General features: G+C 41.8%; 1 non-coding gene across 1 annotated transcript; it reads right to left on the bottom strand.

The window, feature by feature from the left end:
• Positions 1-240786: 240786 nt before the first annotated feature.
• LOC132518899 (U6 spliceosomal RNA) lies at positions 240787-240888 on the bottom strand. The gene has a single exon (XR_009540023.1). It is a non-coding gene; the product is annotated as a U6 spliceosomal RNA (small nuclear RNA).
• Between the last annotated feature and the right edge of the window lie 47470 nt (positions 240889-288358).

Here is a 288358-nt window from a genome sequence, read left to right as displayed (position 1 = left end):
GGGGTGAGTAAGCCCAGAGGACAGAGAATAGTGCCTGACACCAAGGTTGTGTGCAAAAAAGCTAGCTGTTAATGCCCCTTTGGGGAATTATTACATTTGCCAATCATCTCTGAGTTTACACTTTAATTTAGGAATACCCATTTTAATTCAGCTTTGTGTTGCAACTATAAGGGCTCTAGAAGAGTGTCGACTCAGCTTGGGTGTCCTAACTGATATGTTCGACCCACGGAATTTGGGTGTATGTTAAGTTTCTTCATTTATTCATTCAGGAAATGTTTATTCAGTGTCTGTTTTGGGTGAGGCACAGCTTTAGATATCGGTGCGGGTCCAGGGGGTGGTTATATAAAGGAAAATGAGAGGGAGACTGGCTTCAAACTTATAGACTAGGGAAGGAGAGAATTAATAAATAGTAATAACAGCTAATGTCTGCTGAGCACGGATGATCAGCTGCAGTATTTTACCTGTATCATCTCATTTAATATTGATAACAGCCCTTTGAAGTACACAGGTGCTCTTATTTTTCTAATTAAACAAGCAAGGATCTAGAGGTACAAGGAAATTAAGTAACCTGTGCAAAGTCATAGTGAGTGATGAAATTGGAAGTTGCAAATGGTATTTGTGTGCTCTTAATCACTATGCAACAACTATAATAATTCAGCAATTTATTGAGCCCATTTTATGTGCAAGACCAACATCGTGTTATAAGGCAGTGGTTCTCAAAGTGTGGTCCTCGGACCAGCAGCTGCAGTGTCATCTGGGAAATCCTAGAAATGCAAATCATGGGCCTCACCCCCAAACCTGCTGCATCAAACTCTGGGGTAGGGCCCAGCGAGCTGGGTTTTAACAAGACTTCCAGGTGATTCTGATGCCTGCTGAAGTTTGACAACCACAGTGGTAGGGGATGAATAGATAGGTGAGACTAAGTTTGGAAGAGGGTAAAGCAGGTATATAAATAACTATACCTCCAGGCAGATAAGATGCAGAAAGGACTAGAATCCTATTGAGTTTGAGTTTCCTGCCAGATTTTCTGACTTTTCAAGAGAAATTGGAATCCAGATTTTGATGGGAAATCTCTCAACTTTATCATTGGAGTCAAAATAAACTTTTTAAAAAATAAATAGGCAAAAATAAAACCTGTCTGCAAGGCAGGCAGCAGCCTGTGAGCCCTGCTGAGGACAATGGAGAGGCATAGAAGCTTTCAGTGGTCTGCCCAGAGCAGTCCGGGAGTTAATTTTCCTAAAGGCATTGTGGGAACTGGACTAGAGCTGTAAGACATGAATTCACTGTATTGGTTTGCTAGGGTTGCAAACAAAGTACTATAACCTGAGTAACTTAATCAACAGAACTGATTTTTCTCACAGTTCTGGAGGCTAGAAGCTTAAAATCAAGGTGTGGGAAGAACTGGTTTCTTCTGAGGGCCCTGAGGGAGAATCTGTTCGTTGCTCTCTTAGATTCTAGTAGCCCCAGGCATTCATTCCTTGGCTTGTAGATGCAAACTCCAACCTTCCGTCTTCACATGGTATTCTCCCAGGCTTCACATGGTTCTTTTCTTCTAAGGACACCAGTCACATTGGATTAGGTGCCCACCCTACTCCGTTATGACCTCATCTTTACATCTGCAATAACCCTATTTCCAAATAAGGTCACATCCTGAGATGGTGTGGGTTTGGACTTCAACATATCGTTTTGGGGACACAATTCAATCCCCAAACATTCAATTTTAGGTAGTGTAATTCAATAGTTAAGCTCTTTGTTTTCCTTATAAGTGGAGGCTAATTCATTAATTTTTTCCTTGTTCCTTTCTATAGGAATTTTTAAGAGGATATGATATACCTTAATGACATTTTATAGTCAATGTGTAGTTATTTGAGGACTTTACAATAAACTGAGACATGGAGCAAAGCAAATGACCTTTGCCTTATGCGAAATAAAACACACAAAACAGAGCTCATTTAGAAGATACTTGAGAGGCTTGTGATTTTTGAGAACTTGGGTGAAGAAAGGCTACTTTGATAGAAATCCAAATATTCTGTTTGGCTTAAGGTGAGGTTAAGGCCCAATGGCTTTAAAGGGTCCCTCAAAACACTTGTAGTATTTGATTAGAGTCTGGCTAGCCGTGGAAATATGGGGAATTTTAAACATGGGATGATAAATCCTGCAAAATTTAGGAGCACACAGACAAGATTCTACCTCTCCATGTACTTTGTCCCCCAAAACTAATAGGAAAGTCTGACACAAAAGTCAAAAGATAGGCTCATATATTCTGAGAATGTCCTCACTCCTCAAGAGCTGGAAAAAATATAAAAAAGTTAATTTTACCTTATTTTAAGACATAATCTTCAATTGCATACTTCTAGATTTTTGCATATATTTTTCCCTGTCTTTTGTGTGTGCACACCTCCATGTGTATGTTTTGTATAATTGAATCCAAAGTCAACCAGCTTAAGCCTAATGTCTGAATTGACATTAAAGATTTACTGCTTTGGAGGATTTCTTTGAGGATTTCTAAATTGAGAGGACAATACTTTTCAGCACTATCCACATTTTCATTTATCCATTTTCTAATATTTTTATTTAAAATAACATAGGTAAAATGCATAAGAAGGGTTTAGTTTAACCCCCCCCCCCCGCCTTTTTTAGCTGAAGAATTGTTTTTCAAAGGAAATCCAACATGTAAAAATAGATGTCAGGGGAGTTGCTCTGACTGAACCAAGAAGGGTTGAGGGGTTACCTTCCAGGGGCTCCACCTGGTACCCCTTGGAGCATCATTTGAAAATCACTCCCGTGAAATATTTGCAGAAAGAAACGCCGAAGTCCTAATAAAATGGTTACGATGCCAGTTGCTGGCCGGAAGATAGCAGCACAGCACAGTAGCTTGAAATGTACGTTTCTCAACTCACTCATTCCATAAATATTTGTTGAGTGTCCCAGGTTCTGTGGCTGTGTGAAGTCTCAATAATGGTATATGAAATATAAATTAAGGGCTTGGGAATTCCCTGGCGGACCAGTGGTTAAGTCTCTGCACTCTCACTGCTGAGGGCCCGGGTTCAATCCCTGGCCGGGGAGCTAAGATCCCACAAGCAACGCTGCATGGCAAAAAAAAAAAGGGGTCAAAGTTTGGCAGATTTGCTAGTTGCCTTCTATGATAGTCAGCCTCCAAGATGGCCCCCAACAATCCCCATCTCCTGGTACTTGTGGCTTCATGCAAGCCCCTGCTACCATGTGCCAGGGTGTTCTGTGTGAGCAGTAAGGAACAGCAGAAGTGAAGGAATGTCACTTCTGAGATTAGGTTCTAAGAGGCTGTACTTCCATCATGGGCATGTTGCATCTGTTTGTCGTCGGTCTCTCTCTTTCCATCTCTTAGATCCCTTACTCTGGGGGAAGCAAGCCTTGTGAGCAGCCTTATGGAGAGGCCCACATGATTAGGAAATGAAGTTTCCAGCCAACAGCCAACAAGAAACTGAGGCCTGTCAACAGCCATGTGTGTGTCCTTGAAATGGATCCTGAGCCTTCAGTGACTACAGCCCTGGCTGACAGCTTGACTGTAACTTCATGAGCGACTCTGAGCCAGAACCCCCAAGTAAGCTGCTTCTCCATTCTTCTACCTCAGAAACTAGTTGAGATAATACACGTTTGTTACTTTAAGCTGGTAGTTTTGGGGAGGGGTAATTTGTTATACAGCAACAGATAACTAATTCACCTACTCAAAATCTCTTCTTTCTTTTCTTCTTTCTAACAAGTCTCAAATTTCTTTCAAAGCATCAGTGTGCCCAGAATAAAAACCAACCAACGAACCAACCAACCAAACAGAAGTTACCCAAGAAGAAAAGTGGGACTCAATCTACAGAATCAGAGCACCTTGGGTCTTGGCTGCTGAAACACAAAACAAAGTAAAACACTTTTCTCAGTTGTATTTTAGACTCATACTTAAAACAAAATAAAACAACAACAAACATTTTTGACTCCTCTGGGGAGCTTGAGTGATGAGGAAATCATCAGAAACTATTTCTGTTTGTCCCTCCCTGGTCCCCATCCCAGGAACCAGACTATTGAACTTGGCCAAGAATAAATGGAACTTGAGTTTCAAAACCTTCCTACCCAATAATGTTTCAAATTTGTAGCCTTTGAAGACTGTGAAGATGTGAAATGTAGCAAACTGAATTGAACATTTACCAACAAGTGTTTGGAGAATTCTCTTGCCTTTTTGAGCAAGAAACTGTTTATAGACATGATTGTAAGAACCGTCCTTTTTATTCTCCTCAGTAACTGGGGTTGCCCAATGTCTGAAGCTCTCTTATCTGCCCAGACATTCTTTGATCCACCCACCTTAAACAGAACAGGAAAAAGAGTTTGTTTTCATTTTGTTTTTAAGCATTGTCACACCCTAAAGGAAAATTTTTAGGTTGTGTGTTAGACTAGACAAATTAAAAACATCTAAAACAAAACAAAATAAAAAACATCTAAAAACAACACCTCAAAATGTGTTTATAATTTAACGTGGAAATGAATAAAAAGTGGATTCAATTTTGGGTTAAAAATTAACAAAAAATTGTCTTACTGGGGAAACTCCTTTTTTTTCACCTTCTTCTTGTTCTCTTCAGTTCCTTCCTCAACTTTTCACTGTCATTTGAAATTATAATTAATCTGCTGAACTCAATGTCTATTAAAATCAACTTCTTGTAACTGTTAAAAGTCTTCTATATTAGGACTTTAAAAAATAATATCAGCTCAGTTATTTTGATATTAAAATATTTGGGGGAGGGGGAGATGAAGAAGATCTGTAGAACAAAAGAAACTGCACAAGAGATCATGAAAATTAAATTAATTTCCAGTTGTGTAGTAATCATAAGAGAAAGCAAAACATACCTCCCAGAGAAATTGTTATCATATATGCAATCATTTCCCTTGAAATAACATAAATTAACAAGGGAATCTGAACTTTTAATCAGTTCTTTGGCATTTTCGCAGTATGTGGTTATCTAGTGGTATATTCTTAATAGAGGAACTATTAAAACTTTTGGAGCTAAATTATGTCGAAAATATCACACTTTAATTAAAAAATACATAAGAATGAAGAAATGGAAACTGAATACGAACTAGGATTTCTGAAACCTAATCTGAATTGAAATGAGCTAGGAACATAAATTTTGGTTGCTAGGTGAGGACTCACATTGTTTTACTTTGAAATGGGGACATGAACCCTTGATACAATTTTTTTTTTTAATCACTTAGGTAATAAAAGGACCTCTCACGTTGATCATTCTTTGATTGGCCCAAAACCCAGCTTCAACTTCCTATAATGCTTGGAGATAATTCTTATGGCCCAAAGTAAAAGTTAGTAGAATAGAGCATTTCCAGGTTGTAATGTTAAATGTATTAATATGACACGTGGTTGCCGCTTTTCAAGTGTAGCTATGAGATTCTAACTCTGCACTATAACTTGTGTTACAGTTTCCAGTGGAAAGGAAGCCATAACCTAGATTGTTAGACGGATTTTGGTGTCAACCCTGAATAAAATCTTGGCTTTACTACATTTTAGTTTTGTGACCATAGGTAAGTTAACTTCTCTGAGACATAGTTTCTCATCTGTAAAATAGATATAATGGTATTTTGTGAGGATTGAATGAGAAAATATGTAAATCACCTGCTTAACAGAGGTCATTTCCCCATTGTCCTTTTCCATTACTCACAGTATTGTAAAGCTGTAACATTAAGAATTCTCACACTTTACAGTTCAAAGTACTTCCTCAGGATTCTCTGGAGTCTTTCTTCTCTCTTGATCTCCTATATCCTTCTTCCATGGATGTTCTTTTTCAGCCCTGTTCTTCCCTTCTTCATGCTGCATTCAATCTCAATACTATTTAAACCTCTCATCTTGGTTTTTTCCACACACACACCCATGACTTTCTTCCCCTTTTCTTCTCTGCAACCAAATGACTTCTTTGATCCTTAGTGCTTTCTCATTCTCTAAGGACAATTCAGGTACGTATATTTCTTGTAAAAACATTGTGGTATTATAAATACTTTTCAAAGAAAAAAAATCCACTCATGTTGTTTTTCAGTCCCTGTCATATATTTACATTAAAAAATGCATTTTGTGAATAGCCAAGATGAAGCTGTCCGTGGGATGGTGTGGTGCGATGGCTAGAGCACAGGAAGAGAGAAGCTGCTTCCTCTTCTGCTCTGGTGACCCTTGTGGGTCCATTTACTTCTCAAGGTCTCAGTTTCTTCATCTCTAAAATGAAGAAGTGGGAGAGATTACTCCTGAGGTTCCTTCAGCTCCGAAAATATTCTAAGACTTGGTAGTTTTATAAAATGGGAATGTTCTTCCAATACTGCCTAACCCGAGAGTACAGCTGACCACAGTATCATTATTGAATTTTTTTTCCCTCAGTTCCTGTGCATGAGTGCAGAAAATAAGCAGGAGATAGAACCCTGCAGGCACAGATAGGAGTACTTTCTGCAGGGAGGATAATTACCTCTTGGCCTTCTACCGTGGGGGCCTATTGATCTTGAACCACACTGATGCTCTCGGATGGCTCCAGGTGGGCGCTCTTGCTTGGTTCCCCTTATCACAGATCTGTAACTGCTCTACAATGAATCTGTGAAACGGCTGGACAAGATTAAAGCTTCAAGCTTTGCCCTAGAAGAGAACAGATCTATTGGTCTGTGCTGGAGACAGACCCCAAATATCTCTGTGCTGCAGTGAGAAGCAGAGTACTGGGTATGTCAGCTTTGGGGGATGGAGGGGAGAAGGTCAGAAGTAAACATGTTAAGAAAAATGTCCCCATTTATCCACTTCCTGGTTTGGTTTGTTTTCGGAGTATTGTCAAATGCTTCCCTTCCCCCTAATGACAGTGAACTGAAGAGCCAGCAGGACAGAGGTTTCTGTGTTAAGACATGAATGTGAAGTCTTACTGTATTTTGAGTGCTTAAGGAAAAGCTAATGGGAACTTTCCAGGGAAGATGGTGGGTGTTATTAACATGGAAATATGTATGAGAATTCCTAAATGAAGGCTTTATAGGGTGGAGTTGGAAGCTAATAAGACTCTGGCTGGTTGGGGGTGGGCAGGGTGTGGGACTTGTTGGGAGTGGGGAGAAAGGGTAGGGAAGAAAGCCTTCTTTTGGACTCTGGGGACTCCGTGGGCCTGTTTAAAGGGCCTAGAATGAAGGCTGGAAGGGAGACTGAGCAAAGCAGGGGAGGTGCTAGAGAAACTAAAATGACTGTAGCACAGGAGGGGGGCCCCTGGCCAGGGCAAGAATGGGAACCTGCAGCTGGAGGTAGAAAATACTAGGAGTTTTTGTTTGTTTGTTTTGTTTTTTGTTTTTTAAAGTAATTCCTGAAGGTAAGGGCCACACTGGGAAGGACCTATGGATTCAAAGGAAAGTGGGCTCTAGGAGTCCCAGCGAGTGGCCTCAGCTTTGAACCTGTGGCAAGCCAATGGGCATAACAGTCAGCTTGGTTCCCCCGCCTCCAGGCCTCTAACCTTTGCGGCTAAGGTCACAGCTGTCCAGTTGGCCCAAGGCTCTGGAGCCAACCCTGTTTTTACAAAGCAACTAGAACTGAGAGCTCTAGTCTATTGCCATCATGGTGACAAGGCTTCTCTTTTTACTGCAGGGTCTGCTCTGATTTGTAACTGGCCTTTTGTCTTATTTCCTTTTGCCTAAGCCTCTGTCTTGGGTCCTAGGATCTGCCTCTTTTTCTTATAATGATATTGCTAGCATTTGATTAAGCACCAGCTATTGTGCTGGTCCTCATACTCACTATCGTATTTAATAACCCTATGAGAAAGGTAATATTATTCCTATTTTGCAGATGAGAAAACTGAGGCTTAGAGTGTTTTTTTTGTTTGTTTGTTTTTTTGCGGTACGCGGGACTCTCGCTGCTGTGGCCTCTCCCGTTGCGGAGCACAGGCTCTGGACGCGCAGGCTCAGCGGCCATGGCTCCCGGGCCCAGCCGCTCCGCGTCATGTGGGATCTTCCCGGACCGGAGCACGAACCCATGTCCCCTGCATTGGCAGGCAGACTCTCAACCACTGCGCCACCAGGGAAGCCCTAGAGTGTTTTATTTTATTTTTGTTGTTGTTCTTTTGCTCTGATCCAGTCATGGATCAGAGCCAGGGTTCGATCCAGGCAATTTATAACCGGAGCCCAGTTGTGTACCCACCATGCCACCCTGCTTCTATATTCAGTCTCTGCCTTGGTTCTTTGTCTGCCACTCTGATTATCCTGGGATGGGCCTCCTGTATGTTCTTCTCCTTTCAGTTTTGCTGCTGAACACCTTCAGCATGTCTGCCTCCTTCATCTTTCTTTAGTGATGCCCCGCTCAGTGGTCTGCCTACTTTCTGGGTCTTGACCATTTCATGTATACTGGTCCTGCTGCTTATAAAGAATGCTGCTGGTGGCCCCTGAGATTTCCTATGAGCCGTGACTGAATACGATTCTCTCTTACTCTTCAGTAGAGTCTAGTCGTGCAGGTGTAGTCACTGCAGACAGACTGGAAGCAGAGTTTGGCTGGATAACATGAGCACTCAGGGTGTGAAGTTGGCTGGAGTGTGGATCAGGGCTTCAGTAGCCCCAGCTAGAAATGAGTTGTCCTGGTTTGATGTCTAGATGAGCTGGGGAAGGACCTCTTCCCCTTTAGTGGTGAATTGGGGTCATTTATTGGAATCTGTGGTGTGGCTTGAAAGATTCTGCCCTTCAGCTTGAGTGGGGCCTACCTTGGAGCACGGTGCCTGATGCTACACTCTGACTTCCTGTTTTGGTTAGGGCAGAGGTTCTCAACCTCACTACCCATCACAGCCACCTGCAGAGCTCCTGAGAACGGCTGAGCCCTCTACTCTATCCTCAGAAGTTCAGTTTCAGATGACCTAGGGTGATCTCCAGGCATCCATGGTTTTACAAAAAAGCACTACAGGGGATTCTAATGCACAGCAAGGGTTGCTAACCACTTATGTGCTGAGTGATTCTTGGCCTGAGGGTATCACCAGTGAACGGGAGCAAAGCAGCATAGCCTGGGAAAGAAAGATGTCTTTAGTGTTGCTTATCACCATGAACCCTGAATATCGTGGGATGTAAATCTGATCAAAGAAAGGCCATGTAGGTTCTTCAAGTTGTCTGGGACTGCTAGAGGAAGCACACCATGTGCTTGAAAAGTGCTGTGGTCCAGGGATTTAGAGAGGATGCTGGAGCTAGAAGGCTCCTCTCTGGGGCTGGGAGCTGCTCAGCTGCAGGGTGATTGAGGGAAAAGTTTTTGATTCTATCCTAAAGTGGCCCCTAGTTGCCCTGAAGCCTTGGACTGCCGTCCAATGAACTGCCCAAATGTGTTAAACTCTTAAGTCCGTCAGAATTGCAAAGGCAGAAATGCTGAGGTACAGCCTGAGGAGAGGCCAAGTAAAAGCATAGATCATTATTTAAAATGTGGTGGTCTTTGCACGATGGCTGTGATGATCCACATTTGATACAAAAGCAAAAGAAAACCAAATATGTTTTAAACAAGATTTAAGACACACTTACAAGGTCAAGGCCTTTCTTAGCAGAAAGATGTCTGTGATGTTTACTTGGTTTTGCTCAGATTTTATTTTTTAATATTTTCAGTTCCTGTTTCTTAGCTTTTATTTTTAAGCCCGTGGACTTAAAATGGTCAACCTTAGGTTAAGTGGTGTATTTTCTTTTGATCAAAGTTTTGAAATAAAACAAACTTCTGTGATTAAAAAGAGTAAATCTCTGATCACTTTCATGTCAGACAAGGGGTCTCTGCCCATCCAGAGCTCTGTGGCTATCAAGGCAGGAGGGTGCACTGCTTTATCTTGTTGGACCTCATCTTTAATGAGGGGGTTGGAATTGGTGACCTGTAACCATGGAATAAAGGCTGACAACTCTTGAGCTACTGTATGTCAGATGCTACGCTAAATTCTTTACACGGATTATTTCATTTATTTCTTACCATGACCCTAGGATGTAAGTACTATTTTTATCACTGCTTCTGTTTTAGAGATTAGGAACAGAGGCTTAGAGAGATTAAGTAACTTTTTGGAGGTCACACAGCTGGTAAGTGCTAGAGCTGGGATTCTGAGGCCAGACCCGTGTTTATAATCACTATGCTTATATTATCTCCCTAAAGAACTTTATCACCACTTCATAAAATGAGTTTTGCAAGGCCAGCCCTCTGTGAACCTGTTTCCTCCTAGGCAGATTGCCTCTTCATCTGGGCTGTGAGATGAATGGCTATACCTGGTCATGACTGGCCAACAGGCTAAGATTATTCCAAGTGTAAATAACTGGATAAGACGGACTGAGATTAGTTTTTCTTGAGAACGTGAATGCAAGACTATGAGCTGAAATGAACACTGCAGAATGTAACCAATTTATTTTACTTAAGAGCAATTTGCTAGTACACTCATATTCATAGCAGCATTATTCACAGTAGCCAAGAGGTAGAAGCAACCCAAGTGTCTGTGACCAGTGAATGGATAAACAAAGTGTGGTATATACTTACAACGGAATGTTAGCCATAAAAAGGAAGGAAATCCTGACATGCTACAACATGGATAAACCTTGAGGATGTGACAGTACATGAAACAAGCCAGCCACAAAAAGACAAATTCTGCATGATTCCACTTATCTGAGGTGTCTAAAGTGGTCAGAGTCCTAGAAACAGAAAGTAGAATGGTGGTTGTCAGGGGTTGGGGGAGGGGGAAATGGGGAGTTGTTTAGTGGGTACAGAGTTTCAGTTTGGCAAGATGAAAAAGTTCTGGAATGGGTTGCACCACAGTATGAATATACTTTACTGAACTGTACATTTAAAATTTGTTAAGATGGTAAATTTTATGTTATGTGTATTTTACCACAACAAACAAAGAAGTAGCATTCCCCTATAATGATCAGTGTGCTGAAAATAGGTCTTAAACCAAAGTAACATTACTGTCACAGAACTCTAAACAATATTTAACGACGCCTTATTATGTCAGGAATTGCAAATATAGATTCTGTTATTTTTCTTGAATGTTAATTTATTACTCTGAGTTTATGGTGCAGCTATGAGGGTTAAAGGGGATGAGAATTATACCTACAACATAGGGAATATATGATACATTTAAGGCAGTTAGCATGGTAATCGCACAATAAATCTTAATTAGTATTATAGCTATTGCTCTCTTGAAAAATAAAATATTTGGAGCAATGCAAAAAAAAAAACCCAATTTGCTAGTTATTATGAGAAATACATAGTTTTTCTAATTTAATGACACCTAACAGTGAACAACCATCCACCAGACCTTTCAGCTCTAAAACTGCAAACCTGTGATTATCATACAACGATTATACCGCTGACTGCATGGTATGTTTCTGAGGGACTATGGCTTTTTCATTACTGTTCGTATAGGCAGGATGGGAGTCTTTATAATATTTGCACAAGGCAGTATCCCACATTGATTCTAGAGAAACTGGAGACAGGGACTGTGAAGGATTTTTTCGGGCTGGGTTTTGTCACCAGTTGGCTTTCTGTGGAGAAGGCAGTGCAGTGCGGGGACCTGGGCTGTTCTCCCAGTTCTTAATGGCTGGGGGGCATGGTGCACAGTCCAGTAACTCTCCGAGCAATTCACTTTTCTCATCTGTGAAAACATACCGTTGGACTAGGTGAACATTGTGTCTCTTAACCTGTCCCTACTCCTTCTGTAGACATACCCTCAGAGATCTGGGGGGACTGTCCCCCATAGGGTCATAGGTATGCCCTTAAGGTCACATAATTAGAAATGGATTGGCCTTAGAAACTTTTTACTTGGATGAAGAGAACTTGTCAATTATGCTTCAAGACTTGTCTGGATTGGATAAAAGGACAGCGAATGATAATGTGAGGACCAGAACTGTCTTTTTGGATAATTTAATACAAAATTATGCCATGCCTTCTGTATAGATGAGTGAGTAGAATGAGCCTTCCCAGGTAAACAGCCATTTCTCTGAAAATCGAGGTGGAAATGCATATTCAGCTGTTCACACTCCAGTAAATTGTAACATGGGGGACGTGTCCCATGGTTGTGTCTCCACGTTCCTACAACAGCAGCAGCTCCTTCTAGAATATATGCCTTAATGGACTTCATTCAGGGCTAATGAATTCAGGCTTAATTGACTGGAAGACTGTTGAAATTTTGTGTGTGATTTTAAAAGTCACTGAATAAAAGATTGGGAGGGAGCCATAAGAAACTGTCTAGTTAATTACACCACAAAGGCGGGATGTCTTAATTCCCCAAAAGCAAGCTGGTGAGAAGATCTCAGGTGCAAGTTGTTTATTTGCGAAATGAATGAGAGAACAGGGAGAGAGTGGCAGAAAGGCAAAGGGTATCATGGCTGCTGCGGTGGGCAAAGGGCCCTGATGACACTGGGGTTCTGAGAAGCATATGGGGTGTCTCCAGGATTGTCCTTTGGAAAGCATTTCTCAAGGTCCCCATGGCCCATTGGTTGAGGACTTCCAAGCCAACTTGAACATGGGCTGAGTGGGCTCCTGCACTTTCAGAGGAAATCATGAGGCAGGAAAGCAGAAAATTGGCCTGAGATTCATGGAACTTTCTGCCAAAATGTGGCTGAAATCAGAAGTGGGCTGAGGGGATGTGATATGGGTGCCAAGAAATCACCAATCATGTTTTCTACCCTTTGTCCTTGTGGCTTATACAGGAAAGGCAGTGTGGTGTAGTGGTTAACCTTGTGCGGCTATAGCAAAGCATCTGGGTTTGAATCCTGATTCCACTTTTACCAGGCACATGTTCTTGAGCAAGTTACTTAACCGCCCTAAGCCTTGGTTTCTTCATCTGTGAAATGGGGCTATTGAAATCTTCCTTGAAATATTGTAGGGATGGATTATATTATCCAGGTAGAGCACTTAGCAGCCAGGTTTGACTCTCCCAGGGCCTCACAATAACTTAGAATAAGTTAATCAGAAAACTTGTGTAAGCTATTTAGTCAAAATCGCAAATAAGGTCAGACTGATATGTTAGTACTGGAAGGGATTAATGGTCTTAATTAGATGGCATGGAAGTAAGAGTTTTCACCCCCTCATCTAGGATGGATTTGGTGGATTCCATAGAAGCCGAACAAGATGACTTTTGTTTTTGTTTTTGTTTTTGTTTTTGTTTTGTTTTTTTACAGTACGCGGGCCTCTCACTGTTGTGGCCTCTCCCGTTGCGGAGCACAGGCTCCAGACGCGCAGGCTCAGCGGCCACGGCTCGCGGGCCCAGCCGCTCCGCGGCATGTGGGATCTTCCCGGACCAGGGCACGAACCCACGTCCCCTGCATCGGCAGGCGGACTCTCAACAACTGCGCCACCAGGGAAGCCCCAAGATGACTTTTTAAAATATAGATTTGTATTCCTACCTTCCTCAGGAATCTGCTAGTTTTCACGGTTGATGACATTCCTTTAAGGAACCATATCCCAATGAGCCATAGGACATGAAGAGCTGTCCTGGAGGTATGGCCGCAGGCCCATTAACTCTCACCTCCAAAATCATTCTCGCTGTGGAGAGGTGCCTATACCTTAAGGAAACACACCTGGCCTTTTCTACTAGATTTTTGGGTTTTGTTTATTGTGCAGTAACCATTTTCCTCCATTGGTAGGGGAAAGTGAATCTGGAGAGGCTGGTTTAGGATGGGCAAGGCTAATGTCTTTATGGCCATAGACCCCTTGCAGAAACATCACAGATGTGGCCGCAGGAAGCCAGTGACTGATGTGAAAAGCCCCAATTTAATTTTGAGCCTGATGTTCAACCATTTTTCCTACATTGGGAGTTTTTATAATGGAAATTAGATATGAGGTGTTTTATCAATTGAGGAACATTTTTGTATTATGTAACTGCCTCTGGTTATGTAGGTGACTGAGGGACTAGGAACCCAAGAAGAGGGAGGAAAGTTATGGTCCTGCAAAGCCTGGGAAGATGCTGCTGTGTGTCACCCTGGTGAGCTGTTCTGCTGTTTGGTGTATACTCCTTTGTCCTTTGGTTTAAGATTAGGGGCTCAACAAACAGAATCGCAAAATAAAAGACAAAGGGCATGGAGAAGACTGTGAAATTCCTGAGTATGTGGAATGCAACATTTGGGTGTGTGTTGTCATCGTTGATCAATGGATATATACATTTTAGATTATGACAATAACATTTACTTATAACTATGGGAATTCCTCTGTTGTTGGTTATTGTGACTGAAACTTTAATCCTAACCTTAATACCTTCCTCTTCCACAAAAACTAGTCTTTTAATATCACAATTTTTGGCAAACCAGGTTATTTTTAGGAATCTACATATCCCATTATAGCAGAACAAACAGTAGTGTTGAAAGCTCTGAGAGTCTAATTCCAAATTACTATGAAAGCTTCGATCTGTTCTTTGTTTTGGTTTGTTGTTCACAGTGATCCTGCCCATGTTTATTACCATTTATGAACTGTGTTACCATCAAGGTATGTTAGAGTGTAGTGGTGACTTGATCTGTGTTCTAATGTTGAGAACCATCTCCATAAAATGTACACTCACTGACCTGGATGTGATTTTAGTTTCTGTCCACCATCTGCTTTTTTTTTTTTTTTTTTTTGCGGTACACGGACCTCTCACTGCCGTGGCCTCTCCCGTTGCGGAGCACAGGCTCCGGACGCGCAGGCCCAGCGACCATGGCTCACGGGTGCAGCCTCTCCGCGGCATGTGGGATCTTCCCGGACCGGGGCATTAACCCGTGTCCCCTGCATCGGCAGGTGGACTCTCAACCACTGCACCACCAGGGAAGCCCCCACCATCTGCTTCTAAAGCAAAACAGAGAAAGAGAAGGCACTGCAGTAACAGAGGTCAGGGAAGACCGTGGCTCCATGATGTGTAGTGCTGTAAGGGAATTTACTTCTGGTGATGATCGTGAGCTATTGAAGGGAAGGCCACATGGAGCAAATGAACCACTGGGGAGGGTGTGAGCACCTACTATGAGCTCAGCACTTTGGTAGGGGACGCACAAGAAAGCACAAGTGGTCTGTCTTCCATGACCTTCAAATTTGGGCGGAAAAATAAACCATGCATGGTTGGGGAGTCATTAAGCCCCTATGCAGGTCTCTGTGGAACTGAGTCCAAATGAGTGATGTGCCCTAGGAATTCAAAGCCAGGAGGCTGTCACTGTGGGCAGCACGGGGAAGGATGGGAAGAGTACCGTTAGGCACAGACAGGAGGACCAGAGAGCAAATTCTCCGGGAATTATTTTTCAAGAAGTGATATGGTCTGGAATTTTAACGAAATGAGTTCATCCTACTGAAGGTGCACTCCAGGAGAAAACCAAATCTTTGTGCATGGGGTCGTTTCAAAGAAAACAACAATCACCCCTCTTGTTTTGCTTTATCTGCTACTGGTATAATACCAGCATGACTCATAGAGGATTTTGACTTCTTCAGGTGCTTTTGGTTACACTGGCCTTCTACTGATAGCGTGGGAGACTGGAAATACTGCCTTTCTTCTGACAAAAGCATTTTTTCCCCATGGCCAGCTCTTCTTGAAATGACACTTCTTTCTTGTTTATCCATGGCTGGAAAACTACTCCTTGCATAGGGCTTCTTTGATAATGATAGCAGTTTTATTTGGAGGGAAGTTGTTCACGGGCTAAGAACTCTATCCCTTTATTTGGATTTTCTTATGTAATGTTTTTCTTTTGTTGCCTATGTTTGTACTTGTTCTTCCCTTCTGTACTTTTGCTCTGCTTGGTGGGATTGTCTGTCTTGGATTTTTGGCTTCTTCTGTAGTCCCATTTTTAGGAGAATTATCTTAGAATTCCTCATGTATGAGATATAGCTTCACTTTTCTACCTTTACCTTGTCAAATCTGAAGTTTCTGGTCCAATGCAAAATGGTACTGTCACTTTGGAAGGCAGTTTGGTGGTTTCTTTCAAAACTAAGCATACTCTTCCCATACAATTCAGCAGTTGTGCTCTTTGGCATTTACTCCATAATTTGAAAACATATATCCACACAAGAGTCTGCATATGGGTGTTTATAGCAGCTTTATTCATAACTGCCAAAACTTAAAGGCAACCAAGATGTGCTTCAGTAAGTGAATGAATAAGTAAACTGAAGTACATCCAGACAATAGAATATTATTCAGTGCTGAAAAGAAATGAGTTATCAAGCCATGAAAAAACATGGAAGAAATTGAAATGCGTATAACTTAAGTGAAAGAAGCCAATCTGAAAGAGGTTACATACTGTATGATTCCAACTATATACTGTTCCAGAAAAGGCAAAAATATGGAGACAGTAAAAAGATCAGTGGTTGCTAGGGGATAAAGGAAAGGGGAACGATAAATGCGTGGTGCACAAAGGATTATTAGGGCACTAAAAAGATGCTGTATGATGCTATAATGATGGATCCATGTCCTTACACATTTGTCCAAACCCATATACTGTACAACACCAAGAGTGAACCTTAATGTAAACTATGGGCTTTGGGTGATAATGACGTGTCCGTGGAGGTTTATCAATTGTAACAAATGTACCACTCTGATGGGGGATGTAGATAATGGGGGAAGATATGCATCTGTAGGGACAGGAAGTATAGGGGGAAATCTCTGCATCTTTCTCTCTGTTTTGCTGTGAGTCTAAAACTGCTCCTGCTGCTGCAAGAAAATAAGTCTTTAAATATGAAGGAACATCCAAGAATACCACTGATTTGGAGAAATTTAGTAAAGAGACTCCCGTATAAGCTTTGAAAATCATGTTATTCATATCTGTATGCAATGCCTTCCCTAGAATTTCTTAACTCACAATTTTACTTTCTAAAAAAGGTTCTGGCTAAATGTTTTCTCAGCAACTGATTTTTTTAAAAAAACAAAGAGGATAATAAAGACTTTTAAAACTCCATTATAAAAGCAACATATCCTGTGCAGCTCAGGAGTAATAGTTCAGGAAGGGACCCCTCCAGTGGCAAGTCTACAACTCGCACGGTCCCTTCCACTGGTTATTGGAGGGACGCTTGAAAAGTATCTATAGAAGCATTGGATTTAATATTTGTAGTTAACAAACTTTATTTTGGTTTTAGATATCTGTAACATGCAAAATATGGTAGGTTTTAGGTGTAGATTAAATATGACATATTTTCTATATAGGGCTGGCAAGTCTAGTAGACCCAAAAGAGGGTACAAGGTACAAGTGGGCATATATATCTATCTGCGAACGCATATATAGTATGGACATCTTTCCAGTGGACTCAGAGGTGGACCTTGGCTGTGGACCCACAAGGAGAGATGCTGGGGGCTGGCCATGAAGGGGAGGGGCGTTGAGATGAGGGAGGGAAAGGAGTGGGACAGCTTTCAAGCTGGACTGAAGAGCCGAATGGGACAATGACAGGCCCTCTGAGCCTCCAGAATGTAGATCCCCCTCCCTCCCTTCCGCATCCCCCCACCCCCCCACCCCCCCACTCCCCCCCACCCCACCCCCACCTCCAAAGCACTGGAGAAGAGGCTCCGTGAGTGAGCTGCATATTAGGTGACAGGACAAATGGGCAATTGACTTAATCTCCCTGACCTCCAGTTCCTTATCTTTCCCATGAAGAAGTTGGATTGAAGCTGTGAATTTTCAAACTTTTCTTTTTTAAGAGTGATGCTTTTTGTTTTTTGCAATTTTGAAGTAAAAGATAAAACATCCATATAGAAAAATTTTGAAGGATGAGAAACAAAACATTACTAGCATCCGAAAATTTCCCATAGTTGCCACCCACCCTGAGTCCTGATTACAACCTTCTCTCACCCCACAAAGGAAATATTCTTGAGACTTTTGTGATAATCATTCATTTGCTTCTTCCTAAGTTTTATTGCCTGTATGTATACCTCTAAAAAATATAGATTCATTTTGCTGGTTTAAAATTTTTATATAAATGCAATAATTCTGTTTTCTTTTTTGTCTTACCTTTTTCATCCAGCATTGTGTTTGCAAGTTCATCCATGTTGTGGCACAAGTCTCTGGCTTATTAATTTCTACTGCTGTATAGTCTCCCATTGTATGAATTCACCACAATGTATCAATCCATTGTACTAAGGATGGACATTTGAATTGCTTCTGATTTGGAGCCATTATGGACAACAGTGCTGTGAACATTCATATACATGCAGTCTGGGGCACACAGGTACACATTTCTCCAGGATACATATCTAAGGAGCAGAATTGCTGGTCATAGGGTATGCATGCCTCAAATTGTTTTTCAATGTGCTTATAGTAGCTCTTTTCCTCCCTAAACCAAACCTGATGCATAAGGTCAGGAAATAAAGTAGATGACAGCACAGCTCTGATCGAAGCAGGGAGCAGTCCCAGGGCTAGCTTCCTCTGTATGGTGCTCTTGTTGGTGCTTTCTTGTGGGTCTAACACACCCTGTTCTCCAACATTCTATTTGCTTCTATATTCCCTCTGTTGCTTTAAAAGACAAGGGATTCCAGTGATTTCCCATTCCAAGGGCAAGGAGAGATTCTGACCTTCTGAACCCACAAATAGCATTTCTACTAAGGATTATTTTAATTTGGAATCCCAAGATTCTACTTTTAAAATAGGTATTTCCTTAGACCCTCCCTAAAGAAATTCCTATTGAATAAAGAAAATTTTAAAAAATGCATAAGATACTCCTCCTGGGCCTATCTGTCTTTATTATGTTCCTGAATTAGCTTGACTTGGGTCTTGGCTGGAAGTAGAAAAATTATATCCAACAGTTATGTAAGAGAATAGCTGAAAGCAATTGGATTAAAATATTTGAGCAGGTTAAGCCCAGAGAGGATATATCAAAATGTTGAGTACTGCTGGGGGTGTAAGGAGGATATCTGTACAGCATCTGATGTACTTGGATGTTGACTCTCTCATGGTCAGGAAGCCATGGTGGTGGTTTAAGGTTTAGAGGGAATTCATGTTGTTAGGAGTTATTATCCCCATCAAAATGGCAAAACATCGAAATGGAGACTTTTCTCGATGCTGTCTTTTGCCAAAACCGTAATAGTAAAGCAGGATTGAGGCTGGAACAGTCTGGGCAGTAGACAGGCCAATGCATGTAATGCATATGATTAAAAATAGTTAGCACAAAGAAATGGTTGTTATTGTGCTTTGTCCAAGTTGGACTTAGTAACTAATTAAGTATAAGCTCCTTCTTCTTCTTCTTTTTTTTCCCCATGGCCATATGCAGTTTTTGAATTCTTAAAACACAAACTTTTTAGAAGAAGTTAAATACAGAATGCATTGAGTTTGGTAGAGAAAGTTTAAAGGTCTGCGTTTTCCCACCAAAGCTATTTAATATCAGCTGCAGAGTGGGTGTGTGTGTGTGTGGAAAGGTTGTGACCTCCCTTATTTTTACAACCATTGCCATGATTTCATAATACTGGCAGCAGTCACCCAGAGTGAAATAGACTTTATTACAGTAATTATATGCCAGAATGTGGGTATTAAAACAGAAAAACTTTTCTACTGATAATAAATGTCAAGGGAAAAATGACTTTACCCAACAACTAGCCCTTCATCAGTGTTTTTAATGTATTAATGGCCTCAGTGAAGATGGAGACGTGTCCACAGGGATAGAAGTTCAGACTCCATATAGCTTTTTTGCCTTATTGGCAGAATGTTAAGTAGGGCAGTTGAAAGATAGAGGCATGTTTTAGCAAGTTAGGTTTATTTTTTTCCATGGCATAAAGTCATATATTTTCACTTGAGCAGATATAGCTATTGTTTTGGCAGATTGATTAATTATGGCCATAACTGAATTAGTCTATTGTTTCTAGATCACTTCATTGATTTTCCCTGTTTTGGTGGGTTTTTGAGAACTGGGAGAAGTAATGCAGCATGAGAATTTTATCTTGAAATATGGTAGTTTTCTGAATATTAAAAAGAAAAAGCTCAAATAAGGACAATGAAAGATTTGAATAAGTATCAGAAGGTATAACTTTTTGAAAATGGCCATATCTAAATTATAGGCTTGTGGCTGCTAAATTATACTCATCTAGCATTAAGTGTGGGGTTTATCAGTACATCTCTGAAATAATAAACATGGTCTAAATGTGGAAAGTATACATCAGGAAAACATTTAATCCACTTCGCAATTAAATTTAGTGAAAGGTTGATTAATTCCAAGAAATACTAAAATTATAGTACTTCTTATCTTTGATTTCAAGGGACTTTGAAGTGGGCAGCTGGACTTTTCTCCAAAGTGCCCTATTAGCTGGCATAGAGAAAGAATATATGCAGAAAACCAGTAGCAAAACTCAGAGCAAAATATGGGCTCCCAGCCTCCATTATGTAAGAGTCTAAAGGTCATACTTTTCTTGGATTTTTACACACTGTTGGAAGGTGACCTCCACTTTTCTCCATTAGTGTTTATTCCTGCATACAGTTGGTGCTTAACAGATTCAAGGGGCTGATGAAGATGATTTTCATTTGGCGCCTGCTCTAGACTTCTGCTTGGCCACATGGAAGGATCTGGGTTCAGAATCTCCTGGAGTGAGTTGACTGTTGATGGTGACCTGGGGCAGCATCTCAGAGGAGCCATAGGCCTGCCGGCAGTCATCAATCACTGACTCACAACAGCCTTAGGTGCTTGCTACTCCCACGCAGTCTCATTGCTCAAAATCCAGACCAGTCCTCCGAACAGGACACTGATTCCTCTTATGTGTTTTCTCTGTTTTCTGCAGTGGGTTTGTCTTTAACAATGAGCCATTCATGGGCACCCAGGGAGCTACCCAGGACCAGGGAGACGGCTGCAGGCCCCTGCAGGCAGCTGGCCATGTTCCAGTCCAGATATTCTTGGGAATGTGGAATTATTTGAATCAAAGGGAAATAAATCTTTTGCAAATGTTAATACAAATGACTGTGGGAAGGGCTTGCTGCTAAAAGAGAAGCTGAGAATTCTTGGTGCCTACTGAGTTATTTTTTGGCAGGCAATACTACTAGGTTGCTATGGGAATGATGAAGACAAAATAATAGTCATATTTTTAATGATTGCTCTTACTGTGTCATCTTTAACTGCCCTAGGTTGAAAAAACTTCTGCTTGGGGCTGCCCTGGTGGTGCAGTGGTTAAGAATCCACCTGCCAATGCAGGGGACATGGGTTAGATCCCTGGTCTGGGAAGATCCCACGTGCCACAGAGCAACTAAACCTGTGCGCCACAACTACTGAGCCCATGCGCCACAACTACTGAAGCCTGTGAGCCTAGAGCCAGTACTCTGCAACAAGAGAAGCCAACGCAATGAGAAGCCCACACACTGCAACAAAGAGTATCCCTGGGCTTCCCTGGTGGCGCAGTGGTTGAGAGTCCTCTGGCCGATGCAGGGGACACGGGTTTGTGCCCCGGTCCAGGAAAATCCCACATGCCGCGGAGCGGCTGGGCCCGTGAGCCATGGCCGCTGAGCCTGCGCGTCCAGAGCCTGTGCTCCTCAATGGGAGAGGCCACAACAGTGAGAGGCCCGCGTATTGCAAAAAAAAAAAAAAAAAAAAAAAAAAAAAAAAAAAGAGTAGCCCTTCTCACCATAACTAGAGAAAGGCCACTCTCGGCAACGAAGACCCAGCACAGCAACAAAGACCCGACGCAGCCAAAAAAAATTTTAAAAAAAACAACAAAAAACTTCTGCTTGAATCACTTTGACTACTCTTGTGTTATGTTTTGCTTCTTTTTCTCCTGTACTTATGTTTGCAAACATATCTCTCTAAATCAGTTCATCGATCCAGCCGTACCATATTTTCTTTGAGCATAAAGGAACCATTACTTTTGAAGTTTATACCTTTGACTATATGCTTTCTGTGTCCTAGGTTTCAGTTAGAAGAGCTGTAGCCTGGGGACCCGAAATTCTGTGCACTTTTCTGATGGGATGGAGAGGGAAACTGTGCAGTATGGGACAAAGGCCAGCTGACCTGGGGCAAGTTTCCCCTTCGCCGCATCTGGCTGTGCCACCTCAGGGCGATTAGTAAACGTTCCTGAACTCAGTTTCTGCATTTGTAAAATGGGGCTCATTATACTACCGCTGGAGTGTTGTTAGCCCCACTGAAAATGTATGTAGAGTCCTATTACAGGGATCATGAATACCTAGCAGATACGAAGCCAGAACTTCTCATTCTGTGTCCATGGCAGAAACTGCAACTCAATCTTTTTCCTTAAGCTAGGAGGCAGCCTTAGACTCCTCAACACAATGCTCCAGGTAAGCGCTATCAATCCGTCAGAGCTGGCATGGGAGATGTGACAAAGCACAATCCTTGGTACTTGATAGACACTCAGTAGGTGGTAGTTCTTAATTGTTACTATTCTTCTATTATTACTATTCACAGTAGGTTGTGGGTATGACAGCAGGAGACACAGGCAGCTACTCTTTACTTTGCCCATTATAACTGAGCTTGCATCCAGAACCAGCAGCTTTGGATACAGCTGATCACTCACCTAACTAGAAAATACTGGTCTCTGATCTTCGTATCTCTCTCTTGGTCCCTTCCTCCACCTTCTTTGCTGGTTCCTCCTCACCTTACTGACCTCCAAATACTGGAGTGTCTCAAGGCCCCTTTTCTCTTTTTTTTTTTCTTTGCGGTACGCAGGCCTCTCACTGTCGTGGCCTCTCCCGTTGCGGAGCACAGGCTCCGGACGCGCAGGCTCAGCGGCCATGGCTCACGGGCCCAGCCGCTCCGCGGCACGTGGGATCTTCCCGGACCGGGGCACGAACCCGTGTCCCCTGCATCGGCAGGCGGACTCTCAACCACTGCGCCACCAGGGAAGCCCCCTTTTTTCTTTTTTAATCCACCTTCACTATGATCTCATTTGATCTCATGGCCTTCAATATCATCCAGATGCTAACAATACCAACATTTGTATATCCGGTCTAGATTTTAGCTCTGAACTCTACTGTATATTCAACTGCATTCTTAAGACACATTTCTAATAGGATGTGTCTGAAATAGGATGTATCTATTAATTGGATATCTAAGAGGCATCTCCAGCCATACAAGTTTAGCGTTGAACTACTGATTCATGATCCCCTCCCCTGCAAATCACTCCTCCCATAGGCTTTCTCATTGTAGCAAATGGCAATTCCCCCCAAGAGTTTCTCAAGAGGAAAAGCTTGAAGTCATGGATTCTTCTCTTTTCCTCACAAGCCACGTCCAATTCACCAAGAAGTCCCATGGTTGTACCTCCAAGGATCTTACTCCTTCTTACAACCTCTACCACTACCATCATGGTCCGAGCCACCATCATGTCTCACCTGGATTATTGTCAGAGCCAATAATAGGCTACAATTGTTTTTCAACACGTAGGTAACGTGATTCTTTTAAAGGGAAATCAGACCATGTCACTCCTCTGTTCCACGTCTTCCACTGCCTTTTCATCTCACCTTGAGTACAAGTCAAATCCCCTACATTGCTCTAAAAGGTCCCACACAGTTGGCCTCAACCACCTTTCAGACACCATCTCCTTCCACTGCCCCCTCACTCATTTTACGCTAGCCACACTGGCCTTCATGCTGTTCCAAGTACACGCCACTCCTGCTTCAGGTCCTTGCACTTGTTGGCTCTCTGCTTTGAAAGCACTTCCTTCAGATACACACAGAGCTTGCGTTCTCATTTCTTTCATCCCTGTTATTCAGCAAGGCCATCTTAAATATAAACCATAGCAACTACCCTCCCTACCTCTTCAGTCGGGCACCTACTGTCCCACCTCCTCTACTTCCTTTTTCTCCATGGCACTTACCAACTTCTGACATATTATGGCTTTGCTTGTTTCTTTATTAGAATGTAACATCCAAGAGGGCAGGACCTTTGTTCCCTGCTGTATCTCCAGCACCTAGAAAGTTCTGGGCGCATAGTAAGCCGTTTTTGCTAAACTATTAAACGAATGAAACAAATGGCTCTAAAGCTTGAGTTTTTCTGAATTATTATTGGAATAGTTCTTTACAGGATCACATAGAATTTATACAACTTCCTACATTTGATTAATTCTAGCGATCTTATTATCTCAGTATATTTACCACTAAGAGCAGAAGAGCAGTACGGCTACTGTAACCATGAGTAAAAATATCTGTGTTTACTGTAGTCTTTCAGTATCCTGATTTATTTATTTTGGTAAATAGAGACAGAATACAACATGGAAAAATGCTGAACATTTCTAGTTGATCTTCTTGAAGCTTACCAACTTTGGGTGGTTATAAAACACACACAGATATTTTAAATTGCCCAGATGCTACCTGGCTGTGTTTGTACTGGGCTGGGCTTAATTGGTGGCTCCTGAATTTCTATAAAGGAGTGCTGATCTGGTTGGAAAGGAGATGTGGGTCTTCAAACCTTGTTGATGTGGTTATAAGACCATGTGAAAAAGATCAGTTGCCCATCTCTTAGAATGAAGGAGTGGTGAAGCCTGCTGGATGGGGTTTGAGGCAGAGGAGGAAGGTACCAAAGCTCTCTCTGAGAAGCATAAACATACGGGATTTAGTCTTAAGTAAGTATACGACTTCAAAGCAGTCATTTAATTTCTGTTGGCCTCAGTTTCCACGTCAATAAAGTGAGGAACTTAGAATGCAGCAAGTATAAGGTTAATTCCAACCCTGTCTTTGGGTGGTATCGTGAAAGGTCTCAGATTCAGACTCAGATATAACCTGCATTTAAACTGGAAATCTCTCTGAGGTCCAGTTTCTTTTTCTGTAAAGTGAATAAGTTTGGCTAAAACAGACTCTAAGGTTTTTCTCAAGTCTAACATTCTTTGCTTTGATTGTGCTTTTGGATTTTTTTTTCTTACTCTGGTGAAATTAAACCTCTTACTTTTTTGTTTGTTTGTTTTTTTGGTTTCTTTGAGGCTGTGGTCACACACAAACTGTGAGGCTATGTCACACACTTGTAGATGTAGTGTGCATACTTTGCTGTTGGTGAACACTAACTCTGCTTTTTGGCAGAGTGTGGAGCAGAGGTGGATCTGTGTGGTTTGTTTTATGCTCTAAACTTGACAGTGAGAGGACAGGAAATGGTCCATGGAGAAAATGGTGACAAAATATGTCTTTAACCTCAATTCTGCTCAATTGACATTAGAAACTGTAGCATTTTAAAACTGTGCGTTTCCACTTCACTTAATTCCCATTCCTTTGCCTCCTTTTAGGGCATCTAGGTGGATGATTCAGGCCGGGAAGCTCTTCAGTCAGCTGAACAACAAAAAGGACCTGGTCACGCCTGTGACTTAGCTCCGTGCCTCAGTTACAGGTACAGAGAAATGGAGGAAATAGAAACTGCTATGTCCGTTGAGCACTATGTTTGAGATCTCTTGATAACAGACTTCACAAAAGGGACAATGTTAATCTTTAACAAATGTGTGTGTTGTGCATGGGGTCAGGGCCCTGGAAAGATAGCTATCAAATCTGCAACCCTTTCTAACACAACTTTATAGGTGAAAACTCTTTGAGAAGAATTATCAGAAAGGAAAAAACAATGGCATAACTGATTAATTATGGGTTTACATCTTATTTTTGATCAATTTAACATGATTTTCACTCACAAAGCTGGTTCTTCTAAATTCAGTTTGACAGACATATATATATAATGCATCTGCTGTGGGTCAGCATCCTCTCCCCAGGCCTTTCACGTCCACTGTTCTATTTCATTCTCTCTCTTTTTTTTTAACGTCTTTATTGGAGTATAATTTCTTTACAGTGTTGTGTTAGTTTCTGTTGTATAACAAAGTGACTCAGCTATATGTATAGATATATCCCCATATGCCCTCCCTCTTGCGTCTCCCTCCCACCCTCCCTATCCCACCCCTCTAGGTGGTCACAAAGCACAGAGCTGATCTCCCTGTGCTGTGCAGCCGCTTCCCACTAGCTATCTGTTTTACATTTGGTAGTGTATATATGTCCATGCCACGTTCTCACTTCATCCCAACTTACCCTTCCCCGTCCCCGTGTCCTCAAGTCCATTCTCTATGTCTGCATCATTATTCCTCCCCTGCCCCTAGGTTCTTCAGAATCATTTTTTTTTTTTTAGATTCCATATATATGTGTTAGCATACGGTATTTGTTTTTTTCTTTCTGACTTACTTCACTCTGTGTGACAGTTGCTATGTCCATCCACCTCACTACAAATAACTCAATTTCATTTCTTTTTCTAGCTGAGTAATATTCTATTGTATATATGTGCCACATCTTCCTTACCCATTAATCTGTTCATGGACACTTAGGTTGCTTCCATGTCCTGGCTATTGTAAATAGAGCTGCAATGAACATTGTGATACATGACTCTTTTTGAATTATGGTTTTCTCAGGGTATATGCCCAGTAGTGGGATTGCTGGATAGTATGGTAGTTCTATTTTTAGTTTTTAGGGAACCTCCATACTGTTCTCCACAGTGGCTGTATCAATTTACATGCCACCAACAGTGCAAGAGGGTTCCCTTTTCTCCACACCCTCTCCAGCATTTATTGTTTGTACATTTTTTGATGATGCCCATTCTGACTGGGGTGAGGTGATACCTCATTGTAGTTTTGATTTGCATTTCCCTAATGATTAGTGATGTTGAGCAACTTTTCATGTGTTTGTTGGCAATCTGTATATCTTCTTTGGAGAAATGTCTATTTAGGTCTTCTGCCCAGTTTTGGATTGGGTTTTTGTTTTTTTGATATTGAGCTTCATGAGCTGCTTGTATATTTTGGAGATTACTCCTTTGTCAGTTGCTTTGTTTGTAAATATTTTCTCCCATTCCGAGGGTTGCTTTTTCATCTTGTTTATGGTTTCCTTTGCTGTGCAAAAGCTTTTAAGTTTCATTAGGTCCCATTTGTTTATTTTTGTTTTTATTTCCATTTCTCTAGGAAGTGGGTCAAAAAGGATCTTGCTGTGATTTATGTCATGGAGAGTTCGGCCTATGTTTTCCTTTAAGAGTTTTATAGTGTCTGGCCTTACATTTAGGTCTTTACTCCATTTTGAGTTTATTTTTGTGTATGGTGTAAGGAAGTATTCGAATTTCATTCTTTTACATGTAGCTGTCCAGTTTTCCCAGCACCACTTATTGAAGAGGTTGTGTTTCCTCCATTGTATATTTTTGCCTCCTTTATCAAAGATAAGGTGACCATATGTGCATGGGTTTATCTCTGGGATTTCTATCCTGTTCCATAGATCTGTATTTCTGTTTTTGAGCCAGTACCATACTATCTTGACTACTGTACCTTTGTAGTATAGTCTGAAGTCAGGGAGCCTGATTCCTCCAGCCCTGTTTTTCTTTCTCAAGATTGCTTTGGCTATTCGGGGTCTTTTGCATTTCCATACAAATTGTGAAGTTTTTTGTTCTAGTTTTGTGAAAAATGCCAGTGGTAGTTTGATAGGGATTGCACTGAATATGTAGGTTGCTATGGGTAGTATAGTCATTTTCACAATGTTGATTCTTCCAATCCAAGAACATGGTATATCTCTCCATCTGTTTCTGTCATCTTTAATTTCTTTCATCAGTGTCTTACAGTTTTCCGCATACAGGTCTTTTGTCTCCTTAGGTAGGTTTATTCCTCGGTATTTTATTCTTTTTCTTGCAATGGTAAACGAGACTGGTTCCTTAATTTGTCTTTCTGATTTTTCATCATTCATGTATAGGGATGCAAGAGATTTCTGTGCATTAATTTTGTATCCTGCTACTTTACCAAATTCATTGATTAGCTCTAGGAGTTTTCTGCTAACATCTTTAGGATTCTCTATGTATAGTATCATTTCATCTGCAAACAGTGACAGTTTTACTTCTTCTTTTCCAATTTGGATTCCTTTTATTTCTTTTTCTTCTCTGATTGCTGTGGCTAAAACTTCCATAACTCTGTTGAATAATAGTGGTGAGGGTGGGCAACCTTGTATTGTTCCTGATCTTACTGGAAATGGTTTCAGTTTTTCACCATTGAGAATGATGTTGGCTGTGGGTTTGTCATATATGGCCTTTATTATGTTGAAATGGGTTCCCTCTAATCCTACTTCCTGGAGGGTTTTTATCATAGGTGTTGAATTTTGTTGAAAGCTATTTCTGCATCTATTGAGATGATCATATGGTTTTTCTCCTTCAGTTTGTTAATATGGAGTACCACATTGATTGATTTGCATATACTGAAGAATCCTTGCATTCCTGGGATAAACCCCACTTGATCATGGTGTATGATCCTGTTCATGTGCTGTTGAATTCTGTTTGCTAGTATTTTGTTGAGGATTTTTGCATCTATGTTTATCAGTGATATTGGCCTGTAGTTTTCTTTTTTTGTGTGACATCTTTGTCTGGTTTTGGTATCAGCGTGATGGTGGCCTTATAGGAGTTTGGGAGTGTTCCTCCCTCTGCTATATTTTGGAAGAGTTTGAGAAGGATAGGTGTTAGCTCTTCTCTAAATGTTTGATAGAGTTCGCCTGGGAAGCCATCTGGTCCTGGGCTTTTCTTTGTTGGAAGATTTTTAATCACGGTCTCAATTTCAGTGCTTGTCATTGGTCTGTTTATATTTTCTATTTCATACTTGTTCAGTCTCAGAAGGTTGTACTTTTCTAAGAATGTGTCCATTTCTTCCAGGTTGTCCATTTTATTGGCATAGAGTCGCTTGTAGCAACTCTCATGATAATTTGTATTTCTGCAGTGTCAGTTGTTACTTCTCCTTTTTCATTTCTAATTCTATTGATTTGAGTCTTCCCCCTTTTTTTCCAGATGAGTCTGGCTAATGCTTTATTAATTTTGTTTATCTTCTCAAAGAAAGAGCTTTTAATTTTATTCAATTTTGCTGTCATTTCCTTCCCTTTTTTCATTTATTTCTGATCTGATCTTTATGATTTCGTTCCTTCTGCTAACTTTGGGATTTTTTGTTCTTCTCTCTCTAATTGCTTTAGGTGTAAGGTTAGGTTCTTTATTTTAGGTATTTCTTGTTTCCTGATGTGGGATTGTATTGATCTAAACTTCCTTCTTAGAACTGCTTTTGCTGCATCCCATAGGTTTTGGGTCATCGTGTTTTCATTGCCATTTGTTTCTGGGTATTTTTTTGATTTCCTCAGTGATCTCTTGGTTATTTAGTAGTATATTGTTTAGCATCCATGTGTTTGTATTTTTTACAGATTTTTTTTTCCCTCTAATTGATATCTAGTCTTATAGTGTTGTGGTCGGAAAATATACTTGGTACAATTTCAATTTTCTTATATTTACCAAGGCTTGATTTGTTACCCAAGAAATGGTCTATCCTGGAGAATGTTCCATGAGCACTTGAGAAGAAAGTGTATTCTGTTGTTTTTGGATGGAATGTCCTATAAATATCAATTAAGTCCATCTTGTTTAATGTGTCATGTAAAGCTTGTGTTTCCTTATTTATTTTCATTTTGGATGACCTGTCCATTGGTGAAAGTGGGGTGTTAAAGTCCCCTACTGTTTTTGTGTTACTGTCATTTCCCCTTTTATGGCTGTTAGCATTTGCCTTATGTGTTGAGGTGCTCCTATGTTGGGTGCGTAAATGTTTACAATTGTTATCTCTTCCTAGATTGATCCCTTGATCATTATGTACTGTCCTTCTTTCTTTCTTGTAATAGTCTTTATTTTAAAGTCTATTTTTCCTGATATGAGAATTGCTACTCTAGCTTTCTTTGATTTCCATTTGCATGGAATATCTTTTTCTATCCCCTCACTTTTAGTCTGTATGTGTCCCTAGGTCTGAAGTGGATCTCTTCTAGACAGCATATATATGGGTCTTGTTTTTTCTATCCATTCAGCCAGTCTATGTCTTTTGGTTGGAGCATTTAATCCATTTACATTTAAGGTAATTATTGATATGTATGTTCCTATTACCATTTTCTTAATTATTTGGGGTTTGTTTTTGTAGGTCTTTTCCTTTTCCTGTGTTTCCTGCCTAGAGAAGTTCCTTTAGCATTTGTTGTAAAGCTGGTTTGGTGGTGCTGAATTCTCTTAATTTTTGCTTATCTGTAAAGGTTTTAATTTCTCCGTTGAATCTGAATGAGATCCTCGCTGGGTAGAGTAATCTTGATTGTAGGTTTTTCCCTTTCATCACTTTAAATATGTCCTGCCAGTCCCTTCTGGCTTGCAGAGTTTCTGCTGAAAGATCAGCTGTTAACCTTATGGGGATTCCCTTGTATATTATTGTTGCTTTTCCCTTGCTGCTTTTAATATTTTTTCTTTGTATTTAATTTTTGATAGTTTGATTAATATGTGTCTTGGCATGTTTCTCCTTGGATTTAACCTGTGTGGGACTCTCTGTGCTTCCTGGACTTGATTGACTATTTCCTTTCCCCTATTAGGGAAGTTTTCAACTATAATCTCTTCAAATATTTTCTCAGTCCCTTTGCTTTTCTCTTCTTCTTCTGGGACCCCTATGATTCGAATGTTGGTGCATTTAATGTTGTCCCAGAGGACAATTGAGATTGTCCTCAATTCTTTTCATTCTTTTTTCTTTGTTCTGCTCCTGACAGTTATTTCCACCATTTTGTCTTCCAGGTCATTTTTCCGTTCTTCTGCCTCAGTTATTCTGCTATTGATTCCTTCTAGAGTATTTTTAATTTCATTTATTGTGTTGTTCATCATTGCTTGTTTCATCTTTAGTTCTTCTAGGTCCTTGTTAACTGTTTCTTGCATTTTGTCCATTCTATTTCCAGGATTGTGGATCATCTTTACTATCATTACTCTGAATTCTTTTTCAGGTAGACTGCCTATTTCCTCTTCATTTGTTTGGTATGGTGCATGTTTACCTTGCTCCTTCATCTGCTGTGTATTTCTCTGTCTTCTCATTTTGCTTAACTTACTGTGTTTGGGGTCTCCATTTCGCAGGCTGCAGGTTCATAGTTCCTGTTGTTTTTGGTGTCTGCTCCCAGTGGGTAATGTTGTTTCAGTGGGTTGTGTAGGCTTCCTGGTGGAGGGGACTGGTGCCTGTATTCTGGTGGATGAGGCTAGATCTTGTCTTTATGGTGGGCAAGACCATGTCCGGTGGTGTGTTTTGGGGTGTCTGTGAAGTTTTTATGATTTTAGGCAGCCTCTCTCCTAATGGGTGGTGTTGTGTTCCTGTCTTGCTAGTTGTTTGGCATAGGGTGTCCAGCACTGTAGCTTGCTCTTCGTTGAGTGGAGCTGGGTCTTAGCATTGAGATGGAGACCTCTGGGAGAGCTTTTTCCCCTTTGATATTACGTGGGGCTGGGATGTCTCTGGTGGACCAATGTCCTGAAATTGGCTCTCCCACCTCAGAGGCTTGGGCCTGACACCCGGACAGAGCACAAAGACCCTGTCAGCCACATCTCTCAGAAGAAAAGGGAGAAAAAAGAAAGAAAGAAAGAAATTAAATAAAAGAATAAAGTTATTAAAATAAAAAAATTATTAAAAATAAAAAATAATTAAAAAAAGAAGGAGAGAGAGAAAGAAGAGAGCAACAAAACGAAAAAACAAATCCACCAATCTTAACAAGTGCTAAAAATTATATGTAAAAAGAAAAAAAAATGGACAGTGAGAACCCTAGGACAAATGTCAAAAGTGAAGCTATGTAGACAAAATCACACAAAGAAGCATACATATACACACTCACAAAAAGAGGAAAAGGAAAAAAATATATATATATACATTAAAAAAAAAGGTAGAAAGCAACCAAATCAATAAACAAATCTACTGATGATAATAAGCTCTAAATACTAAACTAAGATAAACATAAAACCCAAAACAAATTAGATGCAGAAAGCAAACCCCAAGTCTACAGTTGCTCCCAAAGTCCACCGTCTGAAGTTTGGGATGATTCGTTGTCTATTCAGGTATTCCACAGATGCAGGGTACATCAAGTTGATTGTGGAGATTTAATCTGCTGCTCCTGAGGCTGCTGGGAGAAATTTCCCTTTCTCTTCTTTGTTCTCACAGCTCCTGGTGTTCAACTTTGGATTTGGACCTGCCTCTATGTGTAGGTCGCCTGAGGGCATGTGTTCCCCTCCCAGACAAGACAGAGTTAAAGTAGGAGCTGATTAGGGGGCTCTGGCTCACTCAGGCCAGTGGGAGGGAGGGGTATGGAATGTGGGGCGAGCCTGTGGTGGCAGAGGCCGGTGCGACGCTGCAACAGGCTGAGGTGTGCTGCGTGTTCTCCCAGGGAAGTGGTCCCTGGATCACGGGACCCTGGCAGTGCCGGGCTGCACAGGCTCCCAGGAGGGGAGGTGTGGATAGTGACCTGTGTTTGCACACAGGCTTCTTGTAGCTGCAGCAGCAGCCTTAGGGTTTCATGCCTGTCGCTGGTGTCCATGCTGATAGCTGCGGCTCATGCCCATCTCTGGAGCTCATTTAGGCAGTGCTCTGAATCCCCTCTCCTAGCGTACCCCAAAACAGTGGTCTCTTGACTCTTAAGCAGGTCCAGACTTTTTCCTGGACTCCCTCCCAGCTAGCTGTAGTGCACTAGCCCCCTTCAGGCTGTGTTCATGCAGCCAACCCCAGTCCTCTCCCTGGGGTCTGACCTCCGAAGCCCGAGCCTCAGCTCCCAGCCCCTACGTTCCCCCGGCGAGTGAGCAGACAAGCCTCTCAGGCTGGTGAGTGCTGGTCTGCACCGATCCTCTGTGTGGGAATCTCTCGCTTTGCCCTCCGCACCCCTGTTGCTGCGCTCTCTCCCGTGGTTCCAAAGCTTCTCCCCCCACTGCCCACCCCCTATCTCAGCCACTGAAGGGGCTTCCTAGTGTGTGGAAAATTTTCCTCTTTCACAGCTCCCTCCCTGAGGTGCAGGTCTCGTCCCTATCCTTTTGCCTCTGTTTCTTCTGTTTTCTTTTGCCCTACCCAAGTATGTGGGGAGTTTCTTGCCTTTTGGGAAGTCTGAGGTCTTCTGCCAGTGTTCAGTAGGTGTTCTGTAGGAGTTGTTCCACATGTAGTTGTAGTTTTGATGTATATGTAGGGAGGAAGGTGATCTCCATGTCTTATTCCTCCACCATCTTGAAGGCACCTCTCTATTTCATTCTCACATCAACCTTTTGAGATAGCTATTTATATTTTCCACCTATGTCTGAAGATATGGAGGCTTGGAAACGTGAATCTGCCCAAGGTCACATAGAACAAGTTGGGATTTAAACCCCAATATTCTACCTTCCATCTCCTTTGCTTACTCTCCATTACGATGGTTATATGGTACAGTGGGTATGTAAGGGAACAGATGTGAATTTAAAAAACACAAAAATCAGTTTTTAAAATCATCACCTTGTACACCTTAAATTTACACAATGTTATATGTCAATTGCATTTCAATAAAGCTGGAAAATTATTATATTTATTTGAATACACATTGACTTTACATATGCAGATCCAATTTAGCTTTTTATCCACAGTAAGTCATCTGCTGCCACAACTAAAATTGTGAGAAATCAAAGGAGTAGAAACATTCCGATTACTTGGAAAGGTTTTGTATTTTTCCTTTTTGTGGAGTGGCTTTTGGAAATTTAGGATGAATCTGGAAATAAGCATTAATGTAAAAGAATTGACCATGACTGTGAAGAGCCCTAAGCCTCACTCTTCCCTGCCATGACCTGGATCAATGAGCAAGGACCCTTAGGCCTCTTTCTAATGCTGGATAAGTGCTCATCTAGAAGAACTAACGTTCCCCTGTGTGTGTCCTTCAGAGGTACTCCAGTCATTGAGATGTCCCTCCTGAGTGATGAGATCCGGCTAATGTTGTCTCCGTGGTCTAATTTGATGATGTGATCTGTGCTCATTTCCTTTGAGACATTAGAGTAGACTGAGGTTGATTTTCAACCTCAGAATTTGATTTTATTTCAGAATTTCCCCTAAAATGGTGGGTAAAGAATTTGGACACCAATTCCTTCAAGGAACTCAGTGTCACAGAGGTGTTTTATACTGGGAATGGTGCTTTGGTGTTCATGTATTAAGAACAGAAGTGCCCCTTTAATTACCCAGTTTTACCCTCCCAAGGGAGTCTCTCCCCTTCTTATATCCCCCAAATCCTACCTATTCTGGAATTAACTGAAATCCCACTCTTGTTAGGCCTCTGTCCCCCACTCCCATCAAAGGTGTTATGTCCCTTCTCAAACTCCCGGAGTTCCCACCATCCAGCCGTCAGTTCATTATTTGTGGAGTTTGGACACCTCTTCCACTGATGGGACCAATATCTGGATATTTTACTGTTCAACTTTTGCACAAGCTTATATATTTGATTTCCTTCACTAGAGTAGATTATACACTGGTTTGGAGTGAAGAAAGTAATTCCTTGGGTGGCTCAAGGAATTGAACCATATCTGGCACTCAGTAAATGTATGTTTCTGTTAGATTTGATTAACTTGCCAATAAGAATAATGGATGAAAGTCATGAATTCTACCCTGAGGAAACAGATTTACACTGCCTTCTTAGTAATTATTTGTTTCCTTTCATTTTTTTCCCCAAAAAGAAGTTAGCTGTGAATTAGGTCTCCGATGGTGCCAGCAAAGACCATAGAAACATAAGTTCTTTTGTGTGTGTCTGGCTTGAAGATTTTCAGGGAGAAGAAATCAAGTTAGAAGGAACAAAGAAGAATGTGTTTTAGGAGTCTTAAAGGGAAGTGGTCAAGAAAGTCAATATTTCAGGGACATACTTATGATATTTCTATTTATGATGGGGTAGTAGGGTAGAGTCTAGTAAAAGATGCACTTGTAATCTGTCCCTTGGAAATTGACTTACCTCCAGAGTGATTCTAAAAATGCACATTCCAGGGGTGGACTCAAGATGGCATCCTAGGAGGACACGGAATTCACATCTCCACACAACTAGGGCAGCTACCAGGCACCAGTAGGGGACCATGGACACCTAAGGGGATGGGAGGAATCCGCAGCCACTGGCTTGCGGGATCTTGGGTTCCAGGCTGGAGGATGGACCTGAGCTCCCATGGTGGGAGCTCCAAGTCCAAACCGCTGGACTAACAGAGAACCTCAGAACCCAGGGAATATTAATCAGAATGAGGCCTCCCAGAGGTCCTCATCTCAGCACCAAGACCTGGCTCTATCCAACTACCTGCAAACTCCAGTGTTGGACATCTCCGGCCAAACAACCAGTAAAATAGGAATACAGCATCACCCAGCAAAAAAAAAAAAAAAATGAAATGACAAAAAAATATGTTACAGATGAAGGAGCAAGGTAAAAACCTACAAGACCAAATAAATGAAGATGAAATAGACAACCTACCTGAAAAAGAATTCAGAGTAATGATAGTAAACATGATCCAAAATCTTGGAAACAGAATGGAGAAAATACAAGAAACATTTAACAAGGATCTAGAAGAGGCAAAGAACACACAAACAGTGATAAACAACATAATTACTGAACTTAAAAATACTCTAGAAGGAATCAATAGCAGAATAACTGAGGCAGAAGAATGGATAAATGACCTGGAAGATAAAATGGTGGAAATAACTGCCAGGAACAGAACAAAGAAAAAAGAATGAAAAGAATTGAGGACAATCTCAATTGTCCTCTGGGACAATACTAAATGCACCAACGTTGGAATCATAGGGGTCCCAGAAGAAGAAGAGAAAAGCAAAGGGACTGAGAAAATATTTGAAGAGATTATAGTTGAAAACTTCCCTAACATGGGAAAGGAAATAGTCAATCAAGTCCAGGAAGCACAGAGAGTCCCATTCAGGATAAATCCAAGGAGAAACATACCAAGACACATATTAATCAAACTATCAAAAATTAAATACAAAGAAAAAATATTAAAAGCAGCAAGGAAAAAATATTAAAAGCAGCAACAATAATATACAAGGGAATCCCCATAAGGTTAACAGCTGATCTTTCAGAAGAAACTCTGCAAGCCAGAAGGGAGTGGCAGGACATATTTAAAGTGATGAAAGGGAAAAACCCACAATCAAGATTACTCTACCCAGCGAGGATCTCATTCAGATTCAACGGAGAAATTAAAACCTTTACAGATAAGCAAAAATTAAGAGAATTCAGCCAAACTTCAGCCAAATTAAGAGAATTCACCACCAAACCAGCTTTACAACAAATGCTAAAGGAACTTCTCTAGGCAGGAAACACAGGAAAAGGAAAAGACCTACAAAAACAAACCCCAAATAATTAAGAAAATGGTAATAGGAACATACATATCGATAATTACCTTAAATGTAAATGAATTAAATGCTCCAACCAAAAGACATAGACTGGCTGAATGGATACAAACACAAGACCCATATATATGCTGTCTAGAAGAGACCCACTTCAGACCTAGGGACACATACAGACTGAAAATGAGGGGATGGAAAAAGATATTCCATGCAAATGGAAATCAAAAGAAAGCTGGAGTAGCAATTCTCATATCAGACAAAAGAGACTTTAAAATAAAGACTATTACAAGAGATAAAGAAAGACACTACATAATGATCAAGGGATCAATCTAAGAAGATATAACAATTGTAAATGTTTATGCACCCAACATAGGATCACCTCAATACATAAGGCAAATACTAACAGCCATAAAAGGGGAAATCGACAGTAACACATTCATAGTAGGGGACTTTAACACCCCACTTTCACCAATGGACAGATCATCCAAAATGAAAATAAATAAGGAAACACAAGCTTTAAATGACACATTAAACAAGATAGACTTAATTGATATTTATAGGACATTCCATCCAAAAACAACAGAATACACTTTCTTCTCAAGTGCTCATGGAACATTCTCCAGGATAGACCATATCTTGGGTCACAAATCAAGCCTTGGGAAATTTAAGAAAATTGAAATCGTATCAAGTATCTTTTCCAACTACAATGCTCTGAGACTAGATATCATTTACAGGAAAAAAATCTGTAAAAAATACAAACACATGGAGGCTAAACAATACACTACTAAATAACCAAGAGATCACTGAAGAAATCAAAGAGGAAATAAAAAAATACCTAGAAATAAATGACAATGAAAACACAATGACCCAAAACCTTTGAGATGCACCAAAAGCAGTTCTAAGAGGGAAGTATATAGCAATACAATCCCACATCAAGAAACAAGAAATATCTAAAATAAACAACCTAACCTTATACCTAAAGCAATTAGAGAAAGAAGAACAAAATACCCCAAAGTTAGCAGAAGTAAAGAAATCATAAAGATCAGATCAGAAATGAATGTAAAAGAAATGAAGGAAACAATAGCAAAGATCAATAAAACTAAAAGCTGGTTCTTTGAGAAGATAAACAAAATTGATAAACCATTAGCCAGACTTATCAAGAAAAAAAAGGGAGAAGACTCAAATCAACAGAATTAGAAATGGAAAGGAGAAGTAACAACTGACTCTGCAGAAATACAAAGGATTATGAAGATTACTGCAAGCGACTATATGCCAATAAAATGGACAACCTGGAAGAAATGGACAAATTCTTAGAAAAGCACAACCTTTCGAGACTGAACCAGGAAGAAACAGAAAATACAAACAGACAATGACAAGCACTGAAATGAAAGTGTGATTTAAAATCTTCCAACAAACAAAAGCCCAGGACCAGATGGCTTCACAGGAGAATTCTATCAAACATTTAGAGAAGAGCTAACACCTATCCTTCTCAAACTCTTCCAAAATATAGCAGAGGCAGGAACACTCCCAAACTCATTCTACAAGGCCACCATCACCCTGATACCAAATCCAGACAAAGATGTCACAAAAAAAGAAAACTACAGACCAATATCACTGATGAACATAGATGCAAGAATCCTCAACAAAATACTAGCAAACAGAATTCAACAGCACATGAACAGGATCATACACCATGATCAAGTGGGGTTTATTCCAGGAATGCAAGGATTCTTCAGTATATGCAAATCAATCAATGTGGTACTCCATATTAACAAACTGAAGGAGAAAAACCATATGATCATCTCAATAGATGCAGAGAAAGCTTTTGACAAAATTCAACACCCATTTATGATAAAAACCCTCCAGAAAGTAGGCATAGAGGGAAACTACCTCAACTTTATAAAGACCAATATGACAAACCCACAGCCAACATCATTCTCAATGGTAAAAAACTGAAACCATTTCCTCTAAGATCAAGAACAAGACAAGGCTGCCCACTCTCACCACTATTATTCAGCAGAGTTTTGGAAATTTTAGCCACAACAATCAGAGAAGAAAAAGAAATAAAAGGAATCCAAATTGGAAAAGAAGAAGTAAAACTGTCACTGTTTGCAGATGATATGATACTATACATAGAGAGTCCTAAAGATGCTACCAGAAAACTCCTAGGGCTAATGAATGAATTTGGTAAAGTAGCAGGATACAAAATTAATGCACAGAAATCTCTTGCATCCCTATACATGAATGATGAAAAATCAGAAAGACAAATTAAGGAACCAGTCTCGTTTACCATTGCAAGAAAAAGAATAAAATACCGAGGAATAAACCTACCTAAGGAGACAAAAGACCTGTATGCGGAAAACTATAAGACACTGATGAAAGAAATTAAAGATGATACAAACAGATGGAGAGATATACCATGTTCTTGAATTGGAAGAATCAACATTGTGAAAATGATTATACTACCCAAAGCAATCTACAGATTCAATGCAATTCCCATCAAACTACCAATGACATTTTTCACAGAACTAGAAAAAAAAATTCACAGTTTGTATGGAAACACAAAAGACCCCGAATAGCCAAAGCAATCTTGAGAAAGAAAAACAGAGCTGGAGGAATCAGGCTCCCTGACTTCAGACTATACTACAAAGGTACAGTAGTCAAGATAGTATGGTACTGGCTCAAAAACAGAAATACAGATCTATGGAACAGGATAGAAAGCCCAGTGATAAACCCACGCACATATGGTCACCTTATCTTTGATAAAGGAGGCAACATTATACAATGGAGAAAAGACAGCCTCTTTAATAAGTGGTGCTGGGAAAACGGGACAGCTACATGTAAAAGAATTAAATTAGAACACTCCCTAACACCATACACAAAAATAAACTCAAAATGGAGTAAAGACCTAAATGTAAGGCCAGACACTATAAAACTCTTAGAGCAAAACATAGGCAGAACACTCCATGACATAAATCACAGCAAGATCCTTTTTGACCCACTTCCTAGAGAAATGGAAATAAAAACAAAAATAAACAAATGGGACCTAATGAAACTTAAAAAGGTTTTGCACAGCAAAGGAAACCATGAAAAAGACGAAAAGGCAACCCTCAGAATGGGAGAAAATATTTGCAAACGAAGCAACTGACAAAGGATTAATCTCCAAAATATACAAGCAGCTCATGAAGCTCAATATCAAAAATACAGAAACCCAATCCAAAACTGGGCAGAAGACCTAAATAGACATTTCTCCAAAGAAGATATACAGATGGCCAACAAACACATGAAAAGTTGCTCAACATCACTAATCATTAGGGAAATGCAAATCAAAACTACAGTGAGGTATCACCTCACACTGGTCAGAATGGCCATCATCAAAAAATCTACAAACAGTAAATGCTGGAGAAGGTGTGGAGGAAAGGGAACCCTCTTGCACTGTTGGTGGGAATGTAAATTGATATAGCCACTGTGGAGAACAGTATGGAGGTTCCCTAAAAATCTAAAAATAGAACTACCATACGACCCAGCAATCCCACCTCTGGTCATATACCCTGAGAAAACCATAATTCAAAAATAGTCATGTATCACAATGTTTATTTCAGCTCTATTTACAATAGCCAGGTCATGGAAGCAACCTAAGTGTCCATCAACAGATGAATGGATAAAGAAGATGTGGCACATATATACAATGGAATATTACTCAGCCATAAAAAGAAACGAAATTGAGCTATTTGTAGTGAGGTGGATGGACCTGGAGTCTGTGATACAGAGTGAAGTAAGTCAGAAAGAGAAAAACAAATACTGTATGCTAACACATGTATATGGAATCTAAAATTTAAAATGGTTCTGATGAACCTAGGGGCAGGACAGGAATAAAGACACAGATGTGTAGAATGGACTTCAGGGCATGGGGAGGGCGAAGGTAAGCTGGGACGAAGTGAGACAGTGGCATGTACATATATACACTACCAAATGTAAAATAGATAGCTAATGGGAAGCAGCTGTGTAGCATAGGGAGCTCAGCTCAGTGCTTTGTGACCACCTAGAGTGGTGGGATAGGGAGGGTGGGAGGGAGACGCAAGAGGGAGGGGATGTGGGGATGTACGTTTGCCCATAGCTGATTCACTTTGTTACACAGCAGAACCTAACAGAACATTGTAAAGCAATTATACTCCAATAAATATGTTAAAAAATGTATATCCCCATTTCATGGAATTAAATATCTTAATTGGAATGTGTTAATTGTAAGGCTTTTAGGACGTTGGTAATCAAAGAGCAGAGGTGCAGGTGGGGCGAGGAGAGACCAACCCCTGTTGTGGGCATCTGGCCAACCTAACAGGAATCCCATTTCTGATAATTGTGCTGAGGAAGGTGAGGCCAAAGGATGGGTTCTGAGTGTGCAGGACTTGCGTCCTCCTCCCTTGAAGCCATGGACAGTGATAAAGGTATTAGTCATCATAGAGCTCTGTTGACTTGTCTGCTCAAGTCAATAAATATTGCCATTTCCTGACTCATTTAGTGGAAAAATGAGGACAGTCAAGACAGAGGGAGGGCATGGGTGGGACAGGAATTTTGTAATTTATTATAGTATATTCCCCCCACCCCCAGTATTTTATTATGAAGATTTTCATACATACAGAAAAATTGAGGGAATTGCACAGTGAACACACATACACGCACTTAGATTCTATGATGAACATTTTGCTAGAATTATTTTACTACCTATCTCTTCATCCCTCTCTCAATCTGTCTCAAGAGCAGCATTCTATGAGTTTTGACAAAGGCTTTCACCTGTGTGACCCTAACCCCTATCCAGATATAAAATACAACCTTCATCTCAGAAAGTCTCTTCATGCCCCTTCCTGAGCAATCCCTGCTCCCAACTCACTCCCAGAGGCAACCACTTTCCTATTTCTTTTATCGTAGATAAGTTTCGTCTATTCTAGAACTTTGTGTGAGGCTTCTTTCACTCTACTTTTGAGATTCATCCATATTATGTATATCCATTTTTTTTAAACTAAAATAATCTCTATTCATTTTCAGAAACTCTCAGGTTAGCAATGTCCTTAGAAAGCAGTAGGTAAAAAGGGAAAACAAAGTTTTTGTTTTTTTTAAAAAAAGGAGAGTTGAAAGGGACCCTAGTGACAGCTACATTGGCCCTTATTTTCTATATGAAGTGATCTGGGACCAGTGATTGCTCAGGGTCAAGTAGACTAAGCTGAAACTAGAACCCAGGTCTCCTGATCTGGTGCTTGAAACAGTTAGAGAGGCAGCTGAGTGGGGTGTTGTTTTGAGCTGAAGCCATGTGAGACTCGAGAGTTTCGACAGAGATTTGCTTTAAAGGATGTGAAACTCCACTAACCTCATGTGACAAGAAATCCTCGGAGGCCTTGGTGTGGAGCCAGGGGGGCAGTCTGACACGGCTTCTGGTTACCAGCTCCAAATCTGAATCCACTGGCTCAGCGTGACTTATGGTGAGCTTCCTGATTTGCAATAAAACGAGACATGGGACAGGGGAAGCTTTTCTACACCAGCGTACACAGGCAGGCTAATGATAAAGGAACAAAAAAGGCCGAGAAAGGCACCTTTAGCCACATGGTCCTCCCATAGGAAGGGACATGGAGATGAAAATAAAACACCAAGGGAAGGAGGGAGGGATGCCATGTTACACACAGAGCCTTTGTCTCCAATTCAGCCCAGGATGACAATGACCTGGCGGTGCCTGCCTGCCAGCTGTTGGCTGGCCTTTGTGAAAGTCCCGGATCTCCAGGCCAATGCTTAGTGGGCAGGTATCCATATCATGAAGCCAACTGGCACTGCTGCCAACTTTGTTGGTGAAATGAGCCCAATGTCAGGGAACTAAGGCTGCTGGGCCACTCTTGCTACCAGCCAGCAGGTGCGAGCCCCCATGGGCAGGTGCCCTGGGGAGAGAGGGCTGGCGTTGCCATGGTAACGGATCGAAAAAGGACGTTTCTTCTTCAAGGTCGGTTTGATCTCTTTTCTGCCTGGGGAATGTTGTGAAGAAGAAGAGACTTTGTGGCGACTCTGACTTGTGTGTGAATGTGTGCCTCGTCTGTTTTGAATGCATCACTTCTCATTGGATCTTATTAGTGTCACCTGCTGGGCAAATTTGGGGGTTGGTGGATCTCTTGGGGGATGTTGTCATGGCCGAAGATCAGGTCACCAGAGAAGTCCCAGGAGAGACAATCCAGTGTAAACCAAGCAGGACTGAATAAAGAATTCCAAAGGCGTCTCTGAAGGGCAGCCAGTCAGGTTCGACGGGTTCTCTGGGCTATTCCGGGATAAGAGATTAGTGCTGACTGTTTGCGGCTTGTCACCCTAAATGTCCTTTGGCCAAACTGTCCTGGGCGCAGGGGTGAAGGAACCGTTGTCAGCTTGCTGGGTGCCTCATCAGTCTGACACAATGAGTTCATTGTAAAGAAGCAAGCTTTCCTTATCACCGTTGTCCTCTCTGTAACTCTTACACTCATGCCTTTACCTTGGGCAAATACATTTTCTGGCTTTGATATAAAAGTTTAGTTTCTCCTTGATGTTTGTATTTCTGCTTCTCTGATACAAGTGGCTCTGACTCAGGTCATTAGGTTGGGGAATGTTCCCACTTCCCATCTCTTGCGTGTGTGCACAGGATGAGCTCCACTTTCTGTGCCCCGAGATTCGTTAGGAGAAATAATAGTGTTGTAAGAATGGGGGCAGGGGGCTTCCTGAACCCCCTGGAAAATTTTACTCCTTTCTTCCCACTGGGATGCTATCAAAATTATTCAGATGGGATGGCACCCTGACAGTAGGAAATATTAATGATTCTTGATAAACACTGAGCAAATTGCTTACAAATATAACCATGGAAATGTCTCAGTCTCCTGATGTATAAAATAAAAAGATTAGATTGAATGATCTCTTTAGGACTTTGCCTGCTAGTTTCCTAAGATTTTGCAATTCAACACAGAAAAGCTCTAAATAGATCGAACAATCAACTGACCTTACTTACACACAAACTTTTGCACTAGAGACTTACATTCAGTAAATATTTACAATTCATCTACTAAGTCTAGGCACCCAGGATATAGAAACAGGCAAAGCATCATTTTCTGTCTTGAAGGATCTCATGGTCTAATGGGGAGGGGTAGCAAGAAGAAATTATTCTCAAAATTGGCAGTAGTTTGAACGCAAAATTCTGCTTGGAAAAGAAGTTGCCTTTTGGTTTGGAAAAGCACTTTAATGGGCATATTTAATGTAGAAAGATGAGCCCCTTCCACCCCCCAACCCCCAAGTGGCAGGGTCAGGACTATGTGATGTGAGATACTTGCCTTGGTCGAAGAAATAAGGGGATGCTAAAAAACACAGTGATCAACATAAATACTATTATAATGTAATACTTAAAAAATAAAAAAAATCCATGATGAACAAAGTATGCACATTTTAAATAAAGAGAGAATCTGATCCTACACATGTATAATCTTGCCTCACTTTCCTCACCCTAATTCTGGTCCTGATTCCAATAAAACTTTATAAAATATTCCAATTTGATTTTTTAAAACCATTGGATTAAAATATCTAAAGATTTAGACAAGCGTGGTCACAGAGTTTAGGGTTTTAGAGGTTTGTCTTTAGAAGGAGAAGACCCTTGAGGGCACGGGGTCCCCCTGGGAGATGACAGTGAGCACAACTGAGAAATTCTTCATGGTGGAGAATGGTTGATAAATATTTATGAAAGAGATGCCTAAAAAAGGGTTTGAAGTTGTTCCTTACACTGTGCTGCAGTTACCCCCTCTGCCCCCTACCCGTCTCTTAGAAGTCTGATACATACAGTAACCGAAGGATTCATGCTGCTTTGAGAAAGAGGAAGGAAGAAGGGTGGTGTCTAGCACGGTAGGAAGTGGTCTAGTGAGAGGAGGGCAGATGGAGGAACAAGACAGGGTGAAGCAAGGCCCAGCTCAGGAGAAACCTCGCCCCCTGAAATCCTTTGAAGAGAAGATGGAAGGAGTCTGGACTTTGCAGTGCATGGGATAAAGCTTTGAGTTCTACATGTTTTGCAATATTAAGGGAAAGAGGGCACCTCAGGTAACAGACACTGGGGCTGCGCCTGTAAATCAATAATTATGTGACTATACTGGATCTCTGGTTTACCCCTCCAGGTCCACTCACCCAGGTCCACTCACCATCCTTCTCTCTGCTTCATTCCTGGGAGGCTGCCCGCTATGGCCCACATCCTAGGGCTCTCTTGCCCCCTGGCTTCCAGCTGGATTTGGCCAATGATGAGCACTAGGTGATATTTGGAAGGAGGGAGGAGAGTGAATTGGCTCCTTCCCTGAGGGTTTGCTATAGGCTGGCTGCATCCATCTACTGATGGCTGCAGCTCCCGGCAAGCATCCCTCTAATTCCTTTTCCAGGCTCTGGGAACCACTCCCTCCTGTTACCTTTTCAGGCTAGCGGTAGTAACAGAGCCCCCTCTCCATTTCCCTGGGGATGCACTGTCTTTTGTGGTTTCCTTACACCCTGCTTTTTGTAAAGAGTCTCTGTAATAAACTCTCTTCAGTATAGGGGCTCTAGTGGTCTCTTGCTGAGACCCTGACTAATACAGCTGTGAGAGGTATTTAAGAGGGTTGTACAGAGTGTTATAGGTTGGAGGTGGAGGAAGCAACCAACTGCCCAGTGGAAAGGAAGATGGGTAGGCATAGAGGACTTCATGGGTGATGGGGTGAAGTCTGAGCTGAATCTTGTGGAATAAGATATTTCCCTGGGATTAGGTTAAGCCCCAGCCTGAAAACAGTCTTGCACCCGCCAGGCAGGTGTTGGTGGTTTGCATGGTCTTGATGGTTTGCATGGTCTTAAAAGGCAGTGATTATCCAGTTGGCTTGAAAAGCACAGGAAAGCTTAAGCAATAAAATGGCAATCACCCATATTCCTGTAATCCCTGTTGATAATCTGGCATGCTTTCTTCCAGACTTTTTACAGAGTTGAAATCACACTCTATATACTATTTTGGATCCGGGTTTTTTTTGAAAATACATAATAAGCAATTTTCCCACAACTGAAAAAGCTGCAACTATCTGATCAGAGGCTGCTCCTTTTAGAGGTAGCAGAATAACCTTAAAGAACTGAATGCTATTACCTCATATAGACGTACTGTGATTTAAAAAAAAATAATGCTCCATTAATTTTGCATTTTTATATCATTAAAAAAATTGCTAAATTTAAAAAATTGCTCTAAAAAAACCTGACTACAGACATATCTGTACTTCAGGATGGCTGGATTATTGTAGAATTTTGGTTGGTTGTTTTCTTTTTTATAATATTAAGGAAGATTGAGTTTTCCCTTGGTGGGTAAGGAATAGAGGAAGCGGTACCTGGGACTCCATTCTGAGGGCAGGCCCAGTAACTTGGCCAGGCAAGGACTATTTATGGATGGACATTAACAACAGTGATGCCTGAGTTAGATTTTATGTTGTGTTATATAATTCCTTTCCAAATTTCCTACACCTTCGGTGTTAGTCTCACACAACATGGACTTATGTTGATGGTGACTTGTAGAGAGAAGAGGCAAGAACAGAGACTATGCGAAGGACAAAAGGCTGTAAAGAGTGGACAAGCGGGGCAGAGCTGGTTAGGAGGAGCCTAGGCCAGGGATTTGGGGAGAGCGGAGACTGGCAGTTCCCCAGGGGAAGCAACCTGTGGCTGATCTGCTGAAATACTGGGTGGGCACTTCTGCAGTTCCAAGAATTATATCTGGATATCAAAAGGAAGGGCAACCCCAAAGTCTGAAGGACTCAAGTTATATGTCATTCCCATAGGAAGTAATAATGGAAACAAAGGAGGGGATGGATGAGGAGATATTATGAGGGATGGATTTGGTGACATTGTGTGGGAAGGTGCTGGGGGTTAGAACTGGATGAGGGAAGTAATATTTTGTCAGAACAGTTGCTGTAAAATGATTGAGAAGAGTACATGATAAATTGAACTGGGTTTGGCAAGGGAAAAAGGTAAACTCTGCCTAGAGGGAAGTAAGCTTCCCTTTATAAGGTTGAAATATGGCAAGGTAAGCTATGATCCACCTTATTATTTATAATAGGACCTTATAGGAAAGGGATTAATATTCCGATGGATTTGACCTCCAGAAATAACAGAATTACTTAGGTTTCCCTTTGGGTGTTCATCCCATGATTAGACTAGTTCAAAACCTGAACTTGGCTGTGCATTTCTTTTTCAGTAAATTTTTTTTTCCATTAGAAACCTGAAATAAGTGAATTATTTATTCTCATGTTATTATCCAATCCATTTTTCAGCTCACACTCAACCTCTGTTAGACATGAAGCTGGGGAATGGCTTAGAAAAAATACCTGGTTAAGACTTTTTTTTCACATGACTTTGCCAAAAGGGTTTCTGCATTCAAACTAGGAGGTTTCCACCCCGAGAACTGCCTTAACTGAACATTCGAATCTGCTCTGCAAGAACTTGGATGTGGAATTCATGATAGTTTCTGAAAATAATTTATAGAGTGGTCTTCTTTTTCTCTGGGAAATGAGAACATAGTGCCTCTTTGGGAAGGGTTTGGAGAATTCCAGGAAAATACAGGAGTAAGGTTTCGATGTGGCTTTTATTGTCATATTGATTGGATAGGCTTTCGTTCAGGAGTCTGTTTTAGAAAGAAACATATAGGATTTTGGCAAGAAGGCTGTTTTAATAAAAAGTAATCTTTAAAGATCAGAGACCCATTACTTAACGCATAAGGTAGGTTAAAGGGCCGTTGCTTCTGCTGCATCCGTAGAATCTTATGTTTGCATAGTCTGAAAAACAGTACTGACCACCCCTATGCAAAATCAACTAAAGAAAAACATAAAAATACTTCCTTCTGTCCAACAATACGGTATTCTTTTCTCTGAGGTGTCCCCGGGCTGGCAAGCAGGAGTGAGCTTGCAGCATTCTAGAATCTATTTTTCTTATATTGACATGGTTTTGAATATGGCGTTGTTAGGTCTCTAACAATGGGTTCAGGACTCTTCATCTGAGCCTGTCAGTGTTGCCTTCTCTTTTCTTAATATTTTGAATGCAAATGTAGAACACACATTTGGATGTTTGTAGATGACATAAATTTGGGAATAAATTCTACTACTATTACATAAATTCTACTAATTGAATCAATACTCCTAAAAGACCTCCACATGTTAGATTGATGGACTGACACAAAGGGGATGAAGTTTAATAAGAAATGAATATTAGATCTTAGGTTAAAAAAGATCAGTTGACTGGAGATGACTGACTTAACAGAAGTTCATGGGAAAGGGCTCATGAGTTTTATCACTAGAAAGTTCAGTGGGAGTCCAGTGTCACGTGATGAGCACCAGCTCTCAGAGTGCATTCATGGAGGTAGAATTCTTCTATCAAGGATGATCCTATATTTTAACCCTGGTCAAACCTCAGCTGAATTCGTATCTTTAAAAGTGTCCAAGACAAAAATCGTGCAACTGTATCATATAGGAAACTGTTGTAGGAATTGCAGAAGCCACAGTTTAGCCCAAAGGGGGAAAGCTCAGGAGGAGGCCTGGATGATTGCTGTGTGGAATTACTTATCTGAAGGGTTTAGGGTTTCCTGGAATTTGAGCGTCTAGCACTGGGACAAGACTGGGATCAACCTCTGGAGAGTGCAGGGAAATCCTTTGGGGATTGATATAAAGAAAAGTTCCCCAATGAACAAGATTTGTTCAAAAGTGAAATGCACTGGCATGGGAGGAGGGGAGTCCCCTGGTCCTGCAGAATGAGGCCAGATATCAACCACCTGGCAAGGAGGTTGTGGGGAGATTGAAGTGTGAAGCTATACTAGATCCGCCTTCAGATTCCATCCATTGCCAAGAAGGCAGTTTGTCTCTGGAGCTGTCCCGTGTCCCCTTTATCCCAGCTGTTATTCTGGGAACGACAGGATCACCTGCATCCCACCACAATATTAATGACTTATAAGGCTTGAGGTCTTGAGAAATTTATACTTCAGTAAATTTCCACCAAAGAGGCACGCTTCCATTCAAGCCGACTACACTTGCTTTAGCCTAAAAACAAAGGAAATGTCACAAGAATGGGAGATCTTCATGTGCAAGAATAAGCTCCTGGAGGGAGACATTTGGCAGGGGTCAACTTGCACCTCTTAAATGAGAATATATAATCACATCTCCATATCTTATGAAAGCAGGAAGTCAGGGACGATGCATCCTCACCCGCCTATTCTGGACAGTATGCTGGTCTGTTTTCCCAGGGCAACAGCAATCATTACGTAATGGGTACTGCAGAAATAGAGTATTACTGTCTACCATTCCTTTGCATTGCTGTGGATTAAAAGACCAATAAGAACAGTAGCTGTGATCTTGGTGTCTGATGGGAATTTTTTAGCCACCTTCTTACTCTAGGTCACTTTATCTCAGTCTTGGAAGTGGGCGATAAGGATGGAGTATTTGAATATGGCTTCAATCATAAATTCTCAGCTCATTCCTCCTCTCTCTTCTCTCTCCCAGCCAGCCAGAAGGGTGGAATAGTGAGGGTGTCTGCCCTGAAAGAAGGCAGGATACCAAATATCTAGGGGGTGAAGAGCTACCATCCCAGGATATGGGAGAAAGGCCTGGAAAGGAGAGGAGAACTGAGGAGTATTCTTCTCTCCCATCCAGGAGGCTCCTAGGGACCTCTTTCTGAACCCAGCAATCTTCCTGCTAGTCTCTTAGCAGAGATGTGCAGGGGCCCTGTGGAGTTCCTGAGGAATCCTGCAGCTGCTGGGGGCTCGTAGAAGATGGGCAGTGTGTCTCCCGGGCCTTGTTAGCCCCACAAATGGCCCATTGAGGGGAGCAGGAGAAGGGAGAGGCATCCAGGGCTGGCCCCGGGGTCCCTCAATGGGGGCACTGTTCAGGCTTGGGTGGAAGCCAGCCCTGACACCATGCTAGTTGTTAAAGCCTCATTCTTCTGAAGGAGGCGGCTGGAAAGGCAGCAGAGCAGCTGAGGCTCCAGAAAAGGTACTTCTCTTGTTCTCCTCAAGGCCGGACTGAAACACGAGAGGAAGCCACTTCCTTTTCAATTATTTTCTGTTGCTCATTACATTTACATCTCAAGCATTTTTCCTCTTCCTTCTTACTCTTGTTTTACTATTCAAGACCCCGCACTGATGGGTTTTTTCCTTCTCCCCCCAGTCTCAACTGACACTTAGAAATGATGTCAAATTTCTCTGTTTTGTACCCGTCCCTTTGGGCAGCCCATCAGAGAAGCACCTTGAGAATGGTACCAGTATGGCTGTTGCTCCTGAGCCCCAGAATAGTTCAAAGTCTCTTTCAAAATGAAGAATGCACCTTTGGAGATAGCAAAGTACTGAAGGAAACCTGTTGTTTATCCTACTCACCATCCACACTCATCTTTTTCATAACACTACCTCGATTTTCCTTTAAGGGCCATGCCCTGCCACTCTCAGCCCATGGGTGTTGATGGGATTGACATGACCACGAGGCCCCCTGGTTTCAGGGTGGGCACAGCACCCTGGCCTGCATCTTCTATCCTCCTGGCTTTGGGTGGGGGTAGTTGGGACCTAGACTGGGCCACTTTAGAGCCAATCCTGAGCAGAAAGATTTGGGGGAAGTATTAGGAAAGAGACTCCCCATTTTCACTGAGGTGTTGACTATGTAGACTCTAAGCTGGAAGCTGTGGTGATCACCTTTGCTACCACGTGGAAGGGTCACTCTGAGAATATAGGCCACAGAGGAAAACTGGGTCAGAGTGACAGACCCTAGATAACATAGGGTGTAGACTGGATCGAGCTATGCCTGAAACCCACACCCTGAACTTTCAGTTATGCTGAACATTCACTTTTATTCCTTTATCTCACTTGAGTTGAGTTTCTGTTAACTAGTTTCTGTTAGTTCAATTCATTTAGTTGAGACTAAAAGAGTCCTAACAGATGCTAACTTTTTCTGCTTCCTATTACCTGCTCAGGCTACCCTTATTCAGTTATTTGCTACAGTATCTTGCAATTGTCCCAAACTGTACCAGTGCTAAGATGTACTAACATTGTCCAAAATTTCAGCCTAGATTAAAACAGGAAGACTCATTTACTTAGTTCTTCTCTGATTAGATGGGATAATAGGTACCACTGGAATCCCCACCTGGGTCTTGGGTCTATGGTAAGAACCCCAGCTTTGTTCCTTCATTCAGCAATCATTAATTCTGTCACTGCCACATGCCAAAGAATTGCCTTCAACAGCTCCCAGTCAAGTAGAGAGACTGGTGGTATGAGTGCAAAGAAGTAGAGCAGGGTTCTTGATGAGAATCTACATCTGCTTCCATGGGGGACCTAAGGAGGGAGTGGCCAGTTCTTATCTTAGTAAGACAAAGAAAGACTTCAAGGAAGAGGCAATGCTTGAGGTGTATCTTCAAAGATGAATAGAGATATTTTTTTAGCTTAAAATAAAAAAGTATGGGAGGGCTTCCCTCGTGGCGCAGTGGTTGAGAGTCCGCCTGCCGATGCAGGGGACACGGGTTCGTGCCCTGGTCTGGGAAGATCCCACATGCCGCGGAGCGGCTGGGCCCGTGAGCCATGGCCGCTGAGCCTGCGCGTGCGGAACCTGTGCTCCGCAGCGGGAGAGGCCACAACAGTGAGAGGCCCACATACCGCAAAAAAAAAAAAAAAAAAAAAGTATGGGGGAGGAAGACCAATCCGGTCCAAAAGAGAAATGTCAACTGTAAACTGTTGTTTGACTTAAAAATCTACCACCTGCAGGCTAGAGAAGACAGTTCAGTCTTCCTTGTTCAGCACATGTCTGACTGCTGTATTATGCTGTGTAGAACACAGAAATCTATGGCCACACTCATCCCCTCCTTCCTCCCTTTCCAAAATTCAGAAAATGCGTGTAAAGTTCTCTTGCTGGTGAGCAAGGCCATAGAGATGTTAGAGTCAGCTGTGGTGGGTAATCCAGCATCCCATGTCTAGTCTCCAGCTTTGTGGGTGTGAGTCAGTTGTGAGCAGATAGCAGTGTCAGTAGCAGCAGCATCCGCCCTACTTCCAGATAAGAGTTATAACTGTATAACCTTGAAATAAATGGTCCAGTGGTGGTCCCTTGACTTTCTTGTCAGCCCTTCCAATAGTTTTGTAAGCACTCCATTCCCTACACTAAATCCCTTTCAGTTGGAAATACCTTGAGTGGGTTCTGTTGTCTGCACTGAACTCTGACTTAATATGAATTCCCACTGTAAGGTCTGGAAGGGCCAAGACCTGCTCTTCCTGTTCTCCAATGCTTCCCTAGTACCAAGCACAAGGGTTGGCAGTAGCAGGTTTTCAGTAAACAGTTTTTGAGTAAGTGCATTAAAAGTTGTAATATGAATATGGATGCACAAATGTATATACAAATAGTTAAACAATTCAAAAGATGCCATAAGGCTGCACGTGGTCAAGAGACACCTTTCTAGTAATGAGTGTTATCTTGTCATAGGCTAGTGGTTACTCTGGGCTACAGTGCTCATGGGCGATTTGATGGAGAAGTCTTGATAGAAAGGGACTGGATTCTGAGGGATAAATAGAGATTGGATAGGAAAGAAAAAGAGTGGGACATTTTAGAACCAGCCCTTAGTGCTAATATGACTGTACACCGATGACTATTGTGTACTAGCTACTGAAATGAGGACTAAGTTCCCTTTGAAATGCATATGGACTTAAAAGTGAAGGGAAAAGGTCTTGGCATGGTGTTCTTGGGTTTTGCCAAACCCTAATGTTGTGTTTGGAGCCCTTCGCTGTCCCATAGGCCGCAAGAATTCCCCTGTCCCCATCCCATACCCACATCAAGCGTGTTTCCGAATCTTCTGGGAAGCCACACATTGAGAAGTCAGATGTCTGATCCTGCTTCAGAACAAGCAAGGCGAGATCTGAGTTCAACCAGCAGAAATTTCTGTTGGGAGCCTTTACCCAGGATGTTGGCTGACAGCCTCTGGTCCCCCTGAGTTCCAGAAGGGGGTGAAAGGTTGGGTGGACAAATATCTCTTCATTATACAGTGATTACAAGGGAAGTGATATGACTGAGGACTTCTCTACTTGCCAGTCAAGCTAGTCGGCTGTCACCAGAAGGTCACAAAACGTATGAGCTCTTCTTTACATGGGAGCCAACACAACCAATGCAAGTTTCTCATTCCATGGTTTAGCTATAACAATAAATCATTATTGCCTTTTAAAAATTGAATATAAGGAAATTCTGGAATTGTGTTAAATAAACAAACAAGGGTTTACTATAATTTGTAGCCCTGACATCAGATCGACTGGGGATAATCAAATTAATCAGAGATGCAGCCTTGTTATAAAAGTGTAAGAGAGATAGCAAATGTCTACAGAAGCTTTGCAAGGCTGCAACATCGTTTCTTACACCACATTCAGGTTAATAAAAGGGGTGGATGAGTGAGGCAAAAGCTGTATGGCTTCTACACATCTTGTAAGAAGGCACCTGAACACCCGAGGAGTTGAATAGCTGAGGGCCGGGCTGTTCCTCTGGACCCTCAGGCTTCATTTGATTGATGTGAGTCCTTTCTCTCCTGTGTTTAAATGAAGTCAAGTCTGGTACTAAGAGTTTCAAATTAGGAAACTCCTAATTATAGGGGAGAAATGTGGGAATCTATAGCTGCCATATTTGGTATGCTCTAAGACTTTATTCCTTTGTTGTTTAACCTAACCCTCCATTCTATTGATTACATTTCTTAATCTCTCTAAACTTCGGTTTCCTCATCTGTACAGTCCTTGTTGTGAGGGTTAAATGAGAAAAATGCATGTATATTTCTTAGCCCAGAGCCTGACATGCAGTAGACCCTCAGTGAGCATCAGCCACATTCACTGTTATCACACTATACAAGGCCATTAGTTCAGAGAATTGTGGACAAGTGAATTGCTGAACCTTGATAGATTAGAGGTGTCATAAATCTTGACGTGGTTCCTGGTCTCTGTCCTTGGCTTGTTGTGTAACTTCAGTCACTTGCTAAGTCCAGGGGTAAGGAGAGACGGGACTGGGCATGATAAGGACTTGGAGGGGGTGTGGTTGACCAGAAGCTCCACAGGATGTAGGTAGGTTGATCACCTGATTGACTCAGTCTGAGGCTGTGTAGGGTTTGTAGGATGCATAATAGGGAGGTGGTGGCTGGACTCACACTTGAGCAACAGGCTTTGAGAAGAATAGGGACAAATTAGAGGATGTTTGGGATGATGATTGTTCTCTGAACCACATCTCCTAAGGTCCAGTGAAGGGAATGGAGAGAGAGATTTAGGGAAGTGCAGGAGAGGGTAACTGACTCAAGCTTCCAGTAATTTCAAGGTTGTTCCAGGGTAAAAGCTAAGACTGCTGGGTGGAAGTTCTGGGGAGACATTTTCAGCTTTATTGTTGGTTAGGATGAGAGTGGTAGAACCTTCTAGAAATTAGTAGTGGAATGCTCTACCTTCCAGTGCAAAGTCCCTAAAACCATTAAAGCTGGGCAGGCTGGTTACCAGGGAAGCTGAGGAAAGTTCCTGTTTAGGAGCATATGAGAGGGACTCTTAGTATAGTCTTGTGGGTAGAAGTGATGGCCAAGGAAGATTTTCCCCAGGAAAAAGTCCCCAAGAAGGAATAGACGTTAGGCAGACAAGGTTGGGGGTATGGATGTGAAGAGGAACAGGGAAGGAGAGAGCATGATGGGTGCTGGGAACTGCAAGTATGGCTGGGCATAGGTGTGATGGGGAGTGATTAGTGTGGAGAACAGATCTTTAAGGGCTTTTTATATTATCTTGAGGAGACAGGACTTTATTGAGGGTATGTGGAGCCACAGAAAGGCTTTAAGCAAGGGAGTGACATGGCCAGATGATGCTGTAGAAAGATTACTCTCACTCTATCAAGAGCCTAAATAAAGGAAGAAGAGAATCAACATTTCCTGAGAACCTGCTGTGAAGTGGGTGCTTCAGATAAATGATATCATCTTCCACTCACAACCACCCTCTGAATGGGTATCATTTTCATTTCATAGTCAAGGACATTAAGGACCAGAGAAGTTAAGTGACTTTCTCAACATTGTCCAGTTATTAAGTGACTAAGCAAAGACTCAAAAGCAATTGGGTTTGATCTTAAAGTCTGTGCTTTGTTTCACTTCAGTAAAAATAAAACAAAACAGAACAAATGCCCTTTTTGAAAATATGACCAAATCTCAAATCCTAGGAGGAATATTATTTGTCTTTTCTATAAGACTGCAATACACCCAAGGGTGCCTAGCCACGAACAATTCTCCTTTCATGTGACCTGCTGCTATAAGACCCTCTTTCTTCTGGCTGGAGATAATTAGACAAGGGCCAAACTGACACTCCGTCCCAGGAATGTGGGATTGGGGTTCTGAGACAGCTAGTTCGTCTTTCTATGTAACTAGACACTTGGTTACTAAGGTGCAGCCACATCCCCCCATGCAGATGGAGAAGCAGAGAAAACGGACTGCAGAGAGAGAGGAATGCAGATATATAAGCAAAGAGGAGATACAGAGACAGTCCTGCCCAGACTTTCCAGTTCATTCTTTATTTAGTTAGTTAGTTAGTTAGTTGCGCTGGGTCTTTAGTTGTGGCAGGTGGGCTCCTTAGTTGCGGCTCGTGGGCTCCTCAGTGATGGCATGTGAACTCTTAGTTGCAGCATGCATGTGGGATCTAGTTCCCTGACCAGGGATTGAACCCGGGCCCCCTGCACTGGGATTGGGGAGTCTTAACCACTGCGTCACCAGCAAAGTCCCTCCAGTTCTTCTTATAGTCCAACTGAATTTCTTGAGACCCCCTGTACCCTCATGACAGACTTCTCCTTTTGGTTTAAGCTAGCTGGAGTTAGTTTCTGTTCAGTTGGAAAGAAATGGATTCATCAGAGATCCTAAGAGGGGCTGAGAAAGGCAGGCAGTAAGAGAATGTGGACTCCACTCCCCCAGGGGCTGAAAATGGTGGAGAGCCATTTTCATGAGCTATGCCTTCTCATCACACCCCAGAGAGTTACTAACCTCGTGAAATGCCTGGGTTTCAAAGATGGGGGTGGGGTCTGAGAACATCCTGGTGTGGAGCTCCATTGAGACATTGCACGGGGAGGCGGTGGGGCACAGGCAAAGAGGAGAATGAGGCACGAAGTCAGGACACTTGTGGGGAGGGGATGCACATATCTCAAGTCTCGGGAGGAAGGCTTAGGCCAAGGTTAACAAATTCAAGAGAGTAGAAAGGCTTGAGCAGACATCTGGTTTATAATTGAAGTCAGAGGCTTAACTAATATGATATTGCAAAATTCTATTTATTTTATTTTATTTTTAAAGAAGCAGTGCATGAAGGTATTCTTGTAGAATTCCAAGTTATAAATATATGTGGAGTAGAAAATGAAAGCCCCTACCCCATCTCCAGATATTTAAGAGTGAAATTCCAGGTGGAACCTGGCCAAGCCCTGAGGAGTCCAGTTGAGGGTGAAAAGTGTCCCAGGTGAGAGATGCGTGCACAGCACTCTCCTTCCTCCCGGTGGTTGCAGGAGCAAAGCCTAGGGCAGGATTTGCTTTTACTTAGCATCTAACAAGCATACATTTAGCATTATCTGTTATCTCATCAAACATTTTTGTTTGTTTTTTGAGAGGAAGGTACAGAGATTTCTTATATATCCTCTGCCCCCCCATATCTGCATAGCCCCCCCCATTATCAACATCCCTCACCAGAGTGGTACATTTGTTACAGCAGATGAACCTCCTATGATACATCATAGTCACCCAGAGTCCATAGTTCACATTAAGTTCACTCCTGGTGTTGTAGACTCTGTGGGTTTGTACAAATGTATAAGGACATGTATCTACCATGACAGTATCATACAGAGTAGTTTCACCGCCCTAAAAATCCTCTGTGCTCCAACTATGCATCCCTACCCCCACTTCCAACCCCTAGCACCCACTTATCTTTTTACTGTCTCCATAGTTTTGCCTTTTCTAGAATATCATATAGTTGGAATCATACCCTGGAGCAGGACTCTAAGCCTCCTCGTCTCTTTCCCACAGTGGGTACGGCCCAAAGAGAGAGGCCCGTTGGTGTCAGATCGGTGGGTGCCTGTGTCCACCAACCTCCCTGCTGCCCTGCTCGCAGCCCCACCCAGACCAGCCTCCACCTCAAGGAAGCAGGGTGGAGCTAGTGGCTGCTTATTCCAAAATCCCACTTTATTGCCCTGCAACCCAGCCTTTCTCAACTCTTTTTGAATGAGTCACTGGGAAAGGGACTCTCGAAAGATTGAATTTTTGTCTTTTGTCAACTATTCTGTTATGGAGCTTTCTCTATATTGCTATATCTCTATATCGAAGGTTTTACTCAGTGTGAAGGATTGGCCAATTGGGACTGGTTAGGTGAACATTGTGTTTGTCTTGGGGAATTCTTGGGCACCAGCAAAGTGTTAGCAACCAGCATAGGAGGTATAGCCAGAGTTTAGTTTGTTTATTTATTGATTTTAAAATGAATGTTTTTTAAAAATACACTTGGTAAAAAATTAAGACAGAAAATTTTAGACAAAAAATAAAAGCCTCTCTCTTTCCTCACCCTCAATCCTACCGAATATCTGTGTCCCCTCCAAATTCACATGTTGAAATCCTAATGCCCAAAGGTGATGGTATTAGGAGGTAGGCTTTGAAAGTTGCTTAGGTCATGAGGGCAGAGCCCTTATAAAAGAGAGACCTCTACCCCTTCCCCTTGCTGTGAGGACACAGAAAGAAGGTGCCAGCTATGAAGCAGGAAGGGGGCTCTCACCAGAAAGGGTCCGTGCTGGTGCCTTGGTCTTAGACTTCCAGCCTCTAGAACTGTGAGCTATGAATTTCTGTTGTCTATAAGCCACCCAGTCTGTAGTATTAGGTTATAGCAGCCCAAGCAAACTAAGACATCTACACTTACCAGTGTCTTTAATGTCCCCTCAGAATTTAAAAAATCAATGTAATAGCCTATATATGCACATTCTTTTTTGTTTTTCATTGCAAATAAAGTTTCACTGACAAAGTTTCCATCTTTGTACATGTATCTTTGTGTACTTTATAGAATACATCTTTCACAGTACAATTTCTGGGTCAAAGTGTATGCACATTTAAAACATTGTGCTAGATGCAGCCAAATTTACATATATAAAGCTATTTTTACTGAATAGTCCTACACCAACAGTATGGGACTGCCTGTTTCACCCATCCTTACCAACACTGGGGACGACTAAACCTTTAGTATTTTCCAATCTGATAGGGAAAAGCAGTGACTTGTTTTGATTTTTATCTTTTAAATGTTGAGTGATCTTGTCCACTTATTTTATCTCTATTTATTTTTTATGAGCAGATAGTTAATTTTCTTTGCCCTTTTGTCTTACTGACTTATAAAGACTCTTTGTTTATTAAGAAGCCAGACTTGTCAGTCAGATATGTGCGAGGACTTTTCTCCAGTTTTTAATCTGTCTTTTGACTTTGTCTTTTGTTTATGATGCACACCATATTTGCCATATGAAAGTGCATTGTTTTATTTAATTTATTTTATGGGCACATTCATCAGCCTTTTCTGTTATGATGGCCTGAGTATAACACCCCACGATGGGAGGAAGAACACCAAGGAGGCCTTCAAGGAGAGGGAGAGCTACAGCTCAGCTATCATTTCACTATGATGGCAACATTGTGTCACCTGAGACTTCTCTAAAATCATAAAAAAGAGCAGTGCAAAACACTTTTCTTGTCCTGCATTGGGGTGGGGGTGAGGAGATGTTATAGGAAGGGATGGTGAAAAGTTGAGAGGAAGGAACATGCCCAGATGCAGCCTGGCAAGAGAATAGGTGAATAGAAGCTAGGTCGGAAGTCAAGGAGACAGCCTGCTCTCATGCTTCCAAGTTTGAATTTGGGGTGTGAGTGGGTAGGGTGCAGTAAGGAGGTTAATTGCAAGAGTGGGCTGACCACCTCCTTAGGTTCCACTGCCTCTGATAAGTTGACCCTTCCTCTCTGCTCCCTCCATCTCTAGCCCCTTTTCTCTGCAGCTCAAGCACAGCCTGGAGACATACGGAGTATCACACAGGGGTCCTTGGGGATGGAAGCTGATGATCCTTGGGAATGGAGGTTGATATTTCTATGCCTCTTCCACGCTGGTTTTACTGCATGACACTTCTCACTGAAATGCCCAGAAAAGGAAGGAAAATTTACAAGATAAGATGCTATGAGAATGAACTGTTTGGAGCCCTGGCAAAATCCTGCATTTGACCTTTGTCCTTTCCTATTCAGAAGTTGATTTCCCAGCTTGGGCATCACCCTTTGCTTCTGTTTTGTTCCCCAGGTATCTGACGCTTGAACATGTTGCATCTCAGGCTCACTTCTACCAGAGGAAAAAGAGAAGGTACGTTACAAACCAAGCAGGTTTGCCGCTTACTAAGCACGCAGGATTTGGTGTGGCAACAAGCAAATGCTAATATCTCAGTTCAAGGTTTGGGATTGTGTGAATTTGGGGGTCAAGCTAACAACTGAGGATGGAGGTGGGAATAGATGTGGGAGGGGAGGAGAAGGGTGGGGCAGGGCAGGGTGGTGGTGGGCAGGGGTGGGTGGAAAATAAACAGAGGAGGCTGGGAGGTGGCAGCCTTCCTAGCTCTGATGCTGAAATCGCACCTGCAAAAGAAACAGCGAGGGTCCTAAAGAGAAGAGAGGCATTACTTCCTAACAGTTGGCTTGCAGAACGTATGGGGCAGCTAGTTACCCAGATTGGAAATAGGGGTGTTAAAAAGAAGGGAGAAGCAAATGAGAGAAAATCTTGCCCTGCTGAAGAGGACGGGAGGCCTCCGTGGGTCCTGGGGGTTGTAAATGAGGACTTTCTCCAAGCTGATTAAATGGAATTAACTCAGCCTGGGATCTTACAACCTCCTGTTGCTCTCTTCTCTCCAGACCCTTGTTCTACCTCTTCAGAGCCTACTGGAACCCTGAGGAATTTATTAATGAGGTCCAATTACAGAAAATTTCAGGTTTTTAATCAACTTCAGATGCACAGTTGAAGGGTTCAGCTCAACCCCTCTGAGAAAATGTACATTAAACAAGATTTCAGATGAACTGCACACTTGATTTTCCTACTGCTTCCCCACATCCAGCCCTCTCCCCACTTCCAATCATCTATAGCATCTCCACCCTTGCTCCCCTCATTTCCCCTCTGCCCTCATCTTCCCTCCCCCAGATTTCACAAAGAGCTGTGGACTTCAGCTGCCCCTTTCGAAAAAAAACTGCAGGACACACAGAGCTCTGCAAACTGATCCACCAGGCTGGTTTCTGCCCAAGCCCTCCCCAGCCCTAATTTGTGGCTTTCACCTAGGTGTGCTGGGAAGACTTTTCCTGGCTGTTTCCACCCTCGTTGACTGCTAGCAAACAATCTTTGTTTCCTCTTCGAGGATATTTTTGAAGACAGATTAGAGGCTTGAAAAAACACTTGGAATAACTCTTTAAACAGGTTTTCCAAACACTGGTGGAAGGAAACAAATGAGGTGCGTGGGAGCATTCAGCCTTGAATAACGTTCTATTTCTCATCCTGTGTTGCCTGGGGCCCTGCGCAGCTTGGGTTCTCCCTACCCTGTGGAAACTGCAAATTTCCAGGGCTTGGTAGCTGCGGAGGCTGCTACTCACCCTGGGAGAGCCGGGCCCTCCACCAGCTGCTGTGGGAATGGCACATCTGGCATTCCGGCAGCCACTTCCTCTCCAGGGAAAAGCCTGGGCTCCACCCTCTGTGGTTTCACATAGTGACGCTGGGGCTCCTGGGAAGGGGCAGGAGCGGCTGTGAGCTGTGAACATCCTCCAGAGCTCCTGTGGGGAGGGGCAGGCTCCGCTCAGCTGATTAAACATTCTTCATCTGGGGCGGACATTTAAAGGGACCATTGCATGGCATGGCCAGATTTTCCATAGCAGAAAATTCTATTTAACGAGGTGGGAAGCCCAGTTTAAAAAAAAAAAAGCAGCAGCATCTAGGTAGGCTGGAATATTAGTCCTCAGAGGTAGTAGCTTGAACCTTGACGAAGCAGTCCACTCTAGCTGGCAGGGATCTCTTTAATAAGCCAAGATTCTTTGGGTTGCCGGTGACCGGAAAGCAACTTGATCTATACGGACAGACAAGGGCATTTGTCAGCTCCTGAAATCAGGACGGAAATATAGCTAGGTCTCAGGAATGAATGGAACCTGGGGTGTGCTGGATCTGGCCCCTACTGGTTCTTGAGAGCTGATTGTTCAATTTTCAGGAATTTTGTGAGCCAGTTGTTAAGCACATCCACTGTTAAAAATTAAACTATATAAACTCAGGCTTAACAATTATATTAAACACAAAGTTAGTAAATTCTTAAAACTCATCACTTCCTAATTATTTTGCTGCACTTTGCTATTATCTTTGCTCTTGAGAGTCTTTACATGTATTGTATCCGTATGGTGGAAACACTCTAGAATGGTGTGCTGTTGACCATCACTTTGCGACTCTATTTTTCAGTGGTATTATGTTGGAAGCTTGAAATTGGCCATGGTAGATGCATTTATACCACAGAAATTCGCAAATGCTGCAAATCAGGGCTTGATCTACTGCTTTGTTGGTTGTCTAGAGTCTAGACTTAAGAATGTGATGGACGGCTTCCCTGGTGGCACAGTGGTTGAGAGTCCACCTGCCGATGCAGGGGACATGGGTTCGTGCCCCAGTCCGGGAGGATCCCGCATGCCACGGAGCGGCTGGGCCCGTGAGCCATGGCCACTGAGCCTGCGCGTCCGGAGACTGTGCTCCGCAACGGGAGAGGCCACAACAGTGAGAGGCCCGCGTACTGCAAAAAGAAAAATAGAATGTGATGGAAAAAAATGTTGATAATGCAAATTAAACTTAAAAGTATGTCACATCTATAGTTTTTACATTGTGAATGGCATCCAAAAAAATTAGAAAATATTCTTTCCATTTTTGAAAACTGTTCTCTACAATCTTTGATCTAGGACAGATTTACAAATGGCCACTTACCTGGAATATATATTATTAGTTGTGTCTGGCTGGTAGGAACTTTACTGTTTTTATTGCCTGTGTTTTACCTGGGGGAGAGACAACTACTATCCTCTCTTCATACTACATTGCTTTTCTTGTTGGTAAAAAAGTGATTTGGGTGTTATCTTGGTGGCCGTCAAATTCCAAGCCAGTGTCTATCTCCAAAGAGTCAGCCAGCGAGTTTGAAGTGTACATGTTTGCTCTCCTTTAGAACCTTCAGTCCACAGCCTTTATCATCACCGTTTTCCACTGATACTAGCAGACAAACTTGGCCCTCTTTCCCAACCTAGGTCATGAGCAGAGCAGCTCATGAAGTTCTTGTTCAGAATCCTGATTACAGATGATAATCTCTGTGAACCTCCTTGAAGGAGAGCACTTCTGCTGGGAAAGTGTGAGCGCTCCTGTGGATTGGCACAGCTGGTGCAGCAGAGCGGGGTGGGGCAGGACAGAGCAGGAGAGGTGATCCTACACACGTCATGCAACCCAGGACTACGGAAGGGGAAGGGATCATTGAACCCATTACTGTGCCTCCTCACTGTTTTACCAAAACCATTTAAAGAGCAGCATATCAAAGGAAGACTTTTAAAAATCGTAATTGTATTCAAGGATACATTCCAATGCCTTATCTAAATCTTTCCTTCTATACTGTAAGTTGATTTCTTCTTATTCAATTTTCCAGGCATCTACAAAAAAAAAATTGTGTTTTAGATATTGAAGCTTCCTAAAACTCCCCGTTCATCTTCTCTTCTGAACAAAACTTTTTTTAAAAGAGTCTTTTAAATTTCTCCCACTGTGGTTTCACGGCATCACTTTTCAGACATTTGGTTTTTGTCTTTAAGACAAAGGGCTGCTCTAATTTTTCTAATATTTTTTAAAAGATTTGGCCTCGTGAAAACTTTTATACTTTCTTCCTTGCTGATTTCTCCCTTCTTTGAATTTTTAAAAAGATCATGGTCAGTGCTACATAATTTATTTCTTTCTATTTGTTTCTTGTGTGGAGCTCTTTTCTACACCCAAGAAAAATATTGGGTTGGCCCAAAAGTTCCATTGGTTTTAAAGTAACAATAAAAGACACATTTTCATTTTCACCAAGAACTTTATTGAACAACGTAGTCACCATTTATTCCACTACCTTCTGCCATTTTTTCAGGCAACTTCATAATTCCATCTTCCCAAAACTTTTTATCTGTTTGAGCAAAGAACTGTTCCAGGTGCCTTTTACAGTCTTCCAGGGAATTGAAATTTTTTCCATTAAGAGAATTTTGTAAAGACCAAAATAAATGGAAATCTGAAGGTGCAATGTCTGGTGAATATGATGAATGAATCGAAACTTCCTAGCCAAGCTGTAGCAGTTTTTGCCTGGTCAGCAAAGAAACATGCGGTCTTGCGTTATCCTGATGGAAGATTATGTGTTTTTTTTGTTTTGTTTTGTTTTGTTTGCGGTACCCGGGCCTCTCGCTGTTGTGGCCTCTCCCGTTGTGGAGCACAGGCTCTGGTCGCGCAGGCCCAGCAGCCATGGCCCATGGGCCCAGCTGCTCCGCGGCATGTGGGATCCTCCCGGACCGGGGCACGAACCCGTGCCCCCCGCATCGGCAGGCGGACCCCCAACCACTGCGCCACCAAGAAAGCCCAGATTATGTGTTTTTTGTTGAATAATTCCGGACACTTTTCATCAAGTGCTGCTTTCATTTGGTCTAATTGGGAGCAGTACTTGTTGGAATTAATCGTTTGGTTTTCTGGAAGGAGCTCATAATAGAAGACGTCCTTCCAATCCCACCATATACACAACATCACCTTCTTTGGATGAAGACTGGCCTTTGGTGTGGTTGGTGGTGGCTCATTTCTCTTGCCCCACGATCTCTTCTGCTCCACATTATTGTACAGTACCCACTTTTCATTGCCCGTCACAATTTGCTTTAAAAACAGAACGTTCTCGGGGACTTCCCTTGTGGTCCAGTGGTTAAGAATTTGCCTTCCAGTGCAGGGCGAGCGGGTTTGATCCCTGGTCGGGAGCTAAGATCCCACATGCCTCGCGGCCAAAAAACCAAAACAGAAGACAGAAGCAATATTGTAAAAATTCAATAAGGACTTTAAAAATGGTCCACATCAAAAAAAAAAAAAAAAAAAAGGAGTGTTTTTGGGCTTCCCTGGTGGCGCAGTGGTTGAGAGTCTACCTGCCGATGCGGGGCACGTGGGTTCGCGCCCCGGTCTGGGAGGATCCCACATGCCGCGGAGCTGCTGGGCCCGTGAGCCATGGCCGTTGGGCCTGTGCGTCCTGAGCCTGTGCTCCGCAACGGGAGGGGCCACGACAGTGAGAGGCCCGCGTACCGCAAAAAAAAAAAAAAAAAAAAAAAAAGGAACGTTTTCATTATGTTTAAGTAGAGAATTGCATGTGGAAATACGGTCAAGAAGGTTTTTTTCGCTTATGTGGAACCCAAGCATCAAAGCGATTAACATAACCAAACTGGTGCAAATGATTTTCAACCTTGATTTGGATATTTTGAGTTATGTCGGCTATCTCCTGCGTCGTAATAACATTGATTGTTCTCAATTAATGTCTCGATTTGATCGCTATCAACCTCAACTGGTCTACCTGACCGTGGAGCATAATCCAGCGAGAAATCTCCAGCACGAAACTTCTTCGCGAACCACTTTTGACACGTTTGATCGGTCACGGCACCTTCTCCATATACTGCATAAATCTTTATTTGCATTTCAGTGCGTTTTTACATTTCTTGAAATAATAAAGCATAATACGCTGAACATGTTGCTTTTAATCTTCCATCTTCAATATTAAAATGGCTACACAAAAATTCACCGATTCTGATAATTTTTTTTTTACGTGCACGCTGATTATGACAGCTGTCACAATACAATCTAACAAAATTGTTTTGAATGAAGTTAAGGACAACTAAGTGCTACTAGAGCCATCTTACAGAAAAAACCAGACGAACTTTTTGGCCAATCCAATATAAGCTATGGAGGACAAATATAATAGCTTTTACTTTTCTGTCCCTTAACAACTGCTGAAGTGCCAGAAAAGTAGTTAACATTCAAAATGAACTTGTAGGTTTGCTGGCTTGTTGGCTGACGGCTGCAAGAACCCGTCTTCTTTCTAATGTCTGCACACTTCTGATTCGCCACTTTTCATCTACTGACAGTGGGAGAAATCAAATGAAAAAGCTTATGAGAATTGTGGACAAAGTAAGGGTATCTTATCTCTGAGTGATATTCTGAAAGATCTCTTAGGAAAGAAATTCGTGACTATTAGATATAAATGTTTAACATTTCTGTTTTGTCTACTCACAATCTCCCCCAACCCCTGTCCTTACTATTTGGTCATTACCATTGTGGACAAAGAATGCTGCCTGCCATCCTGGGAAACAATGAATGCTGCCCACCATGAAGACATCAGCTACTGATGTAGCAGCAGTCTCCATCCGTCCCCCTACCCGCCCCCCTCACCCAGTATGCCATGAGGGAAATTCAGGATGGAGAAAAACAGAGTACTGGTCCTGTATAGTTAAGATGTATATCAAAGGAATAATTTCAGTGAGCCCAGATTCTTACAACTTCCCCTATATAGAAAACCACTAAAATCGTTAATTTGAGATGTCTGTTTTTGTGATTAGCAGTAATCTTTGATGTTTGACTACATTGTTTGTGTTTCAGCAAAAACTCCTATATATCCTGGCTCCCCCCTTACCTCTTTGGGACAGTTCCTCAGAGCTATCTGAGAGGCTGTCTCCTGGGCTATAGTCCTCAGTAATGTCCCTGAATAAAACATAATTCTCAACTTTTAGGTTGTGTGTTTTTTCAGTTGACACCATGTTTTGAATTTGTTGAGGTTCTCAGTAAGAAATGTCACTATCATGGCCTTCCAAGTAAATTTATTAAATTAAAAAAAGTTTCTTTTTAATCCAGGGAATAGGGACTCCTTTTGACTTTCTAACTCCTGACTGATAAATGCTTGGCTGAATTTTTGGTAGAGTTATGAAAAATCTAATGAAAATGTAAGATTTATAATCCAAGGTACACTCTTTTGTTTTCAAATAGTTGAAAGGACTAAAGCATTTGCCTTCTAAAAATAATCTGAACAAATCCATAAAGCATGGTAATACATTCAAGTGTCTGCAAGACAATTTTATAAGAATTTTTTTCAATAAATCTCTGTCACTAATAATTTAGTATTTGATATTTAACGAAGTGATAAAGTTCATGACAGTATTCTCCTTTGTTTATAAATACAGGATATGATGGGATTTGGAAAATCAACCCAAGTATACTGAAGAAGGAGAGTTACAACTGCACTTAAATAGAGGTTTCATACCCAGGGATTAGCATTTATGTGAGATAATATTGGATTTGTTCTTATGGAAAACCCAAGTTGGCTTGGGTACTGTGGGCATTGGATATAGACTTCTTCCATAGCAAGACAACTCCACTACATTTACTGAGTGCTACTGTGGGCAGTATTCTCATGCAGACTCTGAACCAACTATTAATCAGATAAAATATTGGTTAGTTTCAAAGATCCATTGAAATTAGGGATATAAAGGAAGATACGGCTTTATACCACTAAGCAAGTATTATTGAGTGCCTACTGTGTACCAAGAACTGTAGTATTACCTTACATTCTTGATTATAAATAAGCAAACTGAAGCTCAGAGAGGTTAAGATTATTTGTTTAAAGCCGGAGTTTGTAGTCAGGTCTAACTCCCAAGGCTGAGTTTTCCTGTCCATCCTATTGCCTCTCATGGGGATGAAACCAGTATTTCCTGTCCTGATAGGATCCTTCTCCCTTTCATTGCACTGGGGGTGAAGCTATGATCTGGGAAGGAATGTCACCCACAGCTACATGGGATGGAGGCGGAAGAGCTCAGACCTCAGCAATGGCCAAAATACCCTATGAATGGGAATTTTAGTTCCCTGACTTACAGGAATTTTGAGAGAACTGGCACTTGTATTGCAAGAAATGCCTTGAGATTTTCAGACGAAAGGCTCTAGGTGAGTATTAAGTGTGGCTATTAGAGACAGGCATGGAATTTTATATGAAGGAGAGTGCTTACTAATTAAGAGATAGCTTCTCATTTGTAGACTTGTTTTCTAGTTTAATCTCTTATTGGTGCTATAATAAGGGCTAGCAATGTGCCCAAAGGTTTATGACCAAGGCTCAAAAGCTAAGTCCTGGATAGACCTATGTGCTTAAAATAATAAAAACAATAATAGTAATTATAATAAATCCTGTTTACTCCTTGTCTTTGCTTGAATGGCTTCAGAGTCTCTACAAACTTTAGCCTTTAGTAACTATATTTGTTCATTGGCCTATGACTTATCTGAACATCTGAGAACACGTTAGCAATAATAGGAAATGACAGGACCACAGAATTAATTAGACATTGTCTTCATTTGGAGCATACCTGTTGGGGAGAAGAGAAAAGCTGAATATATTTTTATGTAGCTTGGATGGCCACAAATCTTCCAACTCCTTTTATCTTCTTAGCCAATCCTGGATCAGCCCTAGAGGTTATTATTATAAAGTTCCCCCCAGGTTAATGTCCCTTTGTCTATTGTTTATTTTTAAATGACCCAGGCAGTGGCTCAGAAAGGAATGCAATTTTCATAAAGCATTTTCCCACATTAAACAATTAAAAATTATTTGGGGGTTGGGGAAGAGAGAGAGAAAGCAAGAGAGGGAACCTGGAGTTTTAGAGAAACTTTTATAGAAATTTGATTGGTATTTTTCTTTTGTGGCTATAAATAGAAAGTCAAGGACATGTCAAGTGCCATGGCCAAGGTCATAGAGTAGATGGGAGCCACTAAATAGGGGTAGATATGGACTGACTGGGTCATGATGTGTAATAGTACATGCCTTGTTAAAAGCCATAATTTGATATTATTTATTCAGAGACACTGGCTTCAAAGACTGTCCATAGATACCGTCTGCCAACCTCTTCCTTCTCCCAGCTGTTTCCATTTTCTCTCCTTATAATTCTCACTTTCATTATTCAAAAAGACAGACAGAGGGCTCCTCAGTTACCTCCCCAACTCATCCATGCTGTGTTAATTAAGGTAACGATAACTGCAGTAATAAACTCACCCCCAACTGGATACTGGCTTGAACACAATAGACTTGTTTTCCCTTGCTGATGTAAAGTCTAAAACAGATGTCCTGATTGATAGAGTTCCATCTTCCCAGTAGTGATGCAGGAACCTGAGCAACTTTGTCTTCTGTCTTCACCATCTTCAACGTGTGACTTCCAAAGTCACTCTGGGCATGAGCACGCACCCTCTGGATTGGAAAATAACATGGAGGAACACAGGTGGAAGGTTTTTATGGGCCTGGTCTAGGACTGACCAACATCATTCTGTTTTCCATTAGTTTGCTAGAATTCGGTCACAAGGCCACACCCTTTGCAAGGGAGTCTAGAGAATGTAGTGGGTTGCATATCCAGGAAGAAGAAATGGGATTGTTATCTGACCAGACAGCCTGGCTTAGGCCTTTTCTCTAGCTTTGAATCTGTGGTTCATTTTCTTTTCATCAGTTCTTCAGAGATTCCTTTACTGTTCCTCTCCTTCTTATGTCCTTTCAGGAGAGAGTACAGTCGACTCTTCTTAATTCACTTTTTTTCTTATTTATTAATTTAGTATTTATTTACTTATTAAATTGTGGTATACAACCATCACCACCATCCATTTCCATAACTTTTTCATCTTGCAAAACCAAAACTCTGTACCCATTAAACAATAACTCCCTCTTCCTCCCTCCTCCCAAACCCTGGTAACCAACACTTTCCTTTCCATCTCTATGAACTGACTTTTTATCTTAACATTCTACAAAACCGACCTCAAGATAACAAAGGCCATATATGACAAACTCACAGCAAACATCATTCTCAATGGTGAAAAACTGAAAGCATGGTATTTCCTCTAAGATCAGGAACAAGATAAGGATGTCCACTCTCACCACTATTATTCAACGTAGTTTTGGAAGTCCTAACCACGGCAATCAGAGAAGAAAAAGAAATAAAAGGAACCCAAATTGGAAAAGAAGAAGTAAAACTGTCACTCTTTGCAGATGACGTGATACTATACATAGAGAATCCTAAAGATGCCACCAGAAAACTACTAGAGCTAATCAATGAATCTGGTAAAGTTGCAGGATACAAAATTAATGCACAGATCTCTTGCATTCCTATACACTAATGATAAAAAATCTGAAAGAGAAATTAAGGAAACACTCCCATTTACCATTGCAACAAAAAGAATAAAATACCTAGGAATAAACCTTTATGCAGAAAACTATGACACTGATGAAAGAAATTAAAGATGATACCAACAGATGGAGAGATATACCATGTCCTTGGATTGGAAGAATCAATATGATGAAAATGACTATATTACCCAAAGCAATCTACAGATGCAATGCAATCCCTATCAAATTACCAATGGCATTTTTTACAGAACTAGAACAAAAAATCTTAAAATTTGTATGGAGACACAAAAGACCCCGAATAGCCAAAGCAGTCTTGAGGGAAAAAAACGGAGCTGGAGGAACCAGACTCCCTGACTTCAGGCTATACTACAAAGCTACAGTAATCAAGACAGTATAGTACTGACACAAAAACAGAAATATAGATCAATGGAACAAGATAGAAAGCCCAGAGATAAACCCATGCACCTATGGTCAACTAATCTATGAGAAAGGAGGCAAGGATATACAATGGAGAAAAGACAGTCTCTTCAGTAAGTGGTGCTGGGAAAACTGGACAGCTACATGTAAAAGAGTAAAAGAATAAAATTAGAGCACTCCCTAATACCATACACAAAAATAAGCTCAAAATGGATTAGAAACCTAAATGTAAGACTGGACACTATAAAACTCTTAGAGGAAAACATAGGAAGAACACTCTTTGACATAAATCACAGCAAGATCTTTTTTGACCCACCTCCTAGACTAATGGAAATAAAAACAAAAATAAACAAATGGGACCTAATGAAACTTAAAAGCTTTTGCACAGCAAAGGAAACCATAAACAAGATGAAAAGACAACCCTGAGAATGGGAGAAAATATTTGCAAACGAATCAATGGACAAAGGATTAATCTCCAAAATATATAAACAGCTCATGCAGCTCAATATTAAAAAAACAAACAACACAATCCAAAAATGGGCAGAAGACCTAAATAGACTTTTCTCCAAAGAAGACATACTGATGGCCAAGAAGCACATGAAAAGCTGCTCAACATCACTAATTATGAGACATGCAAGTCAAAACTACAATGAGGTATCACCTTACACCAGTTAGAATGGGCATCATCAGAAAATCTACAAACAACAAATGCTGGAGAGGGTGTGGAGAAAAGGGAACCCTCTTGCACTGTTGGTGGAAATGTAAATTGATACAGCCACTGTGGAGAACAGTATGGAGGTTCTTAAAAAACTAAAAATAGAATTACCATGTGACGCAGCAATCCCACTACTGGGCATATACCCAGGAAAACCATAATTCAAAATGACACATGCACCCCAATGTTCATTGCAGCACTATTTACAATAGCCAGGTCATGGAAGCAACCTAAATGCCCATCAATAGATGAATGGATAAAGAAGATGTGGTACATATATACAATGGAATATTACTCAGCCATAAAAAGGAATGAAATTGGGTCATTTGTAGAGACGTGGATGGATCTAGAGACTGTCATACAGAGTGAAGTAAGTCAGAAAGAGAGAAACAAATATCGTATATTAACGCATATATGTGGAACCTAGTAAAATGGTACAGATGAACTGGTTTGCAGGGCAGAAATTGAGACACAGATGTAGAGAAAAAACATATGGACACCAAGAGGAGAAAGCGGTAGGGGGGTGGGGATGGTGGTGTGATGAACTGGGAGATTGGGATTGACATGTATACACTGATGTGTATAAAATGGATGACTAATAAGAACCTGCTGTATAAAAAATAAATAAATAAAAAAAATTACACTGGGCCACCACATTGATGACATTATGCTAATTAGATTGGATAAACAGGAATTAGGAAGCACTCCCCCCACCATCACCCCAAATTGGCTTTAGGCTGATGCTTCCCCTTAATCTCCAGATGAAACGTAAGCTTCTGTCTATGGTCTCTCAAACCCTCTGCAAGCTGTCTCACTCCAGTTCTTGGTCCTCAGCCACCATTTAGGTAATACCACTTGCAAAACACTTTTGAACTTGCAGAAGAATTTCTCATATGATGATGTGAATCTCACAAACAATCTGAAAGATATACATCATTCATGCCATTTCACCCACGTGGAAACAGATCCAGGGAGAAAAGTGACCTTTCCCAGGTCACACAGAACATATAGGTTGAAGACTTGGCTCCAGTTTATACAGAATAAAGTCTTAAGTTCAAAGCCTATCACTCCTATGAGTTTCTTAGAGCTCTAAGTTTTTTCCACCTAAACCATCGGTTGCCAGTACTGTCTTCATTTTTCATCCTTGCTCGCTTCATTTTTCCCACGGCTCCAGCCTTTTACCTCTTCTGTTGTTTCTAGCAAAAACTTAAGAGCTCTTTCATGCTCTCCTGTCACATCTTTAAACTCAAGTCTTCACCGAATGGAATGGAATGCCCCTGAAGGAGCATATGCTATATGGCTGAAACTTAAATGGTGAAAAGATTTGTTGACTGGTTACTTATTTATTTTTTCCTCTAATGTAGGAAAAGTAATGTGTGCAGCATGTGGAACTATGGGCATTATATAAACAGAAAGATAGATAAATAAAAAATTAATCCACCACTCAGCAAACAGTTTTTGAGTCCCAGCTAGATAAAATTTGTTTGGACTTGTGAACAAGTTAAAGAATGAATGAGAGTCCCTGCTCTCAAGAAACCTTAGAGTAACAAAACAGATAAGGCTAAGGTTTAGATAATGATGATAAAACATGGAAAATGACTGGTGCCAGCAGGAAGCACAAAGTTCACAAGTCACTTCAAAAGATGACTAGCAATACATTCAGCTGGAGAAGCTGAAGGTCGAGCTAATGAAGGAAGTGAAAATCTTAACTGGTCTTTACATTCATTAATATCATCATTAACTTGACCATTAATCTAAGCACTAATCTACTACTGGTCCACTGCTAGATATATGTCAAAGAACATAACACATGCAGTCCCTATCTTCAGGGGGCTCATTATCTAGTAAGGGGGAAAGTCAGGCCACAGTGACTACACTGTAAGTATGTAATGACAGTAGGGATAAATGTTATGAAGGAAAAGTACAAGGTGTATAAGAATGTAGAATAGGGAGCTATACAACAGGGTTTGCACCAAAGGAATAAGATTTGAATATACTGAGGGAGACGGGGTCGAGGGAGACATCTAGGTAGAAGGAGGAAAGCATGGAACTACACAATAAGACAGTGTAAGTTGGGGTGAAGCGAACAGTAGGACAAGTATTAGTACCAGTCCCCAGGAGAGGCTCCTCGAATGTCAGGAATCCGAACTTGATTTGTTAGAAAATGAGGAAACCCATGTAGTTTGAGGCAATCAAGGAGAACGTGTGTGACCCAGACCAGAACGAGGCCACGTGAGGAGGAATGACACAGCCTTTGCTTTTGTATATCAAATCATCTTGGTCTATGTGAGAGGCAAGACAAGACAAGATCAGCAGCAGAGCGGGTGGACTCATGGTACCTTTCCATGGAAATCCTTTCTGCGATTTGTGACTGAAAGTCTCGGTCTATTTGCTCATCTCACAGTGAGAAGGGCTAGAAACAGGAGCTTTGAAAGCGGATCAGGAAAGAGGGGAGAGGAATGTATTTTCACATCCATGTAAATCTGCAGATGAAAGGCGAGTGCTTCCCAGCACATCCCAGGGCAGTGCAAGGAACAGCCATGAGGAGTACTGCTGTTTGTTTTACACCTTGGACAGGACAGAACGGAGACCTTTCTCTGGATCCTGAATGGTTTTCTTTGTCTTCCTCAGGTAGAGCGGTTTGGCTGGGCCCACCTGTCTCTGTTCCACCACAATGGATACAGCAGTTTTGAAGTGGGACTATTTACCCAGTGCAGAGAGGGATGCCCCACCAGAGGGAACATCACCAGGTCTCCCTGTACAGTTCTCCCTGAATGTCTTCTTTAGCAAGGTAACACCTGGCACACAGACCCTATCTGCTCCCTGCATTCCTTACAAACCCAAACCCACTGGTGGGCAGAGTGGTAAGATGGCTGGCCACCATCCAGATGGTAAACAATAGAGGCAATTATTATGCAGCCATTAATCTTGTCAATTACATATTAACCCAGGCAGTGGGTAAACAGAAGCACAACCACTCCATTACCCCCCCCCCCCCCCCCCCCGCCCTCTCTCTGCCTTTTTTTCCCCCAGAAAATAAAAAGTGACTGCGTCCTACCACGTTCTCAACATCATCACTGCTTCCACATTTCCATTTATGGAAACAATCATACCAACATGGAAATTCCTTTAACATGAGTATTGATTTTATCTTTCATTTTTCTGTGATTTCTAATACATACAACACTCCAGTGGGTGCACAGGAAGCTGATTTTTTTTCTCTTTTTTATAAATCTATGGTTCCTTTTCCGCTTTAAGCTCTCCAGTAGAAAGGAACATACTAATATAAAATATCCTGATTAAGTAGTACAATAATCAGTATGCAGGCGTATCACGTTTTGAAATCTCTTTCTAGTACACCTGCTTATAAGTAACTATTTCCCATTCATATTCATCTAGGTAGATGCCACGCTAAGACATCCTTGTCCGTTAGAAAACCAATAGCAGTTACCATTGTGGTTAAAGTTGATTAAAGAAAAAAAAAATGAGGAATGGTTCAGGAAGGAATTAAACATAACATTGTTCACTGCAGACCGTGAAGGGGTCAGAGTTTTTCTTCATTGTCTCCAGTCTTCCTTTTTCTCCCTTCAGTGCCCTTGACCTCTCCTTTCCCTCCTCTTTTTCCAAAACCTGTTCTAGGAAATGACCCATATCGGTCATTTATCCCTTTATGTGTATTAGTTAGTCCAGAGATTGCTGAGTCGTGCTGTGTTTACCCTGAAAGCCTTATCTTTAATTGTGGAATGAAAGGAATTTCAGGTATCAAATCACAACTCAAAGTTCAAGTTTTCAAGTTCTAGTCACACAGAGGTCTGAGAAAACAATTTCTCATTGGAAGGAGGGCAGTTTTTAGCAGGCTCCCTTCCCAGACTCCAGAGGTGACCCCTTCGCCTCTTTGTGGAGCCACCCTCAGAGGAGAAGGTATGAGGCTGAGGTGAGCAGGACAAATAGCACAGAGAGATTTCTAACATGTTGTTAGAGATAAGGTGTTTGAGACCTATTCCAGTGAGCCCTAATGAATGTCAGTGAATCAAGAATGTGAAAAAGATCTGTAATTGACCCTCTTTGCCCTTGGGATAGAGCAGGAAATTCTCCAGGAGGCATCAATGTTCGCCTCATTTTGTGATGGGGGTGGGGGGTGGGGGGGGCGACCTGGAGTGAGATCTTGCTTGCTTAAATTACCACATTGTTTCCAGAGAGTTGGGAACATTTTCGTCTTTCTGAGCATGAACTTGCAAGCTCATTTTCTTAGATTTGGTCGTGCACATAGGGTAATACAGTGTGTTTACTAGAAGAGGGCTAGACTTCATGTTTTGTCTCGGTTCTGCCTCTAGATTAAGGCTAAGGCATTTATTCTGGAGTTCAATTTTGGTTAAAATGGAGTTGACTAATCAATCATTGAGGTTTCTTTTACCTCCCAAAATCTGATGATCTGTGAGATCTCTGAAATAAAATTAATGGGTGCAACTTGATATAATATTATTTAAGCCAAAATGCTTAGGGTCAGAACTCTGGTAAAAGGTTAGAAACCAAGAATGCAAGGGATAGGGTCCATTTTCCATGGATTGTTGCCTCTCAAATTGGAGTGATTCTGAAACAGAAGGGAAGGGGACAGGGCATAACCTTTGAAAGAATGATACAGCCCAAGGACTTGACATAAACTGATTAGAACAAAATGGGTGCAAGATGGCAGACAAGTCAACTTTCACTAGACCTGGAGCCTCGGTATACGCTCATTGCAATACATCACGTTGTCTCTCACTGAATTCTTTCTGCGATGAGACATCAAGACCCTGAGCTTCAAGTCCTGAAACCAGGTGTGTGATCTCAGTTGGAAGATGGTGGGTTTTGGCCAGGCTTAAGTCCCGGCTGCGTGGGTTCAACTCCCAATCTGAGGTGCACGGTTTCAATTCCAGGGTCATGGGAAGAAACAGAAGCTATTGGTGGCAAATCAATACTAATTGCATCACCAATAAGATTGTTCAGGGAAATACTTTTATAAAGGGTGGGAAAGAACAGACCGAGTCTGGGAGAGTTAAGGGAGAGGCCAGTTTCTTCAAACAGCAGTGGTTTCTGCTGACAAACAGCACAAGATCTTTGGTGAAATGATTAAACTGAGACATGGGAGAGTTCCCTGAAAAACCAAGCCATAAGTCAGCACCAATCAGATGATCAAGGAGTGTTTATTTTACAACTGACCGACTCTTTGAAAAGTACTCTTAGCAGCCTAGCTCTTCAGGTTAAAGGTGTCCACTAAACACTGGATCTCATGAATAAATGGAAGGATCATAGAGAGAAATTTAGAGAAAGCTGATGATTTCAGGGTTCATAAGGATTTCTGTCTTCAATGTCATCATGGGTACGTTCTTCAGTAGCACATCTGGTTAAAGAATGGTGTCAGTGAAGCCAAGGTCCAGTGTTGAACTCCATGGGCCAGTCATCTCTAATTCAGTAATAATTGACAAAATCTCCTATGTCCTTAGGACTTTGCCAGGAAAGACAGAACAAAAGACAAGATACATTCACAGGCTTGGAGGAATGTAGAATTTAGAAGAGACTGCAAAAACATACTTATAGTGGATGACAGACTTGGAAATCTTTTAACCTCGCAGCTAAAGACTGTGTTACAAGCCCTGATAAGCAATCTCAAGAATGGAAAGAGAGATTGAATGGGTTGGTTGGATCATGGTAAACTCATCATCATTCCAGAGCTTGTGTATTTGAGGGGTGAGGGTGTTTGGCGACATCATTCCATACATGAAGACTCATGCATATTCTAGTTAGAATGTTGAGGGCTATTTCTTTTCTCATTAATAAAGTTAAAGATTTAGTGATGAAATGACTCTAGCAACTGAGTTCAATTTCCTCCAACTTCTAAAATGACCAAATAAAGATGAGAAAGGGATTCGTTGACGTATAGGTGACAGAAATCTGTTGATCTGCCAATATTTATTGAAAATCTATTCTGTGGAAGGCCGTATGCCAGCTTTTGGATTTCTTTTACTCTCTCTGCTCTTATAATCCTATGAGATTTTTGATCCATGTGTTTCGATGCTCAGAAAGGCTCTGCCCAGGGCCTGTAGCAGAGAGTTGTATTGGCTCTTCGAGCATAACCTGCTTTTAGAAGTCAGATGATTAATGGGTACCTGCAGCCCCTCTCAGTGCCCCCTTGCCTGCAGGCAGGCCTGTTCCTTTTGCAGACCTGGAGTGGTATACACTCACTGAACATGAAATATGCCAGTGTTGTTCTGTGGTTAACAACTTCAGAAGGTGTAAATGTATTGGGGATTTCTCCTGCTCTTCCTTGCTTAGTCCCAGTGAGTTTTCTTCCCTTTCATCTTTATAGGCGAACACTTGTAAAAAAAGAAAAAAAAAGAAGAAAATCCTTGTATTTTACAGTCAGTTTAAAAATTACTAAATTAATAGATTAGCAAATTCTTTCTTAAAACATTATGACCAAGTTGCATTTATTCCAAGAATTCATATTTATTGTACATAAATTTAACCAAATGAAGGAGGAAACCCCATACGATCATATGAATAAATGTGGGAAAACTTGACAAAAAACCAGCATCCATTCTTGATATAAACTCTTTAGGAAACTAGAAATAGAAGGGAAGTCCTTAATATGACAAACAGTGTGTACAAAAACTTAAGGCAAACATCATGCTTTGTGGGGAAACATTGAGTGTCTTGGGTCAGGCTCCTCAGAAGTAGAGATGGAGAAGGGGACTCTTAAGGGAGAGTTTTCTGGTGAAACCTGTCAGAAAGGGAAGGAAATAGGATAGGGCAGGGGAAAAGGTTAGGTAAAGATGTGTTTTCAGCTAAAGCTAACCTAAGCTAGTGAACAGGGAACTCTGAAACACGAAGAGTACCACAGAGTTATCCTACATTGAGGTGAGGAGGCAGGTCTTTCTGGTATCCCATATTTGTTAGTGGTTGGCTGCAGCCCCCTGCAGGGCAAGGCATAACCTCCCACATATTCGTGTCCAAGTGGCTGCCACTGGTCAAGGGCAATTCTCAGGAGTACAGGGCAGCTGTGAGCCGATAGCAGCCCTTCCCCCTCCAGCAAGTGGGTGAAGGTGCACTCGCCCAGTTAATGGGGTCAGTGTGGAGCACCAACAGAGTATACTAGATTGACCTTTTTATATTAAAGATAATTTCATTCACCTAAAGCTAGGAAAACCTTCATTTTAACCATTTCTGGGGTTCTGCCTGTTTTATACTCCAAGGTTTGATCTAGTATCATTTTCCTTCTTTCTATCTGTAGAACTTCCCTAAACATTTTCAGTAGTGTAGGTCTGCTGGTAACAAATTTTGTTTTTATATGTTTAAAAAAGTCTTCCTCTTTCATTTTTGAAATAAGTTTTCACTGGGCATAAATTCTGGGTTAATAGTTCCCCCCCACCCCAGTATTTTAAAGCTATCTGTCTTCCGGCTTGTATAGTTTCAGATAAGAAGCCTACAGTCATTCTTATCTTCGTTCCCCTGTATGTAATGTTTCCTTTTTCTTTGTCTTCAAAATTTTCTCTTTATTTTTAATCCACTTGACTATGATGGTTCTAGATGAGTATGGGTGGTGTGGCTTTTGTCTTCCTCTCTTTCTTCTCCTCCTCCTTCTTCTTCTTTACTTTGTTATTTAATCTGTTTTTTTGTTGGGGAGGGGGGATCCTCTGAGCTTCTTAGACCTGTGGCTTACTATATTTCATGATCTGAGGGGAAATTCTCAGCCTTTATACCTTACACATGTTAGACCCATAGTTCTGATGGCTCTGTTTAATTTTTGCTTTTCTTCACTGTTTTTTTGTCTCTTTGTTTTAGTTTGGGTAGTTAAAAATTCTTTTTATTGAAGTATAATTGACATACAACATTATATTAGCTTCAGGTGTACAACATAATGGTTTGATATTTGTATATATTGTGAAATGATGACCACAATAATCTAGTTAGCATCTGCCACCACACGTTGTTACAGAGTGTTGCATTTTCTTGTGATGAGAATTTGTAAGGTCTACTTTCTTCGCAACTTTCAGTGCAAACAGTATTATTATTTTTTCTTTTTTTTTTAAATTGAAGTATAGTTGATTGATGATGTTGTGTTAGTTTCAAGTATACAGCAAAGTGATTCATATATATATATATATATATATATATATATATATATATATACTTTTCCACATTGTTTTCCATTATAGGTTATTACAAGATATTGTGTAGAGTTCCCTGTGCTATACACTAGGTCCTTCTTGGTTACTTATTTTGTATACAGTAATGTGTACATGTTAATCCCAAACTCCTAATTTATCCCTCCCCCCCACCCCTGCTATCCCCTTTGGTAACCATAAGTGTGTTTTCTATGTCTGTGAGTCTACTTCTGTTTTGTAAATAATTTCATTTGTATCATTTTTTAGATCCCACATATAAGTGATATCATATGGTATTTGTCTTTCTCTTTCTGACTTACTTCACTTAGTATGATAATCTCTAGATCCATCCATGTTGCTGCTGCAAATGGCATTACTTCTTTCTTTATTATGGCTGAGTAATATTCCATTGTATATACGTACCACTTCTCCTTTATCCATTCCTCTGTTGATGGACATTTAGGTTGCCTTCATGTCTTGGTATTGTAAATAGTGCTGCAACGAGCATTGGGTGCATGTCTCTTTTCGAATTGTGGTTTTCTTGGGATATATGCCCAGGAGTAGGATTGCTGGATCAAATGGTAGCTCTATTTTTAGTTAGTTTTTTTTTTTTTTTTGCGGTACGCGGGCCTCTCACTGTTGTGGCCTCTCCTGTTGTGGAGCACAGGCTCCAGACGCGCAGGCTCAGTGGCCATGGCTCACAGGCCCAGCCGCTCTGTGGTACGTTGGATCTTCCCGGACCGGGGCATGAACCCATGTCCCCTGCATTGGCAGGCGGACTCTCAACCACTACACCACCAGGGAAGCCCGTATTTTTAGTTTTCTAAGGAACCTCCATACTGTTCTCCATAGTGGCTGTACCAGTTTACATTCCCAACAGTGTAGGAGGGTTCCCTTTTCTCCACACTCTGTCCAGCATTTGCTATTTGTAGACTTTTTGATGATGGCCATTCTGACCAGTGTGAGGCGATACCTTGTTGTAGTTTTGATTTGCAATTCTCTAATAATTAGTGATATTGATTATCTATTGATGTGCCTTTTGGCCATCTGTATGTCTTCTTTGGAGAAATGTCTATTTAGATATTCTGCCCATTTTTGGATTGTGTTATTTGTTTTTTTGATATTGAGCTACATGAACTGTTTGTATATTTTGGAGATTAATTCCTTTTTGGTTGCTTCGTTTGCAAATATTTTCTCTCATTCTGTAGGTTGTCTTTTTGTTTTGTTTGTGGTTTCCTTTGCTGTGCAAAAGCTTTTAAATTTAATTAGGCCCCATTTGTTTATTTTTGTTTCTATTTCCATTACTCTAGGAGATGGATCAAAAAAATATTGCTGTGATTTTTGTCAAGGAGTGTTCTGCCTATGTTTTCCTATAGGAGTTTTAGAGTATCTGGTCTTACATTTAGATCTTTTACCCACTTTGAGTTTATTTTTGTGTATGGTGTTAGGGAGTGTACTAATTTCATTCTTTTACATGTAGCTGTCCAGTTTTCCCGGCACCACTTATTGAACAGACTGTCTTTTCTCCATTGTATATTCTTGCCTCCTTTGCTATAGATTAATTGACCATAAGGCCGTGGGTTTATCTCTGGGCTTTCTATCCCCTTTTATTGATCTATATTTCTGTTTTTGTGCCAGTACCATACTACAAAAAGTATTATTAATTACAACTGACACGCTGTCTGTTTTATATCTGTGAGCGTGTTTTTTCTTTTTTTTTAAGATTTCACATATAAGAGAGATCATATATTTGCCTTTCTCTGTCTGACTTCCTTCAGTTAGCATAATGCCCTTATGTTTCAACCAAATTGTTGCAAATGTCAAGATTTCATTTTTTTTTTTTAAGATTTTGTGTGTGGGGGCTTCCCTCATGGTGCAGTGGTTAAGAATCCACCTGCCAATGCAGGGGACACGGGTTCGAGCCCTGGTCCGGGAAGATCCCACATGCCTTGGAGCAACTAAGCCCATGCACCACAACTACTGAACCTGCGCTCTAGAGCCCACAACGCAGCTACTGAAGCCTGCGCACTGCAACAAAGAGTAGCCCCCACTCGCTGCAACTAGAGAAAGCCCACAGGCAGCAACAAAGACCTAACGTAGCCAAAATTAAAATAAAAAATATTGTGTGTGTGTGAGTGTGTGTGTACCATTTTTCAAGTCTTTGTTGAGTTTGTTACAATATTGCTTCTGTTTTATTTTTTGGTTTTTGGCCCCGAGACATGTGGGATCTTAGTTCCCCAGCCAGGGATCAAACCCACACCCCCTGCATTGGAAGGTGAAGTCTTAACCACTGGACTGCCAGGGAAGTCCCCTAGATGTCATTCTTTTGTAATGGCTGAATAATATTCCATTGTATAAATTTGGGTAATTTCTACTGACCTATTTTCAAGTTCACTAATGTTTTTTCCACTTCTTTTTCCTTTGGCTTGTTGAATCTATTGATCAGCAAGTTGAAGGCATTCTTTTTTTCTCTTATTATTATTTTTTATTTTTAGCAGTTTCATTTTTTCCCCTATAGTATGGATTGCTCTGCTGAAATTTTCCAGCTGGTTTTGCATGCTGTTCACCTTTTCTACTAGAACCTTTAGAGATATTAATTTGTTATTTAACATTACCCCTCTGATAGTTGCAACATCTGGTTCATCTCTAAGTCTCTTCTGTTGGCTGCTTTGTCATTTGAAAATGAGTTGTTTTCCTTGATTTTTGTGTGTGTGTATTTTTTAATTTTGATTGACTGTCTGATCTAATGGATCTGAGGTCAATATTTTTATGCCTAGATATGAACATGTCTCTTCCTCTGCTAGGCCATTAGTGGGGGAAGAGGGTGATAGTGTCAGTTCAAAATAATGAGTTGATTTTGTATTTGTTTCTTTGTTTTGCTATAGTTACCTGCAGCGTACCACTGGCTTCAAATTCCTCTACTACCTTGTGGTGGAGGTTGAATTACTGAAAGGGTTTTTTCAATGTTCTTGTTCCATCTTTAGCTTTAAGCCTTTCCTGTACCTCAGAGGTTTTTCTCCCTGCTCCTGATCCTCAACTAGCAGTAGACTCTTTTCTTTTCTTTCTTTTTTTTTTTTTTTTTGCGGTACGCGGGCCTCTCACTGTTGTGGCCTCTCCCGTTGCGGAGCACAGGCTCCGGACGCGCAGGCTCAGACGCCATGGCTTACGGGCGCAGCCACACCGCGGCATGTGGGATCCTCCCGAGCCGGGGCACAAACCCGTGTTGCCTGCATTAGCAGGCGGACTCTCAACCACTGTGCCACCGGGGAAGGCCAGCAGTAGACTCTTCTTGTTATCTGGGGCTTGCTAGCCTGGTGGTGGGAGCAGGGGATTTCTTTGTTGTCCTGGTTTAGCTTTTGTCTTAGAGAAGACCTGTGGCCCTGTATCTTGAGGGGTCTTTTAAAAAAAGCTTTTCTGTGTGGAAAATATGTCCAAACTGATTCAACAAGTGAAGTCTTGGGCACTAAAGCCAGAGGAGATTCCAGCACTAGCACTGGGGTCAGAGCAACAAAAGGACTTCTTCACTAGCCAGAGTCTCTGTTGTTCATTTTGCTCTTGTATAAACGTGAAGCAACAGTCTGGGGCAATGCTGCAAAACTCCAGGGGAGACCATCACACAGGAAATAGTACAAATGGTACCTCTGGAGTTGTGCGAGCCACTGATACTGAGAGAATATCCTAGACCAACGTTGGGACTTTGGGGAAGTTGGTTGGAGGTTGCAGTGCACTGGGTCATTTCTGGATAATCAACAGACCTCTGGCCAATAGACTTCCAGTTTTCACGGAGAGGAGGGAAATGGTAGTAGATAGTGAGATGGGCAAAAAGGGGTACTGAACATCTTTCATGTTGGTGATGAGGTTTTCTACCCTGTTAATCAATGTGCTGTAACCAGAGAGAGCTCTCTCTAGACTGTCTTTCTTTCAATTGCTTTATGACCCAGTTTAAGGGAGGAAAGTATAGGGAAAAATCCTACCTCTGTTTGCCTATTCATAGAATAGGAGCTATTTTACTTTGTTTTCACAGTTGTGTCGTGATGTCATTAATATTATATTTTTTAGTGCTTTTTCATAATAGGAAAATATTGGAAGCAGCCTAAATGCTTGAAAATAGAGGTTTAATTAGGAATGTAATATTTTGTACTTATTAATATGTATGAAGAATTATTAATGACATGGGCAAGTACTCACTGTATAAGGTTACTTGAAAAAAGTAAGTTCAAAAATGTGTACAGAGACTTCCCTGGTGGCACAGTGGTTAAGAATTCACCTGCCAAAGCAGGGGACACGGGTTCAATCCCTGGTCCAGGAAGATCCCATATGCCATGGAACAACTAAGCCCGTGCACCACCACTATTGAGCCTGTGCTCTAGAGCCTGAGAGCCACAAATACTGAACCCGCATGCTGCAACTACCAAAGCCCATGTGCCTAGAGCCTGTGCTCTGCAACAAGGGAAGCCACCGCGATGAGAAGCCAGCACACTGCAACGAAGAGTAGCCCCTGCTCACCACAGCTAGAGAAAGCCCGCACGCGGCAACGAAGACCCAGCGCAGTGAAAAATAAATTAAAAAGAAAAGTGTACGTATAGTTGGTTCTTTTTTTTTAATAAGTTTATTTATTTATTTTTAGCTGCATTGGGTCTTCGTTGTTGCGCGGGCTTTCTCTAGTTGTGCTGAGTGGGGGCTACTCTTCGTTGTGGTATGCAGGCTTCTCATCACAGTGGCTTCTCTTGTTGTGGAGCGTGGGCTCTAGGTGCCTGGGCTTCAGTAGTTGTGGCATGAGGACTCAGCAGTTGTGGCTTGCAGGCTCTAGGGTGCAGGCTCAGTAGTTGTGGCACATGGGCTTAGTTGCTGCACGGCATGTGGGATCTTCCCAGACTTCCCAGGGCTCGAACCCATGTCCCCTGCATTGGCAGGTGGATTCTTAACCACTGTCCCACCAGGGAAGCCCGTAGTTGGTTCTTAACTCTGAAAAAAGATAACGTTTGTTTAAGATAAAGGCTGGAATGAATCTACCAAAAAAAAGTTAAGGTCATTAATTCTGGGTAGTGAGATTATGGGTGATTTCCCTTCTTATCTTCTTAACCTTCTTAATTTCCCAGATTTTCTTTAATGAGCAAATATTACTTTTAAAATCAGAAAAAGAAAAAAGGTAATAATGTAAATGTGACATTTAACATTTACTAAGGACTAGAACAAGTGGCAATTTTTCTTTAGTGATTATCTTCACGCAAAAGCCCTTAATTTTTATACAAGTATGAGAGAAAGCATACTATTTTTGCTTCAAATGTTTTCATAGCTATCTTACATAATGACATTAGCCACATGACTCATCAATTCTGGATCCTGTTGCTATTTTCAAAGTACACCACTTATACCTTTTACATACACAAAGAAGGAATTAAATGCTTTCTGTGTTTATGTCTTACCTCTCTCTTCTTTGGTTAGAGGCCAACTCTGTGTGACTTAAATGATGTATGTGTTTTTGCTTTTAATATTTTCAGCCTTAGGAAGCTCTTCTTTCCATCCAGACTAAATCCCTTCAACTCTTTCTTGGGTGGAAAAACAGAAAAACCAAACACTGTTTCCTAATGAGAAATGTTTCTAACGAGTCCCAAAGACTATTGAGGAGATTTTTTTTTTTATTCTGGAGGTACAAATCATCAGTAGATCTAGAAGCATTTTTCATTTTTAGGGAACAATCTACAACTAACACAGTGTCTGACCTGTAGGAGGTCCTCAACAAATACTATTATTATTATTGACCTTTTTTTTTAATTACTACTAAATCATTGTGTCTGTGGACCATCATGATGTCCTGTAGCAGATGTGATTTGGGCAGCCTATTTGTTGCAAGAAACAGATCAAGTGTTTCTACATTACTTTTTTCTTTAATTATTAAAGTTCAAGGTTTTATTTACCTTTGTTTTTCCAGATTCTGATAAATTAATTATTTTCGTTTCATTAGGGTTTTTTTCCCTGAGGTTTTACCTTGTTTTTTCAGTTTGAACATATTCCTCTGTTTCCTCATTTTTCTTGACTCTCTGTGTTGGTTTCTATACATTAGATAAAACAGCTACCTCTCCCAGTCTTGAAGGAGTGGCGTGGTGTAGGGGATGAACCTCATCATTCAACCCTGCCCTACCTCTTTGTTGTCTCTCAAACCTTTGTGATCATCCAAGACTATTTTATTTTATTTATTTATTTTTTTGCGGTACGCGGCCCTCTCACTGTTGTGGCCCCTCCCGTTGCGGAGCACAGGCTCCGGACGCGCAGGCTCAGACGCCATGGCTCCGGACGCGCAGGGTCAGACGCCATGGCTTACGGGCCCAGCCGCTCCGCGGCATGTGGGATCTTCCCGGACCGGGCACGAACCCGTGTCGCCTGCATCGGCAGGCGGACTCTCAACCACTGCACCACCAGGGAAGCCCAGGGCAGCAGCTTTTAAAGTATGCCAATACTGTGGGCCCACGAGCATAAACCCCCTGGCCACCTGCGTCAGGCGATCTGAAGGTGCCTCCAGGGGGGCTCCAGGTGAGTGGAGTGTATAAGCTTCTTTCAGGAAGATCCCAGCAGGCTGTAGGCAGGCAGAGGGAGAGCAAAGATGGCTCCCACCAGCCTCTGCTCTGCGAGAGCCGCTCCTCTAGTTGTGTGGCAGCCGGAAACCTGACCCTCAGGTCAAGGCTCCAGGCTGAGCAAATGGGCCTCCCTCACAGAAAGACTGGGCTGTGTTACTGTTCGCAGTCTGTGCAGTGCCCTGGGGTGGTAGCCTGCCAAGAACTGTCTTTCCAATTGTTGCAATCCTCTGAGACCCAGGAACGCAAGCCCCCCTGGTCAACAAAGCCAGGAGGTCAGGGGCATCCCCTGCTCTGCAATCCCAAAACACTGGGCACCAGACGCCTAAAACCTCCGCTCCCGGAGCTACTGGCGCCCTGGAGCGTGGAGATGGCGCCTACCAGCTGGAACCTGGAATGAGGCAGAGGGAGCGTGTACAGATGGCGCCCAAGGAAAAAAGAGGACAAAAAGAAAGAGGGAAAAAAAAAAACCACAAACTCGTATTAAAGAAGAAAAAAAAAGACGGCGTCCACTGACTAGAGCGAGGATTGAAGATGGCGCCCGCAGCCAGCAGGGCCCAGGGGTGTGCTGAATTCGATGCTTGCCCCTCAGGCCAACGTTCAGGATTAGCAAGTGAGCCTCATTGACAACAATCTGGGTGCCTCTCCATCAGCTGCGGAGCCCTGGGGCAGGTGAGTCCACAACCAGCCCTTTAAGGGTCATTTCTCAGATTGTTAGCAACTGGTGGGCCTCCAGACGCCTTCGGTATTCAAAGCTAGATGTTTGGGGGCTTGTCTCTCAGGTGCTTGCCTTAAAAGCTGGGGGTCCCCAATGTGGGGTTCAAACCCTTCCCTCCTCAGGGAGAAGCTCCGCGTTTTGAGTTCCCTCCTGACTCTGGGTTGCCTTGCAGTGGGTGGGGTTTCTGGTGAGATTGTATCCCAGACTTTTCAGCCCCTTTGATGTGGGCTTCCTCTCCTTTGTTTGCCTGATGCATAGAGTCACTCAGTTTTTAGTTTTTTCTCCAGAGGAAGATGTTCCATATTTAGCTGCAAATTTAGTGTGTGCGTGGGAGGAGGTGAGCCCAGGATCCTCCTAGGTCGCCCTCTTGAACAGGAACCTGTGTTTCCATTATGTTTCATATACCGGATGGACATAGACTTTAGACATCATTTGACTTGAGAATATTGTAGGAGGAAGATGAGAGATGCATGGAGATGATGTTCATGATTCCTTTGATCTTTTTCCCTTCATCAAGGGATAGAATCCTGTATGCCACATTGTTAATTTCCCCTTATGCAACAAAATTTGAGGAATAACCTTCTCAAAACCTGTTTTGTTTTTTAAATAACTTTGAAGTGTCCCTTAAGAATTACTGTACATTGATTCTTCTGGGACATACTATTAGAAACACAGGAAAAAATTTTCTGGGTAGAGTCAGCCTTGCATCACAGATAAGAGTTGGCCCAAGTCAGACACATTCCATTAGAAGACATTTCTACATGACTAAGACAGTGCAAAAATGCATTTTTTTCACTTTATTTGCTTTTTGGTAGGAATTGTGGGATGTTGGCAGGTAAGTTTGCTGCCAAGACTTAAAAGTTTAAAAAGAAAAACAGTATTATCACCAGGGGAGTTTACAGCAGATCGGTGCTCTAATGTCACTAACCGCTGTGGAGTGGGAGAATTTAATATGCTCTAGCTGTGACTGAATCATAGAACGGATAAGTGACCAGGTCCCCTGCATCCATTTTTCCTGGGGGAAGCTTCTTCCTGCTTCCAAGGAAAGGCTGGATCATCTCTCTGCAGAAATCTCCCTGCTTCCATTCTTGCCTTCCTACAGTCCATTCTCTACACAGAAGGCAGAGTGAGGTTTAAGAAAGATAAATCCGATTATTTCACTCCCCTGTCTAAAACTCTCCCAGGGCTTCCCACAATACTTAGATTAAAATCCAGAGTCTTTACCCTAACCCTCAGCAAACCCCGTGACCCATTCTTTGTCCTCCACTCGGTCATCTTCTTATGCTGTTTCCTTTTATCCGCTCTGCTGTAGTCTCAGTGGCCTTCCTTTGGCTTCCAGAGTGATCTTGTTCCTGCCTTAGGTCCTTGTCTCTACCTGCTTTCTGTCAGCAGTGTTTTGCTGCTTCCCTTTTCCTAGCTGGCTCCTTCTTTCAATCAGATTTTATCTCCTCAGAGGTACCTCCTCTTATTGCCTAGTTTACCTGGTAACCATCTTATCCCTCTATTTTTAATTCTCTGCATAATACTTTACACTCTAATTTACTTTTCTTATTTATTTATTGTCAATCTCCCCCCCCACCAGAATAAAAGTTTCATGGTTATAGGGACTTTGTCTAGTCTTATGAATCTCTAATCCTACTGCCTAGTACAGTGCCTGGCACATAGAAGGCCCTCTAAAAATGTTAAATAATGTTCAGTGGAGGTAACAATAAGGTCATAGAACACCATTATGAGGATTAAATAAGATAATGTTTATAAAGTGCTTAAAATAGAAAAGTGATACATAATACACTCAATAAGTGATAACTACTATTGTTGTTGTTGTAATTATGTTTTGTAATTTCTTTGGTGATTCCCTTACCCCCCCCATGCAGTCTTTATAATTGGGAAGTTCATTTTTTGATGTAATCCAACTCTTTCTCCCATAGTGATCTAATTTTCCTCTTTCTGGGCCACAGAGAGTTGTTCTTCTGAGATATTAGAAGATAGCAAGTTTAGCCCTTGGCATTCTCTTCTTAAGTTAAATAATTCCTTCTTATTAAGTTAAATAATTCTAATTCTGTTCCTCTTTTCTTATACTTGGAGAAGTGACTTTAAAAATTTCTTATGTTATCCCTGTTGGAGTCCTGCACCAGGGCTACTGAATGGAGCCATCACCACATACCAATGAGAAAATTCCTGTACAGCTCTAATTTGTTCAGACATAAAGGAAGCTACCCACACAATTTTCCCTTGAAAATGACAACTTTGCAATAGTAGTTCCACCTACTCTTAAGAGGCAAGAGTTTCTTGAATAGACATTCTCATATGCACTTTGAAAAATACAAGTAAGATAAATAAGGGGTTTGGTCTTTATTCAACTCTCAGTTCACGAGCTATTTTTAGAGAGCTCCTTCCACTACACCTTAGCTTCCCCAGTCATGAGAGGGCCATAATGACTGAAATTAGAATCTGTGAAACTATTTCATATCCACAGTAAGTACTGTTATATTCCAAAGGGAACTTAGAAGTGATCTGGTCTGGGTTTTTTAGCATATGCAGACAGTTCTTGTTTTCTGGGGTTTCTTTGTGTTTCATTTAGACCCTAAGGATGGAAAGCATTATGATTGCCTTATCTTTCTTTTGATTCTTTGTGCACGATTCTATGTGAGGGCTCTTGACTTTGATAGTGAACAGTGTTTCTTTCATTAAAAAAGAAAAAAAAAAGAGGTACAAATACATCCTCAATATGTCAGAGGAGTTGATGGGACTTTTGAAACAATCTGAACAGTTTATGTTATAGAATTTTAGAATATGAAGGGAATTTGTCGTCTCACTCTGGGTGTGGCCAGACTTACTCATATTTGGCTATTTTCCTAAATTATTTCTCAAAATGGAATGTACATTTGAGGAAAAGAGACATTACAAATGCCAATTTATTCCTTTGTATTTACACTTTTCCCCACTTCATAGTAAAGTCAAGTATGTTTTTTCTTTTCACTCCTGATAGAAGTTTTCAAAAACTGTGAAATTAAGGCCATCTTAAATCTGATATACTATAGAGCATTCATGACTGCAGCCTGACTAGCACTGCTGTTTTGTTACAGAAATTTAAAATACATTAGAGGCAGTAAAAGAACAATAAATATTGATACTGTGAGGCACCAAAATCAGTGAGCTAAGGATAGGACTGAGAAAAATCACAAAAGTGGCTAAGGAAAAGGCCTGAGTTGCAATAGATTAGAAATGAAATTATAGATATGAAGAATAGCCAGTGGAGATCCAAGACACAGAAGAGAGCTATTCATGGACAAGAAAAGAGAAAAGAAATTTAAAGATTCAAAGATACAGTAGAGGAAAACGTTCCTAAAATTAGAGAAGATCTGAATCTTTAGATTAAAAGGATTTATGGTGGCCCAGGAAAATTTAATAAATAACAGCTTACATTTCAAGATACATTCTGGTGAAGTTAAGTAAAGGAAAAAAAAAATTCTACAATGTCCACAAACAGAACAGGTCACTATTACTCCTATTCTCTCCCTACCACCATAAACTTCTAACCACAAAAACAAAAGCACCAAGCAGTTCAGACTGATCTCTGACTCTTCAGGAGCATTTTCTGATGGAAGACAATGGAATAACATCTGTAGAATGTTAAGGGGGAAAGAGTGTCACCCAGCCAAGGTGTCATTCTCATGTGAGGCCAATACTAAAATACTCTCAGGAATGGAATTATTCACGAACTCTTCCTGGAAAATTTCTTGAAAACATAAACTCAGCCAATCAGGATAAAACTAGTAACAGTAGTGTAAAAAGAAAAAAACCAAATTTATAAAAGAAATCAAAAGAACTGGAGAAAAACCATAGAACTGATTTAGCTTTAAAAGTAAGGGCAGGGGCTTCCCTGGTGGCGCAGTGGTTGAGGGTCCGCCTGCTGATGCAGGGGATACGGGTTCATGCCCCGGTCCGGGAAGATCCCACATGCCGCGGAACGGCTGGCCCCGTGAGCCATGGCCGCTGAGCCTGCGCGTCCGGAGCCTGTGCTCTGCAACGGGAAAGGCCACAGCAGTGAGAGGCCCGCGTACCGGGGGAAAAAAAAAAAAAAGTAAGGGCAATATTTTAAATTGAAAGTATAGAAAATCTTTTATACTGACACCTGAAATAAATATTTATAAAGTATGATTGAGCTGGTGGTAAGGTTCGAAGAACAATTAGAGGCCAGAAACAGAAGAAAGAATGATTCCACAGGAGGATGTGGCCTTGGAGTGGCGTCTGCCTGATGCAACATCTCCTTGTGCTGATCCCTAGTGGATTGTGCCTGGATTTTAATGGATCAGACATTCTCAAGGGATAGGAGCAAAAACTGGAGCTTAATCAAGGTGAGGGTAAATTGAAGAGTTCTGCCTAAATTTGGGACTCCTAAAAGATGTCACCTTCATTAGGTATAAGATCAATGAGGCAAGGAAAGACTATCCAGTTAAAATTCGGGGGGGAAATTGGGTGTCCTGTTGAAGAATAGAAAATAGAAAATGGTTTCCTCTTCATGTCTTACATGAAAATCAATTCTAAATAAATTCATGACTTAGAAATTGAAAGTCAAAATTTTAAAGCTTTCCATAAAAACAGAGACTATCTCAGTAAAAACAGAGACTATCTCTGTGATTTCAGAATAGGGAAAGGTTTCACATACAAGACAAGAAACTAACAATAAAGAAAAAGATTATGTAATTATTGTAATTTGTATATAATTTAACATCATTGTATTAAATACATATTATATATTTACATATTGTTTAGGAAAATACTCATGTGATAAAACTATAAAGAAAAGCAAAGGAATGTTTAAGGCTTATTCAGTATAGGATTACCTCGGCACTGAGGAGGACAGACCAGGAAGGGGACACAGGGTCATGAAAGGTCAGAGTGTAGTGGAGGGGGCATAGGTGTCATTTTATTATATTTCACATATATAAATTTGTATATATATTTATATGTGTATCTATCTACATTTCTTCCTATCTATCTATCTGTCTATCTGTCATCTATCTATCTACATCTGTGGGCTAAGCGGGCTCAGCTAGGCAGTTCTTGCTTGGGGTCTTTCATGCAGTTGCAGGTAGATGTTGGCTGCAGCTGTGCATTCAGGGTGGCTGTCCTGTGTGGTCAGCAGCTGCTACTGACTATTGTTGGGGAGTCCAGCTGGGGCTGTCTACCAGGGTGCCGACATGTGACTTCTCGTGAGGTCTGGGCTTCTCTTAGCGTGGAGGCTGGTTTTGAGAAGAAGCATTCCACCAATGAGTGTTCCATAAGACTCGGGATACTGCCAGGTTCTAGTGGACTAGCCTCAAAAGTCACACAGCTTCATTTCTGCCATATTTATTGTATAGCCAGTCAGTAAAGCCAGCTCAGATTCAGAGAGAGAACTGGCATACACAGCTTGATGGGAGAAGCAGCAAGTGTGTGTAGGAAGGGAAGGCGTTGGTGGCAGCCACCTTCCATCTTTGGAGAGCATTTGCCACTCCCACCTACCTGTTGCCTGCTTATTGAGCCACTCAGGGGACAGCAGGGCTCAGATTTCCTGTCCCCAGGAAGGGTGCAAATCTGTTCTATTGGATCTTGACCTTAACCCACTTGGTGTTCAGTGGTCATGTAATTTGTGCTTCTGACCATTTTTTTTTTTTAATCATAACTTCTTTTTCAAAGCCAGCTTACTTCTGGCAATCTATAGTGATTACCTTTTGCAAATGACTGGCTTTGATATTCATCCTTAAACTCATCTGGACAGGGAAGGTGGCATTGGAGAAATGGTACCAGCGCCTGTTCCCACCCCCAGCCCCCAACGCCCTTTTGCATTGTACCTTGCTGTTCTTGAATTACAGAAGATTTCACCATGTTCACATGCAGGGTGTGAGTGGGTGGTTGAAGGTCTGTCACTTCACTACACTGGGAAAACACTTTGCATCTGACAGTTTTGTATGTATTTGAAAGCTTTTATTTGTGAGGTTGAGAGGTCCAGAGTGTCCTTGTGTACAAGTCCTGCCTTTGCTTACTCCTGTTATTATCTTGCCTTGGAAGGTCATGCCAACTGCTTCATTACACGGAGAGTTATGAAACAGGGCACCAGAACACTATTCAACTGTGGGTTCCTAAAGGAAAATAAACTCTTCCTCTTCTTGCACTGAGGACAGCTGCCAGTAAACCAGGCATGCTTGTCTGTTTGTGGCCACGTATCTAGCTCCCTTGTATAAAGAGATTCCATGGCTGGGCAAAAATCCTGGATTCACCTCTCCTAACAGCACCAGCAGTTAGAGTAAAATAGAACCGTTTTAATTCAGAGAGAGATTAAATCTGAGGACTTTGAGTCAGACCTTTCCTTTCATTGAATGTAAACAATAAAACCTCTTTATGAAGGCTTTCCTGCTTCACCCAGAAATAGGCTAATATATTTCATGTGTACCTGTAATCAGATACATCAGGCTCAATAAAAATGTGTGTTTATTAAAGAGATGATTATGTAGTTTAAGTTCCCATAGGCCACCTGCCCCCGAACCATCCACCTTCAGGAGGAAACTATGAACTAAGAACACCCAGGTGAGGACTTTTTGTTTGGTTCAACCTGTCAGATTCCTGTTTTGGTCCAACTCTCGCCTTGAGAACACATAGACTTGGTATTTCATGCATTGCCTTCGCTTTATCTGCTTTTAGGCAGAAGAACGTGCTACTCCTAAAAGAGCTCTTTGCAAAATTAGATGCTGAAAGAGAAATAGAAGAGGAACAGATTCTTTGAGAAAGAGCTTCTCTCGTGAAGAAGTGTTTTCCACAAGGCGCTGAGCTAGCCACTAACCCTTGCTCCTACAGGAAACAGCTTGCCCTGTTGCATAGGGTGGAGCCCTCTCTTACTTCTCTAAACACTTTTGGAGAAAAAAAAAAAACAGGCTCAAATGCCGAAAGACTACTTTAACCCTCAAATCCCAGAACCCAAGGTCAACCAAAGGTCACACATGCAGTGCTTAAGCCAGAAGGTTGGCAGGCTCTCCAGGCAGTGTCTGTTCCTTCTGAAATCTATAGCTAAAATCGAAGCCATGGAAACACTGCTCACTCATTCTAAGTCAGAGCTATTTATTAAGTGGTATGATGTTCTGGTCAGGGCATTAAGTTAAATATTGAAAAAGACTCCTGCTCTCACCCCTACTCCTCCTTCTTGAAACCTAATTTAGACAATATCCAAGTTTTTATAAAGACATTCCTAATACCATTGTGCTGTAAATCCTGTCTGATCTAACCTTCAAATATTTATGTAAACTGAAATATGTCTGGGAAGAAGTCAAAACAAAACAAATATGTTCCCCATGTTGTTACCCAGGTCCCTCCTCCCTCATTTACATTCAAGGGTAAACCTCTCCAACTGGCTCCCAGCTGTTAGGGCTGGTTAATTAGTGATAATTGCAGAGACAATTTCTTTGAATGCACTTAGTCTTGCAACCAATTTAGCTTGGAGTTTTCAGCATGTGCGAAATGTGTTGGTAGCAGTTTTTTCTTTTTCTTTCTTTTTTTTAAATCATTACAGATAAGGGCAGTTGGTTTAGTCTCCCTACAACCTGCTGTAGCAATGAGTGCTTTTAAAACAGCTGCAGGTTGGTCACGATGTTTTCCTTAAACTGTGAATTCAGCCTTTACTGTCATTACAGTGAGCTGTTTCTCCTGGGATCATTTTGGGTGAAGTGTCAGATGCAGTTTCAGATGCAATTTGCTCATGATAATTTGCATCACTTGCAAGTTGTAGCAACATCAGGATCTCATGGTCTATCTTTTGGCTCCTGATACCATGTAATTAGAGTGGAAAACAGGAAAGAATTTTAAAGTGATTGTACTCACATTACAGTTCTGAAACCAAGGGAAGAAAAGAGGAACCATTATTTGTGTTAATGATGGAATAGTCTTTGGAAGGTACTAGGTAACCTTTTGATATGGGAATTAAAAATGGAATCAATGGTTTTTTGCCCTCACAAAATTGATTTGTTTATGTTATAGTGGTTTGGGGTTTTTATTCACTCATCCAACATTTGTTGAATACACTGTGCTATGTTTAGAAAGATGAGAGAGTAAAGCAGAGTGAGTGGGGCAAAGATCCTGCTTGAAGGGGTCACTCACATATCATGTCTTATTTGAGAATTACCGTAATTCAGTGAGGTATGCAGGGCTGGTGTTCATTATCCCATTTTACAGGTGAAGAATGAAGCTTGGAGAGGTTAATTGACTTGCTTGGGGTCACATAGCTAGTGAGAGCCAAGGTGAGGAGTCAAAGCTCTGACTCAAAGCCTAGTTTTTCTTCCTTGCATATTGAAGTCTCAATGGTAAGGAAATGGAGAAAATGCAAATAGGCTTGTGAAAACAAAGCAACCACAGCTGCACGTTACCAGTCTGTTCAGAGCTACACACACCAGAGTTGATCTTCTGGGCAGTGAGAAGTGCAAATAAACAGGGAGAACACTGGGGTTATGGGAGTCCTTGAAGGCTTCACCCCAGAGCATATTCCATGCCTCTGCTACCTCCTTATTTCCCCTCATACCTCCAGTATCCTGACATCGGCAGGGAGAGTGTCCCCTTTTGCCCTTGCCATGCTCCATCTGCACTGCATTGAGCAGAGCTTTGAAGAGACGGCAGTCTAGGTGAGCAGGATACTGCAGAGGAAGTGAATGGCATGGGAGACCTAAAGTCTCACAGGAGGACAATGGCAAATGATTTTCTTGTCTTCGGCAGAGAGCTGGATTGAAGCAAGAGATGGGGGCAGTTGTAGGAGTATTGGGCCAGAGTGGTAGTGCTGGTGTTGACAGCTCTGTGACCAGGATCAGGGCTGGCTTCATGGGCATATGACTTGTGCAGATAGCACTTAGGTTTGATGCTCTGCTGTCACCATCTTGAAATTCTTCATACTTTTTGAATAAGGGGCCCAACATTTTCATTTTGTACTGAGCCCTGCAAATTATGTAGCCTGTCCTGACCAGGTGTTCTACTTCATTGTTTATGCTGCTTCAGTGTTTGAGTATTAGACCAGTATTAGTATTATTGAGTATTAAGCCAGTTTGAGTATTAGACCAGGATTGAAAATTAGCGAGAGCTAGACCACTGAAACCCTTGAGGCTGTATGTTGGATCAACTGGAGAAGGCAAGGATGAAAGAGAGAAGAGGGACACATTTTTCTTACACTCAGCTGACACAAAATAACCTTAGCTTGGTGGAATAAAAGGAGGGAAAGTACTAAAAGTACTCAATTACTGGTTTTGTTTAAACTTAACAGGGTGTAGCAGTAAGTCTCTGTACAGGGACAAGAGAAAAGCACTGCATTGATTTATTTGACCTATGCTTTTCTTACGGTGTGTTCAAGATCCATTGTAAATAGAGACTTCTTATCCTGAATCCCCTGAATTTCCGCAGTATCAGAGGAGTCGCACAGAATGGAATGCAAAAGATATTTGGCTTAAGAGGTCTACAGAATAGTCTTTTAGATCAAGATACATACAGAGAAAATCTGAGAGACTTACTCAGATACTGGGGACTTAAGTGGTAGGGCAAACATTTCTTTATCTTCTATTCCTAACAGACAATAGAAATTGCTTCAAGTTTGTGAATTTTCTTCAGGAAGGTTTGGCTGATGACAGGGATGATGATGATGAAATAAATAATAGCACTTGTAACAACAGTCACAGGTTCTGTTTAGTGAGTGTTCACTATGTGTTAGTTACTCTTCAAGTATGAACTCACTTAATGCTTACTATCGTTATGAGGTAGGGACTCATATTATCATTCTAATTTGATAATTGAGGAAACAAGCATGTAGAGTCAAAGAACTCTGGTCACGGTTGCACAGCTGATATGCTTTGCTGTTGGATTTGAACTGGCTGTCTGGCTCCAGCACTAATCTCTTAGAACCAAAGTCTCCGTCAACACTTGCCCCACCATTAATTCTAACCCAGATGGTGCAGGGAAGGGGTGAAACAAAGCACATTTGGGTACTTACTGATGTGGATTCTGATTGCAGTCTTGGGAGAAGGAGGTCAGGACTAAATGGGGAACTGTGAGATGTGGTCATCATTTTTCTCATTGACTCTCTTCTCCCTATAAAGTTGCTTGGAGTGGTGGGGCTCACACTGCCCTTATGCACAGTCTGAAGACAATTATGGCTGACTTGTCCCAGGTGGTCAGGGAGGGGCCTGTTAAGTTCTTTGTGACTCATCAGTGTTCTCTAAGTGGGTAATCAGCAAATAACAGGTATATATCCGCATTAGCGAGGCCCACCCAGGAGTCAGAGGCCTCCACTTCCAGACTTCTAAGGAGCTGCCTTTCCCCATCTGTTTTAGCACTATGAGTGCTGCTGCATAGGTCTTTTTAATGGGCTAATGTCCTTTAAATAGGTGCACAGTGTACCTTTATTGACTTTTCTGTTGACTGTTGCTCTTTCATCCAGTTCAGTCAACTTAGCTTTGCACCATTCCATATAAAGAAACAGGTATTGAATTTCACTCAGACTTCCATTTTAGGCTTATCTTGACCCTTATCCTATGGTCTCTTAACTTTCAATAGGTATTCAGCATTTAAAATGCATGCTTTTAAGTGGAATGTTTATTCAGTCTCCTCAGGTACTAAAGGAAAGATCTGGCAGTCCAAATAGATTTAAAAACAAAGAGGGAGAGTCAAAACAAATTTGAATAAATGTTTGTGACTAATGTCTTTGAGTTTAGGCACTCAAAGAGTGCTTAAGAAGTCACTCTGACTTCTTAAGAGATTTTCTGTTTGAGATGGGGGTGGGGGGAGGTTTAGGGTGAGATTGTGCTCTGGGTCACCAAGCTGCTCTCGCCTGGGACCTGCATTCTTGTCCTGCTTAGAGATCAGTTCTTTTTGCAGCATAAAGTTAGCAGCTTTGAGAAAACTGAGTGGGTCTACCCCCTTGTCTTAGGTGAGTTTGGGAAACAGACCCTGAGAAGAGGATTCCTGTGTAAATGGTTTAGTAATAAAGTGCTCTAAGGAGAAACCAGGAAGGGGGGTGGGGAAAGAGGGGGGCGGGGAGCAGGACAGGTAAGGCAGAAAAGCTAAGCAAGTGTGTGACTTCAGGTGAGGACCCATCCTTAGCCTGGTCCCAGGAGGAGTGCTGAAGTCTAAACTATACTTCAGAGTTTGTCCTAGCTCCTGGCAAGAGAGCTGGGCTTTCACTTTCCCGCATCAGGCAGCCATGAGCCCTGGGTGGCAGAAATGTAGACTCCCAGGCACTTCCGGCTCTGGGTGTTTCCAGGCCAAGTGATACTGACAGCTCAAGGAAGGCCTCTGGAGAAGATTGCAAGTGACAGCAGTAGCGGTGAAGCATGCAGAGCTTGGTGACAAGCACATAGTCCCAAGTGGAGCACAGCAGAATTTGCTATAGACCTTATTCCTTCAAGCATGGACTTGGGAGGAAGATGGCAGGTGTATTCCTAAAGGCTCATGGAGGGGGGATATACCAGGAGAGTTCTGGAAGGGGAGGAATAAATAAATGTGCTTGGAAGTGTGAAAAATGGTGGAGAGCGCCTCACATCATGAAGGCAACAGGGTTTGGAGTACCTCTCCAGAGTAGGAGGACCAGTGCTTTGCTCATTCCTGGAAGGTCAGAGAGGTGGTAGGACCACTAAGGGAAAGGCTGCCAGTTTTCATTAAGGCTGCAGCCTTGACACAGAAGCAGGACAGCCACTTGTTTTCGATGGTTAATTAGCATCTCAGAGCTGACCACAATGGAGAAAATCTGGAGGCTCTTCCAGCATTTTCTGGGCATAAATCAAGCTCCTGATTGCCCTGGATGGAGAGGGAGAGATCCAAAATAGGGCTCCTGATCCCATTTTGTGTCTGAGAATTTTTGATGAGCCCAGCGTATGTCTGTAGCACTGTACATTGATTCCTAGAGAATCTCAGTTGAGCCCCTACAACCATTACTTTCAGCAAGTGGGACTTACAGAGTTTATGCAGAACATAGCTAATTTCATTTCTTCCCAGTGTCCCTTCAGGCCCATCCTGAAGGCTGCACCCTCTCAGACAAGTACTCTGGTCATTCCTAGTCAGATAAACAGTCTCAGTTTAGTAATTATTATGCCCAGTCCAAGGTAATAAGGAAAAATGTACACTTCCTTCAAAGTTAAAGCTTCTCCCTACCACTGCCACCCCACCCCAAACTCAGACCTGCAGTGGAAGAGGAGGACTGTTGCTTCTCCATTGTGCTCCTTGAGTTTCTCACCCCTTCTCATCTACTCTCTAGGCTGCCTCTGGTCTTCCTGGGTTGGAGACAGGGAAAGGAGAAGAGGGAAGGAAGCAGGAAAGTTCTTACTTAACTAACACTGGGAGGTGTATCAGAGCCTGCAGGTGGTTGTAGCCAGTCTTCTGGGGGCAACTTGTGAGTCCTGCAGTTACGGTCTATGCATTCTGGGGATAGTGTATGCAGTTCTCTTGCTGGTGGCTTACAGTTTTTCACCTTGGGACTCTGATGGCATACCTTCCAATGGTATTACTTTGCCCCTACAGACAGTCCTCTTGTTTAGGATCTAAGATGATCTCAGGCCAGCTCTCTTCTGTGCGGCTGATATCTGATCCATGAGAAACACTCATGTCACTTCTACTCTGAGTGTCTGGGAGCACTGTTCCATCATGATGCAGCCATCCTCTTTTATTCCTTGTGACAGCGGCCTGCCAGCCCTTACTACTCGCCCTCTACATGTCTCAGCCCTGAGACAGACACCTGTCCCCTGTGACAGCCATATTCAGGGCACATGGATCAGTCTCTTAGAGTGGACCGGTTATGGCTCTCTTTGACTTCAGGTAAAGGGAAATCACCTCCCACATGAGATGGACCTGAGACCCAGCGCACATCCATAGTTCTCTCCCCAAATCCTCCTCTCTTAAATGCCCGTTCACCTTTTAATTTAGTGGGGTGTGGTCTTAATGTGAGAAGGGGCTAATAATTTTTTAAAACTGGTTTGTAGATACTGTCTTTGCAAACTCTATTTTGAGTGTCACATCTCTTTCGGAGTGCGGTATCTATGATCTGGTTCCTCAGTCCAATGAGACTAAAAGACTTCTGTCTTAACACTCCATCAGATTGTGCCAGAGATCAATGAAGAAACGTTACATTTATTGATTCCATCATTTATTCAATGAACACTGAGTACTTTCATCATGCTGATACATTTAGAATATAGATATGGCTATATGTCAGTGTACATATTGTATAACTATGAAGTCCCTTGTATGCATAAAAGGTGTAAGTTATGTCAGTTGTATAGTTCTTATGTTAAGTGGTAGTTTTGTGGGTATTTAGTATTAAATAAATACATTAATTAATAAAGAGGACCACTCATGGATTAATGATGAGAATGTATCATAAACCAAAGATTATAGCTAATCCAGTTCTGCGCATCCAAGTTAAAAAAGTTAAAGTCCTTTGGGGAGCTCTGAATCCAGACACTAAATACAGTAATCAAGATTTATCAAGTATGACCATGTGCCTGGCACTATGCTAAGTGGCTTACAAACAATATCTCATTTAGTCCTCTTAACAACCTGATGAGGTCTAAGTACTAATATTCTCTTTCCCATTTTACAGATGAAGAAACTGAGTCCCAGAGTAGCTAAATGCTTGCCCAAATTCCCATGGCAGACTATGGGACCAGATTCAGGTCTGCTGGACAACCAACTCACTCCCGCTTCCCAGACATAAATGTCCAAATATTTAATAAGGTGTGCTCTGCGCGGGAAGAGATGGCAAGTTGGAGTAGAAAGAGCTTTGCAGTCAGTCAGAGCTGGCTTCTCCCATTCATTAGGTGTGTGATTTGGGCCAAGTTCCTTAATCTTAACCTCCTGAATCCGCTTATAAAATAGAGGATAATAATATTTACCTTTTAGGGTTGTTGTGATATGAGGTAATGACTTTGAGGCAGCTGGCACAAGGGAGGCCCTAAAAATCATACATACTATCATTTCCATTCCTACTGTTCACCTGAAAATATTTTGAGAGCAAAGAAAAGGAGACAGGCCAGTTGGACCTCAAGCTCCAGTAATCTAGAACTTTTCTGTTTTGGGGATCAAGCTCCAATGATTTAGAACTTGTCTCTCCTAGGGAATTATTCTGTTGTTCTTAAGCAGCACTGTGCAGCCGAGTCACAGAGCAACCCTGGGGAAATGCTCAGGACCCCAATTTCTTTTGGACTTGAACTTCTGAATATGGCATTCTTCTCCACTCCAGAAAACATACAGTCCTCAGCACCCCTGGTTAGTACATGGTGGTATTAGGCAAAATCTCCTTTTGGCTGTAGAGTGGTTGGATTTTGGCTGGTTTGGGCATAATAATGCTGAGTCTCTCTGCAGGGGATCAAAGGAGAGAAGTCCGAGAAATATCCCCCAGTGTTCTCAGCTGACAGCTGAAGGAGTAACAGCTAGAGAGGGCAGCTTCATTCTGCCATTTTTCCACAGACCCACACAACCTTGTCTTCCCTATTGTTGCTCACTGGCATCTCCTTCTGAGATGGTGGCAGGGGCTTGGCCACATAGAACTTGAGTTGTGACAGTGCAATTGATGCTTCTAGCTCTGTCCCCAGAATTCCAGCTGCACAGCTAAAGTCTGGTTTGGAGTGGGGAAGCCAGAAGAGTCATGCCTTCATTCCCACTCTTCTCTATCCACAGTTTTCCAGTATTGGAACTGGAGTATGGAATCCCCAACATCTAGTCAGCAGGCAGCTTCCTGAAACCAAGATGTTCAGCCCTTCTGCTCGTTCCCCACACCACTCCCCTTCTTCCCCTGACTTAAGTTGTTCATAGAGCCTCTTCCAGATCTAAGAAACTAATTGTGAAATACCTTTGTGATTACAGTTTATACATTTAATTAGAAGCAAGGAATTAAGCTCCCAAACACCACAAAATGAAAGCTTGAGATTTTCCTAACAAAACCTCCGCTTTCCACAAATGGGGGCTGACTCATCCATCCATCTTCTCCACAGCCCTTTCATGCTGAAGTCATCCACTTTCTTCACCTGGATTTGGAAAACTGCTGAGGTCTGGTTCAGCTTCATTCCAAAGTTGTCCATCAATAGCAGAAAGTAACTGCCTGTTGCAGGGAAAACAGGTTAAGGGCACATTCCTTGAGTTTGGGAGTCTCACAAAGACTGTTAATACCTTGTTCCTACTAATGAGAACAGACTAAAAATGCACAATTAAATATGAAGCAGAAGGAATATCTTACTCCTGTGATTTCATTTTAAATGTATCTAGAAGACTGGGTGATATTGAAATATGTGACTTATTTCCTTCTATGAGTTGAGATAAAATGGTTCTAATTTTCTTGCTGTTTTCTGGCTTTAGGGCCCTGTGAAAGAATGTTTCTTCTTTGGCTTTTGGTGGGAATTGGATGTTTGTCGATTTAGCATATGTTTAAAATATTTTGGCTTTGGGAAGCTGCACTGATAGCTGTTTCCCTCTAGTCAAATTTTTTTTTTTTTTTTTTGCGGTACGCGGGCCTCTCACTGTTGTGGCCTCTCCCGCTGCGGAGCACAGGCTCCGGACGCGCAGGCTCAGCGGTCATGGCTCACGGGCCCAGCCGCTCCGCGGCAATGTGGGATCTTCCCGGACAGGGGTACAAACCCGTGTCCCCTGCATCAGCAGGCGGACTCTCAACCACTGCGCCACCAGGGAAGCCCACTCTAGTCAAATTTAATCACATCTTCCTACAGCTCTCATAGCTTGTGGCTCCAATATTAGCACTTCTCATATTCTACTTTATTCTATGGTGACTTATATTTCTGTTTCTCTCCTACATCAGATCTGCAGTTCTATGTGGGGAAGAACCATGTCTTACACATCTTTGTATTTACCTGAGTCTAGTCTAGTACATTATATATACTCAGGTATATATATACACACATACACACACATATATATACACACACATACACCTGAGCCTAGTCTAGCACATTATATAGCATAGGCATTCAATATGTGTTAAATTAAATTGAATTCTGAAAGATCACCCAGAGAAGGGCGGCTCCAAGTGACTGTAACAATCATCTTTGTAGCAGATGCCCCAGGGTTCAACTGTGGACAGCCTGTACACATAGACAAGGCTTGCTTCTCTCTGCCTGAGGATATTCTCTGGCCACAAATGTGAGCTTGGAAGCAGACAGGTTAGGCTGCAAGTGCCACGAGTATTGCCTGAGGAGCAGCCCTCAGCTGAGGAGGGACAGGCCTGGGTGGTTAAATAAGTTTGCTTCTCTACCCTCATTCTGAGGAGTGTTCTACACAGTTTCCTAGATGGTTACTACATCAGGAAGTCCTGGTTACCCAACAGCTGCTGCTGCTGCTGCTTTTTTTTTTTTCATTGAGTATAATGGACATACAACTTTGTATTGGTTTCAGGTATACAACATAATGATTTGATACTTGTATATATTGTAAAATGATCACCACAGTAAGTCTAGATAACATCCGTCACCACACATAGCTACAGAATTTTTCTTGTGAGAACTTTTAAGATCTACTCTCTTAGCAACTTTCAAATATGCACTACAGTGTCATTAACTAGAGTTGCAATGCTGTACATTATATCCCCATGACTTGCTTATTTTATAACTAGAAGTCTGTACCTTTTGCCTCTCTTTACCCATTTCATCCACACCCCATCTTTCTCCTCTGACAACCACCAATCTGTTCTTTATATCTATGAGCTTCGTTTGTTTGTTTTTAGATTCCACCTATAAGTGATATCATACAGTATTTGTTTTGCTCTGTCTGACTGATTTCACTTAGCATGGTGCCCTTGAATTCCATCCATGAGTTTGCAAATGGCACGAGTTCAGCAGCTCTTACACATACACACACACACACACACACACACACACACACACACACACACACTACATTTTCTTTATCCATTCATTTGTTGATGGACACATAGGTTGCTTCCATATCTTGGCTATTGTAGATAATGCTGCAGTGAACATGGGGGTATATATATATATCTTTTCGAGTTAGTGTTTTTATTTTCTTTAGGTAAATACCCAGAATGGAATTGCTGGATCATATTGTAGCTCTATTTTTAATTTTTTTTTGAAAAAAATACTGTTTTCCATGGTGGGTGCACCAATTTAGATTCTCACTAACAGCACACAAGGATTCTCTTTTCTCTACATCCTGGCCAATACTTGTTATTTCGTCTTTTTGATAATAGCCATTCTAACAAGTGTGAGGTAATGTCTCATGATTTTGATTTGCATTTCCCTGACGATTAGCGATGCTGAGCACTTTTTCATATACCTGTTGGCCATCTGAATGTCTTTGGAAAAATGTCTGTTCAGATCTTTTGCTGTTCAGTTGCATAAGTTCTTTAGATATTTTGGATATTAACCGCTTATCAAATATGTGATTTGCAAATATTTTCTCCTTTTCATTTTGTTGATGGTTTCCTTTCCTATGCAGAAGCTTTTTAGTTTGATATAGTCCCACTTGTTTATTTTTGCTTTTGTTGCCTTTGTTTTCCATGTCAAATCCAAAAAAATCATTGCCTAGACCAATGTTAGGGAGCTTACCACCTATGTTTTCTTCTAGAGTTCTATGGTTTTGGGTCTTACATTCAAATCTTTAATTCATTTGGAGTTAACTTTTGTGTGTGGTGTAAGATAGTGGTCCAGTTTCATTCTTTTGTTGTCCAGTTGTCCCAACACTATTTTTTGAAGAGACTGTCCTCTCCCCATTGTATATTTTTGGCTCCCTTGTCATAAATAAGTTGACCATACATGCATGAGTTTATTTCTGGGCTTCCTATTCTGTTCCATTGATCTGTTTATTTGCTTTAATGCTAGTACCATACTGGTTTTTTTTATGTTTAAAAAATTTTTTTTTCAATTTTTTTTTTTTTTTGGCCACACCGCACGGCTTGCAGGATCTTAGTTCCCCAACCAGGGATTGAACCTGCTCCCTCGGCAGTGAAAGCACGGAGTCCTAACCACTGGACCGCCAGGGAATTCCCTTATATATTTTTTTAACTGAAGCGTAGTTGATTTACAGTGCTTCAGGGATACAGCAAAGTGATTCAGTAATACATATATATATTATGTATATTCTTTTTCAGATTCTTTTCCACTGTAAGTTATTACAAGATACTGAATATAGTTCCCTGTGCTACACAGTAGGTCCTTATTATTTATCTATTTTATATATAGTAGTGTGTATATGTCAATGCCAAACTCCTAATCTATCCCTCCCCTCCCCTTCCCCCTTTGGTAACCATAAGTTTGTTTCCTAGGCCTGTGAGTCTGCTTCTGTTTTGTAAATAAGTTCATTTGTATCATTTTTTAGAGTCCAGATATAAGTGACATCATATATTTGTCTCTCTCTGATTTACATCACTTAATGATAATCTCTAGATCCATCCATGTTTCTGCAAATGGAATTATTTCACTCTTTTTTATGGCTAATATTCCATTGTGTATATGTGAATGTGTATATATATATATATATATATGATATATATATCATATATATATATCATATTTTCTTTATTCATCTGTGATGGACATTTAGGTTGTTTCCATGTCTTGGCTATTGTAAATAGTGCTGCAATGAACATTGAGGTGCATGTAAATATCTTTTCAAATTGTGGTTTTCTCTGGATATATGCCCAGAAGTGGGATTGCAGGATTATATGATAACTCTATTTTTAGTTTTTAAAGGAACCTCCATACTGTTCTCCATAGTGGCTGCACCAATTTACATTCACACCAACAGTGTAGGAGGGCTCCCTTTTCTCCACACCCTCTCCAGCATTTATTATTTGTAAACTTTTTGATAATGGCCATTCTGACTGGTGTGAAGTGGTACCTCATTGCAGTTTTGATTTGCATTTCTCTAGTAATTAGCGATGTTGAGCATCTTTTCATATGCCTGTTGGCCATCTGTATGTCTCCTTTGGAGAAATGTCTGTTTAGCTCTTCTACCCATTTTTTGATTGGGTTGTTTGTTTATTGGATATTGAGCTCCATGAACTGTTTGTATATTTAGGAGATTAATCCCCTGTCAGTCACATTGTTTGCAAATATTTTCTCCCATTCTGTTGGTTGTCTTTTCACTTTTTTGCTCTGCAAAAACTTTTAAGTTTAATCAGGTCCCATTTGTTTATTTTTGCTTTTGCTTCCAGTAATCTAGGAGACAGATCCAAAAAAAATATTGCAGCAATTTATGTCAAAGAGTGTTCTGCCTATGTTTTCCTCCAGGAGTTTTATAGTAACTGGTCTTACATTTAGGTCTTTAATCCATTTTGTGTTTATTTTTGTGTATGGTGTTAGTGAATGTTCTAATTTCATTCTTTTGCATGTAGCTCTACAGTTTTCCCAGCACGAATTATTGAAGAGGCTATCTTTTCTCCATTGTATATTCTTGCCTCTTTTGTTATAGATTAGTGCATGGGTTTATTTCTGGGCTTTCTATCTTGTTCCATTGATCTGTGCGTCTGTTGTTGTGCCAGTACCATACTGTTTTGATTACTGTAGCTTTGTAGTATAGTCTGAAGTCAGGGCCCCTGATTCCTCCAGCTCCGTTCTTTCTCAAGATTGTTTTAGCTATACAGGGTCTTTTGTATTTCCATACAAATTAAAAAAATTTTTCTTCCAGTTCTGTGAAAAATGCCATTGGTAATTTGGTAGGGATTGCATTGAATCTGTAGTTTGCCTTGGGTACTATGGTCATTTTAACAATATTGATTCTTCCAGTCCAAGAACATGGTATATCTTTCCATCTATTTGTGTGGTCTTCAATTTCTTTCATCAGCATCCTATAGTTTTCAGATTTCAGGTCTTTTGCCTCTGTAGGTAGGTTTATTCCTAGGTATTTTATTATTTTTTTGGTACAATGGTAAATGGGATTGTTTTCTTAATTATTCTTTATGATATTTCATTGTTAGTGTATAGAAATACAACAGATTTCTGTATATTAATTTTGTATCCTGCAGCTTTCCTGAATTCATTGATGAGCTCTAGTAGTTTTCTGGTAGGTGTCTTTAGGATTTTCTGTGTATAGCATCATGTCATCTGCAAACAGTGACAGTTTTACTTCTTCTTTTCCAATTTGGATTCCTTTTATTTCTTTTTCTTCTCTTATTCCTGTGGCTAGGACTTCCAAAACCATGTTGAATAAAAGAGGTGAGAGTGGAAATCCTTGTCTTGTTCCTTTTCTTAGAGGAAATGCTTTCAGCTTTTCACTGTAGAGTAAGATGTTAGCTGTGGGTTTGTCACATATGGCCTTTATTATGTTGAGGTATGTTCCCTCTTTGCCCATTTTCTGGAGAGTTTTTTTTTTATCATAAATTGATGTTGAATTTTACCAGAAGCTTTTTCTGTATCTATTGAGATGATCATATGGTTTTTATTCTTCAATTTGTTAATGTGGTGTATCACATTGATTGATTTGCAGATATTGAAAAATCCTTGCATCTCTGGGGTAAATCCCACTTGATCATGGTGTATGATCCTTTAAATGCATTGTTGGATTCAGTTTGCTAGTATTTTTTTTTTTTTAAAGAAGATGTTGGGGGTAGGGGTTTATTAATTAATTTATTTTTGCTGTGTTGGGTCTTCATTTCTGTGCAAGGGCTTTCTCTGGTTGTGGCAAGCAGGGGCCACTCTTCATCACGGTGCGCGGGCCTCTCACTATTGAGGCCTCTCTTGTTGCGGAGCACAGGTTCCAGATGCGCAGGCTCAGTAGTTGTGGCTCATGGGCCTAGTTGCTCCGTGGCATGTGGGATCCTCCCAGATCAGGGCTCAAACCCGTGTCCCCTGCATTAGCAGGCAGACTCTCAACCACTGTGCCACCAGGGAAGCCCCTGCTAGTATTTTGTTGAGGATTTTTGCATCTATATTCATCAGTGCTATTGGCCTGTATTTTTGTTTTTTTGTGTGATATCTTTGTCTGGTTTTGGTATCAGAATGATGGTGGCCTCAAAGAATGAATTCGGAAGTGTTCCTTCCTACTGTTCTGATTACTATAGCTTTGTAATATGGTTTGAAATCAAGGAGCATGATGCCTCTGGCTTTGTTCTTTTTTCTCAAGATTGCTTTGGCTATTTGGGGTAACTACAGCTTCTTAACACACTCTATTAACTTTCTTCCCATCCGTGTTTCACATTCCCTCACTATGCTTTACTGGGATCAACAGCCAAATAAACGACTTCACCCAAATCCTTGCTATAGTGAAGTGCTACAGGGGAAACCAAACAGAGCCTATTAAAAATTAAAAAGCATTAGAGACCATGACTAGGCCATCAGTGAGAACAAGGATCAATAAACAGAACCTGTTGCCTTTGCTCTTCAAATGAATGAGCTGGAGAGGCACATAAAACAGGATTCTGTGGATGAGTCTGAAGCTCTGTGGAGCTTTTGAACAAGGGGAGAGTGAAATTCTACTTCTGGACAAGAAATGGAGTTGACGCCTTATAGAGAGGCTCAGAGTAGAGAAATAGAAATTCAAGCTTAGACCAGTAGGAGAAGGAACTCACTGAGGACTAGAACGAGGCTCTGTTTCAGACCAAATGACCAGAAGAGGAACGTGATATAGTGGAAGAAAGGGCTTCCAAACTCACAGCCACAGAAATCTTCAGGAGAGGGGTGAGGAAGAGGCATTTATCACCTGGCACAGGAGAATTTAAAGCCTGGATCGGTGGGGGCACTTGGTCCATATCTGGGCAGAATGCAAGAGAAGGGGGTCAAAGGGTAGGAGAGGATCTGGGACTCCATGCCAATTAGGAACACTGTCTTGTTCCTTAGGAACATAGGCTTGGGTCTCAAGCCCCAGTGATCTAGAACTTGTCTGGTTTTAGCTGCTTTATATTCATTTCTTAGTAAAAGTGTGTATGTGTTACTTGTCTCAACTGAAACACAGGGCAAAACTGTGAAACTAGTGTTCTTCTAAATATCTGTCAACACAAAGTGTTAGCACATCCTTAGTCTTGTGACTGGGCGTGGCACTCTCCCAAAGCCAGAGACCTGTGATAAAGAGAAGGGAGAAGGCCAACAGGCAGAATGGAAGGGATCTGTTATGTGTTCCTTTATGAATGTGCTTTATTTGGTTACGAGATCTATTCTTGGAATCAATTCTAAGGTATTCTATTAGGTGCGCTTTTGGTGCACAGATTGAAAAATAATGGCAAATCCCTCCTCTGGGTTTGACAGTTTGGTAATTGGTGAGGTGGTTTCTTTGGAGGCCAGTTCCCTCCTAAGGCAAAAATAAAATAAAACATTTTTCACTGATTTTTTGCCTGCAGAAGTAGGTGGACTGTATTGGAAGATCTCAGTTCTAACTCACCATTTCTGGGACCTTGGGCAGGTCTTCAGCATATGCCTCTTTCCTCACCTATACAACCAGGGGGGTGACAAGCCATCCTGAATAGCTCCTGGAATTCTGTGATCCCAGATGAGATGATTGGGTCTGGAGAGGCTGTTATCAGGGCTGGCCAGAAGGGCCTGCCTATGTGAATATATTCTTTAGGGCGAGCTTTGATTCAGCACATTTGGTTGCTTTGGCCTCTACAGAGAGGAGAAGGTAAGAGCCTTTCTGAAAATCCTTTTAATTGAAACTATTTTGGGTCTAAGTTCTGTTTATGTGCTCTCTTTCCCTTGTCCTAAGCTGTTTCTTTTTCTCTGTCGCCTCAAAAACAGCTACTTTTGTTGAAGTCTAAATGAGTATCTTTGATTTCAAGATAAGTTTTCCTTTTTAAACCCGTCCTGTGGAGAGTGGCGGAGGGGAAAAGTAAGCTGGGTTTGAGCAAGGGGAGTGAGGGGCCTGTGTGGGCCACATGTTTTGTCTGACCCGCAGCCATGCTCTGGGTTTCTGCACTTTGGGAGTTCTGCTCAGATGCTGTCATAAATTTTAGTGCTAAGATGGCAGGGCATGCTTGATCCTCTCACACATGTAACTGGGCTGTTGACCGTAGAAGGTGGACAGACTTATTATAAGGAGCACTTGGTCTCTTGAGCTCAATCCCCCAACTAGAGGTATATGTTTCACAGTTACATGCAGGGAATTTTATTCTAGGCCAGCTAGACTCTGACACTGAATCCTTTTCCTACTTAAACTTTACACCTATGAAATTGGCTTCCAATTATCTAAGAATTCATGGGTCTGTACTTTTCTCAAACCCTTTCTATAGGCTACAGACTATGATTTTACAATCTAGGTGAAAGGTAAGCAGCAACCAAAGCTCCTAGCGAGGAGTCTTGTTATGGTGAGAGAGGAGGGGAAGAACCCCTTACCTTATGGTTAGTCTACAGTAAACAATTTCAAATTTACTATTACTATTGACATATTTACATGATTATATAAGAAGACAAGTTGACCAATTATGACCATTAAGATGTATAGCTCTGAGCCCCGTTTTCCTACCAGTAGCGGCCAGAGTGGCCTCTTTAGTTCCTTTTGTCTAATCTAACTATGGAGCCACACAGCACTTTTGTTTTTTCAATATTTTCTGAGCACCTACTTTACTCTTGACACTAGGTTTTGAAACACAAACATAAATACAAATACTTATGATACACCCTTGCCTTTGAAGGAAAGCAGACTTACTTTTCCCATGTGTTGACTTTAGGTGATTTACAAAATAGGAGTTGCTGGGGGGTTACTGTCCGTGTAGAAGGTGGCATTGTTTTTAGGAATCTAATAGCTCTTTCACTGTGACCCATGATTATAATAATGCTGACGTTTGCATAATGCTTTGCAAAGATTTTTCATATTTAATTTCATTTGCTCTTCACAAGAATTCTGTGAGGCAGTTTGCCAGAGTATCATTACCTTTAATTTACAGAGGAAGAACCTGAGGCAGGAAAAGGTCAGTGACCTGCCCAAGGTCAATAGCTAGCAAGTGGTGAAACCAAATCTCGAACTCTGATCTTGTGACTCTGCTAATTCAGAAGTCTTATTGCCATTCCGCCTCCTTTAGGAAAGAATGAGGAACAGCGCTGTGAGCCCACTGAGGGCAGAGAGATTATCTTGCTTCCCTGAAGGTCCTCCCTACCCCTAGCCCCTAGCACATTGTCTGGTATAATCAGGCAATAGTGTAGGTTTATTGAGTGAGATTAAAACCCATCAATGAGAGAGAATAAAGAGATGGCCACCTTCACATTACCAGACTGTAAAGATTCTGATGATAATCTATTCTACTTTGTTCTTGCCCACCAACCTGCATTGCATTGCCCATAAATATTTGTTTGTATGGAACATTTCATCACCCAGCAGTCTAGGGTATTCCTGGGTAGACGGGAGCCTGAAAGTAACACTATCGAATTTGCAGAACTGTCCGCTCATGCTGTAGCCTATCTTATCTTCAGTCCTATGACAACTTTGAGGACTCCCTTAAAGAATTTGGACTTCGTGACTGCTCCAGAGACCAGCCAAATAAACAATTTTAATAACCTCCCTGTGAATGTCATAAAGGCAGGGAGGGGTAGGGGTTGTTAGCACTGTCTTTTCACAAATACCACTACAGAGGTAAGCTAGGTGCTTGCCTCAAAGTTCAGGGCGCCAGAAAATGCTCCTCTTGTTACCATCTTCAGAAATCATTCGCAGCAGAGGATTTTTAGGCTAAAGTAGGCACTTATTCCAGTCTGAAACCACAATTGCTCAACTTCAAGAAATCTGGTTAACCTCAAGTAGGTGACATTTGATGGTTTTTCCTTTTGTATGAGACGAATTTTAATTTCCTCTAAGGCATGATGTGGAAATCCTTCAGTGGGTGCCCACTGACCTGAGCTATCCAGCTTGTATTCAGGAAGTATAAAATCTATTTCAGATGAGTCTCTGTTCCCATTCTGCCCCATCAGCAAGGAAGAAAGGGGACAATTATCTGGTGATAATTACTCTGATGGCAGTAATCTCTGGCAGCTGCTAGAGAAGAGACATTGTCTCCTACCACCCCCTAACTTTTTAGAATAGAGCTCTGAAAGCTTGATAACAGGGGCTGAAGATGTGTGAACAACCTCAAAGTAACTTTCTATTCACTTCCATCACCCAGGCTTTAATTAAACACAGTTCATACCTCTTCAGAGGCTTCAGATGATGTATGTTAGAGGACTTCATAAAGGAGAAGGGCCATATAAATGGTATAGGTTACTCTACGTTGTTTATTTCCTCTTATCCAAGTCAGGGGCCTTTCAAGGCTGTTGCCCTAGAAGCCTGCTTTTTCTTCCAGTGGGGGTGAAGCAGAATCGGAGATTAGATTTTCTTCTGGAAATTTTAGGAGAGGATTTTAAAGTGGAAGATATGTGAATGCAGATGGAAGATAAAATTTGGATAAGTACCACTGAGGTTTTTTTTAATGCCTTAAAGTCCTTCTTCCCATGTAAATAAACTCCTCAAAAAGTTAGAAACTATCATCAGCCTTTCTAAAAGGGAATTTTCCGTCTTTTCCCATATTTCTGTGAAGTTTAGCTATCTCTCTCACTGCAGGATTTGGAAGTAGAACCCTGCTAATGCACTACTGTAATTTTTCTAGCTGTTGTCAAAGTGGCAAAATGGGGGCAGAGAAGCACAGCTGGAGGCAGACTGTTGGTGACACAGATTGAGCTGGTCTGCTTTCACATTATAAATAAATATGCAAATTTTAATATGTTGCAACACAAGCTTTGGGTGCATTTTTAAAAATCTGATAAAAATGTTCTGGTATAGACATTCTTCTGCTTAGTCTAAACTACTTCATCAAACACTCTAATCATAAATTGTCAGAAATATTCAGAAAGTCAAAGGGCTTTAAGAACACATTTGAATGTATTCAATAAAAGCCAGAGGCCAGTTTTTGTTGTTAACCCCTCTCTACTTTTTTCCATCCCTTCCTCAAGCCTGAAACTCCACACATCTTACTGGTCCTGATTCCTACAGAAGTTGTAAAATACCCCTTCCTCTTCCCTCCTCTTTTTTTCATCCCATGATTCCATTTCACTGATGTTGCACAATCGGTTATCATTGCATTTTCCAGCACATCCATGTTATGATACAGCTGATGGTTGAAGGTTAATGAGTGTGGCCATAAAGAGCAAGACAAGTTTACCTCACAGGCCCTGTGAGCCCTAGAACACAGTTGTAGGCTTCTTGTAGGGCCGTGTGGATCCATGGGTATATAGGCATGTGAGTTGATTGTTCCTGCCTCAAGAGTCCACCCCTTTAGAGCAACTCTAAAATAAATTAAACTTTAAATTTCCTGGAGGTCAGGGAGGGTAGAGCTGAAAGTTTCAACCCTCTAATCACTTGGTTGGGTCTCCTGGCAACCAGCCCCCATCCTTAGGTGAGGTCCTTACTGAGTCACCTCGGTAACATAACAAAAGATATCATTTAAGCTCTCATCACTTAGGAGATTTGAAACGTTTTAGGAACTCTGTGCCAGGAACAGCGGAAGAAGATCAAATATATATTTATTATAAATCGTAATATGACCGCCCCCCCCAAAGTTGGAATCTGTATTCATGTATGAGGATTGGTTAGTAGAATCCACTTCTACCAGCCTCAAGTTTAAACAGAAGAAAGCAGGTCCATTATTTACCTTATTCCCATGACTTAAGAGGAAAGCATGCAGAGTTTTCCTTTTCCTTCCTTATCCTCAGAAGCAGTGGGGATAGGCTCCAGATTGTAGGTCTCTGGAGGAGCGAATCCTCCAGCCCTTCCTCTCCCATTTCCTCCCAAGGTCCCTTCATCTGCCTCCTTCCCCTAGCCCTTCACAGGTTGGAGAGGCCCCGCAGGCTGCTGGGAAGGTGAAGAGAGAAATTTGCTGAAGCTCTAGGCAGCTTGTAGAGTTTGTGGTCCGTGGTAAGCGGGAGGGTAAAGGAAGGCGGGGCGTTTGGGGAGTGGGGGAGGATCCATGCTGTCATTTCCACAGCTTGTGGAGTTAGGAGGGTGGTCCCCTCAGGCTGGAGGACTGCAGGCAGGGAAGGTTTGGGTTGACACTTGTGAGTGGGCTTGGAGAGAGGGCGTGTGTGGGTCCAGTGCGGTTGGAGCACTTGACACAAGCAAGCCACTGTGCTGGTGCTTTCCACACTTACTTGATGGAGTTCTCATTACACAGCTCCATGAAGCTTGTCTTCATGGCTCCACTTTACAGGGAGGAGTCCACAGCTGAGGGAGGTAAAGCAAAATGCTTGGGCCACTGAACTGGTACGTAGCAGAGCCAGTGTTTGAACCCAGGTCTGCCTTACTCTAAATCCCTTGGAATCCTACTTTGGAAAGCAGGGCCTTATGGGAAGTAGTAAGACCTTTTGTAACTTAAGGCAGGTGAATGAGGTGTCAGGCAGTCTAAGGTCCAGATGCCAAAACTGGTTCTGTTTATAGTTTACATTTTTAAAAAATCCACCATATCTTAACACACCTGCTGGTGGTTGAGAGACTCTAGTTTTTGCAGAATACTAGTGTAGTACCTTTTTATAATTCCTTTTGTGCTCTGCAGAATTGAATTTCTAAATGTCATGTGGTGTGCAGCTAGCTACAATAGCAACCCTCGGAGACAGTGGTGTGGGTGGCACACCCCTCAGTGCTGGGGGCCAGGGCCTCTCACAGGGAATTTTAAAGAAGATCATAGAAGGCAGCTCAGTTTCTCTGTGGCCAAACCACAAAATGTTGTTTTCCTTAAAGTCCCGGAATCCCAAAGGGTGTAGGCAATCCCTGTGAAAGAATGCTGAGCTCTGTAAAATGCTAAAGGGAGGAACCAGATCCCCTGGGGGTATAGACACATTAATCTACGTGAGGGAATCTGGGTGGTAGTGGAATTCCTTAAATGTTCATTACTTGGAATTGGAGTTTGCAGGTGTAGAAGTTACCTATGCCAATATCGGTCAAGGTTTACTGTGCAAAGGAATCACCTGGGGATCTTGTTAAAATGCAGATTGTTTTCCTGGGCCTGGGATGGGGCCTGAGATCTTCATTTCCCAGACCTCCCAGGTGATGCTGGTACCGCTGGTCCAAGGACCACACTCTGAGCAGCAAGTGTTATGCCTCCCTGCATCGTCCTTATTCCCCTTCTCTAAGCTCAGTCAAGATTCGCTTACTTTGGGATAATTTTATTTAGGGAGGCAGGACAGACAAGAAAAAGGAAGCTTGCAGAATCTTCTGAGTAGATCTCAAGAAATCTCTATTGCAGCATATTATAGATGTGAAGAGATGTTGTGAGGATAACAGTAAAAACGTGGCAGTAGTCAAATAAACTTCAGAAGTATTGGGTGGAAAAGTTCAACTGATTTCTTTATTTCATGACTTCTTGGAGCCTTTAATAGGCTAGTGTGCCTTGTGACTTTCATAGGGGAATTTTTCTCAAATTCATTGGCCCAAAGAATACTTTTTTGGGGACCATATTAAGAGCATAATGTTGACCAAGACTGGCTGTTTCAGACATTGTCATAGGTGACCACACGAGAGGAGGAACTCTTGCCTAAAATACTATGTAAACATGAAATTGCCCTTATCCCCTACAGGCTAAGAGTAACTCTAAAATAAATTAAACTTTAGAAATAAAGATGAATTGAGCTGGGGATGGATTGACTGTGGCTTCCATGCATGTAGAATGCTGGGCCTATGACTTTGGAGACAGAGGACTGATATAAATGGATGAGGAAGGAGTTAAGAAAATGGAAGTATTTTAGATCAACAGGGATGTGTGGCAAGAGGGAGAAAACTAGAAAATGCTTGTTTGTGGGGAGCAGTTAGTCAGGGGGCTTAATCCACGAGGCTAGCTAGGGTAGAGTATGGAGAAATCCAGAATACAGGTGGTGGGCAGATTCCAGGCAATTGTCATTTTTTTTTATGTTCAGAGATTGAGCCTGTCTCCTTTTGGGGGGAATTCCCAACCTGACAAGACAGAGTATTCTCTCATAGAGAAGCTGAACATGACACATCATGTTTTCTTAGCCTATTTTGCAGCTAGATTCCAGGCACATTGACCTGTGCTCCCCTGATCAGAAGCTCCTGTCCTAGACTTCCACTCAGAGCAAAAACAGGCACCTGGTAGACTCCATTCTGATGAGGATGGGACAACAATCACAGAACGTTTCATTTCTAGAGGCAACAGGGACTGTGATTCTGTAGCTAGTGTCCAGTGCTGGCCACATACCTAGTACCATACATAGTACATAGTACCAGTTTCAGGGTCTGTGCCCTGTGTGGGTGGCAGCAGTGCCTCCCTGGACCAGCCCAGTGGCCCAATTTGGGGCATTGTTCTTCGTGGAGAGCCTGAGCCTGGTTCCGCGTCATCCTAGGAACTGCAAGCTTCCCATTTGCTTTTCGTAGCTTCCTTTTCTGCTTAAATGAACAAGAGTTGATTTCTGTTGCTTGCAGCTTAGAATCCTGACAGACATAAAGGATGAATGGAAGTTTTCAACTCAGCTTCAGATAGCCCCAGAGAGCATTTTTAATCTGAATTCTAGGGTGAACTTTGGGGTTTGTGAAGGAAGGTTTGTGTGGCTTGAGGCTCAAGGTCAAAGGCACCCTGGTGAGCCGGTTAGGTGACAAGGCAGGTGAAGAAATGAATATTACTGAGTGAGCATTCACAAGTGCCAGCTAGATGCTCTTATCTATATTTTTCTCATCGTAATCTTGTGAAATAGATGTTGTTATCCTCATTTTGCAGAAGGGGAAGCTGAGCTATGGGGAGTATAATTAATTGTCGAAATAGTAAGTGTTGGACTAGCATTCCAGCGAAGGGCTGTCTGACTCTATTTATCACTACATCAGGACATTTGGTCCACAATTATTTACAGAGTACCTTCTATGTGTGAGACATGACGATAATCCTAGGCGATACCTGCCTTCATGGAGGTTAAGATCTGCTATAGGAGATACCCACTAAAGTAACCACAAACTAGGGAGGAGAGCTAGAATGAGAATATGTAACAGGGAAGCCTGGCCTCGATATAGATGTGTGGAGGGGAAATGGTTTCCCTGAAGGGGTGCCCTTTGAATGGGGTTTCAAGGGCCGGGTAGGAGGTAACTAGGTTGAATGGAGACAGGGAGAAGTGCTCTCCTAGCAGGGAGAACTAAGTACAAGCCAGACACATCCCATGCTTGGTTAGTAACCTGAGATTTCCCGCAGTGTAGCACACTGCTTTTGTGGATTCATTGGTCATCTGCTCTATTAAAGAAAGATACAGGAGAGCAATGAAAAAAAAAAGGGTCAGAGTTTCAAGGCTATAGTAGAAGAAAAACCCTGTTCTTGTGGGAAATGTTGCTGGAACCACCTGTTTGCACAAGACCTGTCTTCCTCTATCTTGGGAAATAAGTGTCCTGCTGATTTCTGAACGGAGAATGAGAAATAGGGATGAACAAAGGACACCCCCCCCGCCGCCCTTCCCTGCCACAACAGTGCCAAGCTTGTTGCTGGCTGCTGCAGGTGGGCAGGAACCACAGTGAGGGAAGAGAGGGTGGCACAGTGTACGGGGAGACCTGCCACCCATTTCTGCATGGACTTAGGATAGATAGAGTCAGATGAATTGAGCTTCTGGGTTCCATTTCTCTGGACACTGCCCTTTTTCTCTTCTGGGAGATGCTCCTTGTCAAAGGACATGTTGCAGAATGATATGGGAAATATTCTTATTTTACTTAGAGCAAATTTGGGAGGCATAAAAATTTAAATACAAGGTCCAATCAGATTTTTTAAAAGCTAAAATCATCACCTTCTGTCTACTAAAATCCCATGTGACAGTTAAAGCTCAGCTTCAAAGTCACCCCCTCCAGGAAGCCTTCCTTGATTATGTCAAACAGAAGTTATGTCTCATGCCCTTGGACCTCCCAGTACTCTGCAGGGCACCATTCTTGGGGCACACACGGATCGTATCTGCTTTGGTATGGTGGTTATTTGGGTCCATGTCTTATCTTCCCAGCCCCATTGCAAGTTTGATGAGTAGAGGAAGTATGTATCATATAGTATTGTAATATCCAAAGTGTTTTGTGTATACGGGAGCTGCTCTCTGAAAAAATTTGTGAGCAGACTAGAAACTGAAAGTTGATCTTCTGTAAAAATCTCTCATTTTGTCACCTATTCAAGTACCTATTAAAGTGCAGAGTACATTATAATGAGAGCTAAAAATAGAATTAAAAAGATAAGGCTTGGTGTATATGCCCTGGTTTATTGAATGGAATAACCAAGGAACGGAGCCCCTTATGTAAGCCTTTCAATAAGCCACTGGAGAATAATGTGGAATAGGAAATCTGGATTCAAGTCCTGGTTCTGCTGTGTGCCTGCTGTATGAGCTCAGACAAGTCACTTGACCTCTTGACCTCTGGATTTTCTTATTTGTAACGTGTGGCAAGTGCTCTGTCTAACTTGCAGGACTTCAGAGAGAACTAAAGAAATAGCACAGCGGTGCTTTTCCCCCTCCCTGTCCAGGGTATTTCTTGTGGTGGATGCTAACAGAACAGGGGGGAAGGACCCTGGCGTCCTGTCTCCATCCTCTTGGTGCAGGCTGAGAGAGGACACATGAGCCCGTCACGCCCCTTACACACAGGTTTCAAGGCTGGGGCCGTACATTCTGCTTCAGTGCAAGTGTGTCTTGGGCTCGTCATGTCCATTTGTGAATTAACAGGCAGGACAAGTTGTCCATTTCCCAGTCACTTTCACAGAAGTCAGTTGGTGTCATAAATTATTATGTATCATTTGTCCTCTCAAAGTGGGTCCTTTCTTATGTGGAATGAGGACACTAATGCTCTCAAGAAGGGCTGGACTGACTTCTGAGGAGGCATTTTCTGTGAAAGTGCCCTCTCATGGGATGGGATTTGTTAGTCAGGGCAGTAGTCAGACCCACATGTGCTGGGGTACAAACTCGGGTCAGTTGCTGTGGCCACACCTTGAGAAGCTGCACACTTCACTTGGGTTTGGAGTAAAGCAGCTTGCACAGCGGTTCCGAAGAGGAGCCTCCAGGGCACGCTCCCCCAGATGGATATTCTGCTGCAAGCCTGAAAGCAGGCTTCCCACCCTCTCCCTGGAGTCTGGGAATCAGTGAAACCCAGGCATGCCAGGAAGAGCTCAGCGGATCAGGCTTTGAGAACAGTTTCGGCTCAGTATGAGGACTGGGTAAGTTCTTGGTTTCAGAGAAGATACTTTTAGGTATGTGGGAAAAAAAGGGGAGAAGCCAAGATGCAAAGTCTGGCTTCCATTGGTCAGGGTCAGCCTGGGCTGTGGTGTTAAGGGGGTTTCGGCGGCCACTGTTGTTTCCGTTGCTCTGGCAGCCAGAGGAGAAATAGACTACGCCCAGTGCAGGTGCACTGGGGTTGAAGGGGCCCATTTCCTCCAGCAGTCCTGGCCAGCCTGGAGACAGAGACCTCGGAACTCCTCCAGGATGGCTAGCTGAAGGTTTCCGGCTGTGGAGACCAAAACGTGAATTCAGGGGCTTTGCCTACGGGGGTTGCCGGCAGTGCCTGGGTGGTGCCCTCCCTGTCAGCACCGGAAAGCTGGGTCCAGGGTTTGGAAGGGTCAGCGGGATCTCCTGCCTTTCCCTGCTTGGCTTTCCTGCCTCTGGCAGCTGCAGCTGCAGCAGTTGCATCCTGCATCCCGTTGAGGAAGCTTAGTGCGGGGTCAGACCCAGGTCTTGCAGCTCCACCCTGGAGCTCTGCTGAGAAGCTGCGGCAGAAGGGAGGGTGTCGGGGCCCCCTCACTCTGGTGCCTGCCCTCCTGTGCTCATGGATCCTCCCCGAGCCACTCTGCTGTGCATACCATACCCCCAGGGGCTGTCCCTCGTAAGGGGCTCAGGGTGACAGCCTCTAGGGTCTGACAGACACAGGTTCTATGAGGTGGAAGTGGTCAAACCTACTACAAAGACTTGTGAGGAGGAAGTTTCGCACCTGGCACACAGCAGGTACTCAATAAATGGGACCTTTGCTCCTTGCCTAAGGGCCAGAATTTAAGATGCATTTCTGCCTCTCTGAGCTTACTGCTGCAACCACTCCCTAACCAGAAGTTTCAGGACCAAGAGCATTCAGCCAACCCCATCCTGCAACTCTCTCTACTCGTATCCAGAAACTCTCCTCCTGCCACCTCCACTGTTACCACCTTGGCCCAGCACCATTATCTCTTGCCTGGATTATTGCAGTTGCAATAATGAGACATAGAGGTTATTGGAACAGGCAGGAAGATGGAAGGGAAGTAATTGAAATAATTTCCTCCCACAAGCCTCACATAGGAATGAAAATTAATCTCTGCCCGTAAAGAGGTAAATTGGAGGCACCTACTGGGAGAAGGGAAATGTCTCCAATTAGGACTCACATGGTTTGGCAGCTTCCAGTGAGATGCCAGTTGCCCCAGTGACTCTCTGGGTCCTTTCCTCTCCCTCATATTTTTCATTAAGACTTGATGTAGAGATAAGAGTAAGATTCACTTAAAGTAATGTGAGGAACTATGAGGCCAGCAGGAAAGTAAAAATCCTGCCAATGGCTGCGAACTCTAATCTTCTCAAACTGAATAGACTCAGAGTTGCATCTGGAATTGTGTGTGCTTGGCAAACGTGAGGTGAAACCCCTCTGAAAAACATCTGACAGGAATTGCCTCTTCACGAAATGTGAAAAGAAGCTCCCACCCAATTATTAAGAGGCTGCCTAAGAGGAAAGAAAAAGTTTGTGCAGCTAACACAACACGCGGCTTGCCAAAATCATCCTGCCCTAATTCTCTTGTCAGCAGAGCTGCTTTTCCCAAGAGCAAGTAACTCGTGATTTGGTTGCTTGATTCTGCTGGCCACTCCTGCTGCGAGCCCCTCACCCCACCCAGGACCCCCTGCCCAGACCTCACCCCCTCTGCGCATTTTCACTGGTGGGGTATTCTTCAGGGCTTGAAACCTCAGAAATTCCGCTGAGATCACAATGATCTACACTCAGGATGTAAATGGCCGCGAATGTCATGTTGCTTATCTTGCTCTGTGCAACACCCAGCAGCTGCTGGCGTTTAACGAGGAGGCGGCACAGGGCTCTGAGAATAGTCCTGTGTGTGCTTTGTTCATGCATTTTGCAGCTGATTTAAGAGCAAGAAAGGAACAAAACCGATCTGATGTCTTTACTCCAGAGATCGTCCACATCCTTCCTAGGGCAGGAAGAGCAGGTGACTGGGACACCGGACGTTTGGCAAGCTGGTGGCTTTCCTCCATTGGCATGCTTTGCCGGGGTTTTCATGAAAAGACAATGACCTTTACAGAAAACAATGACCTTTGCAGAGATCTCTAAACCCTGGCAACTCAGCAGCAAGTTCAGTTCCAAAATCGTTCCTCTTGCCTTTCCCAACAGACTTGAACAACTAGAAAGAAAGGAAGGAACTTAAAAAAAAAAAAAATCACCCAGTTTTTGGCAAACCTTAGGCACTCTTTCCCCCACCTTGTAATTAAGGCAGAAGTAAACAGTAACAGAATACCAAATTGCTGCTTGCTTTGGTATAGGTGCCCAGGTGGAGCTGCTGGTGGTACAGCCCTGTGCCTTGAGACAGAAGGGCAGCCTCCCTGGAGAGCATTCCAGTGGGTCCCCAAATCTGACATATCAAGATTAAGACCTGAGGATTTGGAGCAGAGTGACAAGAAAGGGTGAGTCATCTGGGCATTATCTGAAAAAGGAAAACGTTTCCTCCTCCTTTAAATTTACCATTTCCCCACCAACTCGGAACCCCTTCTTATTTTTGGAGGTCATCTCCTGGATGGTACTGCCTCACCTTGAAGAGGCTGGTGGGTCTAAGAAACCCAGAGCATTCCCTGTTGAGCAAAGTGTGTGTGAGGACTCTTCATCAGACTGGCTTGGTCTGTGTCCTGCCTCTGCCACTCACCAGCTGAGTGAACCCAGATGAGTTGCTCACGTCTAAGCTTCGGTTTTCTCAACTCTAAAAGCAGAATAGTATTTACCTTATAGGGTGCCTGTGAGGCTAAAATGAAACAGTGTAAAGTGCCTTCCACATAAGAACCACCTAACCACCGATGTTGCACGTATCAAGAGTTCATTTCTTCTTACTGTTAAGTAGGACTCTATTGTGGCTCTACCGCAATTCGTTTATCCATTCAGCTGTTGATTTGACATTTGCGTTGCTCCCAGTTTTTGGCTATTACAGATAAAGCTGCTACTATTTGTGTACGAGTCTTGTATGGACATAGTTTCCCTTTTCTCTTGGGTAAAATACTTAGGAGTAGAATGGCTAGATCATACAGTAGGTGTATGTGTTGATATAACTTTTTAAGAAAATGTCAAACTACTTTCCGAAGTGGTTGCACCATTTTACATTCTCACCCGCAGTGTATGAGAGTTTTAGTTGCTCCACAATCTTGCTAACACTTGGTATGGTCGGTCTTTCTAATTTTATCCACTCTAATAGGTGTGTAGTGGTAAGTGATTCCCATTTACTTTGAGTTGCAGTGAAAATATTTAGGTGAACATTCTGTGTCATTCATTCATTGAATTCATACCGTTCATTCATTGCATGCTGAATAGGCCATAAAGCTCAGATATTATCTGAAGACAAACACTGGTGACATTTAATCCCTGGCGCACAGTTGGTTGCATCTGACTCAGAAGATTAAGTGAATTTCAAGCAGCAGCAGCCTAATGATTCAGTGCTGTAGACCCCTTAATTTTCTTCCCATCTCTCCTACTAAAGCCAAATAATTGCTGTGATTTCATTACTTCGCCTATGAAACCAATAATAATCCTGGTCAGTATCACCTTTAGCTCTTATTGCTGATAATAACAAACATCATAAGATTGGCAACTCTATTAAGTTTGCCCCTGTGTTTATAATAGTGAGGTTGGTGAAAATGTTCACTCCTTTATAGGATCCAAAAGAGAGGACCCACAGGAGAAATGTAATTCTAATCTTAGTTCTAGGAATAGCTTTGTTTTTCCTGAACAAATGGTTTGTTTTCATCTGATGGATGCTGGGAATAGTGGTGTTACTTTCTTCATACTGGTAGCCAAGAACTCAGAGCCTGATTTGTTTTCTCTTCCATAGCAAGTAGATAAGATTTATATTATATGTTTTCCAAACTAACTCTTGCCTGGCTCCAGCTTACCTTCCTATTTGATTTTCTATTCGCTTTATTTTCCTTACTAGTTAAAAGACTTTAAATGATTTTATTTCTTAAAGATACATGTTTATAGTCAGAATTTAAAGGCGTAAATTAGGTCTTCTCTCACTCCTGCCTCAAAGCCACCTGGTTCCCTTCCCCAGGGGCAACTGCTGTTACTGTTTTGTTGCATGTCTTTCCTGAGATAATCTGTGTGAATGTAAGTGTATCTATGGGGTGGGTAGCACATATTTGTAAGCAGTTTGTTGAATGAGTTGGAGTTTATAGGGTATAAACAGAAAGTAACTTTATTTCTGCTCATTCCAGGACTCTTGAAATTTACTCTGTTGTTTTCTTGCCTGCCCATGGATGAATTCTCTGGTAAATCCCTTAGTTTTTCTAGTCACTTTCTGGTATTAACAGATGCCTCACTTTCATTAAAAAGTCTGGACTTAGATAGAATCAAAACATCAGTCTCTCATGGCAATAAAAACATCTCCCCTTCTCTGGCTGGGGCCTGGCTGTGGCCTGGCTGTGGCTCGCATGTGCCCAGAGACTCAGCCTGCCTCCCCACCAGCTCCCAGCCCTGCTCTTCTGCTGCTCTTCTGTACTCACCCTGCTATCTCTGACTCTTCCAGGGTTGGTGGGCTGGGTGAATTGCACCTGCAGCTTTCCTTTGAGAAACACCCTTGGGCTGCTGAAGCCTCTTCACCCATGGGTGTAGAGATCTGGGTGTGCCTGGAAATCTGGGGGTTTATATCGTTCCCCTTTGCCAGAGAGCCAACGCCTGAATGGAATGGGATAATGAAAGTCTAGCCCCCTTGCTGCAAAATGGACAAACTCCGAGATATAATTTATATTCTAGAGCTCCCTGTGGGGTCAGCCTGAGGCTAGGACTGTGCTGGAAATCTCATCCTCCCTTGGCTTCTCCCTCCCTGTTATGTTTCCCCTAACCTCTTACCAGATTTTCTGAGTACACTTCCTTAAGAAATCACTAACTTGCACAGGAACCCTCATTTCAGGGTCTGCTTCTCAGGAACTAACCTAAGACAGCAATTATCCAAATACTGATAAGGCCCCTCCAACCACAGTTCTCTTGTCTTGGCCAAAGCCTGCTGGGAAAGGACTACCTACAACTCTCCCCTCAGGTCCTGGCTTCCAGGGTCCATCCCTTGGACTTTTGGTTGGGGTCTTTAACTCTGGATAAAAAGAGCAAAACTCAGTGTTAAGTCATCACACATATTTATAATAACATAAAAAATGTTATTAATTATATATACCTTCTATTGTGTAAATAAGTACCCACATTTTTTCTAGTTGTTCTCCTTCAGTTAATTGGATCAAATACTCAAATAACCAGCCATTCTTTAATGAGGACTTTCTGTTCTTTTGGTTGGGTAATATTTGTTTCTTGTAGCTTCCACAAATGAAAAGCTGTAGCTACTGACCTCTTACATTTTCAGAAAGTTTACCCATTGTTTTTACATTTCTATTGGTGGATAATAAACTTCTTAGGTCACACCTTGTTCTTGAGGACTTTGTTGGCCTTGCTTTACTGTTTTCTAGCACTGATTTTTTGTTTTCACCTTCTGTAAGTGACTTGATAGTTTTTTTTCATGATACTAAAATGATTCTTTTTTTTTTCTTATCTTTGTAGTCGAACAATTGTGCTGTGATATTTTTTTCCTAGGGACAAGATGTACCTTTCAATTTGTAAATTTAAATATTTCCTTTCTTTGGGGAAAATATATAGCTTTTATATCCAAAGAATCAATTTTATTATTCAAAATGTTGCACTCCTAGGATTGGCTGATGGGGCTGGATTTGAAGAGTTGTGTTTGATATAACGCTCTAGAGAATGGCAGACCTCCTTGCAAGGACTGCCTTGTCTTGGGGGGCTGCCACCTGAGCAGAAGTCACTTTCAATTGTATCTTGAAATATTTTACTGTTCCATTATTTGGGTTCTCTTCTTCAGGTTCTCTTCAGGTTCTCTTCTTCTCCCTTAATCTCTTCCATATTCATCATCTTTCTTTTCTAAACTTTTTTTTTTTATAACCATCTGCTTACTTCCATTTTGTTTTACTCACTTTTCTTACCACATCCTCCATTTATTTTACTGTATTTGCATCAGGGACTCATCTCCTTAACGTACATTCAATGTGAACTTCATTCTTGTGATGCTATAATTTTTTTCTTCCACTTCTTTTCTAAATTCTGTCAGTTCCTGTTTCATCTACTTCTGTCTTTTCATACTTTCCCTCAGTGCTTGTGTCTCTGTTCTATGTTCTTGGTTTGCAGTGGCAATCCTGGATATTTTCTCTTTGCTAAGGAGCACATCACTGTATCATCTCTGTTTTCTACCAGTTCCCAGGAATCCCTGTAATAGTTGAACTTCCCAAGGATGTTGGATTCAAGTTCTACTCAGGAAGCAACAAGGACCAGTAGGCTTGGGAGCTGGGCAGATTTTTGGCCAAATCCAGACTCTGCTACTTATAAGTTGGGTTATCTTGAGGATATTGGTCTCTCTGAGCCTCAGTCACGTCATCTGTAAAACAGATATGGTATTACTTCACAGGGCTGTTGTGAGGATTAGATAAAATAAATAACGTAAAGGGTCTAGCTCAGAGTCTGGCTTACATAAGGTGCTTAATAAATGTTCCCTTTCTGTTTTGTTTTTTTCTAATTAAACTGATGGATAGGTACAAGCTATTTTACCATAACAAGAAGAGACTTTGGGGCTTCCCTGGTGGCGCAGTGGTTGAGAGTCCACCTGCCGATGCAGGGGACGTGGGTTCGTGCCCTGGTCTGGGAAGATCCCACATGCCATGGAGTGGCTGGGCCCGTGAGCCATGGCCGCTGAGCCTGCGCATCCAGAGCCTGTGCTCTGCAACGGGAGAGGCCACAACAGTGAGAGGCCCGCGTACCGCAAAAAAAAAAAAAAAAAAAAAAAAGAAGAGACTTTGTCTTAAATGCTATTTAACTATCACTCTAAAGCACCCATCACAATGATGATAGTAGAAAATATTTATTGAAGGCTTACTATTTTCTAGGAATTTTGCTAAATTTATTACATATATTCTCATTTAATTGTTCAGCATCTCTATGAGGTATGTCATATCATTATGCTCGTTTTACAGTTGAGGAAATTGAGCCTTAAGTAATATGTTGCTCAAGGTAGTAAGTGACAGATCCACAGCTTGGTCCATGGCCAACTTCAGTGGCCATGTCTTAATCACTGTCAAATATTGTTCATGCATTGTGATCTTCCCCTGTGCTTGGAGCAATAGCAGAAGCAAAAAAGTGTGAGTTATCACGCCTGGTTTGGGGAAGCTCGTAAACACATGTAAACCCATTGCATAAATAGTTACATAAAAACACAATTGTGTTCACATGCGTCATACTCAGAGTAAGGACTCTTATTTTCAGATAGAATGAGATTTGAGACTTAGAGGATACCTTCTTCCCTAGGGATCAGAACCTTCAACTAGAATTCTTCATCATTGTCCCTCTATTTTTAGGTGGCCTAGTAAAAGTGAGTGAATTCTAAAGCACCTAGATTATTGGATTTTCTCAGAATGTGGGTGTGTTAAAAATGTACCTGGGGTTTTTTCTAATCAGGTATGGTAAGACAGACAGACACAAATGATTGTCACAAAGAAAGAATTATGTACTTGCAGATCTGTAGAAACATGAGGCACAGCACACCAGGCCATGCAGGGCCACAGAGAGGGAAGCAACAGGGTTGATCAGGAGGCAGAGAGGGGAGGGCAGAGCATGGCCCAAAGCCTTTACTGTTTTTTTTCTGGGAAGGAATGGATGAGGCAGGGAAGGTACATTGAATAATTTGAACAATTTAGGTAGACTCTGGGCTGTAGGAGTGGTCCCTAATTTTCTGGTACCTGGCCTTGGGGTGATTTTGGGCAGGGGGGATATTGGCTTGGTGTGTGAGAATTTGATAAAGGAGATGGTTAGGGGTGTAGGCTCTGAACTGGTTGGTTTGTTTATTAAAGGCTTGCTTCCAGGGAAGTCATTTGCTGTCTTTGGGAATTAGCTAATGCTAGAAGGGGCAGTCTCTCCAGGATTAGTGTCCCAAATACCAGAGCATCAAGATTGTAGAAAATAAGAAAATGTAGTCAATACAGTGGGTATCCATGCTTGTGTGTGTATGTGTGTATGAATGCTGCAAAGAAATGAGTGGTGTTTAGGGCCCTTCTTGGGAGGGGGAGGAATGGAATGGAAATTGGAGGGGAAAATTGGACAGGTAGTGAGGACTCCCTCAAAAGGAATAGGCTTATTCTAGGCTGTTTATCAAATATTTTTTCATTTGGAAAATGGGGTGAGTATTATCTGACTGTGTTGTCAAGGAAATTCCTGTAAGTACCCAGAGACTTAATGTTGTACTCGAAAGGAACTACAGAAAAGCAATACATTATTTTAATTCATTGTTTAGCATGAGCCAACTTTAAATTGCTCTAGAAATGGGTTTTGCGCTTGGACATATTTTTTGGTGCATGTAGCATATACAAACAGCCAAAGTGAAAAAGTACAGAATCTTAAGAACTGTATCGTTTGGGTTTCTCCAGACTAAACAAAAAGTTCCAAGTATGGTCAGATAAAAAGATTTTTCTGACCCTCCCTGTCTCTCACCCCATCTTCCTATTAGAGGGCTGAATTTGCAATATAGTGCAGGCATGTTGGACTAAGGGCCTTGAACTGTTTCTATTCGTGGTATGTCTCTTGGCTTTGGGCAGAGTGCAAGAACTCAACCATATCATGGAACAGGTTTGTTGGAATTCAGACAGTGAGTGTTTCCTCTAGATTACAATTGATTCTTTCCATGAAAAATATTTTTCTAGGCAAGCAGTTCCATAATTTATTAGCTTCAAGGACCTACAAAGTCAAATGGAGATAAACTTGCACTGGGAGAAAATAAATAGGGGTTTCTTAAAGATGCAGACCACAGTCATTTGGGGAAGTGCCATTTGGCATCATTGCGGGGAACCAACCATCAGTGCAGTATGAATGCCATGTGAACCAGCATCATTCTGCCGCCTCACGGTCATATCTCCTGGAAGCCAGTGCAAGAGTGTGAACAGGTTATTATAAACACATATTATGTGGCTGCTACCAAGTCTTTTGTGCCTTGTATTGGGCCAACTGAGTTCCTAAGATCTGTTGTACTGCTTTCCTCTTTAAACAGCCGAAGGAACCCATGAAGAAGCCTTCAGCAACCTTGACTTGGCTGAAGTTACCAATGTTTTCTCTTGTAGATCTAGAAACACTGGGTACTTTCTGAGTGGGAGCAGGGCTCCTCATCTTTGCTCTGGGGGCTGATTCCCTGGAGCTGGCCTTGAGTTTCTCCAGCAGTACGTTCTGTAGGACATGCATTCAAATGTTCTATATCCAGGCTTTTTGCTATGTCTCTTCTGGTTCAGAGCTTGACTTGGTCACCAGTGTTCTAAGTTTATCACAAGCAGGGTGGACTTGGAACCTTTGTGGAAATATTGCCTCTTTGTCTGCTTTCCTCCTTCCTGTCTTCCTAGTTCCCACTCCATCTCTTCCATTTTCTCCTTCTTCTCTATTCTCTCTTCTGTAGATATCAATTAAGCACCTGCCGGGTACTAAGAAAGACCCAAAGATAAGACAAAATTCCTGCCATTGAGATACTCAATATAAAATAGAACTTTATAACAAATAATGATAATATAGTATGCATTCCAAATATGGGTACCATCGTGCGTGTCCCAGTTCCTTGTCCCCTACATTCTGTCAGTCACCGTGTCCTGCCAGACTTTAAGGCTTCCTCAGATCTCTGTCTTGGTCTTTTCCTCTTCTTACTCTACGTGCTGTTCCTTGAGGACATGATCCAGTCTATTACTTCAGCCTGCTTTATACGCTAATATCTCCCGAGCCTGCTTCTCCAACCCAGACGGGTCCTATTCTGCTCCAGGTCCATAGAGTCAGCGCCCAGCTCAGTGACTGAGACACCGGGGAGAGGCATCAGCCTGGCCAAAGGGACGCAGGAAGATGGTAGAGAGGAAATGCCCATTCAGTTGATATTATACAGATTTCTGGTAATATAGATGGAGGAATTCAGACACCACATACCTTTGTTGGCTCACAAGTACAATCATTAGTGAGTACACTTAAGTTTAGACTCCAGGAGTCTCTAAGATATTTGTCAAGAATGCTTTTTTCCTTACCTCGGCCTTCACAGGTAAACGTTGGTGCCCTTAAGAAGAGTAGAGTTCTTTTTTTCTGGAGTGTTGGCAGGATTGGTTGGATGTGGCCATGGCTAGTGGATGAAAGTTTTCAGTGGCTCCCATTCTATAATCCAGAGGGGAAAGCTGATAGCACCTTCTGTTCTGTTTTACTCAGGTTAACTTGCCTGGAAAGACAAACAGCCCTTGGCTCGCTCTGTTCTGTGGGACACAGCTTTCTGAACTGGGAAAGGCACTACTTCTCAGATGATATGCTAAGAATCCCTAATGCCAAAGGCACTTACATGTTTGGCGTTGGTAACTTGAGATCTGACTTGTAGACAAAATGCTGTAACTTGATTTTCTCTCCAAGTATTCAGTTTCTACAAGGTAAATACAGATTTTCTTGAATGTTATTTCTCAACCGTCTGGGCCATCTCAGCTTCATTCTAATCCTTTTTAAGGTAATATACAAAACTTGTTTTTAAAATAATTAATCTCATTGGTGGGACAATAAGTGGTTATAATTTATTCTTTATACTCTGAGTTTTCTGACCTCTTCAATTAATTTATATTAGTTTATTAATAAGAAAAATTTACAAATTATCTTTTAAAAAATAAAAACGACTTATTCAAAGAGTGATGATATAGGGTATAAATGTGTGTGTGTACTCAACTGAAAGAAGAATGATAACATTATAATGAGATTGGAGATTAGGTTGTTTTCTCTCTCTCGCTCTCTCCTTTTTTTTTTTTTGGCTATGCCACATAGCTTTTGGGATCTTACTTCCCCGACCAGGGATTGAACCTGGGCCATAGCAGTGAAAGCGCTGAGTCCCAACCACTGGACCGCCAGGGAATTCCCTCTTTTTAAAAAAAATTTCACAGAAAAGGTCTTATTATAAAAAAAAAAAAAGTGACTTTTGTCTCCTTTAAAGCATTGCTTGGGAGGCTTGTCATGTATTTCTGTAATGCTGCCATTGCTTACCATGCTTTTTAAAAAAAACACTTTTGAATTGCAGATATTTTTTAATCATTCTTTTTAAGGGTGGCTTTGATTTTGTAAGCTTGCCAACATCTTAATTAAAGAGAGTTGTAATTATAAAATAATGAGTTTCATTTTATCTGTCACTGCGTTATGTGCCACTGATGAAGTAGCTCTAGGGATAATTTCAAAGAGGAGTTTTTGTTGGAAAACGTATCTTCCTAGTTACTGTTTTAAAGGAATCAGTATTCATTTAAAATTGATATGTATTTAATTTAATCTCTTTTTCTCTCTTTTTTTTTAAACAAACTCTAGGGTATTCTATATACATTCTTTTAAGGGTTTGTACCACAAGCTGATGAAAACGTGTGTGTGTGTGTGTGTGTGTGTGTGTGTGTGTGTGCATCTGTGTGTTTTCTCATAAGTCTTAAATAGCAAAATGTATAGTTATAATAATGACATAAGTACATATTTTTAAAGTTTGGTATTTCTTGGTGAAAGGTTATAAATGTTTGAGGTAAGAGAAGATAGCATCATCTTTAGAAGTTGTGAGATGGTGAACAAAGAACATTAGAGTGAGATTCACCCAAGTTTTACACATAACACTGCTTCTCTGCATTGAAGCCTGAAATTCCTGAAAAAGGAAGCTTGGTTGTTGGCTTATTTAGAGCCCATAAGTTCAATCCTTGGTAAACACCAGTGATAGGCTGATTGTGCCTTTAGCAACAGAGCCTGGATATAATTGTTTTTCATAGAATAGAAAACTTGGAAGGTATTTAGAATTTTCCTGAAGACTGTGGTACCAGGTACCCTCAGCTGACACAGACTCTGGGAACACACCAAGCCCCCTCCCCACCCCATGTTCCCATATGCTTGGAAAACCTGTCGTACTAACCTTCCTCCCTTTATCCACCACACTGGCTCTGATCCCACTCTCAAGTGGACAACCACCCTAGATGCCATCAGTTCTTTGGTACTCTGCAGGGAAGAAATGATTCCTGTCTCAACACCTTTGAAGGTGGTTTGGCAACCTTTTGTTTGTCAAGATGAACCCCCCTCCCAATCCTCCACCACATGTTCTGTCAGACAAGCTCATTAGAAAAAGGACAGGGGATTAAATGGAGGCAAGGAGCTCCCATCTCCACACTCACCCGTCTGTAGGTGAGGTGCATACCCCTAAATTTCTAGTTAAACCAGAAGTTTGCATGTATGACTGAGAGTTGGTTCTCCTCCTGTTTCACTCAGGAGTCCAGGCTGCTACCCAATCATGGAGCAAGTGTACTCTAGGGATAAATTGTTTGTTTTCCCATCTGTGGCTCCACTAATACAGTTTTGCTCTTTGGAGGATATAATAAATGCTCCACAAATAACAGTTGAATAAATGAATTTTGAGGGAAAGGTGGGAAGATATACTTATACAAACAGCACATGGTACAATGTTGAAGTTTTTCTGGGGGTTCTATGGAAGTAGAGTCGGAGATTCTGACTAATCAGAAAAATTATTTTCAATATTGAAAAACATTTTCAGTATTATTTTGATTTTTTCAGCACGTATTGAGATATAATTTCTATATTATAAATTGCAGGCATTTTAAATGTACATCTCAAAGACTTTTTACATATTTATATACCCATGTGACCATCATTAAATCAAGATCTAAAGTATTTTTAGCACCCTAGAAGGTTCCCACCCAACCTTCCCAGCCCAGGGTAACATTTATTCTTATTTTCATCTCCATGGACTAGTTTTGCGTACTCTTTTTTTCTTTGCTTTGCTGCTGTGCGAGGCACGTGGGATCTTAGTTCTCTGACCAGGGATCGAACCTGCGTCCCCTGCATTGGAAGTGTGAGTCTTAACCGCTGGACCACCAGGGAAGTTCCCTTAGTTTGGCCTATTCTTGAAAGTCATAGAATTCTAAAGTTGTACTAATTCTAAAATTTTGGCTATATTCCCTGCACTGTATAATATATCCTTGTAGCTTATTTATTTTACAAAGAGTAGTTTGTACCTATTAATTTTCTACCCCTATCTTGCTTCTTCTGCCTTCCCTCTCCCCATTGGTAACCACTAATTTGTTCTCTATATCTGTGAATTTGTTTCTATTTTGTTATATTAATTTGTTTGTTTAGTTTTTAGGTTCCACATATAAGTGATACAATATTTGTCTTTTTCTGTCTGACTTATTTCACTAAGCATAGTACCCTCCAGGTCCACCCATGTTGTTGCAAATGGCAAAATTCCATTCTATTTTATGGTCAAGTAGTATTCCAGTGTGTGTGTGCATGTGTGTGTGTGCGTGTGTGTGTCACATCCTTATCCATTCACCTGTTGATGGGCACTTAGGTTGCTTCCAGATCTTGGCTATTGTAAATAATACTGCTATGAACATTGGGGTGTATGTATCTTTTCAAATTAGTGTTTTTGTTTTCTTCAAATATATACCTAGGAGTGGAATTGCTGGATCATATGGTAGTTCTAGTTTTAGTTTTTATGAGGAAGCTCCATACTGTTTTTCATAGTGGCTGCACCAATTTACATTCCTACCAACACTGCACAAGAATTCCCTTTTCTCCACATTCTTGCCAACATTTGTTATTTGTGATCTTTTTTGATTATGGTCATTCTGACAGTTGTGCGGTGATATCTCATTGTAGTTTTGATTTGTATTTCTCTGATGCTCAACATCACTAATCATCTTTTCATGTGACTGTTGGCCATCTGTATGTCTTTGGAAAAGTTTCTATTCAGGTCTTCTGCCCATTTTTTAATTTGTTTGTTTTTTTGATATGGAGTTGTATGAGCTGTTAATATATTTTGGACATTAACCTCTTATCAGTCACATCATTCACAAATATTTTCTTCAATTCAGTAAGATGTCCTTTTGTTTTGTCGATGGTTCCCTTTGCTGTGCAAAACTTTTAAGTTTAATTAGATCCTATTTGTTTATTTTCGTTTTTGTTTCCTTTGCTTTAGGAGAGGGATCCAAAAAAATATTATTACAATATATGCCAAAGAGTGTTCCACTTATGTTTTCCTCTAGTTTTATGGTTTCAGTTCTTACATTTAGGTCTTTGATCCATTTTGAATTTATTTTTGTACATGGTGTTAGAATACATTCTAATTTTATTCTTTTACACATAGCTGTCCAGTTTTCCTAGCACCACTTACTGAAGAGGTTATCTTTTCCTGATTATATATTCTTGCCTCCTTTGCCATAAATTAATTGACCATAAGTGCATGGGTTTATTTCTGGGCTCTCTATTCTGTTCCATTGATCTATATGTCTGTTTTGTGCCAGTAACCATACCTGTTTTGGTTACCATAGCTTAGTAGTATAGTCTGAAGTCATGGAGCATGATCCCTCCAACTCTATTCTTCTTTCTCAAGATTACTTTGACTATTCAAGGTCTTTTATGTTTCCATACACATTTTTAAAGAGTTATTTGCTCTTGTTCTGTGAAAAATGTCATTTGTATTTTGATAGGAATTGCACTGAATCTGTAGATTTCCTTGGGTAGTATGGTTATTTTAACAATATTAATTCTTCCAATCCATGAACATAGTATATATTTCCAACTGTTTGTGTCATCTTCAGTTTCTTTCATCAGTGTCTTACAGTTTTCTGAGTACAAGTTTTTTTTCCTTTCCTCCTTAGATTTATTTCTGGGTATTTTATTCTTTTTCATGCCATGGTAAATGGCATTATTTTCTTAATTTCTCTTTCTGATAGTTCATTGTTAGTGTATAAAAATACAACATATTTCTGTATATTAATTTTGTATTCTGCAACTTTACCTAATTCATTGATGAATTCTAGTAGTTCTTTGGTGATGTCTTGAGGATATTATGTATAGTATCATGTCATATGCAAACAGTGATAGTTTTACTTTTTCCTTTTTAATTTGGATTCCTTTTATTTCTTTTTCTTGTCTGATTGTTGTGACTAGGACTTCCAATACTGTGTTGAATGAAAGTGGTGAGAGTGGGCAACCTTGTCTTGCTCCTGACGTTAGAGGAAATGTTTTCAGCTTTTCACCATTGAGTGTAATGTTAGCTGTGGGCTTATCGTATATTTATTTATTATGTTGGGGTATGTTCCCTCTGTACCCACTTTCTGGAGAGTTTTTATCGTAAATGGTTGTTGAATTTTGTCAAAAGCTTTTTTTACGTCTATTGGGATAATCATAAGATTTTTATTCCTCAATTTGTTAATGTGATGTATGACATTGATTGATTTGCGAATATTGAACCATCCTTACATCACTGGAATAAATCCCACTTGATCATGGTGTATGATCCTTTTAACATATTGTTGAATTTGGTTTGCTAATATTTTGTTGAGAATTTTTGTATCTATGTTCATCAGTGTTATTGGCCTGTAATTTCCTTTTTCCTGATATCTTTGTCTGGTTTTAATATCAAGGTGATGCTGGTCTTGTAGAATGAGTTTGGAAGCATTCTTCCCTCTGCAATTTTTTGAAATAGTTTGAGAAAGCTAGGTGTTAACTCTTCTCTAAATGTTTGGTAGAATTCACCTGTGAAACCTTCTGGTCCTGGACTTTTGTTTGTTGAGAGTTTTTAAATTACCGATGAAACTTCATTACTGGTAATTGGTCTGTTCATATTTTCTACTTCTTTCTGGTTCAGTCTTGGGAGATTGTACATTTCTAAGAATTTGTCCATTTCTTCTAAGTTGTCCATTTTATTGGCATATAGTTGTTCATAGTAATCTCTTATGATCCTTTGTATTTCTATGGTGTTGGCTGTAACTTCTCCTTTTTCTTTTCTGATTTTTTTTTGATTTGGGCCCTCTCTTTTTCTTGATGAGTCTGGCTAGAGGTTTATCAAATTTTTAAAAATCTTTTTACAGAACCAGCTTTTAGTTTCATTGATCCTTTCTATAGTTTTTTTAGTCTCTATTTCATTTATTTCTGCTCTAATCTTTAGGATTTCTTTTCTTCTACTAACTTTGGGATGTTTTCATTCTTCCTTTTCTAGTTCCTTTAGGTATAAGGTTAAATTGTTTGATTGAGATTTTCCTTGTTTCCTGAGGTAAGCTTAAACTGCCATGAACTTCCCTCTTAGAACTGCTTTTGCTGCATCCTATACATTCTGGATCATTGTGTTTTCATTTTCATGTCTCCAAATTAAAAAAAATTTTCTTCAGTGACCCATTGGATTTTAGTAGAAAATTTGTGTTTGTGTTTTTTGCAGTTTTTTTTTTCCTTTTTATTTCTAGTCTTATAGAGTTGTGGTCAGAAAAAATGCTTGATTTTATTTCAGTTTTCTTAAACTTACTGAGACTTGTTTTCTGGCCTAGCATATGATCTATCCTGGAGAATATTCCATGTGCACTTCAAAAGAATGTGTATTCTGCTGCCATTGGATGGAATGTTCTATAAATATGTATTAAGTCTACTTGGTCTTATGTGTCATTTTAGGCCAGTGTTTCCTAATTTATTTTCTGTCTGGATGATCTGTCTGTTGATGTAAGTGGGGTGTTAATGTCCCCTACTATTATTGTATTTCAATTTCTCCCTTTATGTCTGTTAATATTTGCTTTATGTATTTAGGTGCTCCTAAGTTGGTGCATATATATTTACAAGTGCTACATCTTCTTCTTGGATTGATCCCTTTATCATGATGTAATGTTCTTTGTCTCTTGTTATAGTCTTTGTCTTAAAGTCTATTTGGTCTGATATAAGTATTGCTACCCTGCCTTTCTTTTGAGTTCCATTTTCATGGAATAGCTTTTTCCATCCCCTCACTTTCTGTCTGTGTGTGTCTTTAGATCTGAAGTGAGTCTCTTATAGCAAGCTCTATATGGGTCTTGTTTTTGTATCCATTCAGTCACTCTTTTTCTTTTGATAGGAGAATTTAGTTTATTTACATTTAAAGAAATTATTAGTAGGTATATACTTATTGACATTTTGCTAAGTGTTTTTTGGGTTTATTTGTAATTCTCTTTTGTTCCTTTCTTCCTCTTTTGTTCTCTTCCATTGTGATTTAATGACTGTCTTTAGTGTTCTGTTTGGATTCCTTTCTTATTTTTGTGTGTGTATCTCTTAAAGATTTTTGGTTTGTGGTTACCATGACATTTATAAATAGCAATCCCTATATATATGTGACTATTTTAAGTTGCTGCTCTCTTAATTTTAGACACATTTTAACATCCCTGCATTTTTAACCCCCCTCCTCCCCTGTTTTTTACATCATATTTTACATCTTTTTGTTTTGTGTATCTCTTAACTCCTTATTGAAGATATAGGTGATTTTACTACTTTTGTCTTTTAATCTTCCTACTAGCTTTGTATGTGGTTAATTTATTACCTTTCCTGTATATTTGCCTTTACCGATGAGCTATTTCCTTTTGTAATTTTCATGTTTCTAGTTGTGGCCTTTTCTTTTTCGCTTAGAGAAGTTTCTTTGACATTTCTTGTAAAGCTGGTTTGGTGGTGTTGAACTTTTTTAGCTTTTGCTTGTCTGTAAAACTTTTGATCTCTCCATCTAATCTGAATGAAAGCCTTGCCAGGTAGAGTATTCTTGTTTGTAAGTTTTTTTACTTTTTATCACTTTAAGTATATCATGTGACTCCCTTCTGGCCTTCAGAGTTTCTGTGGAAAAGTCAGCTGATATCCTTTAAATATTAATTTAAGGGCTTCCCTGGTGGTGTAGTAGTTAAGAACCTGCCTGCCAATGCAGGGGACACAGGTTCAAGCCCTGGTCCAGGAAGATCCCACATGTGCGGAGCAACTAAGCCCATGCGCCACAACTACTGAGCCCACATGCCACAACTACTGAAGCCTGCAGCCTAGAACCTGTGCTCTGCAACAAGAGAAGGCACTGCAATGAGAAGTCCATGCACCACAACGAAGAGTAGCCCCCGCTCTCTGCAACTAGAGAAAGCCCACGCGCAGCAAGGAAGACCAAACACAGCCAATAAATAAATGAATAAATTTATTTAAAAATATTAATTTAATATTTAAATATAATTTGTGTAATGAGAAAGAACATCACACAGTTTTAAAAATTGGCTGCCTTACTCAGAGGCTGGAACTCTTTTTAGGGAGAGGATTGCCACCTTCTTTTTTTTTTTTTTTAATAATATGGGACATGATCTAGAAAGAGAATCAAAAGACTCAAAAAGAACTAAATTGCTCTTCGAGTCAAATAACAGAAAATCTCTCTGGTACTGTGAGGACTGAAGAGAATGGGGGTACTCCCAACCTGGGATAAACTATAAAAGTAAAACAAAAGCCCCAGAACTATTAGGAAGCAGAAGACAGTAAGAGGCAGGCTGTGACTTAAATGGACTCTGAATGTGGGGCCACCATTTTTTGCACTAAGAGGAAAATCATCCCAAGTGCTGAGGTAGTGTCTAATATCTTTAAAAGTTGGTTAAAGAATATCTTAGAGGGTAGAGAGTTGGGTTATTTGGAAAACAAACAAACAAACAAATCCCTATCATTTTTGTAACATAAATACCAAAGAGGACCTCTATAGTACCCATCTTTCCTTTAAGGTGGGAACTCTCTGTGAACTACCTCATAATCATGTGAACATAGATAATAATTCAGATGCGGATGACCCATTTACTCAGATTGGACACTTTGCAATTTGTCTGGGTTTACAAAAATTTACAAAAGCCACACAATATAGATCTCAAAAGTTAGTATTTTCTTGGAAAAACTTGCGCAATGGTGTGGTAGGCTTTTTCCAAAATGGCCCTCATTCATCCCTGCCTCCTTATACACTCCCCGGTATAATCACTTCCCCTTGAGCCCAGTTTCTTATTTCTAAGGAATAGAATGTGGCAAAAGTGAAGGGCAGTCACATCCAGGATTGGGTGATCAAAAACTGTGACTGTCCCTCATGCTGTCACTGTCTCTTCTCTCTGACCTGCTCACTGTGATGAAGCAAGCTGCCATGTTCTGACAAGGATGAAGAGCTGAAGACCACCTCACTGAGAAACTAAGGCCTTTAGCCCACTAGCCCATGAGGAACTGAATCCTGCCAATTCAATAACTTGATTGAACTTGGAAGTGGATCCTTCCCCCATTTACCTGTGAGATGACTGTAGTCCAGCTGACACCTTGATTGCAGTCTTGTGAGAGATCCAGAGCCAGAGGACTCAGCTAAGCCACCCCCAGATTCCTGACCTACAGCAACTGGAATAATTATATAACAACAGATATTTAAGACAAATGATAATATTAATGACTAGCATTCTTGAGTGTTAACTACATGTCACGCACTAAGTGTTTTGGTTCTGATTTCTCTTTTTATCTTCACAATAATCCTATGAAGAAGATATTCATATGCTCATTTTATAGATGGGGAAACTTTGCCAAAGTTACAGAGCTAGTAAATCAGAATTTAAATCTGTGTAGTCTTATTCTAGAACCTGAATGCTTAAACAGTATGCTCTGTTTGCTATATCAGCTTATCTTTTTCATCCTGAATACATTTTCCACTGACCTGACTGCTTTTATAAGTAGAATTACTTGGCTGTTTTTGAATAAAGTAGCTCCAAACCTGGGCCAGTGGTCACCTTGGAGATAGGCAGGCAAAAGCCAGAGAAGGGACCAGCAGCCTTGTGTGAAAAGCATGCTCCATATAGTTGGATTCTTTGATTTGGAGCTGTGATTTGTCTTAGTAGTAGGAAAGGAAGCAAACATTCCTAGAGAAGGGTTGGGGAAGGAAGACAATTCCTTATTTTAGCTTTTTTTTTTTCGTGGTACGCGGGCCTGTCACTGCTGTGGCCTCTCCCGTTGCGGAGCACAGGCTCCGGATGCGCAGGCCCAGCGGCCATGGCTCACCGGCCCAGCCGCTCCACGGCACGTGGGATCTTCCCGGACCAGGGCACGAACCCGTGTCCCCTGCATCGGCAGGCGGACTCTCAACGACTGTGCCACCAGGGAAGTCCTTCTGGATTTTTTTTTTTTTTTTTTTTTTTAGCTTTTATGTTGGCATATCAGATAGTGAGGATGAAAACAAATTAAGTACTTCCAGAGAGAGTATTGTGTTGTCTCAAATACGTCTCAGTTGGGACCTACTAAGAAACAGAAAGTCACATTTAAAATGTTGTGATGTAGGGCTTCCCTGGTGGCGCAGTGGTTAAGAATCTACTTGCCAATGCAGGGGACATGGATTCGAGCCCTGGTCCGGGAAGATCCCACATGCCGTGGAGCAACTAAGCCTGTGCGCCACAACTACTGAGCCTGCGCTCTAGAGCCCATGAGCCACAACTACTGAGCCTGCGTGCCATAACTACTGAAGCCCACATGCCTAGAGACCATGCTCTGCAACAATAGAAGCCACCGCAGTGAGAAGCCCACGCACCACAATGAAGACCCAGCGCAGCCAAAAATTAAATAAATAAATAAATTAAAAAAAAATGTTGTGATGTAAAGCAATTATTGTGAGAATAGCTGTATTGCTTTAAAATAAAACTATTTTGGAAATAGATTTTATCTCTTTTAATATAAAAGTAGTTATTACATGCTTGCTATAATAAAAACATGAGTCGAACAATTGAGAAAATTATAGAGAGTGAATATTACCCTAATCCCACCCAGCAGCAGTAACCCGATTGATAGTTTTTACTGTTTCGTAATGTGTTTCATCTCTTAATTATGGATATCTTTTCATGTCAATGACTAGACCGATGTCATTTTTTTTTAATGTTCTACCATACATATGTTCCATTATTGATTAAAAATAATCCCCTGGGTATTTAAGTTGCTTCCAGTTTTCTGTAATAAACAACTTGGTGAGTGATAACTTTGTACAGACATCTTATGTGTTTGTCTCTAGAATAAATTTCTAGATGTGGAAGTGTTGGGTCAAAGAGTTTGCATATTTTAGATTTTTATAGGTCTTGCCAAATTGCCTTCCAGAATGTACCAAAATTAATTCCCACCAACAGTTAATGAGAGTGCCCACTTCCTACATACTCACCAGCAATGAGTATTAACATTCTTTTAAACCTTTGCCCATCTGATAAGTGAAAAATAACATCTTGTTTTAGTTTGCACTCCTTTAGCTGCTAGACAAATTAGGCATTCTTTCTTATTGATTGTGTTTCTTCGCTTATGAATTATCTTTATATGCCAGTTGACCATTTTCTCCATTGTCTTGTTATAATTTTTTAATTAAAATTTTTATAAATGCAGGAAATTAGCACTTTCTCTTTTCTGTATGCTACATTTCCCCCAGTTTTTAATCTGTCTTTCAACTGTTTTAATTTAGTTGTATGGTTTTTTGCTCTATTGACATTTAGAATTTTTATGTCATCAACTCTATCCATCAATATATTTACAGTTTCTGACCTTGTTACACCTAGAAAGGTGTTTCCTTCTGGCCGTATTTTATAAAGTCTGGATGACCATAAGGAACCAACATTTTGAGGTGGATTTGGAAAACAAAATGTGAAAGACAATAAATTATAAAAATAATCTTTACTCTTACAGGCTTCATGTTTCCCCCAGGGACTTCTTCATTTGCCATAACTCTGATTAGTGACATTAAAGAAAACACCTCAAGAACTGTCATATATGTTGACTAGAATACACATACCTACATAAAGTTCAGTGTTTCTCCTTGGCTACATTCTTCAGTAATAATAATGAAGTAAATTGGTTGTACATAAATATAATGGCTTATCCCATTATAATTCTAATAACAGAAATATAGTACAAAGTGACTTGATCTTACACAAGCAGCTTCTTAGGTTTTAACCTCAATTTGGTCATGAGAAACAGTGGATTACCATATGTTAGGCTATGATTGCTGTCCTCTTCCTGAGTGAAGACTGTCTATAATGCAGGTAGCTCCTTTATTTAACATACTCATCCAATGGAATCCCACATTCTTTAGTGGGTGACTGTCTATTGTGTTTCTATAGTGGTAGAACAGGTTGTCAAGCATTTCCTCTATTAATGATATAGAAAGACCTACCTTGGAAGATCAAAGTTGGCATATGATTTTACAGGTGAAGCATCTGCCTTTATAGAGTCAAGAGTATTGGAAAGCACACAGCTGTTTGGTCTGAACACATGCCTTACCATATGGCCAGTTCTGCCTGGCTTTCTCCTCCTCCACCGCCCCCCACCCTCGCCAATGCCCACCATCTCAATTCCCCTTCTTCATTCATCTGTTTATTCATTGTATATCTGTTGAACATCTACTATGTGCCAGGCACCTTGATTATTGAAGGAGAACAAAGGTAGATAACATGGCTTCTCTGTTCTTGAGGAATGAGGCAGAGAAACCAAAACTTAAATAATGTGTGAGGTATTGGGTGCTGCTGACGTTACATCTGTGGCCTAATGTTGAACAACCCTAAACCTCCATTGTCCACCAGAGTGGGAAGTCCAGCCTTTGCCAGCATTTCCTTCCCCCTGAAATGCCCAAGAATCTCCAGAGTCTTTATTTGTATCAAAAGGGTTAGATAGTACAGGGTGCTCTCATGTCTTTCTAATAAATCTAGAACTTAGTTTCCCTATGTATAAGAAATCTGTGGATGTTGGATTGGAAGCTACGTACCCAAGAAACAGGCCACTTTCTGTGCCCTGTTGTTGCTGTTGCCGAACAAACAACCCTGAAACAGACAGCCGTCCACTTCTGCTGTCTCTGTGCCTTGCTCAATGATAGAGCAGCCCTCCTTGTAATCCTCATCTCCGAAGAGAAGCCACTTTGTTCCTTCCACCAGTTTCACTCTAAGCAGAGACAGAACTGGTACACAAACCCAGATGCACATTTTCTTCCTGGGTCAGCTCCCTGCCTAACCCCAATGGCCAGTGTCAGCCTGGCCCTATCTAGTGGAACCAGTTTAGACCTCTCTGTGCTTGAGTGTCTAGCTCAATTTCCCCAGTCCCTAAGAAATCCTTTTGCCTTCTGGTTTGCCTCTTCTTACTCCAGAAGTTACCTACTTCCTGATGAATGACATCTATTCCCTTCAGAATGACCTACCTTTTCCACCACAGGGGTGTGATATCTCCCCCACTCCAACCAGCAAGAGCAACATCTTTTGAAATTGGTCCATTTTCCCCCAAGTCTGGATTACTATTTATTCTTATCCACAGTCACTTGTTTATATTCCAATACAGTGTGATCCATGTTAACAGAAACACAGTCTATCCTTCACAGAGGAGATACTATTTAAGCTGACTCTTAAAAGATGTGTGGGTGTTTCCTCAGGCATGCAAGGCAGAGACTATCACTTGTAGCAGAATAACAAGCACATTCCAGGCATAGAGGCATAACGCAGTAGAGGAGGTTACCTGTTACTGTGACAGGAGCCTTGGGTGTGTGTGGGAATAGCAGGTGATGGAAACAGAGAGGTGGGCACAGGCCACATGTGCATGCCACAGAGGGAGCTGTAGCCAGTCGGGGCACAGATCTGATGAACCCAACATGTCTCCATATCCCAACAGTAGCAATGGGGCCCTTTCCAGAGAGAAGGGACAGAGGATAGGAAATTATATCAAAGGATCCTGGTCTTGCTGTCACATGAGCATTGATCCATTGGAATTGCTATAGCCATTATGTCTTTTCCTACTTCTCACTGGTTGTCTGTTCTCCAGCTAGAACTTTGGTTCTCAGTCTTACTCTGTGATTGAGTGGGGCCACTGAGAGTCACAAAGTTTAACAATAAAGATCATATCTCAGCCATGTTCAAACAGCTTCCCATCCCCCTAGAATGAAATGCAAAGTCCTTGCCAGAGTCTAACGTGATAAGGCACTTGCCTTCCTCTCTGATGTCATCTTTTATTACTTTCCCTCTTCCTTTTTGTATTCCAACCACACTGGTCCCGTTGCTGTTCCTCCCGCATGCCAGGCATGTTCCCACCTTCTAGCTTATGCACTTTCTATTTCTACTACCGCTCTATTCCTGGACCATTTTTCTCCTAGGTGTCCACATGGCTTGCACATATCATTAAGTCTTGGCTCAAATGCCATTTCCTGAGATGGACTTTCTCTAAGCACCCTAACTGCAATAACTCTCCATCCTTTTAGCTTGCTTTATTTTTCTATATGCTGCTCATCACTGCCTGATATTAAATGATGCATTTACTTACTTGTCTTTCATCTTTCTGTTTCGTTAGAATGTAAGCTTCATGAAGGGAGTGACTGCCTTTTGTGTTGCTGTATCCTCAGCACCTAGAGCAGTGCCTGACACATAGTAGGTCAGTAAATACTTGCTGAGTGGATAGATGAATAAATAAATGGATGAATGGATGAGTCTAGACTCCAACCCCATGCGGAAAAGAGCAGGGTACAGAGCAGACAGATCTTAGCTATAGGAAAAGAAGCCAAGAGGACATGCCTTGCGGCCTCATCCCTTAGCCACAGAGGCAGAAATGATCATTTGCTGTCTCCGGGAACTTCTTGGCCAGTAATGCAAGGGATCCAGGGAGCAGATCATTGCACAGACCTTTGCTTTCTACAAAGTAGCCTTGGGTGTGCTTCACATAGTCTAAAACGAAGTATCAGTTTTCACACTATGGTTTGTCAAAGGCATGAGACCTGAGTGGGAATATTGCCAGGTCCCACTGTATTCAAGCCAAGGTCAATGCAAGGAAAGATTGGGAATAATAGATTTAGATGTCCAAACCCTTTCTTTTCAAAAGGGTGGCTTTTATCTTGTTCAGACTCTTCATCAGGTTAGAACTTCCTGGGCCACGTAGAATTCCTTGCTTAAGTCGGCCTGCTCCTCATTGGCGCTGCAAAGCTCCTGGGAGTCTGCCTATTGTTCATTTATAGGAAAGAACCTGGGGCCACTCTTTCAGTTTACTGCACGCTAGCTGCCCTCTCTGGACTTGGGTTTCCCTGCAAGCCCTCTGCACAGCCCCAATCAACTTTCTGTGGTTGGAAGTCCTATTTACTGCTTACTTGCATTCACTGTTGCCAATAAATAGACTGGGGCCCTCAGGACCCATAGCTAATGCTCCATTAGCTATGTGATTTGATGCAAGGATGGGTGAGACTGGTTGGATAGCATGGAGTTCGGTAACAGGAGATAACGCACCCCTTCTCCTCCCCTGAGATGCAATTTCGGTTGTTCCCACAGTATGTTTTCATTGTACAGTAGATGCAAGAGCTCCAGCTAGTGTGAGAACCGAGCCTGGATAAGAAAAACACAGTGATGGCACTGTTCCTGCAGGGCTCCCATGCTATTTTCTCAGCATTAAGAAAACTCAACCATGTCTAAACAACTGACCTCATGGTGTGTTGGTAGGTTTGCACAATTCCCAAGAGTCATGTTAACGTATGCATTTCAAGGGGGAGATCAAGCTGACTTTGAAATAAACAAGACTTGAGTGCATTTAAGACTTGACTTGCATGTGCATTCTCCCTGAGCCAAAGGAGAACAGTTGCTGAAGTCTCCCCGGGCACAGTTAAGATATGCATGGGTCACAGTGATGGAAGCAGCTCAACTCTTAGTAGCACATAGAAGCTGTTTTTGTTGTTGTTGTTTTGGTTTAGAATATGTTTGTTGGAAATTCCCCTGGACTGTTTACTGTCTTGCATCAGCCTCTTTCTTGCTTTGGAATATATTAGCGAGAGTTGCTCAGTTGCTTGTCGGTAGAGAGCAATCATTCCTCATCAGCTGGGGTGGAGTTCCCTGGTGGCCGTTTTATTTTTTTTTCCTGTCCACACAATATTCCCACATCTCCCATCTCATGTTGTAATCTCTCTGGTTACATTAAGCCTGCAGACTTTTCTTAAGTTCTTGCTTATAAAGACAGTATTTAGAAATTGTTTTTAAAGTTATTTTTAGTGGGAAGTCATGCAATGAGCTTCAATTGTCACCTTTCCAAAATTCCAGGAGGCTCGAAGCGCATTCTGCTAAAATTGTAGGGACCAGAGTCAGGGCAACTCTTCTCTGGGATGCTAGCACTGCCTTTGGCACTGCCACTGAGCCTGTTGGCCACCACTAAGACCACTGAGCCTTTTCCACTCTGAGCCACCTATTGGTTAAAGAGCTGGATCAAAGAGTAAATGTTGTATGAGGCAGGAACCCTGTCTATTTTGATCAGTGTTGAATACCCAGTGTTTAGCACAATGGTTGCCATATAGTAGGTGCTCAATAAATACATATTGAGTGAATGAGTAGCTCTATCTATGAACTGCCCATTTTTATTACTGATGGATTTGAGATCATTAATAGCTGTTGTTCTTGCTGTATGTGTGGATTTGTTTCTCTTGGTTACAAGGATGTGATCTTCTAATACCGTCTTCAGGGATAAACAACATGGTGGCTAAAGTACAAGCTCTGCTAATCTATGGTGTTAGACATCAGTTGGGGTAGAGTGAGCAGTGACTGAATGGGGCCATAATAATGGTAATTTTCTGGAAATGATCTGGGTGTGTGTGCTTTGTGAAAATTCATCAAGCATACACTCTCGATTTGAACACTGTTCTGTATGTGTGTTATTCTTTATTAAGAAGTTTGTTTTCTTTTTTTATAAAGATAGACTTTGGAGCTAATTGTCGAAGTTCATATCCTGGCTCCTCCATTCATTCTGCAGCTGGATAGCCTGGCACAAGTTGTGTAATATTTCTGTGTCTCACTTTCTTCATCCATAAATCAGGAATAATGATATGTCTATATCACAGGGTTGTTGTGAATTAAATGAGTTAATCCATAGTATTTAATAAATGTCAATTGTTATTGGCTATTATTTTTCAGGAGGTGAGATATTTCAAACCTGGTACAATCAGAGACTTGGAAAATATCATTGGGGGTCAATTAGAGTAACTCCTCTCCCTCCAGGCCGGACCACTTCTAATTTCTCATGATCTATGTACTTCCTAGTGGTTTCTTTTCATATATCTGCTTTTAGTCACCTTCCAAGTAAACAGATTCTAGAGTGAATAAGCTTTATGATCCACTATAATAATACTTGTTTTCCACATTTTTTACCTAGAGAAGCTGTATGAATCACAGAATGGTAGAACCAGAAAAGGTCTTAGAAAGTACTCTATCTGTGCTGTCCAATATGGTAGTCACTAGCTATATGTGGCTATGTAAATTTAAATCTAAATTACTTATCAATAAATAAAATGAAAATTAAAAACTCAGGTCCTCAGTTGCACTCGCTATACTTTAAGTACTCAATAGCCACATGTGGCTACCATACGTGACAGTGCAGGTACAAAACATTTCCATCATAGCAGAATGTTCTGTCGGATAACACTGCTAGGTCAATTTTCTCATTATACACATGAAAGCATTGACGTCTAGAGAGGTAAGATGGTTATACCAAAGTCACACCGCTAGTTAAGGACAGATTTAGACTACAATTTAGATTTCTTGATTTCTGTGCCAAGGTATCTTCTATTTGGCCACAAAGCCACCTGCAGCTCCACAGGGCTTCCCCTCTGGTGGTTAGTTTGTAGGAGGTATACCATATCTATCTGTTATTTCTGGGACATAATTTTGGTGACTCCAGATTAACCACACTTTGTTACCATGTCCCTGAGTCTGAAGAAATACTGTGTCTCTATTTTCCTAATTGGGAGCTATTTCCATTCTAGACTCTTTTCTTCTAAGAATCAGTGGAGCATACAGTCACTCACACATAAAGCATAGCAAGCTGTAGTTAGTTAATAGTCACCAGTATTTACTGAGCATTTATTATGCACCAGTCATTTCCTCTAAATGCTTCACATTCAGTTGAGGAATGTAAATGAAAGATTATGTTGTATGCCCAGGGTCACAGGTAGCAAGTGGTAGGCTTGAGATTTGAACCCCAGGCAGTGTTCCCTAGAGCCCCTGCCCTTACCCACTGCACTTACTGAACAGCTGACCTGTGCAGAGCGTTATACAAAGCCTTGATGAAAGCTGAGCATGATGGCAATGTCCTAGCTCTCCAGAAATCAATAATCCAGTTATGGGCTGGGAGTAGGAGAAGAGCGTAGCATAGCCATGCACATGATTTATGTATACTTGTTAATGTTTATAGCTACACAAATACTTGTGGATTTGGCTTTCTGCACGTCTAAATTCACTCCCTTTCTTCTTTTCCTTTTTGTGCAAAAACAAAACCCCCAAAGCAAACATCTTCAATGATAAGTGCCCTTCAAACAGTTGACGGTTGTTCCCAGGAAGGCCACCTTTACTTAAGTCTTCTCTCAGGGACTCTGATTCATCTGGATGTGCTCCTGTGAATTCGTCTTGTTGATTTGCCAGGGCTGGAGGTGAATGAGGGGAGGGGGGTGGAGAGATCACTTAATGCTTTGATTGTCATTTAAGTTCCCCACCAGGGGTTTCTTAGGAAGGCCCTTGAGTTAAGTATGTTTGTGACAAGAAGGATCTTTGCACAGATTCACTAAACATGAATAGAGGATTTTTTTAAAAAAGAGTAGATGGATTTAGCAGTTGGTTTCACAGTTGGCAGCAATCATTTTCAATTTCTAAAAAATATCCTTGCCCACACTTGCTAGTGAAACCACATTGGCACCCAGCTAAAACAGCAGTGTTTAAACATGCTGTGGCTGGCACCATTGAAACAACAACAGAAAGGGCTTTAGCCTCTCAAAGCCTCCTGACTGTGCTGTGCAGGGTCTCTTCCAAGATTTCAAATAGACGAACGAATAACGTACCAAGTTGCAATTACCACTGTGAATTGGTCCACTCATATAATGCCATTATCAAGTTACTAGTAGGATATGACTTTTATCATTCACATTCCATTTACACTGAGATTTGCATTTATATTGTTTGTGCTAACATCTTCTGCATTTGGGAAAACGCCTCAGCCCAGGTTACTGATAATTCTCAGAAGGTATCTGGGTCATGGGTGAGTGGAACAGAGCTTCTGAAGAAGCTACTTCCCTGGACCTGTGGCTCCAGGGAATATCACAAGGTTAAATGGATTGTTTAACATATGTTGTTTTTTCTTTCCTCGTCTTTTCTTAAGCTAGGAGCTAAATCTTGCTGGTTATTATAAAGAAACTGAGGATTAGAGGAGAGGCTTTAGCAATTGACCTCCACTTAACCAACTCACCAGCTTACCTGACACTCACCCTCCCTCTGTACAGGATACTATCTCCTACTTTCTAGCAGCTAGAAGTCTGCTCTCTGGGGTGTTCAGTACTTCTGCTCCCACTGAGATTTAATTAACCAACTAATTACCTGATCCTGATTGTGCTAAATAAGAGAACCCCATCTGCTCTCTTGTAAATTCATAATCCTTTTTTTTATTCTTACTCCGTTTCACTTGCTATGTCAGGGAGAAAGTTGTTGGGCCTAGAAAGTGCCACCAACCTTGGAAAGCCCCAGGCTACCAGGAGAAGCAAGCTAGTCATTACCCAAGCAGTGTGGCTAATTAGGCTAACCAGCCTATTGTCAGGCTGAGCCAGTGTTGTAGGCAGGAAGGTGGTGTTGGGCATCAGCTCTAGAGGAAGACAGAGGATACAAGTAAGAGTGTTGGTAGGAAGGATGGTAGTTGCAACAATTCAGAGACAATGGGATGAAGTACCAAAACTGGCTCAAGGCACGTGATTTGGAACTAAGTTTATAACTGGAGTGTCTGGTTGGAATGCCCTTTGCAGGGGATGTTCCACATGGGAAAGGCTGAACAGCATGAGCTAGCACATTGGCCTCCAGGACCCACATTAGGATGCCATTTAGGGTGTGCTTGTCAGGATGTCTCCAATATGCATGTAGGTTGGCCTGAAGCAGCAGGCTGATGGCTTGGTGTTGTGTCCACTGTTTTGAGATTTAGGCCACAGAAAGTGCCGTAGTGGGGGTATAGTGTTCAGTCCTACAGATGTTCAGAGGAGAGAGAATCTTCACAAACATGGAGAACAGGAGTTTCCAGGGGAGAAAACAGGGGGCAGGAAAAATGATGATGCAGAGACAAAGAAACCAAAGTTTGGTCCTTCACCCTTTGTTAAGGTTTGGATTTCATAATAAACAGGCATCTAAACACATAACTGAGAAATTGTCCCAGAAAGAAAATCTGCCCAAGGGTCTTAAAAAGGCTTGAGTTAAAACCCCATAGATGAGTCCCCAGAGGGATAAGAGAGCTGGGAGTGCCTCTGGGTAGAGCATCAAGCAGAGGCCAGAAGGAATCGAGCCCAAGGGTACTATCCCTTCCTCTTGAGCCTCCCCAGGTGAGGTAGGGACAATTAAACGATTGAATTGCAAGGTAATTACAGCTTCTGTATAATTAAATTTTTTTTGTGATAGGAGTACAAACTAGAAGTTGGGATGGCAGTATTAGTTCCATGATTTTGTGGTACCTCATAGTTCTGATACAGGAGACTATGCTAGAAAAATCACTCTTTCTTAGAACTAAATATCTAAGGAATGTAAAGAAGAAAAGAGAGGCACCAATATAAGTCCAATATCCCCTTCTGAACAAATTCTGCGCTTAGCCACTAGCAAATCATTCTCATTTGTATTTCTCTAACTGAAGTTAAACATTAGATAATAGAGATATCTAATACAGCTTAGATAATAAAGCTTTATCAAAATCACTAATTTCTCAAGTATATAGTAGGGTGTGAGTTTCTACCTACCTGTAACTTCTACCCTTTAGCTTTTAACATAGTTATCTGAATATGAGCCAGGTGAAATTTTACTGATGATAATTTCACACTGGGGACCTAGGCTCAAACAATGCTTTTTCCCTACTGTAAACTGTAAAAAAGCGTAATTTAAGTCAATGATTAGCTTTTTCAATAGAAATAGGAACAAAGTTATTTATTTATCATTTTATTAACTGTTCTTTGCCTTGGGTGCTAATGAGTTCTAATGGTTTTACTGGTGGTAGAGAAAATATGAAAAATTCACTTTAGACTTATCCATTAAGACTATAATTAAAATATTTTGAAGACTTGTGTCTACAGATGATTCTGGCCCTTTGCAGTTAGTCTGTTATCAGCCATATTGTTTTGCAAACTGTGCATTTCTACTTTCTTACCACCTTATCTCATAGTATCCTACCAAAGAGTAACCATGGGCACTGTTGGGAATTTATGTTTTACCTTCCAGTCCCTGACTGGGCTAATGGAATTCTTCTTGGCGAGAGAACCATAAAGGAAAACACCTATCTTTCTCAACAGAATAGAAAGCAAGCCCTCAGGCTTGCAAGGGTGATTCATTATAGAAAAGGGCAGTTAACAGGAGTGGGAATGGGAGAAACTGGAGGGAAAGATCAAGCAGGCATAGAGGAGGAATGGACATGCTTTCCTTGCCCAGATGGAGGGTATGGTGTGGAAGAGCACCAGACATGTAGGTGAAGAAAGAAGGTACTGAGTGAGGTCCTAGGCTGGAAATGAAGCTCAGAAATAAACAGTTGCAGAGGCTGATGCAGATGCTGGTGCCTTGGCAGGATGTGAAAATCCTTGGCCCTCTCTGATGTGGAGTGATACTCAGGCAAGGGTGACTGTTTTGTAGGCAAAATACAGGCTTAATGCTTGCTCTTTGGGTTTTCTGGTCATTAAACCTCCTTCCACAATGCTGTGTTAGTTCCTGGGCTGACCAGGTAGCCATGCTTTGGTGGATAAAGCTCCACTCATGGTTTTGAGAGAGGAGGAGTGGTTTCAGCTCCTGAGGCTTAATGGCTTTCTGGGAACTGGGGCTTCATCAAATGCTCTGCTAATTTCTTCTGAGTCTTTCACATGACCTTTCCAAGGGCATGATTTTAACTAAACAAGAGACTAAAGCTAATTGGGCTGTTTTAAAGTAATTACTCTGCAGTATCACTAAGGTTTATCTGGCCATTATGTCATTCATACAACATGGCTAGTGAGTGGCAGCTCACAGCTCTGAGAAACGGAAGGGGGACTGTGTCTTCACCGCGGCCACTTTACGAGCTCAGACCACCCAGACTTTCAAGCACACAGAGAATTAAAATATTTAGGGCAGATTTTGACACAGTGAATCATGTTCAAGCATCACAATCTTACTTGTGTTTAGTTTATACTGACCAAAGACCTCCTTTTTACTCCATTTCCCCCGTTTCCTAAAATGCATCATTAAAATGACAGAACTTGGCTTAGCTTGAAACCAAGGCTAGACCTTTAGAATCTTTGATTTTCAATCAGAGTTGAATAAAGCATTTTTAACTTCCACTTAATGTAAACATGCTGTTTTGCCTCTGCTCAAACCAGATTTACCGTCCTTTTCAAAAGCCTTTATGGATTAACTATCACTACCCCTATCCATAAATAGTAAACATGTGGGAGTCTTAGAAGTCTTCGTCGTGTCCTGTTGTACTTGTGCTTACAGATTTACAAGGCTTTTTACACAAACTGAGATTTGTCTTATTAGAATGTCAGCTCCTTAAGGGACTGGAGCCTTTTCTTTCCTTTGTGTCTACACTGAAAGTTATCTTAATGAAGAAGGAGGGGTAAGTGGGAAAAGAAGGTGGCAAATGAATATGATGCTCCAGGTCTTTGACAGCCTTTATTGCTCTTCTCCTGCTCCTTAAACAGATAAAGATCAGCTTTCCCAAGTTCCCTCCCCTTCCACACTTTATGAGGCTGGAGACTATCAGGGAACAGAGGAAATAGAATTTCAAGATGCGGGGTGTCAGTTGGTTAGAATAGCCTTCTGGTTCTTCCCCACTGTCCCCAACGCTGGCTGTATTTATCTTTTCATCAAGACTCAGAAGTTGCTTTATAGATTTTATAACTCACTGTCTCAGTAGAAAATTTCCCTGAATGAAAAGTATTCAAACAAACTTTTGAACAGGCTCCCATTCTGTCTCCATTTTCCAGATAGGCATTAAGCAGTGAGAAGAAAAATGACTCAACAGAAACCTTGTCTTAGTCTTCTTTTCCTTGTCCCTCAATTGGTGATATGGGACATATTCTCACCTTTATTAAAAGGAATCTGTTGTTGGGAATTCCCTGGCTGTCCAGTGGTTAGGACTCTGTGCTCTCACTGAGGAGGGCCCGGGTTCGATCCCTGGTCGGGGAACTAAAATCCCACAAGCTGCATGGTGCGGCCAAAAAAATTTTTTAAATTTTTTAAAAAAGGAATCTGTTGAGGATATATGTGAATAGGTAGGTAAAGTAAGTCCTTGTAGAACCTAGAAAAATGTTAGAAAAATATCATGGAACACTGTAAAAGCAAAATATTCTCATGGCTACAGAATATTAGTTTCCATAAATTGCACAAAAATATTTCACTGAATAAAGTGGGTTGTTTTTAGCTAGATGTCTAGGCATGGACAAAAAACACTGCCATCTAAGAGTATCAATTTATTTCTTCTCTGTATTTCCACATCATTTCCCCAGTTGCTGCCACCAGTACTCTTAGCACACCTGTATTGAGTTATGGTTACCTATGTAGGTCTGTCTCACCTGCATAATATTGAGAGCTGGAATCATGTCTGCTCTCTCCTATAGTCTCAGTAGCAGGTAGTCCAGTCTAATATATGCACAGTAGATGCTTGTTAAGGTTTACTGAACCGAAGCAATAACTTCTCTTTAATACTGTGGTTCATTAGCTCAGGTGGACAGCATGGTCTGCTCCTGATGCTGGACAACCAGACTTGCTGTTCCAGGCATAGCATAGTGATAATTGTCATCACAGTACATGAAGGACAACCGATTCATTAACATCTTCTATAATCCCCTGGGGATAGCTTCAAGTGTATTCTGAAAATCAGGCACAGACATTCCTTCATGGTTACATGTATTTATGCATTTGTTAAAATAAGTGCAGAATCAAGAAGCAATATAGCTGTGACTCATCTTTGCATACATTTATCATGTATTTGAATTTACTCTTTTCTTTGATTTTTAAAATTAAAGTTATTTTTCATTTTTAGGAGTATCACACTTTAATGGTAGAATATTTAGAAAACACACAATGAAAATAAAGATAAAAGGAATCCTACCTATAAATATTGTTTAGTTTGTTATATTTTTTTCAAGTCTCTTTATATGCACATGCAATGTTTGGACAATACACACACACACAGATACACACACACATATTTTGCACCCTGCTCTTTTTACTTAACATATTATCATAAAGATTTTTACATGTCATTAAAAATTTTATACACATCACATTTAGTGATGACCATTGAGTACATATACAATAATTACTGGCATTTCCTTGTTAATAGACATTGAGAACTTTTCTAATTTTTGGCTGTCATAAATAATGCTGTCACGAAAAATTTTGTGCCTAAAACTTTGTTTGTAGTTTTGCTTAATTTTCTGATGATGGATTCTCAGAAGTAAAATTGCTGAGTCAGGTTGTGTGAATATTTTTAGGGCTCTTGATACATATTTCTAAATTGCTTTCCAAAATGTTTGTGCCAAATTTTATTGCTGCTAACCAAAACATATTCTAAAACTACCATGATATGTAGAGGTTTTGAAAAATCACACTGGACTCTCATTATAAAATTGCAGAGTGCAACTTCATAGGCAAGAACTCTGTCCTGAATCCTTCTAATAAGATTCTGTTTCTGAAGCTCATTAGTTAGCTATTTAGTTAATTAATCATCTGCTTTTTTCCCATCCATTGTACTGAATTTAAAAGGGAGGAATTTCCCATGTTGGTTGATAAGTTTATCAAATACTTGAGTTTATAAGAAAAAGGACGGTGAAGCTGTTTGGTCCGCTGTACGGTGTTAGGGACATTGCAGTCATATTTGTTTCTTTCCCTCCAGTCATTGTAGAGATGGTATTAGCTCCCAAATTAAAAGGCTAGAAAAAAAAATATCCCCTAATAGCATTCCACTTTGAGATCCTTGGAAGAACAATCCATCCGTATAAATAGTGGTTTTATTTATTGCTGTTATAATCCAATGGAGTCTTAGGCATGGAAAAAGGCCTAGAATTTTTTTCATCCCCAACATTTTTGCCAAGGTAGTTAAGTCCATCTAAGATAAATAGCCATTTCCAAACATTCTCACTGGTGATATTATTCAAGTTCCTTTCAGGAAGACGTCAGTGTCCTCATATACGAGATGAAGCTGATGGCTCAGATGAACATTTAGGTTCCTTTCAATGATAATAATATTCTAGGCCTTCAACTGTTTTTCTAAAGGGGATATTTCTGGAGGTTTTACAATAGTTTTGAGAGTTAGACATACAGTATTTGAGAGAGGACAATGCAGTCCAAGTCTGGAAAACACTTGTTTTACTTAGCATCTTGACCATCAAGAACAATGGCATCGGAGGTGGAGTCAAGATGGTGGTGGGGGAAGACACAGAGTTAGCGTCTCCACAACTAGGGCGCCTGCCGGCCACTGGTGGGGAACTCTGATGCCCAAGGAGACAGGAGGAACCTCAAAGTGAACCAGTAGGATGTAGGGGGACTGAGGGGGGAGGAGAAGTGGAGGCCAGACAGGATCGGTGCCCCTGAGGGCGGGGAGATCAGGAGAGGCAGGTGAGAGGTACTCTCCAGGAAAGCAGGAGAGGAGCGGAGGGCGATCGCCTGACCCACTTGGGCCGGTGACCCTGTTGAGCTCCCAAGCCAGTACCACCCCCTCCAAAGCCCCATCCAGGCTGTGTGGGTCTTGGGGGCATAGGAGGGAGGCCGGGGAGATCAGGAGAAGCAGGAGGCAGGAGCCATCCAGGAGGAGCGGGAGAGGAGCGGAGGGTGATTGCCCTGCCCACTTGGGCCCAGGGAGCCTGCTGAGCTCCCAGGGTGGTCCCCTGCCCTCCAGGACCCCCCACCCCCATCCCTGCCACATTGGTCTGGGGGCATAGGAAGGAGGCCGGGGGGATCAGGAGAGGCAGGTGGGAGGGGCCCTCACAAACCAGAGGAGCAGGAGAGGAAAGGAGGGAATTTTTCCCACCCACTCGAGCCCAGGAAGCCTGCTGGGCTCCCAGGTGAGGTCTCCTGCCCTCTGAGATCGGGGTGGGGGGGCACGCCTGGGCGTCTTCTGTTCCTTGAGCCTAAGCCCCACTCCCCACAGCCCCCAGGACCTTTTCCAGCCCTGTGGGTCCTGAGCATTGGCCACGCCCACTGCCCAAACCTCACCCTTGCTTAGGCCCCACCCTCCACAGCCAAGGCCTATCCTGGGCCCTTTATTTTTTCTTTCTTTTCCCTCCTCCTCTTTTTTACTATTGTGGTACTGATGTACCTTCCAGTTGTTGATTCATCTATATTTTTATTTTTATATTCTTTCTTACATATCTGTTCCTAGTCTAATTTTAATTTTTACTTTGTTATTGTTTTTATTTTTTCCACCCCACGTGGCTTGAGGAATCTTGGTTCACGAGCCCAGGGTTTGGCCAAAGCTCCTGTGGTGGGAGCTCTGAGTCTGAACCACTGGACTAACAGAGAACCTCAGACCCCAGGGAATATTCATCCGAGTGAGGTGTCATGGAGTTTCTCGTCTCAGCATCAAGACCCAGCTCTACCCGATAGCCTACAAACTCCAGTGTTGGAAGCCTCAGGCCAAACAACCAATAAGACAGGAACACAATCCCACTCATAAAAAATAAAAAAAACAAATGAGACGGCAAAAAAATATGTCACAGATGGAGGAACAAGGTAAAAACCTATAAGACCAAATAAATGAAGAGGAAATAGGCAATCTGCCTGAAAAAGAATTCAGAATAATGATAGTAAAGATGATCCAGAATCCCAGAAATAGAATGGAGGCACGGATAGAGAAAGTACAAGAAATGTTTAACAAAGATCTAGAAGAACTAAAGAACAAACAAACAGAGATGAACAACACAATAAGTGAAATGAAAAATACACTAGAAGGAATCAATAACAATAACCGAGGCAGAGAATGAATAAGTGAGCTGGAAGACAAAATGGTGGAAATAACTGCTGAGGAGCAGAATAAAGAACAAAGAATGAAATGAATTGAAGACAATCTCAGAGACCTCTGGGACAACAATAAACATACCAACGTTCGAATTATAGGGGTCCCAGAAGAAGAAGAGAAAAAGAAACGGTCTGAGAAAATATTTGAAGAGCTTATAGTGGAAAACTTCCCTACATGGGAAAGGAAAAAGTCACCCAAGTCCAGGAAGCACAGAGAGTCCCATATAGGATAAACCCTAGGAAAAACACACCAAGACACATATTAAACTAACAAAAATTAAATTCAAAGAAAAAATATTAAAAGCAGCAAGGGAAAAACAAAAAATAACATATAAAGGAATCCCCATAAGGTTATCAGCTGATTTTTCAATGGAAACTCTGCAGGCCAGAAGGGATATACTTAAAGTGATGAAAGAGAAAAACCTACAATGAAGATTACTCTACCCAGCAAGGATCTCATTCAGATTCAATGGAGAAGTCAAAAGCTTTTCAGATAAGCAAAAGCTAAGAGAATTCAGCACCACCAAACCAGCTTTACAACAAATGCTAAAGAAACTTCTCTAAGCATGAAATGCAAGAAATCAAAGAAGAAATTAGAAAATACATTGAAACAAATGACAACGAAAACACGAGGACCCAAAACCTATGGGACGCAGCAAAAGCAGTTCTAAGGGGGAAGTTTATAGCAATTCACTCTCACCTCAAGAAAAATCTCAAGGAAACAAACTAACCCTATACTTAAAACAACTAGAGAAAGAAGAACAAAGAAAACCCAAAGTCAGTAGAAGGAAAGAAATCATAAAGATCAGAGCAGAAATAAATGAAATAGAAATGAAGAAAACAGTAGCAAAGATCAGTAAAACTAAAAGCTGGTTCTTTGAGAAGATAAACAAAATTGATAAACCCTTAGCCAGACTCATCAAGAAAAAAAATGAGAGGACACGAATCACTAAAATTAGAAATGAAAAAGGAGAAATCACAACTGACATTGCAGAAATACAAAGGATTATAAGAGACTACTACAAACAACTATATGCCAATAAAATGGACAACCACAGAGAAATGGACAAATTCTTGGAAAGGTACAATTTTCCAAGACTGAACCAGGAAGAATTAGAAAATATAAACAGACCTATCACAAGGAATGAAATTGAAACCTTAATTAAATATCTTTCAACAAACAAAAATCCAGGACCAGATGGCTTCACAGGTGAATTCTATCAAACATTTAGAGAACAGCTAACACTGATCCTTCTCAAACTCTTCCAAAAAATTGCAGAGGGAGAAACACTCCCAAATTCATTCTACAAAGCCACCATTACCCTGATACCAAAACCAGAAAAAGATATCACAAAAAAAGAAAATTATGGACCAATGTCATTGATGAACATAGATGCAAAAATCCTGAACAAAATACGAGCAAACAGAATCCAACAGCACATTAAAAGGATCATACACCATGATCAAGTGGGATTTATCCCAGGGATGCATGGATTCTTCAATAAATGCAAATCAATCGGTGTGATACATTACATTAACAAATTAAGGAACAAAAGCCATATGATCATCTCAATAGATGCAGAAGAAGCTTTTGACAAAATTCAACACCCATTTATGATAAAAACTCTCCGGAAAATGGGCATAGAGGGAGCCTACCTCAACATAATAAAGGCTGTGTATGGCAGACCCACAGCAAGCATCATACTCAGTGGTGAAAAACTGAAAGCATTTCCACTAGGATCAGGAAAAAGGCAAGGATATCCACTCTTGCTGCTCTTATTCAACATAGTTTTGGAAGTCCTAGCCACAGCAATCAGAGAAGAAGAAGAAGAAATAAAAGGAATACAAATTGGAAAAGAAGTAAAACTGTCACTGTTTGCTAATGACATACTATACATAGGAAATCCTAAAGATGCCACCAGAAAAATACTAGAACTAATCAATGCATTTGGTAAGGTTGCAGGATACAAAATGAATGCACAGAAATCTCTGGCATTGCTATACACCAACAGTGAAAAATCAGAAAGAGAAATTAAGGAAACACTCCCATTTACCATTGCAAGAAAAAGAATAAAATACCTAGGAATAAACCTGTCTAAGGAGGCGGAAGACTTGTACTCAGAAAACTATAAAACACTGATGAAAGAAATCAAAGATGACATAAACAGATGGAGAAATATACCATGTTCTTGGATTGGAAGAATTAGTGTTGTGAAAATGACTATACTACCCAAAGCAATCTACAGATTCAATGCAATCCCTGTCAGACTACCAATGGCATTCTTCACAGAATTAGAACAAAAATTTTTACAATTCGTATGGAAACACAAAAGACCCCAAATAGCCAAAGCAAGCTTGAGAAAGAAAAACAGAGCTGGAGGAATCAGGCTCCCTGACTTCAAACTATACCACAGAGTTACAGTAATTAAGACAGTCTGGTACTGGCACAAAAACAGAAATATCAATGGAACAGGATAGAAAGCCCAGAGATAAACCCACGCACCTATGGTCAACTAATCTATAACAAAGGAGGCAAGGATATACAATGGAGAAAAGACATCTCTTCAATAAGTGGTGCTGGGAGAACTGGACAGCTACATGTAAAAGAATGAAATTGGAACACTCCTTAACACTATACACAAAAATAAACTCAAAATGGATTAAAGCCCTAAATGTAAAACCAGAAGCTCTAAAACTCTTAGAGGAAAACATAGGAAGAACACTCTTTGACATAAATCACAGCAAGATCTTTTTTGACCCACCTCCTAGACTAATAAAACAAAAATAAATAAATGGGACCTAATGAAACTTAAAAGTTTTTGCACAGCAAAGGAAACCATAAACAAGACAAAAAGACAACCCTCAGAATGAGAGAAAATATTTGCAAATGAAACAACAGACAAAGGATTAATCTCCAAAATATATAAACAGCTCATGGACTCAATATCAAAAAAACCAAACAATCCAGTTAAAAAACGGGTGGAAGACCTATATAGACATTTCACCAAGGAAGACGTATGGATGGCCAAGAGGCACATGGAAAGATGTTCAACATCACAGTTATTAGAAAAATGCAAATCAAAACTACAAGGAGGGGCTACCCTGGTGGCACAGTGGTTGAGAGTCCACCTGCCGATGCAGGGGACACGGATTCGTGCCCCGGTCCAGGAAGATGCCACATGCCGCGGAGCGGCTGGGCCCGTGAGCCATGGCCGCTGAGCCTGCGTGTCCCGAGCCTGTGCTCCGCAATGGGAGAGGCCACAACAGTGAGAGGCCCATGTACTGCAAAAAAAAAAAAACTACAAGGAGGTGTCACCTCATGCCAGTCAGAATGGCCATTATGAAAAAAATCTAGAAACAAATGCTGGAAAGGGTGTGATGAAAAGGGAACCCTCCTGCACTGTTGGTGGGAATGTAAATTGATACAACCACTATGGAAAACAGTATGGAAGTTCCTTAAAAAACTAAAAATAGAACTACCATATGACCGAACAATCCCACTACTGGGCATATACCCTGAGAAAACCATAATTCAAAAAGAGTCATGTACCACAGTGTTCACTGCAGCAGTATTTACAATAGCCAGGACATAGAACCAACCTAAATGTCAAAGCAACAGATCAATGGGTAAAGAAGATGTGGCACATATATACAGTGGAATATTACTCAGCCATAAAGCGAAACAAAATTAAGTTATTTGTAGTGAGGTGGGTGGACCCAGAGTCTTTCATACAGACTAAGTCAGAGAAAAACAAGTACCATATGCTAACACATATATATGGAATCTAAAAAGCAAAGAAAATGGTACTAATGAGCCTAGTTGCAGGAATAAAGAGGTAGACATAGAGAATGGACTTGAGGACATGGGTGGGATGGCGAAGCCGGGGTCAAGTGAGAGTAGCATCGACATATACACACTACTGAATGTAGAATAGTTGGCTGGTGGGAAGCAGCTGCATAGCATAAGGAGATTGGCTCGGTGCTTTGCAATGACCTAGAGGGGTGGGATAGGGAGGAGGGGAGGGAGGCTCAAGAGGGAGGGGATATGGGGACATGTATATGCATATGGATGATTTGCTTTGTTGTGCAACAGAAACTAACACAGTATTGTGAAGCAATTATACGCAAATAAAGATCTATTAAGAAAAAAAGTGGCATCTGGGCTCTGAGTTACAGAACAAGTATTCAGAAAGGTAGAAGAACTGGACTATCTTCTGTGAAACTGGGAGTGTTGGTTCATCTCCCCGATCTAGTCAGAGATGGAGGACATCCATACAAAAGATAAATGACAGTACAAGGCATAACGTGCTTGGTGGCGGTTTGAATAGGACTGTAAAACCTATGACATTTATTTCTGTGCACAGTAAAGAGGCAGGTGAGGGCACATGGAGGAGCTCAGTATCAGTGGTACCACCAGGGTTGTTGAATAAAAACAAGATAGGCCAATAAAAGCATAGGGTTCTCTAAAGGGAAATGAAGACCCTGAGTTCCCAGCTCTTTCTCTGAGAATGCTGTCTCTAAGGTCATCCTGCACTACCTCCCTTCCCTCAGCCCCACCCCTCCCTGCCCACACTCTTTGCCCCTTTGGAGGTGCCATTAAAGACAGAGCACTTGCTTAGAAAGACCAAGAGTCTGATCCCAAAAGATAAATTTTTGTTTTTAAAACTCTAAGCAAAAAAAGCCCCACACATAGTAAATGCCTAATATTGATGTAATCTGGGGAAGAAAAACACAAGGAGCATCATTTATCATGGCTTAAACTCAAACCACAACAAAAGTGCCTATCAAAAATGAACATAAGTGAAAGTATGTACAAAAAAAGTCTAGTATTTAAAGTGTCTGGTCTCAGACCCATAACAGTCTACCTTCTCTTGAGGTTATAAAAATTCCATTAGCTAAAGGAACCAGCTTCCCTCCTTCCAGATGTGGCTCTTTCTTATCAACTAAAGAACACCTCTGTGAACATGATTTGAGGGGCAGTCCCTACCTTTCCACTCTAGTAGGAATGGTCTGTGTAGGCTAGGAACAGGGCCACTTTAGGGTATTTGTGACCACTGCACAAGCTGACTTTTCACTGGATGATTCTGAAGAGATGCCAAAAGGATTTGATTTGAGTGAGTGTGCTGTAACTGAACGCTGAGGCATAAAGTTCACATGTGATGGATTGGTTCGGGGGTCAATGCCAGCTTCACTGGGTGTGTTACGGATCTTGCAACATGAATGGATTCATGCTGCAAAGTTTGACAGCGGTGGCGCCAGAAGATAAAATTACAAGATCATTTATGAGAGCTGGTCTTGCTGGAAAAACAGGAGAACACATGGCTGGCCAAGATCTTTCAAGATCAGGCAGGTACTGACAATGGCTTCATCTTGGATGTTCATTCCCCTCCAAAACAGCAGCAGTTAGGCACACTTACAGCAGCAAATCAGGCCAACCATCTCTGGCCACATGCTTGGTTTTCAGGTGCCTTCGGGCCTAACTTATCAGAAGGCTGATGGCTCATCAGCAAGGCAGCACACCATGAGAAACAGTGCCTGTGAAGAGGGTGAGGACCTACTATCCATCCGCTCTTTGAGAGAGGAGAGTGTTGGCTTTGAACTAGCTTGAGACGTGTGTTAGCTAATAAGAGAAATTTGTTAAAGTAAGACTCATCCAACATTGGCACAGGTTGCCAAGGAGGGCTATTCTGGGACAACGTAAGAAATTTAAATTGAACATGATTTCATAACGAAAAGATTTAAGTATTTGAGGCTTAAGGAAGAAAACCTTCCTTTTCTTCTGGATAATCTGTGCAGCTATTGTTTTTTTCAGGTTTATGAAGCTATTAATTTCACATTTTCACATGAGTAATTTGGTCTTCTTTTCCTTTTCTTGCTATCAGGCTGTAAAGAAGACTAGTTGCATGTGTGTTGGCATCATAAATGTCTTTTCCTGATCAATTTGAAAAGTTCAGAATCCAAAAACCATTCTTTTCTCTCTAGATCTGATTATATGGAAATAGGAGGCCTTTGATTTCTGAAAACTTGAATTCTTAGGTTTTCGTGACTGTGATTGGTCAGCTTACTGCATCCTTGCAGTAGCTAACAAAGCCAAGGTCACATGGTCAGAAATACCTCTGCTTGAAGTGAGCCGTTGAATGGCCCTTGCTCTGACTGTGTGTGCAGGGGAAATCATGGCCCCAGGAGGGCCAGACTGGACCCACTTGTGTAGTATCTTAGGCAAGCCTGCGCTTGGCTTCTTTGTCCGCACTGCCCTCACCAACCCAACTTCTGGGCAGCCTCCCGACTTTTCCCAGGCAGGCTGTAGGCTCTTCCCTTACTGATTCTTTAAAGAGGCAGCCTAGGGAAGTCAAAACAGCAGAGGATTGGGAGCCAGGAGCCAGGGCTCAAGTTCTCGCCTTGGCACTAGTTGGTTGTATGGCCAGCAATTCTTGATGTGATGTCTTAGTTCATTTGTCTGTGAAACTGAGAGGCTTAACTCTGTACTTTCTAAGGAGCTTTAAGTTTAAATTTCCTGTGATCCAATGCTTCCAAGTTTGTCTGTGTTCGTGGACTATAGCCTGCTTCCTTTTCCTGTCCCTCCCACTATTGTAGAACTTACTTAACCAAAGGTGTATTTTTGGAGACAGCAAATGAGAAGGTGCGGGGTCTGTGAGGTGTGCTAGAGATGAGTAGACATTTAGACATGGAATTAATTAAGATTTCCACCACCATCACAGCTTAGAGGCAGGAAGGGCTGCTCTGCCCTTTTACATCCACACCTCATGCTGCCATTTGTGACTTCTTCTCCCCTTCTAGTCTATCCTGAGTGTTCATTCTAATTTTATTCCACATGGATAAAAATGTTGAGAGGAGGCCGAGTTCACAGTAGGATTTTAGACAGCCCTTGAGCATTTCTCAAGTATGACACGTATTTCTTCTTAGGCTTATGGGATAATGTATGATGTATTATGCCTAATTCTGTTTTCGGGGGCTTACAGTCAAGTTGGGGAGATAAGACAGGTACACATGTATTAGTTTCACCTTCATGTTTCAAACAAAATTATGAGTCACTAAGCCTAGTTTTTTTCAGGTTGATTAAAAAAATCCATAGCAAACTTGGGGAGACCTCTGCTGCCCTTAGGTGGGTTTATTCCTGACTGTGGTTCAGAAGAAATCACTAAAGGCTGGTAGAGATTATGAAGATGATATTGATGCTGACATTGAGTTCTTTTGCTTTTCTTCTGGGAAAAAACAACTTGCTTCATTCATCAAACATTAAGGTGTACCATATGCCAGACAGTTTTTTAGGCCTGAGATATAAAATCTTTAGAGCCAGACACAGACTTGGGTTCAAATCTGGTCATCCTCTTGATTTACGTGAATTTGGCAAGTTTTTCCTCTTCCTAAGCCTTAGGTTTCTCCTCTTCACAGTGGGGGATAGCATTGCCTCCCTTAAATATTATAAATATTAAATGAGGTAAATTATATATATATATGCACGCCTAGTACTTGGAAGGCATTCAATAAGTGGTAGCTAGTGTTTAAAAATACAGTCCCCAGCTCCAGGGATCCTAAGTATAGTGGTGGCGACAACATACAGAGTTGTAATCTTATGGAAATCCTGGCCTGTTTTCAGTGGAGCCTCACTGGTCATGCTTGGTGTCAGGTGAATACTGGTCCTTGCTTTTCTGCATCTTTTGTGTCAGGGTCAACACGATGGTTGTTTACTGCCTATGAACGTTTGTAACAGGTTGGCCAATGTCCACAGTAGGGCGTGGTCGCCTTTTCATCATCTTCCCGTTTGACTGCCAGTGGAGAGAAGAGGTGGAGAAGGATTTTTTGGCCTCATTGTGGAATCCTTTTTAATGCACTCATTTTAAGTGGCAATTTCAAGACACTTGCCTTCTTGCAGGAATTCACAAGCTCAGCAGATGGGCCAGATAAGAGAAAGTGGCGCTTTCTTTTCTTAATGAACTCTCCCAGCACTTGCTGCACCTACTGGTTCTTTCTGCTAGTGCAGACCTCACTCTGCAGGGGGATGCAGTGACAGTCCCGTATAGAGAGGATGAACCTGATGTGGCCTATCGAGTTTTAGGCTAAGTCCTTTACATGCATTATTTAATCTATCATACTATTGTAATCCCCACTTTACAAATGAGGAAACTGAGGCCTAGAGAGGAAATAATGTGTCTATGGTCACATAGTTTAGAAGGTGGGGAGCCAGGATTTAATTCCAGGCCTAACTCAGTAAATTCTCACCCCTGGACTCAGTTGGGAAACGTAGAAAACTCATGTACACATGCTTAAATACCTACCTACTTACATATGCCTAAACCCCAGTCCCACAGATCCTGATTTAATTGGTAGCCTGGGGTAGGGTTCTGGTGTCAGCATTTAAACAAACCTTCTTGTATGATTCTAAAATGCAGCTGGGGTGAGAACCTTTGGCTTAACTCCAAAGTCACACTACACCACGTTTCTACCCAAATAACAGATTTTCCCCCCATTAAAGTGTCAAGAAGTGCTTCCCCAACCATATTTTAGAAACAGGAAGTTTCTGGACAGGTCTGAACTTTTGGGGAATTTTAAATCACTTCCCTTACTCCTGTCAGTGGATAAGCATTTTTATGCTTCCGTGGCCCATAGAGCTCAGAAGGAATAGTTATTACAAATTCCAAGGGAAGAAAGAGATCTGAAAAGATCTTGGATCCTCGTTGTTCTGCATCTCATTCATCAGTCAGAAATGCTCCCTGACTGCCCATCATTTCTGGAGGAGATTTTGGCTGACATTCAGCCTCTTCTCACCCACTTTGCTTGGTGATTTCCTCTTGGGTCTCCTGAACTTCGGTTGAATTTCTGTGGTCCATGTGGTTACCACAGGGAACAGTATATGGTCCTTAGAGGACAAGAGCTGCAGGATGTGTCTGGATGGTCTTTTGACTTAGCATGACATGCCCTTGGAAACAGATCCAGTCATTGACACAGTCCCATAGCGTAACTGCCGCTCTACTTCCACAGATACTGTAAAACTCGGTTCCAACAAAAATCTCCTGTCAGGGTGTCAGGCCATGGCTCTTAGGAACTAGCCCTTAATGTGCGCAAGGGCAGTCTGTGCTGGTTCTTTATGTCCTTTGCCATTTCTAAGAATTTTCTTTTTTTCTACATTTAAAAGGAAACTTTTGAAAAACCGAATGTTTTTAGCTAGAAGGCAATATTTCCAAATCTTTGGAAGATTATTCAGTGAAACACACTCTTGGGGATTAAAGGTAACTTCCAGCTGGGTTGGCAAGTTACTTTGGGCATCAACGTATCTTTTAGGAAAACTCTTGAAATTGAAAAAACAGTATACGTAGTGTTTTATTTTTGTTTTTTAAAATTGATGTAAGGGGCTTCCCTGGTGGTGCAGTGGTTGAGAGCCCGCCTGCCGATGCAGGGGACACGGGTTCGTGCCCCGGTCTGGGAAGATCCCACATGCCGCGGAGTGGCTGGGCCCGTGAGCCATGGCCGCTGAGCCTGCGTGTCCGGAGACCACAACAGTGAGAGGCCCGCATACCACAAAAAAAAGAAAATTGATGTAAGGATACATAAGACATTATTAAGTTTTTATTACTAGAGAATAGGATGAGGAAGTGTGGGAGATATTTATTTTCACTTCATATTCTCCTATAAAAATAACTACCACAATAGTGACAAGTAATATTTCTTTCTTTGTGCTTGATCATATGCTATTTCCCATACTGCATTTATCATTTACTATTCAGAATAACCTTATAAGAACTACTGTTCTAGTTGGGATGCATTCAGCTATAAGGAACACAAGACTGGCTTAAACAACAGAGCTTTATTACCTTAGATTATAAGAAATTCCATGGTAGAATGGCTCCATGGATGATAAACTCAGAAACCTCAGGATCTGGTATTTCAGTCTTTTTGCTCTGCCATTGTCAGCATGGCAGGTGGTCCTTAAGCAAGCTCCCCTCATAGCCCCAAGATGACTGCCTATCACATCCACAAGTGGCAACATCCTGTCTCTTTCCCAATGTATCTCTTGTTGTAAACCTTTCCCAGAAGCCTCGCACTTCCCAAGACAGTACACACAATTGCTTCACATGCCCACGCCTACGCCAACCATCCATTGAGAGGAGAAAGGGACCACCATGGTTGGCTTCATTGCCTTCAAACTTCGTTGCTTCCCTGGAGCATATGGAGAAAGAAGGTAGAGAACTTAAAAAAATCGGGTTGTGAGAGCAGATTTGAGCCAGAGAAAAAACATTTTCAAGCCCCCATCCAGACATTGCTACCACTAAAAGTATTTATAAGGAATTTGCATTGATATGCATCAGAATTGCCCCAGGCTTCCTTATGGACAGTAGGAATTGTCCCCTCTTGTCATCAGGATCAGAATTCTGTTACAAATAAGGAAGGGATGGGTTATATTACTAACTGTCTGCTATGCTACTATTAGCCAAATGTTTACAGATAAGGAAACTGAGGGTAAGAGAGGTCTGGTAAGTTCCCCAAGGACACATGGTTAAAGCATAGTAGAGCTGAGCCTTGAAATTAGGTATGCTTACCCCAAAGCCTATCGATGCTTTTCAGTAAAAGGATCTTATTGGCTTTATTCAATGATTCATGTTTCAGGTAGCATCCAATCTAGCAGACAGACAAAAACTCCAAAGAGCCGTACAGAATGAGAGAAGGAAGCAGGAACAAGGAAGTTATACTCGGCAAAAGTGAGTTGGTTATTGCAGTGTTACTTTCCTTTAGGGGATAGAAGGGCTCTGTCACTCAGAGTACCTGGCTAGTGCTGATCAGGTGATTCCTGGTTGACTGGTTTAAGAGTCCATTTCTGGGGGAGCCGAAACTATAATTAAGTCTTGATTTGGTGATGTGGGACTTAGCATATGCAATTCCATTTGGGCCTGTTGTCTTTTTTTTTAACACCATTATGATAGACTGCCTCTATTGTGTGCTATCAAATACTGCCTCTCTCTCAACATGTATTGCTTTACAAATAATTAAAACAATGGGTTTTGTTTTTGTTTGTTTTTTTTAAAGAATTATGCTTATAAGGCTCAGTTAGTTCTAACCGTGGCTCCTCTAGTCTAGGAACTTGGGGAAACCACTTAAACTTTTTGGACTTAGTTTCCATTTTGTTAAAATGAGAGTGCTCAGCTAGATAAGAGCAAGATCTTTCCTAGCTCTAAATTCTGTAAGTATATGGTTCTCGTGTGAAAACTCATTCAGAGTCGAGATTTTTTTAAAAGCTTCAGTTGTGCAAATAATGTCATCCATGAAAAATCTGGTAGAAAGTATTTTTATATAAAATGCACCTGCTTATTTGCCACCAGTGCAGATGATGGTATGTAACCCTTCACCATGGGGGGTCGGAGCTGATATCCTAGGATGGTTTTTCTTCTCTCTTCTCTCTTTCATGGTGCTATCTCTTCCAAGGACTCAGCCCACCAGGCACAAAGATGCCAGGAAGCCCATCTGCTAGTGGCTGTGAGCTAACAACTGCTCCACAATACCCATCCAAAACCTTGACTGTGTTTTTGGAAGGATGATCCAAGTGAGCAGATGAGGTTACTTGTATCTAGGAAATCTGCCCTCTAGAGCAAATGTATACTGCTTGCCTCCCTGTGACCTCCAGATCAACCTTCTCAAACTGCCTTCCAAGGCCTTGGAGAAAGATGAGAGTAAAGACAACTAGCTCACCCAGCGTTACATGGGTAGAGTAAAGGCATAAGCAGTAGGAGAGACAAAGGAAGGAGATGAGATCTGCATATGTGTGTATTTTTTTTCTCATTTCTACAAAACAAGGAGGAATATATAGGTCAGGGGAGAGAAAGGTTTGAAAGTTTTATTTAGACCAATCTGAGAATTTGAAATTGAAAAGCTAGGCATCAGCAAGGCAGTATTACCATTTGCTGAGGAACTTTTGATGTTGAAATACCTACAGACTTTACCATTAGACAGATATAACATTGTACAACTCTTCAAGTTTTGGAAATGGTGGAACATGTTAATTGATAGCAAAGATGTCTTTAGAATCACCGTTTATACCACAGCTAGATACACATTGTCTCTATGTCAAAAATAATCATAAATTAAATAGTTGATAGCAGATAACAAGCAAGACTTGGTGTAAACTTTATTGAATTTATTTGATTGCCTCATGTTAGAGCCAGTAGGAGTCAGGCACATATCCCAAGAATTAAAAGAGAAAATTATCCATGTTTGTTATTCTTCCAGCTATTATTATTATGGAGGAGACCCTATGCATGGAGAGAAAGTTTTAAAAACATATAAAAGTAGCAACCCACAATAAAATCAGTGTTGAAAATGCAATTTAAGGAGATGGTTCTCTCAGTGTCTCTGACAAAGAAGGGGTTTGGGAGATCCTTTGTTCTGAGTGACTGGCAAGGTTCTTGTCACTTTGTATGTGAGTTGCAGGTAGGCTTCCAAATCTGAACCCTGAGCCAGGCACAGCTCCCATGAGATGTATTTCACAGGAACAGATAACACTCACAGTTGAGTCAATTCACTACTAGTCATTCCAGGAGACTTAAAGCAAGCACGTGCGTTTGGATCAAATTATCCAGGTAGTTGCTTTGATTTCCATGTTACTTCTCATACAAATTAAGACAAAATTCTTTAGGGGATGGAAGAAATAAGATGTGTACCAAATCCCGTCTGAGATGCGTTGACATTCTCCTGGACCAGTCAAGACTTTGGATTCTGGCCCTCCTTGAAATTCATGCCCCATGACACATGCAAAGTTCTCCTTCAGTCAAACCGGGGTGGTCCTTCAAAGACTCAGAGGAGGCAGCTGCCATCCAGAAGGTCCTTTTGAATTGCAGAATTCTAGACACTTACACCTCTTAATACAACACCAAAGACAGCTTGGCTGCCACACAGCCTCCAATGTGCTGGTACAACTGTGAAGAAGCTAACTTTGGCATCCATAGATCATGAAGGCTTCATCTCTGCTTCTCTCCGAATAGCTTTTCATCAGGAAACTCTTCACATCTCTCAAAACAAATGCAGGAAAAAGGGAAGCAAACATAAATGGGTGCTTTGAATCTTTGGGTTTTGATATATGGCTACCATGTGTGGAATTGATCACTTCTGGTTTATGAACAGCTTGGTGTGTTAGAAAGAGCAGTAGACAGGAAGGTGGAGCAATTTGGATTCCAGGTCCAGCCTTGTCTACAGCTCATGAGTCATTTAGTTTAGCTTCTTTGACCTTGGTTTCCTCATCTGTAAAATGAGAGGGTTTGGCCAGACTATCTTTGACCTAATGAGTCTACGAAAAGTGAATATTGGAAGCACATGTTCTCCTTCTCCAGTTACCAGCTGTGAGATGTGACTGGAACAAATGGCACTAACTGTCGAAACATTTTGGGCTGAAGGGGAAGCATTCTGAAGTGGGACAAGGGCACCTCGTGTTGCAACCTGGAGCCAGTCAACTCTCCAAGGCTGGGCCAACCTTTGCTTCTGCCTCCTACCCCCACTTGTTTTAGCTGAACCAGAAGGGACTCACCTAAGGATAAAAAAAATCTGAATCAATATATTTTGAAAGCTTTATGAACAGTTATAAATCAGATGCTTGCCCCAAATTTAAACTTTGTTTCCTGTAACTGTTCTAAGATTGCTGTCTAGCTCACAAGTCTCAAAGATGACCCAATCTCCCAATTTAAAATTGTCTTCTTTGAGTAAATACTAGGTAATATCAGAGTTCAAACTCCCTATCAGGACCATATTTCTTTCCTCAAGGAAACCCCCTTCTACCTCCCCTTCCTCCCTTCTCTTCTGGTGGGGGAAGCTTATTTTTCTTGAACATGGCAGTTGGGAGAGGGGTCCTTGGACTGAGCTGTCCTCAGGATCCTCTCTGACCTCTGCTGAGTTGTGTTTATCCCACCTGGTCACAGGCAACGTGTATTGGTTTCTATCAGATGTGGCTGATCCCACCTGGACTTTTGGGACCTCATGTTAACATCTGGTACTTTGCCATTAATTTTGGATTTAAAGTATGGACACTTTGTGGATTTATTTGTTTGAACTCCAGGCCATGTTTGATCTACCAGTCTTTCAGTATATGTTCTTCAGCTTGGGGAATAGGAACTTCTGTATTTCCTCCATGCCACCCAAAACCTTGGGGAATCAGTGATACTGTATTGGGTTCTCACTCTTTGCCAAATTCTTCCATGTTACAGTTTCTAATCTACTTCAGCCTTCTCTACCCAACTCCACATTAGTTCAGGACTTTGGTAAGGTTGTTTCCTCTCAGATTTCTAAATAGGAAACTGACTAAAAGCCCTTGCTATTAAGGCTCATTGTGAAAAATGCAGTAATTAATTAGTGGTTATTGGCATAGGTGGGGAAGATGCAATTGGTTGCTCTTGTGCTCTGTATTTGCCATCATAACTTCTGCCTTCACAGCACAGTAGCTCTTGTCTTTGAATTGACATCATTTCCCAACTGAGGCTGGTAAATACATATAGGGCATGACCTAGAGCAGTGTTGCTTAAACATTATCGTGCACATAATCACCTGGAGGGCTTAGATTGCTGGGCTCCACCCTCTGTTTCTGATTCTTTAAGTCTGGAGTGGAGCCTAAGATGTTGTGTCTCTAACAGGTTCTCAGATGGTACTGATGCTGCTGGTCTGGAACCACACTGACCTAGAATCTTCAGGTTCTAGTGCTGTATACAGATAGATTGTGGTAAAAAGCAATGCGGTTTCTAGGTGCAATTTTGTGCTCAGAAACCTAAAGATAAATAGTTTTTCAATCTGAGAGATATTACTGTGGTCTGAATAGAGAATAAGTATTTAAAACTTAATGGATGAGTCTTTATATTATTACATTATATATTTTCTAATGATTTCTATCTTTTCCCTTGATACGTTGTTTAGATTACTAACCTGATTGACCCTGCCGTGAAGGTAGTTATAACCAAGCTGGGATTTGAGTTACTAAAAGGGCTTTTTCTAGTTTGGCATGTGTCTAAAATGCCTAGGATAGCTCTGAGCTCAGATCTCAGTCCCTCCAGGCTCACTGCTTTCAGGTAGAGGGATCAAGAGAGAGCAAGGGCCAGCGTATCTATGGCACAGGCATATAACATATTAGCTTTTTCTTGTATTGTTTCCCGTCTCTTATCTCCTATGTTTCAAACACAAACTTCTACTGAAACTTTCTTAAAAAAAAATTAATAGCTTTATTTGTACACCATCAATTTCATCTACTTTAAGAAACAATCCAATTAATTTTAGTATATTTATATAGTTTCAGAACTATCACCACTATCTAATTTTAGAACATTTTTATCATCCCCGAAAAATCCCCACGCCCATGTACAGGCACTTCTTTTTCCACGCTGCCCTAGGCAACCACTAATCTACTTTCTGTCTCTATACATTTGCCTTTACTGGACATTATGGAATCATGCAGTATGTGTTCTTTTGTGTCTGACTTCTTTCACTGAGCACGCTGCTTTGGAGTTTCATCCATGTTGTAGCACGTATCAGTACTTCATCTGACTTCTACCAAATCTTCCTTTGATGCATGCACCTCTTTCTCTCCATTTCTGCTGTGACTCTTTTAGTCTAGGTCCTTGTTACTCAAATTGTAGTACAGACTGGACCAGTTGCATCAGCATCACCTGGGAGATACTCTATGCAGACACTCAATCACGATCTGCATTTTAACAAAATCCCCAGGGGGGTTGAGTGGACACTGTAGTTTGAGAAGAGCGGTCCTAGAAAAGCTCTTCACTTCTGGAGGGAGGCAATTGAGAGCAGCTTCCTGCTAACTTCTTGCCTCCAGTCCTCCCTGCAGAGCACCCAGCCTGCATACTGCTGTTTAGTCCTGAGATTAGGCATCAAATGCTAATCCCCACCTGCCATGCTCCATTTATTATACAGCATAAATGGTTTCCTATTAACTGTTTCAATGCTAAGTCCCCATCATTCAAATGTGATACTCAAGCTTTCTAAAACAACCTCTCCTTTACCTACAGAAGCTTCTCAATTTCAATACTCCAGCAAAAGCTTTCAGTTTCTGACATGCCAGACCTCTCAGTCACCCTGATCACACTATGGTCAGTCTCAACTTCAAGGATCTTATCGAGCTGTTCTTCCCTCTGTCTACCCAATTCCGCCCACCCCTCCAAGGAGCAATTCAGGCACTATCCTTGCCTGCCCACCCTACACAGGATCTTTCTGACTCTACAGGTTCACATTGAACTTTACCCGTTCTAAGTTCTAAGAATACTTATTCAACATCTAATCCTGTGGTTACTCTGTTGATGCTCATAGTACAAACAATGATAATAATATCAGTAATAATAATGATACTAAAGATTGCATAGCAATTTGTAGTTTGTTACGGACTTTAACTTATCCCATTATGCTTATATTATCTAAATATCTTTTTGATATAAAAATATAATCTCTAGAGAATAAAGGTTATTTCTTGCAGGTCGTTGGCATTGGTTACTAGGAGAGCCCTGGCCATAATATAGGTACTCCATGAATTCTGCAGGAATAAGTACCAGGCCAGAGGCAGGATTTTTAAGTTTCCCCAGAAGGGAAGAAATAATTCCAATAGAGCTTACATTTGGAAACTGTTAAGGACAAATGATAATAAAAATATAACTACTACTACTATATTGATCGTTAATAAGTATTGTACGAGATCTTTTGTGTACAGTATCTTGTGTAATTTTCAACAGAACTCTATGAAGTAAGCACTATTATTTAGTAAGGCACGCTTATTAACCCCTGTGGATAAGGAAACAGAGGCTCAAAGAAGTTGTGCAACTTATCTAAGACATACAGCAAATAAGTGCAGCGCTAAGACTCTGTTATGCGATCTCTCTGTATTGAAAAAGGAATTTCACCAAGGGAGCATGGGGACACGATGGGGATAACTAGGGTCTTAGAGGTCATAACTATTTTTCCGAGTCAGGAAGTGTTTCCACAGGCAATATTCCTGTTTTCATTGGAACACTGGTGAGATTTAGAGTCACTCGTGAATTTCCTCCTTTGCGTCAGAGAACATTCAAAGGGAACAACCCAACGGATACAGATGGACTCCACCAGTTTCCTAGGCCAAGTTCTTCTCGTTCTTTACTTGTTGTGAGTGGCCTAGGTGGGCTGGCTGCTCTGAATGTAATACCTTCGCTATAACTTCCTCGTTCGGTGACCAGAAGAACAAGCGAGACTCTGACAAGTCTCAGAGCTCTAGGAAGAAGGTAAACTACCTCATCCAGTCAGCTGCCTGCCCAGGTATAATACATAACTTGCTTCTACTGAGTACCAATAAGTTTTCAATTTCATCAGACTACTCAAAACCTGAAAATGTTTATTTCCCTGCTCCGTGTTTACACAGTTATTGCTTAGCAATTCTCACTTCTTTTTTTTACAGTCCCTAGGTCACTAGACCAAAAAATATGAAGACTTCCTATAGCTCATAGCTTCAAATATGATTTTCATATAGGTGCTCTCAGAGAAGTAGAATGGGGAAATATAGGAACTTGGAGCCAAGAGGGATGGCAGGACAATCCAGTTCTGAGGTCTCCAAAGGGCTCCTCAGAAGATGGTGTTCTGCGGAGGTCCTTGCCAGTCACCATAGGATGAGGGGAGTGTATTGGTATTCTGTGGTGCATAACAAATCACCATAAATTTAGCAGCTTAAAATGTCATCTATTTTAGTAGCTCACAGTTCTGTAGGTCAGAAGTCTGGCATAGCATGACTGAGTTCTCTGCTCAGGGCTGGACTCTGGGTGTTGGTTGGGCTGAGTTCTCATCCAGAGGCTCTGGGGAAAAGTCCACCTCCAAGTTCACTCCCGTTGTAGTCATAGGATCGAAGTCCCTGTTTCCTTGCTGGCTGTTAGAGGGGCTGCTCTTGGCTCCTAGAGACCACCTACATTCCTTGAAGAAGGTAGTCGTCTTCATCTTCAAGCCATCAATTATGTGTGGAATCTTTTTTGTGCTTCAAATCTCTGCTGTCATCTTTGACCATCAGCCAGAAAAAACTCACTCTTAAAGGGCTCATACGATTAGGTCAGGCCCACCCAGATAATATCCCTATCTTGAGTTCAGTGGATTTGCAATCTTAAATACATTTCCAAAATTCCTCCACAGCAGTACTCAGGTTAGTGTCTGATTGAGTAACTAGGAGAAAGTGTGTGTACACTGGGACTGGGAATCTTGGGGCCCATCTTAGAATTCTGCCTACCATACGAGTAATCTAGGTGGAGCTTTCTTGTAAGTTTTTCAATGAATAAACAGTTATCTGATTTAAATAATGATGTTGTATAGATCATGGGGTCCTCACTTTACCCCATGATCTATACTAAGTCTTTCATTTCACAGATGAGGAAGCTGAAGCCCAGAGAGGTTATGGCGTGTCAAGGAGACCCAGCTGGTTAGTGGTGGAGTTAGAACTGCAGGCCAGGCATTCTAACTCCTGGGCCACTGCTCTTTCCACAGCATCATACTGCTTTGCGCTGAGAAAGCTGCCTTCACCATTTCTCATCATCACCTACCCTGTATTTCATATTAACGTAGTGAGTGCGCTCTATGATCCCTGAAAGGTGGTATTATTATTATTCCCTTAGGTTCTGTCTAACGCAAACCAGCATGAGTCCTTATCTCTGAATTGGGGTACTGCATGGAATGATTGTTGACATTGCTAGGAGAGGTAATTGATTTCCTGTAAGGATGCTCTCATGTTTCTTAGCTCCCCACAGGGTTCCTTTTCCTGCTCAGAGTTTTTCCCTGTGTACAGCAAGTGCTCCCACACAACTCAGGAAATGTCAGGAGCTGAGTTGGAGATATGGTTTTCAGGGCAAGAAATTTAGGAGAACACTGTGTTCTGTGATCTTTCCCTAAAGTCCAGCCTGTGCCATACACAAGGGCAGAGGCTTAATGAGTCATTACTGCCAATCCACATTTGCCCTGCAATGACCATTATATGTGGGTCCTGAGGATTAAAATTCTCCCTGAGAAGGGAGAGTAGTATGCCAGGACTTGAGTTCCAGAGCTCTGGTTCATGTGTGCAACGTGGATGCCATGATTTATCTTGACTTTATGTATCATTCATTCAATTATTGAACAGATATCTAGTGAGCATTACTGTATTTGAGATGGCAGGCATAATGAACTCAATGATACCTCTACTTTATTGAGAAACTACTCTGAATTACACATTATCTTAACTCATCCTCTTTATGAGCCCTGAAACGTGGGTACCATCATTATTTCAGTTGTTCAGATGAGAAAACTAAGGCTCAGAAAATTTTTGACCGGCCCAAGATGATGGGAGGGTTGGAGCCCATCTATCAGAGAGCAGCGCCCATTCTCCCGTCTATGATCTAGGCATTAGAAACAAGGAAAAGCACAGACAGAAAACATAGCATTCAGCTACTGGCCCAAGTTTACTGAAAATCCAGAGACTACCTGGGCAAGGTTAATCAAGTACTTGCAGAAGGGCTGTGAGGACTGGGTGGGGGATGGAGAGGAGATGTTTCAGGTACCTTTCTGCCTTTCCCATCTTCCAGGGGCCTCAGCTGTTGCCTCCTGACCTCTGGATCAGAGTGTGGAGTTGGAGGGGCAAGCAGGTAAAGTGCCTGGAAGGGGGTGAAGGGTACAGAGCACATGTGCGCAGAAAGCAGTAAGCCAGGTGGGCTGGAGTTCCCCGGAAGCGCTCACCCTCTGACATTTTACCTCCTTCAGCCAGGCTAAGCCCTGCAGTGATATATTTTTTAAATTGTGTTCAATTAGCATCCAGTTCACAGCGGGCAATTTGTGCTACTCGTCATTTTACAGACCTCTCTGTTTGCTTTCTTCCTTTACAAGGTACCTTACCAATTTATCTTCAAGGCCCTAAGACTCACACACAGAGAGAGGAGTAAGTAGTCTACTCTGAGTCAGAAAGACTGAGTTCTGTCTTGGGACTATCGTTTAAAAGTCATTTGACTTTCTTTTGTGAGACTGTCTTCCCATCTACAAAGTGAAGATAATATTAACCACCCTCTGACCACACACAGTTTTTTGGATAGTGGTGCAAAAGCAATTGTGCAAAATATATATTAGTCTTTGAAGGAAGAAGCCGTTCTAATGGTCTCCAGCTGCAACATTGAGTGACCTAAAGATACTAGCTTGTATATTAGTGTATACTTTATATATATATATATATATATATATATATATATATATATAAAAACTCTGTAAGGGGGCTGGTCTGTGTTTTCAAAGAAAGCCTGTGCATTGTAGAAACCCTGACTCTAACATAAGTTTACTGCTTGAGCCACTGCAGACATCACACAGTACCAGGGAAAAAAATTAAAAAGGTTCTGCTGAAACCACAAACATTCCCTTTTGTCAACCATATCAATGTGGCTAGAACACATGAGGGGAGTGGCATGAATTGAGGTGGGAAATATGTGCAGGAATTTCATCTTGCAGGGCTTTGTGTAGATCATGAAGGGACACAGGACACTGTCCAGGTACAGTGGGGCACTAAGTAGTTAAAGCAAATAGGTGCTCTTTTCCCGGCAGGAGTGTCAGGGTGGGAGGCAGTTTGGAAAGAATGGGGGACTCCTCCATGTGAGAAGCCTCGCCAGGTCGACAAAGCCAGTGTAGCAACCCTCTGGCCACCAGCTACATGATAACATTGTCCTTTCACTCTCCTACCACCACCGCCACGGGGGAGATGTGGTATGAAGGGGCAAGGAGAGACGTGGCTGCATGTGCCCAGAGCCTCTAAGCTGGGGTCTTCTCCTCTTACCCCTTCATGACCCCTGGGATCTCTGCAGACCTGCTTTGTATCCAAGGGGAGGAGAGACGAGCTGAGAAGAGGTAAAGGAGGAAACCCAAACATACTTCTCAGAGCTATTCCAAGTTCTCAAGGGAAGTGAGAAATCCTCTGTGTTAGTGAATAAATGTCTCCCCCTCCCAATGTCCTGATCCCTGGAACCTGTGAATAGGTTCCCTTATCTGGCAGAAGAGACTTTGGAAGTGTGATTAAGTTAAGGACTTTGAGAGGGGGAGATTATCCTGGATTATTTGAGTGCCCCCTTAATGTAATAATCACAAGGGTGCTTATCAGAGGAAGTCAAGAAGGTCAAAGGAGGACGTAGGAGATGTTGAGGACTGAAGCAAGAGGTTGGCATGATGCGAAGAAAGAATGAAGGTGGTCTTTAGAAACTAGAAAAGGCAAGGAAATGGATTCTTCCCTAGAACCGCCAGAAGGAACCAGCTCTGCTGACACCTTGACCTTAGCCGAGTGAAATTGATTTCAGACGTCTGGCTTCCAGAACTCTAAAGGAATAAATATGTGGGGTTTTAAAAATTAATTAATTAATTTTTTTTGTCGTGTTGGGTCTTTGTTGCTGCACACAGGCTTTCTCTAGTTGTGGCGAGCGGGGTCTACTCTTTGTTGCACTGTGCAGGCTTCTCATTACGGTGGCTTCTCTTGTTGTGGAGCATGGGCTTTAGGCGCGTGGGCTTCAGTAGTTGTGGCATGCGGGCTCAGTAGTTGTGGCTCGTGGGCTCTAGAGCGCAGGCTCAGTAGCTGCACACAGGCTTCCTTGCTCTGAGGCATGTGGGATCTTCCCAGACCAGGGCTTGAACCTGTGTCCCCTGAATTGGCAGGCGGATTCTTAACCACTGTGCCACCAGGGAAGTCCCAATGTGTGTTGTTTTAAGCCACTAAGTTTGTGGTAATTTTTTACAGCGGCTAAGAAATTAATATATACCGTCTCTTAAGGCTTTTCCTCAGACTTCTCAATCACTGCCCCTTAAACTCATCCATTATTAGGAGGACTTCAGTCTTTGGGGAACCAGAGTGTGGGTATTGAAGCCTCCCAGAATTGGCTGTAGTCCCAGCTCAGCCACCTGCCTGCTTGGTAGCCTTGGGTCAGTCATTGACCCTCACTCTCCTCTTCTGTAAAGTAGGGAAGATAATAATACCTACCTTGCAGGGTGGTTGTAAGGCTTAGAGACAATGTGGGAAGGCACATATCATGGCCCTGACACATAACTGGCCCTCGCACAGGGTATGGGGAAACTCCAGGATCAGGCAAGCAGGTTAACAGTCTTTATTACCAGGGGCTGGAGCATCTTGGACTTCAGTTGACATAGGCTAGTATTCTCTGCTGGGGGGCACGCAGGCAGAAGGCCTGGTGTATGGTCCGTGGCAGAGTGAACTGCCCTCATGATCCAGGGCCATGCTTACCCCAGTCTCCCTACCAGGATGCCATCCAATCTTTGTATTTGCTCAGCCAGCATGGAGATGCCAAGTCTTTCTGCACTGCAGCAGTCCATGTGCCGTGAGAAGAGGGACGTAAGGGTGGGAAGACCACATGTGAGGCTCTGTATCCACACAACCCTGGCCACAGAACGCTAAGTCATTGGCTACAGTAGGGCTTTGGTTGTCTACCCTCCTGCTCTTGATGATGCCCTCTTCTCAGAAAACATGGGGATATTTGTGGGAGGGGAAGGGGACTTTGTGACCCTAGCTTTGGTCCCTCAATCCGAGTGATTTCTATGGCATTAGAAGCTGTGGCAGCTGGATGTGTCCAGAAACTTCCCAGTGAAAAGGCTGTAACCTTTGAGGCAATATTTTGTGAAACAAAACAAAACAAACATTGTCCGCAAGTCACCTGAAGAACCGACTTAAAATGAGCTTATGTCCAGGAACATATCACCTGTCAGGAAAACAAATGCCATATAAGGAATTGCATTTCCCAGGCATGGCAGGCAGGTACCGGCACACCTTTTCTGCCATGTGACTCACCACCAGGAGGGAACTCAGTCAGAGCAGGGAAGATTGTTCTGTGCTACCTAGCCTAAGGCTTCGAGGAGGACAATGCCCCTCTTCCACGAGACCCTCCCCATCTCTCCAGGGACAGTCTAGTTAGTCCCTCCAAAGGCCAATGCAAACTTCTTCTTCTACCTTGAAAATGCAACTTCCCCACAGGACTGTTGTTGGTTTGGAAAACCTAACGCTACAATCTAGAATCTTGGAGTCAGAGATGTCCTTGGAGTCCAAGACTTACATCATGTTACACATGAGGAAACTGTGCCGCAGCAGGTGATTTGCCGAAGGTTCCAGGCAGTGACAGGTCAAGGGCTAGCTCTGAGCTCTGCTAAATCCTGCCTTGTGCTCTTGCTCTACAGCAGGCTGAGCTGTGATGTTGGACCCTTTAGGCATCAATGCTAAAATGAAATGGTATTTAGTAGATCATATTAGCCAGCTGTCTCCTAGCAGAGAGCAGGCTCAAAGAGCTGAATATTTTTTCTGAAGCTGGGGAAAGGTTTGAGAGGGGAGTATAGCTGCAGGGGAAGGGGCAGACGTGTCTTTAGCACAGCCAGAACCTGCATGGCACTGTGCCAAAGCCAACTTCCTCCCTTTCCTGAGCTTATTGAGTGGTTAAACTTCTGTAGTCCTTTTTCTCAGGCCATTTTCTATTCTAATGACTAGTAAACCAGTCATGTTCTAGAGCTCTAAAGGGAGCAGGCATAGATTCTCCACTTTCCAAAATTTTCAGAGGAGGAAAGAACCTTAGGTACCATCTAGTCCAGCTGACTTGCTGTTCACTAATGAGTAAATTGAGGCTCCAAAGAGGTTAAGTGACTTATCTACGGCAGTGCTGTCCAATAGAACTTTCAGCTGTGTTGGGAACATTTTATCTCTGCACTGTCCAGTATGGAAACCACTAGCCCCACGTGGCTACTGGACACCTAAATTGTGGCCAGTGTTACTGAGGAACTAAATTTTTAATGTTTTCTAATTTTAATTAATTTAGATTTAAATAGCCACGTGGGGCTGGTGCCTGCCATACTGGACAACACAGGCCTAAGGTCACAGAGCTGGGATGCAACACTAGGTCTCTTTGATTTTAAATCTTCCTTTTTTCACCACTCCCACATGGAACTCTAGGTTGAGGGGGACTTTTTTGGTGGAGCAGACTTAGGATGCTGGAGAGGCACCTTATGGTGCATCATAAGCAGGAGACTTATGATGTTCCTGGACAAAGCTTCTGGGTGGGCAGTAGTGGTTGGAGGTATCCTGTGAGATGTCACTAGTAGGGAAGAAGATACATCTTCCTAGGCTTTCCCAGGTGTGAGGGGAATAGAGAAGTTCACCTGCCACTGTGTGTCAGGTGAGTGCTAACCACTGGGGACTTACAATGGTTACTTGATACATTGCCTGACTAGGTTTCCTAAAGATGAATGATAAAAAGTGCCACATGAACTCAGAGGTGAGAGAACCATTTTTTGCTGGTGAGAAGTCCTCAGCTTCCTTTGGCAAACACTCCATGTCATGTTGCAGAAACACCTGCCTGTACAACCTCACTGGGTCAGTACTGATGGCTCCGCATACAGGTTTTCGGGCAAACGGCATGGTTTCTTCTAGATCTAGACTGATTTCTTTCCATGAATTCAGGCAGGAGGATGTAGTAAAATCACAGCTGGGAGGATAATCACATGGGTTGTTTTAGTTTAGTTTAGGATTAAAGTCTAAGCTCTACAGAGAATAAGCCACAGCATTACTCTGGCGTCTGAGTAATGTAAACTTGTTTCATCCTTTCATGGGTGACAGTGAGTTCTCTATAGACTACCTTGAGCATAGTCATTATTTATAGTCTTTATTCAGGACTCTTAACATGCCTTTGTGCATGTGTGTATGCACATCAGGAGAATAGTGATGGTTAAGACAAGTTTTTCTTTTTCATTCTCATAGAACTTAAATAGAGTCTGAAAAGGACACACGTATACAAATACTAAAATTCAAAGAAAAGTGTCATAAGAAGTAGACAGACCATTCAGGATGAGGAAGAATTCACTCTTGTTGGACAGAATCAGAAAAAAAAAAATATTGACAAGGTAGCCTTGGAGGTAGCCCTTGAAATAGTCTGTCAGGTGAAGACGGAGGAGGGCATTTCAGGTGGCAAAAATGGCAGAAGCAAAGAATCAGAAGTGAGAGAGCTCAGAAAACAAGGAATAGGAAGATATACTATTTGATTAGAACATGGAAACTGCAGATTGGGTGGTAATAGAGAGCCAGAAAGAAAGGTAACTTGGGGCCTGATTGTCAGGTTAAGGAATTTGGACTTTACCTTGTAGTCAGTAGGGAGACACTGAAGGTGTTTGGGCCCTGACATAAAACAATGAAGCTGAATCAATGTCAGTCTAGTGACAGAAGGATGAATCACAGTGGGGAGAAGCTGACCTTGGGAATCAGTTAAGAGGTGATTTCTGTAGTCCAGGGAAGAGGTTGTGTGGGTCTGAACAAGAGCAGTGGCAGAAGCAAATGGATAGTTATTGTGTAGCTCTTAATCTGATTGAAGGGAGAGGATCACAGTCAAAAATGATGCTGAGATTCCAAGCCTAAATGATCAAAGAGGTGGAGATAGCATCAAGAGAAATAAGGAAGTCAAGAGAAAAGGCTGGTTTAGGGGAATAGCAGACCATCTTGATAGAAATGTCTAGCAAACACAACAAAATAGAAGACAGGCATCAAAGGTGGATGGCAGGCTCTAGGGAAGAGTGGGATGGAGATGTAGCTCTTAGATCTGAAGGAGAGGTTGTTCATGAACTAACCAAGTTCCTGAGAAGACATGAGGCCGAGGATAACTCTTAAGAAGTGGTGGAGGAGACAGATGAAGGAAAAGAAGTTAGTTCAGTGCAAGAACACTTCAGAGCCAAGGGATGAGAAGTGATACAGGATGGATTAGTCAAAAGTTTATGTATTCAGCTCTGTTGCTGGAGATTCACTGATAAACAAGACAGACATGGTCCTTATCTTCATGGAGATTACCATCCACTGGCAAAGACAGGTGAATCAAGTAAGCAAAGAAACTCATCAGTAATTACAAATAATACAAGTGATGAAGTAAATAAGCTGGATGCTGTGATAGAGGATATTAAGAGAGGACGGCATGTGCTTTCAGAAGGGTGGTTAGGGAAGAACTCTTTCAGCAGGTGTCATTTCAGCTGGCCATGGAACCTGGCTATGGAAGAGCAGTTGGGCGAGCTTCCCGGCAGAGGGAAGAACATGGCAAAGATACTGAAATAGGAAAGAGCTTGGCAGGGTGCAGGTGATGGCAGATGGCCAGAGTGACTGGAGCCTGGAGAATGAGGAAGAAGGCGACAAGAGATAAAAACAGAAGGGTAGGCAGGAGCCAGGTGATGTAGACCTGGGAATGAAATTTGAACTTTAGAGTAGGAGCAAAGGTCAACAGCATGAAACCAAAAAGAGTTTAAAGAGCGTGAGGATTGAGAGAACATTGGATTTTGCTACAGGGATGGGATTGGTGATATTCAAGGGAGCAGAGGAGAGAGATGGTGAAGTCAGTTTGCAGTATTGGGGGGTTTGAAGCATCTGGAGACCTTTTCTTGGAGAAGTTTGGAGGTAATAGGAAGCAAGGAGACAGGACATTCTCAAGCATGCCATCCAAGACCATGCTCATCTCAGGTACTTAGGTAGTCATGCTGAGAGTCGCAAACCAAGGCTTGTTTATATCAGTGTAGCCGGAGTCATAAAGGAGAAATGGAACACCTGGCCTGGTCCAGCTGTTCCTGAAGTCCTCCAGGAAGGTGTAGGAAGCCAGCATTCCTGTAGGAGATGAAGATGAGAGCAGAAGTCACTAGCAGGGCTGGTCAACTTCTAGTTAAGTGGCTGGCCTTTGCAGCTCGTAGCTGATGGTAAGGTCCCCAGGCTTTGGGGATGGATTAGGAAAGCCCCAGGCCTGGTTAGCTAGCTAGGGAACAGGCTGTGCAGTCCTGGCTATCACTTCACACAGTGTGCTTGATTCATGGGTGTTGACAATTGCAGTGTAATTTAATTACACCAGGCAGTTTTTCATAATACCTCTGTCAACTGATATTTTGTAAAAGCCCATGAAGTTTTAATAGTTGGCTTCTTCAAGAAAGCGGTTAGCTTTAAAACCCTAGCTGAAGGAGTCTGAGTGAGATCTGGGATATAATTATAAGGGTGGAGGAGTGGCTGGGAATACTGCAAATGCCAGATCAAGCTCACCAACATCCAAGGCCTGCTCAGGGAGAAGTGCTAAGTCAACCCTATGCCTGCTGCCCTGGTCTTTGACTTCCCGGGACAAAGGGCAGGAACCAGGTCGCTAGTTGGAAAGGCCTTCCTTGCCTCTCCTGCAAGGCCCAGGTTTGTGTGCCAGGGTCTTTGAGTGGAAATCCAGGGAGAAATTGGTGGGAAATGGAGGTGGGAGATGCAGCACCAGTGTGCCCTGGTCCACCTGGAGCAGTGTTTCTTAAGTCCCCTGTGTGTCACCTTCGCCACCATGGAGTTTTTAGTAATGTCTATGCCCCGACCATATCCCTGAAGCAAACACCTCAGAATCTTTTTTTTTTTTAATTTATTTTACTGAAGTATAGTTGACTTATAATGTTGTATTAATTTGTGCTGTACAGAAAAGTGATTCAGTTATACATATACATTCTTTTTCATACTCTTCCGTTATGGTTTATCACAGGATATTGAATATAGTTTCCAGTGCTATACAGTAGGACCTTGTTGTTATCCATTCTATATGTAATAGTTTGCATGTGCTAATCCTAAAATCCCAGTGCATCCCTCTCCCTCCCCACCTCCCCTTTAGCAACCACAAATCTGTTCTCTATGTCTGTGAGTCTGTTTCTGTTTTGTAGATAAGTTCATTTGTGTCATATTTTAGATTCTACATATAAGCAGTATCATATGGTATTTGCCTTTCTCTTTCTGACTTGATTTAGTATAATAATCTCTAGGTCCGTCCATGTTGCTGCAAATGGCATTATTTCATTCTTTTCATGGCTGAGTAATATTCCATTTGTATATATGTACCACATCTTCTTTAGCCATTCATCTGTCGATGGACATTTAGATTGTTTCTGTGTCTTGGCTATTGTGAATAGTGCTGCTATGACATAGGCATGCATGTATCTTTTTGAATTATAGTTTTGTCTGGATGTATGCCCAGGAGTAGGATTGCTGGATCATATGGCAACTGTATTTTTAGTTTTTTGAGGAACCTTTATACTGTTTTCCATAGTGGCTGCACCAATTTACATTCCCACCAACAATGTAGCAGGGTTTCCTTTTCTCCATACCCTCTCCAGCATTTGCTATTTGTAGATTTTTTTAACGATGGCCATTCTGACAGGTGTGAGGTAGTACCTCATTGTAGTTTTGATTTGCAATGCTCTAATAATTAGTGATGTTGACCATCTTTTCATGTGCCTGTTGGCCAGCCACATCAGCATCTTTACTGTGGGCCCCAAGCTTCAGAAGTAAAATTTAAAAACCTCTGTGGTAGGCTGAGTAATGCCCCCCTACCCCTAAAAGATGCCCACATACTATTCCCTGGCACCCGTGAATGTTATTTTGCATGGCAAAACAGACTTTGCGGGTGTGATTAAATTAAGGATTTTGAGAGGAGGAGATTATCCTGGATTATCTGATGTAATCACAAATTTCCTTGTAAGAGGAAGTGTCAGAGGCAGAGAGAAGGCCAGATGACAATGAAAACAGAGATTGGAATGACTTTGAAAGTGGAGGAAGGGGCTACAAGCCAAGGAATGTGGACAGCCTCTAGAAGCTAGAAAAGACAAGGAAACAGGTTTTCCCCTTGGGCCTCCAGGAGGAACACAGCCCTGCAGACAATTGCATTTTGATCCAGTGAAACTGACTTTGGGCTTCTGCCCTCCAGAATGATAAGAGAATAAATTCATGTTGTTTTAAGCTGGCAAGTTTGTGGTAGTTTGTTTGAGAAGCCATAGGAAACTAATACAATCTCTGTAGATGATTCTAATGATCAGCCAAAGTGAAGAATCAATCATGGAGAACCTTGCTGCTCAAAGTGTGGTCAAGGACCAGCAGCATCTGCATCCCCAGCGAATTTACTAGAAATGCAGAGTCTTAGGCCCCACCCCAGACCTGCTGCAGCAAAATCTATGTTTTAGCGAGATTCCTGGATGATTTGAATAACTCTTAAGTTTGCATAGAGTCGGTAAAGAAGGCATAAATAATGATCAAATGCTGGATGGGGCAGATTGGAGAGAGAAAAGGCAGCCTCTATCACAGCAGAGCTGCACGGGCCAGGCAGACAAGGGACCACCATCTGAACGGTCACTTGTGTTATTAGACTTCCCTTAGACACTTGTTAAAAATGCATCTTCCCAGACCCCATCCTGACTTACTGAATCAGAAACTCTGGGATGGAGCCCAGAAATTACCAATTTTTAACAACCTCTCCTGGTCATTCATTCTGAAAACCTCTTGTCCCAGATCACTAGTTCTTACCCTGACTTCACATTAAAATCACCTGGGATTTTAACCCAGTCCTGTTAAGGCTTCTGCTGTTCCAGGTCCTGGAGTCTGATATACCAGTTCCCTCTGGGGCAGAATGCCACAGTATCTGTCCCCTAGGGCACTGCTTTCTCCACACTCCCCCGTTCATTTTCTATCAAGTATTATTTGATTTTTGACATGAGTTCTGAAGACAATGCCTTTACCCAAAGGATTAACTTTAATGCTGGAAATTTTAAGCATTGTAAAAAAAACTTTCAGGTCACGTTGGTCCCAAAGCCAACCTATTCTTATCGAGCATTATAGCCTCACATTTGTTTCCTAAGTATTTATTGTTTTTGTAACAATATGTTTGTGTTTGAACCCTGGTTCTGCCATTAGTTGAGTGTCTTCGAGCAAATCATCTAACCTCCCTGAGACTATTTCTCCAACTGTTAAATAGGGATAGTTCTACTACTTTAAGAGCTGTTGTGAAAATTAGAGAGGTAATGTAACTCAAATACATAGTTTAGTACCTCAGTGAATGACAAGTATTATTATTGTAGATCATTTCATCTGGGAATGAAATCCAATCAGATAAACTAAAGGAAGCTTCAGATCCTCGAGCATCTTTAGAGGTGATTGAGGTAAGGAGGGGTCTTCTTCCTCCTCGTGATAATTTTTGAGGGGCTAGGGGCTGAGTGTACAATCAGAAAATGTATCTGAAACTTGAAAATAAGAAAAAGAAAATACCATGAATTCTTTCAGAGCTGGGTTGGCTGTCTATGGTCTGGGCTATGTTACAGCTCTAGAGAAGCAGCTGCTAATGTGTAGGTTTTCATCTGCTAGAGGTACAAGTAATTTCTGTCCAAAAGAACAAATAACCTAAAAGTTTACAGTTTATGGGCCTATTTGACGTTAACCAGTTTTGTATCTGACCCAGCAATCTCATCCCAGTGTTGCCTGTATATACATAGGTTCTCAAATGCTCTTTGAACAGTGTTACTTGGCTAAAATATTTGACGTGCATTAATTTGTATTTGCATGAGAATTGTGATTTTACCTTTTTTGAAAATTATCATTTTGAAAGTATCTGCTTATATGCACCTTGTCTAAAACTTGGCCTTTTGGGAATATCAGTTTAAGGGGGATCTGATCTGGGTTCCATGTCATAGGTCTGTTTTTCCTGGTGGAGCATGCACAGGGAAAAAAGAAAGGGAAATCCAAAGAGATCGAAGTATTTGTACATTGATTATAAGTTATCATTTTATTTCACTCTCTTCTTTGATTTCTGGAGGACTTTATTCTTATTGTAAGGATGGTGTGTATATCATAGCTAGATAGTTATGTATCTGCTTCCTCTATTAAATGGTGAGTTCTTTGGGGAAAGTGATTGTTTCCCATGCATCTTAGTATTCCCAAAGCCTAGCACAGAATTCAGCACTTAGAAGCAAATAAATATCTAATTGAAATGAACAAGGCTTTCCAGGTCCTTCCTACTCTAAATGTGGTCATGGACCAGAAGCCATCGGCTGGGAGCAGTCAGAATGCAGAATCTCAGGTCTCCCTCCGGACCCACTGAATTGGAATCAGGATTTTAATATGAGCCCCCGGTGACTGTGCACTGTTCCGGGCCATTGTCAGGCTGGGAGCAGTGGCTCTGCTACGAATGACGAACGAGGCAAGGAAAGGTGTGTCAACCTTGGTTCCAGTTATAGGGAGAGGTTGGACGTGTTATTTACCAAAAATTCAGTGTTTAAAAAAAAACATCGATTTTAGGAGCTCCACTGGCAAACCAGTAGAAATAGGTGTTTGCAGCACTAGTGTGTGAAAAGCAAATTTTCAAAAAGCAAATCCCATTGTTCTACTAACTTCAGTTATAAAATCAGAGGCACATTCCCACAGGCTGGAACGGAATAGGCCAGTCGTCCATTCACTGGGTTGAAAACATTTGGCAAAAACTGACCTGGCCTGGCCCATGGGAGAGCATAGCTCAGAAAGTTAAGCCGTCCTCTCTTGACCCTGGCATCTCCGTTCCAACGGGAGCTCCCTTCCTTCTCTTCCTCTTTTCCTTGCCTTTCATCAAACTTGTGAGGGTCTCTGACTATAGTAGCTCTTAGCACTGTTTCTTATGATTCCATCTATTCTGACTCTTTACAAGGTTGACTGCTGGAGCAGCGGCTGCAATATCACACTTTAATGTGGGTATAATCATCCAATGCAGGTGTGTTCTATTGGAAAAATTCCAGATTCCAGACTTAATGCCTTGTTTTATAAATTCTATCATTTCAAACACCTATATATCAAATTGGTCTAAAATAATATGTCTTTGAAGCAAATTGAGAATTTTTAATGATAAGTTAGAAGTTTTCATTCCATTAATTGCATTCGGAGGCCATGTTTCTGAATGCAGATTTTTAAAGATTAACCCTAAGCATGTTTTGGGGTACCAGCAAATTCAGTAATAATCTAAATAAACTAATAAATCCAGAAGATTTGGAGTGTCTTTTACTCAGTTTTTCACATCCTTATAATTCCATTTGAACAATTCTACTCTTTCCCATTCCTCCTCCCAAGACAAGTGTACTTTAAAAAAAAAAAAGGTTGGAGTAGAGATTTTGTCCTTGCCCATTCTGTTCGGAATGACACTCATTATAGGAGAGTAACTATATGGAAGGCTGAATCCCTCTATAGTGCCAGAGGTTTGTAGCATAAAACTGGCCGGTGTACAAGGCTCGGGTTTCTAAGCCGCGAGTCGTGGCTTTGAGTCCTGTCTCTTACCACTTACTCTGGCTCTGGGCCTGAGTATCCATGTCTGTGGAGTTGGGGCAATAGTGCCTGCTCATAGGCGACTCTCTGCATTAGAAACACTGGCACACAGCAGCTGCTCAGTGATTACAATTTTTTTAGGAGAAGTTAAACAAGTAATATGGATAATTCTCAAATCTGAGATGGAGGCAAAATACAGGGAGACTTGGTCATGGGGATATTCGACCCCTCAGGGCCCTGTTGTGTCCCTCTTCCCTGATCTTTCTCATGCTTATAGGGCAAAGTGGGCCTGGTTTCTTTTTTCTCTTTCGCCCTGCTCATAGGAGTTTCATGTGGTGGGCTGGCTTATGGCCATATATGATGATGAAATAAAAGGGCTGAAGGGAATTTCCTTTGAGAGCTGATGCATTATCAAATGCCAGAAGAAATGTGTTCACACTGTCTAGTGCACACCACGGACTCCCACAGCAGTGCACATGACTAAGGAGATCTCAGCATTCAGTAGGCTTGTTAAAAGCAAAAGGGAGTTCTTAATCCCTATTGCCTGTCTCTGGGGAAGCAGCATTCTGACCCCTGAACCCCCTCATAAGTACTTGATTCTGAGGGCCACAGGAAGTTGCAGGTCTGACCAGATGCAAGAGAAAGCCCTTCAAGTGCCAGAGCAGGAGCCAGCCAGGGCTGCTGAGTGTGGCCTTGCCTCATCTCAGAGTTGGCAGGACCTTTTCTAGGGAGGGCAAGCGGTGGTTACCAAGACGGAGTGTGGGTGGGGTGTTATAACCCAATGCCAAGAGTTTCTAAAACCCAAACAATTGTCAAGTAAAAATGACAAGCACCACAAAATGCCGCTGCCTCACCTCCCACCCACATCTAGCGTTGGTACCATGTCACAGCAGAGCTCCCTGGCCGAGCAGCCAGGAGCCGCTCTTTGCCGTGGGCATTCCAGGCAGCAGAACACTGTTCTTCTTTCTTTCTTTTAGTGACTGGATGCTTCTCTGAGTGAACTATAACAACAGGTTGAGATGACTAGAAGAAACTAAAATGAGGATAGACATTGCTGCAGCTGAAGGCAACATGGCCACAGCCCATGGAGGAGATGGAGGGAAGGAGGAAAACGTTCTTTCTTGGTCTCACTCTTGCGTCTCGACCAAGGCTATTTGGGTTACATGTTGGTTGCCCACACATCCAATTAACTCCTGTTGTGCCCTTTCTGTCTTAAAGCATTGGACTTAGATGATAAGTTATACCTTAGTTATCAGTCATAAATCATGGAGTTTATGGTCTTTGCTGGTTGGTGAGGAAGTGGAAATAAGGTAGAAATAGGCAGAACTTGGGCTTAGGAGCTAACACAACTTCTTAGGTGAATAACAGTCGAGTCAAAATTATACCCAAAGGATGCAATAAGCTCAGTTCCATTGGTGTTAACATCAGCCTCCAAACAGAGGGGCAGTAGCAAGGTCTGTCTGGTCAGTGGGCAAATGGCAACTTGGTAATTTCAAGGATGCCCTGGATTTGGAGCAGGACATCAGCCAGTGGCTAGGGATTTAGGGAGCAAGACTTCCCTTGGTGTAAAGAATATTGACAGGAACCAGGTCAGGGTTAAGAGCAAAGAATCTAGGCACACTCAGATATACAAAGTGGGCAAGTACGGCTGGGTTAGCTGTGGGCAAAGCCTCAGTTCTGTGGACATGTGGGTCCAGAGAGCTCTCTCCAGGAGGAGCCTGCTGTGTTCGTGCCAGACACTTATGTTACATTTAGTATTCACAATGGGCACCAAAAGTGGGTGTTATGTCCCTGAAAGTGGTGAAGCAGCCAAGCTCAGAGAATTTAAGTGACCTGCCCGAGATTCTGGAGCCAGGAAGTGGCAGAGCCAGGGGTATCCCCGTGATCAATCTGGATGTAAATTCTGTGCTCTTTTCTCTACACCATGCTGCTTGAAAGATAAGCAGTGGTTCAGGCTGACAAGTTGGGGTGTAGAATAAGGGAGAGCATGATGCCTTCTGGCTGGGGCAAGTCAATGGATATGTCTGTGATAGAAGATACATGTGGGAGAGTGATGTGAGATTAGACTTAGAAGGCAGGCAGACTCAGGACATAAAGCGCCTTGGAAACTGTGCTAAAGAGTTTGGACGCTGTAGGCAATGAGAAGACGCAAAAGGGTGACAGCATCCAATTTGTGTTTTAATAGGATCATTTCAGCAGCAGGGTTGTGGCTGGATTCTCAAGGAGGAGTGGAGGTGGGAGAGAACAGGAGACCCCGTAAGAGGTTAGTCTAGAGAAGAAATCTTTCAAACATGCTGTTAAGACCATATTGATCCTCTGCCTTAAAACCTTAGATTCCCCCTTGCCTCCCCGATAAAGTAGAAGCTCCTTGGAAAAATCCCGCAAGGCCTTTCATGACAGTCCCTGCTGCCTTTCTAACCACCTCCCGCTGGGCTCCCAGCTCACTCAGTACCCATGGTTCCTTGAATACTTGCCGCTTTCTTTGCTTACAGTAGCTTCCTCACGCTTGGCAAACTTATTCTCAAACTTCAAATTCCAGTTCAAATGTTATCCCACATGGGAAGACTTCCCATATTACCTGGCAGGGCTTGACTCTCCCTCCTCACACAGCTCTGTAAACTTGCCTTTATTAAAATGGCCTTCATCTGGTTTTATAATGTTTCCCTTCTTTTCTGTTTCTGAGCTTCTTGAGGGCAGTGATTATGTCTGGTTCATCGTAGATTTTCATGATTTAACTTGGTACTTGGCATGTAAAAGATGCTTCAAAACCAGCACCCTGCTCCCAACATTTGGAGGAAAGAATACAATTAGAGGCCTCAAGCCAATATCCCACCTCTATTCTCTCTCAGTCTGACACCCCAGCTCCATCTAGAACCACAACGAATCTTGCACATGTTTGTATATGGACAATCCAGCCCCTATGTTCAACCTCCATCCATACCCTTCCCCACTGTTAACAGCCACCTCTTAGCCACCTTCAAGCCTACATATATGTACTCCAGTGATGCAGTATAGTCTTGGGAGGAGATTTAGGGGAGAGTCCTTCAGAGGCAGACTTGGGCCATTTGGACAGGGAATCTGCAGTCCTGGGTACAGAAACAGGGCCTAGAAAGAGGGTATGTGGGCCCATAGTGGCAATGTCTCTTTGGCCCCATCGACTCCTTGACATGTGGTTGGGGTTGTGACCAGAGAAAGGATAGATCAGAGCCCTTTAGAGTACGGAGCCCAGTTTGTTCAGTTTCCAGGGAGGTACTGTTCATCATTCTGTGAAGTATGTGAGAGAGTAAAGATCTGAAATGAAATAGTAAGATGGGAGTAGGGCTACTTTTGAGAATCCACTCTTTAAGAGGAAGAAACCACAAGTCCTAATGACCAGTAGGCTGTGTGGGTAGAGAAAAAGGAGTGGAAGCTCATCACAGACTCTATTGTGGGAAGAGTGGTATTGTGCTCTAGCTCAGAAAGTAGGAAGAGGTATGGAGGGGAGTTTAGTGTCAGATAAGGCAGGATACTCAGAGGAAATGTTTGATAGTTGGGAATGTCGCATTTAGAGCCCAAGACAGAGGTAAAGTTTGGAAATATAGACTTGGTAGTCACCAGCACATAGGTGGCAGTTGGAACTATAGGTATGGCCAAATTGCCCAAGGAGAGAGTGTAGACTGAGAAGAGACTTCAATAGCTGACAAAGGGAGTCACGAAGAAGACTGAAAAGGAGTAGCCAGAGAGATGCAGGGAAATCCAGGGCATAGGGAGTCATGGAGGCTATTAGACATGGGCAGAAGTTTAAAAAACGATGGAGAAGGGCTGCTAACTGCCAAGTCAGATATGGGAAGGCTGAAGAGCACCCATGGTGTTTTAATAAATCAGAGGTCATTGATGACCTCAGTGAAATCAGTTTCAGAGGAGGGATGTTGGCTGAAGGCACACTTATGTTGTATTTAGAGGGCAAAGTGGAGAAACTGTCAACTTAGTTCTTCAAGAAGTTTGGGTGTGGGGAGAAAACAGCCATAAACTGAAAATGACACAGAATTTAGGAATGGTTATTATGGTTTGGGGTTGTGTTTTCTTTTAAATGTGGGAGAGCCTAGAGTATATGTATATGCTGAGGGGAAGGAGAGAAATGAGAAGGGAAGGTCAAAGATGTAGCAACTAGAGGGGAACTCAGTGAAGAAGGTCCCTGTGCAGGTGGGATTCCCTGGGAAGTAGACAAGGATTCACAGGCAGGAGGTTTATTAGGCATTGCTCTTGGAGTCAGTGCCTAGTGAGGAAGTGAAGGAAGGAGGCTGGGGTAGAAGGAGAAGGTGGGCTGTGATGCAGCCATAGTGAAGGTCTCGGCCAAGCTCATGGGGAGCTCAGAAGCTGGGGCAGCCCTTCATACCCCCACGTCAACCTACCATTGGATGCAAGATTCTCTGGGAAGGGATTGTAGCCTAGGGCAAGGTGACTCTTGTCAGTCAAAGCAATCCCTGAAGATGGCTGATAGCTGAGGGTTTCTGCCAGCAGCACTCCCACATTCAGGCTGCATATCTGTATCAGACAGGGTTCAGCTAAGAAGCAAAACCCGTAGGAGATAAATACTAAGAGATTTTTTGCAAGGAATTGATTTACAAATTATGGGGCTGACTAGGCAAGTCCAAAATCCATAGGGCAGGCCATCAGAAAGGACAGACTAGAACTCTAAAGCATAGGCTGAAGTTGCTGTCCACAAGAGGAAGAAAAAACTTCAGGGAAGCCTCAGGTCCACTCTTACGGCCTTTCAACTGATTGGATCAGGCCCACCCAGATTATCTAGAGTAATCTCCCTTACTTAAAGTTAACAGATTCTGGACTTCAATCACATCTACGGAATACATTCACAGCAACACTGATATTAGTGTTTGACTGAATAACTGGGGATACCAGGCTGGTCAGATAGACATATTAAAAGACCACCTCACTATCATGGTATCCACTAAAGTTTTCAAAAGTTGGAAGGCAGAAATGAGTAAATAAAATTTAATTTCTCTTATATGCACAACTGTAGTTCAGTGGGACTCACTAATTTTTTTGGTGTTGTGCAAAAAAAGCCTTTTCTGTATCTAAGCACTATCTTTCAAATATGTGACTATGATCACTTATGCATGGAATGGCCAAAATATGAACATATTCTGATTTTTGTAACAGACTCTCAATGAGGGATGATATTCAAAGTATTTAGCAACAGGAACCACTATGGCCCTAGCCAGCGACAACAGATGCCAGCTACGAACCTGTGCTAAAGCCACACAGGTATCAATACATACTGCCGAAATCAGTATCACTCCCAGCCGTCCGGGAGCCAGCTCTGCCTCAGTCCTTATTCCCACGTGGTCAGTTCACCCTTGGTGGTGGGTGTGTAGTATCAACAAGTCAAGCAGCCCCTTCATGTGCACAGGGTGGCCTCGAACTGGGTGAGTGCTTTCTCAGACATCCGCTCGCTGGTGGCAGAAAACTAAAGCTATGTTTTTCGAACTTGCGGTACCAAGGCTCTCCAGCAATTTTAGGAAATTTAAAAAAAAAGTTGCGTCAAAAATTTTAAATTTTCAGGGCTTCCCTGGTGGTGCAGTGGTTGGGAGTCTGCCTGCCGATGCAGGGGACGCGGGTTCGTGCCCCGGTCTGGGAGGATCCCACATGCCGCGGAGCGGCTGGACCCGTGAGCCATGGCCACTGAGCCTGCGTGTCCGGAGCCTGTGCTCCGCAATGGGAGAGGCCACAACAGTGAGAGGCCTGCATACCTCAAAAAAAAAAAAAAAAAAATTAAAAATTTCTTTTCATATCAGTGAAAGAAGTGGTATGATCTTCAGTCTTCTGCTAAGGGTCTGTATTTGGCCTCATGATAGGTGGAGCCATAGTGGCAGTGTCACTCCCAAAGCCTGGATGAACAATGCCTGTCTGTCCTCAGGGAGTAACATCCACCCATTGCTTCCTCTTCCTCAGGAGCAGAAGAAACACTTAGTGGCCCTCATACTGCCTCCTTCCAATCCTCCTAACTTCCCAATCTCCACCTGTCCTGGCTCCCTGGCTTCCCTTTCTGCACTCCCATCACTAATCTTGACCACCCAGAACAAAGGAGCCCTATTCCCCCACTGGAACTGCTGCTTTAGGACTCCAGGCCCATTTCCTTCTGTCCTCAGCTCACCGTTAGAGCCTCCGAGGGAGGTGAGAGGAGACCTGAGAGGAAGGCCAGCCCCCATCCAGGGGCCGAATGACGGAACGTCGTGAGAATCCAGCTTTGACTGGAGGCCCACAAGGAGTGGAGCCGTGCTCCTTGTTACCTCTGGGGCAAATGGAATTAAGAGCCTATTGAATTTCTGTTTCAGACTTCATTTTAAGAGGTTTAAAATTTGTTAAACGTGATCTGCTGCAGGCTGGGATTTGAAGTATAAATAAGATCACCGCATAATGAAGTTTGCACTGTTGCTGTTTGATCACAGATGTTGAGGTCCGTCCACATTGCTCATTTTAGATCAGAAAGTAGGCCTCTGGTACAGCAAAATTAGGCGACAGAGTGGCTCCCAACCCTCAAAATAATTATAATGGCAGGCAAGCCAGATTGTAGATGATTTGGTTACTTTGGGCAGTTTTCCAAGGTCAAAAGTAAAACTCTAAATGTCATCATCTTTATAAGCAACTTCCCATACATATGGTTATTCAGTGTGTAGGAGCAGGTTTGTATCATACATGCTGTTACTTGTGCGAACTTATTTTTGGCAGCTTAATGAAGTTAGTCCCCTTCTCCTTCCCTGCGATGCATATCCGGACTCTTCCTTCATCTAAGAAACCCACCCCAAGCCCCAGAGTATACAGAAAAGGGATCGTGCAAAATTAGCTCTAAAGGATTAGGGATCAGGATTTGGGAAGCAAAGAGTGAAACCTAATCTTGGTAAATCTCTGGCTTCTTCTTGGTTTTAAAACAATGCCTCCTTAGAGAGCCAAATTCCCCAGAGTGGTTGAGGAGTTGAATTTTTCTCCCTGCCTCGGATTTTTGTGGAGTCACATATTAACAGGACTTCAAAGCTATTTTTTGAACAGGTAAATTATAATAGGTACAATGTGAAAAGAACCAGCAGAATGGAGCAAGTCAAGAATCTGAAGGTTATGTGGTCAGAGAACAAATATAATAGTTAACGTGGTTTGGATCACCTAATTTCTTGAACACGTGCTCTTGTCTACAAGTATTTTTTCCTTGGAGCAGTTGTGACTTTTTCCAATGAAAGTACAAACTCAGCTACCTTTTTTCTCTATTTTTCTTCCCACACCTGTCTTTCCCCATTTCTCTGTAGATTAGTTCATCTGGGGTAGATGAGATGTAAGATAAAATGGAACCTGAGAAGGGTACTGTTCCCTGTTTAATCTGCCTGTTTGGTTGGGCTTGAAGTTAATATGCAGCACCATCTCAAGGGCATGAACACAGCAAGCAGCTTCTCCAAGGCTGCCTCCTCTGGAGGAGTGGTGTGTGGGGACAGTCTCAGAAGCAGAAACCCTAGAGGCTGGATGAGGTGACAGAGAGCTCCATCTAATTGGAGTACAGGCCTCTGAGGAAACCACTGCTAGAAAAGGGATGATCTCCTGGTATCTCACATGTTGCAGGAGCCAGGAACAAGTGGGCCAGATGGCCTGGCCCTGCCCTGAGCAGCTTCAATAATTACTTAATTACACCCCTGCCTGCATTGTTCTGCCTCTAAATCTAGGCTGCTTCCAAGGGCCCAGCATGGAAGCGTTTGGGGCTGAGCTGGTGGGAGCATACTTTGGCCACAGGAAGGGGTGAAGGGGAACCTGGATTCATGAGCCATCCCTCCTCTGCTCTGTCTGACTAGCTGTGTGACCCGCAGTAGGTTAGGGACCCACTGTAGGCCTCAGCGTCCTCCCAGAGAATCAAGATGCTCTGAGGAGTAAATGAAACAACACGTAGCTCGAATGTTGCTTGGGAAAGTGCCTAGCTCAGTGTTATCCCTCTTCCCCTGTCCGGCTGGCCTCCGCAGTGTTCCTGGGCCTTGCAGAGCCTGGGGACACAGGAATATTCCAGGGACCATAGAGGAGGACATCACTGTGCAAAGACAGACCCCAAATCTCACTCATAATTGTGGTAAGACTGTCTTAATCAGTGTTCTCTCACATACAGGAAGTTACAATCAAGCTGTTAAAAACTGCATCTGTGGAAGCCTGTCAGAACCAAAGTAACCAAATGAGGGTTGGGAAATGCAGTTTTCCTGTGATGCTGAATTTTTCAAAAACACTTCAGAACTTTTCTCTGGGGATTGTCTCTAGCACTGATTTACCAGCCACCTAAGGACATTAATCACACCTTATTTTTAGCTCAAAATATCATCACCCATTTGGGTTATTCACCTTGACAATAAATGACTTTTGAGAATTTCTGGTAACCTATTTGTGAAAGAAGTGTTTCCAGTGCTGAGGAAATTCTAAACAAGGTCACCAAGCTCTGAAGGAAATTCCCAAAGAGGAATTCTGAATATTTTGAGTAATGGTGGCAACTTCCCAGGGGAGAGAAAGCATGAATTATGGGGGGTGGGGGAGGGATTGTGGGCCAGAAGGACCTGAGTTTGAATCCCAGGTCCTCACTTTCTAGCTCTTGGACATGTTACTTAACCTGTCTGACCATCAGTCAGTAAGAGTATCTATCGAGCTTGAGATTCAGGTGAGGACTCAATAAAATCATGTGTACACAGCACTCGGCACACATGTGCACAGTAACTTATTATTATTGAGGCTTCCAGTACAACTGTAGTCACCTATATGTATGAACATAATATTAATAATAACATTAATGTTGAATAACAGCTATATACTGGATCCTGTTATAAGTGCTTTATGTGTATTAATTTATTTAATCCTCACAATAGCCCTCCCTATATTATCCTAGTTTATAGATGTGGAAACTGAGGCACTGAAAGATAATGTGTCTAAGGTCATAGAGCAAACCAACTGCAGTGTTAGGTTTTCTAAACCTGGGAATCTAGGTCCAGAGTCTCTCTTCTTGGAACAACATTATACTGCACTTGTTAGAACGTTAGTCATCTATCCTCACATTTTATATATTTCTCAGGGATGTGTGGGTAGGAGTGTGTGTGGGTGGTATGGAAAGGACGGAATCTGAGCGAGTGGGGTGGGCACCCAGACTGCATGAGAACTTCTCTTGCTGCCCGCGCTCTGGCCACACCCACCAATGTGAATATAGAAGAGCTTTTCCATAATCATGGGTGCAAACAAAGCCAAGAGCCAAAGCAGAAGGCCATTGGCTGTCCATCGCTGGCAGCTCCAGCTGCAGTCTCTCCTAAGTGTCCCTTAGGACTGAAGAACATAGTTTCTGAACTAACCTAGTTGCAGGTACAGGGATAGCTATTGTTCTTTATAGTTTGTTGTAATTTCGTACCAATTTTCTCACATAATCCCATTTTACTGATGATGATATGGAGGAAGAACAACTTGCCAAAGGTCACCCAGCCAGTAACTGGAGAGAGCTATTCAGTCAGTTTTCTTCCTACTATATTGCACACATCTTCCCTTTTTTGGAGGAGTGAAGTTGTCACCTAATTCCTTCACTCTATGTTTGTTTTCACTTCCACCCTCTTTCTGGAAGCCAAACTGACTCTTAGAAAGGTGAAGAATATGAGGCAGAGAACAGCATGGCATCAAAGAGAAAGTTGGAGGAGCAGCAAGACCCGTGGCCGGGTGGCTGCTACGGGTGGAGGCCCTGGCTGCTGACCTTGGATGTCCCATAAGCAGCCAGTCGTTTTTCCCCACATGACTTCCATTGTTAATCTCGAGTGGACATTGGCTGACCGCAGGAGCAGAGCTCCAAATGTTCTGTGCAGCAGTGACCTTGACACAGCACAGGAAAGGCACTCAGCTCTCAGCTCTCAGCTCTGCATGGTGGTTTTCCCCTAGTGCAGCCTAGCACTGCCCTTCCTCATGGAAGGTGGTAAACACACAATGCAGAAGAGTGCTATTAGGTTTCCTGGGACATCGGGCATGTTCTCTACCTAGCTGACTACAGGTCAAGAATTCACATCCATTCCCAAGTTCATGCTACTGTTTTCTGATCCTTCAGCCTTAAGGTCTGTCTTTCTTCCCAGGGGAGGGAAAGAGAGCTGGCATTTTTGCTTAACCACATATGTATATTTACAGATGGCTCAATCCTGGGCACAGTGCACCTGTTAGGTGACCAAAGAGCTTGTCTCTGTTCAGATAAACTTAGAAAGTGGAGCTGGGAGGCTGTGTGAAAATATTCCAGGTGGAAACAGAGTTTATATAAATTTTGTCCTAGAAGAAAATCTGTTGGGAAAGCAATGGCTTGGAGCTGTAAAGTATACTTATCTTTAACTCTGTTGATCATGTTCAACATCATTTTAGTCTTTTTTAATTAAGCAGTACAATTTATTATATTGTTATAAACTATCTTATTTTCCAATAATCTTATCTGTTTATCTTGTCTACTTAGGTAAACTCTTTGGGGAGTATGGAAGAGTCTCTCTCTTGTTTTCCAGTAATCCATCACATAACTGTAGTAGATAATTATTCTTTTTGACCACCCTTCATCTGAAGCTCCTCCTCTCTTTTAGGAAACCCCTATCTTATGAGACAGAACCCAGTTCCTCCTACTGAAGCTGAAAATTCCAGTCACTGGATTTCCTAGTCTCTCTTACAGTTAGGGCATGGACATATTATCCAGGTACTACCCATCAGCTGGTCCTTGCAACTACCATTGTCATGAAGAAGGGAACATGCAGAACCCATGCCGGTGGTGAGCTTTGGATACTGTGGCAGCTACTCCAGTTCTTGGAGGCAGTAGAGTCAGTGGTTCTAGCATCAGCATCTAAGAACCAGTGCTGGCAGCACAGGCCTGCAACGTCCAGGCACAGGGTGGTGACTTTGCTATTTTCACTGGATGAACCCTGAAGCGGAGTTTACAGTAGCATTCCTGGCTGCACAGTCTTCAAGACTGTTCTCTAGAGGCCTAGACATTCTTTGAGTTACCCAATGTCCTTTCAATAAATTCCTCTTCTTAAATTAGCTAGAGCCTATTTCTGTTGCTTGCAACAAAGCATCCCAAGAGATACAATGTTAAAAGGAAACACTCAATAAATATTTGTTAAATGACTAATTAAGAACTTCTGATATTTTCCCCAGTCCTAATGAAATTGAACACCCTCCTAAAGAATACCGACACAAATAGGGATGGAAATGGATGTAAAGTATTTAGGGAACAAAGAACAGGAGAGATTTGTTAGAGCAGCAAACTCTAGAAGAGTAATGGGAATTGAGGCTGCAAAACTAGGTGGGGAGATACTGTGGAGTACCTTAAAAAGCAAGGCTAAAGAGTTTGGAATTTGTCTCCAGGTTTGGGGGTGTGTGTGCAAAAATAGGAAGTTTGGAGTAGTGGCTGTCATTTACTCCAGAGTGTCTTTAGCACAATATTCCCAAAATATTATGTGTAGAATCTACATACAGAAAATATTAACAAAGAATAAGGGAGCTGTAGTCACGGATGTTTGGGAACTAGTAGATCAATTAAAATTTGGAAGATTTCTCTACTCCTCATAAGATGAGTTTCCAAGAGGAACCATTCAGTAAGCAGCACTTCTCAAACTTATTGGATATGAATTTCACTCACCTAAAAATATTGATGGGAAAGAGACCCCACCCAGGGAAATGATCCTGGTTTCCATTATCAATCAAGTTGCTTATTTGAAAGAAATTTCAGTAAATCGATCCAAATGAAGAACATTTAATCAGAATGAATAAAACTGTAAGACCTGATAATTGCTGCTTCTTGTGGCCCCATCCTGGCTTCACGCTATGTCCCTCTTTAGTTTTAATGTAACTGTTCCCAAGTGCTTTGTGACCTCAAGGTTGACACCCTATTACAGTGACTGTCCCAGGAATACACAGTGGTCAGCTACTGGCTTTAATAAAGGAAGAAGTTTGGCAAGGCTCTGAGCATAATTATACATGCTTTTTAGACTTTATTTTTTTAGAACAGTTTTATTCATAGCAAAATTGAGGGGAAGGTACAGCGATTTCCCATGTATTCCCTGTCTCCACACCTGCATAGCCTCCTCCATTTTAAATATCCCCCACCAGAGTGGTGCATGTATTACAATCGATGAACCTCCATTGACATGTTGTAATCACCCAACGTCCATAGTTTATATAATGGTTCACTTTTGGTGTTTGAAGAAATGTGTAATGGCATGTATCCACTACTGTCGTATCATACAGAGTATTTTCACTGTGCTAGAAATTCTCTGTGTTCTGGCTACTTATCTCTTCCCCCACCCTCAACCCCTGGAAAAAAACACTGAACTTTTTACCATCTCCATAGTTTTGCCTTTTCCAGAATGTCATATAGTTGGAATCATACAGTATGTAGCCTTTTCAGATTGGCTTCTTCCACTTAGTAATATCCATTTAAGGCTCTTCCATGTCTTTTCATGGTTTCGTAGCTTATTTCTTTTTAATGCTGAATAATATGCCACTGCCTGGATGTACCACAGTTTATCCATTCATCTACTGAGGGACATCTTGGTTGATTCCAGCTTTGGGCAATTATGAAAAAAAAATGCTATAAACATCTGTGTGTAGATTTTTGTGTGAACACACGTTTTCCATTCCTTTGGGTAAATACCAGAGAGCCTGAATGCTGAATTGTATGGTAAGAGTAATTTTAGTTTGTAAGAAATCACCAAACTGTCTTCCAAATTCCCACCAGCGATGAACCAGAGTCCCTGTTGCCCCACATCCCCAGCATTTGGTGTTGTCAGTGTTCTAGGTTTTGGCCATTTTAATAGGTGTTCAGTGGTGTCTTGTTTTAATTTGCATTTCCTTGATGGCATATGTATTTTGGATAACAATCCTTTATCAGAAGTGTTGTTTGCAGATACTTTCTCCCGGTCTGTGGCTTGCTTCTCCTCCTCTTGACTTGTCTTTTGCAGAGCTGAAGCTTTAATTTTAATGGAGTCCAGTTTATCAATTATTTCTTTCACAGATTGGGCCTTTGGTGTGTTATCTAAAAAGTCATCACCATACTGATAAGAATACTGATAATCAGGAAGGTCATCTAGGTTTTCTTCTGTTATCTTCTAGGAGTTGTATAGTTTTGAGTTTTATTTTTAACTGTGATCCATTTTGAGTTAATTTTTGTAAAGGGTGTAAGTTCTGTGTCTAGGTTTCATTTTTTTTTTCCCCACATAGATGCCAGTTATTCCAGCACCACTTGTTGAAAAGACTATCTTTGCTCCATTATATTGCCTTTGCTCCTTTGTCAAAGATCAGTTGACTATATTTATGTGGGTCTATTTCTGGGCTCTCTAGTCTATTCCGTTGATCTATTTGTCTAGTCTTTTGCCAGTACTGCACTGTCTTGATTACTGTGGCTTTATAGTAAATCTTGAAGTTAGGTAGCATCAATCTTCCAACTTTGTTCTTCTTCTTTAGTATTGTGTTGGCTCTTCTGGATCTTTTGCCTCTCCATATAAACCTTTGGGTCAGTTTGTCAATATCTACAAAATAACTTGCTGGGTTTTTAAATTGGGATTGCACTGAATTTATAGATCCAAAAATAAGAGACAGAGTGATTGAGGTCATAAGTGATTTGCCCAAGGTCATATATCTTGATTCAATACTGGAGCTGGATTAAAGCTGATCCTAGTGGCCAGTCCTCTGAAATACACTGGCTAGTCAGTGAGAAGGGACTCCTCTGTGAGTTTTGTTCTCTAAGTTTCAGGAAGTAAATCTGTAGTCTGGATTGGAGCTAGGCCAAGAAAAGTGTCAGGCTCTGTCTTAAAACAGGAGGTCTCTGGAGCTGTGCAGAAATGACACTGGCCATTCACTGGCAAAAATGACACCTGGCTTAGGGTGTAATGCCAGACTTTCAGAAGTAGAGAAGAGTCTTTGGAAGAAATGACACATAAAATATTAGAAGATTCCTTAGTATTCACATATGTGGGTTTTCATCTCCAATGATTTGGCACCTGCCATTAATTCTCTTTCCCATCAGTAAGTGGTAACCTCATAGGGATGGCATTTCTCTCTGCTGCTGCTAGAAATGGCCAAGGTCACATTCCAGCAAAGGATGCTTGCTTTGCAAAGCATACCATTCCTGGGGAGAGATAGAGAGTTAATGTTTGAAGACATTGTCAACTTCATTAACAAATAGCAAACTTACCTATCTTTCACTGTTGCTGTAACTTTGACCTCTTTCCCAGAAAAGTGATAATAGAAGTGGAATAAACCTGCTTAGACAATTAAAGAACAATGGTTTTATAGAGTTCAATCTAGTCTTTTCAAGACTACTGTTTGTATTTGGGGGCTAGTGTGTTTTATATGCCATCTAGCAAGTGTCTATTTTTAAAATTCAGTGTGATTTTTTCAAATCCTGGACATTCTTTCTGCTTGACAGTGCTGGGAGTTAAGGGAAATGGCAAAAAAGAAAGAATCAGGAAGGATGTCACTTGTGGGTTTCGCCTAGTTTTGCTGACACTGCCTAAGTCAAGGAATTCTTGAATTTTAGAGCCAGATGGGAAGTTGAGGGTATGTATCCAACCTACCCCTTCCTTTATCCAGTTCAGGAATCCATTGCCCAACAACCCTGACACATAGTTCTACAACTGTGCTTGGATGTCTCCAATGATAGGACACCCAATATAGCAGGTGGCTATCATGCCATTATTAGAACAATTTAATTGCTAGAAAGTTATGTTCTTTCGTTGAACAAATTTGATTCTGCAGCATCCCCCATTGGCTTTAGTTCTGCCTGTGGAATTATGTGGGATAAATCCTACCCAAGCAGAGTGAACACTATAGTAGAGTGATGATGATCATGGCTCTGGCGCCACATGGCCTGGGTTCAGATCCATGTTCCTCTGCCCCTGCTTCACTGAGTACGTGTGTCTCGGTGTCTTCACCTGGAAAATGTGAATTCCATCAGTGCCTACTTCATAGGGTGGTTCTGAGGAAGAAATGGGTTTATATGTGAAAGAATTGAGAGCAATGTCTGGTGCTTGGCAGGCACTCAATGAATGCTACCATTGACAATGTTATTTTTATTATTTCACCTTATATACCACTTCTTTTCAGAAAAGAGTGCTATTTAGAGTACCGTACTGAGTGTATTCTGAGGCTTTGGTGAAAGCCATGATTGATAAGTAATGTCTGACAAGGGTAGAAAAAAGGTAAATGATGTCACATATGCCAGATATTTCTGATTTGTGCTCCGATTCTATTTTCTCATGACAGTCCTTCAAATATCCAATGAAACAGGCATTTTCCTATCTCGGCCTCCTCTCTTCCAGGCCAAAACACCGGGTAGAAACCTGTTAATTCTGTAAGCTGCCAAAAGATGGGCCCTCAAGGCATTCTCGAAATGGGCTTAAAATCAGAACAAGGAAGAACATTGTATCTTTTTATTTATTACCTTATATTAAATGCCTTTGAATACCCAAGACTATCATGATTATTTGAAATCTCTCCAAAAACATTGATGTTCCATTGATGTTGGCATGCAGCGTGTTATTATGGAGGGTACCTTAGACTAAGGAGTTAGGGTGTATTATGGACTGAATTGTGTCCCTTTAAAATTCATACGTTGAAGCCCTAATCGGCAATGTGACTCTATTTGGAGATAGAGCCTTCAAAGAGGTAATTAGGTTAACTGAGGTCATAAGGGTAGGACCCTAATCTGAAAGGACTGTGATCCCCAGTAAAATAAAAATCCCCAAGAGAATCTAAGTTTTAACAATGGGAAAAAAAAAAAGTGAAAGGGAAGCAAAGACAGGTACCTCCTTCCTAAAGACCCTGGACCTTACCTTGTTTATAGTTTCCCATAGAGAACCCTGGAATCATGGGGAATCTTTGTTTAGAAAGAGCCACCAAGGTGGCCTGGTCCAACCATCCTTTCAGTTCAGTGCTCCTAACATTTACTGGGGCCATATCAATAATAGTCATCATCATCATTATGCACTTATACCCACTGGGGGTTCTGAAAGGATTTCCGGTGGTTGGAATTACAATAACAATAGCTCCCAACTAGCAATCTCCTATTTAATTATTTTCTACAATATCTCAGCCAAGTTGTGTCTTATAGTCCCAACACAAGTACCTCCAGGATTAAATGTCTTTCCATCTGATTAGAGTCAGAGTCTTAGAGCTGGAAGGGTCCTTTCAAAATCATCTAGCCCATCAGTACTACTCTGAAAGTGAGGAAATTAAAGTCAAGTACAATGCAGTGGTTGTCTCAGGTGTCACAGCTAGTAAAAGAGTTTGTACCCAAACTCCCAAACCCTGACACTTGCCCAAGACCCTGTACGGGCCTCTGTTCTGTGAGGTCAGCCCACCCCTGGCCACCCCCAGGTCATGTCCACACGTTCTCATCTGATTGTCTCAGGTCTTGCCTTTGTAGCCATATTGACAGCATGAACTAGCCAATTTGATCAGAGCCACCCCAGGATGAGTGGTTGAAAGTGGGACTTGTCCGTTGTCTTGGGGTCTGTTTTTTATCCCCTCTTCTCTGATTTTGTTATCAATCCCAGGATACTAGAAAGACCCCTTATCTGGCAGTCTTTGCAGCCAATAGGACTCAGCTACCCACAAAAGATTGGCTCAAGTTAATGTAAGGGATAAGTCTGTGTCAGGAAAAGGAAAGTCCTGAGTGACTTTTTATCCACTGGCCAAGTCCTGAGTGACCTTTAGTCCAGAATTTAGATCTTCTGTTTTAACACACTTCCCACCTGTGTGGAGGTACTTTGGTGCTCATAAGGCACCAAAGTACCTCAAATTTTAGGATTATTCAGAACTGATTGTTTGAATTAACCAATTTATAAAAATAGTTTTCCAAAGGAACAAAAGTGATTTTCTTCCAGAATAAAAACAGACCTTATATAGTACTCAACTGGAGTCTCCAGAACTGGATTAATGCCAAGTAATGCCTCCAGCTTTGGGACATGGCTACTTCCTTGATTCTCTGATCCTCTTCCTGCACCTCACCCCCACCCCACTGGATACTCCCATTGGTCTTTAAGAGAATGGACCACAGTATTGTCATCAGTCCCACAGTTTCAATTCTCATTTGTGTTTATATTTAGACTGGAGGGGAAAATCTCTTTCTTTTGCCCAAGAAAAAGAGACTGTTTTGAAGTCAGTTAATGAACTTCTTACTGGGGAATTCCAAATGTAGTTGATAGCTTGTTGCTGTAAAGGAATATGTGCTAAATTTTATGAAGTATGGAAGTTGCTTTCTAATTGACCATGGTTTTGATAGTCATATCACAGACCTATGACCACTTGTGCCTTCGTATGTATTGGTCAGGCTGTAGGAGTGGGGCAAGGGCAGGGCTTAGGTGCACCAATGTAGGAGCAAGCACAGCTGTTCTGTCCTAATAAGAACACAGGTCCATTTTAATCAGGAAGAATGTTGATAAACACAGTTCTTTAGAGCAGGTGCCAAAGGATTTCTGTCCTAAATAAGAATCAATGCCTGGTATCAGATTTAGGAAATAATCCACGAATTAGAAAGAATCATGGGTTCTAATTGGATATCTAACCCAAACACACCATTTTCATATCTTCCCTTGTGGCTTTGAGGGATTAATGTTTTTCCTTCTTTATACCCTTTTCAGTGAACAATTCATCCAGCAAGAGCCTTCCCACTCTCAACCGTTCTTGTGCGGAAGGAAGAGGGCATCCCTTTGTCTAATCCTGTGAATAGGAAGATGCATCTAATGATTCAAAGTAGAATAAGTCAGAATATGTGGTAGGGAGGAAGCATCAGTAAAGATGTTTTGGGGGCATCCCTCAGCCAACAGGCAAAGAGTGGAATTTGTCCTGCCCTTCCTTCCCCTGTTCCCAAGGAGACCTCCATGCTCTTAATTCACCTAATGGCTGTCCAAGGCTCTGTGCTGAGAATCTCATTAACCCTCTTCTTTCTACCTCCAAATCACCATAGTGTGATTGGAGGAACTCTGGAAAAGACTCCCAAGTCCCAGTGCCCCGAAATCCGCCCCCTGTACCTGACTCACCTTACAGATACTATGGCTACATCAGTCTCTAATAAGGCTGATTCTCAGAGAGAATGAAACTAAAATCACTTCTTTGGAGAGTATTCCTTTCAGTTGGATTAGCTCTCATCAAAATGTAAATCTTTAAAATCCAGGGCATTGAGCCATAAGCAGAATTTTTTTTTTTTTTTTTTGAGAAGGAAGTAGAAAAAACCTAGTGGAGTCTTCTTAAAATTTATTCTTCTTAAAATGTATGTGTATTAGACCTTGCTTCAGACTTTCGGTACTGACTGCTGGTTCCTTCACCTGACTCACCTTTCAGATACTATGGCTACATCAATCTCTAATAAGGCTGATTCTCAGAGAGAATGAAACTTACCCTTTGTGTCTCCTCATTTGCTGGGGCCTCCTGCTTGGTAGGGGCCCTAGCAATGCAATCACATATTTGTGTGTTTTTGAAAAATTTACAAGTGTAAGATATTTCTACTTTAATTGGTTGATATGACTGTCTGTTTCCATTCTAATATCTGCTCCCTTATAATTTTTCTCCCGCAGGGGATTGAGATGGAGGCGAGGTTGGGGAATTCTAAATAAATATTCACTTGTGATTGAATCCACATCTAAATTAGTATTTGCTTTGACACCTAACTGTATATTTGCATTTTAAATTATTTTTCTTATTGAGGTCCCCCAAATTCTTCAGGCTCCATGAAAACTGAAGGCAGGTGTCCCTAGATTCTAGGCCTCCTGCAATTAACTCTCACATAACTCTTAATCTCATTTCTTATTTCCCTTCTATCCTGATATTCAATAACTTCTAGGTTCCATACGACACCTCATTTTCCTGATCCCCCATCATGGCCTGATACAAATCCAACACGAAAAGGGATAGAAAATTGGGAAAATGAGAAAATAGTGAGTTGAGTGAAGAGGAAGAGAAGGAGAACTGAGAATTTAGGTAAATTGCCAAGTTTTCTTCTGTATCCTACATTACCCTGTTTGTTGGGTAGTTAAGCAATATTCCGGCCTGAGATGAAAATAGGGGTAAAGTAAAGGGAGGTGACAGGATGGCGAGTTAAAATGAATTAAGGAAAACACATGGTCTTCCGTAAAGGAAACAGAGTTATGAAAAGAGATGGAAAAACCAGTTCTTCCAGGATAATACCTTTTGTTGGGCCCCAGCGGGAAGCTCAGCTGAGACATGAGGAAGCTGGAAGGATATGATGGACGCCCAGGTTACCTGACAAGAGGAAAGAGGGCTGAAGGAAAGGCAAACAGTGGGGGAGGACAAGGGGTCACGTTTTTCTTGGCATTGAAATCTTTTCAAATGAGTTATTTTTCAAAAGTTTCCAAGGAGGATCCTCTACCAGTTTCCAACCTCCATTTGGGATTTGAAACCTACAGGAAACAAACCCCTTCCCGTGACCTCTTTCTTCCTTTCTAAATTAAATCTGAATGCAGAGAGCTGGTTACGCAGAGTCTGGAGCCTTTTGCTGTGCCTGGAATTGTGGCCTCTCCCTGATGCAGTCTTAGGGGTGGTTCTGCTCCCAATTAACTGTTGTTTTGGCAAGTTCAAGGAAGCTGTTGTGGTTTTCGGCAAGGTGTTTAAAGATTTGGCTTTCGGGTTCTTCCATCTGTAAAACAAAGAGTTTGGACTAGAATCATTGGTTAACTTTCGTTTTGGCAGGGGTGGGGCTGGTGGCCAAAGACCCTTTTCAGAATAGGCTGAAAACGACACAGCTGCTCTCCAGAAACAGGCGCTTACGCCTGTTCACATATCCTTTTGCATGCAACTTCAAGAGCTCATGGACCCTGCAGTGAACAGTTCGCCAGTGTAGTTTTCCTCCTTGCAGAGGATTACACTTCTTCACCCCATTCAACTCGGGCACCAGCCAATGAAATGTGAGCAGAAGTTCTGGGTAACACTTCTGGGTTGAAGAATTAAGAGCAGTGGTCTTTTTTCCTTCTGCATTGAAGCCTGTAATATTCCTGATGGTGGCTTCCCCATCAGGTCCAGGAATGCGGATGACAATGGTCTAGGTGTAAAGTCCCCGATCAACCTTGGATTATCATGAGGCATAAGTAAGCGTTTATTGTTTAAGGTTTTTGTTGCTTTAAGCTAGTGAGATTTTTGGAACTGTTTTCATAGCATAATTTAACCCATCCTGACTGATACAACTCCTGAATCCATCCATGAACCCTGGAGTTTTCTGTGTGCCCATGTTACCAATCCCAAGTCTAAATAATATCTTAAGTCCTTCTATTTCTGAAAGCCAAAGAGTCTATGAGACAAACTTAAAAATGCAATTTCAGATTCTTAAATCACCTGAACTCCTACCTGGTTCATAGAGAATGTCTGTTTGGTCAAAAGGAATGTCTCATTTTGGAGTCAAGTGATCAAATCCACGATTGTGTGGGTGATTGGAAGTGAAGGCTCACTGGGCCCATCTATAAAAGGCAGTGAGGGGTCGACCAAGGTCTCCGGGGGGCATCTACCTGCAGCAGGGAAGTGAGGGATCACTCCAGCCCTTGGTGTGCTGTGGACACTCTGCAGCCACTGTCTCACATGGAAAAGAAGAAAAGAGAAATCAAGAAAACAAAAGCATAATACTGAAAGCTTTAAATGACAAAAGAAGTCAAGTCAAGAGGCAGGATGTCTGCACTTTGTTTCTATTTATGGAACACAAAGTTTAAACAGAGCTCTCCATTCAGAATTCATCTGGCTATTAAAATTGCCTTCCAAGTTTTTATCTGCAAGGAAGCCAGCCGCATTTAAATCTTTCCCTGTAGTGAGTTTGTATTTAGAGATGTTTCACGTGGATTTAATTCACTGATCGATTTTACCTTGTCAAAACAGAGAATGGTCTGTCAAAAACAGGATGAAGCTCATTAGTGGGTCGCAGGAGATAATACAATAGAGAGGAGAATAAACAGATTAACCTGAAACAAGGAAATGAGAGCCAATTCAGGAAGCAAGGGGAAATAGCAGAAAATGATATGGTAGTCATAGTAGACCAAAAGCTAGTGGGACAGCTATATGGTACTTAGTAAGTGATACTGAGGAGGAAAAAACGAAGGGGGGTGGTTTAGGAGATAAAGGATTTTAGTCTGGAGAAGAGAATAGGAACTTAACAACTAAGTAGGGATTTGACACCTTTTATGTATAAAAAAACAGCCCAGTATAGTTGTAAGAGTGCTGGACTCAGTGGAAGTCAGGAAACCAAGGGTCTAGACCTGGGTCTGCTCTGGCCTTCTGCTCTGAGCCTCAGTGTGCTTGCCCATAAAATGAACAGTTCGGATTAAGATGACTGTTGCTAAAACAATATTTTAGAAAAATATTGTGCAATGACGCTTCATCATCATAATCCAGAAAGTTCTAGTACATAAAAAGCTTAACATAAGGATTAACTTAAGGATGGATAATTATTTACTTGAATAAATTTCCAGAATAATTATTTATGAAATTTTGGAAACTGGAAAGATCCTTGGTTGGTCTTTAAAATTCAGATAGAATCCATTAGATAAAAGTTTAAGAGACAGACCAGGAGACATGTTTGAGGTTTCTTCTAGCCATCAAACAATGTAAAAATATTTTATTATTGTCTTTTAAAGGAGACTTTCGCAATGACCAGCCCCTAAAAGGAGGGAAACAAAATCCAAATCGAAAATTGTTGATTTATTGTCCCTGTAACAAAAAGAAGCTCAAATAACCAGCCATCGAATTGGGGATAGCAAAGGAATTGAAGTTCAGGAAATGCATGCTATACAAGCTATAGGCGAAGCCACTGAGGGTTTAGAGTGGGCTGTATTTATGGGTAAGTAGTGCAAAAAGGGGGAAGTCCAGCCAGAGTCCAAGCAGTAAGTTCATTGGCTTGAGGATGGTGAGAGATTTTTGGCGCATGTTCATTGGTCAGGAGATAAATGTAGGTCTTCTGTAAACCAGGCATTTACCAGAAATCAGTCTCTCAGTTCTTTAATTCCATTCTTCTGAGGGTACATGTGTGAGAGTCTCCACTTCATATCCTCTGGTTCCATTTTAAATTGAAGTTCTTTCACAGTACAAAGAGAAACCTAGCCAAAACAAGGCTCTAAGTTTGAATGGTGCTGTGTTTTTACATTGCCAGGTGTGGTCACGTGTTACAAGAAGCTGGTAAGCAGTAGGGTCAGTATCTGTGGTCCTCCCGCCTACTAGCTGAGCCGGGGTGTTCAGAGGGTGGCCAGTGGAGGGGACACCTCAGCTGGCTTTCTATCTACTGGATAGAATCCTACTCTGCAGCAATTACTTGTTTAAAAAAGCAGCAGGAGAGGAAAATCCCTTGTTGCTGCCCTATTTCAACATGAGGAAGGTGCCAGGCATAAGCCTCCATCAGCCACTGATTAGAAAAAAATGTACAGCCAAGAGTGGAGTTGGGTCTGTGGGAGCTGTTCTTTGAAATGGCTCTGCAGGGTTTATGCTAAACTAAGAGAAAAGGAAATCATCTAAACCCTCAAAGTCCTAGAATGGTTCCTTTGGTCCTATTTTTGGAGGTGGCTCCTTTACAGCTGGCCTTCAGCCAAACTGGGACACACGAGGTTCCCTCTGCATCTACCTTTCTGGTGACCTCTCCTCTCTGGAGCCAACTCTCACTCTTGGTTGTTCAGCACCTCTCCAGGTAGACGTTCCTTTCTGGGAATTCACAAGCCATACTTGGTGTTTCCTAATGTTTTTGAAAATGGCGACACTTTTTTAATGTGAAAAAAATGTCAGTGATTGCCATTTGATGGTAGTTCATGGTCCGGGACCTGATAAGTGAGTAATCAGCAAAGCAGATTAACAGATTTCCTCCATTCTGGATGCCACATGTTTTTCCCATTTGAGCATTTCTGAAGTCAGGATGTGTCCTTTAATGATTGATGTATAGAGCTAATGTGATAGAATTGTCCCTGCTCCCCAAGAGGTCATTGATTTGATGGTACTATAACTGAAAATACATGAGAGAGAAAATATGAAAGTGGAGTCCAAGTCATAATAAAAATGTCAATATATTACATACAACAGAAAATGCAGGCTTAAGATTTTAAATGTCATTTATTTTTTCTAGATTATACCTTCATATACTTCATAATTCAAAAGGTACAATTGGGATATAGCAAAATTCTTCCTTTGGATTCTGTGCCCCAGCTGCTCAGTTCTCCCACTTGGAAGCTGTGTTAGCATTTTCTTGTTTATTCTTCCAGAGATAGTTTATTTATATGTCAGGAAGGATATATGTAATTATCCCCTTATTCAAATAATAGAATACTATACACACTTTTTTTCCCTATTCCTTGCTTTTCTTTCTGTGCAAGAATATATCTTGGATATTATTCGATTGCAGAACATCAAGAACTTCCAATCCCTCCTTTATAGCTGAGTAATATTCCATTTTATAGGTATACAATGATTAATTTAGCCTGTTCCCTAAAGAGAACACCTAGGTTGCTTCTAATCTTTTGCTATAACAAACACTGCTGTAGAGAATGACATTGTATTCATGTCATTAAGTGCATATGTGAATTGGCTCAATTTTAGAAGTAAAATTGCTATGTCAGAAAGTCTGTGCATATGTATATTTGACAGATATTGCCTATTTGTCCTCCATAGGAACTGTACGATTTTATATTCCTGTTAGCAATGTATGAGAATATCTATTTCGCCACAACACAGTATGTTATCAAACGTTTTTATCTTTGCCATTCTATTAGGTAAAAAGTGGAATAGCAATGTAATTTTAAAAAATTTTAATTGAAATATGATATATTCATAAAAGTACATTTATCATCAGTGCACAGCTGAGTAAATCTTCACAAATTAAACACATTGTATAACGAACACCCTGTTCAAGAAACAGCACAGAACCTACAGCCCAGAAACCCCCCTTATACTTTCTTCCAATTCGTGTAGTTTTTGCTTTTCTCTTACCTTTAGTGAAAGTAACCATCTTTTTAAAACTATGTCTTTTTATTTTGAAATAAGTTGAACTTGGCTTAACAGAAGTTAAGCATCATTTCGTGTGCGTAAGAGCCACTTACACTTCTTTTTCTCTGAACTGTGTGTTCATATCTTTTGTCCATTTTTAGATTAGGCTGTTGGTGTTTCTCTCCTTGATTTGTGGAAGCGATAAGGAACTTTCAGTCCACAGTAGAAAAGATGTGAGCATTATGTTGGAATTTTCAACTGTGGTTGACCCCTGAGAGTGGACATTTAGCCTTTGGAACTCCAGAAAGCCAGTAAAGAGTAACACAACTCAATAACTGGTATAATCAGCCAAAGGAGTCTTCTACCCTGGACCAGCGTCTCAGCAGCCCATTGCCTCTCTTTTGTTTAACTTGCAAGCCCAGCTGTCCCCACCCCATCCTTCCCCACTCCCCAAAAAAGCCTGGAGCAAGTGGGTTCTTCTGTCAAGTGGGTGATTTATCCTCAAGCATCGAGCAAATGTTTTTCAGGTAACCAGTTGAAAACCCAGCCTGGTCAAGGAAAAGACCTGTTAAACAGCAGTATCGGAGAAGACTGTCAGGAAACATTTGGCAAGAAACCTCTTCCAGAAGAGAGGTGCCCAATCATGAACGAGCAGCTGACCAGGGTTCTTCCAGAGTACCCCATCCCCGTGCTGCCACAGCAAGCAACAGCATCACTCTTGGCCTGGAGGTGCTCGTTCAGAAAGAGCTTCCCAGGGAGGATACACACAGGAGGGGAGTTTCCTTTAAAAACAAAAGCAAGTAGGACTTTTCTGTTGGTTTTTATTTTTTTTTCCCCCTCTTCTCTCCCTCTGACTGGACAGTAACCTCTCGCCACATGCCTTCCAGCAAACACTCATCACCCGATAAATCATGTGACCCTTTCTGTTTATTTAGAAGTGCTTGCCGGACTGGGGCCTCTAATCCAGACCCTGGTCTGTAACCAACTTCAGAGCGGTTTTCACTGGAAAGGGAACTTCTGAACACCCGATAAGGCAACTTATTCATTTGCATAGAAGAGCTCCCCTGAGTCATTCCCCGGGCTTTAGGGAGAAGCAGTGAAACGTCAGACTGTTTATAAAGCTGCCAAAAAATGTCTTCTAGAGAATAGCAGCCCTGTTTAGCTTCTACACAATAAGGAGCAGCTATAGAAAATCTCCTCTCAAAAGTAATATTAGGTTCCTTTTCGAAACTTTGTTTAATGCTTCAGATTCTGGAATCAACAAAATGCAAATGCAAATACTTTTGCTGAGTGCTTTGCCAAAACCTCTGACTGAGCAATTTTAACTCTAATTTAAAAAAAAGGCTACTTATAATAAGAAGGTGGAGGCTGCTTTTGACGAGGTGAAATGCCTGCCTCTGAGTCGAGCAGTGTATCTCTGAGTGGGTCCGGAAACTTCCAAGGTCAGAATCTCTTGGGCTGAGCACAGAGGAAGTTCCCCAGGCCCTACGCCAGGTCTGAAGAATTAGAATTGCAAGAAGTCGGGCTCCAGAAATATGCTAAAAAGAGACCAACAAAACAAAAAGTGTAGCCACAAAAAAACTTTGCAGGTGAAATGTTATACTTATTGACATGGGACAAGTCTGCTTCCAAAAACACCATTTCGAGGACCTAGAAATGCCCTCACTGGGTCGTGGACAACCAAGCTGTAACATGAAAAACTTCTGGAGGGGACAGAACCTTCACTCTGTGATCCACCTTTACAGTTTTTTTTTTTTTTTTTTTTTTTGACTTCCTTTCAATCTACTTGCTGGCTAGTTTTTCAAAATAAATAGTCACTTTATTCAGTTAAAAAAAAAAAGTCCTTGTCCCCTAGGATTGTCCTTGGAGGGCAGATGTCTTATGATAGGATGAGGGAACACTGAGAATGCATCAGTATAACACGTGTGGCTGTGCAGATACTGAAAGGAGTAGGGTGGGCGCAGGAACTGGAGAGGGTGAACGGAGGCTTGTAGGAAATTGTTCAGCCAAACCATTCCTTCACGTTTCCTGATGTCATTTTAAAGTCTGTCCAGCCTTTTACCTTAGAACCCAGTTTCTCACCTCTGAGTAAATGAATTGGGAAGAGAATCCAGTCACAGATCAGAGCTGCCTATTACTAAAACCTTGGGAGTCTTGGAAGCAAGTTCACTGCAGCATTACCGCTACTCAGGAGCTTCCTATAGGCTCCTAGAGGCAGCCCCTGAATAGAATTAGGGCTCTGTCAGCAGAGAAGAGGGGAGTAGCTGCTGAACAGGCCGTGGAGAGTAGGCAAGATCCCAGCCAAAAGGATCGTGCATTATCTTTGGTAGGGAGTTCCTTCCTAACGGCCAAGGATAAATGTCCTGCCCTAGGGAAAAGGAGTTCATTTGATTTTAGAAAATAAAAAAGCAGCATTTCTCATCTGACTGTTTTGTTTTGTTTCATTGTCTGGAAGTAAAATTCCTGCCTTGCCCTAAAGGTAGAAATTTGATTTCTGTCCCAGAACCTGGGACATTTGAGTAAACTCCAGGCTTGCCAGAAAGGTCTTTCCTCTGGAAGTCTCCAGCAGGTCCTCCCTGCTCATTTTTTTCCATTTGCCCCTCTGCTGCAAGAAGTGTATGTTAGCTGGGGCATGCACACATGCACTGGCATTTTTCACCAAGGCGTTTCTAGTAATGTCTAAGTGAGTTTCTGAAACCTCCAAGCTGGACATGTTTTTTTTCTTTTTTCCTGAAGCAAATAAAGCCTGAGCAAAGAGTTGTGTGTACTCAGCAACTTTGGTGTGTTAGTTTGTCTTCCAATCTGGCCTCACTCAGGGTGCTTATCTCTTAGAAAGGGAGATTATTACCACACAGACTGGGCTGGAAACCGCTTCGCTGACAGGTTTAAGAGTCTTAACAAAATAAACAGCAGAAAAGGCAAAACTGTGTGCAAAATGGCTTCATGTGGGAAGGAGGCTGTGGTGGGGAGAGCGCTGGCATTTCCTTCCGACCAACCCCTTGTCTCCTTGTATAGAGACAGCTGCTAAACTGACAGGCCCTTCACCATACCTGCTGGTCTGGTTTATGATTCATGCCTGAAAAGGACCCTACAGTTGTGGTGATTATTCTTCCTGTTTTTCATACCCAGAAAGCTAAACAAATAAAAGAATCATGCCTTTGAATTTCTCCTCATCTTGCTTAAAGGGACCAAGTTGAAGAATCATTTCCTTGGATTTGACAGAATCTGAACTATGACCTGTATTTGCAAGCAACTTGAGGACAGGAGAGTGTCATTTACTTCTCTCTCTCTCTCCCTTCCTAGCACCTCCTAGCACAGTACTAGGAAAATGCAAGGTGCTCTATAAATGTTTGTCATATGATTGAATGAATAAATGGATGGATACCTTTGCTGTCTCATTTGAATAGTACCCTGCAGTTTAGGGGGGTAAAAGTGCTTATGCATATACATTTATTCTTCTTGTTTCTAATACCAGTAGCAATATTTTAAGCTAACTCAGTACAAAGGAACAAGTGAGAATGCTTAACACGTAAACTGGGTTCCATTAAGATGGAGGGGAGCTGTTGGGTTGGCCAAAAGGTTCCTTTGGTTTTTAAAGTAAAAATAAAAGACACATTTTTCATTTTCGCCAAGAACTTTATTGAACAACATATTCACCCTTTTGTTCCACTACCTTCTGCCATTTTTCAGGCAGCTTCATAATTCCATCTTCCCAAAACTTTTAATCTTTTTGAGCAAAGAACTATTCCAGGTGCCTTTATACAGTCTTCCAGGGAATTGAAATTTTTTCCATTAAGAGAATTTTGTAAAGAGCGAAATAAATGGAAATCTGAAGGTGCAATGTCTGGTGAATATGGTGGATGGATCAGAACTTCCCAGCCAAGCTGTAACAGTTTTTGCCTGATCAGCAAAGAAACATGCAGTCTTGCATTATCCTGATGGAAGATTATGTTTTCTGTTGACTAATTTCAGACACTTTTCTTCGAGTGCTGCTTTCAGTTGTACGAGAGCAGTACTTGTTGGAATTAATCGTTTGGTTTTCCAAAAAAAGCTCATAATAGAGGACGCCCTTCCAATCCCACCATATACACAACATCACCTTCTTTGGATGAAGACCGGCCTTTGGTGTGGTTGGTGGTGGTTCATTTCGCTTGCCCCACGTCTCTTCTGCTCCACGTTATTGTACAGTATCCACTTTTCATCGGCCGTCAATATTTGTCTTAAAAACAGAACATTTTCCTTACGTTTAAGTTGAGAATCGCCTGCAGAAATACGGTCAAGGTTTTTTTCGCTTAACTTATGTGGAACCCAAACATCAAAGTGATTAACATAACCAAGCTGGTGCAAGTGATTTCCAAGCTTGATTTGGACATTTTGAGTATGTCGGCTATCTCCTGCGTCGTAATAACATTGATTGTTCTCAATTAATGTCTCGATTTGATCACTATCAACTTCAGCTGCTCTACCTGACCGTGGAGCATCATCCAGCGAGAAATCTCCAGCATGAAACTTCGCAAACCACTTTTGACATATTTGATCAGTCACAGCACCTTCTCTATACACTGCACAAAACAAATCTTTTTTGTGTGTTTCGATTGCGTTTTTACCTTTCTTGAAATAATGAAGCGTAATATGCCGAAAATGTCGCTCTTTTCCTTCCATCTTCAATATTAAAATGGCTACACAAAAGTTCACCAGTTTTGATAAGTTTTTTAAAAAATGCATGCCGATACGACAGCTGTCACAATACAGTCTAACAAAATTGTTTCAAATGAAATTAAAGACGACTAAGCACCACTGGAGCCACCTTATGGAAAAAACAAACGTTTTGGCCAACCCCTTACTTAGGTGGGACTTATTTATCATCTGAAGAGCATTCAAATACAACTAAACAGTTGTCAGTAATTAAAGTCTTAATTCTTGCACTCTCAAAAGAGTTTGGGAGATTCAGGTAGAAACTGTCATCTCCACCAAAGTTTAAGAATTCAGGGCAGAATTCAAATGGTTTCTAGAATTAAAGGGATACATGACTGCATCTCCTTTTGGAAGAACTAGAGCCTGGCCTGTCTTTTTATTTATTTATTTTTATTTGATCTGTTCCTTTTAATTAAGAAAAAAAAGCTATGGTGCAAACATTCAATATTGTACTCATATTACAAATGTTAAAATCTAGAAGTGCAGATTTAGACTGCCCTTGAGTGGTCAGATTTATTTCTCTAAGAATAATCTGGAAAACCCCTGTACAAATGTAAACCATCATGTGATTCAGGGTGGCAAAAGGCCTGACATGGGACCTGTTGATTTATTTTATTTTATTTTGTTTTATTTATTTATTTATTTATTTTATATAGCAGGTTTTATTAGTTATCTATTTTATACATATTAATGTATACATGTCAATCCCAATCTCCCAGTTCATCCCACCACCGCCAGCCCCCACACCCCTGCTTTCCCCCCTTGGTGTCCATATGTTTGTTCTCTCCATCTGTGTCTCTATTTCTGCCTTGCAAACTGGTTCATCTGTACCATTTTTCTAGATTCCACATATATGCGTTAATATATGATATTTGTTTTTCTCTTTCTGACTTACTTCACTCTGTATGACAGTCTCTAGGTCCATCCACGTCTCTACAAATGACCCAATTTCATTGCTTTTTATGGCTGAGTAATATTCCATTGTATATATGTACCACATCTTCTTTTCCCATTTGTCTGTCGATGGGCATTTAGGTTGCTTCTATGACCTGACTATTGTAAACAGTGCTGCAGTGAACATTGGGGTGCATGTGTCTTTTTGAATTATGGTTTTCTCTGGGTATATGCCCAGTAGTGGGATTGCTGGGTCATATGGTAATTCTATTTTTAGTTTTTTAAGGAACCTCCATACTGTTCTCCATAGTGGCTGTATCAAATTACATTCCCACCAACAGTGCAAGAGGGTTCCCTTTTCTCCACACCCTCTCCAGCATTTGTTGTTTGTAGATTTTCTGATGATGGCCATTCTGACTGATGTGAGGTGATACCTCATTGTAGTTTTGATTTGCATTTCTCTAATGATTAGTGATGCTGAGCAGCTTTTCATGTGCTGCTTGCCCATCTGTATGTCCTCTTTGGAGAAATGTCTATTTAGGTCTTCTGTCCATTTTTGGATTGGGTTGTTTGTTTTTTTAATATTCAGCTGCTTGAGCTGTTTATATATTTTGGAGATTAATCCTTTGTCCGCTGATTCGTTGGCAAATATTTTCTCCCATTCTGTGGGTTGTCTTTTCATCTTGTTTATAGTTTTCTCTGCTGTGCAAAAGCTTTTAAGTTTCATTTGGTCCCATTTGTTTATTTTTGTTTTTATTTCCATTACTCTAGGAGGTGTGTCAAAAAAGATCTTGCTGTGATTTATGTCAAAGAGTGTTCTTCCTGTGTTTTCCTCTAAGAGTTTTATAGTGTCTGGTCTTACATTTAGGTCTTTAATCCATTTTGAGTTTATTTTTGTGTATGGTGTTAGGGAGTGTTCTAATTTCATTCTTTTACATGTAGCTGTCCAGTTTTCCCAGCACCACTTATTAAAGAGTCTGTCTTTTCTCCATTGTATATCTGGCCTGTCTTTTTAGATCTAGGTGCGAGACCCCTCTCATACCCAGCCTCTGGTTAATAGGCCCTGCAGTGGTCAGGCCCTTCCAAAAGAGCACCGAGGCATATGACCTATTGTCAGCATTTTAGGATAGGAGTCAGGCAGGAATTGAATCCTGATTCCTTGAGTGACCTTGAACTACAGACTCTGCTTTTTTAAATCTTCATTTCCTCATTTATAAAAGGGGGGGATGTAAAAGATGGTTGCAAGGATTAAATGGGAAATATATTTAAAGCACTCAGCATAGTGCCTGGCACTTCATAAACTCTGTAAATGGTAGCTGTTTCTTGTTGTTATTATCACCATCATTATCATCATCATCACTTCCCCATACCAGAACATCGTGGAACAAAGAGATCTTGATAACAACCACTTTGAACCTCTTTTCTGAGAGGGTGCGTCCTGAATCCATGAAAATGTACATACTTGGTCATGGACCTCAATCCACTTAGTTACCGTAGATGTGGGTTGAGGTTAGGGCAGTCAAGGATAAGCTCTCAAAACTGGAGTGTGCAGCCCAGCATGGACACTGTGGCTTCAGCAGCTCTGGTAAATGCAAGGTTTTCTTCCCTAATTTTGTTTTCAAAGGAGCACGTTAGGGAACATTCAATCACAGTCACACTGTTTACTTTTTTCCAATCCCATCCTCCCCCTACCATCATCAAAAAATAAAATGAAAAGTAATAGACAACATTATGTTTAAAGATGGCTTTTGCTTGTAACCACTAACCCAGTGTTTGGGAAGCAGCTGAGCCAGTGAAGAGACCCTGCAGCCTGCCTGACACAGATTCAGACACCAGTTTGGCCACTTTCTGGTTGTGTGACCTGGTGCAAGTTGCTTTTCGCGTTTCCTCATTTGTAAAATGGAGATAACAATGCTTACCTAACAAGGCTTTTGTAAAGGTTAGAAAGAGTATACATAAGGCATACCTACTACAGAGATTAGGTGCTCAATAAAAGTGGTAGCTGGTTCCAGGTTTCTGGTTGCTTTTCAGTCCTACGCAAGACTTAGGATAAATGGCTTCCCAAAGCATACTAATAGCTAAGACTCCCATGTGCTTATGGTATGCCAAGCAATCCTCTAGGCCCTTTATATATATTAGCTAGTTTAGTTCTCTCAACAGCCCTATGAGGCAGGTGATATTATTACCTGACTTTTCAGATGAGGGAAATGAGGCATAGAAAGGCTAAATGTCTTCTCCAAGACCCCATAGCTGGTAAATGTCAGCAGATATTTTTTCATTCAGTGTGATGTCAGAGTTCCTGCTCTTGGCCGGTCTACCAGGGTACCTCTTTTGGACGACTCACATAGTGATGGAGGAGAGGACAAGCCACAATCTTCCACTCCAGGTGGCTTTCTGAATGGCCTAGGGGCCTAGACCTTGCCCCCAGATGTCTTAAATGGAATCAGAACAAGAAGGATACCCTCGCACAGGGACTTCCCGTTGGTCCTCTTGGGACTAAGTCTAGCAAAAATGGATACTATACCACTGACGGTTTTAAAATTATTTTTGGAAGTAGAAAGAAGAGTCCACTGTGGAAGTCCAGGGTTCTGAGGTAAGAGCTCCCTGTCTCGTTCTTGGGGAGGCCGTGTGGCTTAGTGGAAAGCCTCTTAACCTTAGAGTAAACAAACTCTATGGATATATGATCATTTTTGGCTGCGTGACCTCTCTGTGAAAGGAGATTAATAAAACTTACATCAGATCACAGAATTACTACAGAACTTGGATTGTTCTAGGAATGAAATGAGATGACGCACAGAAAGCTCCCTGTACGGTGCCAGGATTACCGTGGATTTTCAGTGAAGGAACATCATACTCTGTGCCTTCAGCCATCTTGCACAACTTCCAGAACAATTTTGGACCGTCTGTCTCTGAAAGTGGCAGAACCTATTGGATAGAAGATCAGACACTTTGCTCCTTTTTTTGCTCCACTGTTGCTCCAGATTACTCCTGCCTTGAACCTTGTCACAACCTAGACCTTCTGGCTTCTACCACCTCTGATATCTGCTGTTGGCCAAACCTCTGCCGGGCAGGCCTGGCAACCACCAACTCCTCAAACAGTGCTCTCCTGCCTTCAGGGGCAGCTTGGAGAAGAAGGTGGCCTGGGAGGGGAAAAGTTTGGATATGGAACTAAATGTCTGGCCAGGCCTTAAGTTCTGCATCTACAATGAGCTAGGAATGTAACCATGTCTTTGCCATTTGCAGCTCAAGTACCTCATCTGTAGAGCGGTGAGGTGGCTGTATTAGAGAAGCCATCGCTGAGGCCACTTCCAACCCCTCCTGAGACTAGTGACCGCTTTCCCCAGCTAGGTCCCCAACAGCCCGAATTCACTGACTGAGGAGCATCATGGCTTTATGGCTCAGCATTACCAGGTTTTCTGGAGAGTGAAGAGGGAGGAAGAGAAAAGCAAAATGGCCCTCCAAGATAAAACAGAATTATGAGTCAGTCTCTCTACCTAGGAAAAAGAATGAATCTCTTTTGGACTTCCTGCAGCAGCAAAGAAAAGCCTTTAATTTCAGAGGCAAAGCTATTTGTATACTGTCTCCGAGCTCATCGCAAAAACAATAGCAAAGGCAAACGAAAGACAAGCTATTGTTTTGTTGTATTTATATCCCTAATGTAGGAAACAGCATGAAAATATTGTTAAGGAAACTCAGTAAGTCTCTGCTCCAGGGTATGTATACACTTTTGGTGCCAAAGGCAGCAGGGCCAGATGTTGAAGGACATGATCCCCCTCAAAGAACAAAGGAGAAACATGTTGAATTCCACAAGGGGACGGCGGGGGTGGGGGGTGGGGGGAAGAGTTGTGATTAATCACTTAGGTGCCCACGAAGCAAGCTCTAATAGAGGCTATGTAGCCAACAGCCTTCTCTTTGATTGTCAGTGCAGATGCCACTGCCTGACAGCTGTGGGATCTTGGACACAGTTGTCATCTCTCTGTTCCTCAGTTTCTTCATCTATGAAATGGGGATAAATATAGTGCTTAGCTCACAGGGCTGTGGTGGAAATTAACCAATTAATATATGTAAATCACAAAGAACTGTGCCTGGAATGTGCTAAATATTATACTGACTATTAGCTGATATTCTTATTACATGTAGGTCTATGGAGAATGTCTTATGATCCAAGAGCTATGATTATAAACATCCACCACCATTTTAGGGAGACTGTGTGGTACAGTCAAACTAGTGTTGGTTCTGCTACTGGACAAACATGGATGGGGATCCTGGTCCCATCACTTACCAGTCCTCATTCTGGGCAAAGCTGCAGAAACAGTGGGGTCACAGTGGGTCAAAGTTTAAGGTTTCTGAGGAATATGGTCCTGCTTCATTCAGGTGTTCTGTGAATACTGTGTTGTCCTGACCTGTGGGACCCCTTTTCAGCCTCTTTCCTCCATCATCATCACAATCATCATCATCATCATTACTGTGATCAACCAGTTAGAAGAAAAGTGGACATTTGTCATTTTCATCCTCCTAACTCCTCCCCATCCAGTCTTCCATTGCTCAAAGAGTGACCATTAGGGTTGGAAGGACCTGAATAAATTGATTTTTCGAAGATGTAGAAGGATTTTCTTTTTATTGAGGTGAAATTCATATAACATAAAATTAGCCTTTTTTTTTTTTTTTTTTTCTTTTTTCTTTTTTGCGGTATGCGGGCCTCTCACTGTTGTGGCCTCTCCCGTTGCGGAGCACAGGCTCCGGACGCGCAGGCTCAGCGGCCATGGCTCATGGGCCCAGCCACTCCACGGCATGTGGGATCTTCCCAGACCTGGGCACGAACCCGTGTCCCCTGCATCAGCAGGTGGACTCTCAACCACTGCGCCACCAGGGAAGCCCAAAATTAGCCATTTTAAAGTGATCAGTTCAATGGCATTTAGGACATTTACATGTTATACAACCATCACCTCTATCTAGTTCCAAAACAGTTTCACCACCCCCAAAGGAGACCCCATACCCATTAAGTAGTCACTTCCCATTCCTCCCTCCTCCTCAGCCCCTGGCAACCATTAATCTGCTTTCTGTCTCTATTGATTTACCTATTCTGAATATTTCATATAAATGGAATCATAGAATATATGGCCTTTTGTGTCTGTCTGCTTCCACTTAGCATAAAATTTTGGAGGTTTATTCATGTTGTAGCATGTACTTCATTTCTTTTTGTGGCTGAATTATATTCCGTTGTATGTATACACCACATTTTGTTTATCCATCTGTCAGTTGATGGACATTTGGTTCTTTTCACCTTTTAGGTACTGTGAATAGTGTTGCTATGAACACTGGTCTAAACAAGAGGCCATTCTATAGACCATTATGTGTACATGGTTTTGAATCCTAATTGCTTTCTCGACAAAGTAAGAAAGTATCTTTGTGTATTTATTCATCGTAGTAATTGATCATGTTCTTGAGGTCTTTTGGGTATTTGCCGTCATAAGTTGTATTAAAAGCAGCTTGAAGGGCAGCGTGTATCAGGAGCACCTGCCATAGAGGTCAGTGGGTGGGGCAAGGAAGTTGCTCTAGTAGCTGGAAGAGCAGGACTTGAGGGAGAGTTTGGAGGGTCAGGGCCAGGGAAGCTCCCTGTCTGCCATTAGATCTGAGGGGTAAGGGCAGAGTGGAGGTGGGAGAAGGAGCAGGCCCTCAGGGGGCAGGGGGCAGGTCTACAATCTAATAAGGCAGAGACAAAGGATTCTGGATGAGGCATTAACTGTGGATGGGGTTGGGTTTCTCCAAGTTCATTCTTCTCAGGGGTTTTTCCATTGAGTTTGGGGACAGTCAGAGTCAAAGACAAAACCTGGGCAGGCAATGAACAGCCTTTCTCAACAGGGTCCTGTGAGAGCTTATTAAACAAGTGTTAGGGAATGACTGCAGTTTACGCAGATGTCTTTGCAAAGATATTGATGTCAAGATTAGATTGTAAAACTTGTGACTTTGCAAATGCAAAGTCTCCTTCATCTGAAAATAGTCACCATAGCTCATATTTTTTTCCATGTTGTTCAAAACCATAATAAGAATAACTGGATCTCAAACAGCTCTTCAATTTATTCCTAAGAAGGAGCTACTTCTCATTTTCCTGAAGCACTGTAGCAAACAATGTCCCATAGTGGGTAGATGGATCTAAAAACCCCAAGAAGTTCATTTCAGGCCAAAGGTAACTACTGCTTGCTGCCCTCACATCTTTTTCTGCTGGGAACTCCACCTAAACCCCAAGGTATAGGAAATCGTATGGGGGCTTGGAAGGGTCCCAGTGCCTGACTGGGGATCCCTGGGATGACCGGGGCGGGGGGGCAGTTCCCATTAGGTCACAGAAGGAAGTCTTACTCAGCAGGGCTAATGTACTTAGGTCTCCAAACTGCCACAGAGCACAAGAGGTCTTCCTGCAACTTCTTCATTCCTCTAGGTTAAGAAACAACTCCATTCCCTGGAATAGAGCAATGCTTATAGAAGAGTCAACTCAGAGACCTTGTGCCCTTAGCCATACCTCATCCAGCTCTCCAAAGTACTTCTCTGTAGGTGCTGCACTGGAGGAAATTTCTTCTGGAGCTCAAGCCAGAAGCTCATAGCTCTGGCTATGCTGTTAATGGCAGTGTGTTGAGTAGGAGAGGTTTGGAGATGGGAATGTGGGGTCCAGGATCAAGAGATGTACGCTCCTTGGAGCCCTCTGGGGTCAGTGAACTGACCATAGACAGTGTCTCCTGTACCAGGGCATACAAACAGCTGAAGATTTGACCCCCTCCACCCTTTTTTCCTTTGTGGGAGTTGTGTACGACTTGGAAAGCAGATCAAGGACATCCTGGCTCCCAGCTGACTGCCCCACCTGCAGCCTAGAGGCCACCCCCTCCCCAGCCAGCAGGCAGAGGTCCCCAAGTTCACAGAGCTAGCTCCCCTTGCCCTGGGTTTCTGCTGTCTTGTGGACTGCCCTTTCCAGACCTTTTCCTCCATAGGCAGCCCTTTCCAGGGCTCTCTCAAGACTCCAATCCAAGTTTTGGGGGAGTGAAAAAGTGAAAGCATACATCTTAGGGCAGCAGGGACCAGCTGCCGGGTCAAGTCTTCTGAAAACAGAGCTTCCTGGGGAGCGCCTGGAGCATCTCAGAATCCGCCATCTGACGTCCTGCCAATGTTTCTAACTGTCTTTTAAAAAAATGATAACAAGAAAATAAGATATTTTCATTTGACAGAAAGGGGGAGAGAGAGAGAGGAAGAGAAAAAGAGAGAAAGAAATTAACTATTAAGGTTCTCTGTGGCCAGGGATGTTAGGGGATAAGTTTTCGGAACTCCCTGAAAGCTTTTTATTGTATTTACCCAGCCACCCTGCCAAGGGGAGGATGAGAAGTCTTTGCGCCTCATGCGCGATTCAAAGCCTTGTGTGCTTAATAGGGTGACACAAATGTCTGTGTTTCTTTTCGCTTTTGACCAAAAGCTGTAGGGAGGGGCCACCCCAGGGGACAGTAGGGGAGGGCCTTGCCAATCGGTTCAGTCTCCCACCAGACCGGTTCCCAGCCCAAGGCCGGGCCGGAAGGGCCGTGGGCTGCGGCCGAGCTGCGGAGGGGCCGAGGAGGGGTGGGAGCGGGTACGGGGACTCCCGGCCCTGGCCCGCCCGGCTCGGAGAGATACGAGCCCGGGCTTTGCTAGCGTGGCCTCTGCCTCAGTCACTCCGTGTGAGGCTTTTGCCGAATGAATCTGTGTGTGTGTGTGTTTTTGGGGGGGTGGGAGGAGCGGGGCGCGGTGTCCAGCGATTCCCTCCCTCCCTCTCCCTCCTTCTTTCCATCCCCCTCCCCCCCTCCCCTGCTCTCTTGCCCTTCTCGGCTGGGGAACGGCGCTCAGCCGAGGTCAGCTGGCTGCCTTTGTGGCCGCTTCCCAGGAAGGAAGAAGCGTTGTCTGCAGATCAGTGTATCAGCCGGCTTTCCTGTGCCGGAGCGCCTCCGTTTTCCGGGGACGGCTGCCACCCCCGTGATTCCCAGCTGGGGCTGCCGGGGGTGCGTGAGAAGCCGGATAAATAGGCCATTGTGAGGCCGCTCAGAATCCAGGTTCCTTATCACATTATCCACCAGCGAGAAGGACATTCCGCCCCTACTGCCTGTCATCTCAGCGTCTGTTTTCTCTGTCTGCAGTTACAGCCGTTTCAGTTGATGCTGGTGGTGGTTTGGGCCTCCCCTCCCGCACGGCCCCCCGTTTTGAAGGGACTGTCCAGAAAGCGACTTGCTCGCGCATACTGGCTGAGGCCAGGACTCCGGGGGCATGCCTCCTAAGCGCGTTTTCCCTGGGGTTTTGGTTTGCAACCTTGGATTTAGCTTCTTTGGCTTCAGTATGTGCTGTTTCTACTTCCTCACTCACCGCACAGGCACATCGTTCAACACCAACTGCAAGTCCTAGGGAGACGGTGTCTGTAGGGCCTCAGACCCAGTGAGGCTTTTCTTCTTGTTGGTTTGGGGTTTTGTGGATTTTACTTATTTATTTTTATTTTTAGATAGCCTTGAACTGCTTCATAGACACTGAGGATTTAGGAGAAAAAACACTAGTGGAAACTAGTTATCTGACGGAGGCTGTGAGGAAGTGTGATAGTCTGAAGAGGGCTAATGCTGAGGTGTTGATGGTGTCCGTTTTCTGTTTCAATGCTGCAGCAGCTGGCCTGACTGCAGAGGGGTTGGAGATCCCTAGTGCTTGGCTTATTAGGTAATCATTAGCCACCAGAGCTGGTTTTAGGGCCTATGTGGCTGCACAAGGTCCCTTGCTCAGAGGGGGACCTATGCTTGGTTTAATGTTCTGCTGTCATCATCTTGAAAAGCTTAATAAGTCCTATAAGTAGGAGATCAATTTCATTTATTTGAATAAGCTTGAATAATGGTTTGAGCAAGTTCCCATTTGAGATAAAATGCTGAAGGTGATTCTCTTAGTTTTCAAAATATCTACTGCCACTGTTCTGTTGGATTAGAGAACTGGGCCCCCTGACATCGTGGCATCTGCAGGGAACTGTGCCTGCCCACCGCAGGAACAAGAAAATGCATCCAGGCAAGACTTGCTTCAGTCTGCCTGCTCTCAGTTCTTACTTTAGGAAGCTTAGAAGGCACACTCCTCAAAAACCTAGTGATTTCCATAATCAGATGCTCATTTGCGCAGTTATCACTTCTGTTTCCTTTCATCCACTCTGAAATGCCTGGCTTCCACATCTGGAAGTCAGAGCAGCATTGAAAATGGACTCGTCCTGTCAAAAATCTCCCACAGTTTTGGAGACTGTGTTTAACACTTTCAGCACCTAAACGACTCTTGGGAAAATACTCCGAATCTGGGACGTGGCCCCCCTGAGAGACGGGGGTGGGATTCATAATAAAGAAGCAAAATGCTATTTTTCTAGAAATAATTTGTGTAAGAAACAATTGTCTTGGCTTAATGAGACAAATATTCCTTTCCAGAGTATATTCATTCATTTGCTCACTCCTTCTCATTAATTTATGACTTTACTTTTCATTCACTAAACAAAGATTCTATAGGACTTGTACTAGAAAACCTATTGTGATTCAACAATGAAAGAGAAGGGGGTTCAGAATAGTGAGACCATACACAAGTAAACAGAGTACAATGACGTGTTACAGGTGCTATGATAGCAGTATTTATCAGGATAACTTAGGGCCACAAAGGGGTTACTAGAATCAGTTCCATTGCTCACCATTCATGAGTATGGTATTTTTCTTCACGAACCTCAATATTATTACTATTGTTAATAGACAACAACATAAAGTAATTGACATGTGCTAAGCATTGTACAGGCATTTTCTCAGTTGTCTCAAAATATGATGAATTAGTTCATTCAGAAACCCCATTGTATAGAAGAACTAAGGCTGGGACATGAAGTAAATCGCTCAAGGCCACATGGGGAATTGATACAGCTAATCTCCTCCAAAGTGTACCTTTTCAAGGGAGGCTACCCTGCCTCTAACAACAGAGCTGCAGCACCATGTGTCATCACGGTTTGTACAGAGTATCAGAAAAATGTCATCTACTATTTCACACGGTCACCTTCCTTTTCATAAAATACACTGGGACTAGCACCTCCGAAAGGGAGTGCTTTGTTCTCTCCTTACCAGTAAGATCATGCTTTTTTGCTTCAACAACTTATGAGTGCCAGTGATACAAATGGCTCCCACGAGATGAGACTAAATTCCTAAAATGTGGGCTGGATGCAGAGCAGTTTGCCATTCCTTTAGGAGGGGATTTTGTGGCCATTCAGATACCTCCAGGAAATGGGTGAATTCCACCCCCATGGAAGATTGTATCTCCATGTCTATACCTTAGTGGTCAGTTTTAGACTTTTCATGTCAGAAGTAGAGGAAGCCAGCCTTTTGAGGCTCATTTCCAGAAATCCGTTTAGGCTGGTTGGCACTAGTGGCTCCTAAAGACTGCTTGAGTTTGAGACTTTGGAGAATCTTTCTGGCCTTACACACAGCACTGCAGTAAGGAGAGGGTGGCAGTTTAGAGCCGGGATGGGGCTGAGGGCAGGGCAAAGCTGAAGAAGTGGCCGGGATAAGGTCACGGAGAGTCACAGTGAGTGCTAGAAATAGAATCAGGTCTAGCACTTTACCCTCTGCGGGAGGCTGGTCCTTGTAACCTGAAACAGGGTTAGCTTGGGGCGAAGCAAAGCAAAATTGACATCTTAAGGGAGATTTTTTTTTTTTTTTTCCTTTCTTTTCTACTGGAATCTAAAGACAGACTCCTTGGCTGGGTGATAAATGTTTTCACTGAGGAGAGGCCCTGTGTAGCTAAATTCAGTTCTGCCCACCCTGAGATAGTCCCTTGCTCTGACCTTGACCTGAATGTTTAACAAAGCTGTGAAATGCAAAGCAAGACTAGAAAAGACCAGCAGAGAAAGAAAAGAATCATTCATTGCAACACTGTGAAGAGCTCAGGTATCTGATTACCAGGCTCTCCATTGTTGCTTGGGCCCCAGCACATGGTTGGACTTTTTAAAAAGAGTGTTATTATTATCTGAGTAGAAAACATAAACGATCATTCCAGTGGAATCTGATAACATTTTTTATCCTACGTGGCTGGTGACTATTAACCTCTAGCTGTTAAGTGGAAAGTGTCAGATTTGGAGAGATCAGAAACAAGGTAAGTTGTATAAATAAAACCCCTACATGTATAAAAACAGTTGTTTTGGAAACAATATGATAACTTTCTGCTACCTGTCTTGGAATGGCTAGGTAACCAGGGAAACCGTGTAGTGGGTGTCTTTGTTCTTTAATTCATTCTTTGTCAGGCAGTGAATAGCTGTGGGTCTCTGTGCTATGGACAAAAAAGATACAAGCTCATCTGTCCTCAGTGAGCTTATGATGCCCAGGGAAGATCAAAAAGGAAAAGTACATGAACATGAGACTCAGACATATTGGAGGCTGCATGAGGGACTGATGGGGCTGGGAGCATAAGCAACTCTCTCCCTGAGCTTCTTTGCTTTGGGGGAAAAGAGTCAGCAAGGGTGAGGTTTGTGTTCAGTACAAACCTTGGGGGGTTCTTGGGTGTGAGGGAGGGCTAAAGAGGTCAAGCCAGTGACTATTCTCCACTCTTGCTGCGTGGGGTGGGGATGCGTCCTACAGGGAGAGGGCTCTCCAGCTTCCAGGAAATATGGAGGGGAGCCCTGCTCTGTAGTTCTGCCTGGATCACACATCAGGAGAGGTCACAGCCTGGGGCGCATTTCCTAGGTGATGGCCCCCAGGGTGTGGATCTCGGCATTGTCCATGGGACCAGGTAGCAGCAGCAGGGGCAGTGGTGAGAGGCTCCAGAAGAGACCCCTTGATGGAGATCTAGAACAGGAGAAGAGCAGGACAGCACGCCCACGTGGGATGCTGTTTATTGACTTACCACTGGATGAGACTTGAAAGTGAGCTGAAACGGGGGTGCCTATTAATTGCGATTATTGTAGTGAGGGTGATTGCACTGTATCTGCAGGCTGGTGAGGCCCAGTGAAGAATTATATACGGAAGACTCTAATTCAAGGCAATGCCAGAGAAACCAGGGTGGGCTTTGTGGGAACTAGATGACTGAAGTTCCCTTTGAATTCAGAGTTTATGATTTTATGAAACAAGAACTATGGAAAATCAGGGAAGAATTTATTCAAGGCGTGTATCAGATATCAATTTGATTATGCACCTCTCCACAGCCTCTCCCATTTATGCAGACCCTCTCAGGCTCGCCTGACTCTGGTTCCAGAGTTATATATTTTACCACAATTAAAACAAACAACCAGAAGAATAGGTAATATTCCTCAATAATGATCAGTATACTGAAAATTGATCTAAAACCAAAATAACATTACTGCTGTCACAGTACTCTTAAAAATGTTTGTTGTGTTTCTTTATGTGGGGAATTGTGAACACAGATTTTATTTCCTTGAATGTTAACTTATTACTCTGAGGTTACAAAAAGAGTTCTTGGTATTAGTAGCACAATGTCAATGTAGTTAACACACTGAACTGTACGCTTAAGAATGGCTAAGATGGTAAATTTTAATGTTATGTTTATTTTACTACAATTTAAAAAGAAAGGGGGAAAAAAAGGGCCTTTGCAAGCTTGGAAGTTTTTCAACTAAGAAAAAGACACCTAAATGTACCCAAGTACTCGATTACTCTATGCATTTTAGGAAGCCAAGTGTACTTCTTTGTCCCTGCCCTTTATTACATGATGAAGTGCATTTGCAGTTTCCATATCTTTCATGGAGAGTTAGAAAGGTGCTTTGTTACCCTTCACCACTGTGATGGAGGGTGTTGGTGCTGACATGCAAGGTCCCCTCCTCTTCTTGGGTTTCCGGTTGATGCCACTGCTCAATCCTGTGCACCAGATGGTCCTCGAGACTGGTTCTCAGCAGAGTAAACATGCCTCACTTAGGAGTGTGGCACCTTTTGCATGCACTCTCTTTGTTCCTCTGCTGACCAAATTAAGATGTTTTTAAAGACTGAGAAGAAGGTGGACTATAAGAAGGAATGAGCCTGGGTCCCCAAGTGACTGTGTGGAACAGAGTTTTACTGCAGCCTTGCATGGGACTGCGACAGGAATAAGAACAAACTTATACTGCGTTAAGCCATTGGAATTTTACTCTTGTTAAGCAGTTAGCGTTCTCTGACTAACACAACCATAAAAGGTATTACAGACACAGGATGTATATTGATGAACCTGTAGGCTAAGGAAAGGTCAGGTAGGCAAGGGAAATGGAGATTACCTGTTTAATGATTCCCAGGTGTTAAGTGTTGCTCATTAATCATGTGGCAAATATGTTTAAATAAACATAGACAGGCACTTCCTGTTCAACAAATATCTCAAGGGAAAGGGGTTTTGCTGAGGCTTGGACCAGAATGTTAACGCCTTCCTTTGGGCCTAGCACAGCAGTTGTGACAGAAATCAAAGGAAAAGATTTCCCAGGGAAAAATGAAAATGCAACTCAAGGAGAGAGAGTCAGGAGCCCTCAGTACAAGAGTTCCTTTCAGAGTTCCTGCTCTCCCAAATCTTGGGGATTTAAGATGTTTTTCTACAATGAAGATTAATGCTGGGCTTCCCTGGCGGCGCAGTGGTTGAGAGTCCGCCTGCTGATGCAGGGGACATGGATTTGTGCCCCGGTCCAGGAAGATCCCACATGCCGCGGAGTGGCTGGGCCCGTGAGCCATGGCCACTGAGCCTGGGCATCCGGAGCCTGTGCTCCGCAACGGGAGAGGCCACAACAGTGAGAGGCCCGCGTACCGCAAAAAAAAAAAAAAAAAAAAAATTAATGCTGACACCAGACAAAGGAAGTTAAGGTCCCCTCACTCTCAGGAGTTCTCCAAGCAGTATCTATCCAGTCCTGCCTCTGGTCCCATCCCAGCCTTTGTTCTAAGTTGTTCTCATGGACAGTTTGTTGGAGACTGGATTCCTGCCTGTTGACCCCAGCTCTGAAGCCCAGGACAAGCCATCTGCCCTGCCCTGACTTGGAGGGAAGCCCTCACTCTTGGCCCCAGTACAGTCCATGGTATACTTTGGTCAATGGTACTCTCAACCGGATGGTGCTTCCCAGTGTAGAACGACCACTCAGCTTCATACACAGTTCTTGGAGGTTAGTAGGGTACATTTGTAGGACCCTTCAATGAGTTCACACTCACTTAAAATAAATCTTTATCATGCCCTTCAAGGCTCTGCATGATCTGGGCTCCGCCCTTCTCACTCTAACATCTTGGACTGCCTTCCCCCCACTTACTCACCATAGCTACCCTGATTTTTCAGTTCCTCAACAATGCAAGCTCTTTCGCAGGGCCTTCCAACATGCTGTTTCCTGTGCCTGAAAATGCTCTCCTCCCAGTTTTTGCTGTCCTGCTTCTTTTTTCCCTAGGTCTAAGCCTAGAAGCCACCTCCACAGAGAAGCCTTCTCTGACCAACCACCTAAGAGGGTCATCTCTTGCCCCTTCCTCAAACCCTCTCAGCTCAACTCCTAATTCCAGTCATTGTGACAGCAAGAGCCTTGTCCACGTGTCACCTGCCAGGACCTTATCTCGGCTGTTCCTGGCTTCCTTTGGTCACTGCTTGAGGGTTTCTCCAATGCTGCAGTGGGAACTTCACACGTACAGCCTGGGAATGGGAGGGAATTGATGACACATGACCCGTGGGAGCTGGTAGGCCAATGCTCCTCTCTTTAGTCCCTCGGATGGACTGTTTTGAGGTGCATGCTATATGGTTCCTCAGTGCCCCGACAGGATCACTACCATGGACCACAGCAGTGACCAACTTGAGACTGTACCCTAGTTTCAGCTTTTCCTCTTTCTTACTTTTCCTTTCCCCAGTCCTCACTCCTCTTCCCTAGGGTTGCTTCCCCAAATAAACTACCTACATGCAATATTTTGCCAAACTTTCCTTGGAGAACCTAGGTGAAGAGAGTCCTCTCCCTTATTTAATATCTTAGGATCTTCATTTCTCTCATAGCACTTATCACAGCTTACATTACTTTTATTTATTTCTATGGTTATTTTTTGCTCTATGCAACTCATCCATACAATTAGTTGGTAGACTCCAGGGGGCAGGAACCTAGTCATTTTCAACTGTCTGTATCCTCAGCTCCCAGTGTGAAGTAAATATATATTAAATGATGAACACATCTCGAAAATGTTGTACTTTGTTTTAGGAATGACACTTGTATTCTAGACATTGAGAGGCAATAGGACATACTGGTTAAGAGCATATGAATCTAGAGTCACACTTTCTTGGCTTAATTCCTGACTCTGCCACTTAAGTAGCTCGGTGGCCTTGAGCCTATCACCAAACCATGCTGGACATCAGTTTCCCCACTTGTAAAATGGGATTAGTAAGAGTACCAAGTGCGTGGAATTGTTATGATGCTTAAATAAGTTTTATATATAAAGCACCCAGGACACTGCCTAACACATAATAACTACCCAATATACTTTATTTATTTCTTTACTCTTCCCCCTTTTATAGTCATTTAATGAAATTCAGACTTGCACAGATGTAATATCCATTTTAGATCTCCATGTTTATCAATCCTTTCGCTACATTTTTCAAGTATGCCTGGGTTGAGTAATATCAACCTACTGACCCAGAGCCAAGAGTCAGAGAATTTAGGGCTGCGGTACGTTAGACATTTCACATGTCTTTGGTTCCCCCCAAAAAGTGCTTTGAGAACATATATAGATTAACCAAAACTAGACAAAGACCAGTACTAACATACCACATGTTAATTTCCTCCATTTCTTGTCTTTTGCGGTGTTTACTTCACTGTGGTTGCATTTTAAAGTCATCAGCTAGAACTAACACCTAATGGTAATCATGATCACAAGCTCCTAAATGTTTTTTGGAATTAATAATCTGTTTAAGCAATGATCACATGTCACATTAAGAAATGCTGCTAGGGTGAGGGTTGGGAATAGATGGCTTTATTGATTTGAACACAAACCAAGGACTGCTTAACAATCCTGCCCTGTCCCCTCCCAGCTCATCAGGAGTAAGACCCTTCTTTTCCAGGTAGAAGGAACTCATGCCCCATCAATATTGGCTTTTTCTGGGTCACTCTGATAAGAGAATTTGTGCCTATCTAGGGACTGGAGAGTGTTAGGGTCTTGGTTCCAGCAAGCTGCTTTCCTATAGAGTCACTCCAGAGGAAGAGCAAAACCCACACAGCGCTCTTCTGCTTGGGTCACAAGCCCCCCGTTCAAGTGACTTCAAGGAACACTTCCTGAATTCATTTAACTCTTGGGAGAAAGAAGACGTAGACAGTGGGTTCTAGTGCTGATGGTTTCAAGCCAAGACAAAGAGGCTGTGTGTTGGCCCACGGGAGGCAGAGATGCGGATGCCTGGATGTTGTCCTGGGCTGTGGAAGGCAGGCAGTGCTGCATTCTCCTGTCGTTGCTGCTTCAGCTTCCCCACTTGCGGAGAGGAGCATGCCCCCTCTTCTCCTGACTTCCCTCTTAACCGCTCCCTTCTGATGAATCCCTGCCCACATTGGGGCAGGCAGGTGGCCAGGCCCTGTGGGTCAGAGTTGGGTAAGGCAGGTGGCAGGGTGGCATGACTCTAGGAAATAAGGGGGAGGTTCACAGTGAGGGAGTAGAGGTCTCAGGAGTCTCCCTCTAACGCAGGGTTGCAGTGTACCATCATAAGGTAAGAATACTGAGGGAGGGAGACCACTGTTGAGCGTAAAAGACAGGAGAAATGGGCCCTGATTCTCCCACTGACTAGCTCTGTGATCTCCTCTTTGACTCTTTGTTTCCTGGAGATTGGACAAGTGCTTTTTATTTTATTTTATTTATTTTTGGCTGCGTTGGGTCTTTGTTGCTGTGCACAGACTTTCTCTAGTTGCGGCGAGTGGGCGCTACTCTTTGTTGCACTGTGCGGGCTTCTCATTGTGGTGGCTTCTCTTGTTGTGGAGCACGGGCTCTAGGCGCGTGGGCTTCAGTAGTTGTGGCACGCAGGCTCAGTAGTTGTGGCGCACGGGCTTAGTTGCTCCGTGGCATGTGGGATCTTCCCGGACCAGGGCTCAAACCGGTGCCCCCTGCTTTGGCAGGCGGATTCTTAACCACTGCGCCACCAGGGAAGTCCCTGGACAAGTGCTTTTTAAACTTGAGTATTTGCTGATTCTATGTGAGCTGATTTTGAGCCCTTTGCTTTGTATGGTCTGGTTCTGCCCACATCTCACTGTCATATGTTCAGTGACCCTACAGAAGTCAGCAGGGAAGCTCATGTGTGGCTTTTGCAATAAGAATATGATTTTAGATGCTATTATTTTTGAAGCATGTTAAACTACTATTTTGTCTATTATTTTTCAGTTGTTGTTTTAGCCTAGAAGAATAGGCTGTAGAGTTGCACTTAGCCTAGGACATGGCCTGTGGATGAGCTTCATAAAAATGATAAGGTCTCCTGAAATGACACATAGGTGTACATATACATTTATATGTGTGCATATATGTATACGTATACATATGTGTGTATGTGTGTGTTTGTGTAATATTGGATTTAAATAACATAACAGTTTTTCAAAAGTTCCTTCGTGTTCTTCTGTGTGACTTCATTACAATTTTGTTCTGTTCTGCTTATATCCATTACTTTCTTGCCTCATTGCCAACCCTGTCCATATTGCTGCTCAAAGCAGAATTTTAAGAACACCTCAAGGTGTTTCTAAATGAAGCCAGTAAACAGCTTTAGCTGACACCTCCAGCGTGGCATGGTGATACAAGCCAACACAAACAGGGAGTGGGAAGTTTGCTGACAGCTCTGGGCACAGAAACCTCAGGACTGGTTTGGTGAGGCAGCCTCGAAATCAAGCAGTAACTTGTGGGGGAGCCGAAGAGGACTTGATCATGTTGTCTCTTGTACCAGCTCCCTGCACAAGGAAAGGAAACTCTAGAAGAGGCTGAGTCCTCTTTTAGTCAAAGCAGGAGAAGAAACAGCCATGACCAACCCAACTGGGGCAGGAATGCAGGTACACGGATGCTAACTCAGCACCTCCTGTGTAAGGTCTCAGGCAGGGCTGGGTCGACATATCTTCTTTTGTGTTTGGTGTCTGGGAGCGGTAACTAAAACTCCCAACATTATCCTGTGTATTAGTTAGGATACAGATTGGGTCATTCTAATGACAAGATTCCCAAACACAGTGGCTTAAATAAGAAAAGAGTATTTCTTTCTTATGTATAGGCTCAGGTATCCTGTCCAGAGTCAGCTGGTACCTTGTGCTGTTGGGGACCCTGCTCATAAAGTGCCTTGCTCCCCTAAGTGTTCTTCATTTATCCTGTTTAAAAATGGAGCTGTTCCACAGCTATACGGTAAGCCTTAAAAATCTAAGACAGTTTGTGGAAAAACAAAGGAAATAGAGACAATCAAGCATGCATTGCAGAGTGTTGGCAACATGGTACAGAGATTACATGGAGCCTTCTCACATTGCTTATCGTTTTTCCTCTGCCACTTCCTAGCCTGTGAGCTTGGGCAAGTTCCTTAACTTCTCTGTGCCTAATTTATAAAAGGATGATAATAGTACCTACCTTGAGGTTTGTTGTAGGTTTGCATATATTAATGATTTAATACATGCAAAGTGCTTAGAACAGTGCCTAGACCATAGTTAGAGCCCAAGAGTGGATACTGTTGATGCCCTACCTTTATCCCTTGATACTCACTGTTTTGTAAACTTCAGTAGGGTATTTACTGCAAGAATTTGTGACTCTGCCTCCAGGCTCCCTCTGGCCTCTGAGGGTGTGTTCTGCTACATGCAGGGCAGATCCTAAGTGCTGAGAATTTAAAAGATATGAAGTCATTCTCAACCAGGAGGCTGAGCTCCCTTCAACAGCTTCCTTGTCTCTTGAGTGAGACAATTCTGAGATGTGTTCTATATCATTCCACAGAGGTCCCCAGGGTGACTGAGCCCTGGTTGCCTACACTAGAAACCTGCTCATTGGCATATTCTGTACTGCTTCCTTGCTTTCCACGGTTCATTTCCCCATCCTCCTGGTCTTCCTGGCATTACCACCCAAATTAACTACTCACATTCAGGGTCAGCCTCTGGGATATGCCAGCTAAGACACACTTCCCTTACTATACACTTTTGTCCAACCGTGATGATCTTAGGATGCACTCTGATCCCGGCAGCCCTAGCTCTTCCCTTTTCATGCACCTCTACCTTCTGGTGTTCCTTTTCTCACTTTAACAATAACATCCGCACCAGGGTGAGACAAATGCAGATTCCATACTCCTCAAACCCACCCCCTGCACTGATGTACATACTGAGTCCCATGAAAACCAGGCCACAAAGGAAATGGAATATTTTGGCAAGGAATATTCAATGTCTTTGGGGCTTGCTCTCCTGCCTAACTTCCTGCAGGTTTCTTTTGATTTCTCTTGGGGACTGCACATATGGCATATTACTTAGATTTGTGCCTGGGTTGTGACTGCATTAAATCTGAGACATGGGGGAGGACTCAGGTACACAGCTCTACATCCTGTTGTGATGGATAAGCACTCTTTCCATTTCCTCCCCAGGGCAGGGAGAGGATGGAAGTGTTTTTCATGAAGACAGGAAATATCTTCACTACTATATTGTGAGCTAGATGGAATTATCCTAAAAGAGCAGGTCCATAGGGGTGAGGAGAAATTTATGTGGGCTGGATTGTTAACGAAATGATTAAACAATAGTGCTCTCTGTGGCCACACCCTACTATTTTACACAACGGAAAAAAAACAACCTGGCAAAATAAAATCAATGCTGCCTTCTTTAAAATGTGCTATCATTTCACTGTTACAGGTGTGCAAGACCGAGTGCCAAGAAACCCAAAGATAATACAGGTAGTCCTCATTTTGTAGGATTCCAATATGCGTGAATTTCAGTCACCACAGTTTAGTTAGTTTAGTTAAATAAAACCAGTCCCCTCGAGCAACATGGTTTAGATTTCAGTCACCCTGGTATATGAACCGTGAGTACTTGCATGAAGTACAAACGCTACTAGCTCATCAGTGCACATATTTAGGAAGCTCATCACTTCTGAAATATGTGCCTCAACATCACAACCATTGCCACTTCTTTCAAAGTCTGTTGGTGATTGGTCTCTGTGCGTCTGTTATTCAGTTTACACACAAACAGCAAAGTGTGCAGTTGGGTTGCCTCCTAGTCTTGCAGTGATAACCTGTGTGACATTTTACACAAATGGATAATCAATGGGATGAACTGTCAACAAAAATGAAAGCGAAGAAAGAAACAAAAAGTGATAATTCAGGAAGTAAAATTCAAATTGGATGTAAATTGAGTTTAGAAAATACAGCTGAGCATGGGCATGTTGACACTGGAGCCATTCTAGAGACTCAAGGTAAGCGACCAAAGGAATTTAGGAATTTATTTCTGTAAATGTGGAAAATGACAAAAAGATGATGTCTCAGAGGAAATAACACCAGCACCCCCTACCACATACACACATTAAAGGGACTCTCAAGTACTTCATGGTATTAAAAGTGCAAAGGATAAAATGGTGGAAACATCCAAATTTAGAGAAGAGACTGACAATTTACCAAGGCATAGAAAAGATACTTTGTATTGTAAGTTATATGACAAGAAGGCAAGCACAGTCCTAATCACTCTAGATAACGTTTCTACAAAGAAATAAAACACTTTAATACTAAATAATATGTTAAACTACAGTGTGCTAAATAAATGTTTGCTTTATTATTTTTTTCATTATACATTTATAACTGACAGAGAGTTTTTACTATTTTGACAAAAATTTCTAAAGGTCACCGAACAATTGTAATTTTTCCCAGTGATCATTAAGATCACTTTGTACAGTTTCAGCCTGCATGGTTAGTTTTACAGTACTGCACTACAGCACAAAGACTGCCTGTATTTGAAGTTTTACCTTATCTATTAGGATAGTAAGAACATGTGGGCTTTGGAGCCTGGGTGCCTGGTTTCAAGTCCTGACCCCAGCACTGAACTGCTTGCTGTCTGCTGCTGACCAACTAAACCAACTTATCCGAGACTCAGTTTTCATATTTGAAAAACATAGAAACAATAATAATTACCACGTAGAGTTCTTGAGGTAGCAGACGAGGAGGCCTCTGGAAATGCACCTGACATTCAGGAAGCATTCAATAAATAAGCTCTGTGAGAGTGGAGACCCTGTCTCTTTTCTCCATTGTAATATCCCATCTAGAACAAAGCCTGATATAGAATAGTTGCTCAATAAATATTTGGTGTAAAATGTTGAATAGTTGTGTTTAATGTTCAACAAATGTTAGTGACCTGATTCTCTTCCTCTTTTCTTTTCTTGCTTTCTCAGAGCTGTACACTTTCAGGGAGTTGAGATCATGTGACCAGTTTTTCTGAGAACCCAGGAGGTTCTTCAGTGTCCTTCCCTCGCAGTCAGTGCTGTCTTGTTTGTCCCAGCCCGTTTGATTTAGGTGGCAGGTCACTCAGCAAGGTTAACATTTTTCACATAAATAATGAACTCATACAAATCTATAGGAAAAACATTAAGTCTTCGAAGATGGGAAAAGAACAATTAATTTGCAAACAAACTTAACAAATATTTAGACAAATTCAGCCTCACTTCACAACCAAGGAAATATAAATCAAAACCTGAGAGATGTTCTCTTTGTGGTCACAGATTTCCAGAGTGATGGAGACAGAGACTAGTGATAGTGAGGTAAGAAGACTGTCTTCTCAACGGCTTTGCTTGTCAGAATTGGTATAATCCTTTTAGAAAGCAATTAGAACACAAGGACCATGGACCTTTAACCCAGTAATTTTACTTCTGGAGACTGATCCTGAGCATTCAATGTGGATGAAGCTTTTGCGTAAAGGTTTTCATCACAGTGTTATTTTTAAGAGTGAAGATGGAAAACTACCTATATGCCCAACAATAGGGACTGTTTATATGGAAGATGGTATATACACTTTTTTTTTTTTTTTTTTTTTTTGCGGTATGCGGGCCTCTCACTGTTGTGGCCTCTCCCATTGTGGAGCACAGGCTCCGGACGTGCAGGCTCAGCGGCCATGGCTCATGGGCCCAGCTGCTTCGCGGCATGTGGGATCTTCCCAGACCGGGGCACGAACCCACGTCCCCTGCATCGGCAGGCAGACTCTCAACCACTGCGCCACCAGGGAAGCCCCTATATACACTTTTTATTAAGCAGTAGTATCTGTAAAGAGTTCGTGTATAAAGAGTATATGTCAAAATGTTTGTGATTGTGATAGAACATTGTATATAATAAATATTTTAAATTACATATAAAATGCAAACAACTGATATCTAAATGCCTTCCTGGAAGAAAATGTGAATAACTACCATTTATTGTGACTTTACCATTTTCCAGAACCTTTGCATATTTTATTTCTAATTCTTATAACAATCCTGCTTGTTAGATATTGTTATGCCCATTTTACAGATGAGAAAATGAGGCTCAGAGGGCCAAGTAACTTTTCTGAAGCTCCAGCTACTTTTGTACATCTGTTTTATAGTAAAATCTGTGCCTCCTTGCCAAGTCAGTCTCCTTTATTTGGTTGAGGTTGTTTTTTCAAGTTATGAACTAATGAATAATTTTCTGAGTTTCTGTGTTTTAAAATATTTAGAAGCATAGACTACTTTAATAATGGTCATGGTTAACAAGAAAACAATGCAAACTTAATAAGTCGTTTAATCACTCTGAGCCTCAGTAGCTATTGGATAGCTCATTTTATAGGGCTGTATATCAAAATTAAAGTGAGATAGCAGATAACGTGTACAAAACACTTCCAAGTTATTAAAGGAAAGGTGTTAACTGGAAAGGTGTTATTAAAGGAAAGGTGTTAGTTTTAACTGCTCTTTTCCTAACATCTTAATTCGAAAGTTTTATCTACTTCAGTTATTTATGAGTTATCATTTTTACTTTAAATATTACAAGGGTTGAAAACCTGCAATAAAATGAGTGCTTCCTCACTTACAGATTTTAACGTCTATCTCAGTTAAGAAAGCGGGGGCGCGGTAGTCATTGTTTTGCAGAGTTGATACGGAAAACCTAACATACATCCAGCATTCTTTGGGAAAGGAAATAGAAGGCTCCTGTATCAGATGTTTTGGAAAGAAAGTAACTGCGGAATAGGCTGGAAGTTCCAGACAGGAGCTTTCCCAAAGCACTTTTATTGATTCTTGTTGAGTACTCATGGAGTTGAAAATCTCTGTCTCTATTTTTCATATTCTGAGTCTGACACATTGCTGTCAGTGGTTATCTAGCTGTTTTTCTGAGGATTTGGTGGTGATGTTTTTGCTGCTTTTGGCTGTGTGTGTGTGTGTGTGTGTGTGTGTGTGTGTGTGTGTGTGTGAGAAGAGCATCACCAGATCCTAAGCACTTATGGGGCATTACCTTCAGGGCTGTTAACTCTGGACTCTCTCCAGGCTGCCAGGATCGTCCTAGATGACTCTTCCTGAAAAAAGGACAAGGTGCGGCTCATTCTCAAGGATGATTCAGATCCCCTGTGAACCTCATCAGTTTATCTGGGTTTTGTCCCTGGGCGACTTGGAAGTGCCCGCAGAAATTTAGGAGATGCAACCATCTTGTTGTTTCTGCACCAAAAGAAACTCCTGAACAGCTTCTAGGAAAGCAAGTAGAAATGTTTGGCTGGGGCAGCTGCACCTCGACTTTCCTATAAAGTTCAAAGGGTTATTTGGCCAGTGACTCCCTCCCAAAGCCTGCTTTTGTGCGGCCACAGTTCTAACTATAGGACTGCCTGCCACCCAGATCCCTTAAAGGAAGGTGCCTTCAGAGCACAGCTCAGCTTGGGGTAACTTTCTAAGAAGAATTGACCTTTTTTTTCTTTAAGAGAGAAAGAAAATTGGCATGGAGTCAGACATCAATAAATATACAGTTGGTTCCATTTACATGACACACTTTGAGTCCTGCCTTTTACACTGAATAGTAGTTATCTCCCCAGCACAGGTTTCAACTGTGAAGTATGGGTGCTTCAAGCTTGCCTACTGGAAACCGTTCAGGGTCCTTTCTCTCTCAGCTGTAATAACATTCACTGTGATGTAAGTTCCACCAACATCTTTCAGCCCGGGAGGAAGTTTGGTTTGGCTGATTTAAACTTAAAATAGGGAAAGAAAAGCTTGTTTTCTTGTTCTTCTTCTAGACTAGGCTGCAGTTTTAAATTAAGTTGTTATAATCACCTGTACTTATTTATAAGTGGAAAACACAATCTCACGCATTGACTACAATCTTTGGCAGACTCTGATAAGATCCCAGATGATCTAGGAGATGACTGTAAATTGTTTCCATGCATGCTTATTTATGTTCTTATTGGACGCTTTCTCAATGGATAGCACTCTGTCTTATATGTAGGAATATGGCCAAATGACAGGTTTAAAAACTTGTTTAAAGAAGACAACTTTTGGAGAAACTAGAAAAACAATATCCAACAATAAAAAAAAAATTGGCTGTGTTCAAGGATGGCAAAAGCTTGTGAACCTTTTCTTTCAGGATCAGATAGCCTAATTTTAGGTTTGTGAGCCATTTGGTCTCTATCACAACCACTTAACTTTGCTGTTGTGATGCTAAAAAGCACAGATAATGGTCTGTGGGTGAGGCTGTGATCCAATAAAACTTTATTTACAAAACCAGGCAGCTATTTGCGGGGGACAGTTTGCCAATTTCTGAATTATGGTATAATCCATTTGATGCATGCATTTGGTATGTTGCTTTCAGCTGAAAATAAGGGAAAACCCAACTAAAGACAGCTTAAGAATCATGTTAATTCACATAAGAAGATTATCTCATGTAAGAAGTCTCATTATAGGGAAGTCCCCAGGGCTAGTTAATTAAAGCAGTTTGATGATGTCATCCAAGGCCCAAGTTTGTTCCATCTTTCATCTTTCTGCTCTCCCATCCTTGGCTCATTGGCTTGTCCTCAGGCTGACATGGCTTCCACAGTTCTAATGTTACATGTAGGTGCAACAACATCTGGCAGAAGAAATAAGACTTTTCCCCCATGTATTTCTTTTTAAGAGCAAGACAGTCTTTCCAAGAAGACCCTTCCATTCCATAGACCATGTCTTATCGACCAGAATTGGACAGAACATTTCAAGAAGGGTTTGAACAGTATTTGCCTACAGCTTCCATGACACCAAACATGGTGACATAAAACAATGGAAAATTATTCTGTCACAGTAGTTCTGGAGGCCAGAAGTCCAAAAGCAGTATCACTGGGTCAAAATCAAGGTGTCAATAGGGCCGTGCTCCCTCTGGAGGTTCTAGAGGAAAATTCATTCCTTGCCTCTTCCACCTTCTGATGGCTGCTAGCATTCCTTGGCTTGTGGCCACGGAATGCTCAAATCTCTCTTTGTTCCATTTTCATATTACCTTCCCCTCTGTGTGTCTGTGTGAAATCTCCCTTTGCCTCTCCCTTTCTCTCTCTCTCTTTTGTTTAAAATATGGAATGCTTCACAAATTTGCATGTCACTCTTCTGCAGGGGCCATGCTAATCTCTCTTTATTGTTCCCATTTTAGTACATGTGCTGTGGAAGCAAGCAATGCCTCTCTCTTATAAGGACACTTGTGATGGCATTTAGGGCTCACCCAGATAATTCAGTGTACCTGACTTATCTCAAGATGCTTAACTTAATGATACCTGGAAAGAGCCATCGTCCAAATAATGTAACATTTACAGGTCTGGGTATTAGGATCTTATAACTTTGGGGACCATTATTCAACCTGCTACTGTCATGGAGAACTTTGATTGTCAAAGTAAAAAACTTTGACTTTTTTTTAAAGTAATAGACAGCCATTAAATCAACTACCAGCAAGAGGGAACTACCATGATTTTTTTATATTAATTAAGATTTACTTAAGTCAAATAAGGGAGGTGTCGGCCTAAAAACGTTGAAATTCAGCAGGCATGGAAAAATCTGGAATATGACTGTTAGATAGGCAAACATCAGTATCTGCTATAGCATACTTGTATGCAACTATTGTGTTTAGCAAGAGCACACAATTACTTAAGAAAATAATTTTTATAAACTAATAGGAAAAATGTTTTATCTATAGTATGGTCACAACACAGAGAGTGAAATACTCCTGTGCATAAAAAAAATGGAGACAATACACTAAAAAAGTTACTAGTGGTTTTCTGGAGGTGGTGGGAATTCGGGTTATTGACTTTCTTTTCTCTCCTTTTTTGTATTTTCCAAAATGTTTATGAAAAGTATATATGTTGCTTAAATTAAAATAATAAATCAATAGCATTATATTGTTAGATGATAATACTAGAGTATTTGTTTTTTACATCTTTATTGGAGTATAATTGCTTTACAATGGTGCGTTAGTTTCTCCTTTATAACAAAGTGAATCAGTTATACATATACATATGTTCCCATATCTCTTCCCTCTTGCGTCTCCCTCCCTCCCACCCTCCCTATCCCACCCCTCCAGGCAGTCACAAAGCACTGAGCTGATCTCCCTGTGCTATGCGGTTGCTTCCCACAAGCTATCTACCTTACGTTTGGTAGTGTATATATGTCCATGCCTCTCTCTCGCTTTGTCACAGCTTAACTTACCCTTCCCCCTCCCCATAGCCTCAAGTCCATTCTCTAGCAGGTCTGTGTCTTTATTCCTGTCTTACCCCTGGGTTCTTCATGACATTTTTTTCCCTTAAATTCCATATATATGTGTTAGCATACGGTATTTGTCTTTCTGTTTCTGACTTACTTCACTCTGTATGACAGACTCTAGGTCTATCCACCTCATTACAAATAGCTCAATTTCGTTTCTTTTTATGGCTGAGTAATATTCCATTGTATATATGTGCCACATCTTCTTTATCCATTCATCTGGTGATGGACACTTAGGTTGTTTCCATCTCCGAGCTATTGTAAAAAGAGCTGCAATGAACATTTTGGTACATGACTGTTTTTGAATTATGGTTTTCTCAGGGTATATGCCCAGTAGTGGGATTGCTGGGAAATATGGTAGTTCTATTTGTAGTTTTTTAAGGAACCTCCATACTGTTCTCCACAGTGGCTGTGTCAATTTACATTCCCACCAACAGTGCAAGAGGGTTCCCTTTTCTCCACACCCTCTCCAGCATTTATTGTTTGTAGATTTTTTGATGATGGCCATTCTGACTGGTGTGAGATGATATCTCATTGTAGTTTTGACTTGCATTTCTCTAATGATTAATGATGTTGAGCATTCTTTCATGTGTTTGTTGGCAGTCTGTATCTCTTCTTTGGAGAAATGTCTGTTTAGGTCTTCTGCCCATTTTTGGATTGGGTTGTTTGTTTTTTTGTTATTGAGCTGCATGGGCTGCTTATAAATTTTGGAGATTAATCATTTGTCAGTTGCTTCATTTGCAAATATTTTCTCCCATTCTGAGGGTTGTCTTTTGGTCTTGTTTATGGTTTCCTTTGCTGTGCAAAAGCTCTGAAGTTTCATTAGGTCCCATTTGTTTATTTTTGTTTTTATTTCCATTTCTCTAGGAGGTGGGTCAAAAAGGATATTGCTGTGATTTATGTCATAGACTGTTCTGCCTATGTTTCCTCTAAGAGTTGGATAGTTTCTGGCCTTACATTTAGGTCTTTAATCCATTTTGAGCTTATTTTTGTGTATGGTGTTAGGGAGTGATCTAATCTCATACTTTTCCATGTAGCTGTCCAGTTTTCCCAGCACCACTTATGGAAGAGGCTATCCTTTCTCCACTGTACATTCCTGCCGCCTTTATCAAAGATAAGGTGACCATATGTGCATGGGTTTATCTCTGGGCTTTCTATCCTGTTCCATTGATCTGTTTTTGTGTCAGTACCATACTGTCTTGACTACTGTAGCTTTGTAGTATAGTCTGAAGTCAGGGAGCCTGATTCCTCCAGCTCCATTTCTCGTTCTCAAGATTGCTTTGGCTATTCGGGGTCTTTTGTGTTTCCATACAAATTGTGAAATTTTTTGTTCTAGTTCTGTGAAAAATGCCAGTGGTAGTTTGATAGGGATCGCATTGAATCTGTAGATTGCTTTGGGTAGTAGAGTCATTTTCACAATGTTGATTCTTCCAATCCAAGAACATGGTGTATCTCTCCATCTATTTGTATCATCTTTAATTTCTTTCATCAGTGTGTTATAATTTTCTGCATACAGGTCTTTTGTCTCCTTAGTCAGGTTTATTCCTAGATATTTTATTCTTCTTGTTGCAGTGGTAAATGGGAGTGTTTTCTTGATTTCACTTTCAGATTTTTCATCATTAGTATATAGGAATGCCAGAGATTTCTGTGCATTAATTTTGTATCCTGCTACTTTACCAAATTCATTGATTAGCTCTAGTAGTTTTCTGGTAGCATCTTCAGGATTTTCTATGTAGAGTATCATGTCATCTGCAAACAGTGACAGCTTTACTTCTTCTTTTCCAATTTGTATTCCTTTTATTTCCTTTTCTTCTCTGATTGCTGTGGCTAAAACTTCCAAAACTATGTTGAATAAGAGTGGTGAGAGTGGGCAGCCTTGTCTTGTTCCTGATCTTAGTGGAAATGCTTTCAGTTTTTCACCATTGAGGACGATGTTGGCTGTGGGTTTGTCATATATGGCCTTTATTATGTTGAGGAAAGTTCACTCTATGCCTACTTTCTGCAGGGTTTTTATCATAAATGGGTGTTGAATTTTGTCAAAAGCTTTCTCTGCATCTATTGAGACGATCATATAGTTTTTCTCCTTCGGTTTGTTAATATGGTGTATCACATTGATTGATTTACGTATATTGAAGAATCCTTGCATTCCTGGAGTAAACCCCACTTGATCACGGTGTATGATCCGTTTAATGTGCTGTTGGATTCTGTTTGCTAGTATTTTGTTGAGGATTTTTGCATCTATGTTCATCAGTGATATTGGCCTGTAGTTTTCTTTCTTTGTGACATCCTTGTCTGGTTTTGGTATCAGGATGATGGTGCCCTCGTAGAATGAGTTTGGGAGTGCTCCTCCCTCTGCTATATTTTGGAAGAGTTTGAGAAGGATAGGTGTTAGCTCTTCTCTAAATGTTTGATAGAATTTGCCTGTGAAGCCATCTGGTCCTGGGCTTGTTTGTTGGAAGATTTTTAATCACAGTTTCAATTTCAGTGCTTGTGATTGGTCTGTTCATATTTTCTATTTCTTCCTGATACAGTCTTGGCAGGCTGTGCATTTCTAAGAATTTGTCCATTTCTTCCAGGTTGTCCATTTTATTGGCATAGAGTTGCTTGTAGTAATCTCTCATGATCTTTTGTATTTCTGCAGTGTCAGTTGTTACTTCTCCTTTTTCATTTCTAATTCTATTGATTTGAGTCTTCTCCCTTTTTTTCTTGATGAGTCTAGCTAATGGTTTATCAATTTTGTTTATCTTCTCAAAGAACCAGCTTTTAGTTTTATTGATCCTTGCTATCATTTCCTTCATTTCTGTTTCATTTATTTCTGATCTGATATTTATGATTTCTTTCCTTCTGCTAACTTCGGGGTTTTTTTGTTCTTCTTTCTCTAACTACCTTAGGTGCAAGGTTAGGTTGTTTATTTGAGATGTTTCCTGTTTCTTAAGGTAGGATTGTATTGCTATAAACTTCCCTCTTAGAACTGCTTTTGTTGCATCCCATAGATTTTGGGTCGTCATGTCTCCATTGTCATTTGTTTCTAGGTGTTTTTTTATTTCCTCTTTGATTTCTTCAGTGATCACTTAGTTATTAAGTAGTGTATTGTTTAGCCGTCATGTGTTTGTATTTTTTACAGATGTTTTGCTGTAATTGCTATCTGGTCTCATAGTGTTGTGGTCGGAAAAGATAGTTGATACAATTTCAATTTTCTTAAATTTACCAAGGCTTGATTTGTGACCCAAGATATGATCTGTCCTGGAGAATGTTCCATGAGCACTTGAGAAAAATGTGTATTCTGTTGTTTTTGGATGGAATGTCCTATAAATATCAATTAAGTCCATCTTGTTTAATGTATCATTTAAAGCTTGTGTTTCCTTATTTATTTTCATTTTGGATGATGTGTCTGTTGGTGAAAGTGGGGTGTTAAAGTCCCCTACTATGAATGTGTTACTGTCGATTTCCCCTTTTATGGCTGTTAGTATTTGCCTTATGTATTGAGGTGCTCCTATGTTGGGTGCATAAATATTTACAATTGTTATATCTTCTTGGATCGATCCCTTGATCATTATGTAGTGTCCTTCTTTGTCTCTTCTAATAGTCTTTATTTTAAAGTCTATTTTGTCTGATATGAGAATCGCTACTCCAGCTTTCTTTTGGTTTCCATTTGCATGGAATATCTTTTTCCATCCCCTTACTTTCAGTCTGTATGTGTCCCTAGGTCAAAAGTGGGTCTCTTGTAGACAGCATATATACGTGTCTTGTTTTTGTATCCATTCAGCCAGTCTGTGTCTTTTGGTGGGAGCATTTAGTCCATTTACATTTAAGGTAATTATCGATATGTATGTTCCTATTCCCATTTTCTTAATTCTTTTGGGTTTGTTATTGTAAGTCTTTTCCTTCTCTTGTGTTTCTTGCCTAGAGAAGTTCCTTTAGCATTTGTTGTAAAGCTGGTTTGATGGTGCTGAACTCTCTCAGCTTTTGCTTGTCTGTAAAGGTTTAATTTCTCCATCAAATCTGAATGAGATCCTTGCTGGGTAGAGTAATCTTGGTTGCAGGTTTTTCTCCTTCATCACTTTAAATATGTCCTGCCAGTCCCTTCTGGCTTGCAGAGTTTCTGCTGAAAGATCAGCTGTTAACCTTATGGGGATTCCCTTGTGTGTTATTTGTTGTTTTTCCCTTGCTGCTTTTAATATGTTTTCTTTGTAATTAATTTTTGACAGTTTGGTTAATATGTGTCTTCTTGTATTTCTCCTTGGATTTATCCTGTATGGGATTCTCTGTGCTTCCTGGACTTGATTAACTATTTCCTTTCCCATATTAGGGAAGCTTTCAACTATAATCTCTTCAAATATTTTCTCAGTCCCTTTCTTTTTCTCTTCTTCTTCTGGAACCCCTATAATTCGAATGTTGGTGCGTTTAATGTTGTCCCAGAGGTCTCTGAGACTGTCCTCAGTTCTTTTCATTCTTTTTTCTTTATTCTGCTCTGCAGTAGTTATTTCCACTCTTTTATCTTCCAGGTCACTTATCCGTTCTTCTGCCTCGGTTATTCTGCTATTGATCCCATCTAGAGTATTTTTAATTTCATATATCGTATTGTTGTTTGTTTCATCTTTAGTTTTTCTAGGTCCTTGTTAAATGTTTCTTGCATTTTGTCTATTCTATTTCCAAGATTTTGGATCATCTTTACTATCATTATTCTGAATTCTTTTTCAGGTAGACTGCCTATTTCCTCTTCATTTGTTTGGTCTGGTGGGTTTTTATCTTGCTCCTTCAACTGCTGTCTGTTTTTCTGTCTTCTCATTTTGCTTATCTTACTGTGTTTGGGGTCTCCTTTTTGCAGGCTGCAGGTTCGTAGTTCCTGTTGTTTTTGGTGTCTGTCCCCAGTGGGTAAGGTTGGTTTAGTGGGTTGTGTAGGCTTCCTGGTGGAGGGGACTAGTGCCTGTGTTCTGGTGGATGAGGCTGGATCTTGTCTTTCTGGTGGGCACGTCCACGTCTGGTGGTGTGTTTTGGGGTGTCTGTGGACTTATTATGATTTTAGGCAGCCTCTGTGCTAATGGGTGGGGTTGTGTTCCTGTCTTTCTAGTTGTTTGGCATAGGGTGTCCAGCACTGTAGCTTGCTGGTCGTTGAGTGAAGCTGGGTGCTGGTGTTGAGATGGAGATCTCTGGGATCTCCATTTCACCGTTTGATAGTACGTGGAGCTGGGAGGTCTCTTGTGGACCAGTGTCCTGAAGTTGGCTCTCCCACCTCAGAGGCACAGCACTGACTCCTGGCTGCCGCACCAAGAACCTTTCATCCAGACGGCTCAGAATAAAAGGGAGAAAAAGTAGAAAGAAAGAATTAGTAGAAGTAGAAAGAAAGAAAGAGAGGTAGGTAGGGAGGGAGGGAGTGAGGAAGGAAAGAAGGAAGGAAGGAGTGAAGGAAGGAAAAAAAGAAAGAAAGAAGATAAAGTAAAATAAAATAATGTAAGATAAAATGTAAAGTTATTAAAATAAATAATTATTAAGAGAAAAAACAAAAAAAAGGAATGGATAGAACCCTAGGACAAATGGTAAAAGCAAAGCTATACAGACAAAATCTCACACAGAAGCATACACATGCACACTCACAAAAAGTGGAAAAGGGGAAAAAATCATAAATCTTGCTCTCAAAGTCCACCTCCTCAATTTGGGATGATTCGCTGTCTATTCATGTATTCCACAGATGCAGGGTACATCAAGTTGATTGTGGAGCTTTAATCTGCTGCTTCTGAGGCTGCTGGGAGAGATTTCCCTTTCTCTTCTTTTTTTTTTTTTTAACATCTTTATTGGAGTATAATTGCTTTACAATGGTATGTTAGCTTCAGCTTCACAACAAAATGAATCAGTTATATACATACATATATTCCCATATCTCTTCCCGCTTGCGTCTCCCTCCCTCCCACCCTCCCTATCCCACCCCTCCAGGCGGTCACAAAGCACCGAGGTGATCTCCCTGTGCTATGCGGCTGCTTCCTACTAGCTATTTACCTTACGTTTGGTAGTGTATATATGTCCATGCCTCTTTATCGCTTTGTCACCGTTTACCCTTCCCCCTCCCCATAACCTCAAGTCCATTCCCTAGTAAGTCTGTGTCTTTATTCCTGTTTCACCCCTAGGTTTTTCATGACATTTTTTTTTTTTAATTCCATATATATGTGTTAGCATACGGTATTTGTCTCTCTCTTTCTGACTTACTTCACTCTGTATGACAGACTCTAGGTCTATCCACCTCATTACAAATAGCTCAATTTCATCTCTTTTTATGGCTGAGTAATATTCCATTGTATATATGTGCCACATCTTCTTTATCCATTCATCCGATGATGGACACTTAGGTTGTTTCCATCTCCGGGCTATTGTAAATAGAGCTGCAATGAACATTTTGGTACATGACTCTTTTTGAATTATGGTTTTCTCAGGGTATATGCCCAGTAGTGGGATTGCTGGGTCATATGGTAGTTCTATTTGTAGCTTTTTAAGGAACCTCCATACTGTTCTCCACAGTGGCTGTATCAATTTACATTCCCACCAACAGTGTAAGAGGGTTCCCTTTTCTCCACACCCTCTCCAGCATTTATTGTTTCTAGATTTTCTGATGATGGCCATTCTGACTGGTGTGAGATGATATCTCATTGTAGTTTTGATTTGCATTTCTCTCATGATTAGTGATGTTGAGCATTCTTTCATGTGTTTGTTGGCACTCTGTATATCTTCTTTGGAGAAATGTCTATTTAGGTCTTCTGCCCATTTTTGGATTGGGTTGTTTGTTTTTTTGTTATTAAGCTGCATGAGCTGCTTATAAATTTTGGAGATCAATCCTTTGTCAGTTGCTTCATTTGCAAATATTTTCTCCCATTCTGAGGGTTGTCTTTTGGTCTTGTTTATGGTTTCCTTTGCTGCGCAAAAGCTTTTAAGTTTCATTAGGTCCCATTTGTTTACTCTTGTTTTTATTTCCATTTCTCTAGGAGGTGGGTCAAAAAGGACCTTGCTGTGATTTATGTCATAGAGTGTTCTGCCTATGTTTTCCTCTAAGAGTTTGATAGTTTCTGGCCTTACATTTAGGTCTTTAATCCATTTTGAGCTTATTTTTGTGTATGGTGTTAGGGAGTGATCTAATTTCATACCTTTACATGTAGCTGTCCAGTTTTCCCAGCACCACTTATTGAATAGGCTGTCCTTTCTCCACTGTACATTTCTGCCTCCTTTGTCAAAGATAAGGTGACCATATGTGCGTGGGTTTATCTCTGGGCTTTCTGTCCTGTTCCATTGATCTATCTTTCTGTTTTTGTGCCAGTACCATACCGTCTTGATAACTGTAGCTTTGTAGTATAGTCTGAAGTCTGGGAGCCTGATTCCTCCAGTTCCTTCTTTCGTTCTCAAAATTGCTTTGGCTATTCGGGGTCTTTTGTGTTTCCATACAAATTGCAAAATTTTTTGTTCTAGTTCTGTGAAAAATGCCAGTGGTAGTTTGATAGGGATTGCATTGAATCTATAGATTGCTTTCGGTAGTAGAGTCATTTTCACAATGTTGATTCTTCCAATCCAAGAACATGGTATATCTCTCCATCTATTTGTATCGTCTTTAATTTCTTTCATCAGTGTCTTATAATTTTCTGCATACAGATCTTTTGTCTCCTTAGGTAGGTTTATTCCTAGGTATTTTATTCTTTCTGTTGCAATGGTAAATGGGAGTGTTTTCTTGATTTCACTTTCAGATTTTTCATCATTAGTATATAGGAATGCCAGAGATTTCTGTGCATTAATTTTGTATCCTGCCACTTTACCAAATTCATTGATTAGCTCTAGTAGTTTTCTGGTAGCATCTTTAGGGTTCTCTATGTATAGGATCATGTCATCTGCAAACAGTGACAGCTTTACTTCTTCTTTTCCGATTTGGATTCCTTTTATTTCCTTTTCTTCTCTGATTGCTGTGGCTAAAACTTCCAAAACTATGTTGAATAAGAGTGGTGAGAGTGGGCAACCTTGTCTTGTTCCTAATCTTAGTGGAAATGCTTTCAGTTTTTCACCATTGAGGATGATGTTTGCTGTGGGCTTGTCATATATGGCCTTTATTATGTTGAGGAAAGTTCCCACTATGCCTACTTTCAGCAGGGTTTTTATCATAAATGGGTGTTGAATTTTGTCAAAAGCTTTCTCTGCATCTATTGAGATGATCATATGGTCTTTTGTCTCCTTCAATTTGTTAATATGGTTTATCACATGATTGATTTTCATATATTGAAGAATCCTTGCATTCCTGGAATAAACCCCACTTGATCATGGTGTATGATCCTTTTAATGTGCTGTTGGATTCTGTTTGCTAGTATTTTGTTGAGGATTTTTGCATCTATGTTCATCAGTGATATTGGCCTGTAGTTTTCTTTCTTTGTGACATCCTTGTCTGGTTTTGGTATCAAGGTGATGGTGGCCTCGTAGAAGGAGTTTGGGAGTGTTCCTCCCTCTGCTATATTTTGGAAGAGTTTGAGAAGGATAGGTGTTAGCTCTTCTCTAAATGTTTGATAGAATTCGCCTGTGAAGCCATCTGGTCCTGGGCTTTTCTTTGTTGGAAGATTTTTAATCACAGTTTCAATTTCAGTGCTTGTGATTGGTCTGTTCATATTTTCTATTTCTTCCTGATTCAGTCTTGGCAGGTTGTGCATTTCCAAGAATTTGTCCATTTCTTCCAGATTGTCCATTTTATTGGCATAGAGTTGCTTGTAGTAATCTCTCATGATCTCTTTTATTTCTGCAGTGTCAGTTGTTACCTCTCCTTTTTCATTTCTAATTCTATTGATTTGAGTCTTCTCCCTTTTTTTCTTGATGAGTCTGGCTAGTGGTTTATCTATTTTGTTTATCTTCTCAAAGAACCAGCTTTTAGTTTTATTGATCTTTGCTATTGTTTTCTTCATTTCTTTTTCATTTATTTCTGATCTGATTTTTATGATTTCTTTCCTTCTGCTAGCTTTGGGGTTTTTTTGTTCTTCTTTCTCTAATTGCTTGAGGTGCAAGGTTAGGTTGTTTATTCGAGATGTTTCCTGCTTCTTAAGGTGGGCTTGTATTGCTATAAACTTCCCCCTTAGAACTGCTTTTGCTGCATCCCACAGGTTTTGGGTCGTTGTGTCTCCATTGTCGTTTGTTTCTAGGTATTTTTTGATTTCCTCTTTGATTTCTTCAGTGGTCACTTCATTATTAAGTAGTGTATTGTTTAGCCTCCATGTGTTTGTATTTTTTACAGATCTTTTCCTGTAATTGATATCTAGTCTCATGGCGTTGTGGTCAGAAAAGATACTTGATACAATTTCAATTTTCTTAAATTTACCAAGGCTTGATTTGTGCCCCAAGATATGATCTATCCTGGAGAATGTTCCATGAGCACTTGAGAAAAATGTGTATTCTGTTGTTTTTGGATGGAATGTCCTATAAATATCAATTAAGTCCATCTTGTTTAATGTATCATTTAAAGCTTGTGTTTCCTTATTTATTTTCATTTTGGATGATGTGTCTGTTGGTGAAAGTGGGGTGTTAAAGTCCCCTACTATGAATGTGTTACTGTCGATTTCCCCTTTTATGGTTGTCAGTATTTGCCTTATGTATTGAGGTGCACCTAAGTTGGGTGCATAAATATTTACAATTGTTATATCTTCCTCTTGGATCGATCCCTTGATCATTATGTAGTGTCCTTCTTTGTCTCTTCTAATAGTCTTTGTTTTACAGTCTATTTTGTCTGATATGAGAATTGCTACTCCAGCTTTCTTTTGGTTTCCATTTGCATGAAATACCTTTTTCCATCCCCTTACTTTCAGTCTGTATGTGTCTCTAGGTCTGAAGTGGGTCTCTTGTAGACAGCAAATATATGGGTCTTGTTTTTGTATCCATTCAGCCAATCTGTGTCTTTTGGTGGGAGCATTTAGTCCATTTACATTTAAGGTAATTATCGATATGTGTGTTCCTATTCCCATTTTCTTAATTGTTTTGGGTTCATTATTGTAGGTCCTTTCCTTCTTTTGTGTTTCTTGCCTAGAGAAGTTCCTTTAGCAGTTGTTGTAGAGCTGGTTTGGTGGTGCTGAACTCTCTCAGCTTTTGCTTGTCTGTAAAGGTTTTAATTTCTCCATCAAATCTGAATGAGATCCTTGCTGGGTAAAGTAATCTTGGTTGCAGGTTTTTCTCCTTCAACACTTTCAATATGTCCTGCCACTCCCTTCTGGCTTGCAGAGTTTCTGCTGAAAGATCAGCTGTTAACCTTATGGGGATTCCCTTGTGTGTTATTTGTTGTTTTTCCCTTGCTGCTTTTAATATGTTTTCTTTGTATTTAATTTTTGACAGTTTGATTAATATGTGTCTTGGCGTATTTCTCCTTGGATTTATCCTGTATGCGACTCTCTGTGCTTCCTGGACTTGATTAACTATTTCGTTTCCCATATTAGGGAAGTTTTCAACTATAATCTCTTCAAATATTTTCTCAGTCCCTTTCTTTTTCTCTTCTTCTTCTGGAACCCCTATAATTCGAATGTTGGTGCGTTTAATGTTGTCCCAGAGGTCTCTGAGACTGTCCTCAGTTCTTTTCATTCTTTTTTCTTTTTTCTGCTCTGCAGTAGTTATTTCCACTATTTTATCTTCCAGGTCACTTATCCGTTCTTCTGCCTCAGTTATTCTGCTATTGATCCCATCTAGAGTATTTTTTATTTCATTTATTGTGTTGTTCATCGTTGCTTGTTTCATCTTTAGTTCTTCTAGGTCCTTGTTAACTGATTCTTGCAATTTGTCCATTCTATTGTCCATTCTATCTCCAAGATTTCGGATCAACCTTACTATCATTATTCTGAATTCTTTTTCAGGTAGACTGCCTATTTCCTCTTCATTTGTTAGGTCTGGTGGGTTTTTATCTTGCTCCTTCATCTGCTGTGTGTTTTTCTGTCTTTTCATTTTGCTTATCTTACTGTGTTTGGGGTCTCCTTTTTTGCAGGCTGAAGGTTCGTAGTTCCTGTTGTTTTTTGTGTCTGTCCCCAGTGGCTAAGGTTGGTTCAGTGGGTTGTGTAGGCTTCCTGGTGGAGGGTACTAGTGCCTGTGTTCTGGTGTATGAGGCTGGATCTTGTCTTTCTGGTGGGCAGGTCCACGTCTGGTGGTGTGTTTTGGGGTGTCTGTAGACTTACTATGATTTTGGGCAGCCTCTCTGCTAATGGGTGGGGTTGTGTTCCTGTCTTGCTAGTTGTTTGGCATAGGATGTCCAGCACTGTAGCTTGCTGGTCGTTGAGTGAAGCTGGGTGCTGGCGTTGAGATGGAGATCTCTCGGAGATTTTTGCTGTTTGATATTATGTGCAGCTGGGAGGCCTCTTGTGGACCAGTGTCCTGAAGTTGGCTCTCCCACCTCAGAGGCACAGCACTGACTCCTGGCTGCAGCACCAAGAGCCTTTCATCCACAGGGCTCCTTAATTTGGGATGATTCGTTGTCTATTCAGGTATTCCACAGATGCAGGGTATATCAAGTTGATTGTGGAGCTTTAATCCGCTGCTTCTGAGGCTGCTGGGAGAGATTTCCCTTTCTCTTCTTTGTTTTGACAGTTCCCAGGGGCTCAGCTTTGGATTTGGCCCCGCCTGTGCGTGTAGGTCACCGGAGGGCGTCTGTTCTTTGCTCAGACAGGACGGGGTTAAAGGAGCCGCTGATTCGGAGGCTCTGGCTCACCCAGGCCGGGGGGTAGGGAGGGTCACGGAGTGCGGGGAGGGCCTGCAGCGGCAGAGGCCGGCGTGACGCTGCAGCCTGAGGGCGCCGTGCGCTCTCCCGGGGGAGCCGTCCCTGGATCCCGGGACCCTGGCAGTGGTGGGCTGCACAGGCTCCCCGGAAGGGCGTGTGGCTAGTGACCTGTGCTCGCACACAGGCCTCCTGACGGCGGCAGCAGCGGCCTCAGCGTCCCATGTCCGTCTCTGGGCTCCGCAATCTTAGCCGCGGCTCGCGCCCGTCCCTGGAGCCCTCTCAAGCAGCGCTCTTAATCCCCTCTCCTCGTGCACCAGGAAACAAAGAGGGACGTAAAAGTCTCTTGCCTCTTCGGCAGGTCCAGACTTTTCCCCGGACTCTCTCCCGGCTAGCCGCGGTGCACTAACGCCCTGCAGGCTGTGTTCACGCCGCCAACCTCAGTCCTCTCCCGGTGCTCCGACAAAAGCCGGAGCCTCAGCTCCCAGTCCCGCCCGCCCCGGCGGGCGAGCAGACAAGCCTCTCGGCTGGTGAGTGCCGGTCGGCCCGATCCTCTGCGCTGGAATCTGTCCGCTTTGCCCTCCGCACCCCTGTTGCTGTGTTCTCCTCCACGGCTCCCAAGCTCCCCCACTCCGCCTCCCGAAGTCTCCACCCGCGAAGGGGCTTCCTAGTGTGTGGACACTTTTCCTCCTTCACAGCTCTCTCCCGCTGGTGCAGGACCCATCCCTATCCTTTTGTCTCTGTTTAGTTTTTTCTTTTGCCCTAACCAGGTACGTGGGGGGTTCCTTGCCTTTTGGGAGGTCTGAGGTCTTCTGCCAGCGTTCAGTAGGTGCTCCGTAGGAGTTGTTCCACGCGTAGATGTACTTCTGGTGTATCTGTGGAGAGGAAGGTGATCTCCGCGTCTTACTCTTCCGCCATCTTCCCGGAAGTCCCTCCCTTTCTCTTCTTTGTTCTGACAGCTCCCAGGGGCTCAGCTTTGGATTTGGCCCCGCCTCTTCATGTAGGTCGCCAGAGGGCGTCTGTTCTTCGCTCAGACAGGACGGGGTTAAAGGAGCCGCTGATTCGGGGGCTCTGGCTCACTCAGGCTGGGGGGAGGGAGGGGCATGGAGTGCAGGGCGAGCCTGCGGCGGCGGATGCCACCTTGATGTTGTACCAGCCTGAGGGGCGCCGTGCGTTCTCCCGGGGGAGTTGTCCCTGGATCCCGGGACCCTGGCAGTGGCGGGCTGTACAGGCTCCCCGGAAGGGTGTGTGTGGATAGCGACCTGTGCTTGCACACAGGCTTCTTGGTGGCGGCAGCAGCAGCCTTAGTGTCTCATTCCCTTCTCTGGGGTCCGTGCTTTTAGCCGCGGGTCGCGCCCGTTTCTGGAGCTCCTTTAAGCAGCGCTCTTAATCCCCTCTCCTCACGCACCAGGAAACAAAGAGGGAAGAAAAAGTCTCTTGCCTCTTCGGCAGGTCCAGACTTTTTCCCGGACTCCCTCCCAGGTAGCGTGGCTCACTAACCCCCTGCAGGCTGTGTTCACGCAGCCAACGCCAGTCCTCTCCCGGTGCTCCGACCGAAGCCCGAGCCTCAGCTCCCAGCCCTGCCTTCCCCAGCGGGTGAGCAGACAAGCCTGTTGGGCTGGTGAGTGTCAGTTGCCCCGATCCTCTGTGCAGGAATCTCCCCGCTTTGACCCCCGCACCCCTGTAGCTGTGCTCTCCTCCGCGGCTGCGAAGCTTCCCCCTCTGCCACCCGCAGTCTCCACCTGTGAAGGGGCTTCCTAGTGCCTGGAAACCTTTCCTCCTTCACAGCTCCCTCCCACTGGTGCAGGTCCCGTCCCTATCCTTTTGTCTCTGTTTATTCTTTTCTCTTTTGCCCTACCCAGGTACGTGGGGGGGTTTCTTGCCTTTTGGGAGGTCTGAGGTCTTCTGCCAGCGTTCAGTAGGTGTTCTGTAGGAGTTGTTCCACATGTAGATGTATTTCTGGTGTATCTGTGGGGAGGAAAGTGATCTCTGCGTCTTACTCTTCCGCCATCTTCCCGGAAGCTGAATCTAGAGTATTTTTAAAGATAATATCAGTTTAATTTATATCATGTCACTTAATTTCTCTATCTCATTTAGTTTACCATATCATGAAATTACACAGAATAGTCACAGATTCTACCCAATTTCTTCTGCTTTCAAAAAGACCTAGAACCCTTACCTTGTCAGTAGAGTTATCTTTCTGAAACATAGGTTGTGAGATCCATCATGTTTCTCATCAAAAACATTTAATGTCTTTCTGTTGCTTTAGAAAGTGTCTTTTCTTTTTTAACTTTGGCACTCAGAGCTCTCACTACCTCATCCAAATTCTTTTTCAAAGTCCCTGACACCAGATGCCCACTACATTCAGTCATGTACTTCTTGCTCTGCCATGCCCTTTTACACCCTTCCCCAAGATGATTTCTAACTCAGGGGTTCTCACTGTGCTCCCAGATGGAGGAACAGCTCAGCTTCCCCAGGGATCCTATTAGAAATGCAAATTCTCAGGCCCCATCCTAGACCTACTGAATCAGAAACTCTGGGGGTGATCCTACGGACGCGTATGTTAACAAACCCTCTAGGTAATTTCAATATGTGCAAGTGTTTGAGAGGCTCTGGCTTAGCTCTCTTTGTCCTACTTTCTTTATTATTGCATTCTTACATGTAGCTATCAACATTGCTAGAATAACCACTGTATTATTCTTCCTAGAGAATTAATTTGTAAATCAATTTTATAAGCATATATTGTGCCAGCCATCGGCCTTCCAAATGAATAACATACCTATATTCCTATGATTTTCTTGCTGTATCAGTCATTTTTCCTTTAGGTAAGTATTTCTTATCCTGTTTTAATGTATTTTATGCATACAAGTCAATGAACCAGGGCAAGAATGACCACCTTTTCTTAATGATCCTCTGGATCACTTATTCTAAAATCATTGAATGCCTGCTTTGAGCCAGGCATTGTCTATGATTCAAAGCCGTTCCTTCAGCCGTGGTTCATTGAATAGGCCTGGTAATACAGAACCATCCCTCCATCTCTCCCTTTTTCCTCAGCTAAACCGAAAACATACCCAGAAGAATTATGGCCAGTGTGTCTAAAGGCCCAAGAGAACCCTCCACCAAATATACTTGTAGTTTTAAGACCTTGGGAAGATCATCTTTCCCCAGAGTCTTACATTCATCGTTGGTGGAAGTAGAGATGGTAAGGGTTTTTTCCTTTGTATATATGGACTCTCATGGGCTGGAATTTATGAGCTTCCATAGAGCTCTGTGGTGAGGGAGGGCTCAGGTCCTACTTTTTTCTCTGCTGCCATCTGAAGGAAGTGTGTTTTGACCTCTGATCAACACCTAACCCCATGGCTGGCACAGAGTAAAGGCCTACTAAACAACTATTGAATAAATGGAAGAAATAATGGAAGGAATGATGGATGGACAGAAGGATAGAAGGAAGAAAGGGAGAGAGAGGGAGGAGGGAAAGAGAAGGAAGGAAGGAAGGGAAGGAGGGAGGGAGGGAGGAAGGAAGAGAGAGGGAGGAGGGAAAGAGAAGGAAGGAAGGAAGGGAAGGAGGGAGGGAGGGAGGAAGGAAGAGAGAGGGAGGAGGGAAAGAGAAGGAAGGAAGGAAGGGAAGGAGGGAGGGAGGGAGGGAGGAAGAGAGAAGGAGGCAGGGAGATGGCTAAGGGTAGATCAGACACAGCTTCTGATGTGGGGAAATGCTTATGGGAGACAGGTAGAATTGGAACTCCAATACCTAACCTGTGCCAGATACGTAGGTAGATAGAGAGAGAGAGAGAGAGACAGATAGACAGACAGGTAGATAGATATGCTCTAACAGTAAATTAACTGTTCCATTTGGTTCCCTCCCCCTGGAGGATGTTTTCAGTAGCTCCTCCCTGGTGCAAAGCATGGGGCCTCTCTGCAAGTCTGAGAAAAGGGCTTTGTGAATTATAAAGCAGAATGCAGATGGTGATTAACTAAGGCATCACAAGCAAGGACGAGTCTCCTCAGCAGTCCCAAGAGAGACTGTTTTGACTTCTTTTTGTCATTTGAGTTCTCAAAATTGTCCCCAGCTTAGACCATATCAACCTCAAATGGTCTATGATTTAAATTTCCACTCTGAAAATCTAAGCAACTTGGGAATTGTAGGAACTGGACCACTTGGAGATAATTTATAAATAACATTCACCTTTCAAACGGCCTGTCTTCCCAAAGAGCCTTCTGTCCTGTCAGTGGGACTGCTCCCAAGGCCCAGACTGCTCAGTTGGGCCAGCAACACTGAAGTCGCTGGTGGGAACATCTTACCTTTGATTCTTCTAAGAATTTTGGACACTTTATTGAAACATTTGTTTTTCCTCATATAAAATGTAGACTAAAAAGTTATTAGCTATCTTTAGGTTTGGAAAGGCTTTCAGGATTTTAATGCATGTGATTCACTCAGCATTTACTTTGTCTACTGCTAAAATAGTTGAAACTCAAATCAAATACTAAGCAGAGCCCAAAACATCCTGGATACATAGTGATGTTCAGGGGCGTTAAACAATGACTAAGCCCTCCGCTCCTTTTTCACAGAACTCTGTGGACATGAAAGGGAGCCATTAACACCATCTTTTCCCCTCCCTTTCTTTCAGGTCAGTCCTGGTGGGCACAGCCTTAGCCTGTGTTTGTCTGTGCCTCTGAAAGGCCAGTCCAGCTGTGTTAAGCTGGACAGTAGTGTTTTGTGGGACCAAGGCAGACAAGACCATGCAGAGTTGACTGACCTGGGAAATGATCCCTGTTATCATATGTCTGTTGGGTTCTCATGTTGATATTTTTTTCCTTGCCTCTGCCGGGCTGGAGTGATCGAAGTCGCATGTCTGTTCACACTCTGGGATTATGATACATCTCATCAGCCCTCATTACTGCTCAGGGAAGGGCAAAATTTTTAAACGGTCAAGTTCAAAGGAGAGTACTGCTAGCTCTGATCTCTGTTTCTCTAGCAGAATTCCATCAGCCCCATTCCTACACCTAAAATGCACACGCTCAGCCCTCCCCTGCCCCTGGCTGGAGGTATCTGAATTTATACACATGCCTGCAATTGGCTCTGTGGACTGGAGGTCTTCACATTGCTTCTCAAGGATCCACTAATGGCAAATAACAAAATTGACCGGCTGGCACAAGAGAGAGTCGTATTGAACTCCTTGCATGAGAAACAAGAAATTTATAAAGCAGGGCTTTTCTGGTGTTGAGGTGAACATTTTTTCATTTGGGAAATATACGGCATAATACACAGAGGTGTGCTATTTCAAATACAATGGGCACGTGTACATGTTAAGACAGAACACATACCCATTTCTGAGAACATTGTTCAGCTTGGAAAGCATCTGAAAAGGCAGCCTCATAGTGGGACTCTTCTCTGCTTCTCTCTGGGTCCCACAGAGTTGTTCTTTTTATTTATTTATTTTTTATTTGTTTATGCTAGGTCTTAGTTGCAGCTCGCCGGCTCCTTAGTTGCAGCAGGCAGGCTCCTTAGTTGCGGCACGTGGTCTCCTTTGTTGCAGCAGGCAGGGTCCTTAGTTGCGGCTCACAGGCTCCTTAATTGTGGCATGTGAACTCTTGGTTGTGGCATGCATGTGGAATCTAGTTCCCTGACCAGAGATCCAACCTGGGCCCCCTGCATTGGGAGCACAGAGTCTTATCCACTGCAACACCAGGGAAGTCCCCACAGAGTTGTTCTTTGCGTGGCCTCCACCCCTTCTCTTTTGTTCCCCTTATGTTTTATAGCATTGCTTTTCTAACGGGGGAAAGAAAGTTCCTAGGGATGTGTATCAGCATTTCTATGTATACTTTAAAAAAATATGTCATATTATAACAGAATTCTATAATTTGGGAACCAATAAAAGACTACTGTTCTCATAATATAAGCAAAGAAAGTAAAGTTTGACAAGTTCTCTTTGCTGGAGGGAATCTGCAGCATGAGTCTTCAAAGGGGGCACCTGCTGGGCGTGCAGTCTCATCTTCCTAGGTGGGTCACGTCAATATCTTCTTGGGTGGTCGAGCATAACATTTTTGTTTATAAAATAGGAAAATAAAACATTTTTAAGGTTCAAAACAATTCTAGGCAAAGATAACAGGAAACACCTGTATCTTTCCTGTAGGATCAAACTTGAGGTGACTGAGCTGAGACAGGAGTCCCCCTGCCAAGGTAGGAGTCACGTATTCGGGGCCTTTGGTCCAGGATCACGATGAGAAAGGTAAGTGTTGTGTGTGAAGACAGCCGTGGCTTCAACAACACAGGCTTTGCCTTCATTGCATGGACATGGTTGCCCTAGGCAAATGGAAAGAGAAAGAGGATTGAGGGCAGTGAGTCCAGCAAGGGGCCTCAGAATGGGGCCTGCAGAGCTGGCAGCCAGGAGGCTGCAGTAGCTTTCCTCAAGAAGCAGTTGTGAAGCATGTGGGGAGGAAGAGGGACAGAGGCTCCTTCCTAATCTTCACTGATGGTGCCCAGGGCAGTGGGTGGGAGCAGAGGCCCCACCTGAGCAGAGCAGACAGCAAAGTTAATTCCTGAAACTCTTAGCGGGGAGGCAGCTCTCTGCAGGTGACTTCATGGTGTCACTTCTGCAGGGCCTTCTGAACCTACCCAGGTGTGTTAGTCCCACAGTCTTCATGCGCAATGGCTCTGGGGCACAAAGAGAGTGAGTTGGATAAGAGTGGCGACACAGGGGACAGCATCAGAATCATAGCAAGCAGATCTAATAAGTGAGTTAACGGTGAAAAGAAGAGAAAACCCAGTGAGCACCAAATGCCACAAAAATCCGCACGTCCCACAGCTGTAGATGGGGCAGGTGAGGACAACTGGGACACAGTTTTGTGGAAGAGCTGGTGGGACACTGTTTTGGCGAAAGGATAACCTCCCTGTCATGCTAGGGACGCATAGCAAGCAGCACCAGGGGAAACCAAGCTGCAGAACAGGATGGGCCTGAGAGAGGGCTCTAGGAGCTGAGCATGGCGCCAGCCAACGTGCAGCAAGGAAACCGGGACTTCAGTCTTCTAACCCCAAGGAACTGGATTCTTCCAACACCCTGAATGAGCTTGGAAGTGAATTCTTCCCCAGAGCCTGCAGATAAGAGCCCAGCTAGCCAACACTTTCCTGTTGGCCTGTGAGACCCTAAATGGAGAACTCAGCTAAGCCCACTCAGACTTCTAACATGTAGAAGTAGAAATGATATGTGAGTGTGTTAAGCCACTAAGTTTTTGGTCACTTGTTGTGCAACAATAGAATAGTAATACAGCAGCCATGCTCATTCATGTATGTATCGTTTGTAACTGCTTTTACTATACACCTGCAGAGTTAAGTAGTAACAACGGAGACCTCACGGCCTGCAAAACCTAAAATATTTACTATCTGGCTCTTAACAGAAAAAGTTTACTAATCTGTGCTTTAATCAAAAACGTAACCTCACCTCAGATATGTTTAGTGAGAGTTTTATGCCCGACCCAAGGCTTGCAAGAAACAGGACTTACATCTAGGAACGCTCAGCAAATATGCCTTTCATCAAACTGAAACAGGCCAAAAAAACTAGTAGATACGAGGCTGTCCTGCAGACCCATTCTCCATTCCAGTTTTTAAAAGGCTGGGGGGAGAGAGAGAGAGAGAGAGAGAGAGAGAGGGAGGGAGTTCATTCATACATTCAGAGGAAAGAACTCAGAGCGATGTGTACCATCTGCATATTGGAGATTGTCATTTTCCACATTATGAATTTTTATAGTAGTTAAATTTTGTGTAACAAATTTGTACTAAATTAACAATAATTATAACCATATGATTATTAAAGGGTACATTTATTAAAGGGTACATTGTGCCCCACTGTGTGTTCCTTGGAGCAGTGGCCTGGAGGAAGAGAAGGTATGAAAGCTATTGCTTTGTGATCAGAACTTGAATTCACTCCACTGATTCTTGACTTTTCCTCCCTTCATGGTGCCCCTTCTACCTTTGTAGTGGGACAAGTCAGGGTGATGCAATTCTTCATTCACCATTGTTGTTTATCTAGAAGAGTAATTATCAACCATTTTAGAGTTACAATGCCCTCTACACACACACACACACACACACACACACACACACACACAAGATTTGGCATGGTATGTATTTAGCTAAGTTGAATTAAAATTCATATGATTCTGAAGATTGGAAGAAAGAGTTGAAGAGTTATATTGGTACCCTCAGGTTGTGATAACCAATTACCACAAACTGGGTGGCATAAAACAACATACATTTATTCTCTCACAGTTTTGGAGGCCAAAAGACTGAAATCAAGGTGTTTTCAGAGTTGGCTCCTTCTGGAGGGTCTGAGGGAGAATCCATTCCATGCCTCTCTCCTAACTTCTGATGGCTGCTAGCAATCCTTGGAGTTCCGTTGGCCTATAGCTGAATAACTCCAGTCTCTGCCTCCATTTTCACATGGTCTTCCTCTTCCTGTGTCTGCGTCTCAAGTCTGTCTCTGCCTTTCTCTTTTAAGGACACCTATCATTGGACTTAGGCAACCCTAAATGCAGGATGATCTCATCTTGAGATCCTTGATTATACGTACAAAGACTGGTTTGCCAAATAAGGTCACAATCCAGGTCTTGAGGGTTAAAACTTGGGTGTATCTTTTTGGAGGCCCCAATTCAACTCACTGCAGAAAGTATTTGCATGTTCCTGTAGCTGATAGCAAAAACTTTTTCTCAATTTCCTAACTACCAATTAAAATCAATAAATCTGTCCTATATAGTAGGAAGAATTGTTTTGCTTTTTCTCATGGGGCTTAATGAATACTCAGCTCCTCTCATCACGATCCTGTGAATATAGATGGGACAATTCCTCAATGGCAAGGCCTGTGAGAGATGCCAAAACCTTCGCCACTGTCCTATATGGGTGTCCCCACCCTCTCTTGTCCTTTTCATCCATTTGGACAAAACCCAAGTTAGGGCAACATTAGGTGTGTCAACAATCAGGGTAGTTATCCTCAAGTGTTAAGTCTAGGATAGAACCCTGTGGAGTCTTTCTGTAGGTGGGAAATTGTTTGTGCTCTCTAGCAGAGGAGTATGGGTCTCTCCGGAAACAAGTCCATTGCCACTATTGTCCATTTGGCCTTGGGAAAATCTGATGTTGTGATCTGGGTTCTCTCTCTGTAAAGAAGGTACGACAATGCCTTGCTACCTTACCAGGGTGTTGTGTGAATTTGCTGACACCCGTAAAGCTCCCTGAAAATGAAGAGGCTTACATAAGTCCCTGGTATTATTCACACAGCAAACGTTTTCCCCTGAGAATAAAGTAATAAATGGTACCATTGTGCAGCTGGTGGAACGTATTCAAAAGTTTCCGTTCACAACTAGTAGATCAAGTTGTGGGCGGCTGTATGGACTTTCTGTGCTCATGCCAAGCTGCGTCCAAAACAGCGGCACAATGGACGCTCCTGGAATGAAAAGCTGCACTGTAAGAGACGGCCACATCGTGGCATTGCATCATATAGGACAGTCCTGTGTAGCCAGTGATTTCATATGCACCTCTTCCTTATGGCAGAAAGGAACAATAGCAGAAGCAGTGGCCACATGGATATCTGACGTGACAGCTATTGAGAAGCAACTGTCTTCTTCCACCACATTGACAAACTGCCCAAGCCTATGGATGCTCACGATTGAGGGCAGGAGGAGGGATTATAATTATAGCTCTTCTTTCTTTTTTCCTTTCTGAATTCTTGGGCCAGGAAAAGCCAGCGTTCTAAATCAGATGGTGTACAGGTTAAGGACCTATTCTCTTTAAATACAATTCATCTGGGTGGGAGTATGTGGGAACAGTCTGGACAGAATGCTACTGGCTGGCCTAGGAGATAAGAGAGGATTGCTTTTCCACCATTATAAGCCCTGGAAATACTCCAGGACATGATGTTGGGAAAATGCCTTCTTTCTTTTTTTTTAAATTTAATGTAACTTAATTTAATTAATTAATTAATTAATTAATTTTGGCTGCTCCGTGTCTTAGTTGCGGCACGTGGGATTTTCGTTGCAGCATGTTTAGCTGTGGCATGCGGACTTCTTACTTGCGGCATGTGGACTCAGTTGTGGCATGCGGACTTCTTAGTTGCAGCACACGGACTTCTTAGTTGCGGCATGCAGACCTCTTAGTTGCAGAATGTAGACTTCTTAGTTGCAGCATGCGAACTCTTTGTTGCAGCATGCATGTGGGATCTAGTTCCCCAACCAGGTATCGAACCCAGGCCCCCTGCATTGGGAGTGTGGGGTCTTACCCACTGGACCACCAGGGAAGTCCTGCCTTCTTTTAATTTTGGGACTTTCAGCCTCTGGATGCCACATCTGAGATGACAGGTATTTTGATTAAATAAGAGGAAGATTAGCTACTGAAGATGTTGCATTTAATTTTTAAAAGTAATCATGTTCGATGAGAAATATTTGGGGATTACATTAACAGACTTCCTTGGATCAGGGTTATCCCTTTGGTGGTAAATATTCTCACATTAAAGAGCTGAGGAGGAATCACAGATCATGGAATTTTTTAGCTGTTAGTGGTCTATCTTGATATTAAACTATTTGATAACTTTTTAAATCCCATAGACAAGCTTGCATTTTTTCCTTCTTTGTTCAGTGACACCAAAATTAGAAAAGAAGATCTTTCTAAGTATTTAAGCTTCGAAGTTGGTTAAAACCTTTAGATTGTGCTGCAAGGGCTATGGAGAAGGATTGTGCAACCCACAGGGTACATTGGATTCCCTCTGGCCTCTCCCTCCCACATTTCTGTCACATCCTGTTTTCAGAGAACCTTTCATTCATTCATTCAGTGCCCTACTATACCCTAGACAGTGTGCTAAGTGCTAGGGATACAAAAAGATGATGGGTGCACAGCCACTGCCCTCAGCTAGTGAGGAGCAAAGTGATGCGTATCATCATGGAAGCAAGGTGAGAGCTAGAATAAGTGAAGGAACATGGGGTGTTCCAGGACACGTAAATAGGTCAGTATTCTTGGGAGAGTAGAGTTTGACTGGGGGAGTTGGAGGAGGATGGCAAGAAGCAATGGGAATTTAGGCAGGATGTGGGCAGGAGAGATGATAGAGGATTTCATATGTGCTACAGATGAATATGATGTATCCTTTAGGTGATAGGGAGGCAGTGGAGTGCGCATCCTGGCAGCAAGATTAAAGATGGCTTGTAAGGGAGTAAGACTGGGGATAAGGTCAAAGCAAGAATCCCGGAAACAGGGGATAACAACCTGAGCCAAGGCAGAGTTGGGATGGAGAGGAAGGGATGCAGAATTAGTGGTGTGTTTGGAATAAAAGACAAGGAGACATTCCAGGAGGATCTGGCACGTTGCATGTACCTCTGCATGAATAGACAGATAATATTTTTGGCATAGAGGTCATGCCAAGAGGCAGTGAACAGTTTTTTTAGTGGACTACAGTAAAGCATGACTGGCTTTGATAAAAGCCCATGGAGATTGTGTCTGGTGAACTGACACCAGGAGATTCCATTCAGTCAGCTTTGTGGAAACCAGAGACTAGTTTCTTACACCTAGTCCAGGCCTTTCTTGCTTTCTTCAATGTGCCTTTGTGTTCAGTCTCCTGTTTGAATACCAATTACTCTAGAATGTCTTTTGTATTCATCAACATCATTCTACATGGGCAATAGTATTAACAACTACCATCGTTGGGAGACTACCATATGACAGAAGTGTTACATACACTTTTAAAATTTCTTAATAGCCCTGCAAAGAAACTGTTATTAACTTGAGGCCCAAGAGGTACCCTAAGGCTACACAGCTAGTGAGGCAGAATGTGATTTGCACCCTGGGCCTCCTGAAAAAGCCTGTGCTGTTTTCACTATGCTTCAGGGTTAGCCACCATTATAACCCATTGTCCAGTCACGACCCTGGGCTCTGTATTTTGTCCTCAGTGACGGAGCCCAGTAAAAGTGTGTTATATACAAAATACTTTCGAAAATATACAAAAGTGGGTTTTGCCTGATTTCCATGAAGGGGTTTGGGTTTCAGGGTTCCAAAGCTTTTAGAAGACTAAAGACTGTGTACTAACAAAAAAATTTAAGGAACAAATTACTTATTCTGATAAATCGTACTTTACAATACAAAATGGTCCAGGTGATTAATAAAAATTACATAACTCTTTCAGAGAGAATGGAATCAGGAGGGATGCTTCAATTCCTTAACCATAAGGATGTGTAGAGCTTCTTTAGGAGTAAACATTCTAGAACCTAAATGTGGGCAGGACCTGACAGTGATTACTGGGGATGATGGATGGGTGAGTTCAGATTTTATTCAGTGGTGTTGTCCCATCGCTACTCAGTAATTAGTCTACTAATCATCTACTCTATTTGGAACACTGCTTTTGGTACTGGGAAGGTGAAAAGAAATGGAGATACAAAAAAAAGTCAAAGTCATGGTCCCTCTTGAGACTTTCAGGAGAAGTGAAAGACAGTTATCAATGCCCTCAAAGGTTAAAGCAGTAACAGGTATCTCAAGGATACTACTCAGGACAACAGAGTTTAATAGCTGGGCCTTAGAGACCACTTTGTCCAAACTTTACAGTTCGCAGATAATGGAATTAAACCCAAAGGTGTTTGTGATTGCCTGAGGTCAGAAAGATAGCTGATGTGAGCGCTACCTCTGCCATGAGCTGCTTGTATTGCTGTTATTTTTATTTAATATTTAATTTAAAAATATGTAGTACATTCACTTGAGATGGAGAAAAAAGAGAATCTTCTGTTTAACTCAGGAAAAAACACCAACAAACCAAAAAGATCTCAGCCTGTCATTTGGGAGGGACTGATCATGGAGAGTTGTTAGGCATATGCCTGGATCTTCATTGCAGCGTTTTTAAATAATAGTAACATATAGGAAGCAACTTGAATTTCTATCATCCGTGGACTGAAGATATTAGGATTAATCCACACATTGAAATATTATACAGCCATGAACAAAATGAGGCAGATCTATGTGTAATTGATGTAGATGTATTTTAGGTGAGAAAATTGAGGTGTAGATCAATGTTATATATCCCTTCAACAAGTTTTTTACAGTCTCAGCTCAATGTGAGTTAACATAAAATAATTTTTCCCAATGATAGCTATAGTAGATACTATCATTTTTGTTGTCCCAGATCTATTATATATCTTTTCCATATTTTAATACTTTCCCACAATTTAAATTCCAGTTTTCCAATGTAGAATAAACAACAACAACCCTAACTGCCATTTCGCATGCCCCAAGTTTGAGGACATATAATTTAGTTTCCATAAATAAGATATACTTAACAAAAGATTTTAACTTAGAACTGACATTTGTTTAAAAAGGAGCATCCATCTGTCCCCTCTCAGCAGAAGCAGTGTGTTGGAGCCAGAAGTTGTGGTAGCTTTCTGACTTTGGGTTTTGTTTTTATTTTTTATTGTGACAATAAAATTCCTGAGGTGAGTTCCTTGGAGCTCAGCCTGGGGTCTGTTTCATCAGTCCTATCAGAGGTTCAATGACTTTTCTGTATCCCCCAAATGAACCCCTTTTTGACAAAGGGATTTATCAGAAATCCCTTTATCAGCTAGAGTTGATTCCGTTGACCTGCAACTAAGCACCATCACCAATACAAATACTTTCACCCTACTCTGTCAGATTCTCCTCTACCATTATTTAATGATACCTCAGGCAGGTCTCATAGTTATAATTAAAAATTAAATCTAATTTACCTTAGAATTTCCATTGTGTCCTTTTTAAATCTTATATCCAGTTGTCTACCCACATCAGGCAGGCAGGCAGCCAGGCAGGGAGTGAGACGTTAGTCACTCTTTCTTGCAGATACCCTCAAATTCTACTACCAATGATTCCCTAAGTGTCTGCTTCCCTCATTTGTTAGTTAGAAGGTTTGGTAGAAGCCCTGCCTGAATGAGGATGGATGAAGGGTGTGGAGTTGTTGGGTAGGGCCCAGAAATAACCCTTGCAACACGAACACTGCACGCCTGGTAACTCTGACCTCTTTTAGGTGCCATATAGACTGGAAAGAGTGAAGCTAGGATGATGGCTGGGGTAGAAGATCCAGTGCTTTAGCCTCTTGAAAAATCCTGAGAGAGGTGTCTAGAAATCCTCTTGAAAATACAGGGTACAATTAGTTCTCAGGTCTGGGTGTTTTTGACTAGCTGTTTGGTGTCAGGAAAAGTCTCACTCAACATCCTAATAGTATCTGGTGAGAAGTTTTTATGGCAGATACAGCCTGACTCCCGTCGTAGAAACTGAACACTTAAGCCACTCACTCTCCCAACTGCTTTTGCAGCTAGGATAGAGGCATATGATCTGGGCTCAGCCAGTTAGACCCACAAGCTCTAGAGTATGATGAGAGAGTTGGTGATAATAAGAGGTAGAAACAAGACATTCTGGTTATGAGTGGCAACAGCTGGGGTGATAAGAGCCAATTTCTAGAGCCAGTAGAAACTTCCAGGCAGCCTATGGTGGTCAGTGGCCTACAACTCATGCAATGGTGCTCTCACAAGATGGGTGGGAGGTGTGATATTGGCTCTGGGCCTAGATATTGTCTCCTCCCTTGCTCTTGCCTGTTGTGTTTCTCCAGTCTTCCTTTCACTTCTGTGAGTTTCCCAATTACCTTTCTGATACAAGAATTTAACACTATACATCTTCCTCTAAGACTGCTTTAGCTGCACCCTACAAATTTTGATTTACTGCATTTAATTTTCATTCAATTCAAGATACTTTTCAGTTTCCCTTGTAACTTTTTCTTTGACTCATGTGTTACTTAGAACATATTGTTTAATTTCCACATATTTGGGGATTCTAAGGATATTTTTCTGTAATTGATTTCTTCTCTAATTCTATCATGGTCAGAGAACATACCTTGGATGATTTCAATTTTTTAACCTTTTTCAGGTACTGCTGTTTTAGGTGAAGTGTTATATAAATGTCAATTAGATCAGATTGGTGGATAGTATTGCTTAGGTCATCAGCATCCTTACTAATTTTCTCTCTGTTTGTTCTATTGATTACTGAGAGAAAAGTGCTAAAGATCCCAACTATAACTGTGGATGTGTCTATTTCTCCTTTCAGCTTTGTCAGTTTTTGCTTCATGTATTTTGAAGCGGTCTTATAAGATGCATACACATTTAGGATTGTGATATCTTCTTTACAAATCAACCTCTTCCGCATAATGTAATGTCCATTCATCCCTGGTAATAATTCCTTGTTCTTAGGTTTACTTTGCATGATATTAATATAGGCACTTTGGCTTTCTTTTTATTAGTGTTTGATAAATGTTTGTTTCTCTTCCTTTACTTTTAACTTATACATGTCTTTAGATTTAAAACAGGTTTCTTGTAGGTAGCATATGGTTGAATCTTGCTTTTTTCTTTTTTTTTTAAATGAATTAATTAATTTATTTATTGGCTGTGTTGGGTCTTCATTGCTGCATGCGGGCTTTCTCTAGTTGCAACAAGCAAAGGGTACTCTTTGTTGCGGTGCGTGGGCTTCTCATTGCGGTGGCTTCTCTTGTTGTGGAGCATAGGCTCTAGGCGCATGGGCTTCAGTAGTTGTAGCATGTGGGCTTCAGTAGTTGTGGCTTGCAGGCTCTAGAGAGCAGGCTCAGTAGTTATGGCACATGGGCTTAGTTGCTCCACGGCATATGGGTTCTTCCTGGACCAGGGATTGAGCCTGTGTCCCCTGCGTTGGCAGGTGGATTCTTAACCACTGTGCCACCAGGGAAGTCCTGCTTTTTTCTTTTAATCCAATCTGACAATCACTATTTTTTAAGTAGTGTGTTTAGACCACTCACATCTAATGTTCTTATTGATATGTTTGAATTAAACGCCATTGCCTTTTTTTTTTTTTTTTTTTTGTGGTATGCAGGCCTCTCACTGTTGTGGCCTCTCTCGTTGTGGAACACAGGCTCCGGACGCGCAGGCTCAGTGGCCATGGCTCACGGGCCCAGCTGCTCCGCGGCATGTGGGATCTTCCCGGACCGGGGCACGAACCCGTGTCCCCTGCATCAGCAGGTGGACTCTCAACCACTGCGCCACCAGGGAAGCCCTCCATTGTCTTTTATATGGCTGCTTTTGGATTTATGACTCTACTTTATCCTGACTTTGAAATTGTTTTTATCATAGGAATTTATTTTCTAGATAGATAGATAGATAATGGAATGAATATTTGTGTCCCCCCCACCGCAATTCCTATGTTGAAACTCTAACCCCCAATGTGATGGTATTTGAGGGTGGGGCCTTGGGGAGATAATTAGGTTTAGATGAGGTCATGAGGATGGGGTATCCATGATGGAATTAATGTCCTTATAAGAAGAGGAAGCGAGGCCAGAGATCATTCTTTCTCCACTGTGTGAGGACATAGCAAGAAGACAGCAGTCTGCAAACCAGAAAGAGGGACCCCATCAGGAACTGAATCTACCAGCACCTTGATCTTGGACTTCCCAGCCTTCAGAACTGTGAGAAATAAATGTTTTTTAAGCCACTCAGTCTATGGTACTTGGTTATGGCAGCCCAAGCTGACTAGATAGATAGATAGATAGATACATACATGCATGCATACATGCATGCGTACATAGTTTTTACTATCGCTTTGAAGAAGAAAATGTTACCCTTAAAACCAGAAATTTCACTTCTCAGAACCTGTGCTAGACAAAACACTGCCCAAAAAGATATGTACAAGGGAATTCCTCATAGCATTATTTGTAATAGTGAAAAAATTTTAAATAATCCAAATTTCCATCTTTTGAAAATAATCAGATAAACTACTATACATCCATTCTGTGGAAGATTATGCTTCCAGTAAAAAGAATGAGATCAATAAATAGGCACTGATATTAAAATATGTGTGCAACATATCAGTATATTCTTAAGTGAGAAAAGCTGGTGGTAGCATAATATACAGAATATGGCACAATTTATGCATTAAACAAAAACTCCCACCAAACAAAATATATGCTTTCTTACATGTGAATATATATGTGAATGTATATGCTTTAGAAAAAAATCTAAAAGGATACATAGTGGATAAATAACAAGGATACACAGTGCGGGAGCAGTGTAGGATTAGGCGAATAGACAAAGAGAAGTTTTGATTTGTCTGTATTGTTTTAATTTTTATCAATGAGAATCTATTACTTATATAATTAAAAATTAATTCATTATTATTAAGAATGTTAATTAGGATTATAACATGAAAAGAAGTGGGAAAAAAGGAAAGAAAGATATACCTAAGTTGGGAATTTTTTTCTCTAAGTCTTATGTTTTATTCATTTCATTAGGGGTAGTAGATTTGGGAGGAGGAAGCAAAAATTGTCTTCTGCCTTTTGTCCTACAATGACAACAACAAAAAGCATGGTGAGTGTCCAGGGAGTGCACACTGTGTCTGGGGTGTGTCCCAGTGTGTTTAGTTATACTCATTCATGCTGAGACGTTGCTTTTTTGCCCATAAAAGGAGAAATTACAACATCAGACCTGGATCGTTCTAATTTCCAAAAAGCTTCACAGTGTCAACACAGGACTGTCAATCTCTTGTTCTCTCCCTCTCTCACAAACGTTCCCTGGAACCCAAGCCAATAGTCAAAACAGATGTAGGCAGGCACTATTTTGACAACACTGGAAACGCCTGTGATTAGGAGTCAGGAGAGTGTAAAAGTGATTAATATGCTCCTAAAACAGCAGGGAGTGTGCCTCCAGAAGAGACTGTTGGATGGGTATCCCTGCTTGTGTACACTCTCTCATACCCAGACAAGGGCACATGTTCTCACACAGGGTTATCCTAAGCAGCCTCTTGCTGAGTGTTTCCTGCAGCATTTGCATCATGGCAAGGCAGGTGGGGTGGAAGGTTCCTGGAGGATGGGGAGAGGTTGGAGGATGGCAAAAGAAGTGCCAGCGTCTCCCTTCCCATAAAATACATAATCTTCAAGCAATAAAGTGGATGTTGGTATCATTTTAAACTAAAAGACAAGCATTCTCTGAATTTAGCAGTAAGCCATGGGATGAGGCTGTTGACAGTGCAATTACTAGTTCTTAATTTATGAGACAAAAAGTCTTTGTTTAGTTCATTGCATGTAAATCAAGGTTGCCCTTGAGTAACTTTAATTATGTGCCCATCACTTTACCAAGTGGTTGTCTTTTTCCTGTATATTCTCAGTTTTGAGTTGTCTGAACTCCAAAGGGCTGTACCTCAGTGAAAGAATGAACCAGAAAAAAATCCCACCAATCAGCATAGGGAAGCTTGTCTGTCTCTGCCAGAGCTCCGTGGAGGGACAAAAGTTTCCCTGATAATTTGCACTCACAAGCCCCTACTTCGTGAGTTTGACTATTTTTATATCTATATAGGCTTAGAAACCCTGGATGAGAAATTATGTTAAAGATTAGCCTTGGGCCTGTGGTACACCAGGGGTACCTGATAGAAGTAAAAGGAAAGCCAGTCTACACAGATCCACAAGTAAAGTTCTGCTGAAGATGAACTCACAATCTAACATTACCAACTGTTAAGGAAACAGTCCTCCAAGAGATAGAATTAGACACAAAACAAATGACAGGATTAAGACCTAAGAACTCTAAATAACTTAATAATTTGATGAATAACTTGATTAACATGAATAATTTTGTGATTAAGGACATAAAGAGAAAAAATCCTAACCACAAGAAAAGACACTTAAAAAAAAAAAAGAGTGAACAAGATGGAAAAGATAAAATTAGATCCCTACTTCACCCTGTATACAAAATAAATACCAGCTATATTAGGATTTAAATTTGAAAAAGGAAAACTTTAAAACTTTTAGAAGAAAACATAGGAGAATGGTATTATTATATTAAAATAGGGGAAAATTTCTTATATGAGACACAAAAATCATAAACCATAGGAAAATATGGATACCCTTGAACTTTATGAAAATGAAAAACTTCTGTGGAAAAAAAGATACTATTAGTAAAGGAAAAAGAAAAATGTGGTCTGAGGAAGATACTTGCACCCTATATAAAAAGAAACTCTCCAATTTAATAAGAAAAAGATAGTCAATCTAATTGAAAAGGATATTAACAGTTCACAGAAGAGGCAATATAAATGGTCAGTAAACATGAAAAGGTGCTTCAGTTTACAAGTACTCAGGGAGTTACAAACAATAAGAAAAGGTGACAGGATGTGAGGAAACAGGAACACTTATGCATGCAGGCCAGGCATATTTTGGAACCACCACTGTGGAGAGAAATTAGGCAGCATCTAATGAAGCTGAAGAGGTACACACCATCTCTCCCACCTGTCCACAAGGAGACAGGTGGTGAAAACCAGTTGACTCAATCTGAGAAATTGAAAGAAGATGTGTACATTGATGTGCATGGAGAGGATTGTTTTTCTGAATAACTTTTAAAATACCTGCTATGCCTGCCAACAAGAAGAGAAAAGCAACTAATTAAAATTATGCATTTCAGAATAAGTGGGCATGAGAACTTCTTTGAAAATGAAGACGTTGCTTTGGGTTTAACAAATAAAGACAACAAACTTTACAGGCATGAAGAGAGGAGGCAAGTAGTTTATGAAGTCAATATAGAAAGACAAAATAAACCAGCTCCAAAAATGTCTTACTCAGCAATCAAATTTGTTCAAAGGTGCAATATTGAAGTCAGATTCTGTAGTGCAGGCTAATCATGTGGGTCTTAAGATTTTAGCTGTGAGATGAAACTCAAATGCTTACATAGAGTTGCAGCTATCACATTTCCTGATTTTTCTTAAAGTTCTGTTTCGGTTGTGTGTTTGTGTTTTTAAATACAAATATATTTGTACCTTAAGCATCTTATTTTTCTTGAATAGGCCCTTGTGCAGAGGTTTGTTCAACACTGCCCTAACTGTGTGTTGTAATGAGGAACAAAGCCTACAAGGGAGGGGATTCATCCAACCCAGCCATGTTGAAGGCAGTCAGAATATTTTCAGGAGCTGTGGCCTTTTTTTTTTTTTTAACATCTTTATTGGAGTATAATTGCTTTACAATGGTGTGTTAATTTCTGCTTTATAACAAAGTGAATCAGCTATACGCATACATATGTTCCCATATCTCTTCCCTCTTGCATATCCCTCCCTCCCACGCTCCCTATCCCACCCCTCTAGGTGGTCACAAAGCACTGAGCTGATCTCCCTGTGCTATGCGGCTGCTTCCCACTAGCTATCTGTTTTACATTTGGTTGTGTATATATGTCCATGCCACTCTGTCACTTTGTCCCAGCTTACCCTTCCCCCTCCCCGTGTCCTCAAGTCCATTCTCTAGTAGGTGTGCGTCTTTATTCCCATCCTGCCCCTAGGTTCTTCATAACCTTTTTTTTTTTAGATTCCATATATATGTGTTAGCATACAGTATTTGTTTTTCTCTTTCTGACTTCACTCTGTGTGACAGACTCTGGGTCCATCCACCTCTCTACAAAAAACTCAATTTTGTTTCTTTTTATGGCTGAGTAATATTCCATTGTATATATGTGCCACATCTTCTTTATCCATTCATCCGGTGATGGACACTTCGGTTGCTTCCATGTCCTGGCTATTGTAAAAAGAGCCGCAATGAACATTGTGGTACATGACTCTTTTTGAATTTTGGTTTTCTCAGGGTATATGCCCAGTAGTGGGATTGCTGGGTCATATGGTAATTCTATTTTTATTTTTCTAAGGAACCTCCATACTGTTCTCCATAGTGGCTGTATCAATTTACATTCCCACCAACAGTGCAATGAGGGTTCCCTTTTCTCCACACCCTCTCCAGCATTTGTTTGTAGATTTTTTGATGATGGCCTTTCTGACTGGTGTGAGGTGATACCTCATTGTAGTTTTGATTTGCATTTCTCTAATGATTAGTGATGTTGAGCATCCTTTCATGTGTTTGTTGGCAATCTGTATATCTTCTTTGGAGAAATGTCTGTTTAGATCTTCTGCCCATTTTTGGATTGGGTTGTTTGTTTTTTTTATATTGAGCTGCATGAGCTGCTTGTAAATTTTGGAGATTAATCCTTGGTCAGTTGTTTCGTTTGCGAATATTTTCTCCCATTCTGAGGGTTGTCTTTTCGTCTTCTTTATGGTTTCCTTTGCTGTGCAAAAGCTTTCAAGTTTCATTAGGTCCCATTTGTTTATTTTTGTTTTTATTTCCCTTTCTCTAGGAGGTGGGTCAGAAAGGATCTTGCTGTGATTTATATCATAGAGTGTTCTTCCTGTGTTTTCCTCTAAGAGTTTTATAGTGTCTGGCCTTACATTTAGGTCTTTAATCCATTTCGGCAGTGGCATTTTCGTTAAGTCTCAAAAGGGTCTCCCCAGCATCCAGCCACCGTGATACTGCAGGCTGCCATGGATTTGCCTGTTTTTAAGCCCAATCATTATAGGCACATAGAAAATAAAAACTCACCCTAGTGATTTTGAGGAATGAACAAAGGAAAACTATTTCTTTACTGCGTTAAACCTGTACACATGTATACCTTTGAATGAAGGCATATCTGGTCTGTGTGGCTAACTGGAGATCCTTCACCAGCTTTCACTCTGGGAACGCATGACCCCAGGGTAAGGGGCCTTCTCTATCCCCCAGAGCCAAGACCTAACCTGAGGCCTTATTTGATCAGGTAAGAAAGTTAAAAGTATTAAATAAGGAAATCACGAGTGCTGTGGGAGAGTTTGCCCAGGGTTTATGATTAATTCCTCTACTTGCAACGTTTCTTAAGCAATTTGTGGGTGGAGTGGGGAGTGGACTCTCTTCTTCCTCAGCTTGATGCCTGATGAAAAGGATTGCCCTATTCTAGTCTAAATTAAATGGGGTTGAGGTCTTAGAGTGACAGCGAGGTGACAGCTGCCCTTTCAGACCCTGTTCTTCAGCATTTCCCTGGTTTTCAGAGAGGACAAGGAGGAGATAATTAGAAAAAGGGAGGCTTATTATTATAATAATGTCAGGCCTAGGGAGAGGTAGAAGATGTTCACGGGCCCTTGAAAAGAGCTTTTCAAGTCAAGCTCTTCAGGCTGGTGGGAAACAGAGGCACACTTTCAGGAGCCCTAGCACTATAAAAGATACCTCTGATGCCCACTTCAGCAGGAATGTCTGCTTTGGACCCTGGATGTGCCCAGGTGGGTCTCAGCACACAAAGGCCTCGGGTAGGCATTCTAAGGAGGGGAGCAATGTACCCTCTTAAGTCTTTACCATCTAATAATACTTTACAGATGCTTCGTAGCCTTATCAACTCCCACTGCCTGAAAACGCCTCTCTGTTGGTAATGCCTCATGTTCTAAGCCCTGTGAGCACACTCATGGTGGATATGGCCTGCCCCTTCTCTCACCAATATCTCTAGGATTTGTCTCAAGGTCACAGTATCAGAGCACGTTAGAGCTGGAAGGAAACTTAGCATTCTTTGGTCTAAAGAAAACTTTTTAAATGAGGAAACAAGGCCCAGAGAGGTGAAGTGACTTGCTAAGCTAGTCACTGGAAGCTTCACACAGCTTCAGAAATAGCTGTGTAGACTCAGTCTTATACTGGGTCCCCAGTGTCCAGGGATGAAAGGTACCTTGAGTCTTAGAGAAATCCTTGTCCTCCCTCTCAGGTTCTCATCACCTCCAGTGTCCCCACCACCTTGCAATGCCCCAAGCCATTTCCAACCTATTGAAGAATACCACCGACTTTAAATCCTGCACAACAAGAGACCTAGCAAATCCCTAGGCCATGAAAAAGTCCTGTGCAGGAACAAAACCAAGTACCCATAGACCTGGCACTCTAGGTAGCAAAGTTACATCTCTGTGCAGTTTAATTACAAAAATACCCTTTGTGACTGAAACATAGAGATAGGTTATTCCTTTTTTTTGAAAGCCAGTTTTCCCCTCTTACCTGGTACCTCCCAGGCATAGTTAAGGCACTTCAGCTCATGAACTCCTGCAGCCAGAGTAGACCTCTAGGAATATTGCAGGAAAATACACTCAGACTTCACAGACACTTCCACTGGGGAGGCTGGGATCCAGGAACTCTTAGAAAGGCAGCTTAGCTTTGGGTTGGAATGGAGTTTCTTGCTGAAAATTCTGATTCTCATCATGTTTTTCTCAGTGTTTATAAAATGTCCAGATTTTATGTGTTTTCAGCTTTAAAAAAATGCATTAATGGCCTTTAGGGGTCTTGGGCAGTGTTGTTTATGTTCTTTTAAAAGGCAGATCTCTCGAAGATAGGGTTTGTAATTAGAGCCAGAGACCAGGCTGGAGCAGCTCTCCCGTTGCTCCTCCTGGGATCGCCCACCCCTCTCTCCCTCTGCTGTCCCAAAGAGGAAGGATAGGAAGTGTGAGATTATTTATCTATTTGCCAATCTATGGCAGGTGGGAATGAAATCATTGGTAAATACTGTTAGACAGTCATCGTAGGTAAAAAGCAAATACTCCTATACACAACAATTAAGATATTGTGGCTCACAAATAGATTGTTTTCCAATTGAGAAGAGTAATATAATTTTTACAGAGAATTGAATTAGAAACATTTCTTACAGACTGCACTTACCAGGCCACATTATTTCCCGCGGCTTCCCAATGCCAGCCCTGGGGTTCTCTTGTGCAGGCCTCTTCACTATCCACCACTGTGATGCACTGGTTCCTATCTCTGCCTTCCCTTATGCTAACTTCTCCCTGCTACCTGGAAGGAGCACCCCCATCCTCTCTCTACCCCTCTGGTGAAGCCAAGCCCTGCCTTAGGTCCAATCCACTTCACTGGGGTCATTTCCCCTGTTGGATGGGCTCTTAGCTAAATCTGTCCACATTTACAGTCTCAACCCCTCAGTACAGTAGACAGCTACTGCCTGCTGTCCCATCTCTCTTTCCATCTTCTCCTGACGATGTCACCTCTTCCTTCTTTGGGGAACTGCGCATCATACATTCTGTGGGGTTTCCCTGATGTACATCCCAAGGATCTTCATTTCTAACTCTCTCCTCTTTTTTAGTGGCCTCCCCAATAGAATGAAAATTGCTCTAGAAGGGGGGACTGTGTCTACAGGGGTCACCACTGTGCCCTCCATGCCCACCTTGCTGCCTGGCACATAGTAGGAGCCCAGGGGGGATGCTTACAGTAGAAAATAAATAACCAGGGGTTAGAGCTTCCTGACTAGCAAAAGAAGGAAAATTCACTATTCAGGTATTTAAGGCAAAACTTCACTTTTGCACAGGCAGGTCAGTGCTGTTCTTATCCACCCATGTGGACATTTCTTCTCCTCTCTACTTCAGTTTGACCGTGATTATGAGGCCTTTAGAACTGAACCCCTTTGTAGACCAGACGGTCTAGGAGGAAGCCAGAAGTTGTGGTAGAGACACTGGGCAGAGCTTCTGTGGGAAACAAGGGGAAGTGCCAGGAAGTGAGGGCTGCAAACAAGGGGGAGGGTTGGGGAGGAAGAAATGGGGTGGGGGAGGGATGGGGGGTCAATCTTGCAGTGCTCTACAAGCAGTCTTGAGACATTTAGAAGTGTCCAAACAGAATCTTCAAGCCACAGAGAAAACACTCTTCAGCCTCCCTATCAGTTGGCTACTTTTTGTTTACATTTTTTGCATAATTAGGCATTTCCAGTTTAGAGGAAGTAATGCAAAGGCCTTCTCTTCTCCCCATTGTTTCCCTGGGGGTTTGTTTGGAAGAGCTATGAATAGCAGGACAGGCCTTCTCTCTCCTGACCCTCCCTTACTTCATTTCCATGCTAGAGTGGCCAATGGGATCTTTATCTGAAAACTTCCATACTTTCTGGGATGGAGTCTCAATTTTCCATAAAGCTTTTCTAATGAAAATCCAAGCCAAAGAAAGAATGGTCAGAAAAATCTCAGATCACCTGCCTTTTCAGGGATTATTTCAGCTGGCTCAGAACTGACCCTGAGCTAAAATGTGAGTCACCTCAGTGTTCCCCAAACTCCTTATAGGGGCCCATTTCTCCTCCCTCCACTTCCACTCTTCTTTCTTCAGGTCCCTGGAACCTTCATGATGGCTCTAATTTTCCTCTTAAGTGATGGAAAAAAAGTAATGTGTCACTTATTAGGGGTACTTGCAATTTAGAAAGGGACAAATCTTTAAGCCCAGGGAATGAGTCTCAAGGTGTGGGATTTAGGTGCCAGGAGGGATTTTTCTGCGGTAAGAGCCTTTTCCAGAGTTTCTGAAATCATGCCATGTATGTATCTGTCAATCAGCCTATTCCTGAGACCAGCTCTCCTTATGGAATGTCCCTATGTGTGATTTTTATTATTTCTGGGTCAGATGGCTTCTCAAGCATCCTTCCCAACCCTAAATCCAGCAGTCTGGGGCAGGGCAGTCTTATTTCCCCAAGAAAATACAATAGCCCCTGGAAGTTTTGGGCCTTTTTTAGAATTTTTACTAAACAAGAGTTTTTCAGAGCAGAGACCATGTCTTGTTTATATTCAAGTTCCCAGTACTTAGTACAGTCCCTGGCTCATGTTAGGTGCTCAGCAAATGTTTAGTAAGTTGAGTTGAAGTGACTCTAACCATACCAGTATCTACTGGAAAAAATGTACAACCTAAAAGTTGAGAATTAAAAATATTTAATTTGGCTGACAAAACTGAGGACTTAAGCCCAGGACACAGCCTCTCCGATAGCCCTGAGACATGGCTCGGAAGAGGTAAGGGAGAGGGCAGGATACATAGGAGGTTTTGCAACAAAGACCAGGTAGTCAGAACTTCAGAGGATACTGTTAATTAAAGAAAACCAGATATCTCAAGGAATTTAGTGCTTGTCTTTGTATGGGAAGATGCAAGAGTCTGGGCTTACGGAAATTATTCCTTTGATATGCACCTCAGCTATCTGGGGCCAGTATCCTGTGCTTTCCCATCCCAAGTCTCCTCAGGGTGCATCATGGCCGGTGGCTGCAGGACTGAGGGCTTGGCAGCCAGCAGCCCATTCGTTTCCATCCTGAGTTCCCTCAGGGCTCACCGTCCAGGGTGGATGTAGTGGCTTGAAGGCTGCAACATCCTTTGTTTACGGATATGGCAGGCAACATTTTTTTCCACTGATACCAGTATGACTATCCCTTGTTCACTTTAGAGCAGATGCTGTATTTGCCAGGAATCTGCATGAGCAAAACAGACTGGTGTTGGTTCGTTATCAGTTTGTTTGCTCTTGAGTACAAGCAGCAGAATACCTACCTAAAAGTTACTTAAGTAGAGAGGTTTATTTTCTCTCCACACAAGAAGTCCAGAGGTAGGGTCTGTTCTGAGGCCTGATGAGTACATGGGGGAGTCAGGTCTTTCCCTTATTCCACTGCTCATTCCTCAGTGGGTCAGCGTCGTCTCCTCTCCTAGTCCCAGCATGGCTGCCACAGCTCCAAGAGCTACCTCCTCAGCAGTTGGATGCAAGGCAGAAAGCAAGGATCAGGACAGTCTCTCTGACTTTCTCTCTATCCTTCATCAAGAGGAAATCTTCTCCAGAAGCCTCAGGATACTTCCCCTTACATCTCATCGGCCCAAAGTGGATCACATAGTCCCTCTTACACTAATCATGGTGCAGAGGAGTGGAATCACTCTCAAAGGCTTCCACAATCTGAGGCGTCTCTTACCCAGGGGAGCAGTTTCTCTTCCCTAGCCACACTGACCCCCACACCTGAGCAGAGTGGACAAAGGGGGAATGCTTTGGTAAACAACCAAGAGTGTCAGCCCAGACTCAATCTCCATCATGACAACAGTCTGCTCAGGTTTTCGACCTACAGATAAAAGTCTAAGTTGTCTACTTCCCAGGGCAGATAACCAGTTAACAGAGAAAGAGGAGACTTTAAGAGACCCAGGACTGTATTATTATTTTAAATTCGTGCCTTTTCAGAATTTACAGGGAGAGTTAAACTACCCTGCCACAGAGTGATTTTATTTTATGGGAAATTGTCTTAAATGTTTTCACGAGGTTAAAAATCCCACCCAGATATACTTCTCCTCGTAAAGGAGAAATAACACAAACTTTACTCTGAGCTATACTTAATCCATATACATGGGAGTACGTGACATTTTGACTGATATCAGATCTTTAATATTTGAGCCTATAGTTTTTACAGTACAATTTTGTTATTCCAATCTAAATTCTCTAGGAGGATGTGGATGAAGGAACTCAAACTGACGGCAAGTGTAAATTTCTCCGGTATGCTCTAAAATAGCAAAACAGCCTGTTTTAAAGATAAATAGACTATTTGAAAACAGTATTTTGTTGGCGTATAGATGAAACAACACTGGCCATGAGTTGATTGATTTTGGTGGGTACATGGGGGTAACAGTATATGGAGATTCAGTATATTCGTCTATCTTTCATATAAAAAGCAAAAATATAAATAAAAAGGATTTTTAAAAATTAGTGATAGTAGATGCAAGAGGGAAGAGATATGGGAACATATGTATATGTATAACTGATTCACTTTTATAAAGCAGAAACTAACACACCATTGTAAAGCAATTATACCCCAATGAAGATGTTAAAAAAAAATTAGTGATAGTAATAAAAATGTTAAATGATTAATGCAAATTTTCCATACTGGTATACAAACTCTTCAGTATATAAAATGAAAGATTTAGAGTTTGAAAGAAGCACTGGAAAGAAAAAACAAATTCTCCAGATGTGCAAAGATTTTCTTATAATTTCCATTTATTTTATAGCTTTAGGAGCATAAATATTAGCTAACTAGGAACTGTAGTAATTCAGAAATCTACAAATTGATTGAAATGTGATCATTTGGAGCAGTGGGTTATGCAGAGAAATACCATAAGGCAGAAGAATGTCAAAAATATTTACTACCCTTTCAGATAGCTCGCGTTGGAGGAAGCGCAGGAATCCAACTCCCAAGGTCTGGTTTAGAATTTCACCTGAGACCTGTGAGGTCATTAAAGAAAACACACTTCCTCCTAGTTCTGTGTGTTGCTAAAGGAATAAAGAAAAAGAACATCATTCTATGCAAGCATGTAACAAAAGAAGCTGACCTAAACCCAGGGACCAGGCAGGCTTTCCCTGGGAAGTCGTAACTGAGGTAAGATCTAAAGGAAGTAGAGGAGTTAAGCAGGTGATGGGTGACTTGGAGGAGGAGGGCACTGCAGTCAGAGGGAATACCCATCCTGTGGTGGGAGGGGCCAGAGTGCTTCTCCAAGAACTACCTAAGGCCTGGGTGGCTTGCAGGGCCTGGATTGAGGAGAGAGAAGAGGGGAGATGAAGCTGCAGAGGAGAGCAGGGATCAGACCACATGAGACTTGGAGGCCACATTGAGAGAAGCAGAGGACCAGGAGTGATGGGAGAAGGGACTCCTCTGAGGATGGGTTCAACAGGCCTAGGCCAAGAAGACAGAAAGCCAGTATCTTAGTCTGTTCAGGCCACCAGAACAAAATAACCTTAGACTGGTGGCTTAAACAGTAGAAATTTATCTCCTCATAGCTCTGGAGGTTGGGAAGTCCAAGATCAAGGTGCCAGCCAATTTGGTTTATGGTGAGAGCCTCTTCCTGGCTTGCAGATGGCCTCTTTCTTGCTGAAGAAGGAGAGAAATAGGAATAGAGAGGAAGTGAAAGAGAGAGAGTGAGAGAGAGTGAGCTCTCTGTTGTCTCTTCATATAAAGACACTAATCCTATCAGATTAGGACTCCCACCCTGATGATCTCATTAACTATCATTATTTCCTTAAATGCCCTGTCTCCAAATACAGTCACATTTTGGTGTTAGGGCTTCAACATATGAATTTTGAGAGGACACAATTCAGTCCCTAACAGCCAGTAAGTGAATCTCTATGATGGTACCTGGCCAGTGGCTTCTCAAAGTAGTTGTAGCCCTGAAACCCGATTTTGAATCATTTCCTGTGTGCTGGGCACGAATCCCCCTCTGGCACAGCCCAGCCGTGATAAGACTCTGAGATCACCTTGCGTGAAGATCACCTTGAGTGAAGCTAGAGCGCCTGGGAGTGTGGGTGGTGAGGTAGGTGGGGTGACGAGGAGCCAGGGGCAGGAGCTGGAGCAATGTTAGGGGATAATCAGAATCTCTTCCCCGATGGGTCCCAGATGTAACTGGGAGGTGCCTGAATGCCAGCAGTCAATGCAGAATGGGGGCCTGAGTTAGTGAATTCGGTTGTTGACAAAAGGGGTGACACAAGAAGGCTGGAGCACCAGAGGACAGTTGGATGACAACGGTTTGTTTTCTCTGATTCTGTGACTAGCTTCTTTGGCTATTTGCTGGAAAATACAGTGTGTAGGAGTTATTTCCTCTCAGCTGTGGAATGCATTTATTATTTCTTCTCTTTGATGCGGAAGACAGCATCTGTTTGGCCTTCCACAGGATAGGAATTCCTGGTGTAAAAAAGTGATGTGAATGCTGTGGAGCAATTATTCTGAACCAAGGGAGGAGGCTAATAGCCTTCTGGGAGTGACCTTTCTCAGTTACAGGACTAACAGCTGGCCCGGTGTGCATATTGTAAAATGTCTCCAGAGAGAGCTGATGATTGATGCCCCTAGAGGAAAAACACATGCAGAGTCAGAGAATGTTGGCAATGGATGGAACCTTGGGACCACCTAGGGCAGCCTCCTTCCTTGGCAGCTGAGGACAGTAAACCAGGGAGAGATTTGTGTTTGAGTCAAGGTCATAGGCAGTCAGTGGCAGAGCAGGGACAAGAGTCTGGGCCTTCTGGGTCCCAGTCTCTACTCTTTCTATCAAACTTTTTCTACCTGTATCAGGTAATTGCACAGGGTCTAGGAAATCCCCCCACACAGAACTCCTTTTTCCAACCTCCTTTTTCCTCTTGTCCAGAGGTTTTCCTTTCCTCTCCTAAATACCACAATGAAAAAACCCAAAAGTTGAATAACCTTGTGAAACCCAGAAAGAGAGAAACTACAAATGGAAGAAAGATCAGGGTCAATTGAGGGTACTATAAACTAACCTGGGCTCCAAATAAAATAGGCACAATTTTAATGTTTCCCTTGGCTTGTTTCTCTCACCTCTTTCAGTGTTATTATATTTTGCTTGGTTAATTGCATTTTTTGTAAGACATTCTAAATCTTTTATGAAACAAGTTTGAATAAGCAAATATGAGAAAGAAAAATACATTTGTGGACAAAGAGCAAGAAGAAATATAGAAGGACAGAGAGGCAACTCCCTCTCTGCATGGAAGCTGTGTGTAGTCATTGTACACATCACCCTTGGGGGCAAAGATACATGCTGAAGCCCTAGTTTACTTTTGGTTTCCCATTTTCTTGCTATTTATATGGCACACAGAATCACTTATCAAATTCCACATTTCCCAGGTCAGTCTAGTTAAATCAGTCATTAAGACGACACTTCACTGTACACATATAATGTTGTGTGTGTGTGTGTGTATACTCTATATACTCTTAAAAATATGAAACTAGTTCAAGAGTTCAGGACAAATAGGCAAATGGAATGGAATGGAGATCTAAGAGAGAGAGAGAAAGACCACAGAGAGTATATCAGGGAACTTGATCTATGACAATGGTCATATATTAATCAATAGGGAGAAAAACTGTTTAGTGACAGTGTTAGGAAATTGGGGTCACTATATTAAAAAGCAAAACAGGATGTATTCTTTATACCAATACAAAGCAAGACTCCAGTTGGATGAGAGACCTAAATGTGAAGATGAAACCCTACATCTAGTAGAATAAAATGTAAAATAACTTTTTTTGTATGGCTCAGAATGGGGAAGGGCATTCTGAAAAGACCCAAAACCCTCTACCATGATAGACAGAGATGGATGGCAGATTGGGGGAAGGATTTCCACCACAAACCAAATATTTGTAATGACTTAACTGGTAAAGGGTTTATACAGGATTCCTACAAATCAATGAGAAAAAAGACAAAATATTCAATGCAAAAATGGGCAAGGTATAAAAAGGCAGATTACATAAGAGGAAATCTAAATGGCTAACACATATATGAAGACATGATAAAATGAATAGTAATCAAAGAAATGACATATGGGTTTATTCCCCTCAAATTCATAAAATTAGAAACTTGATAATGTCAAGTGTGTGTGTGGCGGGGGGAGTAGATGGTGAAACAAACTTGTATGTGCTCCTGGTAGAACTGTAACTGGGTATAGACATTCTGGAGAGCAATGTGGTAGTATTTAGTCCACTAATGTGCATGAATCTTACTTTGTGCAGTAATACCACTCCTGAGAGGTTCCTGCACAGACCCTTAAGAGTACAGGTACACATGTGTATCATTGCTTTTTCTTTTTTTGGCAGTGGAAAGTTGAAGGGCAAATTAGGAGTCCATAACTAGGGAAACTGACAGGGAAAAAGTGGAATATGATGTAGTCAGAAGCAATAAACTAGATACGCAAATAAATCTTAAAATCATAATGATGCATGAGAAAAATGAGGAAAAGGACAAAGTTTTTCTTTGCACACTATAATTTATGTAAAGTGAAAAAACATACATGTAAAAAATACCAGACAATTTACAAAGAAACATACAATTTCAAAGATAAGTGTCAAACACATTCAGGGCGTAGCCTAAAATGGGGAAGAGGATGGTGGTAGTTGTTAAAGACCACTTGGAATATGTTTAAAAATGAAACAAGTTTGAGGCATGGTGTGAGTGATGATGTTAATGTCATGAAATGAGGCTGATGATTCAATCAACCCTCAATATCTGAGGTCAAACATAAATATGTAAAATGAAATAATATAAAATAAAGTAACATAAAATAAGTAAAAACAAAGCCATTGAAAGATCTTAAATGTTCCCTTTAATTCTAAGGACTGCAGAAAAAGTAAATATTTGATGACGGGTTCATTTGATGCCCCCCCCACCCCGCTTTTTCTCTCTGGTTGTTTGCTTCCTTATTAGTAATAATTTGAAAAAAACTAATTTGGGAGACAGCGATTCCTAGCTATCTTCCAGTATTACTTACTCCTTCTTCTATAGTAAAAGTATCCTGTATTATAGCTGGACATGTGGCTGTCTGGAATAAAGATGTCATTCGAAGACCCCCTTGCAGTTAGATGTAGCCATGGGACTAAGTTCTAGTCAGTGAGGTGTGAGGAGAAACAGTATTTCTCCAGCCATGCACAAGGATGTTTTCAATCTTCACATCCTACTCCCTAACACCTAGCATTATCCAGCTGTCTGACTTTTACAAGTTCTGGGATGTATAAATCCAGGCACAGACTAGCTCCTTAACTTTAATCAACAGTGAACGTTTGTCAACATCATAAATAGCACAAGTACACTTGACAACATCAAAAATACCATAAGTATGTTGAAACCAAAATTCACAGACTGATAAGAATGCATCCTTGGGGTGGGTTACCCCTGCAGAGACAGAGCAAGAGGAAAAAAGAGCCAAGACAGACTTGTCCTAAGTGGCCATTGCTCTGGACTGGGTCCAAAGGCCCTGAAGTTGTAATTCCAGTTTGGGCACTAATTCCCACTGGACCCCAAGCAGGTCAGTTCACTGCAGTCAGCAAAATGGAGAGACTAATAAGGGCCTCTCCTCAGGGCAATGAGAAGTAAAGTTTGTGAAATACTTTGAAAAGAACGCTTGTTGTTACAGTTTGCAAAGACGGAAGCACTAAGAAGCAGAGGTCTTCGGCTTAGCAGGGACAGAAAAGGTCAGCATATCCCAGCCCATGCACTGATCTAATTAATCACTGGGCAACCCTCCCACCAGCCAAATTCAGATGTCTGTCTTTCTTTCCATATAATGTCTAGAAAGTACAGATGAATATGAAAGTCTAAGTTTCTACTGAGAGGATAAAATGCTGTACCCCTGTGAGTCTGTGTATATGCATGTGTGCATGTGCATGTGTGCACATGTGCATGTATGAGCATTGTTACAGAGCTGTAATACATGTCAGTATGCATCTCTCACCTTAAGAAATTCTTCTCGAATTAATTCTTTTTCAGGTGAAAATCATATCTCTCTTTTACCTTTGCATTTGGAGAGACTTGCGATAGCTCTCCTCTAGAGAGAAACAATTTAAGGCATGAGTTATCTGTTCATATTCTATGTCTTACCAATAGAATGACTTGTCTTTTTTTCCAGGGATAAAACTGAACCCAAAGACATTCTGGCTTTATTCAAAGCATTCACAAAAGGGAGACATTAATTATGGTTGCTATAGGTCTGCACTATTAAGCAAAGTTCATATACCTGTGGGTCTAGTCCTGTGAGCTTCCAGAGGGAGCTGATCAAACATAAAAATACTAATCACACAAAAACTAATAACTGAATTCAGCAAGGTAACAGAATACAAGAGTAACATACAGAAATATGTTGCATTTCTTTACACTAACAATGGAATATCAGAAAGAGAAAGTTAAAAAAATCCCTTTTAAAATCACATTAAAAACAATAAAAAATAAAATAAGAATATACCTGACCTAAGAATACACCTGACCAAGGAGGTGAAAGACTTATATGTTGAGAACGATAAAACATCGATAAAGGAAATTAAAGGTGATTCAAAGAAATGGAAAGGTATCTTATGCTCTTGGATTGGAAGGATTAATATAGTTAATATGGCTATACTACCCAAAGCAATCTACAGATTTAATGTGATCCCTATCAAATTACCCATGAAATTTTCCACAGAACTAAAATAAATAGTCCTAAAACGTATATGGAACCCTAAAAGACCCAGAATTGCAAAAGCAATCCTGAGGAAAAAGAACAAAGCTGGAGGCATAACCGTCCCAGACTTCAGACAGTACTACAAAGCTACAGTAATCAAAACACCATGGTATTGGCACAAAAACAGACATATAGATAAGTGGAACAGAATAGAGAGCCCAGAAATAAACCCACACACCTACAGTCAATTAATCTTCAACAAAGGAGGTGAGAATATACAACACAGTGGAGAAAAGACAGTCTCTTCAGTAAGTGGTGCTGGGAAAACTGGACAGCTACATGTAAAAGAATGAAATTAGAACCTTCTCTAACACCATATAAAAAATAAACTCAAAATGGATTAAAGGCCTAAATGTAAAACCGGATACTATAAAACTCCTAGAGGAAAACATAGGTAAAACACTCTTTGACATAAACCACAGCAGTATTTTTTTGGATCCATCTCCTAGAGTAATAGAAATAAAAACAAAAATAAACAAATGGTACCTAATTAAACTTACAAGGTTTTGCAAAGCAAAGGAAACCATAAACAAAATTAAAAGACAACTTACAGACTGGAAGAAAATTTTGCAAATGATGTGACTGACAAGGGATTAATTTCCAAAATATACAAAGAGCTCATACAGCTCAATGTCAAAAAATCAAACAACCCAGTCAAAAAATGGGCAGAAGACCTAAACAGACATTTCTCCAAAAACGACCTCCAGATGTTCAACATGAAAAGGTGCTCAGTGTCACTAATTATTAGAGAAATGCAAATCAAAACTACAGTAAGGTATCACCTCACACCAGTCAGAATGGCCATCATCAAAAAGTCTATAAATAATAAATGCTGGAGAGGGTGTGGAGAAAAGGTAACCCTCCTACACTATTGGTGGGAATGTAAATTGGTATAGCCACCATGGAGAACTGTATGTAGGTTCCTTAAAAAACTAAAGAAAGAGCTACCATGTGATCCAGCAATCCCACTCCTGGACATATATCTAGAAAAGACGAAAACTCTAATTCGAAAAGATACATGGACCCCAGTGTTCATTGCAGCACTATTTACAATAGCCAAGACATGGAAGCAACCTAAATGTCCATCAACAGAGGAATGGATAAAGA

This window comes from Lagenorhynchus albirostris, chromosome 3 (genome assembly GCF_949774975.1).
Source record: "Lagenorhynchus albirostris chromosome 3, mLagAlb1.1, whole genome shotgun sequence".
Classification (NCBI taxonomy): domain Eukaryota; kingdom Metazoa; phylum Chordata; class Mammalia; order Artiodactyla; family Delphinidae; genus Lagenorhynchus; species Lagenorhynchus albirostris.
Note: the sequence above shows the minus strand (reverse complement) of the source record. Positions and strands in the feature narration are given on the sequence as shown.